This window comes from Pleurodeles waltl, chromosome 5 (genome assembly GCF_031143425.1).
Source record: "Pleurodeles waltl isolate 20211129_DDA chromosome 5, aPleWal1.hap1.20221129, whole genome shotgun sequence".
Classification (NCBI taxonomy): domain Eukaryota; kingdom Metazoa; phylum Chordata; class Amphibia; order Caudata; family Salamandridae; genus Pleurodeles; species Pleurodeles waltl.
This window is the reverse complement of record NC_090444.1, coordinates 153,508,374-153,789,035: the sequence shown is the minus strand read 5'-3', so window position 1 is coordinate 153,789,035 and position 280,662 is coordinate 153,508,374. Positions and strand designations below refer to the sequence as shown.

General features: G+C 45.0%; 1 protein-coding gene across 1 annotated transcript; it reads left to right on the top strand.

Moving 5' to 3' along the window:
• The first annotated feature begins 84,522 nt into the window (after nucleotides 1–84,522).
• FBXO28 (F-box protein 28) lies at nucleotides 84,523–206,473 on the top strand. Its single transcript, XM_069233829.1, has 5 exons — nucleotides 84,523–84,752; nucleotides 125,512–125,621; nucleotides 162,142–162,280; nucleotides 180,224–180,419; nucleotides 203,932–206,473. The coding sequence occupies exons 1-5, from the start codon at nucleotides 84,555–84,557 to the stop codon at nucleotides 204,318–204,320; spliced, it is 1,032 nt and encodes a 343-aa protein (XP_069089930.1). The 5' UTR covers nucleotides 84,523–84,554; the 3' UTR covers nucleotides 204,321–206,473.
• The last annotated feature ends 74,189 nt before the right edge of the window (nucleotides 206,474–280,662 follow it).

Genomic DNA, 280,662 nt, shown 5'->3' with positions numbered 1-280,662 from the left:
TCATGGAATTGTCTCCCCAATGCCAGAATGGCATTGGGGTGACAATTCCATGATCTTAGACATGTTACATGGCCATGTTCGGAGTTACCATTGTGGCGCTATACATAGGTAGTGACCTATGTATAGTGCACACGTGAAATGGTGTCCCCGCACTCACAAAGTCCGGGGAATTTGCCCTGAACGATGTGGGGGCACCTTGGCTAGTGCCAGGGTGCCCACACACTAAGTAACTTAGCACCCAACCTTCACCAGGGGAAGGTTAGACATATAGTTGACTTATAAGTTACTGAAGTGCAGTGGTAAATGGCTGTGAAATAACGTGGACGTTATTTCACTCAGGCTGCAGTGGCAGGCCTGTGTAAGAATTGTCAGAGTTCCCTATGGGTGGCAAAAGAAATGCTGCAGCCCATAGGGATCTCCTGGAACCCCAATACCATGGGTACCTTAGTACCATATACTAGGGAATTTTAAGGGTGTTCCAGTATGCCAATGTGAATTGGTGAAATTGGTCACTAGCCTGCTAGTGACAATTTGTAAAGAGAGAGCATAACCACTGAGGTTCTGGTTAGCAGAGCCTCAGTGAGACAGTTAGGCATCACACAGGGAATACATACATATAGGTCACAAACTTATGAGCACCGGGGTCCTGGCTACCAGGGTTCCAGTGACACATAACAAACATACTGAACACATAGGGTTTTTACTATGAGCACTGGGCCCTGGCTAGCAGGATCCCAGTGAGACAGTGAAAACACCCTGACATATACTCACAAACAGGCCAAAAGTGGGGGTAACAAGGCTAGAAAGAGGCTACTTTCTCACAGCAACTCTGTCCACACGGACAGGAACCCACAGTGGCCACTGACAGCTGTCAGTGACAAGAGCCAGGCAGTAGGACTGTCAGGGCTTTCTAACCTCTGTGGTTTCACAGAGTGGGGGGCAGTAACCCCATGTGACTGGCACCCTTTGTCCACTGTCCCTCCCAACAGTTCAGGGATGGTATCCTGAGACTGGTCCTCCAGCCCAGGGTCAGTACCCTTAGGGCAGACAGGAGTCAGGGGTCAGTCTCCACCCCTGCTTACCTTCTCGGGGCTCTGTACCCTCCTTTTGGGAGTGGTACCCAAAGAATCCAGAACTGTCAGGGCCCTTGTGGCAGCTGTCCTGCACAATTCCCCCACCAGTTCAGGAGTGCCATCCTGCAACTGGTCCCCAAACCCAGGGTCTGTACCCTTAAGCTGAGCATGTGCCTGGCAAGCCAGGACTTCCAGGGGAGTACAACCCCTCCCCCAAGGGAAACACATTACTCATGTGTTGCATGAGAATCTGCCTGGTGCAGGGCCCGATCCCTGTCCATCTGACAGAGCATTAAGCCCCTCCAAGCCACAAGTGGCATCACCACGGTCATTCCTGGGGTGCTCTGACATCAGAGTGGGCAACCCCTGACCCACTGGGGACTGTCTCCCCTTCTCACCCCCCCCCCATCTGGACATCTGCACCCTCCTCTCCAGAGTGTTGCTGCCAGACACCAGAACTGGTTGGACACTTGTGACGGCCCCCCTCCCACGTTCTCCTGACACTATGGGACTCCCATCAGTGGATGGTCGCCTGGTACAGACCAGGTCCCCCTGCCTGTGCCCCTTCTGAGAGCAATCCAAACACTGGGGTTGAATAGGGCACCCTGGGCCTCTACCCACTCCTACCCCTTCTCCTACTCTAGGAAAGGACATGGAACCGTTCCACGTACTACACTGGGGCATACCTGGGTCACTGCAACCCACCCCCTCACTCTGATATACAAAACCTGAGCCATCCTCTTTGGGATCACTCCCCTATCCCATCCCAGACACTCTGGCACTCTCCCAGAGGTATGCCTCCAGTGCAAACTCCCTATGGTCTAAAAACTCACACTCCACCAGATTTTGGCATAGCTCTGGAAAACTGTGACTGAACATATGCTCTCCAGCAATCAAATTGTACAGCCCTTCACATGTGTTAACCGTAATACCCTTCACCCAAACATCCAGTGCCTTGACAAAGTCCCCCACATAATCCAACATCTGGTGAGACAGTATCTGACTGCCCTTGAAACTCAACCTACCCTCCTCGGGGGTGACGCCATACTCCCTAACCCGGACTCCCTCCGTGGGGATCCCTGTCACTCCTTTCAAGAGCCAGTAGAGTGTCCCTTCCACCACCATGAATATGACTTCCCATGCCAGCTCCCCAATGCACCTCAGGGTCCCTGGGCACCTCTGGAGCTACCTCATATGCCTGAGCCCACTGGTGTATGTCTCCCCTCCTCAGAAACCAAGTCTCCAGGTATGTGGACCTTTTCTTTAGTACTGGTCAGCAGTGGTAAAGTGCTCAAAGTCCTAAAGCCAACAAAAACAGATCTGTAAAAATAGGAGGAAGAAGACAAAAGAGGCAGTGACATTGCATTATACACCTATGGGGAAGATTGCCATACAGTGCAATTTCACTTCTCTTTGGCCTACAGAGAATCCTGAGACATATGGAAATGGGTTGCCAAACCCAAATATCGGGTTCCAAGACAATATCTGTACAATTTTTGTATCATCCAGGACTCTCATATTTTGCTGCCTCTGTTCAGGATCAGAGCACAGTTATTTTGTCACACTGCTGTGCCAAGGTAATTACATTTATGTCCAGCAGCAGGAACAACGGCCTCCCCGCACAAAGGGAGCAATTAACAGTGCTTCACTCGGCTCCTGAGGAGGAAAGGGATGTTAATGAAGGATCTGCATTAATCAATCAGCTGTCACACTGTTCGAGGGATAGGCGAGCTCCAGGCCATTGAACAAAGGACGGAGCCCAGACCTCTGAAGCCAGAACAGGAGGGGGCACCCCTTTGAAAATTTGGTGGAAAAGGCCCTGGCAGTGCTGTCAGGAAGAGGTGGAGCTGAGGCCCCCCAAGGAGATGTAACTAGTGACTCCTGGGTGACACCTCTCAGCATTCTGTGCTGGAGGGTTGGGACAGGGGTGGAGAGATGATGTGTCCCCCTAGAATTGGCCAGAAGTGTCTTACTTCTAGAACCTTCCTCCCACACCTAAAAGGTCTTGCACAAACGGGAGAGCTTTCTTGTAGTTGTGTTTTTCTGCTGGACTCTGGCACTGGAAGCAGGAGGCATGGACAACTGGAATAAGGAGCCCTCTGATGCCCATCTTGACTAACGACTGACTACAGTTGACTCCAGTGGGGTTCTCCCCAGAACCAGGGAAGCTGGTCCCCTTATACCCCTAAGGGCTAGTTCGGGGAAGAACTGGACTTTTGCGACAAAGAGGGGAGAAGCACCAAAGGAGAAAGAGCAGGAAGGCTGGTGCAAGGAGGCAGTAGAGCTTATCCCTTGCAAAGTTCACTGTGTTGGAGGCCAGGAGGCCTGAGGAAAGTGTCCCAGGGGGCTAGAGATCACCAGGAGCAAAATGAGCCCAAACACCTGTAAAATGGCCCAACGGGGCCCGAGATATCAGCAAGAGAAGGGTTTGACCTTTCACCCCCAGTCTGATTGCAGAGCGTGTGGACCTCCCCTGCCCAGCCGCTAAAACCCCCTGGGGTGAGCCAGGGCCCGGGAATCACTGCCCAAAGTACTTCAAAGTTTTTTTTTTACAGCTGGAAAGGGGAGTCTGTGGGGGCCCTTCCACAGAAGCTCTCGAGGCCTGGGGACCCCAGGTCATTTTATGGATTGGGGGCCTGGGACCCCCAGCTGTGGGCCCTAATTCTGCTGCCAAGGGCAGGGAGAGTGCTGTTGCGTACTCCTCTCCCCCTAGGATGGAGACAGACCCGGCATCCCCAACTCTGGTGGTAGGAAGAGAGGACGGGGGAGGGCCACCGCATCCCCCCAGCAGTGGTGGGCCTGCTCATCCCCCGTGCCTTGGGGGAGCAGATGACCATCACAGCAACAGAGATCCCTGCCCAGAGAAGAACAGCTAGCTCTTGCGGCAGCACAGTGAAGTGCTGCCGGCATGTGGTGCCTTCGGGGCAGCCTGAGTGGGTTTCCTGGGCTTCCCCAATGATTGGAGCACTTCATGCGTGTCCTAGCGGGACCAGGCGCCCCCAAGGCACAGTAAAAACAAGCGTCCAGAGCTGCCCATCAAAAATGTACATACTCCGTGAAGGAGCGCCCTATAATGCCCTAAGGAGCCATTTTTGCAGTATAGAAAGTGGAATGTGGTGCCCTGAAGATGGCAGGCGAATCCCCAATTATTGCAGGAGAAAATGAAGAGAGGTTGCAATAGGGCAGCAATTCCCCTAAAAAACCCCACGAGGTATTGACCTTTAGTCTAAAGGGTCACAGGAAATGTAACCAACAAGGGATTCTTTTCCCTTAGCAAGCACTCCCCAGACCGGAGAGGGGGCTCTACGGCTGGGAGTGCAGTGCCCTCTAGAGGCTGAGTTTATGGTTGCATCATGGTGCATGTTGGAAAATGCTTTATTTACAGATGTCACAAAGATTTGAAATGCTTTATTGCAAAGGGTTCTTTATGACTATTTGACACTGCTTTTTTCAAAGTATTATGCACCGTGAGTCTAAGCAATGCTTTATTCAAAGATGCATCCATACTTTACTTAAATTGTAGCTAATGCTGACAGTAATTCATATTTCAAGAGGCTTTAGTGTTTCATTAATGATAATGTGAATACCTTATTGCAATGCCTCATTACTCATACTAAGTGCAGAAGTTGATGTTATGCTTTATTACTGATAATGCAGATATGTCATGCTTTATTGCTGATAATGTGGGCACATGATTACAGTGATTGACTATTCCTAATGACCACAGCTGGATTACTGAAGTCAGTGATGCAATGAAGTATTATCATGATGTGGTTATAGTCTTGAAATGGAACACATTGACCTAATGTAAACTGGCGCCCATATATATGGTTATGTGCTGCATTGAACGTGAAGGGGCTGTACTGTCAATTTTGAGGTCCTGACCCTTTAGTGGGCAAATGTAGTGTTGCCAAAGGCATTTCAACAACCTAATGCATATTTGTAAATTGCTGCATAATATTGTGTAGTGTGTGAATTAAATGTGCTTTTCCTTTTTCTAGGGAAAAAGCACTGACTGGGCAATCATTTATTGAGTGTTATTATTGCATGCCAGCGAATGGTGATTAGTTGCCCACACCACCTCCCTTGAGTAGTCCTTGGACTGCGCTGCTCCTCTATCTGGAACGAGACAAATATACAAAGGGGTTAACAGTGGAGAACAAACAAGGGCCCATTACGTGTACAAACCATGCAACTAAATGCCCATATCCTCACAATGAACTTAAGGTAGCCTCGATTTGTGTGATTTGTCCTGATCGTATTTCGATGGTGAGCTCATTCAACATGATGCCTCAGATGAGGCAATGCTTCCATTTTAGGTCAAAGCTTGATAAAGACATCTTGGTGACATTCAAAAAGCTGACTTAGGAATGCATTGTGCCTGTTGCTTACCATTTACTTTGTTGTTTATAACTCACATTTTCTAACTTTATTTTTGCTGGCTTTATTTGCTTTAGCTGTCCAGCTTGAGTTCGCCCTGCCGTTTCCTAAACCTTGTTTACTGTATTCTTCCACAAAATAAATTTTTGGGAACAGGCCTTTAAATCTTGTTATCTTGTCACATTTGCTGTGCACTCAAAGGCAGATGTCAAATGTCAGGCTCTCACTTCCAGGGAGCTTGGTGTTTAATTTTCTTTTTCTGACTTCAAAGTGAGGGAATGTATGTGACAATCTGGCTGAGTACCCATGTAAGAGAAGGTGTAGGATGTTTCTTTTTCTAATACACAACAAAACAAGCATTTACAATGCAACGGGTCTCGCGTTTGCTCATGTTAGAGCTGATCGCGTTGAAAACTCCTAACCCGGCTTTTCACCTATCGGGCAAAAGTGCATTTATGTACATAACCCGAAAAAGTGAAATTAACTATGTAAAGCGCTCGACTTCTGCCAAGCGAGATCGCGCTCGTAAATTAGAGAAAAAGAAGTCCACGAGCCCGATGGAAAACAGCGAGCCTCGCATGTTTTCTGTACTTGGTCGCTGCGCTCGAGGAGGGCTAGTGACCGGAAAAGGCATGACGTATGTGTGCCTTCGACTAATGAAAGCAAGCAGATTTTATTAGGCAAGCCCACGAACCAATAAAAAACACTGACGTGAAGTTGACAGGGCTCTGAGCCCTTTTCTAAATACAAAAGCGTCTCGCTGCGATACGCATGTGCGAGCGCATGCAACGCAGGCTCGACCCTAAAAATGAGTGCGCTGATGTTTCAGAATAGATCAGAATTAGTACAAATGAAACAAATTTTTTTAATTCTGAAGTGTAGTGGAAACAAATATTTAAATATGATCAAAGCACATCAATACACTAAGTGATGATATTTGCAAACATTACTGTTTGTGTTCAGTAAAACCGTATTTTGGTGCAAATGTAATGGTCATTTCAATTAAAAATGTGTTATCTCGAATGGCAGTGCTCTACCACACCATGCATACTGCACATTACACCACTTCACTCTATGCCCCTCCAGTCTAAGACATTCCACTCCATTCTCCAACATGCCATTCTAATCTATGTCCCTCTACTCTAAGACACTCTGTGACATGTCACACCACTCAACTCCACACCACTCCAGTCTACGCCACTCACTCACTCCACGACACAACACACCACTTCACTCTACGCCTCTCCACTCCACATCACTTACCCCACTTCAATCTGCCCCACTCCACTCCAATTTATCTCACTCCACTCCACACCAATGTACTCCACTTTGCTACAACCTACCCCAATCTGCTCCACCCCAATCTACCCCACACCACTACAATCTACCCCATTCTAACCCAGTCTACCCCACTCCACTCCAGTCTATCCCAAACCACTCCCCTATGATCCAATCTACCCCACTCCAATACAATCTACCCCACTCTGATCCACCCACTTCACTCAACTCTACCACAGTCTACCCGACTACAATCTACCCCACTCTGATCTATCAACTCAACTCAATTCTACCACAGTCTACCCCACTACAATATATCCAACTCCACTTCAATCCACTGTACTCCACTCAAATCTACCCCACTTTGCTCCAATCTACCCAGGTCTACCTCACTCACTCCGATGTATCCCACTCCAATCTACCCCAATCCTCCCCACTCCAATGTACCTAAATCCAAGCCTCTCCACTCCAATCTACCACCTCCACCACAATCTACCCCATTCTACTCTACTCCATTCCATTTCACTTCAGTCAAATTTATACCACCCCTTTCCAATTTACCACACTCCACTCCACACTCCACTACAATCTATCCAACTCCTCTCTGCTCTAATCTACCCTATTCCACCACAACCTACCCCACTCCAGTCTACCCCTATTTACCCCACTATAAGCTACCACAATCTACCCCACTCCACTCCAATTTACCACACTCCAACCCACTCAATCTATGTATGTGTGAGAAAATAGCTTCTTTCTAGCCTTGTTACCCCCACTTTTGGCCTGTTTGTGAGTATATGTCAGGGTGTTTTCACTGTCTCACTGGGATCCTGCTAGCCAGGGCCCAGTGCTCAGAGTGAAAACCCTATGTTGTCAGTATGTTTGTTATGTGTCACTGGGACCCTGCTAGCCAGGACCCCAGTGCTCATAAGTTTGTGGCCTATATGTATGTGTTCCCTGTGTGATGCCTAACTGTCTCACTGAGGCTCTGCTAACCAGAACCTCAGTGGTTATGCTCTCTCTGCTTTCCAAATTGTCACTAACAGGCTAGTGACCAATTTCACCAATTCACATTGGCATACTGATACACCCATATAATTCCCTAGTATATGGTACTGAGGTACCCAGGGTATTGGGGTTCCAGGAGATCCCTATGGGCTGCAGCATTTATTTTGCCACCCATAGGGAGATCTGACAATGCTTACATAGGCCTGCCAGTGCAGCCTGAGTGAAATAACGTCCACGTTATTTCACAGCCATTTACCACTGCACTTAAGTAACTTATAAGTCACCTATATGTCTAACCTTCACCTGGTGAAGGTTTGGTGCAAAGTTACTTAGTGTGTGGGCACCTTGGCACTAGCCAAGGTGCCTCCACATCGTTCAGGGCAAATTCCCCGGACTTTGTGAGTGCGGGGACACCATTACACGCGTGCACTATACATAGGTCACTACCTATGCATGGCGTCACAATGGTAACTCCGAACATGGCCATGTAACATGTCTAAGATCATTCTGGCATTGGGGAGACAATTCCATGATCCCCGGGTCTCTAGCACAGAACCCGGGCACTGCCAAACTGCCTTTTCAGGGTTTGCACTGCAGCTGCTGCTGCTGCCAACCCCTCAGACAGGTTTCTGCTCCCCTGGGGTCCAGGCAGCCCTGGCCCAGGAAGGCAGAACAAAGGATTTCCTCTGAGAGAGGGTGTGACACCCTCTCCCTTTGGAAATAGGTGTGAAGGCTGGGGAGGAGTAGCCTCCCCCAGCCTCTGGAGATGCTTTGAAGCCAGTCTACACCGTTTCAGGGATCCCCCAGCCCTGCTCTGGTGCGAAACTGGACAAAGGAAAGGGGAGTGACCACTCCCCTGACCTGCACCTCCCAGGGGAGGTGCCCAGAGCTCCTTCAGTGTGCCCCAGACCTCTGCCATCTTGGAAACAGAGGTGTTGCTGGCACACTGGACTGCTCTGAGTGGCCAGTGCCAGCAGGTGACGTCAGAGACTCCTTCAGATAGGCTCTCTCTTAGTAGCCAATCCTCCTTCCTAGACAGCCAAACCTACTTTTCTGGCTATTTAGGGTCTCTGCTTTGGGGAATTCTTCAGATACCGAATGCAAGAGCTCACCAGAGTTCCTCTGCATCTCCCTCTTCACCTTCTGCCAAAGGATCGACTGCTGACTGCTCAGGACGCCTGCAAAACCGCAACAAAGTAGCAAAGACGACTACTGCAACCTTGTATCGCTTCATCCTGCCGGCTTTCTCGACTGTTTCCTGGTGGTGCATGCTCTGGGGGTAGCCTGCCTCCTTTCTGCACCAGGAGCTCTGAAGAAATCTCCTGTGGGTCGACGGAATCTTCCCCCTGCAACCGCAGGCAACAAAAGACTGCATCACCGGTCCTCTGGGTCCCCTCTCAGCACGACGAGCGTGGTCCCTGGAACTCAGCAACTCTGTCCAAGTGACTCCCACAGTCCAGTGACTCTTCAGTCCAAGTTTGGTGGAGGTAAGTCCTTGCCTCCCCACGCTAGACTGCATTGCTGGGTACCGCATGATTTGCAGCTGCTCCGGCTCCTGTGCACTCTTCCAGGATTTCCTTCGTGCACAGCCAAGCCTGGGTCCCCGACACTCTAACCTGCAGTGCACAACCTTCTGAGTTGTCCTCCGGCGTCGTGGGACTCCCTTTTGTGACTTCGGGTGGACTCCGGTTCACTCCTCTTCTAAGTGCCTGTTCTGGTACTTCTGCGGGTGCTGCCTGCTTCTGTGAGGGCTCCCTGACTTGCTGGGCGCCCCCTCTGTCTCCTCACCCATGTGGCGACATCCTGGTCTCTCCTGGGCCACAGCAGCATCCAAAAACCCTAACCGCGACCCTTGCAGCTAGCAAGGCTTGTTTGTGGTCTTTCTGCGTGGGAACACCTCTGCAAGCTTCTTCACGATGTGGGATATCCATCCTCCAAAGGGGAAGTTCCTAGTCCTCTTCGTTCTTGCAAAACACCAAGCTTCTTCCATCCGGTGGCAGCTTCCTTGCACCCTCAGCTGGCATTTCCTGGGCTCCTGCCCACTCTCGACACTGTCGCGACTCTTGGACTTGGTCCCCTTGTCTTACAGGTACTCAGGTCCAGAAATCCACTGTTGTTGCATTGCTGGTGTTGGTTTTCCTTGCAGAATCCCCCTATCACGACTTCTATGCTCTCTGGGGGTGGTAGGTGCACTTTACACCTACCTTTCAGGGTCTTGGGACGGGCTATTTTTCTAACCCTCACTGTTTTCGTACAGTCCCAGCGACCCTCTACAAGCTCACATAGATTTGGGGTCCATTCGTGGTTCGCATTCCACTTTTGGAGTATATGGTTTGTGTTGCCCCTATACCTATGTGCTTCTATTGCAATCTATTGTAACTTTACACTGCTTGCATTACTTCCTTTTGCTATTACTGCATAATTTTGGTATTGTGTACATATATCTTGTGTATATTTGGCATCCTCATACTGAGGGTACTCACTGAGATACTTTTGGCATATTGTCATAAAAATAAAGTACCTTTATTTTTAGTATATCTGTGTATTGTGTTTTCTTATGATATTGTGCATATGACACCAGTGGTATAGTAGGAGCTTTGCATGTCTCCTAGTTCAGCCTAAGCTGCTCTGCTATAGCTACCTTCTATCAGCCTAAGCTGCTAGAAACACCTCTTCTACACTAATAAGGGATAACCGGACCTGGCACAAGGTGTAAGTACCTCTGGTACCCACTACAAGCCAGGCTAGCCTCCTACAGTATGTATGTATGTATGTATGTATGTATTTGGTATTTATAAAGCGCGTTCCGGCAAAAGCATCGAAGAGCTCAAAGGAGAGAAGTAAGTGTCAGATCACTGAAGAAAATAAACAGAAGACTGAAATTAGCGTGGAAAAAAAGTTTTAATTGACTTTCTAAAGCTCAAGAAATTTTGTTCTTGCCTTAAAGTTAAAGGAATTAAATTCCAGCATTTGGCAGCCGCTACCGCGAAAGCCTTATCACCCCATCTAACCTTGTTTGTGCGAGGGACCTGAATCCAAGAGGCTCCTGTGGATCTGAGTTGACATCTAGGGTTGTACTATTTTAGTCTACAGGTTAAAAATTTAGATCCTCTGCCATGAACAGCCTTATTGGTGGGGCATAAGGTTTTAAACCTAATGCGCTTTTCTATTGGAAGCCAATGCAGTTGTCTCAAACTATCACTGGCGGGTGCTGAGCAGGGGTGGTTTAAAACAAGCCGGGACACTGTATTTTGAATAAACTGAAGCTTCTTGAGTGAAGCATTATCCAGATTGAGCAATAAAGCATTGCAATAATCTAGTTTGGACATTACCAATGCCTATATGTCAGTAACTCTCCATTCCCTTGTTAAGTAGGGAAGGATCTTCTTCAACATTTTCAAGGTCCAAAAACAAGTTTTAACAGCCTGATTAACCTGCGGCTTAAAAGTGAGACAGTCATCGAAGATAATGCCCAGATTTCGAGAAGCCTCAATAGGAACAGGGGTAGTTCCACACTCTGGTGGCCACCAGCAAGAGTTCCATAATTCTTTACTGGGGCCAAAACACAGAATTTCTGTTTTGTTCCCATTGAGTTCAAGCTAGTTTAGGCCCATCCACTTGTTGATTTCTCGCATACAATTGCTAAAGCGCTCCGCCACTTCCTCCCAGTTTTTGGACACAGGAATAATCAATTGAGTGCCATTGGCGTAGGAGGTGGGCATGAAGCTGAATGAACGGATAAATCTGGCCAAAGGTGCCACATACAAATTGAATAACGTTGGGCTCAGAGATGAGCCCTGAGGGACTCCACATGGAAGGGAATAAGGCGGAGACGTAAAATCTCCGCAGCTCACTGTAATCGTTCTATCTCTTAAAAAAGAATCTAAAATCTTCAAAGCATTCTCTCTAATCCCTGCTTGATAAAGGCTGGATAACATAATCTGAGGTGAGATAGTATCAAAAGCAGCAGATAAGTCTAATAGCACAAATGTAGCTCCCTGTCCCTCATCCACCAACCTACAAATGATATCTGAGGTGGTGATAAGTCCTGATTCGGTACTATGAGCTTGCCTAAAACCGTGTTGAGTGAGATCCAGTCCTTTTGAGGTAGTTAGAAAATTGGCTAGTTCCATGTTAATATGTTTTTCAAAAATCTTTGCCTGAAAGGGCAGTAGGGAAATAGGCCGCAGGTTACTTAGGTCATATCTAGCTCCCTCAGGTTTCTTTTTCAAGGGGATCACAATAGCATCCTTCCAAGAGGGGGGATAAACTCCTGTGGATAGGACTTCACAAAAAAACGGGGTTTATTCCATAGCAACGAGATCAGAGACCTGATGCAAAACATAAGGAGGACAAGGGTCTTTAGGAGAGCCTGATTTAAGTCCCAACATAAATTTTTCAATTTTCTCAGGAGATAAAGGTTGGAAATTAGTTAGCAAAGGATAGTCGGTGTCTGCAGTGCTATTGGTGGTATCAAGTACACCATCCATCTCATCAGAGTGCTTAAATTTGTAAGGCTTTGTTTTTAAAAAAAATAGCCACCTTATTACAGAACTCTTGAGAGTTTTCCAATTCCGAAAAGGGTATAGGGGTAGTCAAAGTACGTATGACTTTAAAAAGTTCTCTGGGGGTATTAGATGCTTCCTTAATCTTTCCAGTGAGATACACAGATTTAGCTTCAAAGATCGCTTCTTTATAATTTTTGAGATCCTCTCTTAGTTTTCCTTTCTCAATCGAATTGGGGTCTAACTTCCATTGACATTCTTGTTGTTGGTGTTTTCTTTGAAATATCTTAGGATCTTTAGTGTACCAGGGAGGCTTATCTTTTTTATTTCAGGAAAGATAGTTGGTTTAGATGGGGCTAATTGATTAATGGCAGTGGTTATTCCCAGATTAAAACTATCTGTAGCTGACAGGGTCTGATTTTGAGCACCCGCCCAGCTAGCCTCCAAAGCTGGTCCAAGATCTTCCTTCTTAATGCGATTCTAGTGTCTGACCAGTTTCCCTTTAGACCCATGTGACTTAGGGAGGCATGTCTTAGTCAACCTAAAGATTAGAAAGTGGTGATCTGTCCAGCTAAGAGGAGAGTTAGTAATATCTGGTCCTCCACTCGAGTAAATATCCCATCTAACAGATGGCCTGCAACATGAGAGGCAGAGTTAACTTTTAATTCCCAGTCCAACGCTGCCATAAAGTGTAGAAACTCCTTAATGTGCAGGTTCTGAGTGTCATCAAAGTGGAGATTAAAGTCTCCTAAAATAATGGCTTTAGTAAACAGAGTTAGAGGTTCTATTAAAGTTGGCCAATGTTGCAAAAAATTAGTATAAGGGCCAGGTGGTCGATAGACTAGCAGCCCCTCTAATAATATAGAGTTATTTTGATATAATTTAAAATACATTGTTTCACATGTCTCGGAGAGAGTGGCAATCCCCTTCCATAGGCAAGTAAAGTGTGATTTACAAATAACAGCTAAACTTCCCTCTCGCCCCTTAGTTCTATCCAATCTATAGTGGGCATATCCCAAAGGAGTAGCCTCTATAAAATCTGGGTTAGAGTCCATTTTTTACCCAGGTTTCTGTAATAAAAAGACAGTCAAGTTTATGTTGTTTGATTAAATCTTCAATTTCTGTTTTGTGCTTAACTAAGGAGCGAGCATTTATTAAAGCGTAGGTGAGTGTGTCTTTAGTTAAAATGGAAAGCTTAACTTGCTTTTTACCTCCCAAGAGCAGGGGCTTGTCACAGACTCCTATCTCAACCGGTATCTGGGGTGCCCAGTCACACTGCCTACAATTCCATTCTTTCATGTTATCTAAATCCATCTTATGAGTACATAAACTACCAGTGAAAGAATCCTTAAACAGTGTATACCACCCATTTTTCGTCACCCTGTGCTTTTATCCTTGATTGGTTTCAGTATTCTATAAGGTACAAGTCTTTGTAGTACAGAAACAGTCCTCCCCGTTTTCGAAATCCTTTTTTTTCCCTCATCTCTTCCTCCTCTGTATTTCTCTGGGTTCCTCCGCCCCTCTTTCCTGGCGTCTTCCGGGTATTTCAGGCTCCTCCTCCGGTCGTCTCCAGGCGGTGTCTTCATTGGTGTTCCGCGACATCCGTTTCCGAGTCTCTTTGGTGCTTAGTGAAAAACAGACGGGCTCTAACAAGCCCTTATCCTTAAACACGCTCAGTTGACCCCCAATAAAAATAGCTTTTTAAAACACAAAATGCACACACCGCACGCAAGAGTAAAAAGTATCCTTAAAAATTAAGTTTTGCTGCTGTAAAACTGCTGTGAACCTGAGCCAATATATATAGTGGCAGGTAAGCGGCACTTACTTAGTCCTGAATCTACCCCACTCCACTCCACTTCAATCTATCCCACTCAGTCTACCACACTCCACTCAAATCTACAACACTCCACTCCAATCTACCCTGTCCCAATCTATCCCATTCCTCCCCTATCCACCCCACTCAATCTCACTCACTGCAATCTACTACACCCCACTCTAACCCACTCCAATCCACTCCACTCCACTCCACTCCAGTCTTGATTGCACTCCAATCTATCCAACTCCACTCCATCCCACTCCACTCTACCCTACTCAAATATACCTACCCCCAATCCACCAAATCTACCCCACTCCTCTCTACTCAAATCTTCCACCCTCCATTCCATTCTACCCAATCTACCCTACTCCTCTTCACTCCACTCTACCAAATGCCACTCAAATCTGCATCATTCCAGTCAAATCCAACCCACTCCCCCTCAATGCACCCCACTCATCCCCACTTCAATCTGCCCTACCCCACTCCACTCCAAACTACCCTACTCTAATCTACCCCACCCAGTTCACCTCACACCAGTTTACCTGATTCCAGTGTACCCCTTTGCCAAACTTTGCCAGCACTAATTGAAGATACGGCCAGTGGACCCGAATGAAGTCCTTCTCCACATGTACAGAGAGAAGAAGGGTTGGTATGCGAGAGCACTGCATTTTGTCAAGGAGATGGCAAATGCATTTAGTATTATCACTACAACCTTTTTTGGGTATAAACCTGGCTTGGTCAGGGTCCACAAGGTTTACATGTACGGGGGAAGGCAACTTACCAAGATGCTGGTAAATATCTTGGTATCCACATTGAGCAATAAAATAGGTTGGTAGGATGAGCAGCTTGTGAGGTCCTTGCCAGGTTTAGGGAGGACTGCGATGGATGCTAGTTTCTATGGGCCACATGTAGTTAGCTTTTTGCACGCCACAAACAGGGAATTTCGCTGTTTGCGACGTGCAAAAAGCACATCGCGATGCACAATCCCCATTTTGCGATCCGGTAACCTGGTTACCGAATCGGAAAATGGGTTTGCGACTCGCAATTAGGAAGGGGTGTTCCCTTCCTAATTGCGACTCGCAGTGCAATGTAGGATTGTTTTGTGACCGCAAACGCGGTTGCAAACCAATCGCATTTTGCATCCATTTCAAATGGGTGGTAACCCATTCGCAAAAGGGAAGGGGTCCCCACGGGACCCCATCCCCGTTGTGAATGTCACTGTAAACATTTTTTCAGAGCAGGCAGTGGTCCTATGGTCCTATGGACCACTGCCTGCTCTGAAAAAATGAAACAAAAACGTTTCATTTTTTGTTTTGTAATGCATCTTGTTTTCCTTTAAGGAAAACGGGCTGCATTACAAAAAAAAAACTGCTTTATTGAAAAGCAGTCACAGACATGGTGGTCTTCTGTCCGCAGCAGGCCACCATCCCTGTGAGGGCCGCCATTTCAAGGGGGTCATGATTATTCATGAGGTGGGCATTTGCGACCCCCTTGCGAATCGCAGATGGTATCAGGGACACCATCCTACATTTGGATTTGCAACTCGCAAATTGCAAGTCACTCTGACTCGCAATTTGCGGGTCGCAAATCTGAAAGTTGCTACATGTGGCCCATTGTGTCTGTAAGAGTGCCCGTAATGCTAAAGGAGTTGTAGAGGCGGGCCAAGATGGGAGCTAACAAGGTCACATACACTTTATTGAAGTCTGAGGTATTACACTGCTGCCCCGGTGCCTTGCCTGGTTGCAGGCTTTGTATGGCCATAAGCATGTCGTTGGGATGAATGTCCCTATCCAATTTGGGGGCTTCATCCCAAGAGACTTGAGCTAAAGGGACCTGTGCCAGGTATGATTCTGTGTCCCTCAAGTGTAGGGCCTTCGATGTGTACGGTATAACCCAGAGTAAACATGTAAAAACTCTTGGACAATTTGCTCACCATGAACTACTCCGTGACACCCCAATCTCAAGTATTCTTTGTTGGATAGCTTGAGCATAGAAGCAATGCGCTAGTAAGTGGCCTGCCTTATTTCCCCTGTATAATATTTCTTTTTAGTGCATAATAGGGCTTTTTCTGCCCTATTCATGTCAAAGCCTTAAGTTGTTTGCGGGCTGCCCTAAGTTATCGCTGTGTTTTAAGGGAGCCAGTTTGTTTGTGTGCCTCCTCTAATTTCTTTATCCCATCCTCCAACTGTGCCTTTTTGTCTCGTCTTTCCCTGTTAAGTCGGGCTGCTATGACTACAAACCGGCCCAGCACAGCCACCTTTAATGTGTCCCACAATAAAGCAAAGGGTTTGTCTGGTGCATCAATGGTGGTTAAGGAGGTGCTGATGGTGGGCATTATTTCTGTGAGTGTGACCTTGTTAGTAAGGAGCTTATGGTTAAGGCACCAAGTGCGGTGTAGGGTAAGGTAAGTGACATGTAATAACAGTGGGAGAGTGGTTGTAGAGAGTGGATACCCCAATATCCCCTGCTGTGGTTGCTACGGTAAGGTGTGGGGAGGAGAGGAAGAAGTCAATCATTGTGTATGTCTGGTGCACAACTGAAACAAATGTGTAGTCTCTTGCAGTCGGGGTGCGCTGTTGTCACACGTCTACCAACCCCACGTCTTCCAGCCACTGCCTGCTTGCAGATGTGAGAGCACCTGTCTGTCCCACCTTCTGGACCGACCTATCTAGGTGTGCATCTGAAATGATATTAAAATCTCACCGTATAAGGACGTCTGGTGTGGCGAGGCTTGACCCACCGCATCCTTGAAGAAGGCTTCTTCGTGGTCATTTGGAGCATAGAGATTTGCAAGTGTGGAATATAAGTCTTCCCCGTAGTTCTGCGTGTGTCTGTAGTACCCTCCCCGAAAAGTGTGTAGCTAGTAGGACCGCCACTCCTGCCTTCTTGCCTAGTTCGGAGGAGAAATACTGGTGGTCGATCCACTGGGAGCGCAGGCTTTTCCAGTGCACCTTAATAAAGTGCATTTCTTGTATAAGGCAGATGTCACATTTAGAATCTCTGAGAAAGGAGAGGAGCGCATGACGTTCCACTGGGGCATTAAGACCTCGAATATTAAGGTTTAGTGTTTTAACCTTATGTGACAGAGTAATGTAAAGCTAAAAATGCAAAGGAGGGCTGGGTCGCAAACGAGTGTCCCGCATAGGCCTGTCTACGCTGGGTGGCGCCTGAGATGTCTGGGTAGAATTGTGGGTTATCAAGTCGAAAAGAAAGGGGGATAACACTGAACAACATAACTGATGAGTTGCCCTCATGGGAACACCATGGCCCAACATCTGAGGGTCCTTGTCATCAGCAATGAATTGTATCAGCTCTCTAGCGGGATAAGGGAGGGGAGCTCTGCCACTAGAGGTGGAAGCTGTAGCAGAGGGGGACCTGGTCCAGTCCATAAAAGGGGGAATAACCAAGGCGGCATGGTAAGCAATTGTGTCCAGTAGTTGCGAGCAGGCTGCTCACTCCTTTATTAGTAGGAGTGGAGGCAGGTGAGTATGTCATGTGGCTGTCTGGGGAATTGTGCTAGGCATCCTTCCCTTTGAATGCAGTCTAGTACAATGTCTTGGTCAGCGAACTCCGGGCCCACCTGGCGGAATAGGTGGGTGACATAATCCTCCAATATCCCAGAATCAGCCTGCAAGAGGACCCTTTATTGGAGCGCTGAGACCTATATTTAAGGTCCTCCAACTGATAGTGAAATTCGGCATTCTTGTCTCTCAACTCGAATACTTCACGGCGCTGATCATCCAGTTCTTCTTCGCGTGAGTCGCTTGTCTGCTCCATGGAGCTGACCCTTGGGCCCAGTTCGCCAAGGTCTCTTCTAATATCTTTAATGTCTGCCACTATGCCCTGCTTAAGAGCCACAATATCTTGTCTGAGGGCGCGCAGAGGTTTTCCAGGAACACCCTTGAGACTTGAGTGACCCTAAGGGTCCATCCCGGTGGCCTTGGCTGGTGTGCGCGCTAACAAAGAGGTATCTCCGCTCTTTAAAGCAGCCCACATTCCTGGGGTTATCAATTCCATTGCGGATTCCCCGGCTCGTTCACAGTGGCAGCGGTTCTGTACATTGGCACCTGGCGAGGACGAACACAAAACAGCGGTCCCGGTAGACATTTGGGAGTGGGGGGCATGATGGTCTTAAGGCTTGTGGAGCAGTCCCCAGCAGAATCCACTCGGCAGAGTTATTGGATGGCATGATTGGAGTTTTTGTATTTTGAAAGGATGGCAGGGCAGTGGTGGTGCCAGGAGCGGACCACGAATGAGACGCGTGCGATAAGTTTTGTGTTGTTTTTGGTTAAAAAAGGTCTGTCACCAGCAACAATTGGAGCTGGAGTCTCATTTTAAGGGAAGTTGTTTTTTGGTTATAACCCAGTGAAGGATTACATTTTGGGACAAATGTTAAAAGGGTGGGGTAAGGAAAGGTGAATGAGTTCTGTGGTGAGGGAGACCATCACGTTTGAATTATTGTGCGAGGTGCTACATGCGTTGCCGTTATGTTGCACAGATAGCTATGAGTTGGCTTTGTTTCGTTGTGCATGATATGGATGTTCTTTGGGGCATTTCGGGTGTCTGAGCTGTTGGGGGTGGGGAAGGTCATGGGGTGAAGCGTGGGGAAGTGTGCTTGGAAGGTGACAGGTTGGGCATATGGTTGCAGAAGTCTGAGACGGATCAGCTTGGAAGGGGTGAATGGGTGTGGTTGCACAAAGGAGGGGATGCGGCAGCGTGTGCGGTTGGTGAATGGGGGAGGTTTCTTGACTCAGTAGGTGCATGGGTATGAGAGTTATTTTTGCCATGCGAATGGGGCAAAGCTTACGCCTTTTCAGATGTTGACAGTGTTACATATGGCGCTGCGCCGGCTGGGACGTCAAGCAGGTAATTTTGGTACTCGCTTGTTCCGGATTGGGGCAACAACTGCGGCTGCTCGCGAGGGGTGGGATTGGTCACAGATTAGGTGGATTGGACAGTGGCGTTTGCAATGATGTGAGCGGTACGTGAGAGCATGAGCGGCTTTGGCAGGTAGTGGAGGGGTTCAGGAAGAATGGAGGGGGCAATTTTTCCCCGTTTCTGATATTTTTTCTCTCTTAACAGGATGTGTAAAGGGCCCTGAGAGGTCGAAGGTGGTCACATGGCTGGTCTACCACTCCTTCATTCATTGTGCAGCAAATTATGCTGAGAAGCAGATTTATGGACGCTCTCTTGGACTGCCAAGCAGCCGTCTGAGGTTTGGTGGTGGGGGAAGAGTGGGATGAGATGGGGAACTTTGCTGCCTTTTTATTACATCCATGTTGCCTACTTGGGGTTGCCAGATGCACTATTGCTTCATTTGGGGGAGAATGATTTGGTACGACTCTCAGGGATCACCCTACTGCAACACATGCAACATGACTTAGAGCTGCTTTGGAGGAAGATGGCAGGAATCTGTTTGGTGTGGACAGAGTTTGTGCCCAGGCGAAATTGGAGGGGGGCAATGAAACATAGGGTGATTGAGAGGTCAAGGAATAAACTCAATAGAGCCATGAGGGTTTTTTGCTAGGCACACTGCATAAAGGTTTTGACACATGAGGGGATCAAGGAAGAGGAGGCAGTGCTCTTCTGTGATGAAGGGGTACATCTGTCAGTTTTAGGTAATGCATGCTACAGTGTGGATTTGCAATTCTTTCTGGTGGACCTGTGGGGAGAAGAAGTATGGTGCAGAGATTTGGTGTGAGGGCGTTGCAGAGGTCTCGCTGGTGGTGGCAGCAAAATGCCTCTCGGTGTGTGCTGGGTGGCAGTAGATGGGGGAGGGTGGAGAATCAGATGCGGGCCTGGCCACCCTTCCGGAGGGAAGAAGCAGGTGAAGAATGACCGAATGATGCCCAAATGAAGCAGAGTATGAAAGGAAAGTGAGGAGAATAGGTGAATGAAGGTGGAGAATGGGTGAACAAAGCAAATTGGGGGAATGAAATGGAAGTCTGAAAGGTGGGGCGTTTCAAAAGGGGCGGTGCGGAAAAGAAACCAAGAAGTTGAAATGTTTTTAAATTGTTCAAACGTTTTGTTATTAAGTGCAACCCTGTCCTAATAAATGGCCTTTTACACTATTCTGGAGAGTGAGATTGAACCATATCATGATGAAGGGCCCCGTGGAGAGCAGAGTCAAAGTCTAGTCTCTCCACAGGATCCTTTGTGACAGGAAGGACGTCACGGGGACAGCGATTGGTGGGGAGGGAAGCAGGGGATGATTATAGGGGAGGGTATGAGAAGGTAGGCTGGGGAGGGGTCGGCCTCTTCTACGTGATTGCGCTGTTGAGGTTGGAACATAAAATAAGCAATAAGGGGCACAGTTTCTGTTTGGGGGGTGTGCAGGGTTCCTGGTCTGTTGATCGCCAGTTTAGGGCAGGTTGCAGCGAGTGTGGCAGTAGATGGGGGAGGGTGGAGAGTCAGATGCGGGCCTGGCTACCCTTCCAGGGGGGAAAGAGAAGCAGGTGAAGAATGACAGTGTGGGAGATGCCCGAATAAAGCAGGGTATGAAAGGAAAGTGTGGAGAATAGGTGAATGAAGGTAGAGGATGGATAAAGACTGAAAGGTGGGGTGTTTCAAAAGGGGCGGTGTGGAAAAGAAACTGGGAATTTGGAATGTTTTTTAATTGATCAAATGTTTTGTTATTAAGTGCAACCCTGTCCTAATAAATGGCCTTTTACAATATTCTGGAAAGTGAGGTTGAATTATGTCATGATGCTCCACTCTGCCACTTCGTTAGAGGGTCAGTAATGACCATCGCAGGTCATTGCCCTGACTGGCAGCAGCTCCATGCCCTGCCCGGCCTCAAGCGTGCCCCTCTTGTGTTTCAGTCAGAAGGGAGACTCAGGGAGTGTTTCATCCGCCCTGATGTAAAATGCGGGCAGTGGAGCCCCGGGAAAAAAACGTCTATTCGGATGCTGACTTAGACAAGACCCCTATTGCTAGTTTCTATGAAAAAAATCCATACCGACTTTTAAATAAATCCATCTCTCACTTCCCTCACACAGCAGTTGATTCACAGCAACCCATTTCGGTCTGTAGACTTCAAACAGGCTTTGCAATTCCTTATGGAACTTGTTTGGATTTTCTCAAATGTTTCAGAACTATTTGTTCTTTTTCCCTTTATTTATATCTTTCTTATAAAACAAGAACCGTGCAAAGATGCAATCATATGTAGTATCATGCTTGTATCATGCAGCTTCAACATTATTGTTGTTAAGCAAACTTTCCCACTTGTCCTCTTCCTCCTCTGCCCAGCCCATAAGCCCTATAGATCAATCATATAAGCCCTCAGCTACGTGTTTGTCAGTTCTGACCATTTTCATGCAAATGTCTTCAGCTGCCGCCCATTCCAGAACATCCCTGTCCCAGGCAGTGTCATGTTGTTCTCTCTATTTGCAGCTTCACCATACTAAATATTTTATCTACAACCCCCTGCCAACAATACGTGGACTGGGCACAGCTTTAGGTCATACGGAGGGAATCTGCCCCTCTACCCCAACATCTTGGACATGTTAGGGACCTAGCCGGAAAGATTCTATGAAGCTGGGTAGGTGCCATATATGTGCAGTGTATAATGATAAATACACATGTTTGAACCCAGCATGACTGGAGATAGTCTAAACCTGCTTGTGAGCCTGTTCCCATTCTTTATCTGTGACTGGAGGCATCAGCTCATTATCCCACCCTCTCCATGCTGTGTAAGGTTGTGTGCATCTGTCATGTTTCAGTGTGTGGTACAGAAAGGATACACAATGGGTGGTTTCAGTCATCTGGAGGCATCCAAAACAGCTGTCGACTAGGTCATTTTGATGAACCCTGTCCAGATCTCCCTGCTTTCAAGTGCCATCCTGGCAGAGTGTAAAAAGTGACACCAGGTCCTACCCCAAAATTGGTCTGGGCCTCTTTGAACATTAAAAAGGTCTTCCAATGTGATGCATCCGCCAGCCCTCCAAAGGCAATTTAAATATCATTGATTTTTTATTTTTTTTCTGAATGGTTGTAGACCCCATATTTCCAAGGATCTGGAAAAAGGAGGACTCATTAGAAACCTCTTGATTATCATATCATGTAACATCGCTACACGCTGCATTATTATCGGGCAATGGGTGGGGTCTTTTGGCCTCTCATTAATGTGATGGGCAGCAGTTCATCCTTCCAGGTTCACTGCAGCAATCTTTTTTTTCAATTATCTTCAGGATCACACTACTGGGCAACTAGATAATACAATTCCAGATCAGGGAGCCATACGCCCCTCTTCAACTGGAACTGTTTCTTAATGTTCATTAAATCACATGGGGTCCTAGGAATATGGACAGTGACTCTGCCCCTGGAATGAGGCAGTCTCCTAAGGGAAGATGGATATCAGGAATGGGCAGGGAGGAGAGTCTTTATTGTCTATATCACTAGAGTAAAAGGCGGAGGAGTGTTTCCTCACAAGGCACTCTGCTGTCCTTTGTATACTCTCTCAAATAATGGTGGAGCTGCACTCATGGAGATCTCTACGACCAATTACAGCTGGGCATATTCTTGGTCTTGGTCCAGACCACTCCACTGTAGTGGAGTCTGCATCCTGCCTTGGTATTTGCTTGCTTCTGCTTGATTGCATAATGTCAGGCACTCGCATCTCAGGACTCTCTTCTGCGTTGCCTTCTTGTGCTCGATCAGCCGGTGGTTCCGCTGGTGCTCCTTTGTTTTCAGGTGCATCTGAGGCTGTAGCCGGGTCTCTTGGCTTTTATGAGAAAACATCCAATAAATCCTCCTCAATTCAGTCCTCTCTCTTCTTCGCTTTCTCTTTTGGTCCAGTGATCTGGGGGTATACCTAAGGATGAGGTGGAGCAGTTGGATCACAAACCCTCATTTTATGTCTAAGGTGAGTTATTTGGTATTCCAGCTTCACTTGGGTATGTTTCATACCACAGACTTGGGATTCATGTTTGCATATGTTTGCCTTTCCATGATATTATAAAAAGAGCGACCACTGTTCGGCCTCTAATTTGTTCATAGGATCCTTTAACCTCCTTTGCAAGATCCCTAATTTCTCTGTGTCAAAGTTAGCATGTTCAGGAAAGGACTTCTACCCATCCTTGTTAGTGAGTCCCTTCCACTTTTTCAGATGGTTGCACATGGCTTTACCATACTGGGGATACATAATTTGAGGAATCCCTTTTGGTGTGGAGTTCGCTATGTTTAGATTTATAAACCCCTCATTACCCTTCTTCTATTCATACACACACACGAAAAAAAGGAAAAGGGTTATGTTACGTTATGAGAATTAATAGCATACTATCACGCATAAGGGTACCCTAGCAGTTAGCAGATGGGAGGGATGGGACTTAATTGAAGAGGCAGGTCTTCAAGATCTTGTGGAATTCAGGAAAGGGTCTGTGGGCCTTCTACCTCCAGCTCATCCAATGGGGGCTAGAAGGAGTAAAGGAAACAGGAAGCAGTGTAAGGGTTCCCTTGGTTAAATTGCTCACTGATGTCATGGAAGGGGGCGAGAGGTATCGTACAATCACACCCGAAGATCCCCTTGTGTTCGGCTGACCTATAGCTAGTAAAGAAGACAAGACAGCTGGATCAGAGGAACTCTTTTTGCACACATTCATCTTTCAAGGGTCTGTGCTTTGGGTTCTGGCTTGGTGCTTTGGGTTCTGGCACTCCTGCCTATTTTCCCCATCTCCACACTATTATTAGAGCCCACTCAGTCTAAGCTGTGTATTTGGGCACATGCAGTATTTCTGTTTATGAATCCTACTGTTCCTCCATACTAGATCAGTCTAGATTCATGTTGTCTCCTACCAAACTGCACCTTTATTGCACTTTTAACACAGTACAAATAATGCAAGACTATATATGCAGGGCAAGTAAACTAAATACAATAAATATAACCAGACTTCACCTGAATTTGATTCAACGTGTTTACTCTGTCCAGCTCCAGCTGAATTACTAGGCCCAGTGCTGGGCTGTGCACTATCCCAATTCCCCCAGAGAAATCTCTTGCAGTGTCGTCGTGTGGAGTCTGGTCCACTGCTCACCCTTGACCTCCTCTAGATGACATTTCCCGGCACACAATGCACCAGATTCTATAAAAACAAAACAGACACTCGGGATAGTGTACAGAGGTCTAATGTCTTTTCTGCACAAAATAGCCAGCAGCAGCTATTCAAAATAAGCAAGGCAAATGTCAAATCAACGGACCTGAGCTTCAGTTGAAGCATGTAATGCTAAAATCCATACACTTTGGAGTTACATTTATACATTTTGTTTCTCAATTCAAGTGAATGGAAACATAAACACATGATAAAAGGAAATCTACATATAGGTGTTAGTAAGCAGGTGCCAGGCTCTTCTCATAGGAAGAATGTGAGAAGTCCCTGAGAAGAAGTTACATGTTTTATTAGCAAAAGGCCAACTCTATTATTTTCTGAAATCCTTGCTTTGATGCACCAACTTCAGAAGGAGGCTATGCTTACTTACCCAAAATATTCAATCTACAACAGAGGATAACACACTGGAAACTCATTTAAAATTTGTGTAAGTATGCAATTATAGTATGGCTTTAGTGGGCTACAAATAGGTACAAAAACATTATCACAACTGATTAATAAAATATGTCAGCACATTAATGGCACACACGTGAATTTGCATTATTGTAGCATATAAGGAATTACCTAGGCATATATATATATACTTGTATATATATATACATAAATCCACATTCTCACTACTTAGTCCTATTCTATCCCGAAGTCACCCATTGCATTCCTTGCCAGCCCTCTAGTGTTTAAACACTGTAGTCATTGCCCACAGCCCCACCCCAATGAGCTTGGATCATCTGTCCCGTAACGACCCCCAACCGTCCTTGTTGTCTCTCACCTGCCTTTTCTCTTACACACCAGCAGCAAAACAACATTTAAAAAACGCAGACCTGTTCTAATTACGGAAATACCCATTCTTCACATCCTACTAAAAACTTAAGAAAAGACGAATAGAGGCACAAACATTCCAACCCTCAGCTTTTCCTATTGCAGAATTGAACCCCTCCCTCCACCCTTTACTAAAGCTGCGCCCCCAACTACCCATAACAACCCAAAATAACAACCAACACCATCAGGATCATCAAAATCTCTTCCTACTGACCACCAGGAGTGACTGTCTAAAGAGGCTGTCCCAGCACTCTCCACCAACCCCCTAACTCTCTTTGTTCCTCTACCCCTTCCAGATCTCTGCCCCTTGTGTTGGATGGGCCACATCTCCCACACAAAACAGCGGTGCGAGTCCTCGGGCATGATCTCAGCTCCACCCGGGTCTCCATTGGGGACGGTGGCACATACAACACTCAACTCCTGATTTAAGTGCAAAAGGCAAAAGGCTTTAACAGAGCAGTTCTGTTTGAACAAACATTGCCCTTGGCACCGCCTTACAGCCTATCGTTTGATCTTGGTGTACCATTTCCACACTAAACCCCTCACAACGCACCCCATGACAAATCGAAACACACATAAACATAATCTTCTTAGTCCTATTCCACCCTGAATTGTAAAAAATCAGCCATTATAGCCCTTTTCACCTTCTTCCTGTTTAACCACTTTAGTTAGTAACCATCTCCCCACCCACTGAGCTGGAATCATCCTCCCTACAATGAACTAACCTTCCTTATGTATTCTTGCCCCTGCCAACCAGGAAACCCCACCCAGGTGTTCTCCTGACCTACTCCCATCTCAACTACACTCCATCAATCTAACCCAATAACCACACCCCTAGCACCATTGCAATTGTTAGCTTAGTCTCCATCTGGTAATACTCATTGCCTAGGAATGGAAGATGCAGCCAACCTGACCTAAACAGTGTACGGTCTTCCTATACAATTTTCATGTACTTCACTACTCCTATGCCATCCTTTCTGCGAAAACCCCTCATCTCCCTATTCACCTTTCATCATTGTTTTTCAGTCACACTGAACTTCCGAGCCTCTCTCCATACCCTCCCCGACACTAAAGCCCTCATTATGATCATGGCAGTAAATCCCACTTACCGCCATGCTGACTGCGCCAACATACCGCCGCCGCAGCAGATTACTGCCACCCATATTATGACCCACACATAGCAATCTGTCACTATAGTCACACACACAAGTCCGCCAGCCCAAAGGTCAGTGATAAACTGGCAGTAGCAAAACCCATACTGCTACGCCAACAGAACTACGCCCACAGCATTATGACCAACGAACACCACAGCGGACATTCAATGGCGGTAAGAATGGCGCTACATACCGCCGCGCTCAAAATACACACACACACATACAAAACAACACTACTGTAATGGGTTCTCAGTCTATATGGGAGGGATATTGGAATAATACTATAGGCCCCGGGCTTTAGGTTGGATAATTGCTTTATTGGTATGATTTTACAGTTCCTTTTTCTCTCTTGGTTGGATTTTCTTGATGGCTTGCTAATGAGTTCACCAGGGCTTTTTTTCCTTCTTTTAGGTGTTCGGGTGGAGGTCTCAAGCCAGTCTGTCCCTTGGTGGAATAGGGTCTGTTCTTCTCTCCCGTGGCGATGGACCGGGTTCCCCAAAACAGAAAGAACGGAACAACAGGTAAGTGTAGAGGTAGATTTACGGGGTTTTAAGAGGGTTAGTAGGGGTAGTGGGAGGATGGGGGTGTGCAGGGTTGTGTTGGGTATATTAAATTTCTAGTGAGTTTCACCTTCCCGTGTGTATTCTCTCTTTCTCTCTTCTTTAGTGTCTCTCTATAGCTGGGAGAGGGGTTTTATAACAGTTGTTCGTGGGATTAGTTGATTTTGGGGCTCAAAAGACTTCACCTTCTTTGCAGCACCTTTCCCCACTCCTCCCTTCAGTCCCCTTACACTTTCTCCCATCCGGTAACCACATCGGCATAAAAGAAAACCTTAGGTACGATCGTACCTAGGAATGCCACGCCCCTCCTGGGACGTGGCGGGCCCCTCCGTGTTTCCCCGGTTTCTCCTCGACGTTCTTCTGCAGCGGGAATAGTGGTTTTCCGTCCTCCGGCTCCCTCGGGTTCTCGTCGCGGGCTTCCTGGGATCCCTCGTCTTCTAGGAATAACGGCATCTCCTTGCTCTCGGTCCTCGATGGCAGGGTTCCTTCCTGCTTCTCTGACGCCTCATTCGGGTGTCCGTCATCAATTTCAAGTTTGTTTTCGGCGCATTCTGCGTCTGACGTCACTCGCTCCACGTTGTTTCTTTCCGGAGTGCCCCGGGGGTATGTTTTTGTCGGCTCCGGGTGACGGAGAGTAACCGAGGCGATAGACGCCCGGTTACATGTCCCCTCCCATGAATTGGGCTGTTCGAGTCCCAGAGAGGCCGGATAACGGGACAAATAGTCGGCTTGACCCATAAGCTCCCCAGGAAGGTGGCATACCTGGAAGGAAAAAGGTTGAAGTTCCATAAACCATTGCAATATACGGACGTTGGTATCTTTGTGTCTTGAGAGCCACGTAAGAGGAGCGTGGTCAGTATACAGTAAGAAGGACCGTCCTAGGAGGTAATACTGCAGGCTTTCGATTGCCCACTTGATGGCTAGGCATTCCCTTTCTATTATAGGATATCTCTGTTCCCTGGGAAAAAGCTTGCGACTTATGAAGACCATGGGGTGGCTTATGTTCTCATTATCCTTTTGGAAAAGAACCGCCCCCAACCCTACATCTGAGGCATCAGTCTGCAAGTGAAATGGAAGATTAAAATCTGGACAACTCAATACCGGCTGCGTAGTGAGACATTTTTGTAAAGTTTGGTAACTATGGGTCTGGGAAGGGTTGAGACTCATAATATTTTTGGGCTGTCCTTTCTTGTGGCCAAGGTTGAATAATGCGGTATAAATCTCCTATAGTAACCAACTAGGCCTAGAAAAGAACGTACCTCCTTTTTTGTGGTAGGAGCTTTTATGCGAGTAATGGCTTCTACTGTGTTCATCTGTGGTTTAATGATACCTCCTCCGATGTGATACCCTAAGTAAGAGATTTCATGAAAGGCTAAATGGCTTTTAGAAGGATTGGCTGTAAGCCCCGCCTGGTGTAAGACAGTAAAAAGTTTATGTAAATGGCGTAAGTGATCATCCCAGGTCTCGCTATATATAACGATATCATCCAGATAGGCAGCCGCGTATCTGGTGTGAGGTCGTAATGCAGAATCTATAAGACGTTGGAAGGTGGCCGGAGCCCCATGTAAACCAAAAGGGAGGACATTAAAATTATACAGGCCCGAGGAAGTAGAGAAGGCCGTTTTTTCTTTATCCTCTGCTGCTAATGGAATCTGCTAGTATCCCTTTGTCAAATCAAGGGTGGACATATACTTGGCTTTCCCTAGTCTTTCTATGAGTTCGTCTACCCTGGGAAGGGGATAGGTATCAAATTGGGTCACCGCATTGACCTGTCTGAAGTCAATACAGAAGCGTATGGATCCATCCGGTTTGGGGACTAACACCACCGGGGAACACCAGGGACTTTTTGAGGGCTCTATAATACCCATGTCTAACATTTTCTCTATTTCTTTTTCTACTAGGACGTTTCGGGCCTCGGGAATACGATAGGGTCGTAACCTGACTATTTTACCTGGTTGGGTTAAAATCTGGTGCTGTACTAAAGTGGTTTTACCCGGCTGCGTAGAAAGCACTTGATTATGACAGGTGAGCAGTTGGGTTAACTGATTTTTTTGCTTTGACTTGAGATGTGTATTTCTTTGCGGCTCTTCGGTTTTGGAATGTCTATCAGTAGGACACCATCATATCTCTAGCTCTTTAACCGTATTGACCAAACATCCAGTTGCCTGAGCATCTGTAGGCTCTTCCCATTTTTTTAACAGATTTATGTGGAATATCTGGGTTCGTTTGGGATTATCAGCCAGTTGGATGGTATAGGTAACTGGGGTCACTACTCCTTTCACCTCATACGGCCCCTGCCATTTGGCCAATAGTTTGTTATCGGAACTAGGTAGGAGTATTAACACCTTTTCACCTTTTTTTAAGGTCCTCATTTGAGTACTTCTATCATAATACTGTTTTTGTTTATTCTGGGCTTTTTCCATATTTTCCCTTACATCTTCCCATACTGATTGTAATCGGGATTTTAAATCGCTGGTATATTCTAAAAGGGATTTCTCTCCCCCTTCCTCCTCTTCCCATAATTCTGCGGCCATATCCAATAATGTTTGTGGTTGCCATCCGAACACTAGTTCAAAAGGACTGTGTCCTGTGGATGCTTGCTCATGGGTCCGAATGGCATATAGTACTAATGGCAACCTCCTATCCCAGTCTTTTCCTGACTCAGAAACTGATTTTCTTAAAAGGGTTTTCAGGGTGCGGTTGTATCTCTCCACCAAACCATCGGTTTGAGGATGATAAACCGCAGTCCTTATTTGTTTAATTCCTAGAAGTTGACAGATCTGAGCCATTAAATTGGACATGAACTGTGTTCCTTGATCTGTTAGAATCTCTCTGGGAAAGCCTATTTGGGAGAAGAATCCTATCATAGCATTAGCTACGCTTTTGGTGTTAATACTGGTGAGCGGGATGGCCTCGGGGTACCGAGTGGCGTAATCCACTAGTACTAATACATATCGATAACCCTTTGAGGAAGGTATAAGAGGTCCTATGATGTCCATCCCTATCCGGGAAAAGGGTATTTCGATAATGGGAAGGGGTTGTAAGGGGGCTCTTTTCTTCGGCCCAGGATCAATGAACTGACATTTAGGACATTGTTGACAAAATTTCCTGATCTGGGAAAATACACCAGGCCAATAGAACCTCCTTAACAGATATTCTTCAGTTTTTTCTCTCCCATAGTGACCACCCCCAGGTTGACTATGGGTCAGATGTAATACTTGCTGTCTGTAGGGCTCGGGAACAAGTAGTTGTTTCTTTTCCTGACTGTCAATGTTAGTGATTCTATAAAGCTGATTTTTGATTATGGAAAAAGAAGGGCCCTTATCTTCAGGGGTTCGAGGTCGGGCGGTTCTCCAAGCATTAAGTAGACTAGGATCTTCCCTTTGGCACGTACGGAATGGGGGAAGACTATTGAGGGTGTGGACTCGTGTAATTACCCGATTATAGTCCGTGCCCTTTTGTCCATAGAGTCTCTTTGTTTCCTGTTTCTCTTTTCTAGTAGGTTTATAACGGATAGCCTGGGGTTGAATTTGCGTGCTGGAAAAAGGGGCATTCTTCCACCAGGAACTAGTATCTTCCTGATTCCTTGTACTATCCAAAAGAACAGCAAAGTCCTTATAATCCGTTCCGATTATGGCTTCTTCAACCAGCCGTTCTACTACTCCCATTCTTATGGGTGTTTCTTTCCCTTCCCAAGAAAGGGTGGCCCAAGTCATGGGATATTCTCGGGTTTCTCCATGGATACAGCAAATTGAAACGGTAATCCCAGGAGTAAGGGTATGGCTGACTATCAGGTCAGCCCTGATTACTGACTGGCTACATCCGGAGTCAATAAGTACCATGGTTAGTCTCCCATTGAGCAATAGCTCTTTCTTATAATGGGTATCTTTTCCCCCGGTAAAGAAAACCCATCCTCTAGTAATACCTATCTCCATAGGTTCTGGTTTCTCGGTTTTAAGGGGACATACCCGGGCTATGTGGCCCCACTCCCCGCAACTATAACATTGGGGTTGTTGCAAAAATGGTCTCTCTATCTCTCTGGTTTTTACAGGATCTTCGACCGGTCTTCTTCCCAAGGGGGGATTTGTCCAATGTTTTGTCGCGATGGTGTAGGGGCTGTACGATGGAGGGGTGTTTTAAACTCGAGGGAGCGGTGAAAAGCACAGGCCAACGCAATGGTAGTATTCGTGTCGGGAGTAGGATGTTGTTTGATCCAGTTGCGGGTGGTGACGGGTAGAGCCTCTAGATATTGTTCCAGCAGAATGGCCTCAAAAATATCTTCCCTATTAGTCCCTATGGGCCCAAGCCATTTGAGGCCCAGATCTTTTACCCTAAAATACAAGGCTTTTGGATTCTCGGACGGTCCCCACTTGGCTTTCCTAAACCGAACCCTATAATGTTCTGTGTCAAACCCTACCCTCTCCAGGATGCACTTTTTAATATCTTGGTAGGGTGTGGTACCTCCCGGGTTCACAGCTTGATAAGCTGCTTGGAGGGGTCCAGTTAATAAAGGGGCAATATACTGACCCCACCTATCTTGAGGCCAGGTGGCTGAAGTGGCAACTCGCTCAAAGTTTGTAAAAAAGGCGTCCGGATCTTCGCCTTCCTGGTACCTTTGTAACACTGAGCTTGGTACATTTGGGTGTACTCGGGTGGCCGCGATAGTGTCTGTTAAGTATTTTAGAGCGTTTTCATGTACCAACTGATTGTTGGCCATGATAGTGGCCTGACTTTTAAGAGCACTTTGCAGGGCTTCTCTTTCAACCTTAGCTTCTTTCTGTTGTTCTTCCCACACGATCTGAAGGTGCCTCTGACCTTCAGCCAATTGCTGCATCATGTCCGCTATTGTGGGGGTACCTTCCATTGTCTCTATCCGTCCAGGGTGCCTATTCCAATATCCCACTTCTGACACCACTGTAATGGGTTCTCAGTCTATATGGGATAGATATTGGAATAATACTATAGGCCCCGGGCTTTAGGTTGGATAATTGCTTTATTGGTATGATTTTACAGTTCCTTTTTTTCTCTCTTTGTTGGATTTTCTTGATGGCTTGCTAATGAGTTCACCAGGGCTCTTTTTCCTTCTTTTAGGTGTTCGGGTGGAGGTCTCAAGCCAGTCTGTCCCTAGATGGAATAGGGTCTGTTCTTCTCTCCCGTGGTGATGGACTGGGTTCCCCAAAACAGAAAGAACGGAATAACAGGTAAGTGTAGAGGTAGATTTATGGGGTTTTAAGAGGGTTAGTAGGGGTAGTGGGAGGATGGGGGTGTGCAGGGTTGTGGTTGGGTATATTAAATTTCTAGTGAGTTTCACCTTCCCGTGAGTATTCTCTCTTTCTCTCTTCTTTAGTGTCTCTCTATAGCTGGGAGAGTGGTTTTATAACAGTTGTTCGTGGGATTAGTTGATTTTGGGGTTCAAAAGACTTCCCCTTCTTTGCAGCACCTTTCCCCACTCCTCCCTTCAGTCCCCTTACACTTTCCCCCACCCGGTAACCACATCGGCATAAAAGAAAACCTTTAGTATGATCGTACCTGAGAATGCCACGCCCCTCCTGAGACGTGGCGGGCCCCTCCGTGTTTCCCCGGTTTCTCCTCGACGTTCTTCTGCGGCGGGAATAGTGGTTTTCCGTCCTCCGGCTCCCTCGGGTTCTGGTCGCGGGCTTCCTGGGATCCCTCGTCTTCTAGGAATAACGGCATCTCCTTGCTCTCGGTCCTCGATGGCAGGGTTCCTTCCTGCTTCTCTGACGCCTCATTCGGGTGTCCGTCGTCAATTTCAAGTTTGTTTTTGGCGCATTCTGTGTCTGACGTCACTCGCTCCACGTTGTTTCTCTCCAGAGTGCCCCGGGGGTATGTTTTTGTCGGCTCCGGGTGATGGAGAGTAACCGAGGCGATAGACGCCCGGTTACAACCACATTGGACAATTTCAATAACACACACCTGACACACATACACACACCACACCCACACCACTATAAAACACCCACCCACAACCCTTTACCATTACAAACAGGTGCCGCACGAGAGATAGCAAGACCACAGACAAGACCACAGACACACACCACCATCACCTATACACCATCCACCCACCCCACATCACACACCCCAACACAGCACCCCACACACCCTCACCCACACCACTCACAATACACCCATGGCACCGCAACAACACCCCAGGTTCTCTGAGGAGGAGCTAAGGGTCATGGTGGAGGAAATCATCCGGGTGGAGCCACAGCTATTCGGATCTCAGGTGCAGCAGACGTCCATTGCAAGGAAGATGGAGCTATGGTGGAGAATCGTGGACAGGGTCAACGCCGTGGGACAGCACCCAAGAACAAGGGAGGACATCAGGAAGAGGTGGAACGACCTACGACGGAAGGTACGTTCCACAGCAGCAAGACTAACAACATGAGAGGAGCAAGTCTTGGCGATCATGCATCCTAAGGGCCTGGCTGGAGTAGGAGGAGGACTAGACTCTGGTAAGTCAAATCTCTATTACTATCACCCCCCCCCCACCTGCATGCCATCTAAAACCCTCTACCTTCACTTCCATCACTTCACAACCTCCCACATACCCCACCATCACAACACACTCATCCCAATACCAAGCCCTGCATGTAACACCAATGCATAGACACCACTCACAGACCTGCATGGACACCTATCACCGCAGCATGCACACTGGAGAGAATCACCTAGCCCACCAAATAGCTACTCACTCAAAGGCAAATCTGCCAGGGCAATAACAACCATACAGGGCAACACACCCATGCACACGATGACACACACAGAAACAATAACACTGCATTTACATCCCCACAGGTCCCCCACCCAACGTCACCGGAGAGGAGGTGCCAGCAACTTCCAGTCCACACCCAGAAGAGGCCCACAGTGATGACAGCAGCTCCGGACGCCTGCATCTGGATGACCAACCTGGCCCGTTAGGGATCTCCGGACAGTCGGTTACCCAGGCACAGTCCCATACCACCACAGATCTTCCTCCCTCAGGAAACACCACCAAAGCACCCACCCAGCGGGCCCATACCTCTGTCCCCAGGACACGTCAATCAGCAGTATGTCCACCACTGCAGGGACCCCAGGCCACCCCACAAACACAGGATGATCGGGGACCTGGGGCCAGTGGCAGTGGGCACACGGTTCAGGGGACAGAGGCACAGGACAACAGGGAAGCTGGGGGGACTGCTGTGCGACAGGGGGAGGACAGGCCCAGGAAACTGACTCTCCAGGAGGCACTTACCAACATCCTGGGAGCATTCCACCATTCCCAGGAGACGATAGGCCAGATACTGGACAAGTTGCAGGAGACCCAGCGGCTTCATGTAAAGTGTAATTACAGTGTCTTAACTGTGTGTCATTGGAAGTACTGTCTTATAATAGCACTTCTGTTGTCCTCATCCTCATCCTCTGCCTCCTCATCTTCACTGTCCACGCTCATCTCCATCCTCATCCTCCTGCAGAAAAGGCACCTGGCGACGTAAGGCAAGGTTGTGCAAATCCATCATTTTATCCTAGCTGTCGAGAAAACAATTAATGCATCCAGCACTATATTGTTCCAGGCATGTCACTCTGTACTATGTCTATTGCAGAAGAAGCAATGTTATTCAACGTGTATATCCGATTGGACAAGGTGTTAATTCCATTATCTACAACTGCTAATGCTTTCTGTAAGTTTTCCCGATCTTTTTGCCTTAACCGGGTAGCGGCTTCTTGTTGTTAAAGTTTCCAAATTTCATTCTATATGCTTTCTACGTCATCTTCTGGGGCCTAGCAGGAAATCCTACAGATCTGTTTCATTAGACAGGAGACTGAGGTGTTCTTTACCCGCATCAAGTGAGGAACCTTTTAACCACTGCTGGCATAATTTCCCTACACTATATGTTGTTACTACACCCTAGTGTTCCGATGACACGTAGCGAGGATCTGGCCTATTTGTCCGAAAACCCCATGGAGTTTACAAAATGTTTATGGTACTCATTGGTATCTATTGGCCACAATAACCACCCACCAGGACGTGAAAGTGATGTGTCAAATGTTCTATTCTGGACCCACTCATTGAGTTGAACTTCAGTTGCATTGATATACTTTTGTCATTTGTAAAATTTCGTAGGAACAGGGATACTGGGCACTTTCAAATCCTTAAATTTTCGCTAAGCCTAAACACCTTTTCTGTTGTACTGTTTCAATTAAAAATATCATTTGAAAAGGTATCAGGCATACTCTGAATAAAGCTTCCATTCCCTTAATTTGCCAATTTTTAGTTCCCGCACACTTTTTAAGTCAATCGACTGCAACCAATATTCATTTCCTTCTATAACCAACCAGGAAACAAAGGTATCAGAATAGATCAATTTTGTGTCAGTTAATAAAATATATAGACATTCCCTCTCTGGCATTTTGAAATAATACGACTCACCTTTTTTTACATTGTGCCCAGAAAAATATGCATACTTGTCAGTGTACGTTTTTGAACTCCCCACTGGTGGAGTCGGACAGTGCTCCCACTGTGTATAATTAAAAATAGTCTTTGGAGTGCTGGCTCTATGAATGAAATGGAGTCCATAATAATTATGACAGAACATGTCTCCATAATTTTCTTTTGATTGATAAACGTCCTCATTTTCAAACACAGTAGAATACTGCAAACCAGACATCATAGAATTAACTGTTTTCATATCCCAATCATCAGAAACAACTCCAGGTGTTATTACATCATTCATGGAAAGATTAAATACATATAGAATTTGAATGACCTCCGTCTGGCCATATATGTCAAATAATACTTTAGCCTAAACAATCCCATCAGGAATCAGCACAGCGGAAATGTTCACAAAAGACAAGTCTCTACGGACTTTGTGAGAAGAAAAATGTGGTTTTAGGACCTCATCCACTAGTTCAACTGCAGAGCGTTCAGGAAGGTAATGACCATTTATTAAAAAGAAAAAAACAATGACAAACCCAATCCAAAGGAGTAAAGCAAGTATAGTTAGTAAAAGCCACAGATAGTTCCATGGAAAAACAAATTAGTTCATTTTGAGCCAAATTATCATCTTACGTGCTCTTGACAGTTCAATTGCAGAAGAGGTAGACGAGCCTGTAAAGGTGTTGTTGACGTCGACAAAATATCCAGAAGCAGTTCGTGCAAAAACTGGAGCTGTGTTTGTAACACGAGAACTATCAGAAGTCTCCCATGGTGGTTCATAGTAGATTATACCATCTATTTGTGTAGAATTTGAATAAAACCAATCAACATTATTGACGTTATTTATTGTAGAAGAAATTGGTGGAACCAATGAAAGATCATTTTACATCCTCCCCAGGCTTGGAGAGGTATCAGCGTTGCTGCTCAAAATTTGTAGAGGAATATCCTGATCCTTAGTGAGAGGGATTCGGGTACCACTCAGGAGTTCTCTAGGTCTGCTGTGCAGGATCGGCCACATGGTGTAGTTTGACATTGTCAATGGAGACAAAGCGATTTTCTTTAGAACCAGGCAGCGGTGGTAGAATGACAGTTCTGGTACTGTGTATTCCCAGGACTAGAACCGGTGCACGATAGGAAGAGCCAAACTCTTTTTTCACAGCAATCTTTTTACGGACTAGATCCCCAACTTTAGGAATCTAGCCGGTCAATGTTTCTGGTACATCCTTAATTCCGAAGGAGGCAGCACTGGCAGATGCGTTGTCATCACAGAACAGTTGTAAGTCCTGCAAGATAGTGACAAGTTAATTTATGTCAAAAGGTGTTTCTGCCGCCTCCATGTCAGGACCATCAAGATCTGGAACATACAGGTGTGTTCCAAACAGGCACTCGTATGAAGTACCAACCCCCCAGGGACCTTCTGGGTAAATTGTTAGGTGCTCTCTGGACTCCATACAGGTGATTAAGCCAACTACGTCCCGTAACTAATACTCTGGCTGTTAAAGATTGCGTTAAATCTCGGTTTTGTCGCTCCATGACACAATTTCCTTCGGGATGAAATGGAGACGCGTAATGGAGTTTGACCCCTAACGAAGACATGGCATCCCTGAATGCCTTTGGGGCAAAAGCAGAGCCCTGGTCCGAGTGGAAAGCCGCAACTGCATATGTGCCTATTTAGAATTGCAAATTTTTAATAACAGTCCGAGCTTGAGCCGAGCAGTGTGGCCACACCCATAGGAATCTGCAGCAAAAGTCAACAGCGACTAAAATGTATTTGTATGCATTGTCAGGTGTCAGAGGACCACAATGGTCCAAGAACACACATTGTAAAGGTTTGTTTGAAAGTAAGAGGGATGTCTGTGGTGGACGTTTGACGGTGGGCCCTTTAATTTGTTGGCAGATGTCACAGAAAAGGACATACTGCTTGGTCTGTTTATCTAGACCTGGCCACCAGTAATGTGCTTGTAACAATGATATTGTAGCCGCCATACCAGCATGGGCAGAAGCAATTCCCTTGTGCGCTGCTTTGATCAACTCTGTCTTCGATCTTTATTCGGAATTTCACGATTACCCACCCCTGGTATTACTACTGGGGCTGTAAATAAGCTTGCCATTTGGTAGGAGTATTTAGCAGGGTATGCTTTTGGCAGGGGCGTGCCGTCAGCCAAAGCTTTCACGGCAACCAGTGTATCATCGTCCACTTTTGTTCTAGAACGAGTTACTGCAGCAACAGAAGCCATAGCTACTGCTGATTTGGCTGCTTCATCAGCCAAGGTGTTGCCAGCAACATCTATTCTGATGCGCTGGTGTCCAAGTGTGTGTACAACATGGACACAGGTAGCGTTTCCTTTAGATCGCTACTTTACCCCACAGGAGTCTGTGTTTAATGGTGTTACCTTTAGAAACTCTAAACCCATTCTGGCGCCAGTAATGCAGGTATTCATTGAAGGACTGGACACAACAATATGAACCACAGATTATTAGCGTTAGCTGTTCTGGATCTGGATCTGTGTGCTCCATTGCCATCACCAGAGCCTTAAGTTCTGCTAATTGTGCAGTGCAATCCCCTAAGGTTTGCGTAAAGGTATGTTCTGGATAGAATTCACCATCCTTCATGTATCCACTCACGACTGCGCAAGCAGCAGAGTATTGATGTTTTGGCCTATAGCAGGTTGTGCTGAACCATCAGTGTACATAACCCTTTGATATTGTTTAATAGGCAAAGTGTTTGCTGGAACAGGATATTCAAGTTCATATTGCAAGAATTATTGAGTTTGTAATTTTGAATCAAAAACATAGTCTACATCAGTAGCCGTCAGAGACGTCGCCCGTTGAATCCAATGTGGATGCAGTGCTTTAGCATTTGGAATGCTGGCTTTAGTGACAGCCTCAAGGGCTGGGATTGGAGATACAACAATAATGCATTTCCCCTGGGCCAACGGTCTCTCTTTAATGACAACCAGCTTAACAGAGAGAGTGTTCTCTGTCGGAGAAAAACATTGTTCTGCTGTAGAGTACAAATGTGATTTGTATGCAATCAGGACGGTCTCACCCTCACTGAATGTTACATAGATGTTACATAGATGAAACCAATGGCACCAGCAGTTACTCTGATGACCAATTGTTTTTTGTTGTCCCTTGTATGTAAGTGTTGCATGTCTTGTTGTAATGCTCTAAGAATGCGTGTGAGTTCAACTGTCCAATGTTTACTGGAAAAGTCAGGACGTTTCAAGTCATATAAGGGCTTAATGCATTGTGCATAATCTGGACTGCTTGTTCTGCCAAAATTTAAAAAGCCCAGTAAAGACTGGAGCTTCTTGATCGTATTTGGTGGTTGTAGTTGTGCGCACTTTTCTCAAAATTGTGGCACTAGGCTCTTTCCTTCATCTGATAATTCTTATCCCAGGAACAGGACACTAAGGAAGGCTATTTTTGTTTTTTGAATTTGAATTTGTAGCCTATTTTGGCAAACCCACAACAATGCGGCTACCCGTCTTGTATGTTGCAGTAGGTCATTGTCCGTAAGGTAAATATCATCTATGTAGGACAATGCCTCAGGGCCAATGTCATGCAAAATCAAAGTGACACGAGCTGCAAACAGTCCTGGACTGTTCTTGTACCGTTGTGGTAAACAACAGAATTTTTCCTAAGAGCCCAAAGTGCTGAAACTTGTTAAGTCCCTACTTTCAGGTGCTATATTTTGACAGAAGAACCTATTGGAAATATCCAATGTAGTTTTATAATTTTTGCGCACTATATTGCTCATAAGAGCTGTGCTGTACAACTTTTGTATGGCATATGTACGTGTATGATTATTTGAGTGTCTGTAGTCTAAGACCATTCTATATGAATGGTCTGGTTTGGCCACAGGGAACAATGGATTGTTCATTGGTGAGACACAGGGTTCAATTACGCCCTGGTACTCTAGCTGTGTGAGGATTTCCCTCACCGGTGCTTTAGCTTCATGTTTTATTGAATATTGACGTTGAGGTTGGGGTTGGGATTTAATTGGAATTACATGATAGGGGGAATCTTTATCCCTTCCTACATGGTTGTGATATAACGCAGGTGCCTCTGCCAATGCCCAATCAATGGCATAGGATTCTACGAGCTCTCCTGGAACAAGCAATGAGAAAGAATGTTTGATAACCTCTCCCCCTTAGGGGCAGCTACGGACAAATTCAGGCGGCCAATCCTTCTCGGCCAACAAAATGTCATAAATGTTAACAATGTGATCCCAAAAGATAGCGTTGATTGTGTGTTCAATGTCCCCTTCTAACTGTATCGTTACTTTATACACCCTATCAGGCGTGGAGACACACAGTCCGCAGTTTCAACTTGCAGGAAGTCGTCAGTTGCTTTTACCTCCAGATGCTCTTGAAGATCCCGGCAAACTATTGTGACCTCTGCTGCACTGTCTAGCAGTGCTAATGCCCACTTCTTGTTCTTCAGTAAAGCCCTCTTCCTGAGTGGCATGTCGTTTTGCAAGCACTGCCACTTTTTTCTTTTTTAACTGAGGTTTTTGTTGGGGAAGTTTCTCTTCCTTTTTAACTGAAACCTCTGATGAGCAGTGTGAGTCCTGTTTTGGTTTCACGTACTCTGTTTTTCACTCTGACCGCCCACATCGCTCACTGCGTTTTTAGGGTGAGTCCTCATAGAAAGGAGATTGACATGTATCTGTATATTGATATCTGTCAGGCATTTTTATACTATCCCTATTTCTAAGATTATAGCGATTTTGAGGGGTGTCCGAATTTGGAGATTCTCCCCTTTCATTTTTAGGTGTTTGTTGTTTTTTATCCCAGCATTTTTTAGAACCCTCAGGTGCCTGCTTGGTAGAATATTTATTAGATTTAACCTGGAAATTTGTTTAATTGGTCTGGCCCTCAGACTATCTCGACCAATACTTGAGTAGGTCTTGGCGATAATCTTTGACAGCTCACATTCTTGATCCTGTACAGGAACATCCCGGAGCCGCATAGACACTGCTAGTAAAATGTAAATGTAAAATGTAAATTAGCACTTGTATAGCGCACTACTCACCCGTTAGGGTCTCAAGGCGCTGTACTCATACCGCTATGGAACCCCTCTTGGCTTTTCCCTGTGAGGCACCCACTCCTGAGCACCCCCAGGGTGAAGCCAGGCATCCAAGCGCTGTTGGGGCCGTTGTGGAGATTAAGCAAGCTATTGCCCAGAGTTGCAGAGTGGGACCCATGAATTAGATTAGGCACCAAGGCGAGAATTATCTGGTCAAGGGGAATTGAGCCCAAGACCTGCCGAAGCGGGACTTGAACCCTGGTCTTGAGCCAGAGCTCTGCTTCAGGGTCTGCCGCTCTAACCATTGCGACTGCTTCTCCTTTACCCATCAATTGCATTCCCAAATCAAGGGCTGAGGCAGCCCCATATTCATCTTGTATTTGTTTCAACACTTCTGAAAGATTGCCAAGTGTCGGTGTGCCATGTGCGGTAGTATAGAGCATGGCAAATACCATGCCCAATGTGTTGCAGTTATCTACTGTGGGAACCATCCCAAATGGCAAGCACATAGTTAGTATTCTATGCTTATCCTGAGGCCCCATATGGGAAAAGACTGCTTCCAGCACATTTATTTTTTGAGCTAACCAAAACGGAATTTCCTCCCGCTTGGTGGGTACTTAACCCATGACCAAATGTACAGTCGCAGGATTAATGCCTGGCGCAGCTTCATGTTGTTGCGCAGGGGCAGCTTTTGCTGGGGTTGTGTTTAATGTCTGCATTACAAACTGGACAAACTGTCTGTATACCGTTGTGAGCTCTATATATAGGTGACAAACCTCATTGACTGCCAAGGTTGCTGCATCATGGTGCGGTGTATATGTGGCCAACAAAGGCTAGGTAGGATCATCGTTGCTTAGAGAACCTGACCTAATGTGTAGTATTGTATGTGGTAGAGTGCCATCAAGCCAATTATTATGGTCTTGATAAGATAGAGGTATTTATATTTCTAAATCTGCATATCCTCTGTATTCTGCAGGTATGTTATCAGGTGTGTATTGATGAAATGTATTAGTGTTCCCATCTACTGCTGGAAAGGTAACGCAAGAATAAAAAAGTTCTGTTCTGTAAGCTGATTGTGCTTCAACAATGAATGTCACTGCCCCTCCCCCAGCCTGTGAGGCCATGTGCCAATAAATGTGCTGTGAGGGGTGCTCGCATGTTTACTGCAATTACTACGCGTTGTGGGTTTGCCATGATAATGGTAAAGGTAGTTGTTCAGAGATAAGGACACCATGTGAGGATCCCTTTTAAGGTTCAAGCTTGACAACCAACAGCACTGGATAGGTACTACATACCTAGCTGCAGAGGAAATCCTCAATACCACGGACGTCTGCGTATATAGTATTGAGGTGCCTTTAGCACATAGTGAGACAGAGATACTTAGGAGGATCTGAAAATTAGTGCCTGACCAATCATTGGCGGCGCCATGTCGCGTAGTTTCTCATTATCCTAATGAGGCTATAGGATTTGGGCGGCAGAATCACCTGAATTGTGGGGAACTGAGTCTACTCCCACACCATGTGTCACCTGTCAGCCTAATCCGGGTTTTCCGGCTAACTAGCAGCGCCTCATCTCTGCCCTAGAGCAGGGACGATTATGGCAACCGGGTGTATGACATACATTACTTCTCAGGGGATTGAGGTTGGTCAGATCTCATCTTTTTCTCTCAGTTACCTTAGTCTCACACATGCAGAGACAACAGTTCAATAAGATTTTATTGAAATAACTGCATCTTAGATAATAAAGCATGTATTGCAATAACTAGGACGATAAAGCACAATAAAAGTAAAATTGTAATATGGAGAGTAAAACACCAAAATAATCCTATCATATTGTCACGAAGGGTAAGAGAGATATAGGTATATCTATCTCCTACCTAACCTATGTCAGAGCACAGCGTGTTAAGCTTTAATTTGCCCGTCAGGTTTTCCCCCCGGGAAGACATCATCCCTCATACCTGAGAAAGGTGGCTTGTAGTCTAATAAGACACCGTTCTCATGTGTGCTAAGGATTCAGCAGTCTAAGCAAACAGCTGTAACGAAGCAATCAGTGGTCAGCATGCAGTTGTGGTCATCTAGCTGGAATCTCCCTTCTAGCATGTATGGGTCAAGGAAGTGTTTTTATAATAAAACAGCTGATGGTCTAAGAAAGATCCCCACGTAAGAGTGTGTATGTTTCTGTGAACATTGGAGACAAAGTGCACCACGTTTGCCGGCAATCCTATCTTACTGCAGCCTAGAGAAAAGCACAGAGTGAAAGAAATGTCTTGCTAAGAGCATAGTGCTATCCTAGGCAAAGAACAACTAGATAGAGGAAAATAAAACAATCACCACAAATGCAGCTTGCTAAATAAATAACGTGAGTAAAACTAAGGCTAAAATAGCTGTACAACAGATTAGCCACTCCTCCTCCTCCTTATAAGGAAGATAAAGTAAGTCCCTATCAGGAAGCCAAAAGACTACTTAAATAAGCAATAGGAATGCATCCATTAGCAGAGAGCGACATTGATATAACGCAAACAGAAAACTCAGATACTCATTGCACACTAAAAAATAAACACACAGGGCAAGTCACAGCTAACTTCATTTTGAAACTAGATGAAAGCCAAAAAGTCACACCATCCCATAGCCAGGACACTATGCCCTACGTGAAAAGAGACGATCCTATGATTTCTTAAAATGACAAGATTATTACCACCAGATTTCTTCCAACACTCGCCAGACCAAAGTTCCAAAAGTAGTGGGGGAATGAGCCTACCACCACCACATTTAATATTCAGCCCATCACATAATAAGCAGAAAAATTAAAAACTATATAGAAAACACCTATTAGAAATAGAAGAGAAAGCAAACGCATGTCGAGAGAGAGGAACAGGAATGTAGATTGATGACAGAGGAAGATAGGAATACTTTAGAGGCTATGACAACATGCATTGATGCACTATCTCAAGAAATATATGATAAAGTCACTGCGGAATATAAAGGGTACCAACAGAGGTTACTGATGGTGATTCAAGGATTGAGTGATGCTTTAAAAACCACCACGAAAACAAAAAAGGTGACAGAAGTAGTAAGGTTGAAAAATATGGGAAGCATGGAAATCCATGTGTAATTAGGGGAACACTGCAAGGACAAATAACGGCTGAATAGAGTGACAGTGGCAGCGAGTCAGTAGGAGAATGTGATGATGATTTAGATACGCAATATTTAGATGCCACTAGGCAGGTTAATATGAATGTATGTCAAAAAATGACAAAAGATCTGACCCCAAATGAGATAGTAAGTATAGAAGAACAAGATTAATTTGCAGTCTAGCCTTTCTCAAATGATTTGGTGGATTACACAAAGACTAAACCTGGCAAGTTTCCTTCACCATCGCCTAGAGAAGTTTCCTTCTGCCTGCGAGACTTAGCAACAGCCCAAGTTTGTAATGAAGGTGGGGACGGACCTGTAGTTTGGGATTATGAATACATGAGAGACTCTTTATGCATATGGCAACAATATGCAGAGAGAGAAAATGGTAGGTACCCCAGAATGAGACAACAATGGGTAGAAAGAAGAAGACCACAATTCAGACAGTTTTAAAAGATACAAAAGGGGCCCAGGAGCACAAAACTTGACCTATGTGCCATGGCAACACATGGATAAGGAGAATGTAAAGAAACAATTACCACCACTTTCTGAGGGAGCTTCTAAATGGATAGCAGCCCTCGAAAGGCACACAGCACGAGAACAATTAGCTATAGGGGACGTGAAGAGCCTCTTTGCATGTATATTGGGAGATGAGACAGACAATTATTTCAAGAAGATCTGGGTACCAATGCAGGAAAAGTAACGTTGATTAATGGTGACAGGGACACAGAAACATTTAACAGTGTACATGAACTTGTCTGGGCAGAATTGAGAAGGAGATATCCAGACGTGCCAGATATAGGTGGCATGATGAGCCAAGTAAAGGGGGAGGATGAGTCAGTGGTAGAACATGTTGAACGCATAAGAAAACTGTGGACCACTGAGATAGGTCACCTAGATGCACAAGGCACCAGATTGTTCTTTCACATGATGAAAAATGGGTTGCCAGAGGATCTACAGCAGCCATTAGACACAGTAGTGGCAATAGATAGTAAACAATGGGCAGAAATACATGGCATAATACTGCACTGTACTAGAGAAAGGTTAGAAAATGAAAGAAAAACAAAGGAACATTTGGACTATGTCACAGCCAAATTGGCTACTCACAAATGAGAGAAAAACACAAAGAAGGAGAGCACAATAGGAGCAAATGGAGTGACTCAAGCACCTCTAGTTCAAGTTACAGCACAACTACCACAGATACGGTCACAACAGCAGTGGTATCAAGGTCCCATGGGTCAACCTCCCCAACAAATGATACAACAATTGCAGCAAATGCAGCAACAGGGGGTAGGTAGAGGCAAAGGTGGAGGACATAAAACAAATATGACATGTTATCATTGCAAAAGGAAAGGGCACTCAGTGGCGGATTGTCACTTTATAAAGCACAACTGGGACAAGGGGAAAGCTTTCCCCTGCAGGTAATTTTTCTCCTGCAATAGTACCAGCAACAGCCACAAGGTTTTGTATACAGTGAGCCACAAATGGCTCCACAACAGACAATACAAATGATACACCCAAAACAGAATTATCAGACAGGGATGGTAACATCCACCCCAGGGAAGCAGTCAGCACCATAGTACATTCAGCAGACACTGCAGCAAGCACAACCTGTACCGCAGCCAATGATGGGGTACACAATTTTTCAAGCAGGGACTAATCCATTCTTCACACCATGAGTCTGCGCCTGAGACGCTGATGTAAGCTGTGATAGCAAAAATGTTGCATTACAAATAAGAGCATATAGCATCCATTAGTATATTGGGAAGAAAAAATAAATTCTTGATTGATACGGGGCAACCAAATCGTACAATAAACATGAGGTTTACCACTGTCAAATAAAACAACGGCAGCACAAGGGTTCTCAGGTGAAATAATGACAGTACTATACACCTGGGAGATTCCAGTTCAGGTAGGAAATTCTGTAGTTTCCGAGTCATTGCTATATGCACACCAAGCTCCTACAAATTTATTGGGAGGAAATTTGTTACACAAACTGAACATGCCCATTACATTCAACAATGATGGAGCAATGCTTTGTTCCACATCAGGGATACCAACCACATATATGGTTTTACACACCGCCCCAGACAATACATAAGTACAAATGAGAGGCGTACACCTAAATGTATGCCTGCTAGAGAAAGGCATAATAAAATTCATAATGACAGAACCAGCCTTGTGGGGCTAGTGAGTAGGGACACCACTTAAATTGTGGATTAGACCATAATTTCCATACCCAGAGACAGAAGAAATATTAGTGCTATCCCTAAACAGTATCAGGTTAACAAAAACATTTGGAATTCTAGAAGCGGAAAACCATAAGGGAAATATGTGGGCAACAGTGATATTCACAATTCCAGGAGTCAATGTTTCAGATTTTTCAGATAAAGACCTACTAGAAGAAAAAGTAAAAGATCCTAGAATAGTGTTCCAAGAAGTAGCAGGGACTGGCATACGAGTAGAAGTGTGCTCACCATGGATATCCAGGAAAACAACAGGGAAAGCTAGTGAATTACTTGCACGGGTATCTCCACAGCTATGGTCACAAGATCCAAATGATGTAGGAATAATACTGAGCACTGAAACTTTTAAGATAACAAAAAAAGGAAAATGCACAATTGCCAAGAGTTAGGCAGCACCCGTTTACATGTGAAGCAAATGAAGGAATATCAATTACCATACAATCCTTAGTGAAGCAGGGAGTTCACCATGCAACACCCTGATTTATCCAGTGCACAAAGTACAGGAACATAATTGGAGGATGGTACAGGATTTTTGCCCCTTGAATTTTATTGTGGTACAAGAGTTTCCCATAGTACCAGACCTCTCAGTGATAGTAACCAACATCCCAAAAACAGGAAGGTGGTTTAAAGGGATTGATTTGAAGAATGCATTTGTGGTGTGCCTTTGCACCCAGAGAGTCATTATTTTGACAGCATTTACTTTCTCCAGACCTCAGAATTTGTATTCTCAATTGCCTCAAGTGTCTTGTGAGTCACTCAGTTTTTAACAGTGCTTAGAGGAATGATCTGATGAATGTGAAAGTACAGTATTAAAATATGTGGATGATTTGCAATGGCACTAAGGCACAGTGTGAAAAGGACACTGTGGAATTACTAATACTGTTAGCATACAAAGGTTACAAAGTTGAAAAGCAGAAATTGCAGATTTCTCAACAACAAGTGCAGTACCCAGGACAGGTATTGTCTGCTGAGTGTCATCACATTGATCAAGACAGAGTGGGAGCAGTTAGAAATCAACCACTAACCCAGACCGTGAAGGCATTACAGAATATTTTAGGGTTATGCAACTTTGTGAGACAGTGGATTTTTTATTACAAGTCTAAGACTGCACTCATGGACCAGATAGTCAAGGGTACAACTTCAGGGACCATGACACAGCACTAGACACCACCATTGCAACAAATATTCCAAGTATAAAAGGACTGTATAGCCACTGCCCCAGTGTTAGCAACACTGGATTATAACAAAGAGTTTTTTCTGTTCTCCCATACTAAAGGAGATACCATGACAGCACTACTCACACAAAAGTATCCTATGGACCATAAACCTATAGCCTTTTTCAGTGGACAACTAGATGAGCTAATGAAAGGACAGTTTTCATACGAACAAGGACTGGCGGCTGCAGCGTTCGGAGTAGAAAAAGCATCTATGGTAACAGCAGCGTTACAGTATATACCACTGCTGTCTCATTTTTCAGTACAAGCTGCAGAATTGAAAGCTCTGATACAGGCTTTACAGATAGTGCATCCAAATGATGTTACTGTTTATTCCGATTCAGCATATGTTACTTCCACTGTACACTCAGGTCTCAGGTCTCAGCAAATGGGAGAGACGGGGGTTCAAGAAAAGCAACGGTGCGCCAGTAGCACATGGTCTCCTCCTTCAGGAACTGATTTCAAAATTAAAGAAAGGGGGGGCGAAAGCAATAGTGAAATGTCAAGCTCATACTGGTGGGTCTCCGAAGGTATGACAAAGCTAAAGACAAGATATTTGATTGTAGTCATCTGTCCATTCTCTAGATGGATAGAGGCAGGACCTTTCCACAGTCAAGATGCAAAAAGGGCAGCCAAATTTGTAGTTAAAGAAGGTATCCTGAGATGGGGAATTCCAGAAGAGATTCACTCAGATAATGGGAAACATTTTGCCAACAAAATATATGAGCACATGACAAAATTATTAGGCATACAACACTTTTTAGTATCAGCCAATCACCCACAATCTGGTGTCTCCTGGCTTCCTTCCTGTCCTCCAGCTCCTCTGGAGTTAGGCCCGTAGAACCACCACGGCTGCCTGACCCAGGGGTTTCCCCCCCTGTCCTCCAGCAGCTCCTACACCGTCAGCACATCCTCCCTAGGGTTTGGCTCCATGGACTCCCCAATTGGCTCCTCAGAGTGCCCACTGGCAGCTCTGACTGCTACTCAGGCCCTCACTGCCTTTTGTAGCTCCTCCTTCTTGGTGAGGCCTCTGACCTGGACTTTGAGGTTTTTACAAACTGCCTTCAGTTCCTTCACGGTGTAGGCTTCCAACCTATCCTCCTGAAAAACCAAATCCTGGGATGGTACTGATGATGCTCTTGACTGAGACATGATGTTGTTGGAAGTTCGACTTGAACTTTAGATCAAAAGTAGGTCAAAGAGAAAAAATCAAAAACAAAAATCTGTATGTGGCATGTAGTGGTCTGCGATATGGTAGTAGTGTAACATAACAGAATTCTTGAGCTCCTTAATGGTGCTCTGAAGGATGAAATATGTAAATTATCAATCACCTTGAATGCAAATTGGCTTTATTGTTTACTGTTGGCTCATTTGCCTTAAGGAATGCTCCCTCTTCAGACCATCATTTGACACCACATAAAATAGTCACCGGCAGGTTACTGCCTATGGGCTATGTGCTGCATATAAAAAAATCATGATACACAAAAAGCAATTGATTTAGTATGGCAAGAGATGTCAGCATATATGAGTGCATTAGCATGTGCTGTGCAATTTTTCTCAAAACAGGTTCAGTTGCAACAAGCAAACTCTGCCACCCCACCATCCGGGATGCCAGGTCTTTGTGAAAAACTTTTTGCACCAATGGAAGGATCTGCATTTTCTCAGCCCCTACAAAGTGATTTAAGTAACACCAACAGCAGGAAAGGTCAAGGAACTGAAGCACTGAAGCACTGGATTCATTTATCGGATATACGACTGTCCCACTACCACAGCCTCCCTCCTTCTCAGGAGTGAAGGGGTGCTAAGAGACTGTACAGATGTTGGACTGCATTTATTCTTATTGTTTTTGTTTGTGACGCTGTCTCTCATACTCATAAAGGGTGAGAGCCCGCTGGGTAGTCATTTTCAGATGTTGTTGACCCCCTCCTTACAAGATAAGGGTCTGCAAATAGTAACAAAGAGTTGCTGATCCCCTCCTTACTAGATAAGGGTCTGCCAAGTAGTAACAAAGAGTTGCTGATCCCCTCCTTACGAGATAAGGATCTGCTAGGTAACAATGCAACTGTAACATCACACGCACCTAGGGATAATAGGCATATACCTGCCCGATCACCTAAGCAAAAAAGAGAACTTACCAACCACTCTCTACACCCATTATGGATGAGGAACACTTGGTATAAAAGTTTACACACTACTGCCAGGGAACACTCAGATAAGTCATGTTTTGTTTGCTCATATCCTGAAATAAAGAGAGTGAAGGAGAGAACAGACCCCACATGTCTGTTAACATTAATGTCCTGCTCCTTTGGGGCCCAAAAACAGTTTTCTAAATATTATTTCAGGGCAGTAAAGATGAATACCACAGCAGTATTAGGAAGAAGAGTGGGGCAACATTGTACCAATGGGAGTAAAATAGATGTGAACAGCACAGAATAAGAATGCAGAAATGCCCTACACTTACCTTTAAAGGAGCAGCTTACAAGAATAGGCAGTTGGTTTTTAACACTAGAGCTATTTGCCCCTCCAAAGTGTTAAAGGAAGTAGCTTCCAATGCTACTGATTATAAGGAAACAAAAACAGGATGTAGACTCATATAGGACTAAGGGCCAGATGTAGAAAGATACGAATTTGCGTAATCGGAAATTGCGAGTTGGTGCGACTCGCAATTTCCGATTCGCAAATTCGAATGCGGAATGGTGTCTCAGACACCTTCTGTGAATCGCAAGGGAGTCGCAAAGACCCACCTCATTAATATTAATGAGGTGGGTCGCAATTTGCGACCACCTTGCGATTCCCTGCACTCACAGGGATGGTGTCCTGCTGGAGACAGCAGACCTCCATGTCTGTGACTGCTTTTTCAATAAAGCAGTTTTTTGTGTGTATTGCAGCCCGTTTTCCTTAAAGGAAAACAAGTTGCAATACAAAATAAAAAATGAAACCATTTGGTTTTGTTTTTTCAGAGTAGGCAGTGGTCCAATGGATCACTGCCTGCTCTGAAAAACATTTTGTGCGACATTCACAAAGGGGAAGGGGTCCCATGGGGACCCCTTCCCTTTTGCGAATGAGTTAGCACCCACTTCAACTGCGAATTGCTTTGCGACTGCTTTCGTGGTCACAAAGCAATTCTGCATCGCGGTGCGAGTCGCAAATAGGAAGGGAACACCCCTTCCTATTTGCGAGTCGCATTCCCATTTTGCGAGTCGGTACCGACTTGCAAAATGGGAATGTGCATCGCGATAGCCGTTTTGCATGGCACAAACTGCGATTTTCGTAGTTTGCGCCATGCAAAACGGTTCGTACATCTGGCCCTAAGAAACAACAAGTATGACGTATTTTGACCCAATACATATTTTTACAGCCTTAAATTATACTATATGGATTTGAAGCATGGGACACAGACAGTAGGTAGAAACAAAAAGTGTCAAATGACATTAGTGCAGTCATTATGAACATGGCGGTAAACACCGCTGACGGCGTGGCGACGGTGAACAGAAGACCGCCATTGGCGGTGAACAGAAACGCGCTGTTACAAATGGGGTTTTTGGTTGGCAGTCAGGTTACCCCCTGTCCAAGCAAAAGCCCTCAATCTAGTCAGGGTAAGTCACACACAATCCAAGATTATCCTGTGCCCACCCTCTGGTAGCTTGGCACGAGCAGTCAGGCTTAACTTAGAAGGCAATGTGTAAAGTATTTGTGCAATAAATCATACAATACCACCATATAGCACCACAAAAATACACCACACAGTGTTTTAGAAAAATATATAATATTTATCTGGGTATTTGCAGGTCAAAACGATCAAAGATGCAATATGAATTTGTAAAGATATCACTGAAAAGTGATATAAAGTGTCTTAAGTCTTTAAAAAGCAAACAGAGTCTCTTTCAAGCACAAAGTACCTGGTTGAAAAATAGTGTGTGTGTCGATTTCTCCCCAGTACACACGGACTTGCGTTGTTATTTTTCACACGGGGAAGTCGTGCATTGTTTTCCGGCACGCGGACAGTGTTTTTCTATGGGTTGCGGGGATTACCAGATGTCCCGGGTCTGTGCGGGGATTCTCCTGCTTCTTTTCCGGCTGCGCGTCGTTCCGCGGGCTGTGCGTCGAAGTTTCACTCTCACCTCAGGCGTTGCGTCGATCTCTCCTTTGGAAGTCGGGCGGCGGTGTCCTTGCGAGGCCGTGCGTCGAAGTTCCGGTCGTCCCGAAGGCGTCGCGTCGATCAGCGTCGGTGTGCAGCGTTTTTCTCGCCGCGGAACAAGCTGTGCGTCGAAAATTTCTGCGCACGAAGCGTCCAAGTGAAAGAGAGAAGTCTTTTTGGTCCTGAGACTTCAGGGAACAGGAGGCAAGCTCTATCCAAGCCCTTGGAGAGCACTTTCACAGCCAGACAAGAGTTCAGCAAGGCAGCAGGCCAACAGCAAGGCAGCAGTCCTTTGTAGAAAGCAGACAGGTGAGTCATTTGAGCAGCCAGGCAGTTCTTCTTGGCAAGATGTAGTTTCTGGTTCAGATTTCTTCTCCAGCAAGTGTCTGATGAGGTAGGGCAGAGGCCCTGTTTTATACTAAGTTGTGCCTTTGAAGTGGGGGTGACTTCAAAGAGTGTCTAAGAAATGCACCAAGTCCCCTTTCAGTTCAATCCTGTCTGCCAGAGTCCCAGTAGGGGGTGTGGCAGTCCTTTGTGTGAGGGCAGGCCCTCCACTCTCCCAGCCCAGGAAGACCCATTCAAAATGCAGATGTATGCAAGTGAGGCTGAGTACCCTGTGTTTGGGGTGTGTCTGAGTGAATGCACAAGGAGCTGTCAACTAAACCTAGCCAGACGTGGATTGAAGGGCACAGAAAGATTTAAGTGCAAAGAAATGCTCACTTTCTAAAAGTGGCATTTCTAGAATAGTAATATTAAATCCGACTTCACCAGTCAGCAGGATTTTATATTACCATTCTGGCCATAATAAATATGACCTTCCTGCTCCTTTCAGATCAGTAGCTGCCACTTCAACAGTGTATGAGGGCAGCCCCAATGTTAGCCTATGAAGGGAGCAGGCCTCACAGTAGTGTAAAAACGAATTTAGGAGTTTTACACTACCAGGACATATAACTACACAGGTACATGTCCTGCCTTTTACCCACACAGCACCCTGCTCTAGGGGTTACCTAGGGCAGACATTAGTGGTGACTTATATGTAGAAAAAGGGGAGTTCTAGGCTTGGCAAGTACTTTTAAATGCCAAGTCGAAGTGGCAGTGAAACTGCACACACAGGCCTTGCAATGGCAGGCCTGAGACAAGGTTAAGGGGCTACTGAAGTGGGTGGCACAACCAGTGCTTCAGGCCCACTAGTAGCATTTAATCTACAGGCCCTAGGCACATATAGTGCACTCTACTAGGGACTTATAAGTAAATTAAATAGCCAATCATGGATAAACCAATCAATAGTACAATTTACACAGAGAGCATATGCACTTTCGCACTGGTTAGCAGTGGTAAAGTACCCAGAGGTCAAAAGCTAACAACAGGTCAGAAAAAATAGGAGGAAGTAGGCAAAAAGTTTGGGGATGACCCTGTCAAAAAGCCAGGTCCAACACGCGCCATATAATGAACCAAAAATCTGAATCCGACAAAAATCACCAGTCTCCGCCAGGACCTTGTCGGCGGAAATGCTGGACCTCCCACCCAGCCACCGCCGAGCACACCCACACCCCGCACTCCAAATGATGATGCACAAATCACCTTAGCGGTCAGTGGAAGCCGAACGACCATTGGTGGTGCAGACCGCCACGGGCGGCAAGTGGACCCAGCAGTAAGAAGTGCACACAATGGATAAGTTAGAAACCCACACACCCTACACACATCCACAACACCATAAAGCATTCACAGACACACCCCACAATCCTTTGCAATGAAAGTAGGCCAACGAAGACAGAGATCACCAGAAGCAGACACCGAACGACACTATCCACGATACTTACACCCAACCACACAAGAGCACCCTCACAGAGAACCACACCAGACACCATTCACGACACTCACCATGGCACCCCCCAAACACCCACGCTTCACAGAAAGGGAGCTAAGGACCATGGTAGACGAGATCCTTAAGGTCGAGCCACAACTATTCGGGGCTCAGGTGCAGCACACACCCATCGCCAGGAAGATGGAGCTATGGCAAACGATACAGTGGGACACCATCCACGCACCAGGGATGACATCCGCAAGAGATGGAACGACCTGCGGGGGAAGGTCAGGGCCATGGCATCCAGGCACCACGTTGGAGTCCAGAAGACTGGAGGAGGACCTCCACCAACACCACCCGACTACACTGACTGGGAGGAAAAGGTACTGGCCATCCTGCACCCTGAGGGACTCACTGGACTCACTGGAGGAATGGACTCGGGTAAGTCGTCTACATTTACCCCATATCTATCACACCTGGAATTCATGCACCACCCCACCCCTCCAACACCCACCAGTACCACTACCCCACCCAGTCCACAGGCACTGAATCCACTACCCCTGCATGCCCACAAACCCACTAACAGGCCCACATCCCTCCCCCATGCACAGCCACCCACCCCTGCAAGGAAACACAATGGCTTATAACACCCACAATGCACATCCACATCCTAAGCTAAAACCAATGCTAACCCCACTAAAGCATCCTGCATGGCCCCAAAGTGTATAAGCTGCACACACCCGCCCAGGTGCCTGCTCCCCATCTGACCATGCAAATGTAACAGACATGTCCATTTCCCCCAACAGGCACCACTACCCATGCCACCCTGACAGACAGGACAAGGAGTGTCAGTGCCCCCCAGGGAGACAGAGGCACCTCACAGGACACTGGCGATGGAACTCTGGACACTGATGAGCAGGCTGGCCCCTCACACAGTCCTGGACTGTCACCATCCAGCAGCCCCACCCAGGATACCACTGACACCCCTACCACCCAGCCAATAACATCAGCCCAGGGAAACCGTCCCCACACCTGTGAATCCAGGCCACAGACTGGTGGAACACAGGTACAGAGGCCACAGTCAGCCCCTACCAACAGGCAGGAAGACGATGGCCCCAGTACAAGTGGTACCGCCAGACCTGGGCAGCGGACACAGGCACAGGGGGCTAGACCCAGTGGGAGGGCATCACTGGCCCAGGATGTGATCTCTGAGGTCCTGGGAGCCTACTACCATACCCAGGACAGATTGGCCCAGATAGTATCCACCCTGGAGCAGAGTCAGAGGATGCAGCAAGCACACCACCAAGAGGCCATGGAGCAGTGGAAACTGCACAATGCCACAATGGCCAGCATAGCAGGTGGCTGCAGCAGCTTGTCCAAACACAGCCTGAGGCCCACACTGAACAGGAAGCCCCCATTACAGCACAGGAGACAGACCGGACAAAAAGAGCATCAGCAGGCAACTTCACATGTACTACCCTCTGAGGAAACATAGGGGACATCCATCTCATCCCCTACAGGCCAACAACAGGCGCCCAAACTGACCCTCAGGCCAAGATATGGGACAGGAACACCTGCCAAGAACAAGGCCCCCCTCTAAGAAGTGACTCTGCAAAAAATCTGTCCATCAACTATCCCACTCAATCAACTACCAAACAGTGCTAACAGTAATTAAAAACTCATGTAAGCATGGATGGACCTACCAATACTGATAACAATGCTACCACCATGTTGCCATTTTGGAAACCCACCATTGACCCACTGCCATCACTGTAATTTGCACGATTTTATCCCTGCACCAAATAAAACACATATCACACCTTTCGCAATGCCCCCGGTCATTATGTGTGAACAAAGTGAAGTATGGATGCATCTGGTTGATAACTTCTTTATTAGTACCTGCGTAGCATGAAATGCACTACTCGCATTACATGTTGTTGTGCCCAAATATGTTTAGAAAAAATACACTAAATTGTATTCTGTCCTATGCAGACCTGGACACAGTGGCAATTAGTATATTCCAACCCCCCCCAGATGACAAGGCACACTGACAGTATGATGCACAGACAACAATCTCATCCAATTGTCCCACATAGTTACTGGAAGTAGAGTTGTATCGGTTGGGTCCTGGAATTTACACCTTCCCCTTCCTCATCATCACCATCACTCTTGTCCCCTCTCTGAGGAAGCTGGTCTGGATATACAGCACCCTCTTCCTCCAAGAGGGGGATAGAATTTCTCACAGCCACATTGTGCAGCATGCAGCAGGTCACCACTATTCTACACACCTTTTCAGGCCCATAGGCCAGGGAACTGCCAGAGATATGTAGACAACGAAATATAGCCTTCAGGAGACCTATTGTGCGCTCTATCACCCTCCTAGTACACCCATTAGCCTCACTGTAATTCCTCTCTGCATCTGTATTCCTTACTGGTGTCAGGAGCCAACGCAAGTTGGGATAGCCAGAATCACATTGAAAAAGGTTAACAACACAACTTAAAATGACAAGCCGCAGAGGCAGACAGGCTGGCTGTCTGCAAGAAGGCAATAAGTGACAGAATCACCTACCTATGATCCACCCTCTGTCCTCTTGTAGTTGTTCCATCTTCTGTGGCACACTACTGTTCCTCAGCACAAATGAGTCATGGACTGAACCAGGGAACATGGCATTCACGTGTGTGATGTACTGGTCTGCAGTACACACCAATTGAATGTTCATGGAGTGAACGTTCTTCCGGTTTCTGTACACCTGTTCACTTACTCTTTGGGGGGATTATAGGTATGTGGGTGCCATTGAAGGCACCTACCACATGGGGTATGTTGGCAAAGGCATAGAAGTCCGACTTGATGGCAGGGAGGTCAGTACTTTGGGGAAACCTCACATAGGACTGTAGGTGTCATACAAATGCATTCAGGAATCTTGTCAGGATAATGCTAAACATTGGCTGTGAAAAACCAGCACCCATGCCCACTGTCACTTGAAATGAGACCGTGGCCAGGAAATGGAGTGCAGAAAGCACCTGCACTTCAGTAGGGATGGCATGCTGATTACGATTTGCCGGAGTCAGTGAAGGATCCAGTAATGCACAAAGTTCAAGAATAGTTGCACGGGTGAGTCTGTAATTGACTATGATGTTACGCTCCACCATGGTCCGCAAATCCACAAGTGGTCTGTACACCGATGGGGCCCTTCCTCGCCACAAGGGTCTGTACCTAGGAGAAGTTGGAAACACGTGTGAGGAACACACATACATGGGCACACATTGTCAGTCATTGAGCACTGCTGGCTTGATTGTCGTGACACAAATGCATAATGTGTATGAAATAACATCAACTTGATCACAATGATAGATCAGGGCTTGTCAGGTGAGGTAATGTTAATTGTCACATGCCTATGTGTGTTTGGGGAACAGTAGGGCCTGCATTGTGCAGATGGGAGATTTATAAATGTGTAATTTTTGCCAAAATGTCTGCCCCATGTAATCCAGAACTGTCGTTGTGGAAGTGACCTCATACTGCTAGCGGTTGACGTAACAGCGTAAGACAGTGTTTACCGCCGTGCGCAAATTTATTGGTTAACATGGATGTCAATGGGGAATCATAGCGTATCATGATAGCCGCCGGCGGTGACGGTGCACACCCCCGCGGTGCGTACGTGAACTCGTCACCCCAACTTTACTTGACTCCCTGGTCTCGTGCAAGCAGGTACCCCACTCAGTGTACTGCTGTGTCCTGCCTCTGGTCATGGAAGTGGCACGTGTTGCAGGGGAAAGGGCTCTGTCCTTCCCCCAAGAGGAATTGGAGAGGCTCGTGGACGGGGTCCTGCCCCTGCACGCCAAGCTCTACGGATGGCCAGAGGTACAGATGAGTAAGTGGATTGGGGGCCATGGATGTGTGTAATGGTTGCTGTTGGCAGCATATATGTGTGCACCTCTGATACTGGATGGGCCAGGGTTCCTGACATGCTGCGTGTGTACGTGCTGTTAGTCCGTTTGTACTGTCCATCCCACAGTGGACATATAGCCAGCTGTAGATGATTTACCAGAGCCTGACATCTGTGTTACATTTCTGTGTGTCCCTTTTAGGTAAGCGCCCACCAGAAGAGGGCACTTTGGCATGCCATCGCCAAGGAGGTGCGGACCCTGGGGGTCTACAACCGGCAGAGCAACCACTGCAGGAAGAGGTGGGAGGACCTGCGGTGCTGGGCGTGAAAAATCTGCGAGGCACAGCTGGGGAAGTCCTCCCATCGGGCACTGACCCCCCTTATGCTATGCATCCTGGCGGTGGCGTACCCAGACCTGGATGGGCGCTTGATGGCTGCACAGCAGTCACAAGGGAGTGAGTACACATACCATTTATTTGACCCTTGATGGATGTCTGTGTGTGCATTCGGGTTATGCTGTTTGGTTGCAGGGACTCTGACTGATGTCCATCTACATTATGGCCCCCGTGGGGAGTAGGGGTGTTTTGGTCCGGTCTCCTACACTTCGGGTCCTTAAGTTGTTTTGGGAATGGCTCTAGAGCAGGGTTCTGGGCACTAGTCAGAGGCATAGCCATGGGAATAGCGGTAGGTGCTGCCTGTTGGAGGGTCTTCTGGGTAGGGGTATGTATGAACCACTATGTTTACTCCATTCAGCTATTTTCTAATGTCTCCGTTTTTTGTCTCCCCATCCCTGTTCTCTTGTGTTGTCTGTGTACATCAGCATTATCTGGCGAAGGAGCTGAGGCACCGGCAAGTGGGAATGCAGCGTGTCAGAGTCACCAGATCCTCGGGGTCCGTGCACGTTCCCAACACTTCCACCACAAGACAGCTCCAATACTCTGATTAGATTTATCACAGAGTCTAAGAGAGTCCAAGTGGGGAAAAGGGGATTAGGACGGGAACAGCTGGGAAGGAGACCTGTAGGAAGCAAAAGGTTAAAACACAACATCAAAATTGCATCTCATGAAATCAGTACCATGCTACAACTCTAAGCTTCGTCTTTTCCGAAAAACATGAACAACCCTAGAATAATCCTAAAACTGACTAGGCTTTAGCTGACCGAATACCTGAGGAGGAGACAGGAAAAGTTAAATAGGACTTTCAGATTCAAGTACTTTCTTTAGCATAAGAATCAGGAAACACTGTGAGCAATTTATAAACAACCATATGAATCTCCTTTTAGGAATACATATCAGGAACACACAGCATTACATCTAGAACTCTGGTATTGTGTTCATCTCAGAAAAAACATTGGGAAGTAAATTGCGCACATTGCAGATTTTTATATGAGTATTAAACACCATAAAGGTTTGTGCACCATGAAATCACTCAACGTAGATTCAAGGAATAAATCACGCAACATGTCAACTTGAAATGCTACCAAGAAAATGTCTTAGAATGGTAGCGCACAGTAACTTACATTATTTATACACGAGGAAAGAATTGTGCCTCTTGCCGATTCAAATGCCACCATACAAAAGCCAAGAAATGGTAGCGCACAATGAATAACATGAAAAAACACTCAAGCAAAGAATCACGCGTGTTGCCGATTCGAGTGCCACCATGTAAATGCCAGAAAATGGTAGCGCACAATGAACAGCATGAATTACACACGAGAAGTGAATAGCGCGTTTCGCCGATTCGAATGCCACCATGTAAATGTCAAGAAAAGGTAGCGCACAATGAACAACAAAGTTAAATGCTCATGAAACGAGTTGCACGTCTTGCCAACTCGTAAAACATCATGTAAATGTCAAGAAATATCAGCGCGCAATGAACAATAATGTAATAAAGAAGTCAAATCTTTATGGAATAAATTGCGCGTCCTCCCTATTTGCAAACCACCATACAAATGTCAAAAAATTGCAGCGCACAAGTAATCTGTTATTCATTTAAGAATTAAAATCAAGAATATGAAGATTCTCAATTACGGTGTTGGGAAATGTCCAAACACCGTCTTACCGCCTGGAAACAGTGATCACCAATGAGAGATGAGTGCAGAAGACTGGAAAATCCAAATAGGCCGCCGGGACAGGAGCTCAGGAAGAAGCTGCTGCTCTGCACCGGGACCTCTGAATAGTGAGCACTGGAAGTTGGGCTGACTCTCTTTTATAGAGTCTTGGCCCAGCCTAGAACCACGGCCAGGCATGTTGCAGGGAAAGTCTCCAGAAGGCCCTGGAAAGGGACCACACCCTAACACACTCTGAATTTCTGCAGAAATACATTGTAAATGTACAGTATTTATAAGCACCTTAAAAATGAATCTTTTGGATGGAATTCTGTAATGCAAACGGTTAAACAATAACATATCATCACAATGCATAAATTACTTTATCTTGCGAGTGTTGGGTTTTTGCATTCTAGATGCCCGTAGAGCGCGCACTGTCTTGGTGTTGACACAGCGGCCCACTGATCCTCGGAGGCAAAGTCATCCGACACCAAGGGGACCAGTGGGTTGAAGGGCGAGGGGAGTACCACGGGGGAGGCAACTACCACTGGAGGTAGTGACTCCGATACCTCCTCCAATGGGGGCTCCCTGGCGGTGGCGGACCCTAGTGGGCCCACACCTACTGTGTCATCTTCCGCCACCCCCCATTCCATCACTGCCCTCCCATTTGCTTCCCACCAAGTTGCCCGTGCCCGCTCACCCAGAAAGGTGGGCGTCTCCTTCGCCCCCGGCACCTCTCCCCTGCCCCAGTCAGCCCTGCTGCCCTCACGGAGGAGGCTATTGACCTCCTGAGAACCATCTCTGTAGGGCAGACAACCATTGTTAATGCCATCCAGGGGCTAGCATCGGAGATGCAGCAGACAAATGCCTATCTGGATGGCATTCACGGTGCCGTGTCTGGCCTACAGAGATCTGTTCAGGCTCTGGCCTCCTCTTTGACGGCAGCCTGTGTCCCTGGTAATTCAGTCCCCCCTCCAATCTCCTCTACCCTTCCAGCACCCCACTCCCTTCACCTGTCCAAAGCACACATTCTGACACGCAGGCACACACCTCAACACACAAGAAGCACACTTCAAAACACAAGCACCACACCTCCCACCACAAGCATTCACGCAGCCAATATACACATGCACACACAGCAACATTCACTTCCCCCAGTGTGCCCACCTCTTTCGCCTCCCTGTCTGTCCCCTCTACATACACACCCCCAGGCACTGCACCTTCATTCACTGCTGCTGACACTATTCCTGCAGTCACCACAATAGCACACATCAATACATGCACCCCAGACACCACACCTGCACTCACCACAACTACTTTAGTTGACACATGCAGCACACTCACCAGACTTGCAGACACCCAAACAACATACATTCACACTGGCAACCTGTCTTGTCCCACTGTGTCCACCCCCCTCCAAAAACACACAATCGCACCAAAACACCCACACATCACACAATTACCACACCTCAGCACACTGTCCAGTCACCTGCACCCACAACTCGCACACCTACATCACTTACGACCACACCCTCTACCTCCAGTCCCATGCCTTCCTCCAGGCCCAACCCAATTGCACCAAAAAAACTTTTCCTCTCCCCTGACCTATTCCAACCCACTGGCCCACCCCGTTTCGTCCCTAAATGTGCACACCTCCTTGCCCTATCCACTCCTTCCATGTCACAGCCCGCCCCTGTCCGCCCTTCCCATTCCCATGCCCCTTCCCCAGAGAGGAAGAAGCCCTGTGCTGAGCCTATTCCATCTGGCTCCACCCAGTCCAAGCACACTCCCCCTCCTTCCAAGGCCAAACCCTAACACCCTCCACCTTCTGAACGCAAATCCAAGCCCCACCCCTGTCGTAAATCCCCACACCCACCACACCCTGTCCCTTTTCCCTGAGGTGCCTGGATGCCCCATTGTTGCCCCTATGAGGTGGAGTACCGTAGCCCTTGTGGGAGTCAGGTTGGGGCCATTGTGGCCCACAGGACTTTTTTTATGGACTTGCCATTGGCCTTATTTACAATTCGTTTGCTCTGAGAGCTGAATTAAAAGTTAATATGTGGCCTGTGTTTGGGCTGCACACTCTGGATCCCTGGTCTCTCGTTTCATTGTTTGTGGGTGTGGGGCACATGTATGCACTTTGGACAGGTTGGATTTGCCTTGTGTCGTGTAAGTCCCTCTTGCTGTGGAGTGTATGGCTTGTGCTGGTGTGAAGGGTTGTGGGTGTGTTGCGGGGTGGGTGGAGTGGGTGGATATGTAACTGTGCCCTTTCTTGCCTTGTTTCGTAGGTTGCGGTACTTACCATCATCGTCTTCGTCAGCGGTCTCGTCGTGGAGGTATATGGCAAGGAGAAGGGCTGGCATGATCTAGAGCTCTCTATCCATGTCTGCTTTGGGTTGTTGTGTTAGCCTCCGGTGAGTGTTTCCTTATATTTGGTCCGTTTCCACCTGGCTTTGCGTGGCGGTGGTTCCCGCCCCGGAACTGACGGCGGTCTAGTGGTTCATTATTTGATGGGCGAGTTGGGCCTTTCCGTCGGCCTGTGGGCGGGCTCTGCCGTCATTGTCGGCACTCCTCTGCTGGCGGTGGGTGGTTTTCAGGATGCCTGTGTTTCAGTTGGTTCATTATTTGGCGGTCCGGACCACACCTCTGTTGGCGGTTTTTACCACCACCGCCGGCGGTGCGGTCTTTACCACCGTGTTCATAATGAGGGCCTAGATCGTCATAGTCTACAAGAAGGGACAGCAGCATTAATGGATAGGTACTGGGCATGTGGTACACACGCACATTATCAACTGCCCAAAAGTTGGCAAGGTGTTTGTTCCCCTATTGTGCTAATGTCCCAAATGCTAGTGGTACCATTACTTGAAAATGTCATGGTGGGTGACAGTTATGTGCAAGCACAAGAGAGAAAGCATCCCCTGACACACAGGTGGAAGAGAGGCATCTGTCATGAATTTGCCCTGGACGTGAAAGGTGTGCCAGAAGAGTTTCTACTATTCTCCGAAAGTGAGGTGTGGGGTGCGAGTATGTCCCCCGGAGGCTGTTTCCCGTGTCTAAAGCAGCAGCTAATGCCAGATGGCTGCAGCAAATGAGATATGAACTTATGTTATTAGTGATTGGCACAGATGATGATTTTAATGCTATCAAAGAAGAATCAAGGGCAATGAGAATAATGGTGATGCAGCATTGTGTTGTACTGTGTAGGAAAGTCACTCTTTTTGGCATGGTTACTCCCACTTTTTGCCAGTTGTCAGTTTGCTTAAACTGTTTTCACTGGGATCCTGCTAACCAGGACCCCAGTGATTGTGCTCTCTACTCCAAATGTTGTTGTCTTGGTACACTTTACAACCCACAATTGGCATACTGGTGTACCCCGGAAGTCCCTAGTATTTGGTACTTATGTACCCAGGGCATTGGTACACCAGGGGTCCCCCATGGGCTGCAGCATGTATTATGCCATCCATGGGAGCCCATGCAAACTGTGTCTGCAGGCCTGCCATTTGCAGCCTGTGTGAAAAGGTGCATGCACCCTTTCACTACTGATTACTACACCAGGTCATTGTAAGTCACCCTATGGTAGGTTCTTTCAGCTCAAAGGGCAGGGTGCAGGTTCCTGTGTGTACGAGCAGCCCTGCATGAGCAGTTCCAGTTCCCTGGACTTCGTTACTGTGGGGAAGCCATTTTAGTTGTGTACTGGCCATAGGTCACTACCTGTGGTCCAGCTACATAATGGTAAATCCAAAGCTAGGCATTTTTGGTATCAAACATATCAGAATCATACCCATATTGGTGGCATGATTTCATGCACTCTAAGGGCTCCTTAGAGGACCACTGCAGTATTGCTCCTACCAGTCTTCCAGGGTTTGCGAGCAGCCCACGCTGCTGCAGTCCCTTAGACAGGTTTCTGGCCTCCTGCTGCTTGACCAGCTCAAGCAGGGGAAGGCAGAACAAAGGATTTCCCTGGGGGAGAGGGGATACAACACCCTCTCCCTTGGAAATAGGTGTTACTGGGTTGGAGAAGGGTAGGCTGCCCTTGGAACCAGACTGCTTTGAAGGGCACATTTGGTGCTCTCCTTGCATAATCTACTTTGCACCAATCCAGGGATCCCTGGTCCCAGCTCTGACATGAAACTGCACAAAGGAAAGTGACCACTCTCCTGTCCATCACCACCCCATGGCTAATGCCCGGAGTTCCTTAAGGTGGCCACTTGATTCTGCCATCTTGGAAACAAGAAGTGCAGAGGCCCCTGGGAGCATCTGGTTGATCATGACAGGTAGCTGACGTCAGTGACCCCCTTTGATAGGTGGTCACCCTGCACAGTGACCAAGCCCCCTGTTAGGGATATTGAGGGACTCAGTTGTGGGTGGTTCCCCAGATTCAGCGTGCATGGCTCCACCAGGACTCCTCTGCATCGACCTCTTCTGCTCTTGGCCACCGGAACCGCTGCTGGACTTCTCAGGAACCAAAAAAGCCTGCAATCTCGAGACAACCTCGCCTTGCAACATTGTTTCTCCGGCTCCTTCCAGCAATTGCAACATTTCCATCGCTGTGGCTCCTCTGGGGTTGGCAAGACTTCAGCTGCACCAAAGAAGCAAGAAGGAATCTCATTTGGAGTGAAGGAGTCACTCCATTGCATCTGCAGACACCTAAGGCAATGATGTCCAGCTGCTGAGATCTTCTGTCCTTTGGATGTGCGAAGATTCTCCAACACAGGTGGTGGTTCTGAGGGGTCCTCTTTGCCTTCTTTCCAACTTGGGAGATGGTGGGCCCTTGCCTCTTTCTCCAGGACTGAATCCCTGTGCACCGCAACTGGTGCATTAACCAACGATTTTTGACTCCTGCTCTGAGGGATCTTCAGGCTCCAAGTAGCCCCAACCTCCAGCACTTCATCCTGGCAAGGACAGTATCCTCACTGCTGCTCCAGCAACATGGGACTCCTCGCTAGGTATGTGGTCTGGGCCTCACTGCAACTTACTGTACCTGCTGCCAGTGGGGGTTATGATTGCTTCTGGTGGCCCTCCTGACTAATGAGGGTCAGGCCGGGCTGCTCTCTAGGGGTAGAGTCCTCTGGACCTTGCTGGTCCTCTTCAGCTCTTCAAATCCTCTTCTGCCTGGATTTGCACTTGTCAAGGCTTGTTGGTGGTGTTCCTGACCACTGACCCATCTGTGACGCGGCAACTGGCGTGGGACAGCTTCTGCATGACTTCAGGGACTCCTCTGCAGCTCCTGGGCTCCACAGCTGACCTTCATCTTCCACTGTCAACCCGGATCTTCTCCCACAGAAGGGTGGGCAGTGGCTCCTTTCCCACCTGGACACTCCTGTGTGGACTCAACTCTGTCCTCTTCTCTTGCAGGTCCTCTTCATCTGGAGTCCACCATTGAGTTCCACCAAACTGGTCCTGTTGCTGCAAACATCCTTTTCCAAGTCCCCTTGTTAGTCTATGCGAAGACCAGGTAACTTACCTCTGCTCTCCTGGTCGCTGGGGGTCATCTAGGTACTCCCCTCTGGTGTTTCCAAGTTCTTCCAGCTCCCTACTAACTACTTCACATCCTTGGGTGGGGGACCTAACTTCGCATTCCAATATTTTAGTATATGGTTTGACCCCCCTGTAGGGCCCTAGCTATTTTCTTCTATTTCTCACAAATGTTGTTGTTTTTCTATGCTAATCCTTAGTATGTACCATGTATATATAGTGTATACTTACCTCCAGTTGGGGGGTCTACCCATAGTAATCTATTTCAGTGTTACTGTAATAAAGTACCTTTGTTTTTGCAACACCGTGTGGTTCCTTAGGTTGCTGTGCGACTATTGTGGTATTGCAAGTGCTTTACACTCCTCCTAGATATGTCTTTGCTGCCCATCACAGCTACCACTAGAGAGCCCTGGCTTCCTAGACACTGTTCACTAACTAATAAGGGTCACCTTGACATGGTATAAGGTGCAAATACCATGGGTGGCCACCACAGACCAGGCCAGCATTCCTACATAATGGTCTTACTAATGGCCATAGAAGGAGGAGTGTGTGCCAAGATTGGCTCCTCCTGCTGTATGGTCATTCCAGGAAATGATGAAGACGATAACCTATCTAAAGAAGTGCTAGCTTTGCACACTCTGAGAGATTACATGGCAACAGAACAAACTAAACCTACTGATTGGTTTTCAGGGTGGTTCTCTTGGTTCCCATCCTGGTTGCCGGGGTTATTTAAAGCCCTGCTGCCCATCATAATAGTACTACTGCTAGGCTGCTGTTGCTTTCAAATAATATTACAATTCTGCCAGAGCGAGATGGCAAACATGGGCAGAGTAGGGATTAGTTTGGTTAGAACAAAAATTAGGCTAATGGACAATTGAGGACAGCCACAAGATCGCCAGCATCAAATCAGTGTTGATCAATCAACAAGAGGGGGGAATGTGGAAATAGAAATGTCTACAGTAATTCCATCTTGTGAACAGACACCATCTTCTACAAAAAATATACGAGACAGAAATAGACACATCAGTAAAATATGTGCTGAATCCGGAGTTTCAGTATATGTGCTAGTCACAGGGTGAGGGCTATGACCATTGGTAAAAAGAGCACAAACAGGTTGAAGAAAGAACCTACTGACCTTTGTACTCAGCTAAGTATGTATGGCCTCGAAGGAAGTTAGTGGTAAGCCCAGACATGAAAAACAGACACTCTCAGTACAAATAGGACAGTGTGACTTTGATGATCTGCAGATGTGCTTGTGGTGAGCAACGGAATGCGGCCCGGAGCAAATCATGCAAACTATTGTATTTCAAATGTATATAAGGTATGCACAGTCAGATATGCTTTGAGATTTGCCAAATGTGCATGCAATACTTCAGCGAGGTTCCCGGCTGTAAATAAAGGTGATCCTAAGAAGCAAAGACGGAAGACTTGATTGGTCCACATTTTGACAAAGCCAAAGTACTAAGTATTTGTGACCAAACAGACCTCACTTATATGCGAGCTGCAGAGTAGTTTAAGTGTTATATGTGGAGAGAAACCTTTTAAATACACAGTGATCACAGGGCATTGGTTTATCTCTTCAATGAGCGTTGCAGAAGCCATGTTAGACTATTATCCAAACTTCAAGAATATAATTTTGTGGTGAAATATATCCGTGTGGAAGAAATTATAGAGCAGACCATTGAATGAGCAGCAGTGGAAATCTGCATACGCAGAGGATGCTAATTTGCATGACGTTATCTATTATATCAAGAATTGTTGTCTCAGAGAGTGTTGTTTGACTTATGAGCTAAAGACTTTTGCACAAAGTTCTCATGAGCTTTCATTTGTAAGTGACATGATATTGAGACAAGACCTTTTTGTATCTCCAGAGTCCTTACAGAACAACCTGATTAAAATTGCTCATGGAGGTCACTTGGGTGTCACAAGCACATGCAAGAATTTAAAACAACATTATTGGTGGCCTTTATTGGTGGCCTTTATTGGAGACACAGTTCGTGAATGTTGTTGATAATTGTCATGTGTGTCTATTGTCAAGTAAACATTGGAAGACACCCAGAAACATTTCCTGGAACTCCTCAAGAGAAAATTGCACAGGATTTTTCTCATCTGTACAATCTGCTGCCATCTGACATGAAATATTTAATTGTACTAAGAGATTATTACTCTAAATGGATATATTTTCCTTGGTAGAGTCAGCAAGCACAGACAAGTTAATAACATTTTTTAATCACATTTTTTACATAGAAGGGTCACGCAAAGAAATCATCATGAACAGTGGCACATATTTTATCTCTGAACGCATGCATACATTTTTTAACTGTGTATGATGTAAACTATTTACATGTAGTTTCATCTAGCGTCCTCACAAATGGATTGGTTGTGGGCGTGAATAGATTAATCTAGGGAGGAATTTGGACAGATTTAAAATCTGTTTTAGGTATAGGAGAGTTTCTAAAACAAAAGTTTGGAGCTACAGTGTCTCCATGCATAGCACAGCTGGAATTTCAACATTAAAATTGATTAGAGGAAGAGAATACAAAACTAAACTTTATCCAGAATTGTTAAGACTGAACATTCTATCAACTGGCTGAGGTAAAAATGGAGGCAAGAAATTGAATGAAAGAAATCTTAAAAACAAGTTCCAACAAAAAAATATTATAAGGAGAACAATAATGCAAAAAACACTAATCTAAATGTTGGAGATTGGAAATTAATAAAAAAAAAACATTTAAAATAGTCAAAAGGAAATATAAGATTTCTAGATCTGTGAGAGTTGATAGAATTTCCAACGGTTTAGTTCTTCTTGTTGGTAAAGGTTTGAGGAGTAGGAGATGGGTAACCACCTGGCATCGAGGCAAATTCTGGACAGAATTTCAGGACAAAGGCTCAAAATTCAGGACAGAAATTCAAGAACAAACATCAATTTTACAGACACACCCAAGAGATGCCATACCTCACTATGTTATCAGCGCATTTATTTACTCTTTTTTTAACAAAGCACTACTTATTCACTGTGATCTTTTTGTGATTGCCTCCTGTTATGCTACATTCAGGTGTCACATTACGTCCTTGTTTAGTAGTAAATGAATGCCCTTCACCACTGTATCAAGGCCATCACCCCTACCCAAATCTACCAAATCTTTCTTGAAGAGAAAGTAACAGCAACATTTTGATTATGTTTCTAAACATTTTAAAACCCCTGGCATACAGTTTGGGAAACATTAAGGTAATTAACCATATGCTAGTTTAAACAAATTGAACAAAAACATCTGGCTAACCCCAACTGCCCATGGACTTTCAACCTAAATAAAATGTAATGAGGCAGGGCAGATGGTGTGGGCGACAGTCTCACACCTAATGTCAGGATGTGAGGTACCCACAACTTGTCTGTAGTCTCACAGCACAGCACTACAGTGTATGTCTGGGACTATAAATTTACCTCAGAACTGGAAGCCCAGGCTACCAATCAAAGATAATAAAAGAGGAGGATGAAATCAAGATCAAATGGGATCCACGGCAACTGATTCAAAAGGGTGGTTGCTAAGAACTGGATGAATAAGGAAGAGAAGAACAAGGTGAGACAATTCCTGAAACTACACAAGATGGGTCCACCAAGACTATCAGAAGGTATTGCGTACCTGAGGAGTTGTCTCTGCAGACAGGAGAGAAACAGAAGAGGCACTGTCAAGTGGTTGAACAAGTATACCCTCCCACCTTGCCAAACTCTTCTGGTGCAATGGTCAGCTATTCGTGCTTGTGAAGGGTGAGCAGGGGCCAGATCCCTTGCAGGGTTGAGCAAGGCAATTGCCCACTTTGTCCATGTCTTGAAATTGTTTTGCAATTGAGCAAAAGCCAAACTAGTGATCTGGGCTATCTCTAAGTGTCAAGTACACATAGAATCTTCAAAATATTTGGAATGTACAAACAAAATGTTAAAATGTAATTAGTGTTTCTTTAAGATATGACACTGTTTTTCCCTTTAAAATGTATTTAGTTCCCAGATTGAAATGGGAACCAGTTGCCTTTTGAAACATAGTGATTACTATCTACCATTCCTCCACTGATTTGCAGGATGGAAATCTCTGCAGAGCGTTATGGTCGCTCCAAGATCAGTTTCTTTTTGGTCTTCTCTTCTGCTTTCTGTAGTGGGCCACATGGCACTAGTGAAGATGGTGTGCTACCCCGATGATAGTATTATTTTGCAAACCTTCACCTGCTCATCCTTCATTTCTTCTTTGGACATCTGATTTGGTCGCTAGGGCGCCGTTGGGTAGCTCTTTCCACTCTAAAGCTACCCGTGACTGTTGATGGATTAGGCCTTCTGGACATAAAACGCTATTATTCAGCTGCACAGGTCTAATGGGTGGCTCGCTAGCTTTCTGTCCACCCCCCTGCATGAGATGGGGTTTATCCGCAGAGACTTTTATGGAGGGCTTACTGCACTTCTCATTGTTTCCTATTAACCATTCTATGGATCACCACCCAAGGTTATCATGCACAGCTTTCTTTTGCCTTGCTAGAACCTGTAAACTCACTGACACGAAAAAACCCTGTGCTCCTGCACTACCTTTGCTAAGCCTTCCCACTCGCACAGGACGGCTGTGCTCAGAGCAACACCACCATTGGCATGCTGCAGGTGTCTTAAAATTGGGGGATTTGTTTCTGGACGGCGAGCTACTAAATTTCCAAACCCTTGTGGCAAACTACCATCTTCACCCCAGTCAACTTCTTACTTACAACCAATCATTAAATGCCCTATTTCATGTCTGCCACCTAGCACTAACCCTACATGAGGTGTGCCAGAAGCTCTACATCATAGGGAATGGTGGCAAACTGATAAGATGGTCGTACAGACTTTTCCTGCAACCTGGACACCACTCCAGGTCTTCTCGTCATACTACCTGGGTGATTAATGTTGGCAGACTTCTACAAGATACGGACTGGACTAGAATACTGGACTTTCCCCACAAAGTATCCCACGGCTGTCTCTCTAAGTACATTCATAGAGCTTCCTTGGGAATGCATTCCACCCGTTGCTTGCCGTTAGCTTTGTGGATTGTAACTCACATTTCATTGCTTTCAATTTGCCAGCTTTATTTGTTTTAGGCTAACCAACTTGAGTTTGTCCCTTCCCTTGCCCAAACCTTATTTACAGTATCCTTCTGAGTGTCCCCTTTCTGTAAACAGGCCTGTAAATCTTGTTCTTATCTCATCACATTGTCTGTGCATTCAAAGAACAAGGTCAAATGTCAGACTCTGTCGATGGTGGGAACTTAGTGTTTACTTTTCTTTCTCTGAATTCAAAGTGAGAGGATTTATGCGACAACCTTGCTGGGTACTGGGGGTAGCAAAGAGTTTTTTCTATCACATGACAACATTTAAATAAACTTCAGAATATATCAGAATTAGGGGTACAAATGAAGCACATTTTCATTAATTCTGAACTGTGCTGGAAACACACTTATGATTAAAACAAATCATTGCATTAGGTAGTGCAATTTCCACACATCATCGTCTGTGCACTTTATAGTTTTATTTGAAAAACTATATGTCTGTGCAAATGTAATGGTCATTTCAATCAAAAACGTGTTGTCTGTAATGGCAGTGTGTTACCAAACCATGCATACTCCACTCACTCTACTCTGCACCACTCCAGGCCACTGCACCCTACTCTGCACCACTCCACCTTACACCACTCCATGCCACTGCACTGTGGGATATTGCATTCTTCTCCACTCTGAACCACTCCACTCTATGCCACTGCACTCTATGCTACTTCACAGTACGCCTCTCTACTCTACTCTGTACCACTCTACTCTATGCCAATGCACTTTACGTCTCTCTACACCACTGCGCACTGTGCCTCTGCATACTATACTACTCTAGTCTGGGCAACACCAATCTACTCCCCACAACTCTACTCTATGCCATTCTGCAACACTGCATTGTATGCCACTGCACTCTATGCTAATACACTCTATGCTAGTGCACTTTACTCTGTAACACTCAACTCTATGCCCCGGAACTCTACATCAATACATTGCACGTCACTCTAATCTACTCTGCACCACTGCTTTTTATGCCACGGCACTCTACACCACTTTACTCTATGCCATCACACTCTATGCCACTCTACGCAACTTTGCTCTACCCTGCACCTCTCCCCTCTACTCCACTTCACTCTACTGTGAAACAATCTACTTTACGCCACTGAACTCTACCCTGCAACTCCCCACTCTATGCCAATGCACTCTACTATGAAACAATGTTTTCTATGCCACTGCACTCTATGCCACTCTGCCCCACTGCACTCTAAACCACTGCACTCTACTTCAATGCACTCTATGCCAATGCACTCTAAATAACTACACTATATGCCACTGCACTCTACTCTGTACCACTGTACTCTGTGCCACTCTACTCCACTATACATCACTGCACTCTGACACTCTACTCTGCAACACTGCACTGGCCAGCACTATACTCTACACCACTCTACTCTGTACTAGTGCATTGTGCACCAATACACTCTATTCCACTGCACTTTATACCACTGTACTCTGCATAACTCCACTCTATGTCACTGCACTTTACAGGACTATACTCTACTCTGCACTGCACCACTCTACACTACTCCACTCTACACCACTGCACTCTGTGCCACTCGAGTCAACTCTGCACTCTATGCCAGTGCACCACTCTACACTACTGTACTCTCTGGCACTCTATTGTATGCCACTGTACTCCACTGCACTCTATGACACTCTACTCTGTCCCATGCCACTCTATGCCACTGCACTCTACGCAATGCGCTCTAAACAACTGCACTGTATGCCACTGCCCTCTACTCTGCACCTCTGTACTCTACACCACTGCTCTCTGCGCCACTCTACTGCACTCTACACCACTGCACTGACACTCTACTCTGCAACATTGCACTCTCCGCCACTGTACTCTACACAACTCTACTCTGTAGTACTGCATTCTATGCTAATACACTTTACGCCACTGCACTCTATGCCACTCTACTCTGCATCACTCCACTGTATGCCACTGCACTCTACAGCACTATACTGTACTCTGCACTGCTCCACTCTGCACCACTCTACACCACTACATTCTATGCCACTCGAGTCTATGCTGCACTCTGTTCCACTGTACCACTCTACACTACTGCACTCTCTGCCACTCTATTGTATACCACTCTAATCCACTGCACTCTATGCCACACTATTCTGCCCCACGCCACTCCATGCTACTGCATTCTAAAACACTGCACTCTACGCCAATGCACTCTAAACAACTGCACTGTACCCCACTGCATTCTGCTCTGCACCAATGTACTCTACGCCACTGCTCCTATGCCACTCTACTCCACTCTACACCACTATACCACTAACTTTGTGCCAAGATGAACAGCAGCCACTTTGGTGTATAACATAGCTAAAACACATTGGTAAAGCCAATAACGCTTGCGTAACCAAGACCTATTGGCTTTGCCAATGTTTGTTAGTACTATGAGGTACTGAGGTCCCTGAAAGAACTGTGAATGTGTAAGTCCTTATTTAAAACATACATTACACACATTATACTATAGGCTGCTACAAAATGTGCAAATGCATTTCAGGTAAAATAAAAAAAAGTCCTTCTTAAATACAGGTTTGAATAATATACAGTTTCTACCTAGTGCTAAAAAAATGATAACAGTCCATTAAAACCACACACTCCACAGCTCACCTTGGAACACCCTTATAGTACCTCTCTAAAAGAAAATATCTTTGTCACCATAAAGCTTCAAGTGACTCCTTGGATTAAAGTCAATGCAGGTTTCCACGCCCCTTTGCATTTGCAGATGTACCAGTTGCACACATTTGCATTTCTTTACGGAAGGAGACACCCTGGCAAGAAGGCCTGTTTCTTATCTGTCTGCCCCTCCCTTCTTTCAGCACACAGGAGACTACCTGCCTTTCAATTCAGCTAGGGAAACTGATCTGTCCTAATTACATTTTGTACTTTAGCTGAAAGGCTAAAATGAAGGACAAATGCTGTCCATTAGGCCTTTCTTCACAGACAACGGACAGTAGGGCTAAATTACGGGCAGTCCGTGAAAATTACGGATGGGTGGACACCCTAAGTAGGAGTAGTCTTGTCCAATTAACAGAAGAACAAACTAAAATAATGTGGGATGTCAAAAAGCTGTCTGCCTCTTCTAAGAAATATTGGTCACTCCCACTTGATGTTGGACCCCTTAGTAGTACTTGCAATCACCAAACATAAAATTCAGACTTGTATGGTGTATCTCCTGAACAAGGCATACAATCTCAGGTGGTAGAGAATGAGGAGGTTAGCACACCCATGTCAAGTTATTTTTAGGGCCAAGGTTGTTCACAGGTTACTTCAAATTTACAATATTCTTACTCTGTAAATTCACAGGATTTGTCAAATGATTCCTGTTGTGGTGAGCCTTCAAGACTGACCCATACTGTTACTTGTTCCCTCGGGTGTGCTGGTAATCAAATTCACAAAATACCAAACAGTGCAATGATTATTACATGTATTGAAACACTTAGGTGTTTCTTAATTGTATTTGTATCTACCTTTACAACATTACAAATTTTACAAATTAATTTAACTAGTTGTAAAAAATGGTGGAGATTATGTTGTAATAAAGACTCTTAAAGGATCTCCTATTTCACCCTATTCTGCTCTGTGGGCTACAGCACAACAAGAATCACCAGTGAGTATACCTCAGCCATGGCCTCAACTGCCCCCAGGCCAATATTCTCCCACCTAACTCTCCTGACTCCATTTAAATTAATGAAAAATGTCTCAGGATATTTTTCCTCTAAATAATAGGCGCTGGTGTCGTAGTTGGACTCTCGCTCCTAAGCAAGACTGCTGGTTTAGGGATGAGAGCACTTCTGTTTCTAGGCGACTAAGGGCCAGATGTAGCAAGGTCCGAATTTGCGATTCGGAAATTGCGAGTCGGTGCGACTCGCAATTTCCGAATCGCAAATTCGGATGCAGAACGGTGTCTCAGACACCGTCTGCGACTCGCTATGGGGTCGCAAAGACCCACCTCAGAAATATTAATGAGGTGGGTCGCATTTTGCGACCCCATAGCGAGTCCCTGCACTCACAGGGATGGTGGCCTGCTGAAGTCAGCAGACCTCCATGTCTGTGACTGCTTTTTCAATAAAGCAGTTTTCTTTTGTCATTTTGCAGCCCGTTTTCCTTAAAGGAAAACGAGTTGCAAAAATGAAAAAAATAACGAAACCATTTGGTTTCATTTTTTCAGTGTAGGTAGTGGTCCATTGGACTACTTCCTGCTCTGAAAAAACCTTTTTGCCCACATTCACAAAGGGGAAGGCGTCCCATTGGGACCCCTTCCCTTTTGCGAATGAGTTACCACCAGTGTGACACTGGTGGTAACTGCAAATTGCTTTGCGACCACATTCGGGGTCACAAAGCAATTCTGCATTGCGATGCGAGTCGCAAATAGGAAGGGAACACCCCTTCCTATTTGCGAGTTGCATTCACAATTTGCGAGTCGGTACCGACTCTCAAATTGTGAATGTGCATCTCAGAAGGCTGTTTGCATGGCGCAAACTGCGATTTTCGCAGTTTGCACCATGCAAACGGCTTCCTACATCTGGCCCTAAGTCACTCCTACAACAAGTCGCAACTGTCGGCCCAACCCTCCCGGCTCACAAGTAGTACCTCACCAAAACTCAGAAAGCAAAGGTGATTTCTGGTAGCCTTACACATAGACTCTAGATTAGACCTCTCAGGGAAGTCGTGGTGGAACGAAAGTTCCCTTTTCTCTCATTAGCAATAAGTCCCATAACCACATAGGCAATGAAGGAGATTGTGACGGGGTCCTTTATCCCGAGTCGAGGGGATATTGGAAGAAGGGGACAGACGCGGCACTTAAGAGTGTAGTACGTTTATTTATTTCTTCGTTGAGATTGTAGTACTGGCTTTTCCGCCAAAGTGTTATATTCCAAGTCCAAACTAATATATAAATCCCTTTTCTTTTCAGGGTTCCTTGATGTTCCCGGGACAGCCTGGTCCGGTCCGGAGGGAGTGGTCTTGTTCACCCGGCTCTCATGGCCCCAGGATTTCCCAAAACAAAGAAGGAGAAAGGAACAGGTAAGTGGGGAAATTTATCTATATAGGGTTAATTGGGGTTAGTAAGGAGTGAGAGGGGGGGGGTTTGTGTGGAGGTGAAGGAATGTGGGGGGGGTACGTTTCTCTTGTGTCTTCCTTTTGTTGTGCCCTGTTTGTGACCCCCTTACAGTTCTATCCACTGGTCTGGGTACGGTCCTTGTGGGGTTACCCTTCAGTTAACTGTGGTGCTACTTAAATGGGATCCCCTTCCCTACACGACCTCAGCCCTCTCCACTTAGCCCCTTTAAACCCAGCCAACCACCCAGAACCCCAGTCCCAGTCCCGGTACGCTCGTACCTGACTTGGCCACGCCCCTCCAGGGACGTGGCCGGCTTGTAGGCGATCTCCCGACTTCGTCTCAACAGGGGCGGGAGGCGCCCAAGGGTTTCCGCTCTCTGTCCGCTGTTCCTTCTCTACGGCGGGGTTTTCCTTCTCTTTTGGTGGTCCACGGCGTTCGTCTCTCCGGCTCTCCCTGACGTCGGCGTCTCTCTCTGGGTTGCGCGACTCTCCTCCTCCGTCGGTCGTCCCTCCTCCTTCTATCTGACGGATGACGTGGGACGTCATCACGTCAGGAATCCCTCGGGTGCCCCCGGGGTATCCTCCGGCGGCCGTTTGCTCCGACCCGGAACCGGCGTCTGGAGGCGCCCGGTTACACATCCCCTCACATGAATGGGGCTGATCGAGCCCCACCAGATCCGGAAACCGGGACAAATAGTCAGCCTGACCCATAAGGTCACCAGGGAGGTGGCAAACCTGGAAGGAGAAGGGTTGGAGTTCCATGAACCATCTCAATATACGATTGTTGGTATTCTTATATCTTGAGAGCCACGTAAGGGGTGCATGGTCCGTATACAGTAGGAAAGGTCTGCCCAAAAGATAGTATTGGAGACTTTCGATAGCCCACTTAATGGCAAGACATTCCCGCTCTATAATGGGGTATCTTTGCTCCCTGGGAAACAGCTTACGGCTAATAAAGACGACGGGATGGCTCACTCCGTCTTCATCCTTTTGAAAAAGAACGGCCCCTACCCCCACGTCGGAGGCATCCGTTTGGAGATGAAAGGGTTTGTCAAACTCAGGACATTTCAATATCGGTTGGGTGGTGAGACACCTTTGCAAGGTATGATAACTATGAAGTTGAGTCGGGTCTAGTCGTGTGATGTTGTTGGGTTGTCCTTTTCTTAAGAGATTGGTTAGGGGGGCAGCCAAACTGGAATAGTGGGGAATGAACCTTCGATAGTACCCCACTAGACCTAAAAAGGAACGAACTCCCTTCTTCGTGGTGGGAGCATTGGTGTGTAGGATGGCTTCGATTTTATTCTTTTGTGGTCGAAGTATACCGTTGCCAATGTGATAACCCAGGTAGGACATCTCATTAAAAGCCAGTCGGCTCTTGGCGGGGTTGGCTGTCAGTCCAGCCTTCCTTAAAGCCGAGAAGATGTGGTCTATGTGGACCAGATGGTCTTCCCAGGTCTCACTGAAAATAACGATGTCATCCAGATAGGCCGCCGCGTATCGGGTATGAGGTCGTAATGTGGTGTCAATGAGACGTTGGAAGGTGGCGGGGGCGCCATGTAACCCAAAAGGGAGAACCTTAAAGTGATACAATCCTGAGGGGGTAGCGAAAGCCGTCTTTTCCTTGTCTTCGGGACCCAACGGGATCTGCCAATATCCCTTGGTCAAGTCAAGGGTAGACATGTATTTCGCTTTCCCCAACCTTTCTAAGAGCTCGTCTATCCTAGGAAGAGGATAGGTGTCAAATTGTGATATGGAATTGACCCGTCTAAAGTCAATACAGAAACGTATAGAGCCATCAGGTTTGGGTACCAAGACCACGGGCGAACACCAGGGGCTTTGGGAAGGTTCTATGATGTCTAGATCTAACATCTTCTCGATTTCGTTTTCTACGAGGGTTTTCCTAGCTTCAGGGATACGATAAGGTTTTAGTCGTACGGTCTTCCCAGGTGGTGTGAGGATTTGATGATGTACCAATCGTGTTCTACCGGGTACCGAGGAGAACACCCGACCGTGTTTATCAAAGAGATTCTTCAATTGTCTATTTTGTTGAATCGAGATCTCTGTATTAATGATAGGAACCTCTCTCTCGCCAGGGGGATCAGTGGAGCACCACCCTATCTCTAATTCCTTAACGGTATTAACTAGGCAGCCGTGCCTTGGGTCGTTCGGAGGTTCTTCCCATCTTTTTAATAAGTTAACATGGAAGATCTGTGACCTAGGGGGAGTGTCGTTAAGCTGAATTTTATAAGTTACGGGGGTTACTAGTCCTGTTACGGTGTAGGGTCCTTGCCACTTGGCCAACAATTTGTTGTCTGAACTGGGGAGAAGAACTAGCACTTTATCTCCTAGGGAAAAGGACCTTAATTGGGTATTTCGATCATAATACCTTTTCTGTTTGTCTTGGGCCCTCTCCATGTGTTCCCTTACGCTTTCCCATACTGTATGTAGGTGGGTTTTTAACTCACGGGCGTACTTTAGAATGGTTTTTTCCCCGTCTTCTTCTTCCCACATCTCAGCGGCCATATCTAGTAGGGTCCGTGGTTGTCGCCCAAACAACAGCTCAAACGGGCTATGGCCCGTAGAGGCTTGTTCGTGTGTCCTGATTGCGTATAATACTAAAGGGAGTTTCCTATCCCAGTCCTTACCAGTCTCCGAGATAGTTTTCTTTAGTAGTGTTTTGAGGGTACGGTTATATCTCTCCACCAAACCATCGGTTTGTGGATGATAAACCGACGTCCGTAACTGTTTAATCCCCAATAGTTGACATATTTGTGTCATCAGGTTGGACATAAATTGGGTACCTTGGTCCGTTAGGATTTCTCGAGGAAACCCAATTCGGGAAAAGAACCCTATCATGGCGTGAGCAACACTTTTGGTGTTAATACTAGAGAGGGGAATAGCCTCAGGGTATCTCGTGGCGTAATCTACTAATACCAATATATAACGATAGCCTCTCGACGAGGGCAGAAGAGGGCCAACGAGGTCCAACCCTATTCTGGAGAAGGGGACATCAATGATGGGGAGGGGTTGTAAAGGGGCCTTTCTCCGTGAGCCGGGGTCAATCAATTGGCATTTTGGACATTGTTGACAGAATTTCCTAATCTGGGAAAATACCCCTGGCCAGTAAAACTTCCTCAACAAATACTCCTCTGTTTTCTCCCTCCCATAGTGTCCACCCCCGGGCTGGCTGTGTGCTAAGTGTAGAACTTGTTGTCTATAAGGTTCTGGAACTATCAACTGTTTCTTTTCGTCTTGGTCTTTGTAAGTGACTCGGTATAATAGGTCCTTAACTATGGTGAACGAGGGACCCTTATCCTGGGGGTTCCGTGGGCGTGCACTTTTCCATGCATGAATTAAACTGGGGTCTTCTCTTTGCGAAGTCCGGGAGCTGGGAAGAGCAGTGAGGGCGAGGACCTTTGTAATTACCCTGGTCCTGCTGGAGGGGTCTTGGTTATAGGTTTTCTTAATTATTATTTTCTCCTTCCGGGTGAGTTTAGGTCGTACCCTCGGAGGTGATAGAGGCATATTGGAGAAAGGAGCGTCCTTCCACCAGTTGTTGGTTTCTTCGAGCTGTCTAAGGCTGTCTAGGAGTTGCGGGAACTCCGAAAAGTCAGTTCCTATAATTGCTTCTTCAACCAGTTGCTCTACTAAACCCACTCTTATGGGTATTTCTTTTCCTCTCCAGGTGAGGGTTGTCCAGATTAGGGGATATTCTCTGGTTTCCCCATGGATGCAACAGATTGATACCGTGAATTCCGAATAGTAATGTGCGTTGAACAACCCGGCCCTGACCACAGATTGGCTGCACCCTGAATCGATGAGGGCCACTGTGCTTTTCCCATTGATACTCAGTCTCTTTTTATAAGGGTTGTCTCTTCTCCCTGTATAAAAGACTCTTCCCCTTGTGACCCCTATTTCCATGGGTTCTGGTTTTTCTGTCTTCAGGGGGCAACCTCGAGCTATGTGGCCCCATTCCCCGCAACTAAAACACTGAGGTTGTTGTATATAGGGCCTATCTAGTCCCCGGGATTTCGCTATGTCCTCATTGATTCTTCGTCCCGCTGTCGCGGATGTTCCCGAACCCAGACGCAGGGGACTAGGTGTTGATCGGGGGGGGGTTACTTTGAATTCAAGGGAGCGATGAAAGGCACAGGCCAACTCGATGGTAGTATTGGTATCCGGGTTTGGATGTTGTTTGATCCAATTGCGGGTAGACGGAGGCAGAGCATCCAAGTATTGCTCTAAGAGCACGATCTCAATAATGTCTTCCCGATTTGTCCCTATGGGACCCAACCATTTGAGACCCAGATCTTTGATCCTAAAATATAGGGCCCGGGGATTTTCATTGTTTCCCCACTTCGCTTTTCTAAACCGGATGCGATAATGTTCAGAATCAAAACCCACCCGTTCTAAGATGCTCTTTTTAATATCCTTATAGGGGGTTATTCCACCGGGGTTTACCGCTTGATAGGCGGCTTGAAGAGTCCCCGTCAATAAGGGGGCGATATATTGGCTCCATCGCTCCTGAGGCCAAGTAGCGGAAGTAGCAACTCGTTCAAAATTGGTGAAAAAGGCATCGGGGTCTTCACCTTCTTGATATCGTTGTAAGACTGAACTGGGCACATTCGGGTGTACGCGAGTAGCAGCGATGGTATCTGTGAGATTCTTAATGGCGGTTTCATGAACCAACTGGTTGTTGGCCATTATGGTGGCCTGACTCTTAAGGGCATTTTGTAGTGCCTCTCTTTCCAATTTGGCCTCTTTTTGTTGCTCTTCCCACACTAATTGTAGGTGTCTTTGTCCGGAGGCCAACTGTTGCATCATATCGGATATGGTACACTTCTCCTCCATGGTTGGGAAGTCTCTGTCACCTATTCCAATATCCCACTTCTGACACCACTGTGACGGGGTCCTTTATCCCGAGTCGAGGGGATATTGGAAGAAGGGGACAGACGCGGCACTTAAGGGTGTAGTACGTTTATTTATTTCTTCGTTGAGATTGTAGTACTGGCTTTTCCGCCAAAGTGTTATATTCCAAGTCCAAACTAATATATAAATCCCTTTTCTTTTCAGGGTTCCTTGATGTTCCCGGGACAGCCTGGTCCGGTCCGGAGGGAGTGGTCTTGTTCACCCGGCTCTCATGGCCCCAGGATTTCCCAAAACAAAGAAGGAGAAAGGAACAGGTAAGTGGGGAAATTTATCTATATAGGGTTAATTGGGGTTAGTAAGGAGTGAGAGGGGGGGGGTTTTGTGTGGAGGTGAAGGAATGTGGGGGGGGTACGTTTCTCTTGTGTCTTCCTTTTGTTGTGCCCTGTTTGTGACCCCCTTACAGTTCTATCCACTGGTCTGGGTACGGTCCTTGTGGGGTTACCCTTCAGTTAACTGTGGTGCTACTTAAATGGGATCCCCTTCCCTACATGACCTCAGCCCTCTCCACTTAGCCCCTTTAAACCCAGCCAACCACCCAGAACCCCAGTCCCAGTCCCGGTACGCTCGTACCTGACGTGGCCGGCTTGTAGGCGATCTCCCGACTTCGTCTCAACAGGGGCGGGAGGCGCCCAAGGGTTTCCGCTCTCTGTCCGCTGTTCCTTCTCTACGGCGGGGTTTTCCTTCTCTTTTGGTGGTCCACGGCGTTCGTCTCTCCGGCTCTCCCTGACGTCGGCGTCTCTCTCTGGGTTGCGCGACTCTCCTCCTCCGTCGGTCGTCCCTCCTCCTTCTATCTGACGGATGACGTGGGACGTCATCACGTCAGGAATCCCTCGGGTGCCCCCGGGGTATCCTCCGGCGGCCGTTTGCTCCGACCCGGAACCGGCGTCTGGAGGCGCCCGGTTACAGAGATGCAGGAGAATGTTCAAAATACTTATTCAAAAGACTCCAATCTAAAATACAATGCATTTGCTGAAATGATTAGGCTAATGAACAGTAATAAAAGCAGAATTGTGAAGATGATAGTTGTGAATATGAAAACCCCCACCATCTTACAATAACATTAGATATAAAATTCCTAACCAAGAAACTCTAATCTCTACCCTAATGAGAGCTAGGTATGACCAACCTAATCTTCCAGTACCATGTCCATGAGAAGCACCCCCCCCCCAGCCCTCATTACCTTGGAATGAGGTCTCTAAGTCAGAATACGTGGTGACACAAAAGCTGAGTTCTGCAGCAAGGGTGACGTGCAGCATATTGGCATCTGGAAGGAACCCCTCTAATGACCTTCTCCGTGTGACGTGTTTTTATACAGATTATGTAGGATCCCTTACACAGGTATGTTCCTAAACGACTGATAATGTGGCAGACTTGTGTTGGCAATTGCATAAACCATCCCTAACAAGTGCACATGATGTTCCTATCACAGATAAGTGAGAAAGGGACATGATGACAATACCTACATCTATCACTGATAGTGACGCCTTCTCAGAATGGCACTGATAATGAAAATCTAAATATTTCTTATAATATGTAAGCAATCATAAAAGCTGAAAGAAAGAAATAAAATACATGGAATAAAACAGTAGGTAAAAGGTCACTAGGCGTGCAAGTCAAAGGCAAAGCTGACTTCTGTTCTCCACTGAGGAACTAAAATGGATTCACCACACTGGAAGTAGTGCTACAGGGTTGCTGTAGTATCCCAAAATAACTATAGAGAAGTTCAGAAGTTGAATGAGCAATAAAAGTGACTTTAAATGTTGTTTTTATTTTGTCACATTTGCTGTATGTTCAAAGACAGAGGTGAAATGTCAGTCTATGTCTTCTCCCAAATTACTCTTCAGTCTTTGTCTGTGAATCCAAAGTTAGAGGATACAGTAAAGTGAACTATCTGACAATCTTGCTGAGGTACAGGATGCAGTAGAGGGAGAGTGAAAGGAAAGGCTATAGAATTTCATTTTTTTCTAAACCTACTAAAATGTTAAATTAACTGAACAAATATTTGAAAATGTATCAGTCATTCGGAAAGCACAAATGAAGCACACTTCTTTGCAATTGTGAAGTATGATGGACACAATGTTTTGAATAAAATTAAAACAAATAACGGCCCTTTAATTGATAATGAGCATAATAAATATTTGTGGAAGCCCATTTTCCACCCATTATCGTTGGTGTGCTGTATAGTTTTATTAATAAAAGTGCACCTCTGTGGTGTAGCGTAGCTTTTGTTGCAACCCTTGAACTCACAAGCATGACCTATATGTAACCATGATACTTCATATAATGTGTGATTTAATAATTTACTCATATAAAGTGGTGTGCTCTAATTCAATAATGAAGAGCATTCACTGTAGTATTAGGAAATGTATTCAGAGTGCTTTCACCTTCTTAAATGAAATATAATCATTGAATGTAATTTTATAACAATCCCTATGTTATTTGAATGTATTTTGTATTAGAAACTATAACAGGTTTTGTGCTGTTTGCACTAATGTTTATGGTTAATGTTGAGAAATGTAGTTCTCCAGCATATTCAAGTACGTGTATTAACAATTGTATTTTGTTTATATTACCTATAACATGAAGTCTAAAATGAGAAAGTATAATCAACATTGTATGAATGTAGAAGCTAATATGTGCACAGTATAAAGAGAAACTAAATGTGCATTCGTGAAAGCTGCTTTAACATTGACATAACTAGGCCTGAATTTCTTTTAACCTGAGAAACTATTTTTCATTTTTTCCTAATGTGTCATTTCATTGTAGACACATTCACAAGAAATGTTAGTTTGGAAATGGATGTGCTATTGTTTTACTTATAAAGAGTGTGGGAACAAAACCTTGAAAAGTACACGAAGACACCAAGAGAGAAGATGACTGTCCCTCATTCATACATGTTGCAAATGATGTCAAGAGGGCCAAGCACAACTATGTTCTTAGGACCGCTGTAGGATCGAGAGCTGATGTTGCAAGTTCCACTGTGGGACAGGAGAATACAATGGAGCACATGATGGTGCGATGGATGGTGTTACCTGATGGATTTTTGCAGTATTAACTAGGACTTATACTGAATGATTGCAGAGCAGATGTCCTTGGACTTTGAAAGGTACAGACCTCTAACTTTTTCCTTTGTCCCCATGCTTTGCTGAGTGTGACTTAGGCTTATACTTAACTGTATTTAAAAAGACTCTTGACCGATCTTCTGAAATGCTGACACCTTCCCTTTCACTTTTCCCTTCTGATTTTTGTCTTTATGCTTTTTAGATTCTTCCTTTTCACCAAATCTTTTTGACTTGAAATTCATCAACTTTAGATTGACTTACCTATATGCTTTTAATTGCACTCACGTTTAAGAGGTTGTTCTCAGACAACCAGATTTTGCTGTTAGTCTTTTGGATTGTTATCACTGAACTTCTGGTTTGCCTTATGTTAACTTGTCTAAATTTCTTCAGGAGATTTGGATAGCAGCTGGTTATTCTGTAGCTCTGTAATATATTCTGAAGATTTGTTTATATTAAACTGAGTGTTTATTTATAATAAAACCATTTAACTTTATTTCTGATTTGGGTTTTCATTGTGTGGCCAAATTGGTTCACATGTAAATCTGATGATTGATTTGTTACTTAACTTCCTGGCTAATCCTTTCACTAGGAAAAAGAAACCGTCAAATATGGACGTCTTTTAGGGGTCGCAGCTGCAACGCCTGCCTTGCCTCCTGTGACCCCTGACCTCAGATGGCAGTAGCTAACTTGGAAAAGAATCATTTATTGTGATATGAACCATCTCCATGTGCCCCATTGCACCTGAGCTTGTGGGGGAAAAAGAAAGAAATACAGGGGAGAGAAGGAGAGAGAGAGGAGGGAAAGGGACAAGGCTTTGATGCCAAAAAAAGGGCTAACTAGTGAAAGGAAGAGGACACTATAGAGAAAAGGGTGAGAGATCAAGAGACAAAGAGTGATGCAAGAGACGTAGATAATACTGTGGCATAGACCGGTGAGAAAGGACAGGTAAGGGAGTAGAATAGGTGGGAGTAAGGAAAAAGAGAAAGAACAGGTGAGGAATTTAGGAGAGAGAGGGAAAATGTATTATATTATAAGGAGATCAGTGAGAAAGACACAGCAAAGAGAGACAGGAGGGTGAACAAGAGTGAGCAACAGGTGAGAACGACATGACATATAATATAAACGTTAGCCAGATCACAGCTGGGAGGGGGTGACAAAAGGCATATGACATCACTTCTTGTGATATCATTTGGGTCAAAACATGTGATGCCACTTCCACTACCCCTGGCTTTTTGGTGAATAGACATCCATGCTGTTGACCTCAAGTTAAGAGCATAAAAGAAAATGCTCCATCATCTGTGTAAAGTTGGTGGTCATTACAATGTAAAAAGAGCTGTCTGTAAATGACAATGTGCTACCAAACCTTGTTTTAGTAATACATTTGTGGGTGTGGGCTCCAAAATGCACGTTTGGCTTACACCTTACCACTGGATGGGTGTGGCCAGAGCGGTCCTTGCTTGGATAGCGCCCTGGGTAGAAAGAAATGTTCAGTTTTTGGTAAACAAAATGAAGCAGCAGTGGGTCCTTGTCACAGGTCAGTGCCTAGCTGGTTAGATCACTGATTTGCCTCTGAACACAAACATCTCCTTCCTCCCCCACTTCACCTGTATCACCCCTCCCTTAGCTCCATCAGGCTGGTGTATGTTGGGGTGGAGAGGTAGTATTGGCGTGTGGCAGCAGGGGGTCAAAGGCAGATGTGAGGGCTTATATGATGTTAACTTTGGCATGTTAAAAAAGATTAGCAACACTTTAAACACAATCACTGGAGCTACAGTAGAGGGACTGCTATTTGCAGGATCTAATGCAGAGAGCTCAGTGAGCCCCTCTAAAGGTTGGTGCCCTGTGCCTGTGCCCACCTCTCCTGTGCCAAAAGCTGGCCCTTGGCATGCTCATTTGTTACACTTGTTCTTTGTGTGACACTTGGATTTTTCACAACCCCTGTGACTTAGTCAGTTACTGATGTAACTGATTGCAATATCACTCTGAAAATTCGTCCAGCACCACTGCCCTAAATATTTCTTTTAGCTGTTGCCAGCCAGCAGATTTCAAGAAGTTAGGATTGTTTGGTCTCTGTTTATCTTCAATCGTACTTTATTGTCTTTGGTTTGTTATGAAAATACTGATATGTGGAAGAAAATACTATCATCCCCTTGGACCCAGTGGCTTGAGCTTCGCTGCTATGGCGACGGCCCAAAGCGATCCTTGTAAGGCAGCGGAAGTGACGTCAGAATACGGCTTCCTCTTTTTTCTGCAGGAGAAAAAAAAAATCAAGATGGCGACTACGGAGGGGCGGATGGAAGAAGTAGGCTCCACAACTGCCTCCGGCTTCCAGCAGAGGATCTGCCCGTCTCCGCAGGACGCCACCATGGAGCAGGTGCACCAGAGCAATACGCTAGTGGGGCTGCCCATCGTGGCCATTGAGAACATCCTTAGCTTCATGAACTACGACGAGATCAGCCAGCTGCGTCTGGTGAGTCCCCGGCACGCAGAGGAGGGGCCAGTGGGAGGGCAGAGGGGAGACGGACCAGTTGGGAGGGAAGGGGCATCCGTGCTGACTGGTGTTGACCAGGGCACAGAGTGAGAAAGGAAGTGGCGATCAGAGTGGGCAGCGGCCCTTGGGAAATAGGAAAGAGAAGGGCTGGAGCGAGGAAGATCGGGGGAGAGCAGATTGAGGTTTCACATCGCAGTCGTTTACATGTAAACTCAAGGAAGATCAAACAGAGGTGAACATAAGACAGGGCAGGGCAGTGAAAGGCTGGAATCAGACGTGGCAGAATTGAGATCTAGACAAATATAAGACGCAAGGAATGATGCTCACATAATACAGGGCTGCATGCACAGGGAGAGGTAAACATAGAAGACAACCTCATAGGGGGAGACAAAAAGACGATCTGATGACATAGTAAATCGCTAGTTAGACTCGAGACAAGTTAAAATGAGAGAGTCAGGTTAGTAGGATAGAGTAGCAGGGATGAGACAGAGTTGCATGCTGCAGGGGAAGATACGGGGAGGTCAGATTTAAACACAGCTAGGGGAGATGGTTTAGCCTCACTATATTCTCTGGATTGAGGTTTACGTGGTTGATTGCGTTTTCCAAAGTTATAAGAGTGGGAGGTATCTGTTCATTATTGTGGTCTACGAGACAACGGGTGAAGAGCGGGATAGGACCTTTCGGGTCGTGAAGTTCCCTCCTAGAGTGTAAGAGGGTTAGACCTACATTACAGGGACAATGAAAGGGCGGTTGGCGATGTCCCCAGACGGGACAGCAAAAATAGTTATCTTGGAATTAGACAGGGGCAAGAAACGCACAGTTTATCACTCCTTCCCATATACCCTAGCCCCAAACACAATCGCGAATCGTTCCCTGCCCTTATATTAGAAATATTGCCCCATTATTTCCAGGCTAGGCTTGTACCGTTGGCTCATAAAATGACTGGTGTTTGAATCACCAGAAAGTTAATCTGCTCTCCCTCCATTTGCAAGATTCTCTAAGCGATCTGAGGTTTTCATTCGGAGTGCCTTGAATTTTACAAAAACAAATATATAAACTTTTGTTTAAGGGGCAGAGGGAAAATATTTGTAAGAAAAGGCTGACTCGAAAGATCAAATAATAAAAGGCTGATATGACTCCTGGTAGGGAGATCAGTTAAGAGTGGCACAGGCTGATGTTTTCATGGAGATGGTCAGAGAAAAAGAAGGTGTCTGAGTAGGCATTTAAGATGTTTGGTACAAGCTCTACAGCATCTTGTGGTTGGGAGCTTAACTAAGAATCCAATTTGATGTCTTTGAAAGTTTTCTCCTGAAATTGCCATGATAATAAGGGGACTCTAATTTAGCTTTGTACAGGGTCAAGATCTTTGACGGTGGTCAAAAAGAGATAACATTTGAACTCATTTAATATCTCTGCTGTATTTCTCATATGTTGAATATGTAAAGTGCCGCCTCCTGCTCTTTGTCTAAAAGTGTGTTGTGGGAGGAACGAAGTGGGCAAGCACATTTCAGTCCCGTAGATCCTGGAAAAGTCCACCTTGGTTCAAGCAGAGCTAGGATGCCACACACAAATTCTTTTCAATACTTCTTTGGTGTTTAGAAATTCACTGTAAACCCCTGTTTTGATAGGAGGCTCACGATCCTCTCTCTAGCAGGAAGCTTGTCAGGCTTATCTAAAGTTCATAATGTGTACTGGCTGTTTGTAGAAGCGGGCTTTGAGTGGGGCCACGGGGCCTAGCACAAGACCTTTTGCCTGTAAGTGCAAGAGGTGTCTCTTCAGACCTCTTCAACTTTGCAAACTTCTTTTCAGATCCTAGGTTGAGGGTCCTTCCAGTGGATAGAATCTTGTACATTCTGAGATCTGAAACTGAATATTTTTTTGACGGGTAGACAGATGGCGAGTAAGATCATGTAGGCTGTCAGAGGGCCTCGTAACAAGGGGGAACGTCCCTGAAATATCTTGTGGACTCTACCTCAGGCCTCAAGAGATCTACTCCCCCACTTGCTATGGTTAGTGAGAATTTATCAAATCGATTTATTTTTAGGGCCTACTGGTCCAGTATGACGAAAGAGCACTTGACAAAGAACATGTGTTCTTAAAGGGAATGAGCGATAATGATGCCTTTTAATCTTGTTTTTACCATGTCATATTTGATATGTGTTGAAAGACAGGTTAAATGTCAGCTTATGTCTTCTTACAAATTATTGCTTATTTTCTCCTGGAGACTTGTGTTTAAAAAAATCCTCTAACTTTGCAGTCAAAGAAAGAAAAGTAAAAAGAGCTGCCTTACAATTGTGCGAGGGTACAGGCAGTGTAAAATGAAAGGCTATCGGATGTCATTTTCTTCTAAAACAACATTTAAATAGCTTGTAAATGGACTGTACAAATATTTCAAAATATATTTCAGTACTTAGGACAGCACCTTTCAAAGATTTTGAAGTGTTGATGGAAACAAAGATTTTAATAGGATAAAAAAAATCAAAACACTTTGCTTGATTATGTGCAAATGAGAATTAGTTGCTAAAACCAGAGTTCCACACATTATTGTTTATAGGTTATTTAGTTGTATCTGTAAAACTGCATATCAGTGGAAAGGTTTGTGGCCATTTCAATGGAATTGTGCTGCCTGTAAAGGACCGTGCACCACCACATTATGCTTTAGAAATATATTTTTTTAAAGTGAGTTTTCAAACATGACCTGAGAAACATTCCTGCCCCCTCCTTGATGACAATGATATTAGTGAACTAAAAGGCAAATCAGGGCTTGTGTACCCTTGTGTGGGCTACATTTATTTATATATTATACATGGAGCAAAAGTTTCATTTATTAAATCAAGAGTTTATGCACAGCAGACATGCTGAACTCACATATTGGAAGGTACTTTCAAATGTGATAATTGCCGATAAAGGCAACTCAGTGCAATAAAATATTTGCCTAGGATCACACAGTTTGAGATCAGTTTATGGGTCAAGCGCATTGCATTAAGGTCGAATAGATTATTGGAGTAATTCGACCTGCAGGCCTAACAACCTAATTTTATGATTTTTCAAGGCTTATTCCCAGAGCCTTTAATTACAACCTTTTTAATTGGGGTCCAGTAAATAGTCTGTAGAGCGGATGTAAAGTGCTGTTGGTGTTTCAGTCCCCAATGAGCTGAATTGTATGATGCCTTTAGCTGTTCAACATTTTAAAGAATTTATCACAGTTGTACTATGGCGTACTCTTGCAGTATACTTCCTTTAATGAAGCATTTCAGTAACCAGTTAGGCAGGTGCAGTCTTTGAGGAGTTTGCTCATTCTTGTGATGGGCTATGCACCATTTAACCTACAGAAATACAGATATGCTCAGTTGTATGTTTAATAATTCAATCCTGGCACAGCAACACTGTTCATTTAAGTAATTGTTTAAAGTATGTTGCCTTTAAAGTGTGTGCAGAAGTGAAATCTTTTTTTCCCTCTTGCTTCCTTTTTAATACCTGTTAGGGCGCAGGCCATATTTTCGGTGAAAAGCTAATTAGCGTGCCAAGTTCACAAATAAAAAAAACTTTTTTTTAAGTTCTCAAATTGACAGCGGTATAAATATAAGGCAAGAATACTCATGTTGCTTTTCTAGTTGATCAAACTACTTGATCGTGGGCAGTGCACTTTATTTTCTTGTGCCTCACTTTGGTTACGAGCTACCTGTCTGCTGGCATCTCAGGAAAGACTGTATTGTTCAACATAGTTCATCCGATGGTTGAGACCACAACTTGGGTTCCTCCCCAAGCTGCATGGCTGTACCCAAAGATAACTTCTACCCAACTGTATTGATCTTCTCCACAGACCCCACCCTCTCCTAATTTACTCATTTGGCATTCTGTGTATTTAATTTCACATAAACTCTTCCACTGCATTGCTTTTTGGTATATCTCATCTGTAGCAGAGAATGTACCTTAGCTCAGTTTTATTCGAGTGACCTAAAGACACGTTTACGGATTATTACCCTCGCCCTCAAGTTTGTTGGTGCCCAGCAGCTACTTAATTGTGTATTAGTTTGGGTTTTTCTCCCCATCTGTCCCCTGACTGAATCCGAGTGGTATGATTGTGCAGCTTATTCAGTGACAAGACGTGCCCAGCCACAGCTAGCAGAGCTACCCTAAGCCTTCACTGGATATCTAAACTCTTCTGTCGGAGCATCTGACCTTGGCCTCTTTCTTCCTCCTTTGTTGGCACTTTTAGCTCCAGATAGTCTGGTGGGCAGGGGAAAAAACCTGCCATGTTTCTTTCAACCCTCCTAACTGGCATCCCTCCTCCACTCTCATAGTAATATAAATGCTTTCATTCCACTGAATTATCAACTACACCCTTCCTCTTTGTCCTCCTTAGTGCCGGCATCACTGATGGTTAGGGCTGTCTCCTCTAATGGGTGAACTGCGCCACCCATATAACCCAGCTGAATATTTTATGATACATATGAGCAGCTACTGTTGACCCTGAATAGACTCCTTTGTCCCTATGCTTTGGGTTGTTCTTCAATTGCTGCCCATTTTCCCACTCTTGGTGTAGATAGTATAACATTCTGTGGGTGATTGACCTTACCTGCAGGGGTTTCAGCGTCTTTTCCTGGATGCACTTCATACAGTATTGTCTGGTTGATTTGGCCTTCCTTTGTTCCCAGGTGTACCTGGTATATTAGTCTCTCTTTAATTAACCATTCTGTCAGTGGTTGAGCTTCTTCTGCTCTTTGGTTACCTCCTATATGCTAATATGCATTTGATTCCCTATTTTTCTAGCAGTTAGGCTTTTTTTTTCGTTCCTGGACCCCGTAACTTCTCTTTGACCATTTAACAGTTCTCAGGGATTGGGCATCTGTAACATGTGAATAGAACTGCATAAAATATCAATTTTGGAATCCTTTAATCCACATCGGTGTGTAACTTTAACTCTAGGATGTAGCCTGGACTAAAGACTGTATGTATCACTAGCATGGCTGTGTCTGTTCTTACTCTCTCCGCAACACTTCATACTGCGCAGATGAACACCTCATAAGTTTTTATAGCACGTTTCCAGACGTTACCCAACATCTCCCATACAGAATAAACTACAGCCAGCACTTTTTTTAACCATGCACTCCAAAGGGCGCCCAGAAACCTGATGTCTTCAGGGGCATAACGTGCCACATAATTAAATACAGTAGTAGCAAGTTAAATGAAGTATAAAGTTCTACAAAACCTTTCTCTGGTCGATTTCGTTGCTGATCAAATCATTTTAGTTGTATACAGTTTACCTGAGTAAACTGATTTAGGATTTATGTATGCATTAGGCTTATGGCACTTGTATCGACTCAAGGCCGATGTTGTGAAGTAAATCAGTGGTGTTTCCATATATAGACTAGGCCGCATCAGTGGGAATGTCTGTTGGCCATCTGATCTGTTCTTGGTGTGATATCCCAGAATAACCTGGGGCCTGATTTAGAGTTTGGCAGATGAGGTTACTCTGTCACAAATGTGACGGATATCCCGTCTGCCGTATTACAGTCCCATTATATTCTATTGGAATCGTAATGCAGCAGACAGGATATCCGTCACATTTGTGGCAGAGTAACCCATCCACCAAGCTCTAAGTCAGAATTTAATTAGTCCTTGAACAGTCACAGCTTCAAGGCCTAATTTAAAGTTTGGCAGATGAGGTTACGCTGTCACAAACATGACGGATATCCCGTCTGCTTTATTACAATCCCATGATATTCTATGGGAATCGTAATGCAGCAGACAGGATATCCATCATGTTCGTGACGAAATAACCCATCCATGAAGCTCTAAATCAGAATTGAATTAGTCCCTGAACAGTCAGAGTTTCAGTTTCAGCAAATTTCCCTGGCCTCCCAGTGTTTTTTCTAAGTGTATTGCTCACCATCACAGTCATCATAGGCTATCTTTCTATCTTGCTTCCCTCGAGGTCTAAAGTAAATTGTTACTTGTTTAAGAATGTCCTCATGGCCTTAAGCATTCATTTTTTCGGGCATTACCATGCCTAAGCCGAAGTACATAATTGTTAACTTGCTAAATCCCAGTAAAACCATGAAACAATTTAGAGTTGGTAAAATAAGCACAGTAACGAGCCTGTATTCCTATAGGAACATCGGTGTAAAGTGTAAGTAAGACTGATTCCTAAGGATTCATTTGAATAGTGTGTTTTGGTATCCCAATGCCTTTTCTGGGTACTAAAAGTTGTTCTAAGACGTAAACAATACATTTATCAGATCAATACATTATCGAGTTCAAACACAAAATGACTGAACGCTTGTTATTGGAATGTATATGCAAATATTTGCACAGTACACATATTAACAGGTTTTGTGTTCTCTCACATTTTAAGGCAGGCTGTGATTTAATTTCTCATATCATCAGACACATTTATCAATGGCTATTGTAGACATTATTGACGGTGTTTGTAATATTTTATTTTTAAGGTTATGTAGAAGAACATATTGCAATATGTTGGGAGTGTGTGTGTTTTTTTTTTTTCCAGAGTGTTTCAAAACTCTGTAAACTTGGGTGCAAAGAAAAACATGAGTTAGATACGTAACGAGAAAAAACATTTTACCTTATTTGGAGAGTTAATATTACTTTATCAATCATGCTCCTGTGTTCTTATAACTGTGACACAAAAATGTTCATACAGTGTTTGGCACACTTTTACGATTATGTTGTCCGCAAACGTTGTCATTATCACATTTCAAGCGTCCTTACAGCTATAAGCATTTCCAAAGTTTCAATTGGTCAAAATCACAATTGAAATCGCTTTTTGTATCTATTTAGGAGTTTTATAATGTGCTATGCATAACCAGTAGATCACACAGTGGCCTGTTTGTACCCTTCATCTGCTCTTTCATTGTGGATGAACACAAACGTTGCAGTGTGTGGTGTCAAAGCATTTAGAATGTATTCTCTCTTCAGTTATTGAGGTCAATTTACTATGCTACTTCAGTGTTTCAAGATATGTTGTTCATCAGCAGTGTAGGATTACCCAGAGTGAATGCGGTACATATTCAAATTTCATGCACAAACAATAAATCATATGAAAGAGGCCCCGACCAAATTAGCCTCTTCAGTTGCAAGTGTATAATGAATCCTACTTATCCTGTGTTCAATGCATGCTCAGAGGCATTGTATAACATTGCTGAGAGGAGTTGGGGAAGAATGCTGCTTTCCAGCCCCTGCAGTTCTGGTATTTGCCCATCAGCAGACAGTGTCCCAATCTGATCTACCCCATCTCCCAGGCCAGTCAGGAGCGTATTGTTCAAGTTTCAGTTTTGCAGATTCTCGTTTGTTATGGATGCAGGGTGATCAAGCACATGCATAATGGGTGAAAACAATTGTGAAACTTTCCTGTTGGTCTGGTATCTTATGCTTGAATAAAGCAATAAGATAGTAAATTCTGGTATCTTATGCTTGAATAAAGCAATAAGATAGTAAATTCTGCTCATAGATCCTTTATTTCCATTGTTATTTAACACAGTTATTTAATACCATCTTAAGCTAGATGGTATTGTAGAAGTAGCATTAAATATGTTTCTGAAGTTCTTCTCTTGCTGCATGGCAGTTCATCTGTGATCCCAACTATATTAGAATCTCTGACGCTTCAGATTTTACGTCTTAAGTAATTCTCCCTATAAACATGTGAACCATAGTTCTCTGATGGGGCTTTAGAAGGCAAAAATGCCCTCAAAACATAATTTAGACCAGTGATTCCCAACCTTTTGACTTCTGTGGACCCCCAAGGAGTCATTACTGATACCTAGGACCTAATATTATTAAAATCTTTAAGCACCCGCGGACCCCCTGAGAAGGCTTCACGGACCCCCAGGGGTCCCCGGCCCACAGGTTGGGAACCACTGATTTAGACCTTATGCATAACTTAATGCATAATGCGGTTATCACCATAATAACAGTTTTTTCCACGCTCAGTATCCCTAATTCAATTCTTAGTTCAAGAGTCAGCTTTTTAGTCAGGTCTCCGGAACTTGATATGACTCTCTTTGGCCAAAAACAACCTAATAGGTTGCTGCAGTACTAGCAGCCATTACAATTGTTACCTCATAGTCAGCTATCTTTATTACCATATCACTTGTACAATGCTACAAACCAAGGAGTTTGAGTGCGGACATTATATTCTAATCAAAATATTTAACACAGCATTCCGGAACAATCAATGACGCGCTGTCACTCTCCCTGCTTCTGGCATTTTTTAACTGGAAAGCTACACTAGAGTGGAGTATAAATAACTGGCTGGACCCTCCCTGGTAAATTGCAAAATAAATCTGCAAAGCATACGAATATGTGTTGTTTTTTCTTTTAGTAACTTTCTGATGTATGTATGCCAATTATTGTGCCTGGACCAACGATGAAGAGCTGTGCATGAAGTCCTCTGACGTTCAAAAACATCTTTCCTTTCCTATGACCATCGTTCTAAAGGCGCTAAATGCATTTTTAGAAAATAGTGTTCTGTGTAGGTTTACTCTGACCATCTCCCAACAACCCAAGGACAGTTCCTGTCCGAAAACAGCAGTTAAACAAGAAAGTAGTATATATATTTTCTCAGTCCATTGGATGGAACTTAAAAATGGCTTGCCTTCCTCCAAGTTTTACCAATGTTGCCTAAGAGTCTTAATTCTTTGACAGATGATGTGCAAATCAGTATTCTAATGAAATGCAGTAAATGTTGTGCAATCACTTTACATCATTGCTGGTATCTGAAAGGTACAGACACACACCTTATTTCAGGCCAGACTGCCCCAATACATTGCATGATTTGCATGATTTGCATTGGTTGTGCCGTGCTCTGAATGAGAGCTTGCATTTCAGTAGGTGGGTGAGAGAGATTACCTAGAGAGAGAACTGGTTCAGACTATTGACGTGTGTTTTATACATTGTAAAATAACAAGCAAATGTAAAAACTTGTCCGTTTTCAATTCCTATGAGCCAGTGCATTGACTCTTACAAATAGCAGCTTCTGTATTATGTCGAATACTACCTACGCTTTAAAATAGTGTTGCTGATACAGGTAGATTTGGCAGTAGGTCCCAAGAAAAATGACAGGCATTCTCATCGAGGCATCTGGCCTTATAATTTGGTAGAGTCCTATGCTGAAGCAAGGGGAATGACTGTTCTTTAAAAAGACTATTTAATACTTTATGTGATAAGATCTGAAATCCTGCTTGGATTCTAATGTGTTTTTTATTTGTCACAACTGAACTTGAAGGGCATAGAAAGCTGAGAGAATGGTATATGGAGCTCTAATTGCAAGCATTTCAAATAGACTTAATGGTCGGAGGAAGTATTAGGATAAAAAGTTTAAACAATACCCTTCTCTTTATCATCTTGATGTAATGATGGTACACTAATACAGCTAGGCTTTGTTTGATCGTCCCGCACTATAGAACATTCAGGCATAGTTGAGAGATGTTGTGTATACGAAACGCGCACATATGATAAATGTGAACCATGAACAAATATCCTTTCGTTTTGTTAAAAGCCGGATAACTGGCATTCTCATCCAGGATTGGGATTTGGCCCTCACTGCAGTAATGTAAGCATGACCCATTCAGAGTTTAGGACACTTAGATTCCTTGTTCAAAACTGCAGACTGGAAGTACAGGTGATGGATCTTGAATAACCACATTGAGGGAGCTGGTACCAGCTGCAATGAGAAGTTCATCCTTACTTATTTTTAAATTATCATCAAATACTCTGGGATTAGCAGAATTGGGAGGTGCCTGTCTGCAGGCAGGCTCTATGTGGCATGTTGGATGGCAGGTTCTGTCTTGCTGTGGAAAGGATTCCTGAAGGGACAGGCATTTTCCATATATTTTGTATTTCAGAAACACATAATTAAATGGATTTCCTCTTCCTTCATCGGCGTTTTGTAACTCTTTATCAGCCTTTTCTCTAGGCTGTAATGAAGTTGTAGGAGTTGGTGAAGTTCGAGGTTTTGGTATAGTGTGAGCTGTCTGTGAGGAGAATGGACTTAACCAAGGAAATATTTTGACACCAGAGATTCAGTATCTGACAAACTAAAGGGCAGTGAAAGGGGAGTGGCAAGAAATTATTTGATTCACTGCCTCTGCTGCTGCTTAGCAAAATGTAGAGAAAACCTTTGGCCCGTAAAGGGGAGCTCTAAGGTGTAAAGTGAAGATAGTCAAGAGTTGACATAGAAGTGCGGATAGATGTTGAAGCCACAGGCTGCTGCAGTTATGTGGTAATGAAAACTGGTGTCTCCTGACCCTGTAGCTGTGAAAGGAAAGAATGGCTCCGTCATATGATGATCTTGCAAATGCCTCTACCAAAGGAGAGAAAGATACTACATACATGAGACAAATACCTTAATATCAGGATATTTGCAGACACCGGACATTTCCTACAATGGCAGACAGAGCAATCCACTATAAATTTCTTCACAGAGTATATTGCATGCCAGTGAGTCTTAAGAAAGGGGGCCTGCACACTCATGCTGCACCTTCGCAATGTGGCTCAGCTGAAGCAAACTTTATTCATCTGGCATGGTTCTGTCCAGTGGCTGCATCGTACTGGGAAACTATTTACTGACCTCCACTATGATTGAGAGAGGCATAAAACTGAACACTCTCATGGGCCTATTTTGCCATGTAATGGACATCTCTAAAACATGCTGCACATTAACACCAATGATGCTGTTGTTGGCCAAGCTCAGGGTGACAATGAGATGGTCCTGGTGACACCACGAGTCAGTGACTGGCTTAAAGAACTGAATTATAATAATAATAGCGATGTGTACACAAAGATGCAGCCCGTCTCATCTAGACCTAGGGATGTAGTTGAGGTCCGCTGTGCTCTTATTCGGCTAGCAAGGGAAAAAGGGGGTCCCCTTGATGGCCTTGGTCACCCAGCACAATGTAGGAACACTCAGAGGTACAATAAAGTAGAAAGTCATGATACAATACTGGTGTCCACTGCTGACAAGATAAATGAAAGGATGCGCGAAACACAAACAAGCATTTGCAATGCAATAGGTCTTTTGGGAGAGTTAGGGCTATTGGCGTTGTAATTGATAATGTCTTTTACCTATGTGTTTTGGTTTAGAGTGTAGTAGATGTATGTGGTGTGGAGTGGAATTATGTGGGTTGTATTGAAATTGTGAGTAACTGCAGACTCTGTCAGATCCATTCCCAGGGGAACATGCCTCAAAACTCTGTTACCTGAAGTCATAGCCCTGTAGCATTTGTAGTACTACTAAGTGAAGCCAAAGGTAACGCCTTAGCTTAGCGAGTAAGATTCATTTTCTGGTGTATGTGAATATGACCCTTTGGGCATGTTGTGTTTCTTAGGTTTTCGGGTGTTTGTCATAGCTAAGAACAGTGTTGTTTATGAGACTGGGTACGGAGAGTTGTGGTAATCATTTACCAACCCTTTTCTTGGCTTGCTTAAATCTATCAAGCCTCTTGCACCACAGGTTTACCTTTCAGTAATGCTGAATCAAGATTTAGTCATAACCTCAACAACATCTTGAGGGGGTTCAGTTTAAGCCAGCTCAACTCCTGATTTCTTTTTTACTGTTAATTGTATTTTGGCTAGATTTCAGGTGCCTTCTGCATCACTATTAACCGTGACCAAATTGAAGGGGGTTTCTTTAGGGTTTTGAACCATTGGCTGAGACTTTATTCTTCTTGTGGTGCTAGTGTGCCTGTGATCCTGAGTGAATAGCCTATGAATAGAGGTTTTTATGGCACACCAGCTTTGACTTTCCTCAAATAGGTACTATACCCCATAGTTGATACCACAACTACCAATGCCTGCATTTCTTGATCCATGTGAACATAACTGTATACTTCTTCCTATCCCCATATCTTCCTTCTGTATAAGTGTATCAAGGGTTGAGACTTGGCATTCAGACGAGTGCACATTACAAGCATGTATTCATGATACTCAAAGTGAAATTTCAAATCTGTCTTGGAGCAGCAAGGCTTCCACCCGAGTATGAAGGAGGAAAAGCAGGACTCGTGTACCCAGTCTGTTGAAAAATGTGTAGTAAGCGTAGAGTTAAAGTTTACCTTAAACTTTCAAGAGAAGGGTGCTCTGTTAAAGTAGTGTCAGAATACAAGTTCTCAGGAGCAGTATCTCTGTAAGCCTACCTTTTGGCAGCGTAGACCCTATATTTTTATCACCTGAGTTTGTGTGTCCAAATGAGAAGGGTGCAGGGGTGGATACTTCAGGGAAGTAGAGATAGAACAAGATGATCGGCGAGCTAGTTACCCTTTGATTCATAAATTAGTCACAGCTAGTTGCAAAGTTTAAATGTTACTCAGTACCTATAATTAGTGCCACTGCCATTATATCAGGCCTTGAAAAATCATAAAAATTTTACTAGACCTGCATTTCGAGTAACTTAAATAATCTACTCGTCCTAACTGTAATGTTCTTGACCCGTAAACGGGTCTCAAATTATGTGATCCTAGGCAAATAGTTTAGAGAGTCGCCTTTTTTTCATTTTCATTCTCACATATGACTGCACTTTCAAATATGTGAGCTCAGCATTTCTGCAGTACAAAAACCTCTTTTGCTTGATTAAATAGACTAAAGTTTGCTGCATGTATCACAACAATCTAGCCCACATATAGGGGACAAATGACCCATGACTTATTTTAGTTTACTAACGGCCTTGCCATCAGGGCAGGAGTGTTTATCAGTTTGTTTAAACACTCACTTTTAATAGCTATATTAGTAAACTATGATGTGGTTGCATATTGTCATCTACACACAGTACATTTCCAAGAAATGTCCAAAAACCTTTCCACTAACTTGCAACTTTACTGGTAAAACTATATTGTGTATTAATAATCTGTGAAAATTGGATTTCAGAAAACATATCCTTTGCACATCAACAAGTAAATTATTCTGATTTGTTTTCATTCTATTAAAATATTTTTTTAATCACAAAGAAAAATAAAAAAATGGGCTTTCACAACTACTGAAATATATTGTTAAATATTTGCGCAGTTGACTTAGCCCATTAAATGTTCTGTGTTAGGAAAAACCTGACGCCCTATTTCCTTTTTACAGCAGGTCACACAGTTCATCTTACAAAGTCCTAGAACTCTGAAGTCAGAAGGAAAATGTAATTCTAAGACAAGCTGACTTTTGACCTCTGTATGTGAACACAGAGAAAATGTGACATAAGAACAAGATTTAAAGGCATCTTTTATTGACCCTCCACTTATCAACTGAGCAAAGTCTGTTCTTTGTCAACTCTCAAAAGAGGCAAACAAGTCCTAAAAATAGCTCAGCCTGAGCAAATAAGACTTGCCATAGCCAGTGGTCAATTAGATTTTTCGAGCCCTGTATATGGTAGGGTAGAACCAAATTATGTGGCAGTGTTTGATAACTTACGCAACACAAAAATATAAATTATGTGGTATAATGCAGCACAATTTGGGATCTCATTATTTTGAGACTTTTACACATATTAACACTATCTGGGCAAATGTTTTACCTCATTAATACAAGTCTGACACTCAGACATGGTAATGAGCAACAATAAAATTACCAGTCAACCTTTACCAGGGGCCTTCCACTGCTCATCAGCACATATTGCCACATGTTTTGGTAACTTTGGTCTGTCTGAGCTAAACATTTTTTTGTTAAAATCTGCAGATTATGGGGCGGATAGTGGACTATGTGGCAAATGAGACAAATCTATAATAATGCCGAAAACGCAGCGGCTGCAAAATCGCATATTTCCAGTGGCCATGCTTGTAACTGTTTTACAAGGCACCAACTTGTTTTCTTTACAGTACACTTTATTACAGTGGTTCTCAACCTTTTGACCTCTGTGGCCCCCCACTTTATCATTATTGGAATACGGGGACCCCACACAGAGTCATTATGCTAAGCAGAGGAACTAATCAGTTAGTATAATTTAATTTTCTAAGCAGTCAGGGACCCCCTGAGGAGGCTTTAAGGACCCCCTGGGGTCTCCAGACCACAGGCTGGGAACCACTGCTCTATCGGATACGAATAGCGTGTGAATACAATTTATAGGGTATTAAACAAACATCAATTTTTACCAAAAATATCTTTGCAATGTGCTTAACTTGTCTGCTAGAATCATTACTTGGCATAATTATTTGCTTGTTCTTCTGTTAAGTAATTATTCAGTAGTTTAAATCTGTTGTTCATCGGAAAGTAAGTTACTTAAATAGAATTCCTAGGCAACGTTAGTAGTCCGACACAGATTCAAGCTTTTGTCTTAATTTGATCTAACACAGACAATGTAAACATCACTTTTCACTGAAAATCTTCTTCCAAATTTAGGTCCGTTTCCTTTGACTTAATAAAACATCCCCAGAGGTTGCACCACTCTGCTGACCAATCTCTACACAGAAAACAATCTGGAATCTCTCTCCTTAGGGCATAGCTCACCTTTTGTCCAAGTCCTAATTGCCTCTTTTAAAGATATGTGGAACAACCTTACTGGTTTGACCAAAATATTAGTATGGAAGTTATTCCCAGTCGCTGGTTTTCTCAGAGCCACCTTGACCCAACAAAAGCCTGAAACTCTTTGAAGTGCACTGCAATATGGTGTAGGTGCGGTCTTTATTCTGGTGGTTCAAAATGCAAGCACCAGCACACGTTACAACAACCTATGCTTCCTGATTTCTACAGTAAAAACAGTTCTCGTCTTTACCTGGTCTTCAGGACCACCACCCAAAGAGTGCTTGTTTTAGTTGCCAAACTTTAGTGCTGGCTTTTGTAATTGAGTTTGAACGTACTAGCACCAGTGTCTTAATAACCATCAATTAAAAGATGGATGTTCCTTCTGTTTGGACCCTTGTGGCTAACATTTGACCCATTGGATGTTGTGCCCTTGTCCGTTGAACAGCAGGGTAAAGGCAGCCATGTACTCCGCTTCGACATTTACCCATGGTCTTGAACTTTCCTATCGAATTCGTGATTACTTAAACCCCCAGTATAGTTTACAGATTCTTGGTGTTAGTTCGTATTGTTTATTCCTTTGATACTCAAAGAAAGAGTGACGTTTGGATGCAAACAATGACATCAGGGTTTCAGACTTTGAAAGCTTCCATGCCTCTTTACATATGGATCTAACCACTTGCTAAACTATTTCTGTCTTGAAAAATATGGAGTCCTTTGTGGTGTGTGGGTGTGTTTGTGGCACACACCAATTCCTTTTCTGGTTGTAGGCTTCATTTGGCACAGAAGAGCTTCTGTATGTGCAGTTTCCTCTCGTTACTTAAAGATGCTGGTATGTTTTCAGGAAGTATTCCCTTCCAAAGTGTGAGAATGGCTGGTGACTCCATAAAGTTTGTTTTATGATTATATTCTGCATAAGTAATTCAGTTTTTTTTCCCCATGTGATTATATTTCTTGTGCATCTTTTGAGGGAGGTTCCTACTAGTGTCAAAATGTATTATTGGAGCAAACCTGTAGTGCTCCGAGTTTGCTTTCCATGTGTGCCTCTTAAAGAACATGTAACATAAAGTTCTAGTTCTTGTTTTTGTAAACCTGTATTACAAACTAGTAGTTATTGTAAAGGTACAAATGAAACGGGTGTCTGGGCACTCTACTGCTTTCTGGTCTCCTGTCGCAGACCTTAATCAGTACTCCACCGCTAGAGCACCTTCATTCACTGCCAGCAGTTGAGTGAGGATAAAGAAGGGTTGTGGAAACTTTCCACAAATTGTAGCTTGAAGAATGATAATTATCTGGAACCAGGCGCAGTTGACCGATCTAGTTTCCATCTTCGGCAGATATATGCATAGGGTTGAACTAATTAAAAAAATTCCCTCAGGCAGTCTTAAATTATATTTGCTTGGCTACTTGGAGCCAATAAAAAGATTTTCTAGCTTCTAAGAGGTCCACTCTTAACAAAGCCACGGATACGTTGACTAGAGCATTTTGTGGCAGGATCAAAGAAGCTCAGACTGAGGTCACATGGCTATACTTTCTTGATAATTTGTACAGGAGATATATTTACCATTTTCCGCAGGCAATATAGAACCCCAAGGTAAGGAGGTTTAAGTGGCTATGAGTCACCCTGGTTTTGATGACTGGAACAGATCAGACATGCAGTAATCCGATCTGCAGCTGTCGGCAGCTCCTTTCATCTGTTTCGGTATGAGATGTGGATTTGAGAATTTTTTCAAGCGGCGATTGCCGGAAAACTAAGGTATTTCGCAAACATACATATTGAAATGATTTACTAAGATAGGACAGCTTCCATCTGAGATTCCTGGAGGAGAAATTACCATTTGGATATTTTTTTAGGTTGAGATGGAACTTCACAGATAAAAGAAAAACCTGCCAACAAATTTACTTCCAAACTCCCAGAGAAAAAATTACAGAGAAAGGATTGTTACTGAAGCCAAGAAACTGGCTTACAATAAGATGTGAAAAACCTTTACATACTTTTGTCAGAAGCCCAGCAGATAAACTGACCTCTACGACCACGAATAGCCTGTACTCCAGTAATGTAAAATTTAAAAATGTGTATATAAACTGGACAATACTAACTTCAGAAAATCCTATTTTGGACAAGCCTATATTCCCATTCAGAAAAATAATGAGTATGCCATATTCACATGTGGATACAAATCCAAGAATTGAAACTGCAGAAAGAACGCTATGAAACCTATTTGCCACCTCACCAAAAAGATCACTGAAAGGGATGTACGTCTAATTACACTACGGGCATTAAGTGGCAACTTAGTAATTCTAGCAACATCATATGTCATCCTATACCCCAGTAAGCTAAAATACATCGGCCAGGCTTCCAGGAAGATAAAAACATGCCTCAGTGAGCATTGCAGTACACTTAGATGCATGAACATTAATGCAAAGCTTACTAAACTCTTCTAAAAAAAAAAAAAAAAAAAAAAAACATACTGAGAATTATCTCCATTGGTAAATTCTAGAGAAATTACCTCCACATCAGATAGATATGAACGCAGCTCTACTTAGGTGCGAACAACGCTGGATCTACTGTTTGGGGAAAAATCTGAGTGGACTGAAGGATCGATTTCCCTGTTCTCAATTGAACTGAGCTGCTTATTGCTATTTGACAGCATTAGGAATAGGAGGAGTGCTACTGTCACTGAGGTTTCATTTTATGAAGCTTTTCATTACATAATAGCTGGACCTCAGGTGTTGCTTAGGCGACATCTAGTTTAAGTGAGGGCAGAGCAAAGATTCTCTCCCTCTGATTGAACTTCTCTTTAATATGTTTCCATTATACAAGGTCCATCATTTCATGTCTGCTTTCCTCCTAGTTGCTGCAGAGATTATACTTTATAATCTGATGATGAGCAGAACATATTAATCTTGCCCTTTAGGGAATCTTGCAATTATATTTTTTTCTCTTTTAAGATCACAATGTAAGCATTCTCCTTGGCCAACGATGGGCCAACTAGACACCATATGAGGACACAACCTCTTCATGGAGTAAGTTGTGTGAGGGATGAGTATACATGAGAATATCACGCAGGCCTGGTATTCGGGTTAACATAATGGTAATCAAGATTGATATGATTATAAGGCTCAGACCTGCCTAACGTAACTTTGAAACAAGTGATGTGTAAGTAAGTGTTCACAGAAGTGTGAATGAGGATACTTGGCAGCATTGTAAGCATGATACCTACCCAACTGTCTCCTGTGATGAAGGATGTATATTTCTCTAACCTGCGGCTAAAACATACTTGTTTTATCACCAATTTCTTATATAGCACAAACTTGACCCAAAAATATTGGAGTGCCCAATATGAGCACCAGTTACTCTACAAAAGGACACATTCATTTTTTTTAGGTATTGTGAGATTAATTGATTTGCCCAGAATCGCAGCTGAGACTCAAACATGGTTCCCCAGTTTGAGTCTGCACCTCTGATGCCACATCCTATCCCAGTTCCCTGGGGACATATACAACAGGGATGAATGTCTGTACCCTGCTGTATAAAATTCATATAATTGATACTTTCTAGTGGCAGCTGCCACAAATCTCAAGGGGGTTAGGGGGATAATGATAAAAACGTACCTGTCCTGCCGCCGGCTGCCTCGTGCCTCTTTCCTGATGGTGCCCCAGCAGTCCCTGGGACACAAGCACAGGCTCCCCCACACAAACTTGGTGTTGCTCTCATGCTATATGTAGCATGAGAGCAACACCAGGATTGGTCATAGGGGCTTGGTCTGCTGCTCAGTCCATTTGAATCTATGCTGTTTCTTCAACCCGACTGTGCAACGCAGCTGGGTTGGAGAAACCTAAGTGCGCATGTCAGTTTGGCCGGTCTAAGACGGTCGGCCAAACTGACATGCGCACTTAAGTGCACTCCACTCCACTCCTCCTCACCCATCCCATGGCCCAGCCCCACTCCTCCCTGCACGAACTGGCTCTTAGCCAGTGGGGCGACGCTCCTTCGCCATTGCAGAGGAGCCGCCGCTGTACCCTTCCCACTGCCCCAATGATTTAGCATATGTGGTAGGGCATGAATGATAACGGTAAGATATGCAAACATATCTGTAAACATCTGATACAGTACAGATTCGTTATAGTTTCTATCCCAAATAAGTGTTTGATTATAGAGGGTTTCCTCCGTGTTACAATTGAGGACTTGATATTCCCTAATATTTTCCGTGCTGATTTGCAGTATTCAGTCTTCCCAATTTGGAAGTTTCTCTGTTTGTACAGCCTCACAAGAGGTGTATCTCTACGTTCAGTGTCCTAAAATATCTTGAACATTAGCTCAAGACCTTGGATTAACCTACATTGTTCCTTCAGATGTAATATTTGTGAATGAGCATATGTACTTAGATAGGATCTACATTAGCCTTCATGAAAGTCTTCGACCTGCTTGGCCATTATAAAAGGCTGAAACTTGACGACACTTCCACAGATGTAGGAGTCATAAGCACTCATTAAAATGTAAAGGAATTGATATGTAATCTTAGCCAGAGTACCTTTAATAAAAAGACGTTCTGTGTGTTTACCTTAAGGTAATTTTATCATCCTGGATTGTTTGTCCTATCAAGTAGCTTCTAATAAAGAACTCCCTCAAGAAGAGGTTGGGTCCGTCCTAGTAGCATTATGTTACCAAGATGGAGTAAGATTGTTAATGATGAAGCATGCCACAAATACTTGGGTGAGGTTTCCTTATTCAGAAACGTGTTTCTTTTGTAAGTCAGGAACATGGTTACCACTGGTAACTGTCGCATTCATTACTGTTTAAGAGATGTTTATCTTCTTCTGGATGTTGGTACATCATTACGAGTTTGCCTCTGGGAGCTTGGCATACTGAGAAAACTCTTGGATATGGTCACTTAAGTTTACATCCTTGTGTGCCAAAAGTTTGTTTACGAGTCGCAACCCTAATTTGGATTTTGAGCAGAACACACTCTGTTCCAGTTATTAATTGCTACTTTTGTCTGGTGACTCAGCAAGGGTTGCTACTTTTTGTCTGGTGACTCAGCAATGGGTTATGGTGTACAATCGCGCCTGGTAGAGGCAGCAATTGTATATTTGCAAGATTTGGCCAAAGCCTGTACAGAGTTGGCACATTAGCAGGATACTGTGGCACTTCTGGTCAACATTTTGCAAAGCTGTGTATTGTGGCAAGGTGGCAGCCTGTCCATAAGTAGTGCTATTTAGATTCAGATGTCTGAAAGGACTGACAAATGGATCAGCTTTCTCTATCAATCAGAGCATCCCTTGTGAACTGCTTTCTTGTCTACTTTGAAAATCTTTAAGTAAGAGAACGATTAGATGCTGAGGAAAATGTCTCTTCCTTAGAGCACTCTTTCTCTGGTATAGGTGTGTTCCTCAACAATGAATAGAGCTCTCCTGTTTTTACTAATAATATTTCGAAAAAATGTTAAAAGACAAAATGAGAATGGTAAATCATTTTTTTGGATAAACTAAGTGTTTCACTCCTTCTGAGTACAACCATAGACCCTCTTAATCCTTGGATTCTGATATTTACCTCGTTTCTGCAGGCTTGCCCCTGCGATGGCCTGGTCACCATGCACTGATTTGTCTTTCACAACTGTTGGTTCCTAGACTGTTGTGACACCAGCAGTCCAAGTACTCCAACATTTCCCATCATCTTACCCGTTGGAGCTATTGCTTGGGCCTCGCGCGTGCTTTTCATCCTTTGCACATCTTCATCCTTTGCACTGGGATTGTGGCACCAACAAGTTCCTGTTCACTACGTCAACAAGTGTGTTTGTAGGGTCTCCTGAATCCCTCCAGTACCATTCAGCTTTATTTTGGAAAGATTGCTGCCACCGCAGGCTTTCCCACCAAACTTGGCAACTGTTTTCTTGCACTGTTCAGCTGAGAAACTGAACCGACCATAAGGTGTTGGTCTACTACAATGCACATTGTGATTACTCACTCACTGCAGTATGCGTTGCTATATATTGTGTTTACCACTAGGTGGCAGCAGAGACTGGTAAATTGTTATTGGAATCCTAAGTTGCTGTTTTGGAAAAGTTTATCTTTCAGGAATTTAGCAGCAGTGGCTGTTTCCAGGGAAACTTTTACTGTTTGCTTGCATACTAGTGACTCAGATAGGAGTCCTTGCAAGGGAGTTGTTTTTTAAGTAGATACTTTGGGTCTGACTCAAGATTTTATGGTGTTTTCCTAAACTCACGTTTGGTAGGCAGTTGTATAGTTTCGATCTGAATTGGAGCACGTGTTTTTAATAAGTAGTTCTACAAAGTAGTGTGTTTCAAAAGAAAATCTATAGAGGACGATACTGGAGAGTTTATGTGTTGTGGGTGATCTTGTACTTTCAGTGATTGGTCAGACAATATCTAATGTCGCCCATCAATTAAATTCTCAGAGCTAGAAGTGTGATTCCTTCCGCTGAAATGTCTGCAAGCTTGTGAAATGGCCCGAGCTTTCAAGTTTCCCAGGACCATGTGTGAGTAGCTCCACCAGCCCAAGTTGGTGACTGTGCATTCTGGAACACTTTGTCCTGCTTATCTCACTGTAAAATCCAGTCTGCAGGTCCAGAATGCAAAGAAAAGGCCTTGATATGGGAGCTACTTACACATTTACCTAGAAGACTTGAGATCTCAGTGGTCACGGTATATTTCAGATTTCTCCAAGGACTTTCACTGTTTGCGTAAAATTTCAGGAACAACGTTATAAAAACTCTTGGCTTTCAGAGGTTTTGTAGGGAAGCTGGGTTAACCTTTGCGCCTCGTCTCCGAGCCTTTACACATTCAGTTTGGTCTGCTGGTAATTTGACAATGTTTTTAAAATGATTTGTATTCCTTTTTGTGGGAGGCTGTACAGTCTTCAGTCTTCTGTAATTGCGTTTTTCAAACTCTCTGTTCTCAGCAGTCGGTGAATCTTCTTTTCTGTTCACTTCATTTTGGGGAGTATGTGCTGAAGATGGCCAATGCGCTTCTTTGGCGTTGCCTAGCTCGGGTAAGAGTGGGAACTTCCTTAGGAGCAGTTTTCCTCACTTGTACTTCGTGTATTATTTGTTTGCCACTTCCTCTTTCGGGTTTGGGGGATTCTTGTGGTGCTTGAATCAGTCACAGGTTTGATTGGAGGTGGGTACTCTAGTGCTTTAGATTGTCAGGCGATAGGGAGGTGTGTTTGCCTGTATTGTGTGCATCTATCTGGGTGCCTCTTCAAGAGAAGTTGTGAGCTGTATTCAGCGGCCCGGATTCTAGGACTTGTCAGGATGCCAGTTATTCTATACAATATTAAAGGAGACTTTCAGAAGAGTAGGTTCAAATTCCTACAGCGGATGTGCCCGACTGTTGACCTATTTATCCCTCTGGAGAGCGAGGCTGCTTGCTGGTTAGTTATTGCAACATATCAGATACTTTGAGCCAGTTGTCACAGATTCTGTAATGCATGCCATCACCACTTGAATACTTCTCTTGAACATTGTATAATCACTTTATTTTATCTGCTTTATTGACAAGATTCTGCCACTGTGGGCCCCGTTTTGGATCTCCATGGCGCAGCAGTACTGCACAACCTGTGCCGGTGACTGAACGAAAACCAGAGTCCGAGACAGCTGCTAAATACGTCATTTGTACACCAAGTGGCATATGCAGAAAAAAACGGACTTCTAGTGATAACTGTCGTTACCTCTACTCTTATACTGTTTGCAGAAGCTCAGCGTGGTTATTCCAATATGACGTCCCTTGGGGGCCGAACAAGTAGAAATTTTTGGCTACACGACGATCGATGGCTGCGTTTGTGTGGCAAGACAGTGAGCGCGCGGCTGGTGGGACAGGAGGAGGGAGGGGCCTGTTTCACTAGCTCCCCTTCCACGTGGCCACCTCCCCTACCGTACCCCATTGTTAATTCCCGCGTGTGCCTTCTGTCTGGAGGTTCTGTGTCGAGGTAGGGAGGGTCTGTGCTCTGTCCGCTCGGGTTAAGGACGTCAGCTCCGTATTTCCAGCTGGCCGGTGCTCCTTTTTCTTTCAAGTACGTTATTTGCAGGTTTAGTTTGTTTCTTTCTGGCGCATTAGCAGCACGTCCAGGGTTGCAGGTTCCCGTCCACTAGATTCGTTTCATTGGGAGCACGTTTGCAGTGCTGGAGGTCAGCAGCAGGCCAGGACAGGGGCCATTTTCAGTAGCACAGAAAATCTAATTAAGTTATGTTTCCTTTGCATGTCTGCATTGCTTCATTTTCTGTTTCTTTAGAAAAGTTAATTCTGTGCCATAGTCTGCTTCGTAATTTGGCCATATAATCTACGCTGTCAATGAAATGCACTAGTGATCAGTAATCTAGTATAGCTGACATATTGATTAAAATAAAATGTGGCCCTTTTTTGTATATGTTGGCATTGTCACAAAATAATCTGCGGAAAATATACAGCAGTCTTCATTTTTAATCTCTTGATCCCCATTAAAATGTTGGTAGGTGTGAGTAGCGTCGCCCAGAACCAGAGGTGGAGGGACCACTGCACCCCTTCATGAATGCCCATTACTACCCATCCAGGGGAAAGGGGAGCCCGTTTTTCCTTGCTTCTGTTGGGCCCATGGCACCATTGCTGTGCCACTACCCGGCAGAGCCTTCGCACTACTGAAGAAGATGCCAGGGGTACTGCATTCTGAGGTACTGGGTTTTTCAGAACCGGTACTGATCCGGTAACCCAGCGGTGCCAGGGTACACCCAAAGACCTCGGGTACTTTCCTGATTCAGACCACAGAAACTCAGAGTCTTCTAGGTGAAGTCAAAGATCAAATTTATTGGCTGCAACCAAGTAACAAGCGTCCTAGAAGTACAACAGCACGGTTTGTATGTTCTCAGGAGACTGTGTTTCAATGCAAAGTCAGGTTTCCTTATATACAGTTTTTTAAGCTTCAGGCAAACATTCTTGACATTTTGGTTGGTCATTCACATGTTTTCACTACAAAGGAAAAAACAGTGTCATGATGAAACCTCATATTTCATGTCATCCAACCCATAATAAATTACCCGGCAAGGCCTAGTATTTTACATCAGATAAGTGTGGACCCCCAATAAAAACGGGCACCTCCCCCTCGTAAAGTAAGAAGAAGAAAAGAGCAGGTGCAGGTGTGAGCAAGATTAGGCAGGGTGTGTGAGCGATGATAAGGGTTTTATGGCATGGTGTGCCTTGATGCTATCTGATTCGGCCACTGGGAGAGGGACTGACCAAACAGGTTTGGCCTGAGGCAATGGTTCCAGCTTGCCCAGGTCAGAGAGAAGTCAATCAAGGTGTACGTGTCCTTGGAATCAAATCTGACTGTATTATAAGCCTATGTGAGGGCAACTTTTAAAAATGGCTGCCGTGTATAAAATGGGAGCCACGAGTGCAGGACGAAAATGGCGATTCCGAGGTGAAAACGCTGCTGGAATTGAGCGAAAATGCTCATGCTGAGTGTACTAGTCATTATCGGTCTTTTGATACTAAATTCGTACTGCTGTGGGAAAGTAAATTACATGGGTCCAGAATTTTTAGAACCACAAACCCTCCTTTTGCCCTTACATAGGCAATAAACCTATTCTCATGCTAATCTGAGTCCAGGTCTATGTTTATAAGGCCATGAAGATGTTGCTGGAGCAAAATTCTAGTACTTGGTAACTCTCTCTGGACAGGTCTCCTCGAACATGAAGTAGCACAAAAGGCCACATATGGCAGGACAAAATAAGGAATACCTCTATCTGCAGTAGGTGGCATAAGATCACACACCCAACAATTAGTGATGTTCACTACTAACTAGTGTTGATGCAGAAGCTGTACAAAAGAATTGCTTACGAATTCTAATCTTCTAACCTGCTCATGTTCAGGAAAAGGGTGAAAAGAGTGCAAAGAAACAATAGTAGGAAAAGACATAGGTTGGGAAGTGGGTGCAGAAGTCAATTGAGTAGAGAAAAACAATCCCACCCATAAATGACAACGTCATGTTTAAAAGACACTAGAAATCACGTTATTAAGAACATATAGACAATGGGAGAAAGTAGTGACCACTATTACAAATGAAATAATAATTTTTCACAACCCTAACCAAAAAGCAAATCCTAAAATTATCTAGTAACATTTTTAGGGCTCCTCTGCATTTCAGTAATTTTTGTTTGTTCAGGTGGAACAGTGGTGACTCTCATCAATGCTCTAAGGTGAAAAGGGGGTACTCTTTCCACAGAAAATGGACTTTATTCTGCTTTTACTAAACAGAATAGTACTTTAAAACAATGCCAGCAAAACAATCAGTCTCCTAACACCTAGTCTATACAATCACACAGAAACCTCTTGTGAAACCAACTATGCCCAGAGTCCGTTCAAAAAGCCTCTCTGGCAGGCTTCTATTGTCCATCAAATTTTCTTTTGTTGTTTTCTTTCGCATGGGCCTCTCAATTCAGGCCTCTTCGTGAGAAAAGTACTGCTTAGTTGGAGTGCCCTCCTGGCAAACACCCACAGCTCACTCGAAAGTCTCAATGTCTTAAAGCAATGCACCAGTGTCTCTCCTCTGTGGCAGACACTACAAACAATGTGCTCTTCATTGATCAAGGGCACAAATCATCTCGTGCAGACCCAAGCACCATTAATTGGGAAATAGCTCAAGCTCAGCAGCACTTTCAGACTCCAACACTCATTATTTAGTGTCCGAGGACGCTCAAGCTGCTCTTTCATGGGCACCACAATATAGTGCCTTTTTCCAAACTTGAAATCTCCGGTGCACTGCCCTTCTTCCGTTGGAGCAAAGAAAAGGGGGTGTGTGGCCAAAACTCAGGCCAAGGGGCTCAAGGGATTGCACACGGTCAGAGGTTACCAGCACATGACAGGTAGAGAAATGAAACCTCAAAACAGCTCTGCTATCAACAACAGGAATCCTTCTCTTTAGCTCTTTTACACTGAAACTTTGGTTTTGTGATGTCCAATGCCGTCTGATGGAGCAAGTACGATACCATGCGCTGGCGATCGCTGTCCAGCTTTGCTACTTTCTGGGTGCTGAGACTGTAGGGCCAAGACGTCTGTCTTTCATCTGTAGCTGTCACTGATGGGAATTAGGCTTAAATCAATGTCCTACAGGTTATTATGACTTGATACCCGCAGAATCTAGTGACGTAGGAAATGTGCCACAGTTGTTAGTTTCCTTCAATTTAGTAAAAAAACAGTTCATGGTTTTTAACAAGGGGACTGCAAGCAGGTGGTCTGCAATCTTCAAAGGAGTAGCCATACACCATGGGCATAAAATACAAAGACAAAGGCAGAAGGGCAAAACAGGGTCTCTAGCATCTTTAATTGGGTTCTCTCCATTATTCTCTGCCATCTATAGCTACATGAGAATTCTATCTGAATGGATTTCCTCACACAGTGGCATTGTCTAATGGGGTAAACACATATTTTCCTCAATGATTAAGTCTAGGTGTTCCTCCTTACCTTAGAACATCTCAATAGAGAAATCACATGATACCGATTATCAGGGACATGTAGAAACCTTCCTTTAAAAACTGTGCATCAGGTGCACTATGCAATACACAGGCTAATAGTCAAATGTGCAAACAAAAAGACAAGAACTAGAGGGTCCTGATATCTGCATGATTAGGACACATCTGATCCCACCAAAAATTAAAGTAGCAGGAACAGAAGGGAACCGAAAACCAAATTAAAATAGACATTGAAAATTCGTCATGTTCAAAAAGGTAAACATAAGATATCTCCTATTGAAATGGAAAACTTGTCTTACTATAATATTGAGTCAGTTAACCAGTCTATCGCTACCCTGACAGTCAGGCTGGAAAACATTGAAGCAGGCCTAAGGCAAATTCTTGAAAACCAGTCTGGTCATACCAAAGGGAATTATACATAACATGGGGGTCCCTGGTACATCACTGCAGTCTGGAAATGTGAACCTGAACAATACATCAATAATAATAAAAGGGCTGACTGGTGAAAGGAATTCGAAAAAGAGAAATGGGACTAGGACATAGCTAAAATCTCAATAACTAAGCATGATGCGACATTGGTCAGGGGAAGTAACAAAAGAAAAAATCTATAGGAAGAACAAAAACATTTATTTGGGTGATAGTCAGGCATGTGACACAACACCGAGAGTACGGGTGATACACAAAGGCCAAAGTTACACAAATTTTAACTCTACCGTTGGCGACTACACCATATACGGTACTCCTAGCTAATGTTTCAGTTCCTTCTTCAGGAAAAAATGAAAACCTGGTTTTTTTTTAAGGAACGAAAGCCATATGCTACTTAGGAAACAGAACATTATTAACTAATGTAATATAGAAATTAGGCCACCTTGAGTCACAGATCTATAATTTCATCCTTAGGTCCAATCAAGGCTACATAAATGTAGGGCTGCCTGTTCCTTTAAGGGAAGGGGCAGTAACGTGACTAACTGCAGGTGACACACTTTGATCCTGTATATCTCTTTTTATTTTCCTTCAATACCATTATAGCCAAATAGACATGCACTGGTGAAGTGTTGTCTCTTATGTTCACAGCATGAAATATCATTATCTGTGGAATTTAGTAACCAGAACAAGTTCAACCAACTGTTGCGTAGCGATGGGCATCGTCATGACCATCCCCTCACAACACAGGGGAGCTTGTAATAGTATCAAAAGCAGCAACAAACATGCAAAAAACAAATAAAAAATAATAAAAACGCACAAAACGTCAAGCCATCTGATATACTTGCTGTGTATCAAGCACAAAAAGCATAGACAAAACAATAGCATGTGTGAATAAGCGGTGACACACACCATGTCATGAACTTTATGCACTGTAAACCTGCAGCCCAAAACCCAATATTTGGGCCTGTTTAATTTGTCAGGTTTAAAATCCTTACCCTCCTTTTGACAGTAGATCACCAGGCAATGGAAATCTGCTGTCAAATATAACTTTACTGTTTCTCTTCTAACATACAGGACCAGCAAGAACAATTCATGGTAGGACCAAATACATGAAAATAAATTTCCATTACTTAACTGTTACCCTCTTGTCAGTTACTTCGCAACATCAAGCCACCTTAGTTTTACCTTTCTAAAAGTAAAAATTGTTACACTGACACTCCATATTAATTTGGCACCTACAATTTCCACTGTGAAAAATAAGTCTTAATTGGCAAATCGTTCTCATTAAGGCATGTAGCCTTCAAAATTTTAGAAAAGGGCTGCATCTTATTTTCTGTCTAAGACTTAATGCAACACTTCGTTTTCTGTCAAATAAAAGCAACTAGCAGGCATCATTTTATTTTTTTAGAGCGGAGACACAAATGTATCAGTTCTGCAGAGCATTTAACATGATGTTGGGACTTTCGAAGAAACCCCTTTTTTTTATATTTTCCCTTTGGGATTAAGTTCTTTAATTGTATTGATGTTCTTCTGGAGAAACCAGGAATCCCACTTTTAGAGGCCCATAGGGTCATTCTGCATTTCACAGAGACAAGGCCCTAATTTAAAAGGTCACAAGTGTCAACATGACAGCCTCCTCCATTGTTTATGGGAAAACTAAAGATAGCATCTCAGCAGCGTGACTTGAGCCAGCCTCTGTAGCTCTCCTAGCTTCTGCCACTCTGAATCTGTTAAAGACAGTAGGCCTTCCTATTTTCCTTCTAACCTGCAATAATTCACTCTATTTAAAAAAAAAAAAATCCTTTTTAGGCGCTAAAAAAAATTATCTCTATTTCCAGATTATTAAACTACATTTACTGTGAATAATTCACAAACCTTAATAACACACATACCAGTTGTTAGAATAAATGCTTGTTGCAATCCCATGCAATGGTACATATTTCATCAACCTCGAATGAATGAACGTCTCAGTAGGCCCAGCTGAAGTTAGAACCTTCAACCTTGATATTAAAACAAGCCTTTGTACTGGCACATTGACTCATTGAATCATAAGAAGGCACAACCTGCAAATATATATCAAACCTAAATGTATGCATTTACTGAAGCCTGAGACACTTTAAAAAGTACTCTGAATGAAAGAAAATGCAGTTTAAACAGTGCTTTTGCCCAAAATCGACTTTGATATTTTAGGCATTAAAAAATCAATATCCTACAATTTTCTTGCATAATATGCATTACCAGAGTGTCTATTACACAATCCATGAGTCAGCCATTGAAAATATTAACTTATACTTTATAGAAATGAGCTTGTTTGCTCCTGCGCCAAGGGAAAACTGCACATACAAATGTCATTTTAGCGGTGCAACATAACTTAAATTAAATTTTAATGTTAGGAGGTCATAGTATAGGTATTAAGCTTTATAAATATTAAAAAACGATTTTGAAAGGCACTTATTTTCTAAATAATTTTTCCATAATTAATAATTTTCTTTAAAAAAAAAAAAAAACAATTATTCTTTTTTTTGGTGATAATTCCACATATAAAAGCAAGCTGCATCCCTTGCCTATTATTTGGGATACATTAACTCACAAGCCTAACTTGAAATGCGTCACATTTTTGCGCCACTTTCATTTAAAAGGAAGGTTATGCAAAATTCCACCCATGTTTAACTGGGAAAGTGCTGGCTGAATTGAACATTCCTATCAAATATACTGCAGCTGAAAAGTTTGCCTGGGAACATCTAATACAATGCATCTAAGAAAAATGCTGTAAATGTATTTTTTATTTTTTTTGCAAAAATAGATAATTTCGTTTTTTTGGGGCCCTATTTATATCTATTGAATGTGTTTTCTAATTTATTAAGCATTTAACGGCAGTGTTGTATATGTGCACTTTCTCATTCTATAAATTAAAGAGCAACATATAGCTATGTTAGCACATCACATGGTTCATTTCTGGATTTTTTCTAAGTTTCTACTTAATATTAATTAACCAACATTTTACTTAACAAACTGTAAACATCAAGAAGACCCACAAACACACATTGAGCTCATTTCAGATATAAACAGAAAACACTCAGTACACACAATACAGCGCGCTTTAGCCATTTTTCATAAATAGCGCTGTCGCAATTTACTTACAGAACCGTTTGCAGATCCTAGTTGTAAGTCATATTTACAAGAAAAAAAGAAAACTTTTCTCAATTATTTCCAAGAATAGCGGACCCATACTTTATTAAACGTGATGGGGCCTACTCCGTGCTTCACATATAGTTCATAGGTTGGAGTTCCAATCGGAGGAACTGGACATGAGTCCTCCAACCGGGAGTCCTTTTACAACCAAGACAAAACAAATTTCCAAGTCTGCTAAGACCAGGCATCTTCGCTCACTAGTCTAGCTTCAAACTTCAAAGGATTATCGTTTACGATAGTCTCGTGAATACACGAGTCCTTCGGCTTTGGTACTTGCAAGTTCCAAATCAAAGTGATCCCGAAGGGATACCAAACCAAATGTCCAACTAAGGACCAAACCAAGTGTCCAACTAAGGACTGGGAGACGCTCCACTTATACTTAACTGAAAATATCGATGACGTCACCAGAAGACTCGTCTTATCGTTTCGCTCTACCAAACATCAAGGGTCCAAATCAGGGTGATAGCCAGGGCAGCAGTCCTTCGTAGCCGTCGGGAAGCGGGGAACCTCGCAGCAAAGACTTTCGGACCACGTCGACATGCAGGGGTCGATGAAGTGGCGGCCTTCCCCCAGAATTTTCACACGAAGCTCCCCACGGACCTCAGGCTTGGACCGGTACCGCTGGTATCGCCCCACGTTGGGCGCCAACTGAGGTACTGGGTTTTTCAGAACCGGTACTGATCCGGTAACCCAGCGGTGCCAGGGTACACCCAAAGACCTCGGGTACTTTCCTGATTCAGACCACAGAAACTCAGAGTCTTCTAGGTGAAGTCAAAGATCGAATTTATTGGCTGCAACCAAGTAACAAGCGTCCTAGAAGTACAACAGCACGGTTTGTATGTTCTCAGGAGACTGTGTTTCAATGCAAAGTCAGGTTTGCTTATATACAGTTTTTTAAGCTTCAGGCAAACATTCTTGACATTTTGGTTGGTCATTCACATGTTTTCACTACAAAGGAAAAAACAGTGTCATGATGAAACCTCATATTTCATGTCATCCAACCCATAATAAATTACCCGGCAAGGCCTAGTATTTTACATCAGATAAGTGTGGACCCCCAATAAAAACGGGCACCTCCCCCTCGTAAAGTAAGAAGAAGAAAAGAGCAGGTGCAGGTGTGAGCAAGATTAGGCAGGGTGTGTGAGCGATAATAAGGGTTTTATGGCATGGTGTGCCTTGATGCTATCTGATTCGGCCACTGGGAGAGGGACTGACCAAACAGGTTTGGCCTGAGGCAATGGTTCCAGCTTGCCCAGGTCAGAGAAAAGTCAATCAAGGTGTACGTGTCCTTGGAATCAAATCTGACTGTATTATAAGCCTATGTGAGGGCAACTTTTAAAAATGGCTGCCGTGTATAAAATGGGAGCCACAAGTGCAGGACGAAAATGGCGATTTCGAGGTGAAAACGCTGCTGGAATTGAGCGAAAATGCTCATGCTTAGTGTACTAGTCATTATCGGTCTTTTGATACTAAAATCGTACTGCTGTGGCAAAGTAAATTACATGGGTCCAGAATTTTTAGAACCACAATTCTTCATATACTCACTTTAAAATAATAAAACAACCATCTGCTTTGCAGGAACCTACAAATGTAAAGTGTTAGGTATGTTGGGGTGGGCGGTGAAATGTAGCTGTGGACTTTTGTTGAGGCGTCTTATTGAATGTGCCTGTAAGTAAAATTATCTTTTGTCAAACTATTAGGAAAACAAATCATATTTTTGCTGTTTGGAACCCTTGCACCTGTGGGCTCAGAGAGTGTGTTAAGTGCCTCTGGTTCAGCTATATGTTTACCTATAGGCTGGCCGATCTTATACAAAGTAGGAGTTGCACTGTTTAGAGTTTAGGCAGCATAGTTTTCGGGCAGTTCAAACACAAAGACTTCTTCCCCCCCCAGGAGTAGAATAGTGGATTTATTTTACAGTAATGCATTAATTTTGTACAAGGTTTTAACAAAAAAGTAAACTAAAAGGTAATTTGGCAAAGCTAGTAGGTCTGGCTTTTCATTAGTTAGGTGCTTCGTAATGATTGACGAGTTATGTGTGTGTTTGTAGGGGGTCATAAGGATGGGCGAATGTCGAGTTACATGATTGGCTGAATGTGGGTATTTGTGCGTGGATGAATGTGTGCATGACTGGGTGCATGGACAAATGAAGGAAGAAGGCAGCAGCAGGAGTGGAGAGTAGCCTCCAGCCTGACTATGGCCGCTCACTCAAGCATTATATTACCCATTTTACACACTCACCCATTCATTCATTCATACTCATATATTTATTTATTTAGCCCTTAGCCCATGCAGGCACTCAAGCCTGTATGCAGTCATATGTGCACTCCCTCATACATCAGTTTATCCACACGTAGACTACTTCTCGCATGCATCCCCTTACCAATCTGCTCAGCCAAACTCTGAAAGCAGATGATGAACCGCTACACTTGTTGGATCTGAGTGAGGAATTCTTGAGCTGCTGCCAGCTGTGCAGTACTTTTGCTATGCACTAGTGAATCGTGGCAAACTATGCAAAGCTAAACAGTAGCTTTTCTTAATAATACTTTTCTTTTTAGACTGTCGGTGTGTGGGCATGACGCTTGTAATGGACACACAGGCTACGTCTAAATTTTAAGAAAGAAGTTCACAATAAATTTGTGAATATCTCAAAAACAGCTTCTTTATCCAACCTTGGACGTCTGGGACTGAGATAACTTTCCAAATATATGATGGGGAATTACACTCACAAGATGTAATAAGGAAATGCCAGTGTTATTCTATGGGAGAGATAGGCCTTGCAGTGGTGAAAAACGAATTTGGGAGATTTTCACTATTAGGGCATGTACAACTTAAAGGTACATATCCTGCCTTTTAAAATACATTGCACCCTTCCCCATGGTTCACATAGGGCCTACATTAGAGGTGACTGTGTAAAAATAAAAGGAACGTTTTAGGCCTGGCAAGAGGTTTATCTTGCCAGGTCAACATGGCAGTCTAAAACTGCACACACAGGCTCTGCATTGGTAGGACTGAGGCATGGGGCTACTTAAGTGGGTGGCACAATCAGTGCTACAGGCCCACTAGTAGCATTTATTTTACGGGCCCTAGGCACATGTAGTGCACTTTACTAGGGATTTATAAGTAAATTAAATATGCTAGTTAAGTATGAGCCAATGTTACCATGTTTAGAGGAGAGAGCATCTGCACCTTAGCACTCGTTAGCAGTGGTAAAGTGTTCTGATTCCTAAAGCCAGCAATAACAAGGGCAGAAAAGAGGAGGAGAAGGCAAAAGGTTTGGGGTGACCCTTCAGAGAGGGCCATGTCTCAATATTCTCTCCCATCTTGCATTCATACTTATACCCTTCTTCAGATACATGTGGTATGCCATGGATGTGGACTGCCCTCCCCCAGTCATCTTTTTCCAAAGATTTTGGCAAGATCATGGTAGTAGTTATGCTACAAGAAGCATGTTTTCCTGTTTTACAGTAGATTAAATGTGAGCAAATGGTGTTTTTTTAGTGTCTGTAGGGCATTCAGTGTTCTAAAAGCTTGTGCCAGCCAAACAAGACATGCCTCCGTAGACTCCTCCAGCTGGGTACATTAAAAAAAAAAATGTCCAGGATCGGAAGTCTTTCCTGAATGGCAGGTGACCTTAGCACCAAAAATTGCAGACACAGCAATAAGTCAAATTTCTGAGAATAAAAGAGCTTTCAGGAGACAATAGGACATGCCTGTGACTTTAGCATTTTGCTCGTTTAAAAAAAAAAAAAATAGTATGCTGGTTGAAGGTTATTCAGGATAAGCCATGTCGTCCTAGATTCTACTAGGTCTCTAGATTTTAAAGGTATCTGATTATTAGGTTTCCCTTGGCGATGTGTAACTTTTTGTGAAAAGCATACTTCCTTAAGAAAAAGGGCAAATCACTTTTATTAGGCTAGTATGCCTGTCCATCACTCAAAGGGGTACTGTTCAGTTTGAGTCTACCAGACAGCGAAGCTATCCAGCTGTCTGGTTGCAAAAGATATCCAGCTGCCTGGTTGCAAAAGATATATTATTGTCTTACCAAAAGTATAGAGGTGCTTGCAAGATCACCTGTTGCTTGCCATCGATTTGCTTTTCTGTCACTCCAATTTGCCGCCTTCTTATTCAGTAACTTGCTTGTCCATCCTTTGTCTGTCCCTCACCGGAGCATTGCTAGTTGTGTGTCCTACCAATTCTCACTTTCAGGAAACAACTTTTTTCTTTTGTTTTAAGTGCCTGTGTTTTCCAGCTGTGTTCCTAGTGTGATTCTCTTCCCCTCCATGCTCTGTTGCTCTGTCTCACCTGTGTGTGTGTCTCCCCTGCCCCCCATGATGCATTCACCTTTGTGTGCTTCTCGCCCATCCATTTGTTGCTTTCTCGCCTGTGGTTCTTCCCCTCCCCACATTGCTTTATTGCTCTAGCTCCACGTTGCTCTTTTGGCCACCAGTTTTCTTGACTCCACTCCCCCACACTCCACCTTGCTCCCTCTATGGGCCATTTACTTTCTCCACCCCCCCCCCCCCAAATTACCCTGTGTATTGTATACCCCACCCATACCCCAATGTTGCATCAGGCCCCAGTCCCCAGAGCCTGTTGCTCCCCCACCAGTTTAAAAAAGAAGGCATTTGTGTTTTAAAAAAATGTTGTTTACGGATTCAACTTAGATGAGTAAATAAAAATAAAAAATGCCTGTCATTTTGTAGATGTACTTTGTGTGTCCACATAATGGTACGAGTGCTTGCATCATAGGCTTTTTATTTTAGTCTTCTTTAGTTATGTGGCACATCATTGCTAAAAACAATTGGCAAAGCCAAAAGGTCCCAAAGGCAAAACCTACTGGCTATGCTGCTACTTGTTTTATCAGTGTGGGGGTAATTATAGAACATTCACTAACTGTCTACCACTCGATTTTCACAAAAAGATGTAAGTGGGTATCAGTATTCCAAATTTCTGGTTATTTTTGTAGCATGCTTGTCATCGTGGGGTAGCATAATTTCTGACATCACTTCAGGCCTAGTTGATCAAAAGGTTGTGGTGGCTTTGAAGAGACCCTTTGCACTTTTAATTTGGCAATTTGATCAAATTCATGATTTCTGATTTTTGGCAGTCCAATTAGAGCAAGGTTCAAACTGTTCATCTGCCTTAGCAATAACTGAATAACAAGCTTGCTTTTTCTCAGACACTACCTCATATATGGATATGGTCCTGGGAAGCAGAATCTTCTCAAAAACAACACTTGTCCACTTATGATTTTAAGGAACTAAACTTTTTGTTCTTCGGTTAGAAGAACTTTTGAAGAAGCCTATGGAGGATAGAAAATTAAGGAAATGTGTTAATTCTCTTGCACACGGTGGGGGTTCAGATTTATAATGGCTTATCAGGCTATTGCATACAGTTCAAGGAAGCTCCAATAGAACGTGTTTTTTCTTTGCTCCACATCCATGTGTCTGTCACATCCAAGTACTCTTTCATTGTATTCAGGATATTTTGGGAAAGGAGGTAATAATTCCAGTACTGAAGAATCAGAAGTGGCAAGGATGTTATTCAAATCTGTTCTTAGTACAAAAAGGAGGCTTGCAATCAGTCTTGTATCCAAAAGCCGATGTCTTTGTGTTTCACAAGATATTCTAAATGGTAACTTTGACATCCATAACAACACTGATCAAGCTGAAAGACTTACTAACATCGATCAATCTCTTAAATGGATTCTTCATATAATGCACCTTCTTGAATCTTGGACGTTTCTCAGATTGTGTGTAAAGAAAGTACAATACCAATGTCAAGTCCTTCCATTTGGCATAACATTAGCACCTTTAATCCATCCTGAGTAATCGTCACGCTAAATGTATCCAGGTTTGTCCGTATCTTGACTGGTTAATTAGTTCCCCTATTTTTTGAAGGGTTGCAAGGATTTGATGGAAGTCTGCAACACACTGAATAGTAGTGGATCCCTACTGAACAGTCACAGCTTCAACCATGCATCAACGTCAGTTCATTGGAACACATTTTCATACAGTTGTAGCCAAGCATTCCTGTCCTTCTAGGAAGGGCGATCTCAGGAGATTTCTGCACAGGCTTCAGGAGAAATCTGAAGTCTCTACAAGAGGCATGGTCACTTGTCACCTTGTGTAACAGTTGTTCCTTTGGCCAAGTTGTATCATCATCACTTGGTGCGTTATCTAGATGATTGTTGAACCCTGTATTGGAGGACTACAAAATGTTGATTTTAGTCTCACCCCAGATCAGACGATGCCCCTAGTGGTGGCTGAGACTGGAAAAAATAGATCGGGTCTTGTCCGTTGGGTCGTATTGATCCTTTATCCACTACAGATACCAGGTAAAGGTTAGTTAGCAACCTTGAGAGAGTGAACAGTGCAGGGATGATGGTCCAGGAATGTGAATCACAGTTCTTTCAATTGGATCCAATGAGCTCCCATGCATTTATTTCTGCAGTTCCATAATCAGTTTCTATCAGGATAGACAGTAAAATGCCAATAGCAGTACGTGTCGGAATAGACAGCAAAACAACTATACCATATATAAACCTCGGGGAGGAGTTATGAATCTTGAAGTATTGAACCTGGCACAGGGAATTGAGAGTTGGACAGGGAACAATCTCCTAGATCTGTCAGCGATTTATCTTATGGAGAGAGAGAATATGCTTGCAGACCATCTGAGCAGGCTATTTCTTTCCTCTGTGCCCAGTTGTCAGTGACTTAATCTATTTTAATAGATTATTGCCTGGTTTGTTGATCCATTTCTGGATATTCTTGTCACAGAACAGAATTCCCTACTTAACAACTTCAGTTCTTGAATTCCATCCTGAAAAGCTTGGGTAAAGGTGGATGTTTTTTCTCTGAGATGGCCTGCAGGTCTTCTTTGTGATTTTCCTCTGTTCCCTTTAAAGCACAAGTTGTTAATACAAATTCAGAGTGACACTGCAGAGGGCCTCTTGGTAGTACAGTGTTGGATATAGTAGGTCTAGTATCCACTTCTCCTTCACCTGTCAGTTCAACCCTGCTAGGGGGCTTCCAGTAGCCCCCCTTCCCTTCATTTTCCATTTCTACTACTTCCAATAGTTCCATCTCACTTTCAGTTTCCAGTTTCGCCAGAGGCATCTCCGCAGAGATTTTGGTTGGGGATTTGGAAGTTGATGCTCCATGCATGTGGCAGTTTAGCATTCAACATTCTGACTTAGCAGCAAAATGTTTAAGGAATGTTTTTTTTTCCTCTGGGCAGATTCTTTGTAATGCTGTTTCTTCTTGGGAACCAAAACTGTTTTTGCAGGCTTACAAATACATCCTTTTGAGTCCCTGGAGTCGTTGCCTCTAAAGTTTTTATCAGCTGCAGCCTCATTTTCAGTGTTCCGGTATCCATATAGTAGGGCTTATGTGCCTTGTTATCTACCCTGTCAGTTTTACGATTTTATGAGGACAAAGTGGTGCATAGGCCTGACCCTTCCCTTTGTGCCTAAAATTTCCATCTGGTGTGCATTTAGATCAAGATTTGGCAGTGCTGCCCTGTAAGGAAATGCCTCCTTGGCATGGTTGCCCCCTGACTTTTTGCCTTTGCTGATGCTATGTTTACAATTGAAAGTGTGCTGAGGCCTGCTAACCAGGCCCCAGCACCAGTGTTCTTTCCCTAACCTGTACTTTTGTATCCACAATTGGCAGACCCTGGCATCCAGATAAGTCCCTTGTAACTGGTACTTCTAGTACCAAGGGCCCTGATGCCAAGGAAGGTCTCTAAGGGCTGCAGCATGTCTTATGCCACCCTGGAGACCTCTCACTCAGCACAGACACACTGCTTGCCAGCTTGTGTGTGCTAGTGAGGACAAAACGAGTAAGTCGACATGGCACTCCCCTCAGGGTGCCATGCCAGCCTCTCACTGCCTATGCAGTATAGGTAAGACACCCCTCTAGCAGGCCTTACAGCCCTAAGGCAGGGTGCACTATACCATAGGTGAGGGTACCAGTGCATGAGCATGGTACCCCTACAGTGTCTAAACAAAATCTTAGACATTGTAAGTGCAGGGTAGCCATAAGAGTATATGGTCTGGGAGTTTGTCAAACACGAACTCCACAGCCCCATAATGGCTACCCTGAAAACTGGGAAGTTTGGTATCAAACTTCTCAGCACAATAAATGCACACTGATGCCAGTGTACATTTTATTGTAAAATACACCACAGAGGGCACCTTAGAGGTGCCCCCTGAAACTTAACCGACTATCTGTGTAGGCTGACTAGTTTTAGCAGCCTGCCACAAACCGAGACATGTTGCTGGCCCCATGGGGAGAGTGCCTTTGTCACTCTGAGGCCAGTAACAAAGCCTGCACTTGGTGGAGATGCTAACACCTCTCCCAGGCAGGAATTGTCACACCTGGCGGTGAGCCTCAAAGGCTCACCTCCTTTGTGCCAACCCAGCAGGACACTCCAGCTAGTGGAGTTGCCCGCCCCCTCCGGCCAGGCCCCACTTTTGGCGGCAAGGCCGGAGAAAATAATGAGAATAACAAGGAGGAGTCACTGGCCAGTCAGGACAGCCCCTAAGGTGTCCTGAGCTGAGGTGACTCTAACTTTTAGAAATCCTCCATCTTGCAGATGGAGGATTCCCCCAATAGGGTTAGGATTGTGACCCCCTCCCCTTGGGAGGAGGCACAAAGAGGGTGTACCCACCCTCAGGGCTAGTGGCCATTGGCTACTAACCCCCCAGACCTAAACACGCCCTTAAATTTAGTATTTAAGGGCTGCCCTGAACCCTAGAAGATTAGATTCCTGCAACTACAAGAAGAAGGACTGCCTAGCTGAAGACCCCTGCAGCGGAAGACCAGAAGACGACAACTGCCTTGGCTCCAGAAACTCACCGGCCTGTCTCCTGCCTTCCAAAGATCCTGCTCCAGCGACGCCTTCCAAAGGGACCAGCGACCTCGACATCCTCTGAGGACTGCCCCTGCTTCGAAAAGACAAGAAACTCCCGAGGACAGCGGACCTGCTCCAAGAAAAGCTGCAACTTTGTTTCCAGCAGCTTTAAAGAACCCTGCAAGCTCCCCGCAAGAAGCGTGAGACTTGCAACACTGCACCCGGCGACCCCGACTCGGCTGGTGGAGAACCGACACCTCAGGAGGGACCCCAGGACTACTCTGATACTGTGAGTACCAAAACCTGTCCCCCCTGAGCCCCCACCGCGCCGCCTCCAGAGGGAATCCCGAGGCTTCCCCTGACCGCGACTCTTTGAACCTAAAGTCCCGACGCCTGGGAGAGACCCTGCACCCGCAGCCCCCAGGACCTGAAGGACCGGACTTTCACTGGAGAAGTGACCCCCAGGAGTCCCTCTCCCTTGCCCAAGTGGAGGTTTCCCCGAGGAATCCCCCCCTTGCCTGCCTGCAGCGCTGAAGAGATCCCGAGATCTCTCATAGACTAACATTGCGAACCCGACGCCTGTTCCTACACTGCACCCGGCCGCCCCCGCGCTGCTGAGGGTGAAATTTCTGTGTGGACTTGTGTCCCCCCCGGTGCCCTACAAAACCCCCCTGGTCTGCCCTCCGAAAACGCGGGTACTTACCTGCAAGCAGACCGGAACCGGGGCACCCCCTTCTCTCCGTTCTAGCCTATGTGTTTTGGGCACCACTTTGAACTCTGCACCTGACCGGCCCTGAGCTGCTGGTGTGGTGACTTTGGGGTTGCTCTGAACCCCCAACGGTGGGCTACCTTGGACCAAGAACTAAACCCTGTAAGTGTCTTACTTACCTGGTTAACCTAACAAATACTTACCTCCCCTAGGAACTGTGAAAATTGCACTAAGTGTCAACTTTTAAAACAGCTATTTGCGAATAACTTGAAAAGTATACATGCAATTTTGATGATTTGAAGTTCCTAAAGTACTTACCTGCAATACCTTTCGAATGAGATATTACATGTAGAATTTGAACCTGTGGTTCCTAAAATAAACTAAGAAAAGATATTTTTCTATATAAAAACCTATTGGCTGGATTTGTCTCTGAGTGTGTGTACCTCATTTATTGTCTATGTGTATGTACAACAAATGCTTAACACTACTCCTTGGATAAGCCTACTGCTCGACCACACTACCACAAAATAGAGCATTAGTATTATCTCTTTTTACCACTATTTTACCTCTAAGGGGAACCCTTGGACTCTGTGCATGCTATTCCTTACTTTGAAATAGCACATACAGAGCCAACTTCCTACATGCCCTTTTATTGCAACACTAAAATTGGAGGAGGAGTTTTTAGAAGCACGTGATGTAGATTGTGAACACACTATTTAGCATGACGAAATGGTAGTGATGTTCAAATGCTTCCTTCAGTGAAGACAAGTGGGGGCTTCCGGAACAAAATTTATGAGAGTTTCCATAAAAGACATTTTGTTTTGCAGGTACCTGCTCCCCTCTCCTCCTCCACCCCCCCTCTCCCCCCCACACACACATTCATGTCTCCTTTCCTCCTTAAAACATTGCTTCAAACGGAATCGAAGGTAGCAGTGCAGGGTAATGATTATGGGTGCTTATTGATATCAATAGAACGTGTGTCCACTATTCATCCAAGATTTACTTCTGGTTGATGGAGTTACAAGAGCCAAAATTAACTCTTTTAGTATTTGGTCATGCTGGACAAATGCTGATGCAGACAAATAAACATTCCTTTTAACTAACTGCTTCAAAGCTGAAGTTTTAAAAATTCTGTTCAGAGTAAGGCTGGCATTTCAGAGATAAATAGAGGACATATTAGGGGTCCTTACGTTGTAAAATACTGCTTGAAACATTGCAGAACCAGAGGGAAGTGCCTGAGGTACAACTAATGCACAATGTCATTGCATAGACAAAATGAATTGTGTGCGGCTCAAGGTCACTCAAAAGAACAGAGAACTGGCCTATGTACTGGCCAATTTCTGGATTGGCCAGTACATCCCCTGCATGATCCTGTGTTTAACCTACTGTCTCTAGGCTGAGACCAGTTACTGAATATGAACTCTATAAAAGCAGCTGAACCTAAATAGCTGCTCTGTTTATATTCATGTTAGTTCTGTAAAATGGGTTTGGTGCAGTGCCATTGTGTGCCTCAGACTGCCAGCACTTTACTTCTCCAGCAGGGTATTGGAATAGGTACTGTCTTTAATTATTTTTGCAGGAGTATGATACCTTGTTACTAAGAAAAACAAATTTAACACTCTTCATATTCTTTTCTTCTACAGGTTTGTAAAAGAATGGATGTGGTCTGCCAACGAATTTTGAATCAGGGATTTCTGAAAGTGGAAAGATACCATAACTTGTGTCAGAAGCAAGTGAAAGCTCAGCTTCCAAGGTACGGTGGGTCAAAATTGACTAAGTGATGTACTTTGTTTTCAATTTAGTTATGTAGATCAATTGCGTGCTGGCACAATCCAAGCGCGATACAAGCTGTTGAACAGATCTGGTCTGCTTTCCTTGTACAGTCAATTTTCTTTTTGTTTGCCATACATCCTCCACAGTAAAACTATTAACCACAGCAAGTGTGGCAAGTCGTGTATTCCTACGCTCATTTTTGGAATATAGAGACTGTTTCAAAAGAGACCAAAAACAAAAAAGGAAAAGATTTGAACAGAATGGCCCCACTCACTGTTTTGTAGCAGGCTTTATCATCAGGCAATCCAACCCACCATGTTAAGGTGATACTAACATGGTGGTCTCAACCTCATTGGGGAGGGAGAGTAGACTAAGGCCTTCGTTATGAACATGGCGGAAAAGACCGCACACGCCGGCGGTAACTACCATCAACAGGCTGGTGGTCTGGACCGCCAAATAAAGAAGCACATGAAAAGCAGGCAGCCTGAAAAACATTCACCGCCAGCAGAGGAGTGTCGACAAAGACAGAAGAGGCTGCCCACAGGCTGACGGAAAGGCCCTACCCACCCAACAAATAATTAAGCAATAGACCTCCGTCAGTTCCCGGGCTGGAACCACCACCACTCAGAGCCAGGCGGAAACTAACCAAATAAAAGGAAACACTCACTGGAGGCACACACAACACGCCGAAGCAGACATGGAGAGAGAATAGGAAATCATGCCAGTGCTGCTCCTTGCCATATACCTCCGCAACCGTGACCACTGACGAAGACGACGGTAAGTACCGCAACCTACTAAACAAGGGAAACGGCACAGTTACATACATACCCACTCCTCCCATGCCGCCATGCACCCACAACCCCTCACAACATCACAAGCCATACACACCTGAGCAAAAGGTACTTACCTGACACAAGGCCAAGACAACCTGCCCAAATTACACACATGTGCACAACACCCCCCACAATGAAACGATGAACCACGTATCCCGAGTGTGCCAACACTGGCACACAAACTTTATTACAGCTCCTGTAACAGATTGTCCATGTGAGGCCATTGGCCAGTCCAAATCAAATAGGCTGATGGGCCCAATTGGGCCGAACTTGACTCCCACATGTGCACATGGTACTCCACCATAAAGGGACATCAGTGGGGCAGCCAGGCACCTCGGGGAACAGGGGCAGGGAATGGCCGGGGTGGGGACTTAAGTCTGGGAGGGGGAGGGGGAGAGGGGGCGGAGGTTGGGCTTCAGTTTGGGAGGTGGAGGGGGTTTGGGTTTAGCATTGGAAGGTGGGGCAGCAGGCTTTGACCGGTGGGGTGACAGATGGACCAGGGGCCAGCACGGGGCTTCTTGCTCACTGGGGGAAGGGGCACAGGAATGGGAAGGGCAGACAGGGGCGGACTTGGACGTAGAAGGAGTGGACGGGGCAAGGAGGTGACAAGTTTAGGGACGAGACGGGGTGGGCCAGTGGGTTTAGAAAGATCTACACAGGACAGGAAAAGTTTTTTAGAGGCAGTCGGGGTGGACCTGGAGGAAGGTGTGGGAGTGGAGGTGGAGGTAGAGGGAGTGGTTGTAAGAGGTGTAGGTGTACATGACTTGGATGCAGGTGCCTGTACAGTATGCTGAGGTGTGGTGGATGTGTGTTGGGTTGGTGTCTGGGGACGTGTGAGTGTAATGGGAGGAGGGAGGGTCGACACAGTGGAACAAGACAGGCTGCCAGTGTAAACGGATGTTGTCTGGGAGTCTGCAAGTTTGGTGAGTGTGCTGCAAGTGTTACTCAAAGTCGTTGTGGTGAGTGCAGGTATGGTGTCTGGGGTGCATGACTGGATGTCTGATGTGGTGACTGCAAGAATGGGGGTAGCAACAGTGAATGAGGGTGCAGTGCTTGTGAGTGTGGATGTAGAGGTGACAGACAGGGAGGCGAAGGAGGTGGACACACTGCCTGAAGTGGATGTTGTTGTGTGTGCCTTTGTATGTCAGGTTTGTGTATGACTGTGGTGGGAAGTGTGGTGCTTGTGTTTCTCTGTATTTTTTGAGTGTGTTGAGGTGTGTGCATGGCTGTCTGAACGTGTGCTTAGGATGGTTGAAGGGAGTGGGGTGCTGGAAGGGGTAGAGGTAGTTGGAGGGGGGAAGGAAAGACCAGGGACACTGGCTGCCGTCAAAGAGGAAGCTAGAGCCTGAAAAGAGGTCTATAGGCCAGACATGGTGAATGCCTTCCAGGTATGCATTGCACTGCTGCATCTGGGATGCTAGTCCCTGGATGGCATTTACGATGGTTGTCTGCCCTACAGAGATGGTCGTCTGCCCTACAGAGATGGTCCTCTGCTCTACAGAGATGGTCCTCAGGAGGTCAATAGCCTCCTCAATGAGGGCAGCAGGGCTGACTGGGGTCGGGGATGTGGTGCCTGGGATGAAGGAGACACCCACCCTTCTGGGTGAGCGGGCACGGGGAACTGGGTGGGGCACAACTGGGAGGGCGGTGATGGTATGGGGGGGTGGCGTAAGATGTCAAAGAATGGGTGGGCCCACTAGGGTCCGCCACCACCAGGGAGCTCCGGTGTTACTCCCCTCGCCCTCCAACGCACTGGTCCCCTTGGCGTTGCTAGACCCTACCACCTTGGAATCGTGGGCCGCTGCATCCCCACTCGCCAGTGCCACTGCTCCCTTGCCAGATGATGCTAATGTACACAGACAACACAGGAGTACAGGGGTGGGGAGACAAAAACAGGAGAGAAAAATATTAACACCTGAATGGAAGTACATATTTGGTTCACTCATACTCCCACCCAGCTAATACACCAACATGCAACACCTACACCTGTAGTAATGCCTATGCCCCCGAGTAGTGGCCACAACCCTAGTATACAACCATCTCCCACATTACAGAAAGACCTGAGGAACCTTTGCCCATGGTGACCGTATTGCTATAAGACACCAGTCAGAGTCCCTGCCACTAGACAGCATATATACTACAGCACCCTTAGACATCCATCAAGGAGGCCTAAATTGGTCTTGGTACTCACCCCCTTGTGTCTGCTGTGCAGCCTTCACGTGCCCATCCAAGTCTGGATATGCCACAGGCAGAATACGGCGCATTAGGGGGGTCAGGGCCCGACGGGCCCCCCTTCCTCATTGGGAGGACTTCCCCAGCTGGGCCTCACAGGTCTTCCTGGCCCAGCGCCGCAGGTCCTCCCACCGCTTCCTGCAGTGGGTGCTCCGCCGGTTGTAGAACCCCGGGGTCCGCACCTCCCTGGCGATGGCTTGCCAGAGTCCCCTCTTCTGATGGGTGCTGACCTGTAGGGGACACACAAAAAAGAAAAACAGAGGTCAGACAATGCCCATTTGATACCGTTGGCTAAACGTCCCCTATTGTACGGACACTGTACGACATCTTTCCACCACCCACTCACACTGATTGTCAACGCCTGTACAGTGACAAATTGTGCACACATTCATACAGGCATCCACCAACATCACACACATCCTTGCACCCCATCCGCCTACTCTCCTGCACCTCTGGTCGACCATATAACTTGGCATACCGGAGTAGGACCCTGTCCACCAGCTCCTCCATGGTGGAGGCCGGGCCTTTTCTCCTGTGACTCGTGCCATTTGAGTAACCTGAGTCAGGACACAGCAACACACTCAGTGGAGTACATGAATGCACAGAATCTGGGAGTCAAGTGAACCTGGGCTTAAAAAGTTTGCACACTCCACGGCAGTGTGCACCATCACCGGCGATCATGATAGGCCCATATTCCCCATTGACATCCATGTCAACCAATGAATAGGTGCACAGCGGTGAACACCGCCTTATGCCATTGCAACAACTGCTAGCGGTATTAGGTCACTTCCACTGCTACAAATCAAGATGACCAGGGGCTACCATTTTGCAAGGACTACGCAGATATTTTTAGGTCATGGGCCCCATGCAGGCCCTATGGACCCCAGCTCTCATTCTCTTACACAAATGACAATGTACTAACCGCACAGTCCAAATGTATCAGTTAAGAGATGTCACTCCAGTTGTACATCCTACACTGCTTATTTATTTATTTTTCAAATCTGTTTATTAATTTAACAACATGTACATTTTGCTGGATATATCTCCGCTTTTTCGACATTTTATCTTTACATTTAAGTTTCATTGCAATTTACATATTATGTCGGTATAGCGTTCAATATACATTCTGCTGCCAAATAAGGCAACATAATTTAGAAGGAAGCGAAACAAAGAAAACAAAAATAAATATCCTACACTGCTTATGTGTAACCTACATGTTGGACACAAGTGTTTAATACACAACAGGATGTGCAAATTAATTTGTGTCCCTCGCATGTGTTCTCTACTCCTCCTAGGTACAGACCTATGTGGCGAGGGAGGGCCCCATTTGTGAACAGACCTCTTGTTGATTCAGAGACCATGGTGGAACGTCACATCATTATCAATTACAGACTCACTCGTGCTGCTATCCATGAACTTTGTGGATTACTGGATCCTGTACTGAGACCAGCAAATCGGAATCAGCACGCCATCCCTACTGAAGTGCAGGTGCTCTCTGTACTCCATTTCCTGGCCACGGGCTCTTTTCAGGTGACAGTGGGCTTGGGTGCAGGGTTTCCACAGCCAATGTTTTGCCTTATCCTGTCCAGATTTCTGGATGCATTTGTACAACACCTGCAGACACATGTGAAGTTTCCCCAAAATGCTGACCGACCCGCCACCAGGTCAGAATTTTATGCCTTTGCCAACATTCCCCATGTGATAGATGCCATTGATGGCACTCACATAGCTCACATCCTCCCACGAGTAAGTGAACAGGTGTACAGAAACAGGAGTAACTTCCACTCCATGAACATACAGTTGGTGTGTACTGCCTACCAGTACATTTCACATGTAAATGCCATGTTCCCTGGATCAGTCCATGATTAATTTGTGCTGAGGAACAGCAGTGTGCCACACATGATGGAACAACTACAAGGGGACAGAGGATGGATCATAGGCGAGTGTGTTTGACACTTTTTCTGTACATAGCTGACAGTCAGGGTGTCTGCAACTGAGGGTAGTTACAGTCCTGTTTCGCTCACTTTTCAAGGTGATTCTGGATATCCTAACATACATGCAATCCTAGAACAGATGCAGAGAGGAATTACAATGAGGCCCATGGATGTACTAGGAGGGTGATAAAGTGCACTATAGGTCTCCTGAAGGCTACATTCTGTTGCCTCCGTCTCTCTGGGGATCCCTGTTCTATGGCCCTGAGAAGGTGTGTAGAATAGTGGTGGCCTGCTGCAAGCTGCACAACGTGGCTGTGAGGAAATCTATCCCCCTACTGGAGGAGGAGGGTGCTTTATATCCAGCCCTGCTTCCTCTGAGAAGGGATGAGAGTGATGGTGATGATGGAGAGGGGGAAGATATTCACCCCAGGAACCAACTGATCCAACTATACTTCCAGTAACTATGAGGTACTGTTCACTGATGTTGTCTGCACTGCATAATTTCAGTCTGGCTTATTCACTATGGGGGTGTGGGGTCTGTAGCCATTGACCCTTTTACATGAATTTGAGGTGCCTTGTGACAAGATGCCCAACATGGTGTACATTTCTGTTCACTCCACACAGTGTAGTGCGTGGAGTGCCATTTCTGCAATAAAGGTATGATTTTTATATTTACTGGCAAATGCATTCACTACTACAATTGAATCAACATAATGACAAGGGACATTAAAATTGGTGTACATGTGTTATATTAGTTGTCAAGGATGCATTGGTGCTCTTTACACTGATAGGGAGTGGGCTGATGGTGGATGTCCATACTGGCTACATGGTCTCAACGATTGGTGGCAGTGAGTATTGGTCCATCTGTACCTTGCAAGTTGTTGGTTTGCTATTGGCCTGGGAGGATTCTGGCACAGTGGCACACTTGGGAAACAGTTTGTGTCAGTCACTTCTTTGAGGGTGCCTTGGTCTTGGCAGGTGTTCCAGTGCCATATCTGGGTCTGAGGGACCGTTTGAATGTCTGGTGCTGGGCTGTACGGGTAGGGGTGCTGGTCTCCTGTGTGTCCTCAGGCAGTGACACCAGTCCTCTTGCTGCTGCTGATGTTGATGGCTGGTCAGTGTCCTGGGCAGTGGTAGGGGCTTCCTGGTTTGTGGAGGTCTCAGGCTGGGTTGGGTTGTGGTGTTGCAGCACCCCTACAATAGTAGCCTTGGTGGCATTGAGCTGTTTCCACTGCTCCATGGCCTCCTGGTGGTGTGCTACCTGCAGCCTTTGACTCTGCTCCAGGGTGGTCAGGATCTGGCCCATCCTGTCTTGGGTATGGTGGTATACTCCAAGGACCTCTGAGATCACCTCTTGGGTTGCAGCATCCATCCGTTGGCCTCCCCCCTAGGCCACTCATGCCCTCCCACTGGGCCTAGCCCCTTTTGCCTATGTCCCGTGCACAGGTCTGGCGGTACCACTTGTACTGAGGCCATCGTCCTCCTACCTTTTGGTAGGTGTAGACTGTGGCCTCTGTACCTGTGTTCCACCAGTCTGTGGCCTGGATACACTGGTGTGGGGTCGATTGGTATGTGCTGATGTTGTTGCCTGGGTGGTAAGGGTGTCAATGGTGTCCTGGGTGGGGCTGCTGGAGGGTGACAGTCCAGGACCTTGTGACGGACCAGGGTACTCCTCAGAGTCCACAGTTCCCTCTCCAGTGTCCTGAGTGGTGCCTCTGTCTCCATGTGGGGTGCTGGCAGTTCTTAACCTTTCCGTCAGGGTGGCATGGGTGGTGTTGCCTGTGGGGGTGAATAGACATGCATGTTACATTGACTAATTTGGATGAGGGTGCACAGCTCTGGCCTATTTTGTGCAGTTTATTCCCCTGTTGGGCCATGCAGGGACCTTTTTGTGGGGGTGCCATTGCATTTTTTAATAGGATTTGGTGGTGCATTGTGGGTGGTGTAGTGCCATTGTGATACTTTGCAGGTGTGGCTGGCTGTGGACAGGGGGGGTGATGTGGGCCTGTTTGGTTTGTGGGCATGCAGGGTGACTGGATGTGGTGATTGAGGCCAGGGTGGGGGTGTGATCCTGGTGGTAGTTGGAGTGGTGAGCTGGTGCATGCATTCCAGTTGTGGTGGATATAGGTTAATTGTAGATGACTTACCCGAGTCCTTTCCTCCAGTGAGGCCCCCAGGGTGCAGGATGGCCAGTAGCTTTTCCTCCCAGTCAGTGTATTCGGGGGTGTAGGTGGGGGTCCTACACTAGTCTTCTGGACAGCAATGTGGTGCCTGGATACCATGGACCTCACCTTCCCGCGCAGGTCGTTCCATCTCTTGCGGATGTCGTCCCTCATGCGTGGATGGTTTACTACTGTGTTGACCTTGTTCACTATGGTCTGTCATAACTCCATCTTCCTGGCAATGGGGTGTGCTGTACCTGCGCCCGAAGATTTGTGGCTCGATCTTCAGTATCTCATCCACCATTGTTCTTAGCTCCCTTTCTGTGAAGCTTGGGTGCTTAGGGGGTGCCATGGTGTGTGTTGTGGCGTTCAGTATCTGCCTGTAGTGTTGTCAGTCTGGCTTATTGGCGTTGCAGAGGATTGTGGGGTGTGTATGTGAGTGTTTTATAGTGTTGTGTATGTGTGTCAGGTGTGTGGATTCCAAACTTGCCAATGTGTGCATTTCTTGCTGTTGGGTCCCATTGCTGGCCATGGTGGTTTGTACCGCCAATGGTCGTTCAGCATCCACTAACCGCCGCAGTGATTTGTGCATCATTATTTGGGGGTGGGAGATTTGTGTGCTTGGCGGTGGCAGGGTGGAGTGTGCAGCCTTTCTGCTGACAAGGCCCTGGCGGTGGCTGGTGGAAACAGAAATTGTAGCGGTTTCTGTTTATGGTGGGTTTCTGTTCACCGTTGCCACGGTGGTCGACGTTGTTTACCGCCATGTTCATAATGACCACCTAAATGTTTTCTGGTCAGACGTGTGGTCCAGATACCTATCTATAACAACTTCAGTGTAAACCTAGGCATTTCCTTATTCCTGGGCTGGATTGAAAAATGTACATGAGGATGCTACCAGGAGCCTATGTCTCAAAAATCATCTCAACTTATCATTTGCCATCATGTTTCGGCCTCTGTAAGATCCCTCACAGGAGGGTCTAGGGCGTGTGTCAGGGCAGTCAAAGGTACCCACAGTCTATCCTTTTTGCATTAATCTTGTGCATGGAGATAAGAATAAGTCTTACCTGCCTGTCCACTGTCTTCACCTATGGGTAAAACATCATGGACATCATTATGGTCAGATTTATTTATTTGTATCTAAATTCTTTGTTGTTTTTTTTTCATCATAAAATACATTTGTCTTATTCATATTAATGCACCTATTGTGCTACACACGTGAGGTCACAGCACGTTAAACACACGTTGAACGCATAATGATGAGCATGCACAATTAGTGCATCTACTTACCCTACAATTGTCTGGTTTTTATTTAGCAGTCAAAGCAGGGAGAAACCTCTCCTGTAGTCACATACTTATGTGAAAGAAGAGATGTAGGTCATAAATCGTCAAGGCAAACATATATGTGATTGGGACAAATATTTCTCTCTGTCAGTCTCAAACAAATCCATGATCTCTAAAGCTCTATCTTGTATGTCTTAATCTTAAACCCTATCAGACACCACTATTCCTATACTGGAAAATTGGTGCCTGCATTGGGTATTTCACTATGTATGCATAGTAGTGCGCAAATAGGTGTTGGTGCTATTCCGTGTACACTCGGGCACCATGCGGGTTGACGCTCATATTATATGACTTTAATCAGCCACAGTTTAATTTCACCAACTTTTCATTATCTCTTTGTCATTCGTATAATCATAAGATTCATAGCCCTCAGCTTAATTACGATCACATTATAACCTTGGATCATAGCATGATAATGCAGTGCTGTCCCACCTACTTTAGATACAAAACATGAACTGAAATGCACTGTGTAAGAAAAGTCAACGTAGACCATTACCATATATTTTCTTTTTTGATAACTGGCTTCGAGAAGACAAACTGTGAGTCGAAATCTGAAGTCTACTAAATGCATTTAAGATTGCTAGGTCGATTTTTATCACTTGGACAAACACAAGCTACGGGCAAAAAGCAAGTTGTAAAATTCCTATTCAAACAAAATGTTGTGAGAAGTAAGAGATGTAGTATCACTATTGCTAAACTCATTTAAAGTATACAAAGGTGACGTGTATAAACAATTCAGTAAGGACTTGGATGATCAAAAGCTAGAACTATTATCATTAATGAGATTACTGATCCAATATAATGTTGCTCCAATAAGTTCGCTAGTTTAACCCATTTGAGAAACCATTGCAGTGAAACAAAAACCTTGCATTTGACTAAAACATGGCCTGTCGAAAAGAGCTATAGTTTGTGTATACACATGGAGATGGAAGCTCAAAGCCCTCTGGGACGTTCTTTCTAATTAGGCATTTCACTGCATCCGATACTGTTTTCAGATTGAAGCTTTACTTTAAATCCATAATCCTATGTACTGTAGCAGGTTTTCCAAAGCTCACTGTGATGATATCCTTCAGCCAGGATAATTCCCTATTCTGGATCATTTAACCATTTATTTGCCCAAAGAAATGGCGGTAAATCATGTTTAAGTTGCACAATGGTAATGGTACTTGCATTTTTTGGGGAAGGGTTGTGAGGATGTTTTTTTCAAATGGGCGACAAACCTTGCTTCTAAGCTTATCAATCAGGTAACCTCCCCTGTTTCCTCCCTGTGAGAAAGTCATCCTTTTAGCCTGGTCACCCAATTTTTTCCTGACTGATACTGGTGTTAACTGATTCTGAATGTGCCCTGGGCTCTGCCAACCAGGGCCAGTGCTCTGATGAAAAAGGTATATGGTACAGTGTATAATTACAATTGGCACTGACAAGCCCCTGTAAGACAATAGTATATAATAGGGCATTGGAATGTGCACTACTGTGTTGCCAGCTGTCATTTTTCAAAGCAGCCCTGCTGTGCAGACTGTCTTTAAAAATTAAAATGCATGCAAATTCGACATTGGAATTAAAGGTACTTCCAAAGCATATAATCTACCTTATTTTTACATATGTCATCTCTAAGGTCTCCTGTAGGTGTCCCAAGGGTGGGGTGCCATGGAATTATAGCAGGGACATTATGAAATATGTTTTATATGCCCTGGCGAGGGAAAAACTGCCCATTTCGTTTTCCCCATTGTAGGTACGTAGCTCCATAGGCTAACATTGGAATATTTCACATAAATATAAATATTGCTATGAAGGAGCTAAATGTGTCATTCAATGACTCAAATGATTGGTAATGGTAAATCCAACAACTTGCCACTGTTGAATTCATCATAACTATGGCAGAAAAGAAGTTATAAGACTTGCTTTTCTGTCAGCCAAAATTAAGCCTTCTAAGCAGCCTCTCCTGATTGGTCATCCTTAACAGGCTTAGCCAGGCTGCTTTGATGAGGTGATAAGTGGCCTGCATAGAACAGAAGTCATCTGGTGGGGCAGCTGCAGAGCACATGCCAGGCATGATGCTGGGTAAATCAAACCGGGCTTCAAAGAGCACAGGATAGTAAGGAATGCCAGCCAGGCTTAACCCCTCACCATACACCCACCAGATAGATGGCAGGCTTAAGAATGGAATTTGCAGATGGTCTGGAGGTGGAGTGTCAATGGAAACGAGCATCATCAGTAGGTAGGTTTAGCCAGGTCTTTCTCTGCTGAAGAGAAATCCACCATATTGGATTTTTAAAGTATAGTGCTTGGTGGGACAAGACTATGCCACAATTTGGAGGAAGCTGTCATGCTTTTGCGTGGCACCCTGCATTTCTTTGGGCGGGTGTCTCCCTGCTTGTCCCCCCCAGACCATTGAATAAATATGTAAGAGTCGCATTGCAACTCAGGTCGGCTGCCTCAGACTGCAAGGAGAAGGACTGCCCTGCTGGATTCCTGGTTTGTACCCCAAAGGATTGCACCCTGAAGCACTAAGGAGTGGACTTCCTGAAGGGAACAGGTTAACAGAGCTTCCCTGCTCCAATTTTTACAAGAAGTCCCCAGCCTGAGGTGCGTCCAGTGGACTTTAAAGGATTTGGCCGGGTGCGTTGTTGAAATTGTGGTCCCAAACTTCAAAGGACCATCTTAGTGCTGCCAGGCCCTTGGATCTGTGTTTTGGATACTTTAAGACCCAAAGGAGAACTTCAAAAAGGAGATCTAGAAGTTTTGAGAACTTTTGTGAAAAAGCTCCTTAAGGTGACCAACCATCGATGAGAGTCAAGCCGCCGCCGGACTGCGGCCCCGCCTGAATTTCAAGTTCGTCCCACTGAAGCTCCGGAGCTTTTCCCTGTTAATGAGACTTCCAGGATTTGACTGAGGCCTCGCTGAAAATCAAGCCAATGACGTTGCATAGGATCCCTGCCTGACGAGGAGCATTGCCCGATGACAAGAGAAAAAGCTCCAGTAAAACAACTAAGTCCGAAGGTTACATTTTGACCGAGGCTTCCCGCTCAGTGTATCCGAGCAGGGCTCCATCGCGGTCGGCCTCAAATTGTGATTTGATCCCGGTCTAACGCAACCAGATGTCCCCGGTTGGCACTAATGGCTTTTAAGTACTAGAAAGCTAATTTTTTTATTTAATCTTTAAAAATTAATTTGTTAGATTACCTGTATTGGATTTTTGTCATTTTGGTGTCATATTAAAGATACAAATATTTCCTGTTTTTATATCCATGCAAGCCACACCTCCCTGGACTCCTCCAGGTGTGTAGTTTTCAAATATGTCTAAGTTTGGTAGGTTTGCCTAGATGACCTCTGCATCCGGGACCAAAAACGCAGGTGCCATCTCCCCTACCCCCTCTCTGAAAAAACAGGTAGCTTTTGTAATAGATCATTTTGATGTGTCCGTCCTTCTGTGGTGTTCCAAACACAAAAATTGTGAAAAGAAGCACACTTAGGTTATGTTAAAAAGACCCCTCACCCACCAACTGAGTTGGTGGCATTGTTCATCATTGGGGTCCCACCCAAGACACCTAGCATGTCACAGCTGTGCGTGGACGCCTGATTACAGCGGGCCAGGTTTTTTTATTCTTACCACACATACTGGTTGGATTTGGCACTAGGGTCAGTGATGGTTTAATAGATCAGATTTTATTAACAAGAGATTTCACAAAAATGAAATGCACTGTTAATATCTGAAAGGCCAAAAAACGGACTTAATGACTCATAGCTCGTGTGTTGTAAAGCCACGACAAGGCACTAGCTGCTTTACAGTCAGTTCACACACCTTTCATAGATGACATGCACAAGACCATTCACCGCGGGCCCAGCACATTAAAACACTTGCACCAACAGACAGCGCTATTCAAGGGCCCATCATTTTCATGCGCCCACATGCCTGACACAGCAATCACACCAGCTGATGGGAGTCTGTGGACTGGCGTTTGGCTAGCAGCGTGTTGCAGTGGCCAACAGCAAGTCACAGTTTACACCACCAGCCAAGCGCCACTCCACGCACACCGCCATCACTTTAAAAAAAAAAAAATATTTTAAACAACAAAGAAACCACTAACTAATTATAAATAAGTTAAAAACTACAAACACAAAAGCTCTAACTTAGTACATGACCGTAATGCCAACCGTATAATTCAACATGAAAATATAAAACAGGCAGTTTACCCTCATGGTATTTCCCAAAAATTATTTTTGGTGTGGTAACACCTGAAACAGCCGGCCACACACAGCCCAGGCTTTGAAGGACCATTGAGGCAGTACATCTGAGTCTCCTTCAGGATACCTCTTCGGGCACAGACTCTACATTTCTTAGCAGGAAGGTCTTTTTTGGGAGGGGGAGGAATCTGATCAGGAAAGATCTTTCAACCTAGCCACATCCTCCACCACTGCCACTCTAGGAACTCTTGCATGTTCTACCACAACAAGCCTCTCTATCACTGACTCCTGAAATTTAACAAATTTCATCCTTGACTCAGGGGAACAATCCTTGAACACAATAAGAGCATTTAAAGTTGCTAGATTAAACAAATGGATTGCCAACTTTTTATACCAAACGTAAGACTTAAGAACAGCAGTGTAAGGTTCCAACCTCAGATCTACTCTATCAACATCACCCATGTGCCTACTGTAGTCTAAAATGCACACAGGTTTGTGCATTTCAGCAACTTGACCCCAAACAGCCACAGGTGAAGTACTCTCTTCGTGGATGGTAGTTAGCTTGTAGACATCCCTCCTGTCTGCAAATTTCAGAGCTAGCAGCTCATCATTCCGCAAGGCACTGCACTGTCCCTTCTCAAGTTTTTTTTTTTTCTTTTTTTTTTCTTTACAGACGGGCTCCCTTGGATATCCTTTCCAGTCAAAGCGGATTGTGCCATAAGCAACAGTGTCCACTCTGAACAATTCCTTGAACAACTGCACTCCAGTGTAGAAGTTATCTATATACAAATGGTGACTTTTGTTAAACAGTCATCTACCAAGTTCCCACACAATTTTCTCACTAACTCCAAAAGTGGGCGGACAACTGGGGGGAGGTGGGTGCAATACTAGAATCCCTACTGGTGTAGAGCCAGAAATTATAAACATATCCTGTACTACTTTCAGACAGCCTATACAATTAACTCCATACCGTGCCCTCTTACTAGGAATGTACTGCCTAAAAACCAAACAACCCTTGAACAGAACCAAAGACTCTTCCACACTTATTTCTTTGCCTGGAACATAGATCCCTGAAAAACGATGTAAAAAGTGTTCAAGGATAGGCCTAATCTTAAAAAAGACGGTCATAATCAGGGTGATCTTGTGGCAAGGCTAAAGCATTGTCAACAAAATGAACCATCCGAAGAAGAAGCTAATACCGATTATGAGTCATGGTTTCAAGAAATATAGCCGTTGCCATCAAGGGGCTAGTAGACCAAAAATAAGCCAGTGATGGCTTCCTTGTCAACCCCGTCAAAAAAGTCAAACCCAAGAACTTTTTAATCTCTACCAGATTTTTGGGAATCCACTGGGTAGCTCTAGACTGTGGCCTAAGTCTGGCAGCATTGTCCCTCAAATACTGCTCCGCATACAAATTAGTCTGCTCAACAATCTCTTCCAAAAATACATTGTCCATAAACAACTGAAAGAAATTGACAGGCAAACAGTTTTCCGTATTCACTCTACACCCTGGGACACCAGGAAAGGCAGGCAACTGCGGCTTCTCCATTTTTAGGGCAACCCATAGTTCAGGTCTTCCAATGGGAAACCTTTCAGCCCCAGGCTGCTGCACTCTTCGCACATCGGTGTCCTCCTCTCAAATAGGCCCCTCATCTGCACTGAGAGTGGCTTCCTCATCAGAAGGTTCCTCTTGGACAGAAAATTCACTGCTAGAATCTCTCTCTTCCTCCTTTGCCTTAGATGCAGAGTCATTCTCATAATCATGATCATAAGAAGATTCAAAAAGTATACCAACAACCTACTGAGCAGTCACTCTGCGGCTAGCCATGATCCTTTCTAACAGCAAATGTATTGCCAACAACAACCAGCACTGTCTAAAATAAGTAATAGATCAAAGTGTGGCTTTATCACAAAGAGTTTTGTACTCAAAAACTATACCGCTCACTTGCCTGAAAAAGCTAGACTCACCAGCAGCTACTCTGCACAGACACAGCAATCACCAGTGATATCCCACTAAAAAAAAAGAAAAGAATATTAGACATAAGACAAAACAAATATCATTGTGCACAAATCAAATGACAATTTGACACACAATCCTGCATTTAGTACACCACTTACAAAAAATGTAATTCATGCATGACAACAATACTCCTTTGAGGTCAGTTGTTTTTTCTAACCTTAAACATGCAACTTCGCAAACTGCAGGTCAACCACTGCCAAAACCGAAAGGAGTCACAGCAAAGGAAGCAAAAGCTTTGAACTAGAACAAAAAGGGGAAATAAACTGTTATAATCGCAAATGCAAATGCTTTGCCAGTTGACAAACAGACCGCCACCAAACATTTAGAAATTTCCCCTGGTGTCTAGTGGTCTGTGCCCCCCTCGGGGCTGCTGGGCCTAAAAAAACTAGTCCAATCTGCCCCCAATGGGGGCAGAAATGGCCATCAGTACTGTGCCCCCTTTGGGGGACGGCCCTTTCCCAAGGGGCCACCCCCAAACACAAAACACTCGCACACACAAGATCCCTGGCGCTAAGTGGTTTCTACCCCTCTTGGGGGCAGATGGGCAAAAAAAAAATAGGACGATCTGCCCCTCAAGAACTGCCCAACAGTGCTGTGGCCCCCCTTTGGGGGGATGACCCTTGCCCAAGGCCCCCCCCCACACACACAAAAAATGCCCACAAAAACAATCCCTGGCTTCCAGTCGGCCTAAAAATAATAGGCCGATCTGCCCCCAAGTGGTCCAGAAATGTCGGTAAACAATATTCCCCCCTAAGGGGAGCGACCCTTGCTCAAGGGGCCGCTCCGCCCCCACATGTATTAGACACATAGACATATCCTTGGTGTCTAGTAGACATTACTGCTGCCTGATCGCAAAATGCTGAAAGAGACATCGAGGGAAAGGAAAGGCCTTTCCTTTCCCCTGATGCCCCTTTCACTAACAATTCCCCCCGGCCGCAGGAGAAACCTGTTTTCCGTTGCCGCGCTGGAAACAAATGGCTTCCAGCGCAATGGCGGCCTCTAATGATATCAGCGCACGATTGCGCTGCAAGGTTATTAGATGAGGGGGAGGAAGGAGAAGCGATTCCCCATCCCTGCCCATGGAAGATGGGTGGGAGGCCCTCGGGTGGGGGGAGAGTGTTACCGCGTCCCCTGAGGGCCGGGTGCAGGAGGTAACAGTTACGTCCAAGGCACCCAAGGGGTTAAATCTTGAGATGCAGATATTTGCTTGAGGATCTTAAAAGATGCAGACACAGGAGTGGGTCTTGCTGATTCTTTGGTCAAACCTCAGTAACTCTAGGAATCAGAACTTTTTATGCTAGAATCTGATCAAATCAGAGATAGGTATTGTAAAAGTTGATAATACATGTATTGAAGGCATCGGAGTAAAATATACCATCTAGTGTACACAAGTTTGCACATACATGTACTATTGCACCCTTTGAGCATATCTAGACAGCACAGAGAGGTACGTTTTGAGTTATTCATTTGGAGATTAGTGTAGTATTGAGGTCAACATACCATATGAAAGGGAGCCTAGAAACTCAGTACAACCATGGAGTACTAGCCTGTGGAAATCGGGACATTCTGGATCAGGAACTTACGCATTAATGCAGCAGTAAAATCTTCTATGTATCCATGAACTACAACAGGCCTTCTTTCTTAAGTCTGAAATGTAAGTAAAATATATATAATAGAAACTACCACATATGATTGGATCAAATAAGGGCTCTGAAATTAGTGGGTCCATCTGAATTAGTTGTTTTTTTTCACATGAAGACCTTAGTTTATTGTGTGAAACTCCGCTGGTAAACCTTCAGGAATCTGTGCAGAAATAACAATTTCCACATGTTATTACGCAGAAAGTTGTAGTCACTGTAATTTCCCCACATCTGGAACGACTGGAGCCTCCAATGACAGTTGAGTGTCGTGAAATAAAGGGAAATTTAATGGGCCACTCATAATGAGAACCTAAGAGTCAAAGTTGTGGAATCTGCCCCTCTGCAAACATAGCAATATTCACCTGATGCCTCTTTAGGTAGACTAGAACTTATATAGTTTTTATGTAGTTGATTATCTTTTGAACATTCCATATTGTGACTCTGGTTACCTCACTGTTGACATGTGACTATACGATGCCCAGATTCTGACTAAAATGCACATCTAGTTCTACCTCCCCTAAACACATCCTTGTAGAAATGTAATCTTCCACCTTACACCCTTCACCAACACTAAAATCTCCAACTCGCTGTGAAACCCCCCCCAAGCAGTTTTCCCTTGGGCTTTGTTGGAAGGGGCAGAAAAGTCCATGGCTTCCCAGAACTGGTCATCAGGGGGAGTAAAGTGGGCCAGCTTCACTGGCCTTTGGGAAGACACACTGATCCTAGGGTCAACAGGACAGAGTCCTGGGTCCTAAGGGGTGGTCAGGTTCCTCCTTCCAGCTCTCCATGGACGTTCCAGGATGTGCAAGAGTTCATAAAGGGGTGAGAAAGGTTCAAGAAGACAGGCACCCCTAACCAATCCTGGGGTGCCACATCACCTCTCCACCCCTGTCCCAACCCTCCTGCACAGCATGTTTGGGCATTCCAAAAGCCATCATCAAGGAGTCACTGATCACACCGCTCCACCCCTCGCTGACAACACTGCCGGGACCTGCACATTAGAATTTCAAAGATGGCCCCCCAGTGGTTTGGCTCCAGTTGTCTGGGTGGGGCACTCCTTTGTTCAGGGGGCTTGGGCAGACCCATCCCTGGTGTGTAGTGTGACAGCTGGGTGACTGATACAGATCATTCTGCCCCACCCCCTTTTCCTCCTCAGGAGCAAGGAGAAGTAATGCTATTTGCTCCCTCTGTGTGGGGTGACCTTTGTTCCTGCTGCTGGAGAGAATGTAATTACTGGACAAAGCAGGGTGACGAGAGGCCTGGGCTCGGATACTGAGCCAGGAAAACAAAAACTCTGAACGACCCACAAGATGTACCATTATCATTTTGGAAGTGGCAAATTAGATTTTCCTGCACAGGTTATACTTTAGTTCAAGACATCAATAGTCTCTCTAGGCCAAGGAGAATGGAAACTGCACTCTAAGGCAGTTCCCGCCCAAGGTGTGTAATGGAGTGTCACTATAGTTCAGACAGTAAAGCATACTGACCTCCCCTAACACTATCTCCATGAGGCCTATGCCAGGTGAATATTTATACCTGCAGCGTCCCCACTGCACCAATCCACCTGTGAGCTGTTACCAGGCTGCACAAAACAATTATCTCCCACGTGCAACCCACACACGTGTACACGTATTCACATGTACCCATCAAAGTGCCTCTTACCCATGGTGAATCGCCGCAGCATCATCTTAAAAGGCAGGCACTGGCGGTACACATATGCAGTTCGTTTACTGGGTGATTACCGTGGGTAAGACACCGGTAGCGAGGCTCACCCACAGTGAGAAGTCCACAAACCAGGGGATCAAACAAATAAAAAATCCAGGCGTGCTACTGGGGCAGAACCCAGTGCAACACAGCCTGAGAGGACACAATGCTTGATTATCCAAGATTACTCCACTCAGGTGAGGCAACCCAAATCTTTTTTTTGAATTAAGAAAATTCATAGAGAACTCATGGTCAAACGTGCACGGTCCTTTCCAGGGATGTTGCACACTGAAGAGTGTGATGAAACACATTTGTTCGGCTCACCAGACACTTTTGCTGAAAGTGTGGAGTGGAAAGTTGACCCTAAGTAGAAGGTGATACACCTCCATTGGAAGGGATCTTCCTACAGTCAGAGGGACAGTTAACTGGCACAACATTATGATGGATCATGAGCCTAAATGTTATTGTTTTTGCACCAGTAAGATCTCTATGGAAAATGACAGCTCAAAAGGTAATGGATATTCAAGCATTTGGTACAGCTGAGCTGATAAAGATCATTTATGGATGCGTTTGTTTCACAGCGAGTTGGAGATTTTAGTGTTGGTGAAGGGTGCAAGGTGGAAGATTACATTTCTACAAGGATGTGTTTAGGGGAGGTAGAACTAGATGTGCATTTTAGTCAGAATCTGGGCATCGTATAGTCACATGTCAACAGTGAGGTAACCAGAGTCACAATATGGAATGTTCAAAAGATAATCAACTACATAAAAACTATAGAAGTTCTAGTCTACCTAAAGAGGCATCAGGTGAATATTGCTATGTTTGCAGAGGGGCAGATTCCATAACTTTGACTCTTAGGTTCTCATTATGAGTGGCCCATTAAATTTCCCTTTATTTCACGACACTCAACTGTCATTGGAGGCTCCAGTAATTCCAGATGTGGGGAAATTACAGTGACTACAACTTTCTGCGTAATAACATGTGGAAATTGTTATTTCTGCACAGATTCCTGAAGGTTTACCAGCGGAGTTTCACACAATAAACTAAGGTCTTCATGTGCAAGGAGCCAGGGAGACCACTGTTTGGAGGACTACACCACTTAAGAGGTGAAGAGGGTTGTTGCAACTGTCCCTGATGGATAGAGCTCGCCACCAGGAGCAAAATGAGCCCAAGCCAGGATCATCAAGATTGGGCCAACTGGGTCCGAGTTATGGCATTTTTAAGTTTGGTGACCTTTGACCCAATTCCTCCCTCGAAAGACATGGGGCTCCAATGCCGTTTCATCAATTTCCCCCAGGGTGGACCAGGGCCCGGAGGACAGCGCAGGAAAACGGCGGGCTAACTGTTTGAGGAGAGTGCGTGTGTGGGCCCCTGCCCTGTGCTTGTATCCCGCCCGGGGGCACCAGGCTGACTTACGCTGGAGGGGGCCGGAACCCCGTCCCCGGCACCAGAGTATTCTTGACCATACGAAAAGCGATGTCGCGCTTCCCTGGGATTTCCAGGATGGGAGAGCGCCATTGCGCTCCCCAGCAGAAAGCTGAAGGGGCCCAGGACCCCATCCCTGGGCCTGTGGCATCTACTGAGGACGCGGGAGTGCCGCTGCACCCCTCCCCCACACCTGTGACCTGCACTTCCTGTGCCCGTGTCTGGGGGACCTGGAGGCGGCCACCATCACACGTGTCTGCCTGCTGGGTGGGTAGACACAACAGTGGATTGCTGGCTGCTGCAGTAGTATGTGGACGTGCTGCCAGTGCAGGGAGCCGGCGAGGGCAGCTGTGGGTGGGCTCCACGAGCTGCCGTCCAATGATGGCAACCCTATGAGGGGCCCGTGTGGGACTGGGCACCAACCTCCCCACCTCACCACCACATCAAGAACCCAGCAGGAGCTGCCTTTGTTTGAATAGAAGACCAGGAAAAGTTTAGGGCGTCTCGCCCCAGCACAGCAGGAGAGCCGCTACTATAATATTCACTGCACTCTGGGAAACTCGTGCCATAATCCATTGCTGGGCCTTTCATTTACCTTATATTTTGGCCCATAACTCAGCCTAAGCTGGTCCTAGAAGGATGGGACCACTACAAAAAGTGTTAGCACAATGTGCTCCTTCTGCCCAGACCATCTTCTGGGTCCCACCCTAGTTTGGGATGGGGGATCATCACCTCTTTCACTTTTCAAAAGCCTTTCTAAGCTACCTCGTGGTTGGAGCTTTTGCTGTACAGCTGAGGGTAGTTTGGTCTCTGGGGGGCCTAATATATGTTACTTTTTTAGAAGACCTGGAAGGCCTGAAAATATGTGTGTTGCATCCTCTAGGGGGTTGAGAATATGGTTACATTATAATGTCTTGAATGCAACTACATTATATTGATGTTCTATGTGGTTATAACCTATAGGGGCTCTAGTGATCATTACAGTTTGGCAAGTGTGTGAAAGACTACACAAACACCTTTCTGATAAATGTTTTTATTGGGTTTACAGAATTATTGCATATGTTTTCAGATCCATGACAATGATTCATGTATTATCCCTATTACACCATGACTGTTTGAACCCTTTTGAAATGTCTGGGTGACCCTTCTAGGGGGTTCCTAGTAGTTGCACAGTGTCAGCTATGGTATGTTCCATCTGCCAATGTTTATTTGTAAATTATTGCATAGTATTTTAGTAGTGTGTGCATAATAAATGTACTTCTCCTTTTCTAAAGAAAAAGAACGGACTGGAAGATCATTTATTGAGTGTAATTATTGCATGCCCGGTGATTGGTGATTCCTAGCTCACACCACCTCCCTTGAGTAAGACTTAGACTACTGAAGATGAGAAAAAGAAAGAGATAGTAGATGCTTTCTACGCCTGGATCGTGATGTGGCTGCTGGTTTGCTAATAGTACTGTGCTTTCAGCACACATGCATAGCTTCTTTTTTAACTTGTATGGAAGCACAAAGTACGCTGCTAAGTGTGGACCCTGCCTCTGCCCCAGGTCAAGCTCTGAAATCTGCTTTGCCAGAGTGTGCATTTACTCTGCCTTTTATGTACACACAGCTCCATCCAGGCCTGCTGTTGGAACAGCAAATATTTGTTTTACACTAGCTGTAACCTGCGAGGGGCACGCCGTGGCTTTGATAGTTGTTCTTGCACCTCAGCTCTTAGCTGACATATGCAGCCTTAAATTCAAGTTTTGCAGAGATCGAGTCAGTTGGGGAGGCTCTAGCTATGAAAAAGATGTGAGAAACATTTACATATAATGTAATGAAATAATTAAACACCCAAATTAGTAGTAAAACGTGTCTAAGGCATTTTATTTTAGTTTAGGATTTGCGTTAGTATTTTTGTAACTAACTGCAAACTAATTTCATTCAAATTAATTGAGAGCTAAAATTAGTATTAAAGTAATAATTATAACTATTAGTTGGATTGTATTTAAATAAAAATAATGACCTATTCAGTTGGAGCTGGTGTAAATGATAAAATTAGCTACATTCATAATTAATACACTTAAAGTATGCATTTAATAACATTTAAGGTTAGCTGATTTATAATACGCTTTATAGTTATTTTAATTCCACTTGCCCTTTGGAAGAGATAATTTAATGTCCTATAAATGTAAATATTTTGGAATTAATGATAGTGTTAGCAGTGATGGTTACAGTAACGTATAACAGTGTTTTATTAACTAGATTAAAAGATTGGGTAAGGCCTGGTGTTAATATTAAATTATTATAAGAAACACTTGTTAAATTAAGGTTTAGGTTTATTGTTCTAACAACCAACTTATTTTAAATCATTGTTAACCTGTAATTGAATTGAGCATGAGTTGATGTTGTCAGTGTAGTGCATTGATTTAAAGATGGGGTGCAGGTGGCATATGGCAAAGTTTTTAGGGCAGGGATCAAAGTGAAGGGAGGAAATGTGAATTCTGTGTGAGGGTCAAGTGGTTAAAGTAAAGTTAGAGTAGTTGAAATTATTAGCAGACGTTAAAAGCGCAAACGATATTTTCCTTATAGTGAGCATTTCTCAGCTTGGCCAGTAGGTGGTAGCAGATGGCTGCAGAACAGCCTACTGTGTCGGCCGCTGTATCTGTCCTCTGGCGCAGAGCATTCTGCTACAAGAGCGCATTGCCCCGCAGTGCAGGATTGGAGGGGTTAGTAGTAAAACTCCCGCAGGGCCCTCACGAAGCACGAGAGACAGATACACAGCTCCCTAGAATCACGCCTTCAGTAGAGTCTGTGGGTCAGGCAGGAGTACCAGGGCCGCAGTAGAAGCGGCTCCGCGAGGAGCCCTCCCACAGCGCAGGCGCTTGCGGCCGCGGCCCCTCTGAGGCAGCAGGGGTGCGGGGCACCGACGCCCGTCAGCCGGGTGAGAGTGGATACGGGAGCTGTACCCCGGACGGAGAGACGGCGGCCCGATGTCTGCCATGCCAGCGCGCACAACACCCAAAAGCAGAGACCCAAAGTGGCATCGGGGCGAAGGAAACTCAGGAAGGATGGAATGTGAAGGACCCGGGCGACGGCAGCATTTCAAGGACATTGTGACAGGGATTGCGTCCCCGTGTCCTCAGTCATCCCACGACAAGTCTCCACCAGAGCTTGAAATGCAAAACATACATTGGGGGTCAAAATGCGGCATAGGAAAGGGGCGGAACTTGAAAAACAGCGTGACAGTCAACTTTGACATTTAGTTAAAAACAATGACAATATGCTGCAACAAGTACACACATGAGTAAATCGTTCTGTTGTAGCTTGCCTAAGTGGTCACTAACAGGTTGCGTTTTAAAATATCGTTTACGGTTCTGCAGAGATCTCCGCCTAATCTGCTATTTTCAGAGGATTATAAAATGCTGTATTTTGCCCAGTCACAGTTTTGATTTATAAGCGTAGAAAGTTAAATGTGCCTGCAACAATGCAAACGTCTGACGTGCAGATTATTTTGTTACTCTGTTTATAAATTGCAATCCATCTAATATAGCACAGAGCTCTCTCAATTTACCGGCATCAAGGAGCTGCATACAAACTATTCAAGTTATGGGTGTAGGCGTGAATTGTTTTTTTCCAATCTGTTGTTATTCTAAGATTGTAAAAAAAGGGTTCCTATGGGAAGTAATGCTTCCATTTTCTTACGATAATGGCATTACTCCTAGTCCTACTCCCTCGCCTTCCTTTTAACCAATGAGGCCTCCCGCCTCCCCCCTAGACCCTCCCTTCCCCTTTCAAAAACCCCCTCCACCCTTATCCCCTCCTGTACAAAAACCAAGCCCAAGCTGCAACTCGGACAGTCCGTACCGGGAGGGTGGGAGGGAACGGAAAAGGAAGGCGAGGGAGTAGGACTAGGAGTAATGCCATTATCGTAAGAAAATGGAAGCATTACCTCCTGTCCCTCCCTCGCCTTCCTTTTAACCAATGAGACATAGCAAGAAAACACACAGGAGACGGACATCGAGTTGCAAGACCTTTATTTAATATCCTGCACCAAGATCATCCCCAAACATTATCTCATAGAGGATAAGACCCGGTGACCTAACACCGACTCCAAACTACCCAAGTCCGACAGCCTATAATAACGCACAAACGTCGAAGGAGAAGCCCAAGTGGTGGCCCTGCAAATTTCCACCACAGAAGTCCCCTGAAGCTCTGCCACCGTAGCCGCCATGCCTCTGGTAGATCTCCCCTGAATCCCTAGAGGAGGAACCACCTCTTTCAAGGAATAGGCCAACAGAATTAAAGATCGTACCCACCGACTCAAGGAAGCCGTGGAAGGTTTCTCACCTTTGCGAGCCGGACCAAAATTAACAGTGAATCCCCTTTACGAAAAGGAGCCACCACCCGCAGATACTCCAACAAAACCCTGCGTACATCCAACGAATGCAAACGGACCTCCTCCCTTGAGGAGGGATTCGGACAAAATGAAGGAAGGATGACCTCCTGCCGGGAATGGAACGAAGAATTGACTTTTGGAATAAAGGAAGGCACCGGAACCAGAACCACCCTATCGTGAAAAATCTTACAAAAAGGAAAGGAACAAGCCAATGCCCCCAATTCCCCCAACCGACGAGCCGAAGTAATGGCCACCAAAAAGAACGTCTTCAAAGATAGATGGCGCAAATCACAGTCCCCCAATGGCTCAAAAGGGGCCTCCGTCAACACATCCAAAACCAAGGACAGATCCCATGAAGGAAAAGAACGTACCGGGCGAGGAAATAAATTAATAAGTCCTTGAAAAAACCTAGGCATCAAGCGCCCTTCATCCTGAAGATTACGCCATGGTCCCCTGAATGCCTGAATAGCCGCCCACTGTACCCGAAGAGATGCCACTGACAACCCTAAATGAGCACCGTCCTGCAGGAACTGCATCACCTCAAAGATAGAAGCGCAGGTAGGATCCAACTCACGACTTAAGCACCATGACGAAAACACCTTCCACTGTCTACCATAAGAAAGCAAAGTGGAACGTCGCCTTGAAGCCAGCAAGGTAGAACTCAAAGCCACCGGCACCCCCAGACCTGTCAATCCCCGTCGTTCAACTTCCAGGCCGTCAAGTGTAACCTCCTCAATGACCCCAATGGGAGGCAGGGAAACTCCAGGGGAGACGGACAAAGAGGCAGAGGCCACATCCTCCCGTTCGCCATCAGCCTCAACAACGGGAACCAATTCGCCCTCGGCCAAAGTGGCGCAATTAGGATAACCCTGGACCCCAGATCCCTCACCCGTAACAGAAACGCCCTGAGTAGTTGAAAGGGAGGGAACGCATACAAAAGGTCCTGCGGCCAAGGACATGACATCCCGTCCACCTCCCATGCTTGGGGACACCGGAACCGGGTGCAGAAGCGATCCACTTTCGCATTCCCTACTGACGCAAACACATCCAGCACTGGAATACCCCAAAGCCGAACCAGATGCTGAAACAGAGACTTCCGGAGAGAGAAAAGTTGAGAGGAAGGAATCACTCTGCTCAGCAGATCCGCCCGCACATTTACCACCCCCCGAATGTACGCAGCCCTGAGAGAAGGAACCCACTCCTGAGCCCACACAAAAATCTCCCTGACTAGATTGAACAGAGCCCTCGACCTGGTCCCCCCTTGCCGATTTACATAAGCCTTGGCCACTAAGTTGTCTGTGCGAACCAGAACCGCCGACCCCCTCAGGGAATCCTGGAAATGGACCAGAGCCAGGAATACTGCCCGCAATTCGCGCCAATTCGACGACCAACTCGCCTCCCGAGGGGAACAAAACCCCTGAATCTGAGCCGACCCCATCCATGCCACCCCCAACCGGAGAGGCTGGCATCTGTTGTCACCACCGCGGGTCTCAGAGGCGATAAAGAAACCCCTACTCTCAGGTGGTCTGCATCCAACCACCATTGCAACTCTCTGCGAATCAATCCGGACCCTGGAACCCTGTCCTTCAGAGAACCGAACCATGTCATCAAGCACAGGAGATGGAAACGTGCCCAAGGAACCAGAAATATCACCGACGCCAAATGACCCTGCAGACGCAACCATAGAAGAGCTCGGGGAGCAGACAGCAATAATACTTTCTTTACCAAAGCCTGGAGTCCACCCAACCTTTTTTCTGACACAGTCACCAACCCTAGAAGAGTCTGAAACCGAGCCCCCAGAAAAACCAGATCCTGGGACGGCACTAAGTCTGACTTCTCCCAATTGATTAAAAACCAGTGGTTTTGCAGAACCCCCAGAACTTGGGCCACCTGCCTCTGCAAAAGGTCTCGTGATTGGGCATGAATCAAAATGTCGTCTAGATAAGGATGCAGAAACACCCCTTCTGAATGAAGCAAAGCCACTAGAGGAGCCAGCACCTTTGTGAAAATTCGAGGAGAAGATTTTAGACCGAAAGGCAGAACGCAAAACTGATAATGGTCCTGACCCACAGCAAACCTCAGGAACTTTTGCGAGGATCTTGCCACAGGCACGTGTAGGTAAGCATCCTGCAGATCCAGTGACACCAGAAAGTCCCCTTGCCTGACCAATGGAAAAATAGTCTGAATGGACAGCATGCGGAAATGCACTGTCCTGATCCAGGTATTCACCTCCTTTAGATTGAGCACCGGTCGAAATCCCCCTGAAACTTTCTGCACAAGAAACAAGACCGAATAAGTGCCCTGACCCCTTTCGTCTAGCGGAACGTGGGAAATGGCCCCCTTGACCAGTAAGTCCCGCACTCCGTCCAATAATGCTCTTCTCCGTGACCCCTCTGAAGGCAGAGGTGTGGGACGTACCCCTGAATCTGGAGGAACCACCACAAAATCTATGACATAACCATTGGCCACAATGTCTAATACCCAATGATCGTGTACACTGTCCTCCCAAGCTGAAAGAAAGTGACTCAGTCTTCCCCCAACCGGCCCTCTGCCAGGCCCCCAGTGATTGTCAGGACCCCTTCTTGAAACCACCCCGGGTCGCAGGAGCAGACTTCTTAGGCGAAAAACGCGGCTGAAAACGCCGTTTCCTGAATGAAAAGGATTTAGCATCCCTAGTAGGAGAAGATCTGGAATGCTTCTTCCAACCTTTACCCGAAGAAGAACCCCCTTTATAAGGCAAGGCATGCTTCGGCTCCTTAAATGCCTTGGAAATCATGGATGGCAATTGTTCTCCAAACACGTTACGACCTTCAAACGGCAGTCTCAACAAGGCCGCCTTTTCCCCTGGATCAGCCTTCCAGGAACGCAACCAGAGGGACCTACGAGCCCCAATCAAAGCCCCTGATGCCAGAGCCGAAGTACGGACCACATCCGAAGACACATCAGCCAACAATCTGGCCTGCTGCTCCATACCAGCCAGGAGCTCTGAACATTCCGCCCCTTCCTGTACAGCCACCGCCAGTTTATCAAAGTCTTGAACCAAAGACTGTGACGCATAAGCAGAATAAATCCCTGCCCTCAGCGCCAGATTCTCTGCAGCAAAAGCCCTCTTAAGACCCGAATCCACTTTACGATCTGTGGCATCCGTAGGCACACAATCCTCCGGATTGACTGCCGTTTTGCCAATCAGAGTAGCCAACATAGAATCCAGGCGTACTGAAGGAGGCAAAACCTCCTCACCCTTAAGTAAGTAAAGTTTCTGAAGGAATCGTGGAACCTGAGCCTTATCCACATCCTTCCACTCACGAAACACCATATCCTTCACAGGTCCCTGAAAAGGCATGGCAAACTTTGAAGGCGTCTGATATTGAGGAAATAAATGAGAATCCGAGTTTGTAGGTTGAAACACTGGGAAACCCAAATTGTCCCGAACATGTGCCATCACTTCCCACATTTCTTCTCTGGAAACATATTTCCCCCAGATGACGTCGATGGGGCCTCATCCTCACTCTCTGATGAGGATTTCCTTGCCGCTACCGATGAGTGCGCACGCTTAGACTGACCAGTCCTGGCCACGCCTGCTTGCAGTGCCCTGGTAACCGCTACCTCAATCATATCCTGCACTTCCTCTCTGGACATGAGGGGAGTACCCCTGTCAGGTACCTGTGGGTTCTCAGGAAGAGCAATGCTATCCTCACCTCCCTCCTCCGAGGAGGAAGAAGAGACAATCCTACGTCTCTTTGCTGGAGCTTTAGGCATGGTAAACCACCAAATAACACTGACTTTCATTCCAAAAAACTACCCTATATATAGGCACCTGGTCCTCCCCCAACAGGGCTCCACCAATCCCTAAAAAGGTCAACTTCCTCGTAAAATTCATAAAAACCACGGGCAGAACGCCCGTCCTACCTGAAGAGCATCTCAAAATTGAAGTTCCTCGCGGCTCCGCGGTGTGGAAACCCGGAAACCAACGCCCCAGCCACAGAGGGCCGGCTGACCCTGTCAGCCGGCCCCCAGTACACGCCTCTCGAGCAGCCATGCCGCTCGTTCAAGACGCGACCCAGCCGTAGCACTCCTCGCGGAACTCTGCGTCCCGAGGAGTGCCTCCATCGACGACCTCCAGGCCCCGCCGTGCAGGTAAGAAAGGGAAAGAAAACCATCTAGCGTGGGCTAGACAAAAGAACAGGAGGGGATAAGGGTGGGGGGGTATAGGGGGGAGGCGGGAGGCCTCACTGGTTAAAAGGAAGGCGAGGGAGGGACGGGAGGTAATGTGTTGGGATAGCTCCATAATTGGAGTGATATTCTTTCAGATGGCGATCATTACCTGGCGTTTTGCTACGCGCTGTCTGTGAGCTGGCCAGATGCACTTTGTCTAGTTGAAGGGGAGCATCGAGATCAGCTACCCGAGCTGCATTTAGCGCGGAGTGGCAGCTCCTGAAGATCTGCATACAGGGAGCTATAAAAACTCACAAGGGCTGCATTAATGTTGCCCTGTATATTAAGGATTACATCATTGTCTGCTCACAGCGCATTTAAAAGGGGTGTGGGAGCGTTCATTGTGTAACAGCCACGCCAACATTCTACCTGCGCCGTCGCCTTCTTTGTGCAACTTGTCAAGATAATGACTGTATTCAAGCCTCCCCAGTCGCTGTTCCAAGTCCATGTGTTCCCTATGCAGGTGCAATAAAGATGCCGAGCAGGGGACCACAGTTGGTCCAATTCTAAGCCACATATATCACGTTCTTTAGTTAGTATTTCTTTGTGCAGCATCTGTAAAACTTCTCATGTGGTAGCAGTACATTGCCCACATACAACGGTCTTGTGAGCATCCCACTCAATTGCTCTGTCAGAAGCGGAGCCGGCATTGAGCTCAAAGTAGTCTGTCAGGTGCTCAGCCAAACGCTCACGAAACGGAGGATCAAGGTGGGAGTCTGTTTGTAATCACCAAGTTGGAATTCTGAGGTGGGCGTGGCCTCATCGCAGAAAGAGCAAAAGCGGGCAGTGGTCAGAGTTCGTGCGTGCAAGATATTCCATATGGGGGGTCGCGGAGACAAGAGGGGTGCTGCAAAGAAAAATTTATACAGGTATGTATGCCATGCTCAGGAGAGTAAAAGAAGTACTCGAGGTCCAACAAATGTTGAAGGCGCCAAGCATCGCACACCCCATAATGGGTCAGCCAGTCTCCCATATGGGCAGTTGTCCTACAGCAGGCCACTCCCGGCAAGGAGGGGAAGATGAGCTGTCTATATCTACGTCTAGGACGCAATCGAAGTTGCTGCCCCATAGAGTAGGAGTGTGGGGGTCGCACAGCAAGGGCCGCATGAGTCCATCCATAAAGGTCAGATGGCCCACATTAGGGGCATAGTTAGCCACGAGCGCCACAAGCATACCTTCTTATTTCCCCTTGACAACAACATACCTGCCGTCCGGGTTGCTCGTGGGGGCATCAGAAACAAAGGGAACACCCGGGGAAATCCAGATCAGAACCCCTTGACATAAGCTGACACAGTGGTTCTATAGACCTGTCCCTTCCATTTCGCTTGCAGTTTAAGGAGTCTTGGTCAGGTGTGTCTCCTGAAGTTATGCCACATGTATGTGCTGTCGCTGAAGATAAGTTTGAAAGCGATAGCGCTTAGCCAGGGTAGCCATACTCTTTACATTCTAGGTCATAAAGCTATATTGGTGGGGGGGAGGGGTCATATGTGTGTTAGGTGGAGCCATGCAAACATTGAAAAAGGAGGCAAGCTATGATAAGCTGATCTATGTAACACTGGGACATTTCCAGTGAGAATACCATCACTTCCACTACCCCCGATCCGCCACTCAAGGGTTGCAAAACGAGCAGACAGCAGGGACCCTTCACCAGAGGCAACAAAACGAACAGAAACAGAACAGTCCCCCACCACCACCCCAGCAAGGAAAATAGCCCATCATCTGCCATAAAGGAAAAAAAAAATTCAAATAAAGCAGTCTTTGAAACAACGTCCATAAGTCTATTACGGTAAATTGGGGTTGGATGACAAGGAAGCAAATCACCCAGTAAATGGTGCTATGTATGAAAGTCCAGTTGATCCACACCGGCTCGTCCTACCTCCTCCTTCAGTTATCAGCAGAGCCCACCCATGTGAGATACAGCCAGCTTACCCATATGGAGAAACAACAGGAAAACCTCATAAGTCATCAGCCGTGCGGGGTGTCACCAGTGGGCCATGGATGTCGTCACCAGAGGAGACCACTGGGTCATCAGAATCTGAGGCATTGTCAGTGCCGTTTCCTGATCTCAAGGCCTCAAAGGAGTCATGAAGATGGTGCAGAACCCCCACATTCGTCTGTGCACGTTCACGGGCTGTCTGTTCTAAGGTCAGAGTGCAGCAAGGCTTGGGAGGTCTGCGTCTCCACTGCCAGCCCCCAGGATCCTGGGTCGGGTCAGCGTTGTCCACCAGGACTTTAGCATGGAGTCTGGTCCAAGCATCCTCAGAAGTCCGAAAGAAGTGGGTGAGATCACCACATGTGACACAAGAAAGAACAAGGCATAGGCAAGCCCCTAAGTGGGCAGCTGGGCTTTCACCACCGTATATGAAGCGCGGCGGTGCTGTACTTCCATGGTGTAGTCTGGATTTGCAGTGAGTTCTCGTAGCGCCAGGAACTCTTGGCACAAAAGAGCTGGAGAAGCAGATCCTTGTTCCTGTAATTGAGGAGTTGGGCAAGGGCATGCCCCTGACTGTGGGGGCCTGCCCAGCATACGGTGGGTTTATTCAGTGGAGAAGAGTTTTCAGAATTCGCCTAGCTAGCACCGTCTCATACAATCACTGCTCAAGGAAGAGTTCCACATTGGGCACCTCAGGGCATTCTGGAAAGTCCACAAATTGCAAATTGTTGCTTCAGAGCGTCCCTTGCGCCCTCTGCTCTCCGTTGCAGGGATACAATATCAGCCTTTATCTCCTGTACCTGGGACTGCAGGTCTCGTTACTGTGGGTCGTACACTTTTCAAGTCAGATTCAGTGTCACCTACTCGCTCAGCAAAGTTGCGGTGGTCCATGGGAAGGAGCCCGATGTGTAGAGAAACAGAACCAATCTAGAGTTAAGGGCAGTCTTGGTATCTAGTATGGCCTGCAGGATATGTTCAAAGTGAGTGGAGTGCCAGTCCTAAGTGACCTCCATATGACGTAATGCGCCCTCAAATTATGTCCCTTCAGCATCAGGGACTGGAGACTGCCCTCCTGTCAGGGTGGGAGTCTTGTTCGTCTTGGACTTCACCATGATAGGACAGAAGGTTATGTGACACCAGGTGCCCTACAGGGGTACTGTGCACCAAGCAGACAGACCCACTCCTCAGGTCTAAACTACTAACTCTTAGGGGTGGGGGACCAGCTGAGCATTCACAGAAAACTCAAAAGTCACCTCCCATTTCACATAGGTGCCTCCAGGGTGGGGAACTGTGATCTCACTGTGCATACAACCACGTGTCCCAAGGTCAGTCATGCCAGGATCTACAAAAGTTAGCTTCACGTTCCAAGAGACGGGCCCGGTCGGTGGCAGTTTTAGGTGATCCACAGTTAAGAAATGGGGAGGCTCCCTCCTCTAATAAACAACATCAAAGAGCCTCCAGGAGAGCCCAGCCCAGCTGCCCCATTGGGGCTACCGACCTTTGCGTCTGAGTGGAAATATCAGTCTGGTCTAGGCCATACTTGCAGCGCGTCTGCCGCCGACCCTTAGAGCCCAGGCTCACCTTCTTGATGAACCTCAGGGGTAGCAAAAGCACAGTGCTGGGGCCCTCTCTATAGCAAGAGGGGCACTCCGTGGGTGATGGGGACACTGCAGCTCATGTGGGGGCCTGCCTTGGCCGGCCATCAGGACTCAGATCTGCAGTCTGTGCAGGTCTCCAAAATAGGGGGAGAGGGCCCTCCAGGTGTGGCCTGGGGATAGTAGCTAGCCACTCCTGCAGCACTATTGAGGCCGCTGTACAGCGCTGACCCTCACGGTGCTTCGAGGTAGTCAGCTTGATGGGCATTTTATAGCTCACTACCAATTGCAGCAATGGCGGACACAGCCAGGTGAGAGGAGAGTAGGCTAGTCAGGCGCCCCATCAATGCTGTCCTCGCGACCCGGGATGCCTGCGGACAAAACCGGACTCGGACGGAGCTTAGATTTAGATTGCCGCCTTGTCCTGCATCTTGGCCACACCCCATCACTGTGTTACATTCTATATCCTGACTTTGTGTTTCTCCCAACCACTCTTAACAATGTCTACAAAAATGGACAACGTGCAATTCTTACAATTTATAATCCTCATTGTAATTTCTTGTCAATTGATTCACACACCTTCATGATACATTGTGTCCTTTGTCCCCAGTCAATCTCCCCGAGGAGGCAGAAACCTCACTAGACATCAGGAAAGAATTTAAAAAAAAAAAAAAAAACACAGGGGTGAGGGTGGCCCACCATGCCAGAGCTATAGCCTTTCCCCCAAAAAGCCATTGCAAGGAGCTTCTAATACAGTGGTGATCCAGAGGGCGGCTAGGATCCTGAACCTTCAGCTGCCTATGATTGAGGTAAACACCAATGTCTTGATAAAGGTGTTTCCTCCTGGGGCATCCCTTCCAGAACCCCTGCTCACCTTTAATGAAGCCCTCACTGATGTCCTCTCCTGGGCCTGGGCCAAGCTCTCTACACAGGTACTCCTGGGCACAGGACTATCTTCCGCTACCGTCGCCCGGATACCCATCTGGCTCATCAGGCTATTGCTTTTCTAACAAAAATGAATGCATTAATTACATATGTGGGAAAGAGTTTTGGTCAGCAGGCTTCATCCATTGCTTTGTTTTGAAAAGAACCAAAGTTACAACAAAAATGGGATAAACAGTCCAAGAACTCCTCCAGTGATGAACAGCTTAAAAACTGTATCTGGTAGAGACTCCTAGCCGCATATTCCTTATCTTATAATATTCCCAGGTTTCAGACAAGATCCGGAAATTTTTGAGCAGTCCACCTCCACACGGGTATGTGGCGCCTTTCAGCTCTGCATGGCATTGTTGGCATCGTCCACACTGGAAGTGATGTACGCGGCGCCTATATAGACAGCACCCCTGTGTACTAACTTCAGTTCCTTCTTTTCCCATGCCATCAGCATGAACCTGGACAAGCTCACCTCAGTCTACTTTACTGACTTTTTCGTGGCCATTTTATCGAATTTAAGCCAGTGTGCCTTTTCCTAATACTTTTTTGAGTATGCCTCCAAAAATACCAACTGGTTTCAAACCTTGTGGCACCTGTCGCAGTCAAATGTGGGTCACAGACCCCAACTTGATGTGTCTGTGGTGTCTCAAACATGGCCACCACTCTACGGCCTTTGCAGATTGCAGGACAATGAATCACAAGATAATTCGGGAGGGGGGCATGTGCCTTCTGGCAGCTCGCCATATGACTGCATCGCCCCAGTTCATGTTCACCAGGGAGGTTCTGGACTGCTCTCGAAGTCGCTTGAGCCGTCATTGTTGCAATCCCAGACTTTCTTCAGGTAAGTTCCACAAGAAGTCATCAAAGTGCTCTTTGACTTCTCCGCATTGGTCCCATTCATCGAATGATGCACGGGAAGGACCCCACAAATTCAGGCCCGAGCCTGATCATTCTGTGGAGTCCATGCCAGTCACTGGACAGCTCCAAGCTTCCCTGGGTTTCCAAGAGCGTCCCCTGCCCAACACTGAGAATTCTATGAGGCCATAGGCCTCATTTTTGGGTGGTCTAATTCCTCTAGAGTGCCTTTGGGCCCCATGGGTTCAGGAGAAATTCCAACTGGGGCTCTGCTGTGGGGCCCCAGCTGCGCAAGTTGGGCTCTGGTGGCTGGATCCGGATCTGCACAAGCTGCGACTTCGTGACCTCCTCTGGGGACTGTTCCAGTGGCACCGTTTCCAGCACCACCAATGACCATCAGCAACGCCAAACCCATTGTGATTCCCGACTCCGATACAGAGCAGGACCGGTGCCACCTGACATCGGACCCGGCACAGATCAAGTCCACAAGGTCTGAATTGGAGTTTGAGCCTTTTTTCACAGAAGGGCATTTTGAGGAATACAAATGGAGGCGATCTGAGGATCCCTATGACTATCCTAGCAGAATCCATATCTGACGACACCTTGGATGAGGACCTGGCTGATGCTGGTGGTCTGGACACCTCACCAGACGCTGGACTTCTCTTTCCTCCCACAGTGGCTGTGGAGGAAGGAGGTTCCTTTACGATGGTGAGCCGGAGGGCAGCTGGGATCCTGGACCTTCAGCTGCCAATGGTTGAGGTAGACACCAGAGTCTTGATAAAGGTGCTTCTTCTTGGAGCACTCCCTCTCGTAACCCATACTCGCCTTTAATGAAGCCCTCACTGATGTCCTCTATGGGGCCCGGGCCAAGCTCTGCACAGGACTATCTTCCACTACCCTCGCCCGTGCCCAGAGAACCCAGCCTTCCTCTCCCAGCATCCCATCCCTGAGAACCTTGTGGTCCATGCCTCACCTTCCAAGATACATTCCCTACCAGGCCACCGGATAGGGATTCCAAGAGGGATTGGTACCTTTGGAAGGAGGATTTTCTTTTCCACCAGTCTAGCACTGCGGTCTGTGAACACTACATGCTTATTGGGTTATTATTTCCATACTAAGCGGGATACGGTTGCGCAAGTGCTGCCCATGCTCCTGGAGGAGGCCCAAGCCATACTCGTCTAAGCTATTGCTGACAGGAGAGATGCAGCAAAGTTCACCATCAGATGCGGATTGGATACGGCCGACTTGCTGAGCAGAGCCATTTCTTCCACTGCAGCGCTTCGACATAAGACCTGGCCGAGGACAACAGGCTTTTTGGGGGATGCACAGGAATCCCTTTTAGACTTGCCTATATGACAAGGCAGATTCGTCACTTCAGCGTTTTAAAGGCAGCAGGGTTACTGCTAGGTTATTGGGCTCACCATGGAACTGCGACAGTCTCCTTCCACTGTAGGGGCAATCAGCTGTGTCCTTTTCCTCTTTACCACCACGACCGGCAGGCACCATAGTCCTCTTGTGGCTGCAGACATGGTTCCCACAAACCTCGTGGGAACAAAGTTCGACCTTATCAGAGGGCAGCTGCAACCTCAAAGTTTCTAAAGCCAGACCTAAAAATATTTTATGTAATTAATTTTAGTGCAGTCAAAAGCTTTTGGCAAAAGCCAGGCCCAATAAAATAGGATTAGGTGAGGATATTTAAAAGCGTTTCACGCACCACAAAGGGCAATAGAAGAAGAGCACAGGCTCGACCACTAGTCTTAACTTACACAGGGGCCGATCTTAGTATTGCCTCATTATTAAATCAGTTACTTTCTTATTCTCCCAAATACCTCCACATCTGGGTAAGGTGAGGCAGGCCACTTTTTCAAGAAATAGCGTTCGCAGTAGAGTAATGAACTTCGGGACAGACGTATCACAAAACCGATTTGCGTTTCTTAAATAGTGAATTTTAAGAATCGCTTTTTAAAAAATGCAAAATGGTATGTATGATTTTTGCGATTCGGTAGTAGCGAGTTCTTAAAATTCGCAAATGCTATTACCGAATCGCAAATAGAGAATCTGACCCCATTCGTACCTATGGGCCTGTTGCGAATGTTTTTGCATTTCCCAAATTGCAAATTCTAGTTAGGAATTTGCATTAGGAAATGCAAATCCCAGGGTGCTGGGGGCCTAAGGCCCCCTCTTCTGCACCCCAAAAATATTTTTACGGATATGTGACGCACACACATGCCTTAGGGGCATGTGTGTGCACTACATGTCAATTTAAAAAATGCATTTATAATGCATTTTTAAAATTTGCACATGGTTACCACTAAACTTTAATTTGTGGTAATTGCATTTCCTAAATGCCTAATTCGCATTTAGGAAATGCTTGATACATGTGCTTTGGAAATCGCAAATAGGAATTCTCTATTTGCGATTTCCAGTTTAGAGAATCGTAATTTGCGATTCTCGAAAAGGGGTCGCAATTTTAAGAAATCGCTAGTTTAGCGATTCCTTAAAATTGCACTGCAAATGCCTTTCATACATTGTGAAAGGCATTTTTGCATTCTCAGACGGCCGAATCTTGCAATTCGCACCGTTTGCGAATGCAAAAAAGCTTGATACATCTGGTCCTTCGTCCTTGATATGACTCTTTTCGAAGCAGGGGAAAAACGTTCTCAGCGTTAAATCGCATTATACCTTGGTGGTAAGAAAGGCGAATAATCAGCCACGTGTTTCTGTGTATGAAGGGTAGAGTTTCCTAGAACGTTGTGGTGCCAGGCCTATGAGATGTGACTGTTTAACCATCCCCGGAGGTGCAAGTCAGCAAAAGTATTACATCACATTAAAGCAAAGGCGAAAGGCGTTCCGGGCCAGAATGGACGGACGGCTTCTTTCTGCTTTAAAGAGACAGCAACTTATTGAAGTTCTATGTGTCTGAGTGACTGGATAGCAGTCTCAGTAGATAGGAACCAAGGATTGGTAAGGGGTGTGGACTTGGCGTCCCATCTGAGAACTAAACCCCCGTATGAGCACACCCTTCCTCTTTGTGGTGAATGTTACTATTTTGCAGATGTTTCACAAACGCATGGCGACACGTGGCAACCATTTTCTTTCTGGTTTTTTTTTCCAGGCGAGAGTCGGAAAGGAGGAACCACTCCTTAGCCCGCCACGCCGACATCCTCGCCGCAGTAGAGACCAGGCTGTCCCTGCTGAACATGACCTTCATGAAGTATGTGGATTCCAGTCTGTGCTGCTTCATCCCTGGGAAGGTAAAACACGGGCCCTCTCGTCTGCCCCTGAGAGAGGGAATATGGAATAATGTTTGTCGATGCAGCCTTGTGTCATTATCTCGTGCTGGTGCCTCGCTGTTCACTATTGCAACGAGCCCTGTGTGATAACTCGCAACACATTATGTTTATGGCAGGTACAGTCCAGCTAGATTTCCAGACAAGAGTCTGTTATGCATTCTGTGGTCCTCAGTTTCTCAATTTGCTATTTAAGTTTTGCAAGAAAACCCTGGAATTCAGTGTTTTAAGAAGACAGAGAACCCCATATCGGCATGGGGTTTGTAAGCAGCCCCTGCACACCTAATAATATCACTTGCATCTCAGTTCCCTTATGCCTGCTGATGTAAACCCCTGACAATGTGGTTCTTTTCCAGTATTCCCAGTCCCTCTTTTACTGGCATTCTTTCTCTTGTCATTCTCTCTTTTTTTTTTTTTTTGAGTCCTCATATATAACCAACTACAGACTAGAGGCCACAGGACCTTGGCCTGGTGGTCCACCAGAGCTCAGGTAGCCAGCACCCCCCAGCCATTCTCACTGCCACCCCCGTCCTATTTGTTATCTTGCTAGTGACATTGTCACCAGGCTCAATGAGGCGAGCCACCTTTATTCACAGAGCTTCAGTACCTGCTGGACCAGGCCTGCTAGGCCTCATTTCAACAGTGACGTCGGAGCTTCGGCTAAAACCCGAGAGCACAGACCCGGAAGTGCTTCTGTTCTTGGCTCCCCAGGGTCGTATGAAACTGGTTACACTGGCGGCACTGGCGAGTCTGCACGGCACAGAAAACCAAGAATATACGGCCTTGGCCGCGATCTCATATCTTGCTGCTTTTTCAATGCTTGCGGGCTTTTTTGAATAATCATATACACCCACTGAAAAAACAAATGTTAAAGTGGAGTTACACACAGGCCTGTTAATAATAATAATACGTTTTAAAACTAAAAAAAACATTGACATTCGCCAATTCTACATAAATGATAATAATGTACTTTGCACCGCTGTAGATCTGATGTCATCAGTGATGTGGTATGTGATGTCATAAGCAGTGCATCACAGCGATACATCATACAAGACCCAAAGTAATAGTAACATTTTTAAATGTAATATGCCTTACAGTACTTTTTATATCTCTAAGCAATGTAGGTACCCAATATCAATCGTATCCAAATCACAGTACTTCATTTTCCACCCTATGGAAGGCTGAGTCGACGTTGCAAGCTACCAAACCTGTGACCTGCCTCTTTTAAGAAGTGATCGTTCAACTGACTGATGTTTAACTCACTGAGCCAACCTGCTGGCAAAGTACAAAATCCTAAGGTGTTGTATAAGGAGCATTTCATAACATATGATCTAATAATATAGGTACCAAGACGCCTACAGATTATGCCCTTAGTGTTGAACACGGTCAACAAATGTCAATTTCTACAAAGATACTTTTGTGCAATTAGTATTTCAGTTGAGGTCTTGCTCAGTGATTCATTCACAGAATCATACAAACCATGGATCGTTTACCGAAATACTCATTCACCTCTCGCTCGCGTCCCATTTCTCTCTTTTCACACATGATGGTCGGCATGGAAGATATGGTTAAGGTGCTTGCGTAATTTGTGAATTTCACATCTTTTTGGGTTTTCAGTTACCACTATTGACATCCCTCACGTCTTCCCCATCAACCTTAACTGTACAGATTTTTTGTGTGTATATTTGTGAATGGGGCAGGTATATAATTGGAGTTGTAAATTGCCAATTCCAATAGAAAATTCCAGAGGAAACTTTCTGAATAAATGTGCACTATATTTGGTAGATACAAAGTGCTTGGCTCCATTTGGTCTGTTTTGCTGGGTCTGTATTATCGATTATGAAGAAATTGAACAACGTGCAATTGTTATAAGGTATATATGTTTTATTAGTCCTTGAAGATCAGGAAGATTAAAAAAAGGAAAAAAAGCCTTTGATACTCTGAAAATCCTGGAATTTGCGTCCCATCCAGGTGCTTCTATCTGCACCAGTGGTGGAGTAAACCGTATGCCAGGTCTGTACTTCCGGCCAGGAGGTTGTCCGTAGGAGGTACCCCCGTCTTCCGGAGCCACAAGCAGAGATATGCAGGAGAGGGCAATTGACAGAATACTGTAGCAGAAGAGTAGCAACGACATTTTCTGTCAGCATAAAGGAGTGGGAGAATAGCAAAGCAGTGACTATAGAACATGCATCTCACCCGGAGTTGCCAGAGGCCTCTGTATTTGTTTCAACTGTACTTTGCAGCCCACGCCATGTTTTCTTACTATCAAATCACTCCAAGATTATGGCATCAAGTATATGGCCAAGCTGTTAACTCCACCCCAGCTTCCATCATCACTTACCATTTGTCAAGGGCCATCACATAGATATTTATTATATTGTTTTAGTAGTGTTTATAAATCGTAGATCTGGCCACTAGGGCAGCAGAGCATTTTAAATACAGCTAGGAAAGTATACATATAACTTAAATAGATGAGCTGGATGGAGAAGAGAAAATGGGAATAGTTAGGCAGGTACATTTTGAAGAGATGCATTTTTTGATCTTTGTCGAAGAGTAATGGTTCTGTTTTGAGTAAATATGACCAGGCATAGGGTTTCAGTCCTTTTTGGGGGTCGGGGGGGGGGGGACTAGACAGGACAAAAACGTTTTATTATGTTTTTTGTATTTTACATATTAGGATTAGGTGGCTTTTGTTCCTGGTGTTTCTGCGTCCTCCAGTGAGTTGAAGTTCATGTATAATGTTTGGCCAGTGTATAATGCTGTGTGGGTTAAACAAACTATCTAGATGTCAATTACTACTTCCAGTGGGATGTAGTTGAGGTGTCTTAGAATGAGTGTGATGTGGTATGATTCTCTGGCCTCTGTAAGTAGTACCGATTCTTGAGGCACCAGGATTTAGGAGGGCTTGCCTAGATTAAATTTCCTCCATTCAAATGGCACAGGACCAGTGTCTGTGCTGTTAATCTGAAGTGTCAATGAGCAGTATAAGGTTTTAGTTTTTTGAGCAGGTGAAGTTGAAAAGAGGAAGAACTTTTCAATTTGGCAGTGTGGTCTTTTAGGTTGGGGTGCTGGTGTATGAGAAAGCCCAGTGATTTGGTATGAAGCATCAAATTGGGTAAAAACTCTAGAGGGTATACAGATTCTAGTTTCTAGAATCCGATTTGAGACAATAGATAAAACATTTTTTTTGCTGAGTTCAGTGGCCAACTTCTAATCATCTAATCCATATTAAATTACTTTAAATACATATTTCACAAAATTATACATGTTAGAAATGCTGTCCCCATCCCACCTACTGAATTGTCATTCTATTTAATTAAGTCAAGTTAGAGAGGCTAGTTGTTCTAATTCTAGGAAACGTGGAAGAAAGAAATCATGGTCTTTCAGCTACCCAAAACTCTGCCCCTGATTTCTGTGTTCTGAAATGGTATTTTCAAATGGAGCTGCTATTATAGCAGATAGAAACTAAGCACTTGTCAGGATTACAGGGCAAAGTGGCAGAATTCTCAGACTTGCAAATATGTCCAAGGTGTTGTCAGTTGGAGTTTAAGCTCTGCTCACCTGAAAATGATATTCCCCTTTTTAATACCTTTTTATTATAAAAATGGGTGCAGATATAGACACTGATACAGCACCCCTACCTTTACTTGTTTCTACTTAACACTTGTTACCAAAGCCATTCAGTTTCTCAGTCCTGGTTAGCTTGTGTTCCAGTTCAGTAAGTACCTGCCTTGACAGTTCAGGCTGGACTGTTCCTATTGGAGCAGGGTCAAGACTAATTTGCATACAGCTAGGTCCAAGCTGACGTTGAATAGTGTGGAGAATAGCGTTGGATTGGGATGCGGCCCTGAGTGATTACTTGTGTCTGAAATTAATTCAAGCATTTCATCCAGCACTGTTTTGTATACTTCCTCTTGGTGAAGGCAGTAGCTTTGACTGCCCCTCCCAATCCAAGACGACCGCAGTCAATTAGACAGGCCTATGTCATGGCGCACACGCATGATCCGTATTTGCCTATTACAACAAAAATCAACATTAGGGATCCACACTTTAGTGCAGTTAGCCACTCAGTGCAGGGTTACATGTTCATAACCATGCAGAGTACTTTTGTGTCCCAACAGGGGCCATCAATTCTGATTACATAGTCGCACAGAGAATCAAAGTGGTCAAACAAAGGGAGGGACTGCCCAGAAAAACTGATGATACAGAAATGACCTTATGTCACAACACGAGTAGAAGTAATAATACAATTCGTGGATACTCTTTACAATCTCCTTCACTCATTACAGATGTGGGGTTCTAGGAAGAAGATGATGATGCTAAGAAGAGAAGTCATTAACACTTAAACTTAAATTCATCTAGAATGTGTTGGGTAGTGTACATTGACGCTCAAAGAACTTGAGGGGTCATTTAGAGTTTGGAAGAAACTGACAGTCCTCCAGTTTGGGGTTATCAAATGCTGTGTACAATCTTCAACCTTATCTCCACCATAGGGATATTATCCAGAACATTATCCAGAACATTGTACTTTACTGTTGTCTTAGCACTTCTTAAATACTTAACACTCACTTCCTGAGCAGAAGCCTATAGCTTAGTGCCATTTCTACCAGAGATTAGCCCAGATTTTGTACCTAACACGGCACTAGATTACCACTTTGGATGGAACTTTCCTACAAAAAATTGTCTCTTCAGGTATCGGCCATTTAGCTCACATGCTCAGCAGATGGCATTTTGACTTTCACCTGTTATCTGTGCCTTTGACTAAGGAGACAGTGCACAACCTGAGTGTCAATTATGCCTTTTACTTTAACATAATAGGTCTTTGTAATTATTTGATGCAGTGAGAGCTGAAGCTAAAACCACAATTATTCACTGCACATTTCTTAAATTTCCCACTTCTACACCTTGCATGGGGCAGATCTTCCATCTAGTGAGCATATGCCAAACGAACCAAAGGCTGCTTCATTGCCGTTCTTGAGATATTAATTTGTGAAAGATGGGACTGGGGGTGAAAGCATTGGTCACTGCCTGCACATTTTGCATATACTACACCTTCAATGTTTGTCCTGGAAGTTCTTTGAGAATTCAGAAGACGTATTCCTGTACATTCTTGCTTTTCCTACTCCTTGTAAGTAGCTAGACAGCGCAGAATCTACCTACTCATTGAAAATGGAGGAGGGCCAGGATGTAGTAGCAAGATAAAAGGCGGCCTGTTTAATGCATGTGCTGCTGTAGAATCACTAGCTTTGCATACTCTTCCATAGAGTGTTGGGCATAAACTTTTGCAAGTTGTTTTTCTCCAACAAAGTCTTTGCCTCGAAATATCTTATGACTCCTCCCTTAGCCCACAATGGACCAGAGCTAAGATTCAACCTCAAATTGTTTTTACCTTCAGGTTCGGACATTTCAGCTCAGCTCAGAAACAGTCAACCACTTCTCTATTCCTTTCTACTCCATTTGTCGAGCTGCCTAAACCATCATCTGTATTTTCTCTGCTTTGGATTCTAACCTCCTTAGTGGCTCCAGGACTATGGTCGTATGAGAGTAACTGTTACGCGGAGAGGTTTTGAGAGTGCACCTTTTTTAGTATTACCCCACTTGTAACACCAAATTCCTGTGGTCAAAGCACCATTGAGTGTGGAATCTGTGTCTCCCTCGAGACCATGAAAAATCCAGCTGCATAGACAGCAAGGCAATCTAAAATAAGGCAGTTGCCCAATCCCAGAGAGAACCTCGCTAATAATAATATAAGATGTAGCGTAAACTCCCCTCTAACATCACTGCCACTCTGTGTTCTGAGAACTCTGAAGGAGCCTTCTTGGGCCCATCTGATATACTGGTGGCTCTAGAACAGCAGAGTCCGGTGGTCCACTCTTTCGAGGGCCCGGACGTCAAGGATCAACGTGCTGCTCCCCAGGAAACACAGGGGCCTGAGACAGAGGCCACACCCAGGCCACACTCTGATCCATACCCAAGGGTCAACCCTCTGAGGATCGACCTCAGCGAAAGTCTCAAACAAAGGCCAAGGGACAGCTCCAGAGGGAGTCGAGCCCCAAGGCTCTGCACCAGCTGACTCCACTCTAAGGCGAAGACTAGTCCCCTCTGAATTGAAATCTGTTCCAAAGCCTAGTCTGATGAAGACTTTAATGCAGAATTTGGCATTGAGTGATCCTGCACTTGTCATTATGAATCAGTGAAGCCATCATGGAGCTGTGGAGTTCATAATGACAAACTCCCAGCCCATGTACTTAATATTGCCACACTGCACTTACAACATCTAAGAATGGACTTGGACATTGTAGGGGTATATTGCTCATGTAGCTATGCCCTCACCTGTGGTACAGTGCACCTCGCCTTAGGGCTTTAAGGCCAGCTAGAGGGGTGACTTACCTATGCCACAGGCAGTGGTCTGTGGGCATGGCACCCTGTGAGGTATGCCATGTCGACTTTACCCTTTCCCCCCACCAACACATACAATCTGTAATGGCAGTGTGCATGTATTTGGTGAGGGGTGCCTTGCGATGGCACAATACATGCTGCAGCCCTTTGGGACCCTCCCTGGCCACAGAGCCCTTGGCACCACTAGTACCTTTTACAAGAGACTTAGCTGTGTGCCAGGGGTGTGCTGATTGTGGAAACAATGGTACAATTTTGGGAAAGAACACTGGTGCTAGGACCTGGTTAGCAGGGTCCCAGCATACACTCAGTCAAGTTAGCATCAATATCAGGCAAAAAGTGGGGGCGTAACCATGCCAAATGGGTCACTTTCCTACACATTGATGCTGCAGAGAAAAAAATCAGATTATTTCTTCCACAGGACCTCAGAAAAGTAGGTTCTGTTCTTGGTGCCCTTCAGCGTTGTGTACTTCGAGTTCCATATCACACCTCCAAACATACCTTGATAGCATGCAGTGAATCAGAAACACCAGCAACTGTTGCAAGAGGAAGTGCAAGCTCTTTAACCGAAAGGTACCATTGACCTGGTGCCCCCACAAAAAACAGGGCCAAGGACTCACTGTGCTTCCTCATTCCCAAAAAAGTCAGAACACTGCAGCCTGTTCTCAGCTTCCGGACACTGAATGAATACATCCTGTCCATGCCCTTCAAGATGACTATGTTGCAGGATATCATCCCTCTGCTTGGCTCAGGAGACGCATGATGACTCTTGACCTCAAGAACACCTGCTTCCATATCCTGTACATCAGGTACATCACCGCAACCTGTGCTTCGTGTTAATTGAACAACACTTCCAATTCAAAGTTCTTTCCTTCTGGGTCACCATAGCCTACAAATATGTGTACCAAATGTCAGCCGTGGTGGCAGCGCACATATATGCTCTAGTGTCTTAAGTGTTTTCCCAAACTTGGATGATCAGCAGATAAACAACAGTAGCCAATAGCCCAGCACACACTAAGGAAACAGTGTCACTGTTACACAGGTTGGGGTTCGCAGTCAATGTGAAAAATTGTGTTTCAACCCAAAGCAAATCCAATAGCTTTTGGGAGCTATATTAAACCTCCATCACAGTCCAGGCCTACCCAACACAAAGACTGTGGTGGCATTCCAGACACCATGTCCCCAAACTGCAAGGACAATAATAAAACTGTTGGGGATGATGGCTTGATCTATAGCATGCAGTGCTGCATGCAAGATTGCTTATGCGCCTGATTCTGGAGTGTCTAGCATGGCCGTGGTCAGTTGCAAGATCTAGTGTTGATGGAGCCCAGGACTCAGTGCAATCTCAAATGGTGAAACCACAAGACCTTGTCAGTGGCAGACTATTTTGGGCCCTCAACCACAAGTAACCTTTACTGCAGGTGTGCTCCCCACTCCGTGAGTAAGGCGTCTCAACCAGAGGATCATTTGGGGTACCTGCACACCAGAACAAAGGGTATGTCACTTTAATTATCTAGGGCTGACAGCAATTCAGTTGGCGCTCAGAGCATTTTGCACACTTATTCAATGGAAAACATTCCTGGCAACAATGGATAACAGAACAGCCATGTACTGCATTCAGAAACAGGGGTTAACTCACTCCTATCAGAGCACCTATCTACGGTGGACAGTGACTTTACAGACCTACTAAGGTAGGTACCCCCATCCACAGTCCATGGACAATGCACTATGCATGAATGTGTTAGGGATATTTGTTTATACTTTTTCTCTAATATATCTGATTCCATATGTGGTGAGGAAGATGAGTCAAACACCCATGATTCATTCTGGGTGCGCCCAACATGAGAGAGATGAGTGTATTTGATCCTTCTGGAAACTTTGGTTCATTCGCACTAAGTTACCCATCAGACCAGACCTTTTGACTCAGCACCAGGTAGCTCAAATATCCACACCTGAAGGAAATTAACCTAGCGATTTGTCACCTGATATCTTTGAGTTTGGCTGCTTAAAGCTATTTCTGGAGTGTATGCAGATCCTGTGTGGAGCACGTAAGTCAGCCCAGCGAGGTTGCTATGCCATCAAATAGAAGAGATTTGTTTATTATTGTATAAGCAAGCAGGTACAATCTCTTATGGCATTAGTGCAGTGTAGAACAGTATTTGTTACCTAATGCACCTTCAGAAAGCTGGATTAGGATATATGTCCATCAGATTACATCCAGCTGTTGTAGCAGCTAATTTGCACAGTTTCTTGTTCAAAACATCTGTCATGTGGCTGACTGTGCTCTAGAGTTTTAAAGAGAGCAGGGCTACTACATGCTCTCTGGGCATGTATTCCCACTTCACCAGCCGCACCAGTTCAACCTCTCCTTTCGCTGTTTTGGTAGAGGTGCCCCATATGTACCACCAGCCAGCCCAGCTGCCACAAGAAACCCAGCAGTTTTGTGGTCGAGCTGTGGTGCCAATCGCCTCCCCGAAGCCAAGGTCATCGGGCTGCTCGGTCTATCCCTCCCTCTGCAGCCTCACCTGCCAAACCTCTTTAGTGTGCCCTTACAGTAAGACAGCCGCCCAGTGGGAGGCAGAAACTACTGATGATTATTCCTAAGTTGTGAGGCAGATAACTTTGGGCAGGTGAATCCTGTCTTCCCTGTGCTTCTCCGCCCCCTCCCCACAGAGTGACTAACAGAGGACCATCTCTCTATTTTGCGGCACTTCCTCTCTTCCATGCACACCTTCCACCGTCCCCATAGTGACTGACAGAGGACCATCTCTCCATTTTGCGACAGGGATTGCAAGCCCTTGTTGGGTGAATGCCAGTACCAGAAGTAGGACCTGGTTGTTATTCCTGCTACCCTCTGGTGTGTATTTTAGACCTGCACCCTCTTTGCTTCTTGCAATTAAGACTGTTCCTCGTCACCTTGCCTCAACACTGAGTGAGTGAACTTCAGGCTGTTTGTGTGAATCCACCATACACTACCTTCTTCCCAGACGAACTGAATCCAACATACACTACCTTCTTCCCAGATGAATTAGATCTGTGGACGTGGGCCTCATTTCTACCAAAAGTTTTGATGTCTTTCCACTTCTGTCCAACTACTGCACTGCAGGCGTTCTATGCTCCCCCTCAACCCTCTTAAGAGGAGAGGCTCCATCGCTTTGATCCTAAAAGAGTGCTCAGCTTTTACATTGATTCCACCAAAGAACACCACTTGTACAATCAGTTCTTTGTAGGGTTCTCTGGAGCAAAAAAAGGTAAGGCAGTGCAGAAGAGAACCAACTCCTGTTGGATTGGGCTCTGCATTAAGATCTGCTATGCACCAGCCAAAAGGCATCCTCCGAAATGACTGCATGCACATTCTACCAGGTGAACACTGCATTAACACACAACTGCCAGACAACTAATTCAGCATCCCCCCATATGTCATAAAGCACTATTGCCTGGACAGTCCGGTTCGCCAAGAGGGGCATTTTGCCCTGTCAGTCCTGCAGGACTTTCTGGTTTCAGTGCATACATAGACCTTCCTACTGATTTGGTATCTATTTAAAAGGTGAGGAATCTGTTGCTAAAATTCTTTTTAAAAAGAAAGTCATTTACCTTTGATAATGCTCTTTACGGTAGCGACTCTGGTTAACCGCAGATTCCTCAACGATCCTCCCATCCTCACTGTTCTATGATCACACTCCATTAAGAAGATCCCAAGTCGAGGAATCTGCATACTGGTCACAGCCGATTTGCTCTGGGGCCATAGACAGCCTTGTAGGAGGCTGGCTTGGTGTTTGCTGGACACCTATAGTGTTGGCACCTAATACCAGGTCCAGGCAACCCTTATTAGTAAGGGTTACAGTGTCTAGGAAGCCAGGGCTCTCTAGTGGTAGCTGTGGTCAGCAGCCAAGACTTATCTAGGAGGAGTGTGAAGCACTTGCACTACCACAGCAGTCACACAGTAACTTATCACACCTGAAAGGAACCACACAGTGTTGTAAAAATAAAGGTACTTTATTATATGAACAATAAACTAGAATACTATAGGCAATCCCCACCTTCTGGAGGTAAGTCCTCACAAAATATACACCGGTAAGTACTAGGAACTAGCATAAAAACATTAGAAATAGCAAGGGCCCTAGGGGGGGGGGGGGGGGGGTCCAAACCATATACTAAAATAGTGGAATGTGAAAATGGGTCCCCCACCAGAGGATATGGAGTAGTTAGCCAAGGGCTGGGAAAGTATGGAACCCCTTGAGGTAAGTATCTAGAAGACCCCCGGTGACCAGGAGCGCAGAGGTAAGCTACCTGGTCATCCCATAGGCTAACATGGGGACTTGGAATTGGAATAATGCAAGAACAGGACCAGACCAGTGGAACTCAACAGTGGATTCTAGATGAAGAGGACCTGTAAAAGAAGGGGACAGAGTCCACGCAGGAGTGTCCAAGTGTGAGGCAGGAGGCAATGCCCACCCTTCTGTGGGTGAATATCTGGGTCGACGGTGATTGATGAAGGCCAGCTGCGGAGGCCCTGAAGTCGTTTAGGAGCTGTCCCTCGCCGGTTGCCGGATTGCAGACGGGTCAGTGGTCAGGAGGACCACCAGCAAGCACAAGCAAATGCAACTGGAGCTGTTGGGGATTTGCAGAGCTGAAGAGGACCAGCTAGCCCCTGGGGACTCGACCCTTGGAGGGGAGTCCAGGAAGACAGGAGAGCTAGCAGAAGCAGTCGGACCCCCCAGGAGCAACCTTCTGGCAGCAGGCAAAATAAGTCGTAGAGAGGCCCAGGCAGTACACCAGAAGAAGAGTTGCACGTCGAGGGAGCAGTAGAGGAGACTGTCCTTGCAGAGGTAGAGTGCTGGGGGCTGGGGCTACTTGGAGACTGAAGATCCCTTAGACCAGTGATCAACAAGCCTTGGTTGCTGCAACAGTCGTGGGGCACAGGGATTCCGTCCTGGAGGAAGTGGCAAGGGCTCACAGTCTCCCAAGTTGAACAGAAGGCAGAGAGGCCCCAGTGGACACCTCAGAACCACCACCTGTGTTGGAGAGTCTTTGCAGGTCCAGAGGACAGCAGATCTCAGCAGCTGGGGTCAGTTGCCTTGGGTGACTGCAGATACAGGGGCGTGACTCCTTCACTCCAAGGAAGTTTTCTTCTTGCTTCTTTGGTGCAGCTGAAGTCTTGCCGACCCCAGAGGATGCACAGCCAAAGAAAATGTTGCAAGTTGCTGGCAGGAGCCTTGGAAACAATGTTACATGAAGAGATTGTCTTGGTGTTGCATGCTTGTTCAGTTCCTGGGTGCCCACTCGCATGGGAGTCCTTAAATAGCCCAGAAAGGGGCTTGGTCACTTTGCAGGGTGACCACCTATCAGAGGGTGGTCACTGACTTAATTTGCCTAACCTGACCAGTCAGTTGCTCCGAGGGGCCTCTGCACATCTTGGTTTCAAGATGGCAGAATCCAGTGGCCACCTGGAGGAGCTCTGGGTACCGCCCCTGGGGTGGTGGACAGGGGAGTGGTCATTCCCCTTTCCTTTGTGCAATTTTGCACCAGAACAGGGTCTGGGGGTCCCTGGACTGGTGCAAACTGGATTATGCAAGGAGGGCTCCAAGTGTGCCCTTCAACGCAAGCCGGTGGCGTTGGGATGCTACCCCTCTCCAGCCTTGTATCACCCTTTTCCGAGGTAGAGGAGGTTACACCCCTCTCCCCAGGAAATCCTTTGTCCTGCCTTTCCCTGCTTCAGCTTGTCAAGCAGCAGGAGGGCAGAATCCTGTCCGAGGGGCTGCAACAGCACGGGCTGCGCGTAGACTCTGGAAGACTGGTCGGAGCAATACTAGAGGGTCCTCTAAGGAGGGCATGGAATCATGCCACCAATACTGGCATCAGTAGTGGGGTATGATTCCGACATGTTTGATACCAAACATGCCTGGGTTCAGAGTTACCATTATGTAGCTGGACCATAGGTTGTGACCTCTGGCCAGTACATAGCTAACATGGCTTTCCTGCATTTATGAAGTCCAGGGAATTTGAACTAGAGTTCTTAGGTCACCTCTGCTCCTGCTGGGTTTCCAACACACACATGGACCTGCACCCTGCCCTTAGTGTTGGAAGGGCCTACCATAGGGTTGAGGGGTAGCTACAGTGACCTGGTGTAGTGACCAGCAGTGATAGGGTACATGCACCTTTTCATGCAGGCTGCAAATGGCAGGCCTGCAGACCCAGTTTGCATGAGCACCCATGGGTAGCATAACACATGCTTCGGCCCATGAGGGACCTCTGGTGTACCAATGCCCTGGGTCCCCTAGTTCCATATACTAGGGACTTAACACGGATACACCAGCATGCCAATTGTAGGGTGTTAAGGATACCAAGGTAACCAAATTTAGAGGAGAGAGCACAATCACTGAGGTCCTGGTTAACGGGATCTCAGTGAAAACTGTCTTAAGCACACTGAAAACAGGCAGAAAGTGGGGGGTAACCATGCAAAAAAAGCAGACTTTCCTACAGAAAGTCCCCCCTCCTCCCCAAACGAAGGACAGTAAGACTAACCTTGCCCAGTTGAGTCTTCATTGTCTAAGTGGAAATATCTGGAGAGTCCATCTGCATTGGAATGGTTACTCCCAGGTCTATGTTCCAGTGTATAGCCCATTCCCTGTAAGGAGATGGAGCACCTCAACAATTTAGGATTTTCACCTTTCATTTGCTTAAGTCATAGGAGGGGCTTGTGGTCTGTTTAAACAAGGAAGTGAGTGCCCAACAGGTAGGCATAGAGGAGGCCAGGCAATAGGGCATCCCATCTCCTCCTTGGTATTCAGAGAGTCCCATTATCATGCCTTTTGAGGTTTTGTTGAATCTTTCAACTAAACCATTTGTTTCTGGATGGTAACGGGTGGTGAATTTATGACACACCACACTCTTTCCACATAGCTTTCAGGTATGCAGACATGAAGTTTGTACCTCTGTCTGACATCACCTCCTTAGGAAAACCCACCCTGGAGAAAAACCCCAGATGGGCCTTGGCCACTACAGGGGCTGTAGTGGTCCAAAGAAGGATTGCTTCTGGGTATCTGATGGCATGGTCCTCCTCCACCACCACCACCAGTATAAATCTGTTCCCAGATGCAGTTGGAGGGTCTAAGGGTCCGACTATGTCTAATCCCACCCTCTTATAGGGTACCCCAACCACTGGTAGTGGAATTAGGGGGCCTTTGGAGTGCCACCTGTCTTGCCACTTGCTTGACAGGTAAAACAGGAGCAACAAAACTCCTTTGTGTCTTAAGACGTATGTAAGGAAATGCCTCCTTAGCATGGTTACCCCCCTGACTTTTTGCCTTTGCTGATGCTATGTTTTGAATTGAAAGTGTGCTGAGGCCTGCTAACCAGGCCCCAGCACCAGTGTTCTTTCCCTAACCTGTACTTTTGTATCCACAATTGGCACACCCTGGCATCCAGATAAGTCCCTTGTAAGTGGTACCCCTGGTACCAAGGGCCCTGATACCAAGGAAGGTCTCTAAGGGCTGCAGCATGTCTTATGCCACTCCGGAGACCCCTCACTCAGCACAGACACACTGCTTGCCAGCTTGTGTGTGCTGGTGAGAACAAAACGAGTAAGTCGACATGGCACTCCCCTCAGGGTGCCATGCCAGCCTCCCACTGCCTATGCAGGTATAGATAAGTCACCCCTCTAGTAGGCCTTACAGCCCTAAGGCAGGGTGCACTATACCATAGGTGAGGGCACCAGTGCATGAGCACTATGCCCCTACAGTGTCTAAGCAATACCTTAGACATTGTAAGTGCAGGGTAGCCATAAGAGTATATGGTCTGGGAGTCTGTTTTACACGAGCTCCACAGCACCATAATGGCTACACTGAAAACTGGGAAGTTTGGTATCAAACTTCTCAGCACAATAAATGCACACTGATGCCAGTGTACATTTTATTGTAAACTACACCCCAGAGGGCACCTTAGGGGTGCCCCCTGAAACCTTAACCGACTATCTGTGTAGGCTGACTGGTTCCAGCAGCCTGCCACAACCGAGACATGTTGCTGGCCCCATGGGGAGAGTGCCTTTGTCACTCTGAGGCCAGTAACAAAGCCTGCACTGGGTGGAGATGCTAGCACCTCCCCCAGGCAGGAGCTGTCACACCTGGCGGTGAGCCTCAAAGGCTCACCCCTTTGTGCCAGCACCGCAGGACACTCCAGCTAGTGGAGTTGCCCGCCCCCTCCGGTCACGGCCCCCACTTTTGGCGGCAAGGCCGGAGAAAATAATGAGAAAAACAAGGAGGAGTCACTGACCAGTCAGGACAGCCCCTAAGGTGTCCTGAGCTGAAGTGACTCTAACTTTTAGAAATCCTCCATCTTGCAGATGGAGGATTCCCCCAATAGGATTAGGGATGTGACCCTCTCCCCTTGGGAGGAGGCACAAAGAGGGTGTACCCACCCTCAGGGCTAGTAGCCATTGGCTACTAACCCCCCAGACCTAAACACGCCCTTAAATTTTGTATTTAAGGGCTTCTCTGAACCTAAAACTTTAGATTCCTGCAACTAACAAGAAGAAGAGGACTGCTGAGCTGAAAAACCCCTGCAGAGGAAGAACAGAAGACACCAACTGCTTTGGCCCCAGACTTACCGGCCTGTCTCCTGCCTTCCAAAGAAACCTGCTCCAGCGACGCTTTCCAAGGGACCAGCGACCTCTGAATCCTCTGAGGACTGCCCCGCTTCAAGAAAGACAAGAAACTCCTGAGGACAGCGGCACTGCTCCAAAAGAACTGCAACTTTGTTTCAAGGAGCAGATTTAAAGACCCCTGCAACTCCCCGCAAGAAGCGTGAGACTTGCAACACTGCACCCGGCGACCCCGACTCGACTGGTGGAGAACCAACACTTCAGGGAGGACCCTCCGGCGACTCCAAGACTGTGAGTAACCAAAGTTGTCCCCCCTGAGCCCCCACAGCGACGCCTGCAGAGGGAATCCCGAGGCTCCCCCTGACCGCGACTGCCTGAACTCCATTTCCCGACGGCTGGAAAAGACCCTGCACCCGCAGCCCCCAGCACCTAAAGGAACGGAACTCCTGTGCAGGAGTAACTCCCAGGAGGCCCTCTCCCTTGCCCAGGTGGTGGCTACCCCGAGGAGCCCCCCCCCTTGCCTGCCTGCAACGCTGAAGAGATCCCTTGATCTCTCATTGAAAACCATTGTAAACCCGACGCGTGTTTGCACACTGCACCCGGCCGCCCCCGTGCTGCTGAGGGTGTACTTTTTGTGCTGACTTGTGTCCCCCCCCCGGTGCCCTAAAAAAAAACCCTTGGTCTGCCCTCCGAAGACGCGGGTACTTACCTGCTGGCAGACTGGAACCGGGGCACCCCCTTCTCTCCATTGAAGCCTATGTGTTTTGGGCACCTCTTTGACCTCTGCACCTGACCGGCCCTGAGCTGCTGGTATGGTGACTTTGGGGTTGCTCTGAACCCCCAACGGTGGGCTACCTTGGACCAAGAACTGAAACCTGTAAGTGACTTACTTACCTGTGAAAGCTAACAATACTTTACCTGCCCCAGGAACTGTGAAAATTGCACTAAGTGTCCACTTTTAAAACAGCTTATTGTGTTTTATGTAAAAAGTATACATGCTAATGTAATGATTCAAAGTCCCTAAAGTACTTACCTGCAATACCTTTCAAATGAGATATTACATGTAGAATTTGAACCTGTGGTTCTTAAAATAAACTAAGAAAATATATTTTTCTATAACAAAACCTATTGGCTGGATTTGTCTCTGAGTGTGTGTTCCTCATTTATTGCCTGTGTGTATGTACAACAAATGCTTAACACTACTCCTTTGATAAGCCTACTGCTCGACCACACTACCACAAAATAGAGCATTAGTATTATCTGTTTTTGCCACTATCTTAGCTCTAAGGGGAACCCTTGGACTCTGTGCATACTATTCCTTACTTTGAAATAGTGCATACAGAGCCAACTTCCTACAACGTACAAGGCCAGTGAAAGAGAGAGACAAGTCTGTCCCAAATCTTGCTTTTTTCCCCAAATGGCCTGCAAGGGGAATATCACGTGCTAAGGTCAATAAGAACTCCCTAAAGTTTTTTAGGGATGACCAACCTCCTGGTTGCACCAGGTTTGGGATCCTTTGCCTCAGAATAAAGGAGGCCATTGCCCCAGTAGACCCTATGGGTCCCACTGATATCCCCTGCTTGCTGCCTTGGAATTTCTAGAGTGGGTGGATGATCTTTGTTAGGTATGTGGGTGCAAATGAAGGTTGGGCAGTGCAGAAGAGAACCATTTCTAAATGGGTTGTTCTCTGCATTAAAATGTGCTACGCTTTGGCTAAAAAGCAACCTGGGAGGATTTGCACACTCTACTAGGGCGACAGCTACAGCCACTATGTTAGCACTTAGAGTTCCAGTCCTAGACATCTGTCATGCAGCAACGTGGGCTTCTCTGCACACGTTCAGTTAACACCACTGGCGGGGCAGTCAAGTCCAAAGGGATGGGTACTTTGCCTCTTCGGTCCTGCAGGACTTTCTGATGTGATCTTGGTTCGCAGACCCAACTCTGGGGATGATATTGCTTCGATATCTATTCTAAGGTATGGAATCTGCAATTAGAAGTCTCGATCAGATGACCAAGTTACTTGCCTTTGGTAACCCCCTTACCTGGTAGAGACATATTCTAGTACCAGATTCCTTACCAACCCACTTATCCTTCCTACTCTGCAAACTGATTTCCAGGGACAGGGACTTCCATTTCATGGCCCTAGTTTTGACGCATCAGCGGTCTGTGTTTTTTATGGCTCTGCGTTTCTGGCGTGGAAAGTTGTGAAAAGAAACTGACGTCCGCGCCAGGGTGGCGCCTGTATAGGTCATGCAACGTCTTATCCGGCGTGCACAATGCTGAAGATGGACGTGGAGCTGACCAGCACCACGTAATGGCGCACAGGGTTAGTGCTCGAGAAAAATCCCCAGATCCAGACTGATGCCTAGGGAAATTCTAAGGTAAGGAATCTGCAACTAGAATATGTCTCTACCAGATAGGGCATTACCAAAGGTAAGTAACTTGTTCTTTAAGCTGTTGAACTATTTCTCCCACCACCCCATTACTGATCAATTGTGTCAAAGCCAGGGATAGAGAGGATCTCCGTTATTGCTTTATGCTGGACTTAGTATTAATGTTTGTATACCCATCACTGTTAGCCTTGTGTGATAACAAAGGCTGAATTAGCAAGGCTTCACTCAGAGAAATGAAGGCACTATGTTAAAAAACAACACATTTTCCAGGGGGGGGGGGGGGGGTACCTTGTCTGCAAGGCTCTGGCCATGACAGAGTTCTAAAACTCAAAGGTCTAACTAGAATCGAATAAGGGAACTCTCAAAGGAGATAATTAATTTCTTAGATCACTATATAGTATGTTGAAACAGTGAAATAAATGTGTGCTATTTGTGTTTCTGTTATACGGCAGAAATACAATCTTAATGTTACTTTTTGTACCTATACTGTTTTATAGTGATAAGTTTTAAATATTCTAGGTGATTGATGAAATCTATCGAGTGTTGCGATATGTAAATTCTACTAGAGCACCCCAAAGAGCCCATGAGGTCCTTCAGGAGTTGAGGGACATCTCATCCATGGCCATGGAGTACTTTGATGAGAAGATTGTCCCAATTCTGAAGAGGAAGCTACCTGGCTCTGAAGTTTCAGGACGTCTCATAGGATCTCCACCAGGTATTGCCTTATTTCCTTTCTGATAAATCTTGTGGGTGTGTGATGGGTGGTTTTGATAGACAGGTATGCATTGGGTTTGAACTGTAACAATGTTAATATTGTCTTATAAGTATATTACGTGGGTCATAACAATAACCATCTATTGCTGTGTATTTTACCCCACCTTTTCCTGATTGTGTGCAGCTGCTATACATAATGTCAAAAAGAACACTTCTAATGTAAATAGCAAATAGTGCAAATCTAATCCATTTTATGTTTTTAAAAATATATTTCTTTGAGCATTCTGTTATAGATACTTTTACTTAGATATGTATCCCTGTGCTAGGGTTGCCTGTGTTTGCGTTGGGGACCTTATAAACAGCTTGGGAGCTGCACAGTGAGCCCCATTCCTTGATTTCTGTCTGTGGGGTCCAATCCAGCACTCTGATGCTGCACTCCTCATTTAGTCACTTACCTGTCACGTTGAGCACCTGGACCTCATTGAATCTTGCGCCTTTGTCTGGGGGGGGGGGGGAGAGGGGGGGCAGTGGATCCCTTAGGGGCCACCCTGAGAGAGTCTTTGCGAACTATGTGTACCTGCCAGGCTGCAGGGCCCACCCAGGTACAAGGGAGATCAGCAAAGTGATGGCTGGCCCTGCTAAGGTGAGGGATACACAGTTAAGCACCCATACGGAGATTGCACTCAAACTTCCTATAGAAGTCCTACAGAAGATCACAGTTAAGACTGCCACACATTGGGACAGAAAACATGGTGTACATGTGAACAGGACATTAGGTTGCTGCTCAACTGAACAACATAAACAATGGAAGCAAATGCCCGCATTTAAAGAGCACAGCAATGAATTATAAGTGAAGTGGGAAGAATGCTCCAGATGAAACAATATCCGCAAGGCACTGAAGGGGAAAGGGCCTTCACCCAATATTGGGGCACCCTGTAATCCACAGAATAAGGATAATGCATATAATTATCAATAACTGTTATGCCAGGAATTTCTCTAGACTAAACAGTGGGAAATACTTAGTAAATACTGTAATGGGTATCACATTCGAATGTAATCAGTCAATGATTTAAAAATCCAAATACACAATTTCAAAGCTTGATAGTAGTCAATTATATTTTCTTTATATTCGAGAAAATAGTGAGACTGATTCAAGGACGAAGGTGCTCCAAAGTGACGGCGCATGAAAACTGCAAAAGTGAAGTGCCAACACAAATCCAAAAAAATACATTACAATATTCACAATAGAGAGAGGCAGCCACTAGGTCTGTGTTAATATTTAGTCCGGGGTCTACATCAGGACTTAATAATGGTAGACACCTACAAATCAAATTTTGTACAAGAATCAGGCTCCATCAAAACAATAAAATGGAATGACTTGTTATATCAACTAATGATGAAAATCCCAACAAGACCTTTATTATTCACTGTGCATTCTATAATCTATTCATACACATCAGCCTTTATGATCTGTAAAAGACAGAAAAGACATACCATTAAGATGAATACAAGTAAAATAGTAACGCATGCATGCATGCATGCTTGTCAAAAAAACGGAGAAGAAAAGCACACTGAGTTTGGCAGGCAGAGAAAAAAGGAATGCATAAAAGATGAATTAATCAATCCAAAAGCTTGGACAGGACTCTAATGTTCGACACGCAGGTAAGTAGACACATGTACACCGAAGTGTGCGTCGCAAGAAGGAAGAAAAACTGGATAAAATCCAAATGTTAGGGGTAAAGGGGGAGCCACTCCCAGTGCAGCATCCTGTTATTCATCCTAGTGCAGACAAGCTTGTAAGTAGTGATAAAACTTAAATGAAACATGTGAAGGCCTACACAATCATCTTGAAATAAATCTGTCTTATGGACAACAGGCAGTAAGCGCGAGCTAGACAAAGGAAGGGAAAAAAACATAAGGAGGAAATAACCACCACTACATAAGCTAAACATAAATCAAACCAGGTCATGTTGAAAAATGACCATCAGCAATTTCAGTGGAGAGACGAGTACAACAAAAAGATATAGCCTTATTAGAGTTGCAGTGCTCAAAAAGACAGCACCCCCTCGGGCGAAACAACCCAGTAGGGCACTAATAACTAAAACACAGAAATGTCCCAGTCCGGCCACTGATCAACTATGTGTTTGCTGTAGAGCAAACCTCAGTAAAGCCAAATGGCAAACTTAAGAACTTTGAGACGCCGTAAGTTAATCTTATGTCAGCGTCATGCACGGATCGAGTAACGCGGACCAGAGGCAAAGAACATTCAGCAATATCTCCAGAACCTGTTGCAGAGCATCTATTACTCCATCATAGTTTCCACAATGTCTAGGCTGCAGCTATGACCTCTAGGGGCCACAGTATGGAGGTCCCCTAAGATCCTAAGGATTTCTTAGGCGAAAATAGACGTCCTGATATAGGCCACACTGAAGAGATACCTACTCAACAAAATCTAGTTACTATAAGACATGGCAGCGACCACCCTTCACAGGCTGGACTTTTGCCCCATCACAGACACACTTACAAAGCCCATCATCTCCTATCACTGGGGACACCCCTCCCATTTGGATTTGAAAGAAGCATACAGTTTAATCCCTGGGTGAAGCTAAAATGATGGTGGGTTTGGTGGGTTTTAGCAGTAGCAAAGAAAAATAAGTGGAGGTTGCATCAGTGCTGCCAGACTGTACTGTGGTGGTGGGGTGTAAAGATTCGTAGAGATAAGCATAATGCCTAGACACTAATGTTTGGACAAGGACCTAGAGCCCAAATAATTTCTTAGCCCTAGGGATAGGCTGAAAATCCATAGGGGCTCAGTCCTGCAGCCGCAGAAACTGCTATGTACAGCAGCCTGTGCTAGAAAGCCGGCCATCATTAACATTGTGCATCCACATCCACCAACTCATCTGTAGTTACTACTAAACTGGGACTGTGAAGAGTAGGATATGACTTGAGAAAATGTTGTATTCAAAATTAGGACATCGAAGCACACAGTTCTGACATTAATGTCTGGGCAAATGGGACTTCTTGGGTACCAGGGACAGCAAGTCCATCCCTATCTAGGCGCTAGACCATACACAGTGTTAAAGACCTCAAGACACTTAATCAACGAGGACCAGTGAAAGTCTGCAGGTTGTCCGACCACCACCCCCATAATGGTACACACCCCCGATCCTTAGGAACATGAGCAACGACAAAGCAGACATCAGGTTAGGCAGGGCAACTGAAGTTGATGTGGTTCCCCCAACAGTTCCTGGTGTGACATAAATCCAAAAAGGAGGTGCTAATTCTGTGCCTGCATGGAACTTCTCAAGCAGGGTGGTGAGCAAGAAGCAGATCCCAGTTGTCACTGTGTCCTGCAGTTTGTAGAGCTTGTCACTTAAAATATATTGTAGCATGACTAATCAAATAACTCAAACAGGAATGGATAGCCACTTATCACTGAACTGCTTTGGTAAGCGGAGGGAGTTTGATCACAAGGAGAGACTGTAATATCGGTACAGAGTCTAAAAGGGATAGAACACAGTCTAGGGTGGGAGGGACGGTGTCACTCGCATACAGAGAGAGCGATTAGCTACAGTGGATAGTTGTACTTGACATGTAGACAGAGCCGTAAAAAGAGGAGAAAGACTAGTTTTTATTGGTGGTGCACATTATTTGCCTTCCTATACCTCTTTATCGTTACCAGTTCTCTTCGGGAGAGCATTGAAGGTGATGATGATGGAAGTTACTTGTACCACCCACAGCTACTACAAGAAGTGTCCCGGCGCTAAGTTCAAGGTCACAATGTGGTGACAGATCATATCCTTTATTCCTGCATGAAATGCTAGGTTTTCAACTTTTTTTTGAACAGTGAGATAGTGTCCAGTGCGCGAGCTCCAAAGGGAGCTTATTCCTTGCTACTGATCGTAGATAGGCCAGCGACTGACCCCCGACTCTAGAGTGACGAATTCTAGGAATCTTAGCGAGCAGGCTGTTAGCAGACTGCAAGTTTCTTAAAGGGGCTTAGAAGCTGAACCTTGTTCTGAGGTAGACCGCACCAGTCTGATAGGGTGTCCCATGAACCAATACTAGTCCCTTAAACATGATTATTTTCTTTATAGGGAGGAAGTGGAGGGCACATGGGTTTGGGTACATATGCATTCCAGCTGGCAGGTTCAAAAGAAAGCAGGCTGCTGCTTTCTGGATCACCTGTAGTCTGTCCAGCAGATATTTGGGAAATCCAAGATAGAGGGCCTTTCCGTAATCCATTCTTGAGGTTATCAGTGCCTCCTTGGTTATGAATCACAGCCCCATATGCCTGAAGCTTACATGGGGGAGGAGGACGGACACTCTAGTTATAGGGCCTGAAGGGTGACTGCTAACCTGTTAAAGGATGTGGTAACAGTGGTGGGAATAGGGGAAAGGATCTAAAAATAACCCTCATTGAAAATGATAGAGGGTGCAGACAAACATCTCCTGTGGGGCTCCATGAAAGCAATTATCAGAGATTGGTTCCTGGAGGAAGCGGACAGGTTACACAGAATGTGGGCGACTGTTTCTTTCAAATTTTAAACTGATTTGTCAGACACCATAAAGCCACTTTGTCCCAAAAGACATGGGGTTAAGACCCGAACGGGAGTCTTGGGCTTAAGCAAGGAATAATACACATCTTACTGCTGAAACAACAGTATTAGAATGAGAAGATAAAGCCTTGAGACCTTTTCTGTCCCAGCTATGGGTGAAAACTGCCTGCTCTATGCTCAAGAGGCTCAGGAAAGGGAAGTGATTGTAGTGCATTGTGATTGCAACATAGTTACTAGCTTCAGTGTCTTTTACTGAGGACTAAAAGCCCATCAGTAAAACAGAAACCCTGGGCCTATACAGACCATTCCTGCTTACCGCAATCTGGAAAGAAAAGCATGACACAACAGAAGCCTCAGTGCAGACGAGTGAAGTTCATTCCTGAAGAAAGGCGAAAAATCTCAACTTAAGAAGATATATTAAAGAACTGCTCCGGTGTCCCCGCACATGTGCAAGCCTGTTCAGTGTGTATGACTTATCATGGAAATTCCCCTAACAGAACAGGAGTTACAGGTAAGAAACCTGATCCTCTCACAGAAGCAGTTCAAGACCTTGTTACCTGCTTCACTTGCATAAGTCAGGCCTTGCTTGTACTTTCATCAAACCTCACTTAGCTGCTGTACTGTTTATCTCAAAAACAGGGAACACACTTCACTTTTCAGGGTACGTGTTATCAAAGCCTTCATGGAAGGGCTTAAAACGATGGGTCCACCATGGATGCCACCCACTCCTGTGTGGAACCTTAACATAGTGGGCCCTCCTTTTGAACCGATTCACTCTTTTCCATTACAGTTTCTTTCCTGGAAGGTAGCTTTCCTGGTAACCATTACTTCTCTGAGGCATGTTAATGAGGTACAGGCTCTTAGCCTGGAAGAGGGTAGGGCTCAGGACAAACCCCAAATTCCTTCTTACGGTGTTATGTAGCTTTCACCTCAATCAAACTATAAAACTCTCAGTGTTCTTTCCACATCCACAATCAGTAGCAAAATGAGCTCTTTACACTTTAGATGTCAAAAGAGCACTTATTTATTAGATTGACAGGCCAAAGCCCTTTTATAAGACACAACCACTCTTTCTTTCTCCAAACCACACAATGGGTGTGCTCTCTTTAAGGCAATTAGAAGAACTGCCCACACACTCACACACACATTTACGAAACATTACTGTGTGAATGTTTTAGCTTGCCACCAAGCTGACGTTGATCAGGCTGTCCTTCACAAACTTTTCCAATCATCTGCAACATCCTCAGGCTGACCACCGCTTCTGAGAGGACTGTTTACAGTCTATGCACAGCATGTGCATCTACAGCTACACATACTATGAACTGAAAATGCTACTTACCTTGTAAGCCTCTGTTTGTGGCATGTAGTGCTGTAGAATCACATGCGCCCGCCCTCTTCCCCAGACACCTTTAGATGTTGTGAACATTTTTTACTTTCAGCTTTTTTCCTTACTTCACATTGTCTTCTTTTCTGTATCTCTATGGTCCATCTACAGCCTCACCCTTCATGCGGAAAATCAATCTAACATTGGAGCCGGTGCCCAGGTGCATTACCAGCAATAGATGGAGTCAATATACCTCTTGTCTCAAATAGACTTCTTCGTAGAAAAACATCTTGCACAAGTCTGCGCCCAACACTAGGTGACAGGAGTATGCACAGCATATGAAAATCTACAGCATTACACTCCACGAATAGAACCGTACATGGTAACATTTTCCTTTCTTTAAACAAATCTAGCTTATTTTCCACAGTTCTGCAGCAAAACTAGAAGCAGTTAATTTCAGTTACATTTTTTCTTTTAAACCCACCAGTCTCTGCTCCTCTGTTTTTTCTGACCTGGAAAACCTTTTGGACCATTTAATGATAACCCCACAAATATATGTCGTATAAGCATCACGCAGTATGTTTATTTGTGAACTACCCAAGTTTGTTTCAGCGCAAGCTTTAGGTCCTGAATTAAAGAGGGATTCAAGAGACGTCTTCTGCCCATGGCCCATCTATGAATTGTGTTTTCATTCCCAACTGTTAAGTCCAGACTCACCAAGGCATGTTCCGAGAGGAAAGATGGAATATATTTGACTAGAATAGCATGCTTCAGTGAATTACCGTCAGTCAGACAGTAATCTGTTCACGGGTCATGGCTGTACCTCTAACTGTAGCACAAATAGACCTTCCTTTGTCCCAATCTCACTCTCTGAATATCTACTAAACCCAGGTCCTCCATTATATTTTTTACGCATGCCACCGTCTTAGGCGAGTTAGAATGCAAACAGCTGGTCGAGCGATCCAAGGCCAGACCCACAAGCATATTAGAAATCTTAGCTGAACCTTTGCCCCAGTTCCTGTAACCCTCCCATTTTCCTACCGAGCAGCCACTGCTTTTCTTCTGTTACTCAACAGAAATCTGACCTGATCTCACAAGTAAAATGTTTGGATGTGATAAGATTTACTCTTCAGGGATTGCCTTTTTCACTAAAAAGGAGCAAAATTTGGCAAGGATCTTCATGATTGGAGTGTAGCCCATCTTGGGTTAAACTGATAACAGATTACCTTATTTCTGACTCCTCCACTCCTTCTGGCACATTCATGATCTTTATTTTGTTCCTTCTGGCCTGAGGGCTTCTCTTGCATGGATTTTTTCCCACTCATTTAATAATGCCAGCTCTGTGGTATTTCTTTCCACAGCTGTGCTGGTACTAGCAATTTGCTCGTCTAAGATGGTAGTTCTCTTGGTCAGTTCATCTAACTTACCCCTCAACATCTGGCAATGTACCCGAATATCGTTCTAGTTAGACTCAGAAACATCAAATCTACTTTTGATGTCCTCTGACAATATATTCTTGATCCTCTCCTTGTCAGGCCCTCCCGTCTCCATGCTGTTTCGGCTACTTTGAGCTACCAGAAGCGAACTCTTCTGCTGCCTCCAGTTGCCCTGAGATAGACTGACATGCACCCCCACACCCACTTCCCGGCTAGATGATTGTTACAAAAAACACAATTTCAAAACTATTAAAGAGTGGGAATCCACTTCCTCTGTTTGTCACAGGCTCATGGCTGTTCTCGCCCAGTGCCAGACGTCATGTTCATCAGCTCCTAAACACATTGTCATCCCACCCCCGCCAGCTCCACTATCGGGCCGGTCTTTGTCCTTCATTACACTTTCCTCCCCAGACATCAAAACCTCCGCCGTTACATCCATGGGTTGTATTCCATCTGACATAGCACTGGTGACAGACAAGGGTGGTGGACCTATAGTTCTAAAGAAGGTCTGTAAAGATGGTGTCAGCTTACATGTAAAAGGTCCAGCAGTTGTTCCAGCAGGCCTTGATATGGATGGGTCATGGATCTTTCCTAGAATTATTTACTATCTCCTTACTTAGAGACACTCTAGGCAGACCATGCGCCTCCTTGCCAGCCTACAGCCCCTCTTTCTTATTTAACATGCCAGAGGACTCAGCCACCAGCGCTGTGGACCTCCGCTGGTATCTGTGAACCCCTTTTAGGAGCTCTTTGGGTGGCAACCTCCCTGTCTCCACAGTATCACATATTAAGACCCCGTCCTCTGTCTGATTTGGGGGGAAAAAAAGAGGAGTCACTTGTTTTGTTATTTCGTTTTGTATAGACCGATGCACAGATGTCAGTTTGAGGAGAAACAATGTGTCGAGTAAACCCCATGTTAAAGAAGACTGTGTGAAACATTCTTGTAAGACTTGCTTCCGGCGGGAGCAGAAATGTGTGTAGCACTTTGCAAATCATCATTGGACTTCTATCTTTGTTTTGGGTTATGTTGTAAGTGTGGGAATGAAGGGTTACAAGGTAGATACAAATTCTCCTGTGTTTCTCACTACATTTATGCACCCCACACATATCGGTGAGTAAACTACTGTTCACTCATCGTTTCACTAGCAAAGCAAGGCAAACAAATTAGGAAAAGCACAAGTCAGGCGTTTACACTTCGTGTTTGTAGCCAGCGCTTTCAACCGGATAGACAGTCTTAGAGAATGCAGTGCCATAGATCAGTGGTTCCCAACCTGTGATCTGGGGACCCCTGGGGGTCCACGAAGCCTCCTCAGGGGGTCCGCAGTTGCTTAGAAAATTAAATAATATCAACAGATTAGGTCCCCAGCTTTCAATAATGACACATTGAGGGGTCCCCAGATTCCAATAATGATTCAGAGGGGGTCTCCGGATTCCAGTAATGATAAAGTGGGGGTCCACAGAAGTAGAAAGGTTGGGAACCACTGCCATAGATATCAGCTACCGACTACCTAATTGAAATTAAAGAAATAGCAACCGAGACAAGCAGAGACTTTCCACCTGCTTGTGTTTCTTCCAGTGTTTGGGGAGTGCTCAAGATTTATTTTCAAATCAGTTGTTATGCAACGAGAAGCTGCACACATTGAGAAGAAAAAATAAACTTGTGTCTCCGATTGCAGCAGTTGTAAAGGGTTATTTTGTAAGCAGGTTATGTAATATGTAACTGAAGCCAGGACGAATTTGCTTGGGAAACAACACCCTGCCTTGTGACAAGTAGTGCCAAAAACCTGTAGCTTGAGGAAGGAAATTCTTCCAGATTGCTAAGTCTAACAGCTTGGTTCCTCGAGTTCAGTTAGTCACTTACAGTGGCATGAAGACCGACCAGGGAATATTATTCATTGAAGTGGAAAATGTGTGTTATATCGTGTATGCATAAAGGAATCTGGTTATTCCATAGCGAGGTAATAGGGACTCTTAATTCCTCTATTTTATTTAATAGACTGGCGTGGCTTATGGCATGGATAGGGACATTGTACCCAGAGAACTTGGGAAGGAGGCTGGCCTTTAGAATAGTACCAGAGTGTCCAGTAAGGTACCTGGATGAGGAAGGGGGCAAGAAAGGTGGATCAGGCCCCCCTCAACATAGGGATGAGACAACAGGAAAAACTGAAATGAGTTTTCTAAATACTACAGACTAAAATACAATTGTATGTATTAATGTATGTGAATTGATTTGTGCATTTTGTCAATAGTCTGACATGGATACTTAATAGACGTAATGCAGTTGAGGATCTTCCACAATAATACTGATACATTTAATTACAAAATCAATGCCTGTATTGCTACAGTCCACATTTCATTGCCAGGTGAAGTAAAGACAGCCTTTGTGTTGAAGAATTCAGTTAATCGCCATGTTGGCACAGCTGCCAGGGGCATGAACAGTGATGGGGAACTTGGGTGCTGGGCCTGGCTCTGTGGGTTTTGGAAACTCCAGGAGGATAATTATTTTATGTTTACAAGCCTGGATCATGGGTTCAGCCAGTCGTCCCTCCTTTCTACTCCAGCCTCACCCATACTCTTAGTGTTAGTGGCAGAGGTTTAGAAATTGCTGGACTTTGGGACAAATGCTCTGTTCCCATTAGAAGAGTAGAATGTGTTTTTGTGTTCTTGCTCCTTCTTAGGGGGGACCAGAAAAATTGAGGCAAACGCACCATCCTGAACCTCCACCTCTTGATCCTTTTGCTTCCTAACAAGCTGTTAAAGCCAAGAACTATTCATAAATTTTGAAGACCTTCCAAATGGGCATAATGGCTTCACTTGCTCTATTTCCAGGACAACTTTTCGGTGCCTCCCTATGGGCACAATACTGGAAATATTTAAGATTTGTCATAGTAAGAGTCCCCAAATAGTACAAAGTTCATCCCCTACCTACATATTGACCAAGGTTATAGTTGTGACTGCTTTTTGCCTTTGCCTATTGCTTTCTAAATAACATACTGCTTTGGTCACCTAAGATTCCCCTTCACTACCCCTTCCATAGCCGGTCAGTAGGCCTCTGAGTTAAAGTATCCAAGTTTTTTGTATTCTCTGCTTGTTGTATCTCTGTACTCTGAGCATCCTTTGGTCTTAGCTAGGTGTTGTTTTCCCTCTGCTTAGAGGGTTTTATCCCTTCTATAGTTTCAGTCTCTTTTGCGCACTAGGAGTCTCACCATAAAATTATTGTTTCAGGGAGGCTTGATGTTCAACGGCATCTTCTGCTAAGGTGGTCCTCTGTGCACTTCTTTAAATTCTCTTGACAAAACTGGATTTTGCTTGTAAATGGAGATAGGATTCTGATTCACAATACATTTGGAATGCAAAAAGTGGAGAAATATCACCTTTTCTGATATCTCTTGATGGGCTGCTCTGCTTACAAATGTAATAATCCGTCAACATGGTGCCTGCGTAGAGTATGGCTGGGATGGGTGTGTTCCATTTGAAGGGCCACAGCCAGAGCTTTTTTTTCTACATTATCATCTTTGTAAAGAAGGTTTACTTCTTGGCTCTAACTCTCTTCCTGCTATATTGTGGGCAAGTGTGGTAGTTGGTGTAGGATGATTGTTCTATCTCAACAAAAACATGACTTCTATGGTTTATAAAGAAAACAAGAAAATAGTTTATTTCCCCTCAATTGTTTCTGGCCACCGAGTTTTCGATCTGAGTATGCCGAGGGATACAGCAGTGAGCTGTTCAAGTAGTAGGGTCCAACACTCAGGCATATTTCCTCAGCAGGATGAACAGAGGCCAACATGAGTGACAGCACACCTGTCAAGTCTTTCTTTTCCACCTTTGATATTATTTTGGAATCATATCTGTCATATACGACATATAACATAGGCTAGGAGTTCCAGTTTCATCACCCATCTCATAATACATCCTGTGTGTTTATATAGAGATATATAAGAGAGGCTGTGGGTCTAGGGTAGGTATTATTAAAGTGCCTGCCAAAAGCCAGTAGCCCTTCCATGACGGAGGCATGGGCCAGAAAGAGTGCGACAATCAATTCCTCATGGTTGTTGAGCCCATAGAAATGAAGGTAAGCCACATGCCACCCGTCATACCTAGAACACCGACCACACTGCCTACCCTGTCCGCAAGCAAAGAAACGCTCCTTTAATTTTGTCTAAGCATTGGAGTGTTGTCCCAAACTTGGTAAAGGTTCTTTGGCTGGTGTCTGCTGTTGCTTTTGGTATCTGTTTAAGCGGTTTCTCTTTTTGGCTTTTGCCTACACAGTACGTGATCTGTGCTTCGAGCCATATTGTTTACAATTCGATGGCTTACAACCCGCTGTAAGGAAATGCCTCCTTGGCATGGTTGCCCCCTGACTTTTTGCCTTTGCTGATGCTATGTTTACAATTGAAAGTGTGCTGAGGCCTGCTAACCAGGCCCCAGCACCAGTGTTCTTTCCCTAACCTGTACTTTTGTATCCACAATTGGCAGACCCTGGCATCCAGATAAGTCCCTTGTAACTGGTACTTCTAGTACCAAGGGCCCTGATGCCAAGGAAGGTCTCTAAGGGCTGCAGCATGCCTTATGCCACCCTGGAGACCTCTCACTCAGCACAGACACACTGCTTGCCAGCTTGTGTGTGCTAGTGAGGACAAAACGAGTAAGTCGACATGGCACTCCCCTCAGGGTGCCATGCCAGCCTCTCACTGCCTATGCAGTATAGGTAAGACACCCCTCTAGCAGGCCTTACAGCCCTAAGGCAGGGTGCACTATACCATAGGTGAGGGTACCAATGCATGAGCATGGTACCCCTACAGTGTCTAAACAAAACCTTAGACATTGTAAGTGCAGGGTAGCCATAAGAGTATATGGTCTGGGAGTTTGTCAAACACGAACTCCACAGCACCATAATGGCTACACTGAAAACTGGGAAGTTTGGTATCAAACTTCTCAGCACAATAAATGCACACTGATGCCAGTGTACATTTTATTGTAAAATACACCACAGAGGGCACCTTAGAGGTGCCCCCTGAAACTTAACCGACTGTCTGTGTAGGCTGACTAGTTCCAGCAGCCTGCCACACCAGAGACATGTTGCTGGCCCCATGAGGAGAGTGCCTTTGTCACTCTGAGGCCAGTAACAAAGCCTGCACTGGGTGGAGATGCTAACACCTCCCCCAGGCAGGAGCTGTAACACCTGGCGGTGAGCCTCAAAGGCTCACCCCTTTGTCACAGCCCAGCAGGGCACTCCAGCTTAGTGGAGTTGCCCGCCCCCTCCGGCCACGGCCCCCACTTTTGGCGGCAAGGCTGGAGGGAACAAAGAAAGCAACAAGGAGGAGTCACTGGCCAGTCAGGACAGCCCCTAAGGTGTCCTGAGCTGAGGTGACTCTGACTTTTAGAAATCCTCCATCTTGCAGATGGAGGATTCCCCCAATAGGGTTAGGATTGTGACCCCCTCCCCTTGGGAGGAGGCACAAAGAGGGTGTACCCACCCTCAGGGCTAGTAGCCATTGGCTACTAACCCCCCAGACCTAAACACGCCCTTAAATTTAGTATTTAAGGGCTACCCTGAACCCTAGAAAATTAGATTCCTGCAACTACAAGAAGAAGGACTGCCTAGCTGAAAACCCCTGCAGAGGAAGACCAGAAGACGACAACTGCCTTGGCTCCAGAAACTCACCGGCCTGTCTCCTGCCTTCCAAAGATCCTGCTCCAGCGACGCCTTCCAAAGGGACCAGCGACCTCGACATCCTCTGAGGACTGCCCCTGCTTCGAAAAGACAAGAAACTCCCGAGGACAGCGGACCTGCTCCAAGAAAAGCTGCAACTTTGTTTCCAGCAGCTTTAAAGAACCCTGCAAGCTCCCCGCAAGAAGCGTGAGACTTGCAACACTGCACCCGGCGACCCCGACTCGGCTGGTGACGATCCAACACCTCAGGAGGGACCCCAGGACTACTCTAAGACTGTGAGTACAAAAACCTGTCCCCCCTGAGCCCCCACAGCGCCGCCTGCAGAGGGAATCCCGAGGCTTCCCCTGACCGCGACTCTTTGAATCCCAAGTCCCGACACCTGGGAGAGACCCTGCACCCGCAGCCCCCAGGACCTGAAGGACCGGACTTTCACTGGAGGAGTGACCCCCAGGAGTCCCTCTCCCTTGACCAAGTGGAGGTTTCCCCGAGGAACCCCCCCCTTGCCTGCCTGCAGCGCTGAAGAGATCCCTAGATCTCCCATTGACTTCCATTACAAACCCGACGCTTGTTTCTACACTGCACCCGGCCGCCCCCGCGCTGCTGAGGGTGAAATTTCTGTGTGGACTCGTGTCCCCCCCGGTGCCCTACAAAACCCCCCTGGTCTGCCCTCCGAAGACGCGGGTACTTACCTGCAAGCAGACCGGAACCGGGGCACCCCCTTCTCTCCATTCTAGCCTATGTGTTTTGGGCACCACTTTGAACTCTGCACCTGACCGGCCCTGAGCTGCTGGTGTGGTGACTTTGGGGTTGCTCTGAACCCCCAACGGTGGGCTACCTTGGACCAAGAACTAAGCCCTGTAAGTGTCTTACTTACCTGGTTAACCTAACAAATACTTACCTCCCCTAGGAACTGTGAAAATTGCACTAAGTGTCCACTTTTAAAACAGCTATTTGTGAATAACTTGAAAAGTATACATGCAATTTTGATGATTTGAAGTTCCTAAAGTACTTACCTGCAATACCTTTCGAATGAGATATTACATGTAGAATTTGAACCTGTGGTTCTTAAAATAAACTAAGAAAAGATATTTTTCTATATAAACACCTATTGGCTGGATTTGTCTCTGAGTGTGTGTACCTCGTTTATTGTCTATGTGTATGTACAACAAATGCTTAACACTACTCCTTGGATAAGCCTACTGCTCGACCACACTACCACAAAATAGAGCATTAGTATTATCTATTTTTACCACTATTTTACCTCTAAGGGGAACCCTTGGACTCTGTGCATGCTATTCCTTACTTTGAAATAGCACATACAGAGCCAACTTCCTACATTGGTGGATCAGCGGTGGGGTACAAGACTTTGCATTTGCTGGACTACTCAGCCAATACCTGATCACACGACAAATTCCAAAATTGTCATTAGAAATTGATTTTTGCAATTTGAAAAGTTTTCTAAATTCTTAAAAGACCTGCTAGGGCCTTGTGTTAGATCCTGTTTAGCATTTCTTTTAGAGTTTAAAAGTTTGTAAAAGTTTGAATTAGATTCTAGAACCAGTTGTAGATTCTTAAAAAGTATTCCAACTTTTAGAAGCAAAATGTCTAGCACAGATGTGACTGTGGTGGAACTCGACACCACACCTTACCTCCATCTTAAGATGAGGGAGCTAAGGTCACTCTGTAAAATAAAGAAAATAACAATGGGCCCCAAACCTACCAAAATACAGCTCCAGGAGCTTTTGGCAGAGTTTGAAAAGGCCAACCCCTCTGAGGGTGGCAACTCAGAGGAAGAGGATAGTGACTTGGAGGACAATTCCCCCCTACCAGTCCTATCTAAGGAGAACAGGGTCCCTCAAACCCTGACTCCAAAAATAATAGTCAGAGATGCTGGTTCCCTCACAGGAGAGACCAACACCTCTGAAATCACTGAGGATAGCCCCAGTGAAGAGGACATCCAGTTAGCCAGGATGGCCAAAAGATTGGCTTTGGAAAGACAGATCCTAGCCATAGAGAGGGAAAGACAAGAGATGGGCCTAGGACCCATCAATGGTGGCAGCAACATAAATAGGGTCAGAGATTCTCCTGACATGTTGAAAATCCCTAAAGGGATTGTAACTAAATATGAAGATGGTGATGACATCACCAAATGGTTCACAGCTTTTGAGAGGGCTTGTGTAACCAGAAAAGTGAACAGATCTCACTGGGGTGCTCTCCTTTGGGAAATGTTCACAGGAAAGTGTAGGGATAGACTCCTCACACTCTCTGGACAAGATGCAGAATCTTATGACCTCATGAAGGGTACCCTGATTGAGGGCTTTGGATTCTCCACTGAGGAGTATAGGATTAGATTCAGGGGGGCTCAAAAATCCTCGAGCCAGACCTGGGTTGACTTTGTAGACTACTCAGTGAAAACACTAGATGGTTGGATTCAAGGCAGTGGTGTAAGTAATTATGATGGGCTGTACAATTTATTTGTGAAAGAACACCTGTTAAGTAATTGTTTCAATGATAAACTGCATCAGCATCTGGTAGACCTAGGACCAATTTCTCCCCAAGAATTGGGAAAGAAGGCGGACCATTGGGTCAAGACAAGGGTGTCCAAGACTTCAACAGGGGGTGACCAAAAGAAAGGGGTCACAAAGACTCTCCAGGGGAAGGGTGATGAGACAACCAAAACTAAAAATAGTAAAGAGTCTTCTACAGGCCCCCAAAAACCTGCACAGGAGGGTGGGCCCAGAGCCTCTTCACAAAACAATGGGTACAAGGGTAAAAACTTTGATCCCAAAAAGGCCTGGTGTCATAGCTGTAAACAGCATGGACACCAAACTGGAGACAAGGCCTGTCCCAAGAAAGGTTCCACTCCAAACTCCCATCCAGGTAACACTGGTATGGCTAGTCTCCAAGTGGGATCAACAGTGTGCCCAGAGCAAATCAGGGTCCACACAGAAGCTACTCTAGTTTCTGAGGGTGGGGTGGATTTAGCCACACTAGCTGTCTGGCCGCCTAACATGCAAAAATACAGACAGCAACTCTTAATTAATGGGACTAGAATAGAGGGCCTGAGGGATACAGGTGCCAGTGTCACCATGGTGACAGAGAAACTGGTTTCCCCTGGCCAATACCTGACTGGAAAAACTTACACAGTCACCAACGCTGACAATCAGAGAAAAGTACATCCCATGGCAATGGTTACTTTAGAATGGGGAGGGGTCAATGGCCTGAAACAGGTGGTGGTCTCCTCAAATATCCCAGTGGACTGTCTGCTTGGAAATGACCTGGAGTCCTCAGCATGGGCTGAGGTAGAACTAAAAACCCATGCAGCAATGCTGGGTATCCCTGAACTGGTGTGTGTGAAAACAAGAGCACAGTGCAAGGCACAGGGTGAACAAGTAGAGCTGGAGTCTGGAAGAATGGCCCAGCCTACCAAGAGGAAAGGAAAGTCAGTTGGGAAACCAACTGCAACACAGCAAAAGAAAGGGAACCTCTCTTCTCAGGAAGAAGTTCTGCCCTCTGAGGGAACTGAGCCTTTGGAGCTTGAACCTTATCAGGTTGAGCTCTTGGGCCCAGGGGGACCCTCAAGGGAGGAGCTGTGTAAGGGACAAGAAACCTGTCCCTCTCTTGAAGGCCTTAGGCAGCAAGCTGCTGAAGAGTCCAAAGGCAAGAAAAATGGAACGCATAGGGTCTATTGGGAAGATGGACTCCTGTACACTGAGGCCAGAGACCCCAAACCTGGTGCCACTAGGAGAGTGGTAGTGCCTCAGCTGTTCAGGAAGTTCATCCTAACATTGGCCCATGACATTCCCCTTGCTGGACATTTGGGACAAACCAAGACGTGGGAGAGGTTAGTCAACCACTTCTACTGGCCCAATATGTCCAACATGGTTAAGGAGTTTTGCCTCTCCTGCCCCACCTGTCAAGCCAGTGGTAAGACAGGTGGGCATCCAAAGGCCCCCCTCATTCCACTTCCAGTGGTGGGGGTGCCCTTTGAAAGAGTGGGTGTGGACATAGTTGGTCCACTAGAACCTCCCACAGCCTCAGGAAATATGTATATCCTGGTAGTAGTGGATCATGCTACCAGGTATCCTGAAGCTATTCCCCTTAGGTCGACTACTGCCCCTGCAGTAGCCAAGGCCCTCATTGGTATCTTTACCAGAGTGGGTTTCCCTAAGGAGGTGGTGTCTGACAGAGGCACCAACTTCATGTCAGCATACCTAAAGCACATGTGGAATGAGTGTGGAGTGACTTATAAATTCACTACACCATACCATCCACAAACTAATGGCTTGGTTGAGAGATTCAACAAGACATTAAAAGGCATGATCATGGGGCTCCCAGAAAAACTCAAAAGGAGATGGGATGTCCTCTTGCCATGTCTGCTTTTCGCTTACAGAGAGGTGCCACAGAAGGGAGTAGGATTCTCACCCTTTGAACTTCTGTTTGGACATCCTGTAAGGGGACCACTTGCCCTTGTTAAAGAAGGCTGGGAGAGACCTCTCCATGAGCCTAAACAGGACATAGTGGACTATGTACTTGGCCTTCGCTCTAGAATGGCAGAGTACATGGAAAAGGCAACCAAAAACCTTGAGGCCAGCCAACAACTCCAGAAGTTTTGGTATGACCAAAAGGCTGCACTGGTTGAGTTCCAACCAGGGCAGAAAGTCTGGGTTCTGGAGCCTGTGGCTCCCAGGGCACTCCAGGACAAATGGAGTGGCCCTTACCCAGTGCTAGAGAGGAAGAGTCAGGTCACCTACCTGGTGGACCTGGGCACAAGCAGGAGCCCCAAGAGGGTGATCCATGTGAACCGCCTTAAGCTCTTCCACGACAGGGCTGATGTGAATCTGTTAATGGTAACAGATGAGGATCAGGAGGCAGAGAGTGAACCTCTCCCTGATCTTCTGTCATCAGACCCAAAAGATGGCACAGTAGATGGAGTGATCTACTCAGACACCCTCTCTGGCCAACAGCAAGCTGATTGTAGGAGAGTCCTACAACAGTTTCCTGAACTCTTCTCCTTAACCCCTGGTCAGACACACCTGTGTACCCATGATGTGGACACAGGAGACAGCATGCCTGTCAAAAACAAAATCTTTAGACAGTCTGACCATGTTAAGGAAAGCATCAAGGTGGAAGTCCACAAGATGCTGGAATTGGGAGTTATTGAGCGCTCTGACAGTCCCTGGGCTAGCCCAGTGGTCTTAGTCCCCAAACCTCACACCAAAGATGGAAAGAAAGAGATGAGGTTTTGTGTGGACTACAGAGGGCTCAACTCTGTCACCAAGACAGATGCCCATCCAATTCCAAGAGCTGATGAGCTCATTGATAAATTAGGTGCTGCCAAATTCCTAAGTACCTTTGACTTGACAGCAGGGTACTGGCAAATAAAAATGGCACCTGGAGCAAAAGAAAAGACAGCATTCTCCACACCTGATGGGCATTATCAGTTTACTGTTATGCCCTTTGGTTTAAAGAATGCCCCTGCCACCTTCCAAAGGTTGGTGAATCAAGTCCTTGCTGGCTTGGAGTCCTTTAGCACAGCTTATCTTGATGATATTGCTGTCTTCAGCTCCACCTGGCAGGATCACCTGGTCCACCTGAAGAAGGTTTTGAAGGCTCTGCAATCTGCAGGCCTCTCTATCAAGGCATCCAAATGCCAGATAGGGCAGGGAACTGTGGTTTACTTGGGACACCTTGTAGGTGGAGGCCAAGTTCAGCCACTCCAACCCAAGATCCAGACCATTCTGGACTGGGTAGCTCCAAAAACCCAGACTCAAGTCAGGGCATTCCTTGGCTTGACTGGGTATTACAGGAGGTTTGTGAAGGGATATGGATCCATTGTGACAGCCCTCACTGAACTCACCTCCAAGAAAATGCCCAAGAAAGTGAACTGGACTGTGGAATGCCAACAGGCCTTTGACACCCTGAAACAGGCAATGTGCTCAGCACCAGTTCTAAAAGCTCCAGATTATTCTAAGCAGTTCATTGTGCAGACTGATGCCTCTGAACATGGGATAGGGGCAGTTTTGTCCCAAACAAATGATGATGGCCTTGACCAGCCTGTTGCTTTCATTAGCAGGAGGTTACTCCCCAGGGAGCAGCGTTGGAGTGCCATTGAGAGGGAGGCCTTTGCTGTGGTTTGGTCCCTGAAGAAGCTGAGACCATACCTCTTTGGGACTCACTTCCTAGTTCAAACTGACCACAGACCTCTCAAATGGCTGATGCAAATGAAAGGTGAAAATCCTAAACTGTTGAGGTGGTCCATCTCCCTACAGGGAATGGACTTTATAGTGGAACACAGACCTGGGACTGCCCATGCCAATGTAGATGGCCTTTCCAGGTTCTTCCACTTAGAAAATGAAGACTCTCTTGGGAAAGGTTAGTCTCATCCTCTTTCGTTTGGGGGGGGGTTGTGTAAGGAAATGCCTCCTTGGCATGGTTGCCCCCTGACTTTTTGCCTTTGCTGATGCTATGTTTACAATTGAAAGTGTGCTGAGGCCTGCTAACCAGGCCCCAGCACCAGTGTTCTTTCCCTAACCTGTACTTTTGTATCCACAATTGGCAGACCCTGGCATCCAGATAAGTCCCTTGTAACTGGTACTTCTAGTACCAAGGGCCCTGATGCCAAGGAAGGTCTCTAAGGGCTGCAGCATGCCTTATGCCACCCTGGAGACCTCTCACTCAGCACAGACACACTGCTTGCCAGCTTGTGTGTGCTAGTGAGGACAAAACGAGTAAGTCGACATGGCACTCCCCTCAGGGTGCCATGCCAGCCTCTCACTGCCTATGCAGTATAGGTAAGACACCCCTCTAGCAGGCCTTACAGCCCTAAGGCAGGGTGCACTATACCATAGGTGAGGGTACCAATGCATGAGCATGGTACCCCTACAGTGTCTAAACAAAACCTTAGACATTGTAAGTGCAGGGTAGCCATAAGAGTATATGGTCTGGGAGTTTGTCAAACACGAACTCCACAGCACCATAATGGCTACACTGAAAACTGGGAAGTTTGGTATCAAACTTCTCAGCACAATAAATGCACACTGATGCCAGTGTACATTTTATTGTAAAATACACCACAGAGGGCACCTTAGAGGTGCCCCCTGAAACTTAACCGACTGTCTGTGTAGGCTGACTAGTTCCAGCAGCCTGCCACACCAGAGACATGTTGCTGGCCCCATGGGGAGAGTGCCTTTGTCACTCTGAGGCCAGTAACAAAGCCTGCACTGGGTGGAGATGCTAACACCTCCCCCAGGCAGGAGCTGTAACACCTGGCGGTGAGCCTCAAAGGCTCACCCCTTTGTCACAGCCCAGCAGGGCACTCCAGCTTAGTGGAGTTGCCCGCCCCCTCCGGCCACGGCCCCCACTTTTGGCGGCAAGGCTGGAGGGAACAAAGAAAGCAACAAGGAGGAGTCACTGGCCAGTCAGGACAGCCCCTAAGGTGTCCTGAGCTGAGGTGACTCTGACTTTTAGAAATCCTCCATCTTGCAGATGGAGGATTCCCCCAATAGGGTTAGGATTGTGACCCCCTCCCCTTGGGAGGAGGCACAAAGAGGGTGTACCCACCCTCAGGGCTAGTAGCCATTGGCTACTAACCCCCCAGACCTAAACACGCCCTTAAATTTAGTATTTAAGGGCTACCCTGAACCCTAGAAAATTAGATTCCTGCAACTACAAGAAGAAGGACTGCCTAGCTGAAAACCCCTGCAGAGGAAGACCAGAAGACGACAACTGCCTTGGCTCCAGAAACTCACCGGCCTGTCTCCTGCCTTCCAAAGATCCTGCTCCAGCGACGCCTTCCAAAGGGACCAGCGACCTCGACATCCTCTGAGGACTGCCCCTGCTTCGAAAAGACAAGAAACTCCCGAGGACAGCGGACCTGCTCCAAGAAAAGCTGCAACTTTGTTTCCAGCAGCTTTAAAGAACCCTGCAAGCTCCCCGCAAGAAGCGTGAGACTTGCAACACTGCACCCGGCGACCCCGACTCGGCTGGTGACGATCCAACACCTCAGGAGGGACCCCAGGACTACTCTAAGACTGTGAGTACAAAAACCTGTCCCCCCTGAGCCCCCACAGCGCCGCCTGCAGAGGGAATCCCGAGGCTTCCCCTGACCGCGACTCTTTGAATCCCAAGTCCCGACACCTGGGAGAGACCCTGCACCCGCAGCCCCCAGGACCTGAAGGACCGGACTTTCACTGGAGGAGTGACCCCCAGGAGTCCCTCTCCCTTGACCAAGTGGAGGTTTCCCCGAGGAACCCCCCCCTTGCCTGCCTGCAGCGCTGAAGAGATCCCTAGATCTCCCATTGACTTCCATTACAAACCCGACGCTTGTTTCTACACTGCACCCGGCCGCCCCCGCGCTGCTGAGGGTGAAATTTCTGTGTGGACTCGTGTCCCCCCCCGGTGCCCTACAAAACCCCCCTGGTCTGCCCTCCGAAGACGCGGGTACTTACCTGCAAGCAGACCGGAACCGGGGCACCCCCTTCTCTCCATTCTAGCCTATGTGTTTTGGGCACCACTTTGAACTCTGCACCTGACCGGCCCTGAGCTGCTGGTGTGGTGACTTTGGGGTTGCTCTGAACCCCCAACGGTGGGCTACCTTGGACCAAGAACTAAGCCCTGTAAGTGTCTTACTTACCTGGTTAACCTAACAAATACTTACCTCCCCTAGGAACTGTGAAAATTGCACTAAGTGTCCACTTTTAAAACAGCTATTTGTGAATAACTTGAAAAGTATACATGCAATTTTGATGATTTGAAGTTCCTAAAGTACTTACCTGCAATACCTTTCGAATGAGATATTACATGTAGAATTTGAACCTGTGGTTCTTAAAATAAACTAAGAAAAGATATTTTTCTATATAAACACCTATTGGCTGGATTTGTCTCTGAGTGTGTGTACCTCGTTTATTGTCTATGTGTATGTACAACAAATGCTTAACACTACTCCTTGGATAAGCCTACTGCTCGACCACACTACCACAAAATAGAGCATTAGTATTATCTATTTTTACCACTATTTTACCTCTAAGGGGAACCCTTGGACTCTGTGCATGCTATTCCTTACTTTGAAATAGCACATACAGAGCCAACTTCCTACACCCGCCCACAGCATACACATACCATTTGTTGTTTTCATTGTCACTCTCATTTGGAATATTTCAATTGCTTCGCTTCGTAGGCTTCCCTTCCTTTCATGTGTTACCACTGCGCTAGTGGATTGACCAAGTACGCATTCTTTCTCGTCTTTCTTCTTCCCCTTCTTTTTGCATTGCGCTTTATTTTATTTTATTAGCGTTTCGGTATCTTGGATGTGCAGTGCGCTTTCCTACTTTTTCTTTTTTATGTTGCTTTCACCCTTCTGTCTCTATTGATGCTTTAGTTACTCACACCCACAACTTTACTACTCTGTGCCACTCCATACTACTCCTTTCTAAGCCACGTCACTACTCTACTCCAGGTAACTCTATGCCACTGTTCTCCACTCGTCTCTGCTCCACACTACTCTATGCCACCCCACACAGTGCCACTCTGACACTCCACTCTGTGCCAAACTACTCAATTCTACACCGCTCCACTCTATGCCACTTTATGCCACGCCACACTCCACGCTACTTCATACCAGTCTATTCTGCGCCACTCCAGCCTACGCCACTCCACGCTACTTCATACCAATGTATTCTGCGCCACTCCAGCCTACGCCACTCCACTCTGTGCCAATCTACTCAACTCTACGACACTCCACTCTGTGCCACTTTACTCCACGCCACTCTACTCTGACACTACGTCTCTCACGTCCGTGCCACTCTACTCTGCTGTGCCCCTCTACTAGGAGGAGAACAGGCGGGGTGTCGCTGCGCGCGGGAGCCGCTGCTGTGAACCAGATGTCCCGGAGGTTTCGCGCGCGCTTCGGTGCTGTTTACCACTGACACCAGCACAAAAACCGAAGCAGCGCGGGGTGGTGATTACTGTGCAGCCCCCCTCCTCATATAATCAAACAACCTTTGCTCTGATTCCGAGATTCAGGAAGTGTCTCTGATGTTGTTATATGTTTGGAAAAAATCTGGGTTACTTTTGTTTTTAAGCGCAGGTCGTGGTAACCCCGAAATGTTTAGAAACAAAAGTCAGTATTGGCGGTGGCTGTCGGGGCAAGCGTGCCTCAATGTCTTGTCAGGGCATGCAGGCCCCAGCCTTGGGGCACCACGGACCTTTAAAATCCAGCTTCCGGGGCGTGTTTACCTTCCCAGGCTGCGGACATGCACACTCAGGGGCCTACTTTAGCTTTCCGGTTAGTTTGTATACCCGTCCGTCTTTGGCAGCAAAGCCAATAGGTTATGCCACTCGATAACACATGGCCAAAAGACGATAACATTGACAAAGCCAATAGGTTATGCCGCTCCGTAACGTGGCCAAAAGACGATAACATTGACAAAGCCAATAGCACACCGATTGTCGAGACCTAAAAGCTTTGCCAATGCTCATGTTTTTATACAATTTACATGTTCCTTTCTTTTTCCCAGTTCCAGGCCCTTCGGCAGCTCTTACAACGATGCAGCTGTTCTCCAAACAAAACCCTTCCAGGCAGGAGGTCACCAAGCTCCAGCAGCAAGTGAAAGCCAACGGCACCGGAGTGACCGTCCTGCGGCGGGAGATGTCCGAGCTGCGCACCAAGGTGCAGGAACAGCAGAAGCAAGTGCAGGACCAGGACCAGAAGCTGTTGGAGCAGACCCAAATCATCGGCGAGCAGAACGCCAGGCTGGCCGAGCTAGAGCGCAAACTGCGGGACATAATGGAAGGCACGGTGGGGAACCCCTCCGGACAGACGGAAGACTCCCCACAGAAACGCAAGATGGCGGTGGAAGCCATGGACTCGGCTAGGAAATCCAAGCGCATTCGGAACAGAAAATAGGAGCTTTGCGATGGAATTCCACCTGGGAAAGAAAGGATGGAGGCCGCGCAGTTGGCACTGAGACTGGCCGGATGTGGGGTGTCTCGGGTGAGACAGCTTTAGGCCGCCCCGCAAAGTCTGGAACGGAAACTTTTCCTCTCATGGCTGAGACTCTATTTCCCACCTCCCCTTGCTTCTGTCTGGGTGGGCCTGATGCACAACATGTTATAATTTGCAATAGATTTCTACTAACCAGAGCTGTCCTATCATGTTTTTGAAGAGTTTATATATATTTTTCTTGTGCCCATACGTTCACAATACGCTTTGTGCTCAGGGGCATGCGCACAGGGCGCCATGGGTTTGAGGACGGAATAGCCATGACTGGCTAAGAGTAATAATCCTGAAAATGTTCTGCCCGCTTGAAAGAAAACCGACATTTTAAGAGCGGCCTAGTTCAAATGAAAAGTTGACTTTTTTGTTCCAAGTGACCTTGTCTAGAATGTCTTATAATTTAACAATCTTGGTATCAATGTTATCACTCAGCAGTGCGACCTGTGCATTTTGGAGGCACCTGGCAGACAGCATTTTTACCTGTACGTAACCGCAGTTCAGTTGCCCACGAGCCATGTTTTACATTTGCATGGTGGATGGTATAGTGAACTGCTTGCCAAATTGTTGAGCCGGGCTGCTCCACTGGTGACCTTCAGCTGATGGAGTCTGCGTAGTTTTCGTCTTCGCATCTGCTCTCAGCAAAGGCCCTTTCCCCACAGGCTGTAGGACCGGCAGGTGGTTGTCTCTCTGTTTCACACACGGTTACGACAACCCAAAAAAACCACTTTTGCTGGCAGCCTAATGTCTACTGATAGCAGCGCGAGATACTTTTTAGACATCTACATTTCCCTAGTGTGTTCGTGTTCTTGAGTCCGGGATGTGTAGCTTGTCCGTGACCTCTGCTTTGAAATGGTTTTGTATTAATCACCTCCACACAGAACCTCTATGTCTTACACAACAAACATACACGACATGTGTGTCTTGTAGACAGGCACCTTTTTAGCCCGCTTTGATGAATGAAAAGAAGTGATTTCAGGCCACTTTGTTATCCATGCCTATTTTAACAGCTGTATGTTCTCAAACGTATTACAAACTCTTATGTTTCTTAACTTCATAACTATGATTAAAAAAACAAAACGTTACTTAATTTTTGCACTTATCTGACTTTCTAACTGGAAAAGCATGCCTTGCACTGTTTAGACTTCTGATTGGTCACTTTCACCACCTCACAGTTTACAGTGACCTCTCCCCATTCTACATTGTATATTTGTGACACGTTATACAAATATTAGTAAATGTTCTATTGATGTACTAAGCTATGGCAATGTTTCTGCGAATTGCTTTCACGAAACAATTCCCATTGGAACAGGTAAAATGAATAACAGTGCTAAGTAAAGTCTTAGAATTAAACGCACATTCTAGGGGGAGTGAGCATACTGGGCCAATTATTCTGAATTGGACCCGTGTAAGTAATGCAAATTAATTTGAATTTGTACTCCCCATCCTCTCTTTAATTACTTGCTCATATCGCTTGCATCTTAACAGAGATACACATCCTGTTTGCTTAGTTTCCTTTTGAAATGTTCTGCATCTTTAGTATAACCGTTCATGTTTATTACCCACGTATACTCGCACCGTGATCTTAAACCGTGTCATTCCTTTACAAGCCTGTCCAGGTTATGTTAGGTTCAAGTACAGGAACTGGTGTAGACCGAGGCTGCGTTTTTAGTAAAGGCATGCCTTTTCTTAACATTTGAATGTTCTATTTTCTGTTTGGCGGATGGACGTCTACATTGCCATCGTATTGCAGATGCTTTACGTTTTCTTTTATTTCCTAGAATAAAGTCTAACGCAGACTGCTGGAACAAGTCTTCCAGAAGGCAAAATAGTTGCAAATTCGTAGCCAAAATGACTCTGTCTGGCTAATATGGCTTGCTTGGTTATGCTGTAGTTATTCAATTGTTTTGTTGTTTTATCCGCCTTGTATTTGTTCTGGGAGAACGTCCTCCTCATCGGGTTTCACAGCCTCGGATATAGTGTTTTTATTCAGTTAATACCAGTATGTCCTCCGGGTATGTTCTAAAACTCCCCCGAATAAATATGTATATAAGTGTGTTTCCCTTCATTTGTTTTTTGTGCGATCTTCATCTTATGAATATAACACATTTTCTCGAATTGTAAAACAAAAAAATGGTGTATTGCATATCACGACCCTGTGAGAAACTGTACATTGGCAAGACTAACCTGGAGGTCCGAAAATTAACAAGTCATCATAAATCCAGAATTTGCTGCAAGTACAAGAGCGCTCCCTTTGTGAAATGTTTCGTGGACAACGGCCACAATGAAAACGAAATACAGAGGCCTGTACTCAATGTGCCCACAATGGATTGAAGAGGTGGTCAGCGCTGAAACCATGAACGTCATCTCATCAAAATGCATGGGATAGCGGAAGTGACGTCACACGCCATTTGACCTTTACCTTCCTTCCTTCCCTCACACACACACACACACACACACACAGGCTTACACATTCACACTCTCACATAACACACTTTCTCCCACAAGAATGCACAAAACATTCATTTAAGAGCACTTTTTACTTACCTCAGCTGCCAGGGAGAGTTATATTCCAACTAACTCTACTCCATTCTTAATTACACGAATAGAGAAGATTATAATGTAATATTCTTCACTATGAGTGTAATAAAACATTGTCAGAAAACCAGGAAACTGGAGCCCCAAACAACGTCCTTAAGGACGAGTTGCCTCCTGTCTTCCTGGCACTAATTTTGCCACCTCCGAGGCTAGGGGTCGCAAGGGGCAAGCCAGGGGGTCCCAACTGCGACCCCTGACAACCCCTAAATGACGTCCATCGCTGAAACCCTTCTGTTAAGGAAAGAGTCCAGCCTACTACTAAACTTTAAACATTTGCTACAAGCTTGAATGAGTATGGAATCTCGGAATATATAACGATGAGCACTGACCCCACATCCCTATTGGACGCGCCAATTTGGGGAATTCTGAGCCCTACTCGTATCTGCTCATTGGGCGAAACGTTGCCCAACTTAATCACTGTGATACAAGGCAAGTTATACTCGGGTCTTCTTTACTTACCAAATAACACATTTCAGGTTGGGATTATAAGGTTGGAACCTCAGAGTGGGTCGTAATACATGGTGATTGCTACCAAATCCCATGTATCTTCCAATGCATAACAACACGGACCATGTTCAATCCATCAGACCACAGCCGCGGCATCATCATGCGACGGATCCTGCAGCTACATCTGGACAACATGGAAATCGATTTGAAGCCCAGGCAGCTCAGAATTGGGAAGCGGAGACCAGATCAACATCCCACTCCGTGGATAAGAGACATCACCCCTTTCATAAAGTGGTTTTGCTGTTGGCAGTAGAAAGCTGTGATAAACATCTCCCTCTACATTCCCCCACAGTCACTGTAGACGCCCCATATACCAAGGGGTACCCAAGGCATGTCATCTCTGGACACTTCTATACACATAGGTGACTCACAACAAGAGCACTAGAATTTACACCTGCCATATTCTCTTTGTCCCCCCCAGATACAGAACCCACCCGTTCATTGTTCTGAGGAGACCCTAGCGGGTGAAACACAAGAGCGCCTCCAACCAAGGACGCAAAATGATTCCTAATTTGCCCAGAAAGGCCATAGAAAAGGAGTTTAAAAAAAGACCGACAATCCTGGTGCCATCAATGAATCAAAGCTTCCCCTGCTACTTTGAAAAAAGTATAGAGAAACTAATGTCCAGTTTAGAATCTATACATCTTCTCCCTTATACATGACTACGTGGTATGAATCATTTTCTCCTTCACCCCAGTGACCAAATGACTGTTTTTATTGCTGCCCTAATCTTTTGTGACAATAACCATGTTGCAGTTCTGTAACACTGTTTAAATCACTTATAATGGAATCAGGGTTAACTTGTTAAAAAAAAAAAAAAAAAAGTGGCAGGGCCTAACTTATTTCACAGGTAGCCATTGAGGCTCACACCATCCACTGCCCCTGCAAGTCTGCCAAATGTCAGTTCCAGCGCCTCCTACCAACGAGGCTGGTACACATAGATTATCTGACACTCTTCCAAGCCACCTCGAGTTGTAAGAGTAGACTAGATACACTAGTTCATTGTGGTTTCCTTTTTTAAGTATAAGGAACTGTGAAGCACTTTGCTGGTCCTAAAGAAAAAGTCAGTCAACACCACCATATGGTAAACTGTCATGCAAACACTGGCACAAATTAGGCTCTAGATCGGACACACCCTTTCTAACATGTTTTTATGTACAAGGACAAGCGAATAGACAACAAAATAAATTTGTGATGATAATTTGGCTTGTCTCCTCTAGGTCTGTCCACACAGCTATATTGAAAAATACAACACTCACAATATATCTTTTGTTGCATATCTGGTCCAACCTCCTATGATCAAAGAACCCACCCCCGGTATTTCTCTTCCAGCAGCAACAATAGTTTTCTTTCTAAGAATGGCATGAACAAAAGGCTTGCTGTGCTAAGTTCACCCTCTTCCTAACTTTCAGAACAGAGTTGCTTAAAAAGCAGTTTTTGCAGTTTTCTAAGTAATATTCAATTTTTCCTATTTGTGTGGTTTCTTCCTGCTTGCTGTTTGTTTTAGAAATCCTATTTGTATGGTTTCTTCCTGCTTGCTGTTTGTTTTGGAAACTGATCTGAAACCCATGGGTGAACTCGAAAGCTATATATACATTTCTGAACAGTAGACTAAGTTCAGAATTCAGCAAGGGGTAATTTGTGTAGAACCCTCATGGGTTTCCCAAAAAGTAATAATTTAGGTACAATTAGGAAAAAATCGAAGTAGCTGATAATATTGTCACCTGTAATTTTTAATTGTATTTCCAGATGGCTTATTTACAAAAGTAACATGCTGTTATATCTGTTAGAATTTTCCAGTTGCAGGGATATATATATAGTGTTAGCTGGTTGTTTAAAAACACGCAATACCTAGCGCCCTCAACTGAGCTGCAGCTTATAATTATTTTTAATTGTGTACTGACCAGGCATCAACCTATTAGAAAAAAGCTAATGAATGAAAAATCGTTGTGAAGGAAATCTGACTTTAGGAATAGTGGCTATTTATATGACTTGGAATTTGTGGTTATCAATAATATCATGTGATTGAGAGGCTGGGTTGCAGAACATGTTCTTTTTTCTGCACTGACTTACATTTGGAAGCCAAAATGAATTGAAATTCAGTAGGTAAAAACAAATGTCCTACTTATTTGTGTTTCAAGACTTCTCTCGATTGTGCGGGTGGGCTAGTCACTAAGAGTTTGCATTATTTATTTTTGCGTAGTTACAAAAAATTTGGAGGAAACTTCACAAAATGCAAACACTGCTTTTAGAGCTACTTTTCTTTAGTGTCAAATGTGTCTTGTCCATTTTGGAAGCAAAGGCATTTTTGTAACAATAAAAAAGTGCAAAAAACACAAGTACCATGAACAACAGCCACTTGCGTTTGGTTCGTTTGCATTGTTTATATGCTGCTATAATAGTATTTTTACCTGAATCGGCTTGAAATTACAGCCATGCCTTAATTTAGTGTAATAACTGCAAAAGGACACACATTACACAAGACGACACCAGTGTATTTCACCCAGGCCTACAAATCACCTGTGACAGAAACAGTCCCAAAATACATGGCAATATCAAGATTTTTCCTTGACAATTCAGTTATTTGGGCAATGAGGGTAGTTGCAGTATTTGGGCCCAGGATCACCAGCACTCAACGGAACCTACCAGTACCAGACATTTCTTAAAACTACACATCCAGGAGAAAACAAGATGGTGTGATTTGTGTGTCTCCCATTAGTTTTTTTTTTTTTTACCCAGAATGCCCTGCAACATCAAACTTTGGCTAAAATCACAATTACTCCAGTATTGGAACTTTCATAGATTCACATGCGTGAATCCTTCCCCGTCGTCGAGATGGGAGCCCCCTGTACATCAAAACAGCTATACATACAGGCTACTGCAAAGAAAAAAGGCCTAAGCCTTCACTTTAGTAGCCTATCCTCATCATTATGAGCAAAAGGACCAAAACAAGGCCCAGCCAATCAGGCTTCCCCTCCCTCTGGAACCCTCCTGAGAGGAGCTCCCTTCCCTCAGATTTTCTACCGCACGTCGTGCTAGGGAGTCTCCATTGAGCTCTGCTCAGACAACACTTCAGAGAAGTTCATTTTCGCTGTTTTTCTTCAGAAAAAGGATTTTCCACAGCAAGTAAGGTGTCTTCTTCTTACCTTGCTAAAGAGAACTCTGTTTTAGAAAGGATTCACCATGTCAGATAAAGAGAAGAAAAGCCTTTTCAGAGCCTGTAAGACCTGTGGGAAAAAGAGGGTTCACTCTGAGGACCCACACAGAGACTGTATTTACTGCCTCTACCCTGACCATGCGGCCAAAGACTGCAAGGTCTGCAGGACCTTCTCTAACAAAACCCTCAAAGACAGGGAGGGTAGACTACTAATTTTGCTCCAGAAACTGAAGTCCAGATCTAACCCAGTGTCTGGCTCTGACACTGAGGAAACTACAACTTCCTCTGGAAAGCTACAGAAAAGAGGCAGTGCTCCTCAACCTCACTCAGAAGATCTTCCTAGAAAGGCTCACAAGAAATCCAAAAGGGTGTCCTCTAAACCTGGAAGTCCTTCCAGTTCTCCTCAGAGGAGTTCTGTTTCTTCAAAAAGGCACTCAAAAGAAAGATCTGTCTCTTCAGAGCGCAGCAAAAGAGCCTTTTCTGAGCCTCCAACACCACCTCCTGTGGTGAAACATGTTTTTAAGAGGCCATCTGGAAAATCTACGACGACGACCACCACCACCGTCGACAGCGGTGTCTCAAGGTGTCTGCACAGCATCGTCGTTGACTGCTACTACTTCTACAATCTCGATGGCATTGTCCTCTTCATCGACGATCGTGTCAACGATGTCCTCATCAACGGCGTTCATGGTTGCCTTGCCCATCGCCTCTCCTTCATCCATGTTGCCGATTGTGAGACCATCGACGTTGACTCTACCGTTGTCGTTTTCCTCGTCGACGAGAATTTCTCCATCGATGTCTCCGTCGCTGCTGTCTGTGACGCTGATACCGTCGACTATGCCGACGAGTGTACCGTCTACATCGACGATGTCATCCGTGTCGCCGATGCCGTTGGGGAGGGTTAAGGCACACAAGAAGTCTTCTTTCCTTTCACCGTTGGTAACATCTCCAGGTAGAGTTTCATCCTTGGTGCCTACGCATCCGCTGGAGCAAGAGGACTCAGATGATGAGGGACCTTTCGGGGTTGCTCATAGCCCATCAGAACTGCACGTCAAGTGCCAGGATCTAGAGGAGGACACCCGGCATGATCTGCAATCTTACTACCCCCAACGCCACCAGTATCCTTATCAGGAGCAGATAGTTTCCTTGCCAGGATCACTCATAGCTGATCTACAATTTATGTTGGACGACTAAAGAAGGCGGTTTCCACCAGCTGGCTTGGAAGTTCAGCAACCTGTTGCATCCTCTATACCTTCTACCCCTGTCCATCCAGGAATCCAAACATCCCAGGAACTGCCACAAACTCCGATTTCCATTCCTGTGCAGGATTTGTCCTCTGAGGATGATGATGACAGAGAGGAAGGAGAATTGCCGGACACAATAACTGAATGGGATGACTATCAAATTCCCATTCTGTCCCCTCCCTCTCCGGTTCCTGTAGATTCCCCTCCGGGTGACATCGGCGGTTTCCACAACCTACTGGAAAGAGCTGCTAAAAGATTTGAGTTGCCCATGCCCACAAAACAGGTGGACTGTGTTTTGTATGATTTTAAGGAGCCTTTTCAAAAGAGCGTTAAATTTATGCAGATTGTGGACTATATCTGGGATGAGGGCATTAAAGTTATGAAGAACCCAGCCACGGTCACCCCAGTTCTACCTCTCCTTGATAAGAAATATAAGGCGCCTGAAGATTCTCCCGCCTGCCTCACGGGTCATCCCAGACCTGTCACAGTAATTGCTCAGGCGGCTCAACGCAAATCAAGGAACCCTTCAGCACCAATCTCTGCCCCACCCGACAAAGAGGGTAAGAGATTAGACAATATAGGAAAACGTTTTTCATTAATGGCTTCGCTTATTATACGAGCTTCTAACTCTCTGGCTATCTTAGGCAGATATGGGCTGACATTGTGCCCTATTTGGATCAACCGCCTGAAGACTAAATGGAAGCAAAGAAAGTCTTGCAGGAAGGGGAGAGATCTTCTGCAGAAATTATAGACTGCGCTATGGACATCGCTACTACGGCTTTCCGTCAGATGGCAGGTTCTGCTGTTCTCAGAAGGCAAGATTGACTCTGAGCAACTTCATTTAGACCCGAGGTCCAAAATAAGATCCTTGACCTTCCCTTTGATGGTGAAGCCCTTTTTGGGAAGCACATTGGTGATGCGCTTCAGTCAATCAAGACTGACACAGACACAGCCAGGTCCCAGGGTACCTTGCAGTTTAAAAGGCAGTCTTTCCGGGGAGCTCGAGGCCATGGCTACTCTTCGTACAGACCAGGGTTTCAGCAGTATAAATATCCTTTAGTCTCTGCGGCATTTCATTCCTTTCGTCCTCAATTCCAACACAGAATGCCTCAACAGGCGACTTATTCAAGAGTTTCCCAGAGAGGAAAGGATGGAAGACAACCAAAAGAGGCAGGCCGTAGACAATGACTTGCTATCGTCTCCAGCTACAAACCTTCACTTGTGTTCAAAACTAGGGGGGAGGATTTCCCTCTACTTCCACAATTAGCAGAAGATAACATCAGACCAATGGGTCCTAAATCTCATACAGTTTGGCCATACCCTGGAGTTCTTGCACTACCCCCCTCCTACGAAGCCTCCCCTTCCTCGAAAGGTGAAGCACTTGCATCTGCTCAGGCTGGAGGTCGAGTCCATGCTTCTCAAGGGAGCTATAGAAAAGGTTCCACGTCGGGAGGGAGGAAATGGTTATTACTCCCGATTCTTCTTAGTCCAAAAGAAACAAAAAAGTTGGCGCCCAATTTTAGACCTCAGCAATCTCAACGTTTATCTCAAGAAACAATCATTCCGTATGATCACCTTATCAGACATCCTGTCCCTTCTAAATTCGGGGGATTTCATGGCCACTCTCGATTTGCAGGACGCATATTTTCATATCCCTATTTATCCCTCCCACAGAAGATATCTTATATTCACAGTAGCCGGAGACCATTACCAGTTCAAAGTCTTGCCCTTCGGCCTGAAGTCGGCTCCCAGGATCTTCACCAAGTGCTTGGCTCCAGCAGCAGCTTTTCTCATGAGGCAAAACCATCAAGTCTTCTCGTATCTGGGCGATTGGCTGGTCAAAGCCAGATCCAGATCTCAGGCGTAGAAGTCCACGAGAGCTTGATTCGAGCTGTTCATGAGCCTGGGCCTAACTGTCAATCGCGAAAAATCAGCTTTCCAGCCCTTAAGGTGAAGAACTTTTCTAGGGGCAGAACTGGACACTTCCGCCAACAAGGCCGCCCCTACAGAGGACAGACTGAGAAAGCTCATCTCCCTCGCGAAGCATTTACAAAAAAGAAAGTACATTTTAGTTCGCCTATTCAATTCCCTGTTAGGGATGATGTCCTCCTGAATTCCTCTGGTGCCTTTCTGTCGTCTAAGAATGAGACCGCTCCAGGAGCAGTTAGATGTTCAATGGGCACAAGCCATGGGGTCTTTCGACGATATCATCAGGATAACGAAGCCCATGATACTCTCTCTAGCTTGGTGGACTCAGAAGTCTCACTTAGCGAAGGGACTTTCTTTTCTCCCCCAACAAGCACCTTGGGTGATAACTACAGACGTTTCTCTCGAAGGATGGGGTGCTTTCCTTCAACTCCTACAAGTAAGAGGCAAATGGAAGCCGCATCAGAAAGTCTTTCACATCAATTACCTCGAATTGAAGGCTGTTCGACTGGCGCTGCGCACTTTTCTCCCAAAAATAAGAAGTTCCTCGGTTCTCATCCGGACGGACAACACGACGACAATGCATTACATAAACAAGCAGGGAGGAACCAGGTCTCTACTCTTATCGAGAGAATCTCAGGGCATTTGGGAATGGTCTATCAGCCACAAAATAAACTTTCAAGCGGAACATGTCCCAGGTATACAGAACATCATTGCGGATTCCCTGAGCAGATCACGGTCGTCCAGCCACGAGTGGGAATTGGACCAGGAAGTCTTGAATTGGGTTTTCGCCCGATGGGGGAAACCGAACCTGGATCTCTTCGCCACCCCGCAGAATGCGAAATGCCATTTCTTCGCAAGTCGGGATCCACATCAAGGCCTTTGGGGGGAATGCGTTTTCCATGGCATGGTCAGGAATTTATGCCTACGATTCCAAGGGTTCTGGCGAAGATCAAGAGCGAACGCTGCAAGCTCCTTCTGATTGCTCCAGCATGGCCTCGTCAGTTTTGGTATACAGAACTCTACCAGTTATACCCTCCCTACTTAAGATGAACGAGGGCCAAGTTCTCCACCTGGATCCGGCTTCACTTCACTTGACAGCCTAGCTCCTGAACACCATTAGTTTGTGCATCCAGATTTGCCATCGGATTGCAGGGCTATTCTTGCCAGAGATGTAGCTGAGAGTACCAACAAATGTTATCGTCTGAAGTGGGAGAGATTCTGCTCTTGGTGTGCTCGGGTCCAGGTGCACCCCTTTTCGTCATCACCGCAGTAGATTTTACCTTATCTTCTGCTCCTGGCCAGATCTGGTTTGGCGATTTCTTCGATTAAAGTTCACCTGGCAGCAATTTCCCGTTATAGGCGTACAGAGAACGAGCCTCCCCGGTGGTCGGTGAGAGTCATAAAACTGTTTCTTAAGTGTCTGTTCAGGTCCTTCCCTCCGGTACGGCCTCCACCTCCTTCATGCCACCTTAATTTGGTCTTGTCTCGATTAATGAAACCACTGTTTGAGCCAATCCACAAGGCAGATATAAAGTTCCTATCCTGGAAAGTCTCTCTTCTGCTCGCTCTCACCTCCACTAGAAGAGTAAGTGAAATACAGGTATTCACGATCCAGGATCCTTTCTTACAATTCAAAAAGGATAGAGTAATTTTGCAAACAAATCCAAAATGTATACCTAAGGTGCCGTCCGATTTTCATATAAATCAACCAGTGATACTGAAAACATACTTTCCTAATCCATCGACGCCAGCAGAGCAGGCTCTACACTCTTTGGATGTTCAGAGGTGCCTGAAATTTTACCTGGAGAGAACTAAGCAGTTTAGACAATCTAACCAGCTTTTTGTTGCTTTCAGTGCTCCACGTAAGGGGCGAGCTTTATCTAAACAAGGAATTACGAGGAGGATAGCCTCTGCCATTAACTATTGTCATACAGCGGCAGGAAAATCTTTCCAGAATCCACTGCGGGCACATTCTACAAGAAAAATGGCTGCATCCATGGCATTTTTTGCTGGAGTGCCCATTCAGGACATCTGCAGAGCAGCCACATGGAAGTCTGTGCAAACTTTCGCAAGACATTACTGTTTGGAGGAAACTCAGCAAGGAGATATGGCGGTAGGACAAGCAGTGTTGCGACATCTTTTCCAGTAGCGGTGAGCTATTGTAAGTTCTTTATTCCTATTCCCGCCAGCCCAGTCTAATTTGTGCACATTGCATACGTTTGTTTTTTCTTCCTTTACGGCTCTCATATTCTGCCTGTTTTAACGTACCGTAAGATTTTGCTGATATATGGATGTTCCAAGGTATATAGGTATGTGTATGTGTGTATGTATATGTATGGGTTTCTATATAGATGCATTCATGTGTGCATGTATCAATAACTATACGTATGGTTTATTGTTATACAATCCTTCATTACTGCTTGCTATTCTGATTCTATGAAAGTTCCAATACTGGAGTAAGAAAATAAGTTACTTACCTGTAACAGTAGTTCTTCAGTATTGGAATCTTTCATAGATTCACATGCGACCATCCCTCCTCCCCTGGGAAGCTCACCTTCTCCTGTCTTCTTCAGATACTTTTATACTCGTGCTTGAGAAAATCTGAGGGAAGAGGGCTCCTCTCAGGAGAGTTCTAGAGGGAGGGGAAGCCTGATTGGCTGGGCCTTGTTTTGGTCCTTTTGCTCATAATGATGAGGATAGGCTACTAAAGTGAAGGCGTAGGCCTTTTTTCTTTGCAGTAGCCTGTATGTATAGCTGTTTTGATGTACAGGGGGCTCCCATCTCGATGACGGGGAAGGATTCAAGCATGTGAATCTATGAAAGATTCCAATACTGGAGACCTACAGTTACAGGTAAGTAACTTATTTTCTTGTCCTCACTTTTCTGTGAGGGAAAAGTTCCAGAATCAACTAGGAGAGACAAAAGTACTTCCACCTAGCGTACCTGCACTTCTGATAAAACCAGAATTTAGCAGCCAGTCGAAACTTGAACTGGTTTTACACAACGTGGTGTCAACTAGGTTTCAAGTGGTTACATGTATAGTCTGTTTCCATGTGTGTTAGGTCCACCAACACATGGTAGGCAGAGATTAAATCAGGGGAAGTGTGGGAACATGGCTGGTAAAACTTTGTTTGGAAGTGCCTGAGTTTTTGTCACAAAAATATGGGGGAAAGTCTTTTTTTGACCCATACTTTGACTTTCACAGGACATTCAGAGGTATTACCCTGGATTGGCAAGTTTCAGAAATGCCCAGGTTTGGTGGGATTCCCTAATTGCAGGCTGACCTAGAACCTGAATTGCACAGCCACTCACCATGGCAAGTGATAGAAAATTGGAATTTCTTTGGGTATAGTTTTGTTTGACATATGGGCTCGCAGAGCAGGGGAATGGCCCGATCCAAGATGGTCTAGTTCCATTCCTTTTCTCACTTTTTCCCCCAGGTAGTCTGGTGGGCTTTCAGCCCCATGAGTGGGCAGACTGTGGTTCTTACCCACCTACTGGTCCATCTTGTGCGGTCAAAATGCCCATTAGACCATCAAGGGATCAGGGAAAAGAAGTAAGAAACAAAATGGTGAGCAGTGCTTGCCCATTCTGGGACTGCACTGTAGCCCCACCTATGGGTGCAGACAGTTTTTCTGTCACCCGAAGGAGGCAAAAAGAGGAAGTAGTGGGCTAATCCCCTCTCTTCTGACCGATGTGTCAAAATCATACTAAAAAAAATCCAAATTTCCTCTTCCTTGGTATGGGGGTGGCTGCAGTGTTTGGGATCTATTCCCAGGGCAGCAGAAAAACATGGAGCTTTAGGGATGAGGGGTGCACACTGATGCTTGGCTGTGCCAGCCCATACCATGTTTTTTTAAAATGATACCATCATCACTGGTGTTTGGTTTGCTTTCTGGCCTCGGTAAATCCTCTAATCTGCTGCCCAGCAGGAGAGAGCCTATAGGGTTGGAGGTAAGGCCCAATACCAGGAAGAACTAGGCTTCAACCAGAAACCTAGTCTCTAGTGGGCTTTCTGCTCCCATGGGGGGGGGCATATTGGTGCTAAACTCCCCTAGGTACACCTGAGGGGGCAGAAATACCGTAGTTTTCCACAGGAGTCATTTGGCCATGCCTGAGGGGCCATTCCTTCCTCTTGAAGTCACCCATCATGGAAAGTGGGTGGATCCCTGCTCATGAACTGTTCTACTGAGGTGATTCCTAAACACTGATTTACTAGGGGAATGTGCCATTGGAAACAGGATATTCTCTCCTTTCCAACAGTACCTCTTTCATGGTGATCGCAGCTCAGAGCAGCTTCAATCCAAAACCCCTATCAGAATGAAAGCAGCCAGACCCTAGAGGTTCTGCCTGCTTTCCTTTTTACACTGCACATCACACAACCATATCTAGGATTGCTAGTGAAACTCCTTCCTCATAGCTCACATTTTCACCCCACCCCTCCCTCCCCAAAATCCTTTTGGTGCACACACCAAAGGGATTTTCTGCCTTTAGTGCAAATATGATATGTTCTTGTCTTGTATGCTATAGAGGTAGTGCAGTGAAAGGGACTTTCTCATCCCCTGTACTAAATGGGTTAGGAAAGTGTTTAAAATGCTGTAAATAAACAGCATTATTAATATGAAGATTCTGAGAGTGATACCAGAAAAAGATTTGTGATGGGCTTCTTCCAATGTGGCATGAAGAGCACTCCTTTTGCAGCAAAGGGGAACATACCCTCCACATATGGATGGTTTCTGAATGAGCGGGAGCCATTGCAAGTAAGCAAGAGCTTGAGTGATGTGGTACTGCTTCTTAGTGATGTGAAAATCCTGGCAGCAATAGTTGCGGCTTGCAAGAGGGAAAAGGGGCTTGTCAGCGCATCGTTGGAAGGGGGTGGGGGGAGCAAAAAAAAAAATATACCTTTTTCCTGCTCCGCTCTGGTCTTGCATTGCAGACACAGATTCGCAGCCTGCCCTGCATCCAATCCTACCGCTGCTTTCATGCTGCCAGCATCAGTAATGAGTCTTTGACCACTGTGGTAGCTGGACTCGGCAGCAGATTTTCCATCACTAGTCTGAAGCAGCCTTGAGATCCAGTGAAATAAACTTTCTCACGATGTTCCATATCCGGGGTGTTCCTCAGTGGTGAAACAGAGCGCCAGCAGCAAAAATTCTTTTTAGCAACTCATTGTACAAAGGAGATTAAAGGATTGCTAGGCCACAGATATTATTTGTAGCAAACGGTGGGCTGACCGGTAAGATATTTCTAAACCATGTGTACCTGCCAATATGGAGCCCTTTGAAGAATTTAGTGAGTGTTGAGAAAAAAAGTAACTAGGAACAGTAAGGAGCACATGCACTTCTTTGATATTAATTAACAAAAATGTAATATGCCTGTTAGAAATGCCGTCTCTAGTTGGCAGTGGTTTGCACCCTGTCCAAGTAGGGACCCTCATTCGAGTCAGGTTAAGGGAGTCACACAGCTAAAATAACCCCTGTTTACACCCATGGTAGCTTGGCTAAAGCAGTTAGGCTTATCTCAGAGGAAATGTGTAGTAAAGTATTTGTTCACATATAAATGCACACAGTAAGAAAGTGAAAACACCACAAAAGGACTCCACACCAGCTTAGAAAAATAGCCAATATTGATCTGAGTCCAAAAATCCAACATGCACAAGTCAAAATATCTCCTTTTTAAAGTTTGAGCAAGTATTAATCCACAGGAATCAATGGATGTATCTTTTTAGTACAAAGTACCTGGGATGAGTCAAAAACAAAGACATTGTGGGCCACAGGGGATGTGGGGCACCGGAAGAGCAAAGAGATGTGTTGGTTCCTTACTGCATAGGGGAGGTAATGCGTTGATTCTTCCCTCTCAGGAAAAGCGATGTCGATTTCTGGACACGCAGTCTCTGTTCCTTACTGCGATGCGTGGTCAGTGAAAAATTGGCACCACAGAGACAATGCATGGAAAATTCAGGCGCGCTGTGTTGGAGGGACTGTGGTGAAACAGGTCCTGCGTTGATTCTGTAGCCGCGATACAGGAGCTGCATTTATTTTTCAGCCACGAGACAGGCGCTGCGTCAATTCTTCCGACGCTGTGCATTGATGCTTAGATTTTCTCCTTTATATCACCAGCTCACACTTCTAAGGGCCCAGAGACTGGAGATGGCACCACTTGGCAAGTTAGGACTCTCAGCAGAAGATCCAGTACGTATACCCATTTCTGCCTTTGAAGTAGACACACTTCAAAGAGAAGTCTTTGTTGTGCACAAGACCCTGCCTTTCCGTGCCCTAGCCCCAGACACATTCCGGGGGTTGGAGACTGCTTTGTGTGAGGGCAGGCACATCCCTATTCAGGTAGCAGAAAAAAAGATTGGTGGGCCCACCCTAAATCCGATGCAAGAATCCAAACTTCACGTGCAAAACATTTTTTTCGATCAATACGTTAAATCAGTCAGAGAATTTGTGAAGCGCTGTACTCACCGGTGAGGGTCTCAAGGCGCTGAGCCATGTCAAAGAGTCCAGTGGTCGTTTATTACATAAAATTCAAAAACAACAGCCGACACGTATATGCACCCTAGGCTCCCAATGCTTCGGATTCAACCCGTGACTAAATGAATGATAGAAAACTTGTCCGACATACTTTTGTCTGATTATCTACATAATCTGTGGGAATCAGAAATTGATACATATTACTGAATGTATTAATAGCCTTTAGAAAGCCCCAGGTACATATACCGTTTAGGGGGGCTAAACACGTGTCGGCTGTTGTTTTTGAAGCTTCTGTAATAAATGACCACTGGACTCATTGACATGGTTTAACATATTGATTGGAAAAAAGGTTTTGCATTTGAAGATTGGACTCTTACATTGGATTTAGCGTGGGCCCATGAATCCTTTTTCTTTTTCTCTTTTTTTTTTTTTTTTTTTTTTTTTTTTTTTTTTTTTGCTACAAGGAACTTGCTTGATAAAAAGTGGTCCACAACTTATTTGGTGGCCCACAGCTGTATGAAAAATTGCATTTTTGAATAGAAGAGAGTGCTGGACCATTGGAACAACATATCTGTCTTTTAACAGCCCTATTCAGGTGCAAGTGTTTGCTCCGCCAACCATTCTAACTCAGGAAGACTCAATCAGCCTGGTGATGGGTTGTCAGGATATGCAAGACACACGTCACCTTCCTTTGTGCAACAGTCCAGAGTGAATGCACAAACAGCCCAAATGTCATCCTGACCTAGACGTGTATTCAGCAGACAGGCAGAGGCACAGAATGGTTGAGCAGAAAAATACCCACTTTCTCAACGTGGCAATTCACAAACTTCCCCAAAAGACATATTTTTAAATTGTGAGTTCAGAGACCGCAGACTCCATATCTCTATCTGCTCCTAATGGGAATTTACACTTAAACGATATTTCAAGGCAATCCCCATGTTACCATATGGAAGAGATAGGCCTTGCAATGGTGAAAAACGAATTTAGCAGTATTTCACTATCAGGACATGTAAAACACACCAGTACATGTCATACCTTTTAAGTACACTGCACCCTGCCCATGGGGCTGCCTTGGGCCTATTTTAGGGTGACTCACATGTAGTAAAATGGAAGGTTTGGGCCTGGCAAGTGAGTTCACTTACCAGATTGAAATGGCAGTTTCATACTCCACACACAGACACTGCTGTGACAGGTCTGGCTACTCATGTGGGTGGCACATCAGTGGTGCAGGCCCACTAGTACCATTTGATTTAGAGGCCCGGCACACATTGAGCAATTTACTAGGGACTTGCTAGTAAATCAAATATGCCAACCATGGATAAACCAATCACCAATACAATTTAGACCTGGAACACTTTCACTTTAGCACTGGTCAGCATTGGTAACGTGCCCAGAGTGCTAAAGCCAGCAAAAATGAAATTGGCACAGGATCAAAAACTGGAGGTCAGAAGGAGAAATACAAGGGAAACCACAACAAGAGCTGACAGGTCTTACAATTTCAAACGACATATGCCATTACTAACTACAGTTTATTCTGCTTCAGTTTGATGCATACAACCTGGGTTTGGTGGTTCCACTCAGCAAGGCTTCTCCCAACAGACACCAGGAGACATTCAGCAGCGCCTGCAGGTTGTCTGCTTTCATTACGAGGAGCAAGTGTTGGCGAGGAGGGGCCTTATCATATTCCAGCTGGGCCCATAACAAAGCCCAAAGTTAAGGGGCCATCAGGCCTCCTTTTGTTGGCGTATCCTGGCTGGGAGCTACTAGAGCCTCACTCTTAAGTGCAATGGAGGGGAAACAGGCACACAGCTTATAACTTCACAGTTAGTTAAGAGAGGCAAGCTTTGGACTTTAAGTCCCTGTATATAAGACATATGCATACGCTGTAAGAATGTCAGATGTGTTGGTCTGCCCCAATATTTACACAACTAACAATTGAAATACCACTATTTTGTTTTATTTCTTTTATAGTGCTACTCATCGAAATGCAGAGTGTCAGAGCACTTTACATACCATGTACACATTATACTTTGAAAATAACTTGTGTATATAAATTACTGCACATGATGTGTTACATAAGTCAGTGAGGGTTACAAGGTGTAGGAGCCACATGGCCTTCATGGCTCACTGTGTTGTATTAGAAGGATTACAATGTATGAACCGCAAGTAACAAAAAGGTCTCTGTGTTCAAAGCAGTAACTCACATACCCATTTACATAAAGTACAAATCTCTCATCCGGTGTTACATAATATGCTTTGGGGGAGACATATTAACCCTCTATGCTATTTTGGATCATAACCGGAACTAGACATTTTGTTGCCAGTTTCTTTGTGGCAGGGTTTAAAAAAAAAAATGTATATGTTGAGGCCCAGATTTTGCGTTGGCGTTGCGTCACTGTTGTGGCACATCCCCAACGCAAAATCTAATTTGTTAAATACTGTAAGGAGCTCAAATCTATTCATGATAGACTGCTAAACAAATGTGTGAGATCTTAAGATATCATGCACTTCTTGTGATGTCACTTCCTGCGAGGTCACGGGCTGTGATGCCACTTCACGGGCCGCAATGTCACGCAGTTTGATATCACACGCTAAGATGTCATGCATGCTGCCTAAATTAGTTGCCCCCCCCACCCCCCTTCTGTTTTTTTAGGACGTGTACACTGGCGCTAGTCCACAAAACAACGGTGCTATCGTCGACGCGTGCTGACGGTCCCGTCCAAGGCACAGAGCTCCACTGACTTTAGACGTGTGTTTCCGCCATGCGCAGAGGCAGAGTCACACACTCCCGGCTGCGGCACCGCACTGTGCTTCATGCATTCCTTCAACGACAAACAGATTGCTGTGCGCACATAACTTGCGTTACACAACTTCGGCCGCAGCTGAGAGCGGACTAGCGGCGGGAGGGGGACAACATCCGGAGCTTTCACACATTAGCCGCCAGGCAGGTTGTGCCACAACTGATGTGGACTTACGTCCCCATGAAATGCCTGGCCCCTCGAGTTTAACCCTCTCCACGGAGACAAACGGCGAGGTGCAGCTCTTGAGATGTAGTCTGACATCTTTCGCCGGATAGCCCCTTCAAGGACATCAGTGCCAGATGCCATACAAGTGATGTATATTGAATACATGCTATCAACCCGAGAACAGGGGTTTGTTACTGTAAGTAAACTTACAAAACTTCAACTCATAGAAAGGAATTCACAACACTAGCCCCCTGGTCCGATCACCGATGTTTCACGTTGTCTGCCGATGGACCGTGAAGAGAAGGTTAATCAGTAAACATTCAGCCCTCACAAAGAAAAGGTATGTCCTAGTTTAACATGATAATGTATTTGTGAAGACATACCTCCGAATATAGTTGCAGTTTAAGAAGGAAGCTACTTAAATATGTTCCTGTCTCCAAAGACACGTCTGTGAAATTCTTGTCTTGCGTTCCGGACCTTTCTGTAAAGCTCCGCCCCAGCCATCGAACTTTCTTGATCTGAGTCTGGTAACGCCTTAATCATTGTTATTTTTTATTTGCATTTGTATATAGTGCAAACTTAGCCCAAGGTCATTAGAGAGCTTTACTTGAGCACTAGATTACATTACACAAAGTCAGGTTCATTTTTAGGTTAAGTCTAGCAGACAGCGCAGCCGTCTGGTTGAAAAAGACCTATTGTCAGTTTACCAACAACTTACAGTGGGATAAAAGCCCGCCCATTGCTTGGCTTTACTCTCACTCACATTTGCTTGCTTCTTATTGGATCGCTTGCCTTTTCCATCTTTTGTTTGTGCCTGCCATGGTGTGTAGCTTCTTTACACGTATCCTTCCACAGCTCCCTTTTAGGGAAATATTTTTTGAGGGGGTTCTTAAGCACTGCTTGTCAGTACATGTGTGCTCCAGCTATCTCCCTGGTGTTTTTCTCCCCGACTCTCCATTTGTTCTTTCTCATCCGTGTGCTTCCCACCCCGTGTTCCATGTTGCTCTCTCTCGCTTGTGTGCTTCTCCTCTCTTGCTTCCGAAGTCCTGCAGTCCTATTTTTTATAAATTTTTGTTTAAATTGTGCAAAAAAGTACTTTTGTGATACTTTTTTAAATTTTCCGATCTATTTCTGATCAGTAAATGCAAGAAGAGAGGCACGTGTCATTTCAGAAGCACGCATGTGTGGGCATACAGCTGCATGCACATGCATACAAAATGATGCAGTCGTGTCATTCCGGCTGTTTATTCATGCCGTATGGCAGTGGTTCCCAACCTTTTGACTTCTGTGGACCCCCATTATCAGTACTGGAACCCCCACTGAATCATCATTGGAATCCGGGGACCCCCCACTGAGTCATTACTGAAAGCTGGGGACCTAATCTATTAATATTACTGAATTTTCTAAGCAATCACGGACCCCCCAGTAGTCCCCAGATCACAGGCTGGGAACCTCTGTCGTATGGTGTACAGCAGGAACAAAACCCATTAGAAAAGCCAATAGATCTCAAAGGTGAGACCTGTTGGCTTTGCCAATGCTTGTTTAAGTGTGATTAAGTGATTTGTCCAGAATCACATGATGTTGAGCTGAAGTTAGGATGTCAAACCCGGTTCACCAGTTTTAAATTTGGCAGCCCTGGCTGTTAGGCCACATCTAAACCATTTCTAGACCTTTCCAATAATTTGTTACATAAACTTCAGCTGATACAAACTTGTGTGACTCTACTCATCCTGAGGTCTAATAGATTTAGCCATAGTTCTTTGCACCTAGCAGCATTTCATTGGCTCCCTGTGGCGAAGCAAACTGCCTTCAGAGATTTGTTCTTTGGTATAGAGCATTGTACAGACAAGGTCCTATATCTACTGGAAGTATGCCTAACCACTATAATCCCAAGAAATATTTGATATCTCCTGCCGGCAATCTGCTGATAGTACACAGAGTTCACCGCTCCCAAAATGTGAGAGCCACGTTTTTTCAGTACTCGCTTCTAAGGCATGGAATGCCCCTCTATTTCTTAGGTCCCTGGATAATCATTTGGACTTTAGAAAACAGCGGAACGCCCTTCATTTCTTTTCGTTCTGCTATTTTTCTGTTAATATTTGTCTGTTTATCTTGGTTAAATAGTTTCAGGCTTTGATTTCAAGCACAAACAGAGTAGGTCATTTGTTAAAGCTTTATGTCATACAAAGGAGGGCATGCGAGTTACACGTCTGAACACATTCCAGTGATAAAGGACCTTCAGAACTCTATGGGATTGAAGAAATGCTCCTGGTTGGACCTTCCAGCCCTCAATCTCCAAAGAGCTGTTTGAGATAGCATGTTTGCTGTGCGCTCATCCTCTGTTGTCAAAGAAAGAGGATGGGGGTCTGTGCTAGAGTAATAATTAAAACATATTCATCCTTCCCACTCTAGGAGATAATATTTCTCCAATATACATCTTCGAGTGAGATTCACAAGCGATGGACCTAATGAAAGACCAGATAATCATGCTATTGCACCCATCCTCCCCCAAGTCCACTGGATCAGGCAAAGTTTGTAAAACAGGTCTGTCTCTTCTGAACTACAGCACAAAATATTGGGGCTCATCACCTTTATCCCTGAATATCATCATTAACATCACAGAACGTATTTCCTGTCATTGTTGACACCCTCCAAATTGGTATTATCACCAAACGGCTTCTTTGGAGTGAGAGGTGATCTTCCCCAGTAATAGGATTTTGGAGAGGGGTGCAGATTCCCTTAAAATTGTGTCTAACAAGTAGGGCCAGAAAGGCACCACTTAGGAGGGTGGGACAGGATCCAGAAGTGGTGTGTCCGGTGGGTTAGATAAGATAAGGGAGGAGTGTGTTCAGTAGGCAAGCGTAATACACACAGATCAAGTCCTGGGGCTGTATCTGGTTAGAATTGGTTGTGACTACCTGCCACGTTTAATTTGAGAAAGTAGAACTCTCCCTTTACTTGACAAAGGGCAAGTGAGTTTGACCTGCACCCCAGGTCAATCTGTTTTTTTATTCAGTGAAGCAATTTTCAATGTAATAGATGGAAAGTAATATTAAAAGTAGTATATAAGTTATTTGTGTAGTATTGGCAGATACTGCATGTCCCACCAAACCATTTCGGAGACAAGGTATTATGTACATGACAGATGTTAGGTTGATTTCAGCTTGGCAAAGTTGAGTGATCCTAGTAAAATAACTTTGGGTTCCCTTTACGAAGTGTCAATCACAATTAAACATTAAAAAGTTTGTACATTTGTATGCCAAACTGTGATTCACAAAACCAGTTTTTACCACATGGGTTACATTAATGCAGCCCTCCACCCCGAGAATTTTTCACATTTGTTAGTCACAGTTAGAAAAATAGTTATGGGACTTCACTTCTCGGAGGGAAATTTATGTGTTTTCACATACATTTGTATTGCATTTCTCTGCACTTCCAAACTATGGTGTAAGTAGAAGAGTAAGTATTAGTAAGTGTATCAGTAGTCCCCCTTTGTGGTCGCGTGGAAGTGTACGACCTCTTGTATACTTTCAAGTATACTTATATGGGCTTGCAGCTATTTCATCTATTAGTTTCAGTTTCATTGCCTAGTGGTCAGTCATGCCTCTTTGTCCCTCCTTCTTCTGTGTGGGAGCAGGGAACAAGTACTGTATAATTACGCTTTGTCCTGTTTATTTGGTCTGTAGGGGACTTTTTTTTTAACTTTGTTACCTGCCCCTGTCAGGGAGGCTTCCATTTTCATTTGCATAGCATTCCGCAGCTGAGCTTAGCTCTAAATGAGGCTATAAATCAGGCTTTTATCTTTGTTAAATTTGGTCTTTGTGGGTTCTCTTCACCCTCTCTAAACTGCCTGGCTCCCTCCCTTCCTTGGCTTGTATTTTCTTCACCAAGTGTGCCCGCCTGTGTGCTGAGAGCAAGGGCAGAGGATCGCTTGTAATTGCTTATAGCCTAGGCATCCAGCTCTATCGGTGCTCCACAATCCTTAGAGACATTACCCACTTCTGCTCCATACTGAGATCCCACTCGCAGCTTGATCAGTGCACCCCTAGTTCACACACTCCAGATCTCAGCAATGCCAGTGCCAGGAACCCCACACACTGTCTGCTAGAGCACCTCAGTTCTTGCAGTCAGTACACTCTGCTGCTCCAGTACTGGGACCTCGGACGCAGCTCCATCAGTGCACCGCAGTTCACACACTCAAAGCCCTCAGTCATGCCAGTGCCAGGAACTTCACACACGCTGTCTACCGGAGCACCTCAGTTCTTGCAGTCAGTACAGTCTGCTACTCCGGCAATGGGACCTTGGGCACAGCTCCATTGGTGCTCTTCAGTTCACACATTCCAAGCCCTCGGCTGTGCCAGTGCCAGGAACCCCACACACGCTGTCTGCCAAGGCACCTCAGTTCTTGCAATCAGTTCACTCTCCTGCTCCAGTCTTGGGACTTCTGTCACAGCTCCATCAGTGCACCTCGTTTCTACCCCCGCAAGGTCTGTTTCTTTCTTATACTGGGACCCCGCTCACATACAGTTCCATTAGAGCAGCTCAATTCTAATATTCAGTCCCACTGCCAAGCCAATACTGGACCCAAAAGAGCAAAACACAGCTCAGCCAGTGCACATAAAGTCTATTATCCAACGCCACTGTTGATGGGAACCACCACAGCCCCACCAGAATTCATCATTTCTAACATTCAGTGCACATTTCTTTTCAGTACTAAGGCTCACACACACGCCCTTCAGGACTCCTGCTTCTGTGGTTCAGAGGGAATGCCACTCCCATACTGGGCCCCACTCTCAGCTTCTCCTGGGCACCTCCAGGCTAACACTCAGCAACACTGGCACGCCAATACTAGGTTCCACACATAGCTCCATTAACATACCTCATTTCTGACTGCAGCCCACATACAACTATGTCAGTGCACCTCAACCCTAACCTTCCAATACCAGGAATTACACAGCGCTCTGTTTCTCATTCCTCACCCGCTGCCTTTCTCTTATGCCAGCACTTGTCTGTGACACAGCTCTGTCTATACCCAAAATCCTGATCTGAAGCACCCCAATATTGCTGTATTGGGGTTCACATACAACTCTGCTAAGGCACCTCCTGCTGTTCTGCAGTGACCTCTGCTGTTCCGCACTCTGACTTCTGTTTAAGGACGTGGAGGAGCCAATTCAATTTATTCTTAGCTGCCATCTTTATTTTGGAGGGTCTGCTTCACCTGTCTCACTCTCTTCTTTCCTTTACCCTGTTTACTCTCAATGTTTTCTTTCTCCCCCACTTTTCTCTTTCCTGCTCTTAAAATACACATATTAACAGTTTCACTCTTTCTTTCAACTGTTTATTTCTAGTCCTCTCCCTTTTTTTAATTTCCCTCTTCCTCTTGCTACCTCCTCTTTCAAAGTCTTCAAGTTATTTCTTTCCTTGTTTCATTCCTCTCTTTTTTCTTAATTAGTTCATTCTTTCACAATTTTTTTCTCTTCCCTTCATTCTTTCTTTATTTATTTGTTTGCTCCATGTTTTGACTCGGAATGCGTTTTTTCACTTTAAGATATTTCTTCCTTCCTTCCTCTGGTATTTTTCTTATCTTTATCTGTCAATTCACGTTTTACTATAAATCCCTCTTTTTCCCATCTGTATGTGGAAGCCACAAGTTACTTGTCAGGACCCAAAGTGTCAAAGTGGTTTTCCCCTTCTGTGTCTGTGGGAAATGTCAGTATATACATGCCCCGGTTCTTTCGCTGCTTGTTTCTCTCACAATCTCTTTTTTTCTCTAATGTTCATTTTTCTCTTTCATTTCACAATTCTTTCATTATTTTTCCTCTTTATGTTTCGTTCCTTAGCTTTCTTCCCTTTTTTCTTTTGTCTCACATGTTTGCTCTATTTCTTCTCTTAGTTGTGTTTCCATTTTTTTCTTTTTCTTTCACTTCTTTCTTTTATTTCTTTGTGACCCCTTCTCTTTCTTCCTTTTGTCTGTTGTATTATTTTCACTTCTCCTTTTCTGCACCATCTGCTTTCTCTCCTGAGGCCTAGTTATCAATGGAGCAACAGGTGTAGTGGCACTGGGGCCCAGAGACCTATGGATCTCACTCAACTCTAATTACTGCTGTATTTTCCTACTGAAATTGAAGTCAACCATTTTTCTTTCTTACTCCAGGCCCATGACACCTTTACTACGCCTCTTGTCCTCTTCATCTTTACTCCTGACTTCGTCTTTCCTTTCACCCTCCAATCCGTCCCACATTATATTTTTGTTATGGTGTTTTGAGCATTACACTCTAATGCCAAAAGTTTATTTCTGATAAAGGTTTAATGATAATTGTGTATGTTTTAAGATAGAGGAAAAAGGTAAATGGAAGTGCTTTAGTTAAATGCTGAACCACTGGAATTATATGGTAGGAAAAGATGAAATTATGAGGCATGGTTGACCAATTTATGTGGCAATAAAAGTCCAGTTATGAATTTACAATGCCAATAGGTCTAATTCAAGAAAATGCAAGACCTATTGCATTGCAAATGCTTGTTCAGAGAATGTGTGGGGAAAGAAAAGACATTTCATGGAAAATTATTTCCTTTAAAAACATGGAGAAAATTTATATTTTTTTTAATTTCTCTAACCAAACAGTGTACAGAAGGGTTCTCACCAATGAGTAAACTCTAAACATTTCGGTTTAGGAAAAGCAGGCGAACACCAGAAATTAAACCGTTGAATGCCATCATTCGCATGTACTGACGTCAGGAGATCTATGAGACCATATCATGTCACGCGGGCACAATACCAGTGGTGGTATGCACATGGGCCATGGATATGGTGCTCATAAACCAAACTACCCGGGTTGCGGAAGTGACATCATGAACACATACTTTACTCTCAGTGACACAACTCGGTTGACTTGTCCCTTTCGCCCCCTTTTTGAGCTCTCAACACCTCTTATTGTTTTGCAGGAGACTACGAGGAGAGCTATAAGTGGTAACTGCAAAAAGTAGCAAAGTCGTAGTGATCCCTGTTCCCTCAGTTGCCTTCATGGCCCATGAAACCCAGCGTGGCAACAGCAGTGCCAGGGGGACCAAAGGGAACGTCAGGCTGGCTTATATTACCACTGAATACCCATAACTGACTGCTAAATATTTTATACATTTAGCAGAAAGAATCCTCTGCTGAAGCCAGCCTAGTTCGCTGTTCATGCACCAGGAAAGAATTAAAATCCATGATTGCCTGGTCAGATAAAAGGTACCCTGTTCGTAAAAAGGTATCATCGAGTTACAGCCCATCGCAAGCATAGCCGGGAGGCCAAGTAACGGAGCTTTATGTTCTCAGGGCTCAATTCGCACAGGTAAAAGTGCTTTGTTGGAAAAGTATGCATAGATGTATGGATACTACTGTGCATAGGTTTCGAAACACACGCTGTGCACAAAATCAAATGTCGACACACTCACTTGCTGCAGTGCAATTCAGGGAACATACGAACATGGTACTACCACATATAAATTTGCGTTTGCAGTTCATACGTACCATTACCTACATCATGTAAACAGAGTTTCACGCATGGGCTGTGTACCATTCCCAAAAGGGGATAATAGAAAATCAGGCCAGAATAACTAAATGTCAATAACAATTTGAAGCACACAAATACCAGCAACACGCTGGTCCGTCCCTATTTCCCTTGTGCTGTATTACAAGTATCAACCAGGGGAAGATCCTTTACTGGGGAAGGAGCAGAAACTTGTCAGTTCTGTGCGTGTTCACTATGGGGAAATATGTGGTCTACCTCCACACACACTGGGCGAAGGAGAGAAGCAGGCCAATGTGGCAGGATGTCGCTGACACAGTGAATTCCTTGGGGCAGTAGGTATGCAATGTAGGGCAAATCAAGAAACAGTGGCAATCAGCGAGGAGGTGTGTAAAGGATAGGTTTGTCTTGGTTGGAGGACCAGACCAGGTCTCAGCGCAGCATAGTCTGTCCATCAAAAGCTGCGTAGTCTGCCAGTTGCAGCCATGACCATTATCATGTAAGGTGAGTTTCAGATGACTAGTGGTAACAAAAGCACATCTCCATGCAAATGTCACAATGCCCACAAAACACATCGTACTCCAAACTATAAAACTCAACAAACACACACAACTCAGCTGTTATACACATCTCTGCAAAGAAGTATCAAATGCATGTGCGGACAAACATCTTGTTTATTCTTCCCAGACCCCGTGTGTACTGTGACAGGGGACAGCACCAACCCTTGCTTTAGCAAAGGCAGAACCAGGGAAGGCCTGTCAGAGCAACAACTGACTAGCCCACACAGTGAAGATAAATGCCAAAATAATGTTTGAGGAAAATTTAATGCAAATGAGGCGAACCGTTTTGTTCTTCAATTTCTTTGAGCATTCTGAACATTTCCAATATGCTTACCGCAAAACATCATCCTATCTCTTGAAAGACCCCTTGTATGCACTGTGTGACCAGCAGCAGCCCTCACCCTTGCTGTGGTATGAGCACAATCAGAAGTGGCCGTCAGAGCAATGTCGTTCTTTGTCAATGACTGGGTGCATTGAAGGTCTCTAGCTTACCTTGTGATTGCCTGAAGAAAGGGCAACTCCTTCCAGTTCCCATGATGCCACCGTGTACTTAACATTCATGTAAAAGATGTAAAGTGTCTCCTTAAGGGAGTCCCAGTTAGGATGAAAAAGCCATTAGGCAGGAAAAACTCCTTGGTAATTCTTTATTATAGGAGATAGCAAATGTAGAGGTCGAAAAACAAGGCAGCCAAACCCCCCAAGATCAGGGTTGAGGAAGAGCCAAGCATAAGGTTTCCCAGAAAGGTCGATGAACGAGACAAAAAACAGGAGAATGCAAAGTATTGGGATGAATCTTTCTCTCACAAAAGCTTCCTGAAATGCACTAACCAGGAAATGACATCACAGGAAAAAGATTAACATCATCTTGGATTGGAAATTTTAGAAAGCAAGCACTGGAGAGGCGACCATCTTGGATAGGCATATAGATAGAAGACCAGTCATGCCTACTCTTGGAGAATTGTGTTTCCAAAAAAATGGCAAGCAAAAGAACACAATGCTTGACATCCTTAATGCTTCTGCATCCTACCAACCACCCCGCACTGTGCATTGCCCACAGAACACCTCAATGAGTGGCTGAGACCACAGAGATGCTCGAGCCGGGTGAGCACTGCGGAGGAAAACTCTTTACCACACACCAAGCATAAGAATCACAGATGTGCTCCAGGCCAAGGGAATAAACCCCACTTTCCATGAGTGTTGTTCTGAGATGTGAAAATAATATGCGCCTCTACTGATGCCATGTGATTATCTAGGTGCCAATGAAAAACATCATGGTATAATTGCCGATAGCGTTAACTAAATGGATAATCTTCCCAATGCATTAAGAGACAATGCTGTCCTCAAAGGATATGGGATTCACCAATTTCATTATTTTGATATTTGTTCATGTCATTTCCATACAACAGTACTCAAGTAATTACCAGAACCGTCTAGTAACCAGAGCACTGACCCCTCCCAACATTAAGTGATTAGACTGCGATATAGAGCCCATCACCAGATAACAAGCACTCAATATGATCAAGTGAAGGACTAAGGAATTCAGATCATTGATATTCATTGCAATTCATGCAATAACAAGCACTCACTATGATCAAGTGAAGGACTAATGAATTCAGATCATTGATATTCATTGCAATTCATGCAATAAAACACAGAAGTAAGAAAAAATCCATTACCTTCTTCACAGTATTTCATTTGTGGTGGTTTCTCAAACCACGGATATATAAGATCCATCATAAGTTTACTCGCTGCGTACTCAGCTCTTCACTTTGTGTTTACACCCATTATATCATATTAAATAACTGCTGCTTCACGGTAGATGCCTTTAGGAAGTTCCAACCCATTGTTATGTTCCACTGTACAATAAGCTTTGTCGTTTCCGTTCCTTTCTTTTCTTTTTAAAGGGGAGATCTTCCAACAAATAAACAAACCCTAGTTATAGCCTCAATGGCCCACCCTGATAATCCACACAATATCTTCTTCGCTTGCATCCAAAGTTATTGATATCCACACATCTCCATCACGTATGTACCCACTTTGTCCTGGCAAATGGTATACAAATCACCATTGGTACTATCAATCGTGTGCATCAACTGTGGAGTTCAGTAGGTGCAGTGTATACAGTGATAATATATCAACTTTATTATAGCCGTTATAGCACAAAATAGTCATAGTTCGTTTTTTTTCCATTCAGCTATCTCTATGTCTTCTCTAATGTCAGCTCCCATTTCATCCTCTAATTCTGCTAAATGCGTGGGTTCCAAACATCATGTATCTTGGCTTGTATGTCTCTTAGGAGCACCCCCATATCATTCCTTTGCTCAGATCATACAAGTCGTTATTGACTTCCAATAGATGATAACTTTGTTTTCATTATTGTGAGAGTGTGCGGTTTGAGTATCCATCCTTATGGTATAGTTCATATATTCATTTGACCAGCTGCTGCTTAGAGTAAAGCATAATAGCTTTAGGCTTTAACAAGTATGTGCATGATAATGCTCACATTATTTAAATGTCTGTTCCCATAATACATACACTCGTGTTTTCATGCTCACTACAATAGTATTGATTTCTCAAACTACAATTTTGCATTGATTCTACTGTAATACTGGTTCGAAATAAAGCCTTTAAAAATAACCGTGGATTAATGGATTTTTTGTGTCCGCACTTGTGGCAAAAGGTTGCCAGAACCCTCAATAAATAAAAAATGCCTGATCGTCTGTTGGTTGTTAAATGCTCAATATGTAATATCTATAGGTAAGCTGAAGTAGACATGAGGGTCATAACCTCTCTGTTCCTTCCACTCAAGCTGGTAAGTTATCTCAAAGTGCACCCGCATCTGTCAGAATGTAACAAGGCGCCCAGCTCATGGGCTGGAAATCTGAGTCACCTCAGGAGCATCACACAAGTCACTGGCAATTACTACTAATAAAGGGACATCAGTTGTAGTATTGGTAGATGCCCTGTGAGCTCAAATAGGAGTTCCTTATTCTGTTGCAAGGTTAGTTAAGCACTTAACTTTTAAAGGGGTTTTGCTATTCTTTGATTGAGCTTTGAATCGCATTGTGAATCTGTTGAAAAGGCAGATGGGACTGTACAAATAAAGGCGATTAACTAATAACTGAAGTCCCAATGGTTTCCTGCTACCGAAAGTGCAATCGTCCTGGGAGTCGCAGCAAGTCCAGCTCATCCTTTTGAAATATTCTGTTCATGGGTGAGATTCCACCAGCTGAGGCTGTGGACACTAGATTACATACAGGGAGTGCAAAATTATTAGGCAAGTTGTATTTTTGAGGATTAATTTTATTATTGAACAACAACCATGTTCTCAATGAACCCAAAAAACTCATTAATATCAAAGCTGAATATTTTTGGAAGTAGTTTTTAGTTTGTTTTTAGTTTTAGCTATGTTAGGGGGATATCTGTGTGTGCAGGTGACTATTACTGTGCATAATTATTAGGCAACTTAACAAAAAAAAATATATACCCATTTCAATTATTTATTATTACCAGTGAAACCAATATAACATCTCAACATTCACAAATATACATTTCTGACATTCAAAAACAAAACAAAAACAAATCAGTGACCAATATAGCCACCTTTCTTTGCAAGGACACTCAAAAGCCTGCCATCCATGGATTCTGTCAGTGTTTTGATCTGTTCACCATCAACATTGCGTGCAGCAGCAACCACAGCCTCCCAGACACTGTTCAGAGAGGTGTACTGTTTTCCCTCCTTGTAAATCTCACATTTGATGATGGACCACAGGTTCTCAATGGGGTTCAGATCAGGTGAACAAGGAGGCCATGTCATTAGATTTCCTTCTTTTATACCCTTTCTTGCCAGCCACGCTGTGGAGTACTTGGACGCGTGTGATGGAGCATTGTCCTGCATGAAAATCATGTTTTTCTTGAAGGATGCAGACTTCTTCCTGTACCACTGCTTGAAGAAGGTGTCTTCCAGGAACTGGCAGTAGGACTGGGAGTTGAGCTTGACTCCATCCTCAACCCGAAAAGGCCCCCCAAGCTCATCTTTGATGATACCAGCCCAAACCAGTACTCCACCTCCACCTTGCTGGCATCTGAGTCGGACTGGAGCTCTCTGCCCTTTACCAATCCAGCCACGGGCCCATCCATCTGGCCCATCAAGACTCACTCTCATTTCATTAGTCCATAAAACCTTAGAAAAATCAGTCTTGAGATATTTCTTGGCCCAGTCTTGACGTTTCAGCTTGTGTGTCTTGTTCAGTGGTGGTCGTCTTTCAGCCTTTCTTACCTTGGCCATGTCTCTGAGTATTGCACACCTTGTGCTTTTGGGCACTCCAGTGATGTTGCAGCTCTGAAATATGGCCAAACTGGTGGCAAGTGGCATCGTGGCAGCTGCACGCTTGACTTTTCTCAGTTCATGGGCAGTTATTTTGCGCCTTGGTTTTTCCACACGCTTCTTGCGACCCTGTTGACTATTTTGAATGAAACGCTTGATTGTTCGATGATCACGCTTCAGAAGCTTTGCAATTTTAAGAGTGCTGCATCCCTCTGCAAGATATTTCACTATTTTTGACTTTTCTGAGCCTGTCAAGTCCTTCTTTTGACCCATTTTGCCAAAGGAAAGGAAGTTGCCTAATAATTATGCACACCTGATATAGGGTGTTGATGTCATTAGACCACACCCCTTCTCATTACAGAGATGCACATCACCTAATATGCTTAATTGGTAGTAGGCTTTCGAGCCTATACAACTTGGAGTAAGACAACATGCATAAAGAGGATGATGTGGTCAAAATACTCATTTGCCTAATAATTCTGCACTCCCTGTATAGACTATTGTGCCCTCTAGTACAACACATACCGTATGAAAGTCTGTAGATCCCTACACATTACCAAAACATGCATTATGGTTAAACGGGGAAGTACCACATGGAGTGGAGCAGGTTACAATGGGTGCATTATGACTTCCAGGGCATACATGGCTACTGTTACCAGAATGGATACCACATCTAAATATACAAAATATGAATGCAAATCAAATGACAATTATTGCAAGAATTAGTCCGTGCTTTTAAATGACTGAACAGTATGTATTACATAGGGCAGGGACTAATGTTAGAACCTCAGTAGTCACACGTGGACCTTCAACAAAAGCATTAAGTCTACAGATTAGAGATGCAGTCATGGGCAATGTGCCGCCAAAATGAGACGAAATCCCATTCTGGGCTGCTTGTAAAATGAATCACTTAGAGACAGTGTATCTTGAGATAATGCTTCAACATAAACATAGAATATTGACTCTATGCTTTCTCCTAGGAATGGTACCATGCACCAAACAATGTGATGCATGGAAAAGCATATTTTCTTGCATATTTACCATTGCACACGGTAACCTCTCTACTGAGGTATTACCAGATGTTCTCAAGCAAATATAAAATTAATATGGTACTGCTCCAGCATTGGATCTGGGTATGACAGTGATGGGTAACTTTGAGGCAGTCTCTTCCATGGTTTTTAGTAACATTCAGGGGCATGCGGATCTCAGGAACAAATATGAACACAAGTTAGCTTAGAAGCTAGCTCCAGCACTGCATAGAAATCAAACAGGGTGGGATAAATATTCTGTGCCAGATGTGATTTGTCTTCACAGCAAGTCACAGGTACAGCCCCAATTCCCAGCGGAGCCATAGTCCAAGTGCAATACAAAAATGATCCTGACACAGCTGAGCATCAGGTAGCTTGCTGTCTTGTCACTCAAACATGAACCCTCCTTTTTTAGGTGATTATTATACTTCCCTCATAGTCCTGGACTCTGGAAATTTGAATTCTCACACACATACACATGCAAAATGCTCACAGTACTGGATTAGTGACGGTAAAAACACTAGACAATGCTTGAGATTTCTAATGGGTTCTTTAGTCAGAATATTGCACCTCAATCACCGTCTCCCGCTCGCTGGGACTGGAATGTCCCTTACAAGATATACAGTCACGTTCCCCTGTTCTGAGTCCCTGACTCTCTGTATCTGATACCCTATTTTTTAATGTGGATCGGGCGCCACATTCATCTAATAAACGCACAGAGGTCTAGGCTTGTCCGTTGACATGAATAGGGTCATGGGTCTGTCCTGTGATACGGAGAGGTGCACAGAATGTGACCTCATTGACAGAGAGTGGACTACTGTTTATCTGTGTTTTTAGTCTCAAAACCTAATGGACCAGTCATGTAAAGATTGTCTTCTATGCACTTATCCACATCCTAGCACTAACATTCCAAATGTATATGGTGCATGTTTGTTTCTGTAGCCTGGGTGAGACATGCATGGTGTGTGAGTGAGGCAATAGCATTCTGTGGGATCCATTCTGGATATTTGGCTGGGCTTTTTGTACTAGATGGAGGTGAGGTTGTTTTCCCAGACTTTGGAATTGTAATGCTGACATTCCTGAAGCTTCTGGTGGGAAAGCGAGACACTGAAGTGAGAGAAGACAAGACTCCTTTAGAAATGCGATTGGGCCTTTTGCTAAGCAAGGAGCTGCTGATTATTCTTCCTGAACTGCCATTTGGTGAGTGGTAGAGGTGAGGGATGAGACTACAGACTCTACAGTACAAAAGGGGAGAATGAAGGTGAGGCCCAGCCTTTCATCTTCCTCTGATTTCACTTTCAGTTGACTGATGACAGTCAGGTGCAGAAACCGCATACCTCTTTGTGTCTATTTTGTGGGTGCTTCAGGCTGGACATAACCTGTGTGTGGGAAGTATTACTGTACACATGGGCTGTGTCAGGTGAGCAGCCTGGAAAGGGCCCTTGAAAGGAGAACCACCCCAAACCAGTTACGAAGGTGCAGATAGTGGACAGCCATCTCCTATCTGGTTTTGCTGTGTGAAGGTGGTACTCCACTACTCCACTTTTTGTTCTGGTTCCAAGTCCTTTACGGCCAAGGGAGTGCTCTGTAGAATACTCAAAGGGCTATTGCGAAAGTAAAGTTCACATTTGCCTTACAACCACCTTCCAAGAGGTGAGGGGACACCACCTGATTGTGACCCCTTGTGGAAGCACTGAATAACTGCTCTTATTTTTTTCATAAGTGCTCTGAAGAGCCCAGAGGCCCGACTGCCTGCTGAAAGAGGAAAGGCTCTTGTACCTGTGCAAGGGCAGTGACTGTCCCAGAGGAGTGAGGTTCAGCCGTTCCATCATTCTGGTGGGACTTGCAGAAGAAAACACAATACCCCTATACCTGACGGATTACAACCCCTCTAAAAGCTGTTCCGGAGGAGGAACTATGAAAACGTGTCCTGAGATCACCGAAGCCTGGCCAGGGCACTGATGTGGGTCTAAACTAACATGTGTGGTGATATTGCCCAGAAGATGGGCCTATGTGTAGCTGTATTGCCTAGAAGAAGATTGGCCTGAACATCGCTTTATTGCTGAGAAGATCAGCCTGTTCATGGCTGAGCTTGGCCAGTGCATACAACATGCAGGTGATTGGCTTGTGTGTGCTCACACTGATTCCAGAGAGCCTGCAGAGCCCACCTGTTCTACTCTGAGATCGAGCTATCCATGAGGATCACCATCCCTGCTGCCGTCAGCAACCAACAAGGATGTGTTAGAATGAGAACCGCTGAAGCTGCCAAGCAGGCACCCACAGCCCTGGTTGGAGATGCCAGGGAGCGTGCCTCCTCTCAGAATGGAAATGAGGAAGGATAGGTGGACTGAGAGGAAGCTGGGTGGCTGCCCAAAAGGATTGCGCCACTGTGGGTGGTAAGAACTGAGCAACTGATCTGTATACAAGCTACAACTACTGAACTGTGAGAAGCTGAGCACAAATTCTTTGAGGGGTGGGGTTCCGCACCTCAACATAATCACGCTATGGCCCCAATCCCAAGATGGAACCACCTAGACCGTGAGAGGGGACAGAGAGTGATAATGGATAGATGCACAACTCTACCCTACAGCAGTCAGGGCATCAAATTATGTTTTGCCTATGTTTGTGTGTAATACTGAATTCTAGTATGCATTGCAGTACGTTCCTGTCTTGAAAGATGAGCACTGGGTTGCACATTCAGTTATTGCACTTCTGTATGATTTTTGAGTCCTGAGCTTGAGAAGCCCTAACCTACCTCCTTGAGAAGTTTGTGATTGCTTGCTACCACTACAATCAAGTCAATTTACTAATTGTGTACTTGGTTGTACTGGTCCAATTTGCAGAGCCATTGTAGAACAGACCCTGGTACATCAGGTGCAGGTGACCTGAACCCCTACAGTTCAAGCCCAATAGACCTTGCTTGACTCCTGATGCCTGAACAGAGTCTGTCAGTGGTAAGAATGGGGTCTCTAGTTGACAGAGGCTTGCACCCTGTCCAAGTAGGGACCCTCACTCTAGTCAGGGGGAGGGAGTCTCACAGCTGAGATAACCCCTGTTCATCTACTTTATAGCTTGGCTGAAGCAGTCAGGCTTATGTCAGAGGCAATGTGTAAAGTATTTGTGTGTGTATGTACACACACACACACACACACACACACACACTCACACCCACAGCCCCTCATACCTCCATTACTCCACACCAGCTTAGAAAAAAAGCCAATATTTTTCTGAGTAAAGCAAGACCAAAACGATAAAAATCCAACATACACAAGTACAGATACAAATTTTCAAAGATTAAATGTAGTATAGCACTTAGAAACAAAATAGCTCTAACTGGGGCTATCAAAATAGTTTGACGGAGTCGCTTCAAATAGTCCGGCACCACCCACGAAAGAGCGCAGTCGGTCATGGAGGAGTTGTGTAGGCCCCGGTTATAGTACCTTCGAAAACAATGAGGAAACAAAGACGTTGCATGGAGTTGGGGAGGGCAGGCGTCGCTGGAGCAGGTGCAGCATTGGTTCCTTACTGCCACCGGGGAGGTGAGGCATCAGTTCCTTACTGCTAGGCGGGGGTTGAGGCATCGGTTCCTTACAGTTGCAGAGGAGGTGATGCGGCATTGGTGGTGAGACGTTGCTTCTCCTTACAACAAGGTGGGGTCGATTAATCCAGCAGGTCAAGACGTGAGCCGCCAACTTCGCAGTATTGCGTCCCACCACAGGCCCACAGGTGCTGTGGCCAAGTCAGAGTCGAGTGCCACAGATGTCAGTGACACAGCACTCTGGACTCATGCTGTGGCAGGACTTCGGAGGCACTGCAGTGGCATCTGGCCTGCGTTGTAGGTCACGGTTGTTGCACTTAGCGGGGACCACAGCTTTGGTGCAGGCAGCAGCACGAATCAGAAAGCAGCGCCGGTTCCAATGTCATCCTGGAAGTCGATGCAGTAGTTTCTTCCTTGTTGCACCAGAACTCACTTAGGAATTGGATTTGGCACCACTTGGCAAGTCAGGACTCTCAGCAAGGCACTGGCAGGTGATGTCTTTCATGTCCCTAAGACTTCTTAACAGGAGGGAAGCTCAGTCCAAGGCCTTGGAAAACCTTTGGAAGCAGGATGTAGGAAGCCAAGTCCAGTCCTTTCACTCCCAGGACAAAAGCAGCAGGCCAGCCAGCACAACAAAGCAACGGGCAGAGTACAAGTCCCACCTACAGCATCCAATTCTTCTTCCTGGCAGAATGTTCTTGGTCCAGAAGTGGTCTGAAGTTGTGGGGTGAGCAGTCCCATACTTATACTCATTTCAGCCTTTGAAATAGGCAAACTTCAACAGAAAGTCTGTGAAGTGCACAATACCCCGCCTTTCCCTGTCCTGGCCCCAGACACTCCAGGGGATAGGGGCTGCTTTGTGCGACGGACAGGCACAGCCTTATTCAGGTGCAAGTTTCAGCTACTTCCACCCCTCTAGCTCAGGAAGATCCGTCAGACTGGTGAAGGGCCATAAGGATATGCAGGGCACATCTCAGCTCTCTTTGTGAGACTGTCTAGAGTGAATGCACTAACAGCCCAACCGTCACCCTGACCCATACATGTATTAAGCAGACAGGCAGAGGCACAGAATGGTTAAGCAAGAAAATATCTACTTTCTAAAAGTCTTTAGAAAAGCTCAACTGAATCCAGTACCAACACACATGTGAAAAATGTGTTTTTAATGTTTTGGAAGCTGCATCAGCATATATTGGTGAATCATTTTTATAATCATACTTTAGGAAAATAAACAAGGAGTGATAGTTGAAAAAAGTGATCCTCAAGTGAGAAAAGAGACATTTATACCATAAAGCAGTGGTTCCCAACCTTTTGACTTTTGTGGACCCCCACTTTATCATAACTTGAACCCGGGGACCCCCACAGAATCATTATTGGAATCTGGGAACCCCCCTACTGAGTCATTAGTGGAGCTAGGGACCTAATCTGTTAATATTATTTCATTTTCAAAGCAGTCGCGGACCCCGTGAGGGAGCTTCGCGGACCCCCAGGGGTCCCCGGCCCACAGGTTGGGAACCACTGCCATAAAGCAATAAACAAATTGCTTATAGTTCTGTGCTGCTTGGTGTATCTCACAAAGACAGCCTCTTATGAAATTATTAAGTATGCTTGTCAATACATTGATTGATAATTCAAAACATAATCAAAGAGGTCTTGTCTGATTAACGTTTCAATGGCGTTTCGACCCTCATGGTGGACTCTAGGGTCTCATCAGGACAAAAAATGACCTGGGGAATGGTGAAAGGTTGGAATTATTAAAGCCTCAGCTGGATGCCAAATACTGGTATCACTGTCTGACCCAGAATGGTGCTTTTGTCACCTTAATATAAGAGCTGGCTAGACTGGTAGTCTTGTATCCAGACTTCAGAATTAAGAAAATACAGCGTTCCCCACTGTGGGAAGATGCTGCCAGTCTCTATTCCCTGTGGCTACCTCTTGCCTTATTCAAATATATATAATTAGGACAGTGTTGTTCAGAGTCAGCTTCAAAATGAGAGTAAGGGGACCAATTAGGGCAGCTCCAGTGCCCAGACAGGAGCAGCCTCTACAGAAGGGGTGCTTTGCCATGTATGAATCCACGAGACAGCACGTTTGGAATTATTATAAGTACCTTCAGGAAATGGTTACTCAAATTAAAGTGAAAGGATGGTTCAGAATTCTTTTTTAATAAGTCAATGAAAGAAACTCTGAAATACTTTAAAGCAAGAGGATAACCCTTGCAGGTACTTAAAACAACAGTTCATAAGATTAAAATGCTACAGATAAAGGATTTTGTATACAAACCAAAGGAGAATGGAAATAGATCAAGCTACAGATAAAGGATTTTGTATACAAACCAAAGGAGAATGGAAATAGATCAAGGGAAGGAAAGGCAACAAGGATATTAAAGACCTTCTAGCATAGAAAGTAAAACTTTTATTGTTAAACACTAGAAGGTCCTTAAACATGAAAAGACCTTATGACCTGCTCAAAGAGCTTTTCCGGTGACGTTTAGAAGAAGTCACAACTTAAAAGGCTTATTGGTGAGAAGTCATTTCCCAAAACAAAATGTTTAACCACAGTTGGGAACAGAACTGATGGGAGTCCAAGTATGCAGTTTTGTGAATACAGTTCAAATTGCTTAGACGACATGACCACAAAAAATAAGGGGCTGAGGAGGATCAGTAAATATATGAGCTGTGCTTCAAACCTCACCATCTATTGCATAGAGTGTTTAAAAAATAGATTATTAGTTGAGTGGGTAAATACATATCTTAAGTAATAATCACAGTCCTTGTCAGTGTGAACCACTAAGTCACTGAGTCCAACCCCACGGTAGATTCAACACAAAGCAGACAAACTTCACTTAGAGGCAATGTGTACAGTATTTATGCAGTACTAAAACAGAAATGCAAAGCACTAAAAATCCCAAACCAAATTACAAAATAGAGTACAAAATGAATAAACAAAATGACACCAAACTGACAAAAACCTAATAAGGGGAACCAGAGATATGATTTGTTAAAGTTTTAAGTAAAAATAGCACCAAGAAGCACAAAGCGCCAATTATAGCCAATGGTCGTGGTAGATCGGGGTCAATATGCACTTTGATGCGGACTGTGATGGAGCTTGGGTAGGACACATCCACTAGGTTCATCCTTTTCAAAGAATTAAATTTATTTCTGATTTTAGTGCTTTAATTCCCAATCCATGACAGGAGTACACTTCTAAAGTGCCTGAGAACCTCAGGGGTGGCACTCACAGAGTGTCAGACAGAGTTTAGTCCAGGTTCACTTGTCACTGATCAGCCAGGCAGTTGCAAGAAGGGCCTCCTGTATCTTGTTGTATCCCTGTATTTGAACAGGTCAGCCCTATAACTCTTGTAGTCCAATTCTGTGTCTTGGGCACAAGAGAGAACAGGTCCAGTTCTCCAGAGCTCTTCTCTGGTTGCAGATAGCAGGTTCCGTCCTCTTTGGATCTTTCTCAGGTACAGAATGTTCTGGTATGGATGCCCGGAGACACCACATTTATGCCTGGCACATGCTAGTGGGTGGGAATGACTCCTGTATATGCCATGACCAATTGGGTAAAGGTTCCCGGGGCTAACCGTACCCACTTTGGGTATTTTCAAGATGTTGAAGGTCTTAGGCCACATTAAAGTTGGGCTCTGTGGGCTGGGTGTGTGTGGGGGGAGTGTACTATGCTAATACTAGTATCTTCTTACATCTAACACTAAAATCCAGTTTGAAGCTGTCCCTGTATCCCCCAATAAACCAGAAGGCAAAAATAAGGGTTTTCAGCAATCAGATAATAAATAGAGAAGAATTGTTTTGGCATCCTGTTTCTCTCCTTTGAAGTGTGTCCCAAACATTATATGAAAACCCCAGCACACCTGTCAAGCTGGTTTTAAAACTCCAGTAGGATTTGACACTGTAATGTCATAAAGAAGTCCACTATGATAGGAGCCTGCCTGACTAGTGGGCAAAAGGCGCACTAGGCCATGGTGTTAGCTACACCTGTTTGTGATAGGATAGGCCTCTTTGAAGTTACTCAAGTTTCTGGGCCCAGCCCAAATGCTTTTCTGTGAAGGACTAAACAGTACTTCCCCACACCCAAGGTATTAGTCTCAACCCTAGGAACAAGTTCATAACTTATCAAGGAGGGTATTCAAATCCTAAATTACTGTCTGGCAGACGTTGAGGAAGAAAATGCAGGTTAGCATCCAGGAACGTCAGACAGGGAAAATGTAACTTTCTAAATTACCGTTGAATTGGGTTTTTCATTACTATTAAAAATAGTTGTCTAATTAATTGTCTAGCTAGTGCCATTTCTGAGATACAGTATTAGTATTTCATATTGCATCACAGTGTTTTCCTATGGAACAGCCAGCTTTGCTATGGTGAAATAGCTTTTGGGGCCTTTCCACTGTACAGACACATGCAACATTACACTTTTACATGTACTACTTTTACATACTTTGCACCCTGCCATTTTGGTAGTAAGGTCTGATTAGTGGAGACTATTTAATATTTAAAGGGAAGGCTTGGGCCTATCTTAATGGGTTAATATGACTGTCAGAATGTTCCGTTTTAAAACAGTACAACCCGGCTACAGAGGGTAGATCTGCAGTAATGTTTACTTTGTCACTGTAGAGGATGGCACAATGGGTGCTGCAATTCAGCTGTGACATTTAATTTATAGGTCTTGGGTACACTTTTATACCATATACTAAGGACCTATAGGTAAGTTAAATATGCCAATCAGAGGTATGCCAGTTTCATCATGTTGGAAGGGGGAGCACAGGCAGTTTACCACTGATTGGCTGGGCTAAGGTGCAGAGCCAGCAAAATCAGTGAAGGCAAAAATCTGGGGGTCTGCCACGCAAGCAATTGTAATTTTCAACATGGGTTCTCCCCCCCCCCTAGCAGAAGGTGGTGAGAACTACCCTACTCCCATGGGAGTTTTCATCGCTAAGGTTGAAAAACCTGGAAAGACCATCAGTGCTGCTGTAGTCAGACCCAGGGCCATTTTACACCAAGATAGTCCATACCCTTTATGGTGATGAACCAGCTCAGCAATTTAGGATTCTGACCCCACATTTGCATGAGGGGTCTGTGGTCTGTCTGAACCCTGAAATTAATTCTAAACAGGTATGGTCTAAGCTTTGTCATTGTTGCAAGGCCTGAAGCTCTTCCTTCAGCTGGTGCTGAAGACAGCAATGCCATCCAGGTAGGTTGCACTGAGGTTTCCAGATCAGCTAGGTCCCTGTTGACAAACCTCTGGAAAGTGGCAGGAGCATTTCTAAGACAAAGGGCATCACTCTGAATTTGAAGTGCCCTTTTGAGCTGCAGAATGGTGATATCTCCTTGTCCCCCTCAGTTAGAGCAATCCGCCAGTACCCTGACCTAAGGTCAAAGGTATTGAGGCTCTTGGCAGCCCCTAAACAATAAATAATCTCATCAGCTCTGTGAATGGGACAAGCATCAGTCTCGGTGACTGAGTTGGGCCCCTCTATCCAACAAAGAACCTCAGTTCTGGGGTGGTGCCAAAGGGGGAGTAGCCTTTGGTACCAAAACTACTTGGCTGGACCTCGGACAACGGGGGGCTCAAGCACCTTCAACTCCAGCGTCTTAGAAACCTCATCTTTGATGCTGACCCTCTCCTTATCACTCAACCTGTTAATTTTGTTTTTGAAAGGCATACTGCCACCTGTGTCAGTATCATGACACAGGTGGTAAGCTGGTAAGCCTAGAGATAAGGTAGAAGAGAGAGGAAAACTGCTGAGTAAATGTGAACAATGCTTCTGCTGCTCGGCTGTCAGTGTAGGTAAATCATCAATATAACACATACATAGTAGGGATAGATATGCATCAATTACTTCCACAGTGACACTTTAATTGTTCACAGGAAACCACCGTAGTTCATTACACTGTATTTATTATAGTCTTTTCCTCTTTTATTTCCATTGCCCACTCTCCCATTGTTCATATAACTATTTTTATGTACACCTGGTCCCTCATCTCTATTCGGCACAGCATCAAATCACTTAACAAAACAAAACAAAACACATCTATGTACATCACTTATCACTAAAGACACAATAAACAAAGGTTTTAGGGTATTATGCTTGCCAATTGTTCCAAACGAGCTGCCATTTATAGTTCCAAAAAAAGCAGTTGACAATCACACCATTGCAACTCATTTACATGGTCTCATCATTTCTTCTATTCGGTTCACAAATTTCCAACTCTCCTCAAAACTTTCTGTCTACGCTTTTTGGCCTTTATTACTTCAAAGCCTCTTCAGGACATAGGAAAACATGGATACCTTATGAACTTTTAATGTTCTATTTGACCTTGCTCATGTACTGGGAAGACGAGGTATACGCTTCTCTACGAAAGCCATTTCCAGCTTTCACACTTAGGCAGTTGCAATGCTTAAAACGGGTGCAACCGTCACCTTCATTTCCCTGCTACATTTCATGCTGCTCCGCTCGCCGTCTAGGTGTGTCAGTGTAGGTAAAAGCACAACTCCCACCACTGACTCATCCTGCGCCTTCGAAGAATGTATGTCTCATAGGGTTTCACTCACCTCCTCTTCAGCACCATCTGTCACCATGAGCATTCTTAATCCACACCTCTCAAAGTGTGGCTTGAGCTGATTCACATGAACCTTAAAGGGTTCCTGGATGTCTGGTAGTCTAACAGGTGGATGACCTCATTCTTTCTCTCCTTGATTTCATATGGCCATGGCCACTGATCCTGTAAGGTTTGGGGCTGGATGGGCTCCATGAGCCACACTTTTTGGCCTGGTTGGTATTGTACTGCAGTGGCCTTCTAGCCATACCATTGCTTCATCACCTCTTGGCTTGCCTCAAGATTCTCAGTAGCTTCCTTCCTGAAGCGTTGCATCTGAGCTTGAAGGGCTAACATGTAGCTCACTACATTTTGTGGCGGGTAATTGGGCCCTCTACCGGGGGACCAACAGGACCTTAAAGGTGCTAAAGTCCACTCCCTTCTGGGGCACTTCCCTGTTTTCAAAGGGAAGGCATGCCAAAATGCTGTCTCACTTATATCTTAGAGGCCTTGGCAGGTCCCTGATCATGCCCTTTATTGTCTTGTTGAATTTTATAGCAAACCCATTTGTTTGGGAATGGTATGATAAAGAGAATGTGTATGTTACTCCACACTCATTCACATGGCCTTCATGTAGGCCAGACATGAAGTTGTTGTCCCTGTCCGACACAACCTCCTTGGGGAAACCCATAGAGGTAAAGATACCCCTTATAAGCCTTGGCCACCACAGGTGCAATCACTGTCCTGAGAGGTATGGCAATAGGGTACCTTGTGGTATGGTCCACCGAAAATATGTAAGAAATCATGACATATGGAAGCAACACATTCCCAGCAAAAAACAAATATTGGAGCATAAAAGAGGTTTAAAGAATACTGATGGGAAGTACCTAATGGTGAGATATTTTAATGAGGTGCATGCAAAACACTGGACAAAGATGACATTTTGTAGTATGGATAGAGTCTAAAGGCACCCCAGAAAAAGGAACAGAGTAAGAAAATTACATAAATTGGACTCCAAGTATATTATAAATCAAGAAACTTGTGAGTGGGGGGACTAAATTCATGCAAGGAACTGGCAGTTCACTCGCCAGTCTCAAGTGAGCGCAGCAAGTAAGTAGACGGTGTAAGTCTCATATCTTTGAGGTTTTGATATATCTCTATATATTACTGTTTTTATTTTACCACCTCTTGATGACAGGATGCTTGGACTAATAGATAAGAAAGTGATACATTTTCTGGATTCTCTCTAGTATACGACCTGAAATTTGGATTCTCTAGATCCTCTGGCATCACAGACTTAGGCAACATACCATCATGAGACAGAGAATCCAGTGGACTATAACCAACACAACCCACTGAGCATTACATGAAAAGGTGCATTTCAGCTAACACAGTCCATTGAGACTCATAGGAGTATTTATTATTAGTGGACCCCAAATCTCCTTTCACCATGAATAGACACACTCAAGAATTAAGACTAGTAATAATTTTGCAATTGTATTAAAATGAAAAACCTATTCTAGTGCCCAGATTATGTACAGGGGATACTATGAAACCAATATGCTAGTGGCAATGATGTTTGCTAATGGACAGAAAAGTAAACAATATTTCAACATTGTAACAGTAATTCAGAGTTTCTCTGCATCCATTCCCTAACCCCTCCCTTCCTCTCTCCACCTAGGCTGATCTTAGTTTTGAAAAGGAGCCTTGTGAGTTTCTTAAATGGCCTTGCTCTCACCCACATACCTTAATGGAACAACAAAAGTTTTGTTCCATAACACGATAGCTGTGGCTTGTGCCTCTGCTCTCAAAGGCTGCACTGGGGAACCAAAAGCAGCCCTGGCAAAATGCTTAATCCAACCTTGTTTCCTTTGTTTTCTTGTGCTGTCACTCTCTTTCCATCCACCCAGTCTCTTTCTCTCCTTCTCTCTTCCCTCTCTGATTGCTTTCCCTCTACTTTTCCCATTCCTCCCTTTCTCTCTCTTTTTTGAAGCCACCTGCGCCTGCTGCAATTGCCCTTAGAGAGGTGGGGAAGTGTCAAAGGCACCAGGAATGACCCTGAGCTTTCAAAACTGGCCTTGAAAGGCCCCCTCCACTCCAGGGCCTGTCTGGCCTTTGCCCCCACCATGTTTTCAACAAAGGACTCACACCCATCAGATAAGCTCTCATTCTCAACAGCTCCATCAACACAGGAATATTCCTGAATGCCTGCAAGCACTCAGTGGTCAACACTCTCCTGAAGAACTTTTAAGCATAGCTTATGAATTACTGACCAGTCTCTCAACTACCATACCCAGCTAAGGACCTACAAAAAGCCATCAACAGACAGTTCGCAGATCACCTCACCAATCATTAACTCCTCGACACTACATAATCAAAATTCAGACCCAATCACAGCACAGACGTAGCCCTCTTCACTGCAACAGGTGATATCTAGGTGATCCAAGACAGAGCAGAAACCACAGCCCTCATCCTACTGGACCTCACCACACAGTCTCCCACCCCAAGTAACAATATGGTATTTGCGATGAGAATATAAATTGAAATATGTAATGGTTGGTTACAAACTGCTAATTAGTATTTTGTTTAGAAATCTATTTATATATATTCATGTTTGCATTTGCCACTTTAAAATGGCCGACATGTTTCGAGCTCGAAATGAGGAGAGGTTCACTGTTAGTCCTATTTTGATTTTGTTGGTATCTGGCACTTTGTATTGGGTGTATTTAAATTTGGTGAAAGAAACGGGTCTGTTACCCGTGAAGAAGGAAATTTATATTTCCGAAACGCGTTGGGACTTCGCCAAATAAACATGTGTATTTCTACTCTCTGGAGTGATCGAGATTTGTCTCTCGACGCTCGGGGCGCCAATGTTCCAAGCCCCGAACGTTGCGGATGTTCTGTTTTGATATATATATGTATATACAATACAATATATGAAAGAAAAGATGTCCTGATCAGCATGTTACGGCGCACTTGATTCTCCGGTGGTGCTGGTTTGAGGCAGGACAAACATATTTCAGAAAACAAGATTCTCTTTCTGTTTGAGCAAGAGAAAAACGCACTCTGTCGTTGTGCCAAAAAATACTTTATCTTTTAATACATTAGTGAGATCATAAACAAACAAACAGGAATCCCCTGACGCGTTTCGGTCTCACCGGACCTTGTTCACAGGTGTTTCCTGTGTACTAATTTTAGCGCTTTAAATAAAATACTCCAAAGTAACAGAAAAAATACTCAAAGTTACACCACTCATCAAAAGTTACTCCATAACATCACTAAATATATACACTTTAATAAAAAAAAATTAAACGCTTTTCTATATACATGTTTACCAAATTGTAACAGTGTTTTAACTACAATCCAGGGTATTTTTCCACTAGATTCCACATTGCAATGCATTCTGGTATATGTAGTTTATAACATTTCATTAAATCAAATTATTTTTGAATATATATCATAAAATCTTGTTTCAGCGACTAATGGAGACTTCAAAACAATTTCTGAGGTGTATTAACAAAATATAGGGGCCCTCATTCATTTTTAATTTATGTTCACATTGGATTCATATTCATTTATTGCATATTACCTACAATGGCACAATCCCCAAAGTTTCTTATTAAAAAAGGCCCTCACTAAATCCTGCACCTCTGATGTAAGAATATTAATGTTTAGATATTATTCCTTCAGTCATCTTATATTTATAGCGCCAAAATTGTGTGTCTATCTAACAAATGACAACGAGAAAGAAAGCATCTTATCAATTAATGGAAATAAAATAAAATAAAATAAAATAAGTGAATGGCAACATCTTATGAGCTATGACAACCCTTATAGGTGTACAAATAACTCTTCATCCTGATTTAAACCTAGCGGGGTGAGAGATCGGATATCAAGTATATGTCTAGATTCCAGTTGGCGCAATTTATTTTCTCTGTCACCACCACGTTCTGATTTTAGTACCTGATCAATTACATAGAATGTCATGAGTTCCCACTTACTATCATGTTTCTGTTCCATATGTCTCGCTGTTGCATAGCTCCTATCTATATTGATAGTTGCTCGAATGTGTTCTAAAATTCGCTTTTTAATCTCACATATGGTACTGCCAACATATTTCAACCCAAAAGGACATTCAATCACATATACTGTGAATCGACTTTTACAATTCAAGTGCTTACGTATCACTCTCTCCATGCCAGTATTTGTTGAGTACTCTTTCTTATTCACCCCAATTTTACATGCCTTACAGCTGCTACATTTCCAAAAGCCAGTTTTCTGTAGCCAATTTGTTTTTGAAGTTTGGAAGTGACTATGCGTTAATTTATCTCTTAAGTTTGCTGTTCTTCTGAAAGTCATTAACGGGTATTGTCCCATGATTTCCCCCACTATTGGGTCCATTTGTAAAATTGCCCAGTGGTTTTCCAAAATTTTACGAACTTGTGTGGTACTCTGTGAGTATGTTGTTATGAACCTCAGCTGTTGTTGTTTGGCATGTTTACTGGCTTGATTTCCTTCATGAATTAGTTGTTCTCTTGATGATTGTTTCACCCGTTTCTGTGCCAGAGCTAAACATTTTTTCGAATATTGTCTTGCCAGGAATCTCTCCTCTGCTAATTTCAAGTGCTTCTCACACTCTTCCGGCTCTGAGCAGATTTTCTTTATTCGTAGAAATTCACCATAAGGAATGTTCCACTTTGGTCGTGGTGGGTGAAAACTGTTAGCATGTAATATGGAGTTCGTAGCTGTTATTTTCCTGTGCAGTGAAATCTGAATTGTCCCCTCTTTAACATAAATTTCTGTATCTAGAAATGTCACACGTGTCGCACTGATGTCGTAGGTGAAATTGAGTTTGGCTGCATTAGAGTTCAAGATCTTAAAGTATTCATCAAATTCTGACTCAGTACCATCCCAGATAAGAAAAAGGTCATCAATAAACCTCAGCCAGGTCACTACTTTTTGTTGGTAAGTCTCATTTTCTTCTGCCCAAGCTATTCGTTGTTCAAACCATCCCATTGTCAAATTCGCAAAATTGGGAGAAAAAGGAAAGCCCATTGCCGTGCCCTTAATTTGCAAATAAAGTTGTTGATTAAACAGGAAATAATTATTCATTAGGCAAATGTTAATCATTTCCAAAAGCATCTCATTGTGTTGATAAAAACGTATATTCCTTCGGTTGAGAAAGAACTTGCATGCCTGGATCCCTATTTGATGTTCAATATTTGTGTAAAGTGAAACAACATCCATTGTTACTAATTTGTAGGTGTCCTGCCAAGGTATCCCTATCAATTGTAACAGTAAGTCTCCTGTATCACGTAAATAGGAGTTCAAATTTCTTGCCAAAAGTGCTAAAAAGAAATCTATATATTCTGACATAGGTTCTAATAAAAATGCTTTGGCCGATATTATAGGTCTACCTGGCGGATGTTGCAAATTTTTATGAATTTTAGGGAGGAAGTATATTGTTGGAGTTACAGGATGTTCCACTGACAAAACTTTTGCCTCTACTTGGTCAATGAGGCCTTGGTCTTCCCACCTTAAGATTCACAAATTTATCTCCTCCTTCAATTTTATTATTGGGTTCCCAATAGCATGTGCATAGCAGGTTTTATCCGACAATTGCCGCATGGCTTCTTTCACATAATCCTGTTTGTTTTGTATTACAATGTTTCCACCTTTGTCCGCGGGTTTGATTTCAACCCTTGTTTCCATCTGAAGTCTGTGCAGCGCCTGTTTCTCTGGTATGGTTAAATTCTCCTCTTTCTTATTCCAATTCTTTTTATAAAGATCATGAATGACCATCTCCGCAAATAAATCTATTTTATTCCCTGCTGGTAATGCTGGGTAGAACTTGGAAGGTGGTCTTTTATCTGTCAGGCCCGCTCCAAGAGGTTTGACTATTTCAGTAACTTCCAATGGTTTGTTTCCCAGATCTAAATTCACCAGAGTCATCAACGTTTCTTTATCTCCCACAGTAAGGTCATACTCCTGTGTTGGTGGATAATTTTTCTCTTTCATTTTAGTTTCCGCAAATGTTTTGGCAAGTTTGATTTTGCGTATATACTTATAAGAATCTATTCGTGTTTGTACTAAGTCCAAATCTGTAGAGGGACAGAATTGTAGCCCCTTTTTTAGGACAGATTCCTCCGATTGGGACATTTCCCTGGTGGAAAGGTTAATAATATTTAACTCTTGAAAATTGCTGCTGTTTGAGCCCTGGTTTTTCTTTGTCTTCCCTCTTTGTCCCCTTCGTGTGGGTTTATTCCTTTTGCGCCTCGTCCTCTTCCTCTCCCTCTTGTTTTGACTTGTTGATCTTTGGATTGTTGTTGGAGGGCGAGGCGCATCTCGTTTAACAGAGTTAATTTCACTCCCTGTGTATTAGTTGAGGTTGATTCTCCTTCACTGGATTCATTATCAGTTGACCGTGATTCGTTACTTGATTTATCCGATTTTTCAATTTGGGATACATCTATTTGTTCCTTCAACTTTGCATATTGAAATCTCCTTGCAAAGGTAAAAATTCTCCCCTCTTCATAGTCACTTTTGTCCCTTTGAAATTTAGTTTGTTTGCGTGTTTTCACAGTCTCCTCATGTTGTCGAATTTTTGAAGCCATTTCACTCCTGATTTTACTTTCGTCTTCAGTTAATTTTATGCCCTCAATTTCTTGTTCTAAAGCCTTCAATTCAATCTGAATTTTATTCAATGCTATTTCCACATGTTTGATTAGTATCAAAACTAATCCCTTTGATGAATGAGTGAGGGCCTTTTTTAATAAGAAACTTTGGGGATTGTGCCATTGTAGGTAATATGCAATAAATGAATATGAATCCAATGTGAACCTAAATTAAAAATTAATGAGGGCCCCTATATTTTGTTAATACACCTCAGAAATTGTTTTGAAGTCTCCATTAGTCGGTTAAACAAGATTTTATGATATATATTCAATAATAATTTGATTTAATGAAATGTTATAAACTACATATACCAGAATGCATTGCAATGTGGAATCTAGTGAAAAATACCCTGGATTGTAGTTAAAACACTGTTACAATTTGGTAAACATGTATATAGAAAAGCGTTTAATTATTTTTTGTTAAAGTGTATATATTTAGTGATGTTATGGAGTAACTTTTGATGAGTGGTGTAACTTTGAGTATTTTTTCTGTTACTTTGGAGTATTTTATTGAAAGCGCTAAAATTAGTACACAGGAAACACCTGTGAACAAGGTCCGGTGAGACCGAAACGCGTCAGGGGATTCCTGTTTGTTTGTTTATGATCTCACTAATGTATTAAAAGATAAAGTATTTTTTGGCACAACGACAGAGTGCGGTTTTCTCTTGCTCAAACAGAAAGAGAATCTTGTTTTCTACAATACAATATATATATACATGTATGTATATATAGATATATATATATAAATAATTATATATATTTATATACGTCTGAAAGACAAAGCCCCGTATTTATACTTTTTTTGCGCCGCATTTGCGGCATTTCTTGATGCAAAAACGGCGCAAACTTGCAAAATACAATTGTATTTTGTAGGTTTGCGCCATTTTTGCGTCAAAAAGCAGCGCAAATGCGGCGCTAAAAAAGTATAAATACGGGCCAAAGATTTCAGGGACGTTATAGTGAGGAAATAGAATTAAATAACCTTAGAAATTAACTGAAAAAAACAAAGATTATTAGGGCGATATAGTTAGGCTCGGATTTTACACACAAAAAAAATTGAAATTCAGGAGTTATAATTACCTGGGCTAACTATCACTTACGCCCCGTAATGCACTACTTATGACCTCATGCATCACTGATAACATGGTCAGTAACATCACCAATTACATTACTGATGACATCTCAAATGAAAACACTGATGGCATCACTGATGACATCATCCAGCATAGTAAACTTCAATATATTTCATAAAATACCATTAAAATCTTTTAAAGATAAGAAGACACAGGTGAGAGACTTACAGTGCATAGCTCACTGTAACCTTATCAACTACTACACTCATTTATCACCCAAGTGACAGTTCCGAGGGCACAGTCCTCACTCTTCTAAACCACTACTCTAAACACTAATGACTAAAGTGAAACATCTAACCGTATAGGCTAGTCTATTGCCAACCACAACACCACCATTTGTACACCTGGAAAGACATTTTAGTGCAAATGTCAGATGTACAGACCCCAAGAACCCCTACAACATACAACCAGTAGAGAGGTCTTAGCAGACAGGCCACTGTGTCAGAAACCATTAATAAAACTATTCTTCATCCTGGAGAAAAGTGTGAGCAGAGAGGTCAGTCTGTTGTAAATGTCTACTACACTGAGCCATCGCCCAAGAGAACTGTCTTAGTGAACGGATGAATTTATTGCAACCTACTACTACAGTCATTCATCACAAAGGAGAGAGGACAGTATCTCATAAAACAGAACTATACCCAGCCATCACTGTTGAGTGAAGTCTCAATGAACAGCATGGACTGTTGCAAAGCACTACCGTTCACATACACTAGCAGGGGGCATGTGTCAGTGTAGAGGCTAGTTCACTGATAAATAGTACACCCACTTTAAAAACATGATTATAGGTCAGATGAGATGTTACAAATAATTTCACTCATTAATAGTAGAGAAAGAATAATAATTTAACTTATGCATTAACTTACTATATATCTTTAAGTCTCAGAAGGTTTCATAAAACACACTCACTGGATGATTTCATCAATGATGTCATCAGTAATGTCATTTGAGATGTCATCAGTGATGTCACTGACCATGTCATGAGTGATGTAATATGCAAGTTATGGTTAGCTCCAGTATCTATAACTACTGAATATCTATGGTTTTGTGTGGGCAAAATCTGAGCCTAACTATAACATCCCTGTAATGTTTGGGTTTTTTTCAATTAATTTCTAAGATTTTTAAAATTTCTATTTCCTAACTATAACAACTCTGTAATCTTTGTTTTTTTATTGAATTTCTACGTTTTTTTAATGCTATCTCCTAATTATAAAGTCACTGTAACCATTGTTAGTTTAGTGAATTTCACAGGTTTTTAAATAATAATAGTACTACATTTTTTACCTATAAGTTCAATTTAGTAATATACATGTTTACAAGTTTATAAATACATTTTATTCACATATTTATTCTTTTTATACATTTTCAAAGTAACAATTAACAAATCCCCTCTGCTCTCTGTTGTTCATGTGCATGGGCCTGTCCCCTCCCTATTGCTTCCCATGGTCCTTTGTGCTGGACTGCTTTCCCACTTTCCCAGTGTGGTGTATTGTGCAGCTGCAACCCTAACGCTTGTCCTGTAAGGTCAGTTTGGTGCCCGTGTCCATCTCCCTCCTGCCTTCTGGCATGTGAGTCCATGTCCCTTCCCCATTCCTCCTGCCCTCTGTGATCCAATGTACCAAACTTGCCAACATTTAGAAATTATAAGAGGGAGATTTTGAAAAGAAACCCTAGGGAATAGATTTTCCCGATTGACTTACACTGAAAAAGACAAGATTTTAGGCGCAGGCAGCTAAAATAAAGCACTTCTGGGCCTAAAAACATTGTGAGTCTCCTGCTGGAATTGGGTCTGTTGGTATGTATAGTTGTACTGCCACTGCCTCTTTCTTCTGCTCTCATTGGTCTGTTATATTGCCACAGCCTCTCTTGCCTGTCATGCATGGTCAGTGTGTAGCTTTGTTCTACTGTAATTGCCCCTCCTGCCTCCCCAGGGTGGTCAACTTGTTGCCTCTGCACCCTCCTCCTACCTTCAATTCTATGTCAGGACTGGAGGTGAGGATTATGCATTCTTTTCACTTTAATAAACAGCTTACTCAAAGTCAAAGAAAACATATTTACTACATTTCCCACGAGCACACAATCCCAGGTATCCATAACAACCAATAACCAATCATAGTGTAGTCCCCAATGTATATATCTCCATGACGTTATTTCCTCTTCCTTCTTCTTTATTGCTCTGTCGGTTAAGTTCCCTACGTTCCTTACCTTAGGGGGTTACGGTTTCTAGTGGGATTCGAAAAGGATGTGACTTGTGATATTGCATGCTATTTTGTGCACTGTTCTGATTGCCATCGTTATTCTGCCACTGTTTTCCTTTGTAAATTACACCCACGGAAGGCTTCGGCCAGAGCATGCTTCATTCTTCAATACAAAGGGGGTCCACTAGAGGGTGCTCTTTCGCACTGCTAGCAGTCCTCGGGCGTATCACAGTCTGAAGGAGCATCTTTTGTGCGCTCCTCAGCCCAGGGATACATGCTAGGGCTTATTCTAGAGAGTCTACGCTGTAGACATCTCTAGTGCCTCAAGCCCTACCAACCCTCGCCTGACGCCTCGGACGCAGCCGGTTATTATTATTACATTGCGTGTGCGGTCAGCAGCGTAGGGGCCTCAGTGCCCTCCGTATAAGTATATACAGCAGTTTCAGCTGTTTTCAAGTACATTCTTCCAGTAATTACAGACAGCTTGTCAATCTAGAGCACCGGCGAGGGGGATGTCCATTTATAGGTATATGTGTATAGATATGTGTGTGTGTGTGTATATATATACTTCTATTTGAAGGTTGCATTTCCAAAAATTCCCTGCATTTACTTTTTACCCAAAATTTATAAAAACAAGAAACATCCCCCCTGCCGACCAATTGTTAGCATGAACTCCTCCCTCCTAGAAAATACTTCCCGTTACCTGGATCTCTTTCTGTGTCCCTATGTAACTGAACTGCCCTCATACTTACAAGACACAAATGATTTTCTAGCCAAGATTCATAATATTCCATGGCAATCTAATTTTGTATTGGTTACCATGGATGTGACCGCTCTTTACACCTCCATCATGCATCAATATGGTATCCAGGCCTGTAGACATTTTTTAGGTACTCGCAAAATTGAATTTTTTCAGCATACCAATATGCTTGTAACCATGCTAAAATTCTGTCTCACTCACAATGCCTTTTTATTTGATAATCAGTATTATTTGCAAAAACAAGGGACAGCAATGGGAGCTTCATTTGCTCCCACATATGCAAACCTATATATGGGCTGGTGGGAGAAGGAGATAGCTTGGTCTGATTCTAATAGCAAGTATATGGAACAAGTGATATTATGGGTCAGATACATTGATGATCTTTTTCTCATTTGGGATGGTGATGAACATTCTCTGGCTCAATATGTCAATACACTGAATACTAATGAGCTTAACATCCGCTTAGATTTAAAATACAGTGCACAGACTATAGAATTTCTTGATGTTCAGATTACTGTCCATAATGACAGTTTACAGACAACTATATTTTGTAAACCTACGGCCTGTAATTCTGTTCTGCATGGAAACAGCGGTCACCCTAAAGCTTTGAAGTGGAGCATTCCATATAGCCAATTTTTACGGGCTTGTAGAATTTGTTCTGATGATGAATGCTTCAACACTGAAATTGCCATTATGACACAGAGATTTCTAGATAGAGGTTATCCCTTAAAGATCTAAAAGATGCCCATTTGAGGGTGTTGAACATGTCTAGAGAAAAACTTATTTTCAAATCTGGAGGCAATACTGATGATGGTCAAGATGATAGATCTCCGCCTAGACTTTTTCTCGAATTTAATTCCCAACATTCCCAATTGAATAACATCATACAAAAAAACTGGCATGTTCTGAGACATGATTCTTCTATTAAAGACAACATAGGTTTACATCCTCAAATTACATATCGTAAAACTCAGTCATTTTGTGATCATCTCACTAGAAGTCTATTCAGTTCCAAAGCTAATCTATCTTGGCTATCTAAGAAAAGTCTCGGTTTTTGGAAATGTGGTCACTGTAAATCTTGCTCATATGCACAAAATACCCATTCATATACCACTTTTGAGGGGAAAATTTGTGAAATAACTGATTGCATTACCTGTGAAACTGAATATGTTGTATATGTTATTTAATGTGGCTGCCATAAAAAATATGTAGGCAGTACCATTCATAAACTAAAAGTCAGGTTTCTACAACATCTTAGAGCAATTAAAAATCATGATCCATCTTATCCCTTAGCTAAACACTTTTGGGATGTACATGAAGGTAATTGCAGTTCCTTAATATTTTACGGTATAAAAACCATTCCTGCTAATCCCCGGGGGGGGGGGGGGGGGGGGGAACAGAACTGCCCATTTAAGACAAACTGAATCTAGAATGATTCTATTATTAGGTACTGAAAACCCTTGGGGTCACAATTTGGATGCAGAACTTCATATACATCTGTGAAAATTCAAACTTCTGCAGTCTCTAACCAGAAGCAATGAAATTCCTTATACATTAAGTAATAATTGACATCGCAATGAGAGTTTTTATGGGATTCTGTAATTATTAACATTAGTTCCGGACTAGGATATTGTTTTCCAGTCAATATATATACATTCATATATAGAATTTTTCTTTTTTCTTTTTTACATCTAATTCATTAGTTTTGCACTTAAATAGCACTTTTGGGGGAATACTAAGTGGTCTCTATATGTATATCCATGTCCTTGGATTAAATAGGTTTTTTCCTTTCTACTTTTACATTTACAGAGATCCTGTGTTTGTGTCATAAATATAACTTTTTCAATTGATGTAATACCTATATTTAGAAGATTTTAACCCTTTTAGTGGATTATTTAAATATCAATTTACATATGAATTTAGCATTATTATCATGATGAATTGAGATATTCAAATGTTGGTATCAATTATGATAAGATTTTCGGTTATTTACATATATTAACTTAGTATTTATCTCTTTTAAACATCTCTTTTATCATCATTCTTTATATATACAGGTTGGAATCATTTAATCTATTTATAGCATGAATATACTAATTGTATTTATACATCGAAGATGTTTACATCATAGTGCATACAGTTATTTATATATAATGCATTTGGAACAGTAAAGTTACAATTTGATATTATCTACATAAGAAAATATTTACATGTGGGTTGTTCTTTTCTCTATAATTTTTCATCAACAATTGAAAGAACATTTATTTATAAGTGAGAATGTTACAATATGATGCCACAGGGGACTATATAAGACATATGGAATGTAATGTTTAAAACTTTAAATCTAACCCAAGCACATTGACAAAAAATTGATAGTTTGAATTTAAGACATGTTACAAAATGGCCGCTCCTTTTGCACATTCCTTTAGCTATGTTGTTAAAAGCAAAGAAGGACTATAGGATTTAAATAGTCAGATGTAAAAATGTCCGCCAATGTCCAGTTGAAGGCTGCTGCCGAAACGCGTCGACATTTGGCTGGGACAGCGTGTGTTTGTTGTTCATTGTGGGCACATTACGGATTTTGCATTGAATGAAATTTTTGGAAGTGCCATTTATTTATTTTTGCCTTTTATATGAACTCTTTCAATAAAATGGAGCCGACGATTTTGCATATGAGTGATTTTTAATTATTATATTCACTCTCTACATTCCACAAGCTTGTTTGGATATTGTGCAGCCTTTTGGTGTTTTATCGAGTTGCACCATCTTTTTGAAAATTATATATATATATATATATTGATTCCGGTGAGCTTCCTTCCACCCCCAACAGTCTCACCACAGCATCCGTTTAAAATGCCATCAAATTTGTAAAACATATAGTAACACAGCACACGATGAATCCATTTAGTTTATTTTGAAAACAGTGCTTCCCCAAACAAAATGTCAACGCATTTCGGCGGAACGCCTTCCACTGGACATATAAATATACATTTACACTGGTGCCCACACCCTGCATAATTCATGGAGCCTTTCAGGGACCACAGGTTTTGCCTCTGAGTTGGAATGGCCACCCCAACACAGACTCCCTGCAGAGGTGGACACGCTTCTCCCAGTGGCTATTTCCCGAGTGCTTGCACCACTGCAGGAAAGTGTGGACAAATTGATGTCTCAAGTCTCTGGGGGAGCAGGTCCTCAAATCAACCCAGATCAGGGACCCTGTAACCAGCTCCTAAGGAGCACACCTATGGCCTAGAAACATGATGCGGGGCACCTTGAGGGCTTTGACTGTGTTCAGGAAGCTTTCTCTAAGAGTGCACGCACATAAAAAAAACGCACCTTTCCAGGGGGAGGAGGTACCCAGAGAAAAATGTGACTTAGTCGTCCCAAACCTTGACTCAAACAAAAGGTCACTGTAGCAGGGCGTCCACGGAGGATGCAACCCTCAGATGCCCCGGGGATACGTTCCTGGACGTCCGCGGCCACATGGGCACTTCCGGTGCCTCTTGGCCCGACCCAGAAGTTTTTTCCTCAGCGCCGGGGAACGCAAGAGTTTAACTGGTGCGGGGTCTTTTAAAGCCCCAGATGAAGAGGAAAAGGCGGGAAACCAAACAACGAGGAAGGAGCCCGCTGCAACGCTGGAGGAGGCAGAGCCAACACCGCATCCACGCTTTGGCCGCAACAGACAGGAGGCAGCAGGACACTGAAGCCTGCCACGCTCTCGGAAGGGCATGGCCTAACCAGGTACAGGGAAAAAGGGTTTGAGAAAAGGTACGCATTTTTTTTTATTTCTGTTTGTTTTCCCTTTTGTATTTAAATGAATACAGAAAGGGGCCGATATAAATGTAAAGTGTGCCTCTGTATATCCAGACAAAGCTTGTTTTTTGTTTTTCTTCTTCTTTATTCATTCCTGTTTTAATTTTTTTAGAGTGTACATATAGTGTGTAAATAGAGGTCAAAACACAAGAAGACAAAGAGAAAAGGTAAAGCAGGTTATGCTCTCACTCTGCATATTGTACATATATATATATATATATATATATATATATATTTTTTTATATATTGTGACATGTGGAGGAAAGTAGGAAAAGAAGTTCAGCTAAAGAAAGGAAAGTAAACTAAAACAAAAGAGAAGGGGAATACCAAGAGAAAGAACAACAAAACAAGAAAGAAGCAAGGGAGGAAATAAAGAAAGCTACAAGATAGAGAGAAAGAATATAACAGAGAGAAAAGAGATAATAACAGCCCAAGAAAAGAAAACAAAAGCAAAGAGGTAGAAAAAAAGAGTCAGAAATAGTGAGGGAAAGAAGGAAAGTAAAACAAAGGCGAACATACATACCAACCCTCTGTGTTCTTCTTCCTTTACATGCTCCTCCTGAGTCGCCATCTGGACAAAAGAAGAATGAAGAGAGAAAACATGAAGATAAAAGAAGAAGGAACAGATGAAGAGCCAAGACAGACCACGGATAAAAAGATTTACTGTCAAACTCTTGTTTACCTTAATAAACTACTATATATAATACATTCGTGTCCCTCTATTACTGGCACTCTCCTACAGTCACCCAAAAAAGGAGAGGTGAGACTGGCGATGGGGGCTCCTCTCATGAGGACCAGGATTCCGGACGGCCTTGGTGTCCCGGATCTGCCACCTCAGATTCCTTGGAGGGAGAGGCAGGCACATCTAATATGTTCGCTCCAGAGGGGATATCCACCCCAGTTCGTCACAAAGGCTCCCGGAACCCAAAGTGGCAGAATATGTGGCCTGCAAAATAAAGCAGCCCTTAAACAGGGAGGTACACGCCCATTTGAGAGCAGAATGTCCAGGGCCCTCTCTCGATAGGAGGGTAGCTCTAACACCAGATATTGACCCAATTGTTTTTTTCCAAATATATACAAGAACTTAAGAAGGTAATTGATAGATCTTGGAGGGAGTGCCTAGATAAGTTGCTTATTGTCTTGGGGCCACTGACCAAGATCATTGAGCTGGCAGAAAGGGCTAAACAGACGGGTGAACCACTCTCAACTGACATTGTCACTGGATGGGATCAGAGGGCGGTGTGCCTCCTTGGTAAAGCCAACTGTGCCCTGTCTGCTGACAGAAGATGGTCTTTGTTGATTAAAATCAACCCCAAGCTGGGGGAGCGTGCCTCATCTGAGGCAGGAGTGGTGGTGCAAGAGCACTTATTTCCCTTTACACCGTCTCCCCTCCCTTATAGGACCTCAGCCCTTTCCCCTTAGTTCCCTGTAATCCCAATAACCACCCGGCGCCCCACTCCCATTTGCGGCACGATCGTACCTCTGGTGGCCACGCCCCTCCAGGGACGCGGCCGGCTTCCTGGCGGTCTCCCGACTTCACTGGGTCAGGGGCGGGGTATTCCTCGTCAGTTTCCGCATTTTCCTGAAAACCGGCGTCGGGAGACGTCCGGTTACACAGGTCTTCCCCAGTAAGGTTTTCTCCGTGGCCGGAAGAGGCAGGGGCCGCTACTGTAGCCATCTGGATCTCTAAGGCTCCTACAGAGGACAACTCAAGAGGAACAATGGATGGCATAACTGCTGTCAATGGGTTTTCTTCCCCAATCGAGGTGAAGGCAGAGGAGAGCCAGACGAATGACGAGAGGAGGGGCAAATGCCCCTGGAGGTTTTAATGGTAGGGAATACCCTTTCTTTCCCTCAACCCTTCAGGGGAAGACCAAGACATTTTGTGCACAAATAGGTGGAGATTTCAGCAGATCAGTGGGTACTGGAAACGGTACGAGGATACCACATAGAGTACTACGGGACTCCAGTGCAGGTAATAAGAGCTTCTCCTTTGTACTTCTCAGAATAGGAGACAAAGTTCACTGATGCAGAGGTCCAAGAACTGTTACGAAAAGAGGCAATTGGGAGGTTGGTAATTCACCCTTGTGGTTTTCTCAGCAACCTTTTTATTGTAGAAAAGAAGGACAAAGGTTATTCTTCCAGTGATAAACCTCAAACAGTTCAACGAGTGGCTGATATACCATCACTTCAAAATGGAGCGGATACAGCTGCTGAGGGATCTCCTCTTACAGGATGACTGCATGGTCTGGCTGGACCTCAAGGATGCGTACCTCACAGTTCCCATTTTCCCACCACACCGGCACTTCCTCCACTTTGCTTGGAGGGAGCAAATATACGAATTCCAGATGCTTTCTCCTGCACCAAATTTCTCCGACAGGTAGTGGAAGTCATGCGATCGGAAGGGGTCAGATTGACAATCTACATTGCCAATGTCTTTATCGTGGATCAGTCTCCATCTCAGCTACTTACTCATTTGACCAGGACTATCACGCTACTCCAAAACATGAGATTTGTGATCAACACCCTGAAATTGTAGCTGACACCTGCACAGGATATTACTTTCTCGGGGTTTCTCATCAACTCCAGGGTGGCGACCCTAAGTCCGCCGACACAGAAGATACACAAAATCAGGAAGGAACTCTTCAAGGTACTGAGGAGAGACAGGAGTTTGGTGCACCAACTAGACAGAATTGTTGGATTATTGTCATCATTGATCCAGGATATCTTTCACGCTCCTCTGCATTACAGGGCTCTGCAGCACCTGAAAGCAGCTCACCTTCAGAGGGGACTCACATACTCAGAGTTGACCCCCCTGACAATGGAAGCCAGACCGGAACTCCAGTGGAGGATCGACTACATGGAGGCCTTGAACAGCAGAGCGATTTTTGGCTCAGACCCGATCTGATTATAGAATTGGATGCCAGTTGTCAAGGCTGGGGAGCAAGATGCGGGCAAATCTCCATGGGGGCAAATGGACGGAGGAGGAACTCAATATACACATCAACTGCTTGGAGCTCCTTGTGGGCACATTTGCCATTTGCTCCCTCACTCGAGAAAGAGTTTCATGTTATGCCCTTCTATGGATGGACAGTGCACTACATCAACCGCCTGGAAGATACGAGATCCAGGGCCTTGGCAGAGTTGGCAAAGGATTTCTGGCATTAATGTCTTCAAAGCCAGATTTCAGTGACAGCGGAGTACCTGCCAAGGGTACAGAATTCAGTGGCGGACTGGAACTCCCGCCATTTCTAGGATTACAGCAACTGGTAGCTACTCCCCTCAGTGTTCAGAGCCCTGATGGACAGATGGGGCCCGTGCAGCCTGGACCGATTTGCATCCATACTGAACACCCAGCTTCCCCTCTATGTCAGCAGGCAACTGGATCCAGGGGCCATGGCGGTAGACGCGTTTCTCCAAGATTGAACAGTAGGTCAGCCGTATGCCTTCCCTCCTTTTCTTCTAATTCCCAGTGTGGCATCCCAGGTCCGGCATCAGATGGCGTCGATAACGCCAATATGGAAATCTCAGGCGTGGTTCACTTCCCTGTTGGAGATGTCCTGGGTGGCCCCAATAGAACATCCGTACTACCCAGACATCCTTCTGGATCCCCACAGCCATCAACATCCTCTGGTTCTCCAGGGACATCTCAAGCTCATGGCTTGGAGAATTTCAGGTGTCGTTGACAGAACGGATGAATTTCAAGCAAAGCTGATGGCTTTATCCAACAAGCTTGATTCCCCAGTACCATCAAGAGATAGCAGTTGGCTTGGACACAATGGATGCGTTGGTGTGTGGATAGGCATATTGATACCATGGGTGAAGAAGTTACAGACATCATCAACTTCCTAGCGGAGATAGCACAATCTGGTTTGGCCTACTGCACAGACAATTCATTCAGGTCAGCCATTTCAGTGGGACATCATCCCATTAATAATTTACCAGTGGGTGAACATCCTTGGTTGTGCAAACTAATGAAGGGTATTAGTTTATCCAAAACCCCCACAACCCAGATATTATGGCTTATGGGATGGCAATTTAGTCCTACAACTATATCTAGGGTGGCAGGACAATCAGTATCTTACTTGCAAAGAAATATATGCAAAGTTAGCCGTGTTCCTGTGCCTGATATCTTGCAAAAGGATTTCTGACATCAGGACTCTAGACATTTCTGCAACAGTGTTCACTCAGGAAGGGGTGATGTCTATGGTTTCCAGGAGGACTAAAAGTAATACCAGGTCAGTATCCTACCCAACATTTCAAGACTCCCATTAGCTTTGAGTTGTACGCTGCATTAAGACATACGAGGATATGACAGTGGACATCAGACCGCCAGGTGAAAGGCAATTTCTGATATCTATTAAGAAACCCTTTAAAGCAGTTTTTTCCCCTCCCATTGCCAGGTGGGTAACGTGGATCATGTCAGAGGCAGGCATTGACGTTTGTCAGTTCGTGGCTCATTCTGCCAGGGGAGCCATGGCTTCAAAAGCAATCCAGGTAGGCGGTAGGCTTGAAGATATCATGAATGCAACCAATTGGTCATCCGAGTCTAGGTTGAAAAGGTTTTATTTTAAACCTATTTATGAGGCCGCATCTCTTGTGGTAAGTAAGCTTTGAAACTGCATTATACTCACATCTGATCCTGACATAGAATGAACAATTTTGTAGCTAACGAGAAGGAAAGTTTCAATTCTATTAAGGACATGGAGGTGAGGATTATCCCTCCCAGTACATATATCAGGACATATATAACTCTCCCCACCCAATTTCACATAGACAGGTGTTATATGACGTTTCATTCTTTGGAATTGTTTTGACATGGTATTGATCTGTTGACTTTTTCAAGAGGAGAGTTAGTAGAATCTAAACTGCATGTTTGAGCCAATCTGATGGAACCTGCAGTTGACATGTAATTGCACAAGTGTTCTTTGTTATGATTCAATATGCGTTTTGATTAATTTTAACAGATGACGATCTAAATCTGATGCTTTCTTTTCTCTGGTTGTATATTAAGTTCTTGTTGTGGATTCCAATGGGTATCAATTTGGTATAATAAAAGATAAAATTCTTCCGTAGGTATGAATTCAAAGAAAGATTAAAGGCGCATGAAACTTACCTTCCTACAGTGAAGAAGAGGGAAGAGAAACAACGTCATGGCCACACATACGTTAGGGTCTATACTATGATTGGTTATTGCTTGTTATGGATACCTGGGACTGTGTGCTCATGGAAAATGTAGGAAATGTTTTTTCTTTGACTTTGAACCTGCTGTTTATTAAAGTGAAGAAGAGAATGCATAATCCTCGCCTGTGTCTTTAAAAGAATTGAAACTTTCCTTCTCGGTAGCTAGAACATTTTTAATTACCTGAGTCCGTGCCCCTGGCCTCTGCCCCCCCATAGTATTCTAGTGAACAACTAGATTGCTAACATTCTATATTAACTATATTTCTTACAAAAGTGTGGCACCCCTGATGTCACCTGGATATATTCTAAACTGTAATACCTAAAGCATTTCCTTTAGAAATTATAAAAATTTGAGGGTCTTATTCCCTAAGAAATTATGATAAGTACTCTAAAAAACTAAAATGAGGACATCTTGTCTGAGTTCTCAAATAGCGACAAATCCCTTTTTTAATTATTTGTTATCTTTATGTACCAAAATGAATGTGTCCTTGTGTAATGAAACTGATGCTCTTGTAAAGCACTCCAATACCTTAGGGTCACGTCTGCGCTACATAAAACTGCAGATAAGCTACAAAATTAAGGGCCTCATTATGACCCTTATGGTCTTAAAACAGCCAGAGCCATGTTGGCAGTCGGATCGCCACCAATGTGGCGGTCTGACACAACATTATGACCATGGTGGTAGCGCCACGGTCAGACCACCAGCACCGCCACTTCTCCACAGGAGGGGCTGGCAGTGCAAATCTGCCCTGGGGATTACGAGTACCCTCAATCAATCAATCAATCAATAGATTTATAAAGCGCGCTATGTACCCGTTAGGGTTTCGAGGCGCTGGGGTGGTGGGGGGGGGGGGGTGTGGGGTGCTGCTGCTATCGTTCGAAGAGCCATGTCTTGAGGAGTCTCCTGAAGGTGAGGAGGTCCTGGGTCTGGCGTAGTGAGGTGGGGAGAGAGTTCAAGGTCTTGGCGGCGAGGTAGGAGAAGGATCTGCTGCCAGAGGTCTTGCGCTGGATTCGGGGGACGATGGCGAGGGCAAGGTTGGAAGAGCGTAGTTGACGTGAGGGAACGTAGAAGTTGAGTCTGGAGTTCAGGTAGGAGGGTCCGGTGTTGTGTAGTGCCTTGTGTGCGTGGGTGAGGAGTTTAAAGGTGATCCTCTTGTCCACGGGGAGCCAGTGGAGGTCCTTCAGGTGGGGGGAGATGTGACACCGGCGGGGTATGTCGAGGATCAGGCGGGCGGATGCATTCTGGATGCGCTGGAGTCGTTTGATGTCTTTTGTTGGGATGCCTGTGTAGAGTGCGTTGCCGTAGTCGAGTCTGCTACTGACGAGGGCTTGGGTCACCGTCTTTCTGGTTCCTGTTGGAATCCACTTGAAGATCCTGCGGAGCATGCGGAGGGTGTTAAAACAGGAAGAGGAGACAGCGTTGACCTGTTTGGACATGGTGAGAGCGGAGTCGAGGATGAAGCCAAGGTTTTGTGTGTGCCTGGCTGGGGTGGGTGGGGGGCCGAGGGTGGTGGGCCACCAAGAGTCGTTCCAGGCCGAGGGGGTGCGCCCGAGGATGAGGACTTCCGTCTTGTCGGAGTTAAGTTTCAGGCGGCTGTTGCTCATCCACTCGGCGATGGATTTCAGCCCCTCGTGGAGGTTGGTTTTGGCGGTGAGAGGATCTTTGGTCAGGGAGAGGACGATCTGGGTGTCGTCGGCGTAGGAGATGATGCTGAGGTTGTGTTGGCGGGCCAGTTGTGCGAGGGGGGCCATGTAGACGTTGAACAACGTTGGGCTAAGTGAGGAGCCTTGGGGGACGCCGCAGATGAGGTTGGTGGCTTTGGGACGGAAGGGTGAGAGTCGGACTCTCTGGATTCTGCCGGAGAGAAAGGATGAGATCCAGTTGAGGGCTTTGTCTTGGATGCCGGCTTCGTGGAGACGGGTTAGTAGGGTGCGGTGGCAGACTGTATCGAAAGCGGCTGATAGGTCTAAGAGGATCAGGGCTGAGGTTTCGCCGTTGTCCATTTGTTGTCTGATGTCATCTGTGGCGGCGAGGAGTGCGGTCTCAGTGCTGTGGTTTCGTCTGAAACCAGATTGAGAGGGGTCTAGGATGGAGTTGTCTTCTAGGAAGTGGGCGAGCTGTGTGTTGACGATCTTCTCGATGACTTTCGCTGGGAAAGGGAGGAGGGAGATCGGTCGGAAGTTTTTGAGATCGTTGAGGTCAGCCTTAGGTTTCTTGAGGACGGGTTGGATTTCTGCGTGCTTCCAGCTGTCCGGGAAGGTGGCGGTGTTGAAGGAGAGGTTGATGATCTTGCGGAGTTTGGGGGCGATGGTGGCGTCGGCTTTGTTGAATACGTGATGTGGGCAGGGGTCAGCGGGAGATCCTGAGTGAATGGAGTTCATGGTCTTTCGGGTTTCGGCGTCGTCTACTTGAGTCCAGGAGGTGATGCGGTAGGCGTGGGAGGAGTTGTTGCCATGTAAAGGCTGGCGGAGACGTGGTGCAGGGTACCCCAAGGGGCATGGCCGGGGCCCCCCTGGCAAGCCCGTTGCGATTTTCACTGTCTGTTTGCAGACAGTGAAAATCACTACGGGTGGCGGTGCACCGTACGTACTACAGCATTGCTGCGGCTCTGTTATGAGCCGGCATCAATGTTGTAGGCTGTTTCCCGCTGGGCCAGCGGGCGGAAACTCTGTTTTCACCTGCTGATCCAGCGGGAAACTCTTGATGGGGCCCTCAGGAAGGGGGCCACACAGGCAGTAACCTGACCACAGGAGTTTGGCTGACGGCCTTTTCCATCCGCCAAACTCATAATAACCCCATAAGTGTTTAGCACACTTTTGTCATTGGGCTTTACTTGGGCTACATTTGGGTGATATGTGTGCTACATTTGGGCTATTATTTCCCTGGTGGCCATATTGGGAGACTTGTTTGATATGAAGCTCCCTAATTTCCTTACTTACTGTAGTATCCTCAGTAGAAAATGCTTACAGTTTTCCACTTTGATAACATCAAGATGGCGTTCAGATGTGCTACATTTTTTGGCATAAATTCAGAATGTTCACACTTTAGTTGCTCATTAGAACACTGTTAGGTGCTGATCACCGGGGAGTTAACTGGCAGTCTGCGGCAGGTATTGAAAGTGCATGTTTCAATCTGCATGTCAGAATGTTTTAATTAAATAGAAGAGGATGGTATTTGAGGACTCACTTAAAACATGTTCTAATTTTTCGTTCTACAGCACTAATCATAAGTTCTATGACAAAATGAAGCCTCTCATTTTGTTCCTTTCTAAATTGAATGTCTTAACTTTTACCAGTTTGATTCAATCAAGATGGCTTCAGGTGTGCCAGAATTTTGTCATAAGTAAAATTATGAGCGCTCTAGTTGTTCTTTAGAACACTCTGGGAGGCTGCAGTAGAACACAAAGGAATCAACTGACAGGCTGCTTCTGATGGAAGTACATGTTTTACTGAGAATGTCAGACATCATTCTCATTTGGCTGAGAAAGATAGTGTGAATTTACGGAAAATATGCTCTCATTTTAGCTTCTGGAGCAGCTTCCATAACCTCTATGGGAAAATCATGAGAAAACAGTTTTCTCTCAAACATGAGTCATGAAATCCCAGCGGGGTAAAGTCACCTTAGAACACACCACAATTCCTAAAATGAGTATGGTACCATCAACAAATGATTTATATTGCAACTGTAGTTTGTTATCACCTTTTATATGTTCCCCTTTTGGTGACCCTCAACACCTGCCATTCACTTCAATGCATCTCAGTGGGATACTATCATGTATATTGGTCAAAAGATAGCTGCCAGCACTTCCTGACTGAAGTGCGGACAGCAATCAGATCCCACCATGAGATCTGTGCTTAGGCTTTGGCCAGATATATTGGATTTCCTTAAATATCTCGAAAAATACTGAACAGATTTACACCAAATAAGAAAAAGCGAGATCTGCGGACCAAAAGCGACCATTCTGCCAAATTTGGTGTAATTCCGTCCACGGTTCGGCTGCAGGCATGTCTAAAGATTCTATGGGAACTAACACAGGAAATGAATGTGTTTTGACCCCCCCCCCCCCTTTTTCTCTGCCCCACTGAACAGATCACCCTGAAACTTTCCACGCACAAGACCCTTGGGCACACTTTTTTCAAAACTTTTGTGAAGATTCATCAAATGGCGGCAAGTTAACAGACCCCTCCGCAGTCCCTGGGGATTTAGAGAAATATGGCGCGGGCCACTCCTGCTGTCGAAAGCAGAGTTTTCATCTCTCTGATGAAAACATTGCTCCCCCAAGCAGATTGTCGTTGAATTGCCTCTCTAGACTAGCAAGATGTGTGGTTTGAATGTTTTAGTTATGTTATGATGCAAAGCAGAACAGAGTCTCTTCTGACGTACTGGGAAAGCTCCTGGACTGTCATTCAGTACTCAGTAGGTTAATGGTTCAAAGCCTAGTATCTCAAGGTAGTGGGTCTGTTTATTTACTAGTCTTTAGACTGTTAAACCTTCATAGTAACAGAGCATTCTCTCTTTCCTCTCGAAGTGTGTGTGCTGAATGTCATAGTTATGTCTGGACAAAGCACAATAAGGAGTCACCTATGGCCTAATGGTTAAGTTCTCAGACACTCACACTGACAGCTGAGGATTCTACTCCAGGTGTGTCTGTGATCATTTCCCTCCTTTTATTTATTTTAAACCTAAAAGGTTTAAGGTACATACTGAGAGGCGATCTCACCCTTTTTAATTGACAAATACATTATTCTTTTAAATTTGTCCAGAAATATCTCATTGTAAGTATATCATCCATCCAAACCTAAAAAACTCTCTATCTCTCTCCCTCTCACTCTCTTTCTCTCTCTCTTTCAATCTCTCTCTCCCACTCACACCCACTCAGACCTTTACGCACCCACTGACAGACCTACTCAGACACTCATGTACCCACTGACATTTCCACTCAGGCCCCTGTGCAATGACTCACAGCCCCACTCAGACCCTCACACACCCACTCACAGACGCACTCTGACATGACACTCATGCACCCACTCACAGACCCACTCAGACAGTCATACACCCACTAATCCACTGTTGCACACACTCTCAAACCCAGACAAAGACTCTCACAGCCACCCTCAACCCCAGATACACCCTCTCACATCCAGAGAGACAGCCTGCAGCTAACTCCCACTGCGCATGGTCAAAGGGCTGTGCTCAGTGTAGGGTTGGGTGGTTAGGGGGGTTGGTCACAGGGACTGGCTGCAGGCCTTACAGCAACAATCAATCCAATTCAATATTCGATTGAGTGTTGCTGTAAGGTGTGAATGTATGAGGGCTTAGAGCCATTCATCAAAGGGAAATGTGAATGTTTTTTGTTTCTCACCAGGGTGCCTGCTGCCTAAAGGAAATCTAAATGTTTGCACTTTAATTACTGAATTTAAAGGCTGTTTGAAAGCCATTATGGGTTTTAATCAGGACTACTGAAATTATGTAGCAGGGAGAACCAAATTAAGTGCCTGTGTTTACTGTGTTTATGCTGCAAGAAAAGGCTAATTATGTGGCATCATGCTGCACATTCTGTGGTAGTTTTACCTCATCATTTTGTAATTTGTACACGTTAACAATATCTGGACAAAGGTTTCACCTTATTACTACCATTCTGACACCCAAGTACAGCAAAAAGCAACAAGGTCGTCCACTTTACAGAAACATGTTGCCACGTTTTAGTAATTTTTTATACATTTGAGCTAGAAACATTTTTTTTTGTTAAAATCTGCAAATTATGCAGCAGATAATGGATTATATGGCAACTGTGGCAAATCCATAATAAGGCAGAAAATGCTGCAACCGCAGCCCAAAACCATATAATTCCAGTGGCTCTGGCTTTAATTAATGAAGTCACTTGAAGCTTTACTATGACAAAGATTTATTTTTTCCAAGAGGCAATGTAAGAGTATTATCAGCAGCGTTCGCCAATGTGTTGTTTTAATGGACACTTGTTGGTACTAAGTACTTGTTGGTAAGCATCATTAAGTATTACCTAATTAATTATTCTGAAAACATGTTTTCTCTTAATAATAAATCATTTTGCTACAGCCCGCCTTATTCTGTGATAAATACAATTTTAAAATAATGACACATATTCACTTTGCTTTCTGACTCAGACCATTGTTACCCCAGCCAGTGTTCAATTATGTGATTCTCTGGTCACACAACACAGATATCTGCAGTGTTTGCATCAACCAACTGAGGGTTCATAACATAAAATAGGTGAAAAACTACAAAACAGCTACAGAATATTTTGTTTTTTTTGTGCTCCTCTGTGGCCCTGCCACCACATTCTCTGATCTCCGCCCTAGTGGCTCTCATGATCACAGTTCCAAAGCTTTAAAAGCTGTAAAGCTACATGTAAATGAAGAAGGTCTGGAAACACATCAAATAAACAAAGCTGCACGTCCAGGGTATCTTACTTTATAAGCAATTGCTGGGAATTTAGCCACGGACCCCCATTTGAAGACCTCTGACTTAGATCGACATCCTGTATGAGTTTGACGTGGTCCATGGTTTTGAGCAGTTGCGACCGCAAAGGTCTTTTATGACATACTGAGGTCCCACAGTGAAAAATGGGATTCACATTTTCAATCTCCTTGAAGTACTGCGGTTACCCAAAGAAATTGCTGTTGTAAAATGTGCTGCACACAAGAGCGGCAACAACATGGTCATATCAGGAAATTGATATGCAGACCAGGTCGGTAAATACTGTGCTTTTAAGTCCTGCTCATTCAATTTAGATGAACCATGTAAAACTGACAGTGACATTGCGCCAAACATTTTATTGACCACCATTCACACCCTAACCTAACCTAACTCAGAGACATTCAGCATGAGGCATCTGATAGTGAGAAAGAAAGGTGGGCCAGAGCAGGATGCAGCAGGTATGAGAGTGATAAAAGGATTTCAAGAGATGGGATGCCATTGTTGCCAGATTCATTACTGGCCGCTATTGTGCAACACTTCCATGGGTCTACCCATATGCGGGAAGAGATGGTGTGATAAGTACATTTCAGAAATACTGGTTCAACACCCATTTTCGATAGATGGCCGAGAATTTGTGTAAGTGATTGTAAAGAAATGGCTCCCTGTTGCAGTTACCCCCCCACTTTTTGCCTGATACTGATGCTGACTTGACTGAGAAGTGTGCTGGGACCCTGCTAACCAGGCCCCAGCACCAGTGTTCTTTCACCTAAAATGTACCATTGTCTCCACAATTGGCACAACCCTGGCACCCAGGTAAGTCGCTTGTAACTGGTACCCCTGGTACCAAGGGCCCTGATGCCAGGGAAGGTCTCTAGGGGCTGCAGCATGTCTTATGCCACCCTAGGGACCCCTCACTCAGCACAGACGCACTGCTTGCCAGCTTGTGTGTGCTGGTGGGGAGAAAATGACTAAGTCGACATGGCACTCCCCTCAGGGTGCCATGCCAACCTCCCACTGCCTGTGGCATAGGTAAGTCACCCCTCTAGTAGGCCTTACAGCCCTAAGGCAGGGTGCACTATACCACAGGTGAGGGCATAGGTGCATGAGCACTATGCCCCTACAGTGTCTAAGCAAAACCTTAGTCATTGTAAGTGCAGGGTAGCCATAAGAGTATATGGGCTGGGAGTCTGTCAAAAACAAACTCCACAGCTCCATAATGGCTACACTGAATACTGGGAAGTTTGGTACCAAACTTCTCAGAATAATAAACCCACACTAATGCCAGTGTTGGATTTATTAAACAATGCACACAGAGGGCATCTTAGAGATGCCCCCTGTATTTTACCCAATTGTTCAGTGCAGGACTGACTGGTCTGTGCCAGCCTGCTGCTGAGAGACGAGTTTCTGACCCCATGCGGTGAGAGCCTTTGTGCTCTCTGAGGACAGAAACAAAGCCTGCTCTGGGTGGAGGTGCTTCACACCTCCCCCCTGCAGGAACTGTAACACTTAGCAGTGAGCTTCAAAGGCTCAGGCTTCGTGCTACAATGCCCCAGGGCACTCCAGCTAGTGGAGATGCCCGCCCCCTGGACACAGCCCCCACTTTTGGCGGCAAGTCCAGGAGAGATAATGAGAAAAACAAGGAGGAGTCACTGGCCAGTCAGGACAGCCCCTAAGGTGTCCTGAGCTGAGGTGACTCTGACTTTTAGAAATCCTCCATCTTGCAGATGGAGGATTCCCCCAATAGGATTAGGAATGTGCCCCCCTCCCCTCAGGGAGGAGGCACAAAGAGGGTGTAGCCACCCTCAGGGCTAGTAGCCCTTGGCTACTAGCCCCCCAGACCTAAACACACCCCTAAATTCAGTAATTAGGGGCACCCCAGAACCTAGGAAACTAGATTCCTGCAACTTAAAGAAGAAGAGGACTGCTGAGCTGAAAACCCCGGCAGTGAAGAAGAAGACACCAACTGCTTTGGCCCCAGTCCTACCGGCCTGTCTACCTCCTTCGGAAGAAAACTGCTCCAGCGACGCTTTCCCCAGGACCAGCGACCTCTGAATCCTCAGAGGACTGCCCTGCGTCCAAAAGACCAAGAAACTCCTGAGAACAGCGGCCCTGTTCAACAAAGACTGCAACTTTGTTTCCAGAGGAGCAGATTTAAAGACCCCTGCAATCCCCGCAAGAAGCGTGAGACTTGCAACACTGCACCCTGCGACCCGACTCGACTGGTGAAGAAACAACGCTACAGGGAGGACCCCCAGGCGACTCCAAGGCTGTGAGTAACCAAAGATGTCCCCCCTGAGCCCCCACAGCGACGCCTGCAGAGGGAATCCCGAGGCTCCCCCTGACCGCGACTGCCTGACTCTGAAATCCCGACGCCTGGAAAAGACCCTGCACCGCAGCCCCCAGGACCTGAAGGATCGGAACTCCAGTGCAGGAGTGACCCCAAGGAGGCCCTCTCCCTTGCCCAGGTGGTGGCTACCCCGAGGAGCCCCCCCCTTGCCTGCCTGCATCGCTAAAGAGACCCCTTGGTCTCTCATTGAAACCTATTGAAAACCCGACGCGTGTTTGCACGCTGCACCCGGCCGCCCCCGCGCTGCTGAGGGTGTACCTTTTGTGCTGACTTGTGTCCCCCCCGGTGCCCTACAAAACCCCCCTGGTCTGCCCTCCGAAGACGCGGGTACTTACCTGCTGGCAGACTGGAACCGGGGCACCCCCTTCTCCATTGAAGCCTATGTGGTTTGGGCACCTCATTGACCTCTGCACCTGACCGGCCGTGAGCTGCTGGTGTGGTGACTTTGGGGTTGCTCTGAACCCCCAACGGTGGGCTACCTTGGACCCCAATCTGAACCCCGTAGGTGGTTTACTTACCTGCAAGAACTAACAATAACTTACCTCCCCCAGGAACTGTTGAAAATTGCACTGTGTCCACTTTTGAAATAGCTATATGTGTTTTATGTAAAAAGTATATATGCTATTGTGATTATTCAAAGTTCCTAAAGTACTTACCTGCAAGAACTAACAATAACTTACCTCCCCCAGGAACTGTTGAAAATTGCACTAAGTGTCCACTTTTAAAATAGCTATATGTGTTTTATGTAAAAAGTATATATGCTATTGTGATTATTCAAAGTTCCTAAAGTACTTACCTGCAATACCTTCCAAATGAGATATTACATGTAGAATTTGAACCTGTGGTTCTTAAAATAAACTAAGAAAATATATTTTTCTATACAAAAACCTATTGGCCTGGAATTGTCTCTGAGTGTGTGTTCCTCATTTATTGCCTGTGTATATGTACAACAAATGCTTAACACTACTCCTTTGATAAGCCTACTGCTCGACCACACTACCACAAAATAGAGCATTAGTATTATCTCTTTTTGCCACTATCTTACCTCTAAGGGGAACCCTTGGACTCTGTGCATGCTATTCCTTACTTTGAAATAGCACATACAGAGCCAACTTCCATGCCAGCTGTTAAATACTGGCTAAAAGACAGTTGTATCAATGAGTCACATAGTGGGGTCAGATGGTCCGGTTAATCACATTCAGGTTGATTTTAACAAAATGCCTGTTTGCTAGGGCTTGAGTTACATGGAGGATATATTTGGCACCGTGATTTCTACTGTTGAGATAGCTTTCAATGATGTGAAGATTAGAAAATTGTCTAAACTGGTGGGCACATTGGCCACTAACACAGCAGGTGCTTTAGTCAGCATTTTTAACGAGCTGATGGCTGTAAGGGCTATGGTTATGCAAAACATGCTAGCTTTATATATATTATTAGCAAAAGATGGCAGAGTCTTTGGCATACTAAAGGTTTAGCAATGCTGCATTGATGTGTCTGATAATAGTAATCAGATTCCGAATGGGATTCAGAATGGTGGTATTTATTAGTCTTATTGGCAAAAGGAAACAACAATTGTAAGGATGTTGATAATGGATTCAATGGAAATAGCCTTCCTTTTGGTTTTTCAGGGTCTACCGTCCAGATGGCACCACCCTGGATACTCCAAGAAAGAGAAATAGCAGTATGAGAACAGAAGAAATGTCTTCATCCATTTTATCCATCACACACCTGTTGTGCGTGTTTTATATATATATATATATATATATACACATATATATCCACCATGATTCCTCCGTTGCAGCCTAATCTCATTTAGGGTGGCCCCGGCGCTGCGAGGACGGAGCACCCTCGCTTTAACATCCACCAAAAATCCCCTCTCAGAGAAGAGCGCCGTACGCCAAAGGTTCACAGCTGAAAGAAGCACTTTATTTGCCACTCACATTGCAGAAAACCAAAGTTCTTTCTTTCCTGACGCGTTTCGGCTGTTCACAGCAGCCTTATTCATAGGTGCATGGTTCTCAAAATCAAATTAATCACGTGGTAAAACCAACCACTCATTTATGTTGTGGCCTTAAAGTTATAGAGTCACTTTAATTATAACTTAGATCACGCATTGAAGTTGAGTGCATATAATTCTCTTTCCTTGTGCAGTGTTTGTTCCTCATTAAAATACACTGTTCATGTCATTATTTATTCTCAACGTTGCTATTGCCACTTATTCATTCTCTGAGAGGGGATTTTTGGTGGATGTTAAAGCGAGGGTGGTTTTACCACGTGATTAATTTGATTTTGAGAACCATGCACCTATGAATATATATATATATGTGTGTGTGTGTGTGTGTGTGTGTAGAGTAGGCACAGTGTATGGAATAGGGTCACCCCAGTCATAAGAAGAGAAAAGAAGAAGAAACCAACATGCAAATAATGAGCTTCGGTTCCTTTCTGTTACTCTCCGGTCCCGCCTTCTCACTTTTCCCCTGTTAGTGGGTGACAAGGTTTCTGGCTTGCATCTGGTTAACTTCACTGGGTGTCAGGGATTGCTCTTTTAACAGGGTCAGAGATCCCATGCTCTTTAAAACACAAAAGCTGGCCTGTTAACGCTAAGTCAAGCCTTTGTTAATTAGAGTGATATGGTACACAACAAAATAAAAGAAGAAAAAAAACTCTTGTGGCACCACCCCGCACCTTGACCTCCCCAAATCCCAAACATACACGTTCCCTTCCCTTCAAGACTCACCTGCAATGTCGCAACTCACTTGAGTTGCGGCGGCTCTACAGTGGCGTTCGGGATTGTGTACCACTCTTTGCTCCATGTGGCGGGCACTTCATCCAGGCTGGCAACTTCCTTCTGCACATCGGCTTTAGACGGGCTCCCTCCAACTTTTGTCTCGCTTCCTGATCCTCTCCTTTTCCGATCTCCTCCTCGCTTCCTTCCTGTGCAACTGTTGCGTTCTTTTCTTCTCCTTCACACTTGCAGGATTGGTCCTGGTCATCGGAAGCTCCGCTCTGCTGTTTGATAATATGGTAGTCAGTTGTTAGTCTTGTTTGTCTCTGTGTTCTTCCTGTTTTATCCTTTCACTCTTTCTACTGCAGGAGTTCTTGAGGTATCGGGAACCGGCGGTGCAGACTAGGGGATTCATGCAAGGTAAGTAGAGGGGTTCCGGCCCGTTTTCTCACAAGGTGCTTGAAAACTCAGTTGCCTGGGAAACAGCTGGTTCCTGTTTTGGTAAAATTGGAAAGGAAAGGAATTTTCAAAGTTTTTTTTAATGGTTTGGTAACCTAAGCAGGGCATATCAAGCTGGATACTGACCCTTAAAATAATCATTCTAATTTGTATACTGAGGGTCAGATGTCTTATTTTGATGAGAAAAATGAATTGAGGGAGTATTGAGAGGCTGTCAACAAGCAGAAGAAAAGAGGAAAAAGACAATCTTGGAATGGCCGAAGTTCTATCTAAAGTCTTTGATGAGATAAAAGAATTTAAAGAAACCAGATGCAAGAAGCTGAGACAGAGAGAAATATAATGAAAGGGGATATAATTATTGAAGTGGCGATGTAATGATTTAAAAAATCATTATGGGAGGTTGGTATAGCTAATGTAATGAAAGTATATATCTGTATTAACACAGAGCATTTAACATAATTAATTCAATATACTTTACTGAGAAACTGTGTTCACATTCACATAAATAATGTAGGCCTCAATTTAAAAATGGTTGCTGCTGCCTGTCATCACCTTATTCCTGTCTGCAGTTATCTTTTTGTCCTTTACACTCTGTCCATCCAGAGTAGAAGAGGGATTTTATAGGCAATGTTTTGAACACCATTTCATTCTCTCATGTCGAACATGATGCTTCGTTCTCAAGCTCCATTCTCATGCTGTCTTAGTAAAGAAAATGTTTTCTCAAGGTCTCACCAATTGGAACCACATTATGATTCTCATGAGAACTTAACCTTGAGTTGTAGCAGAATTTGTATTGAGTATTCAGGTGCAAGTGTCAGCTCCTTCCACCACTCTAGCTAAGGAAGACCCATCAGTATATGCAGGGCACACCTCAGCTCCCTTTGTGTGACTGACTAAAGTGAATGCAGAAACAGCCCAACTATCATCCTGACCCAGTTGTGTATTCAGCGGACAGGCAGAGGCACAGAATGGTTAAGCAAGAAAATGCCCACTTTCTAAAAGTGGCATTTTCAAACTCACAATTCAAAAACTAACTTCACCAAAAGATGTATTTTTAAATTTTAAATTCAGAGACCCCACACCCCATATCTCTATCTGCTTCCAATGGGAAAATACATTTAAAAGATATTTCAAGGCATTCCCTATGTTACCCTATGAAAGAGATAGGCCTTGCAATAGTGAAAAACAAAATTAGCAGTAATTCACTATTGTTAAGAGTGCACATTTCAATCAAATGTAAATCTATCAGGGGCGGCTCCTTCGAAATGGTGGCGCATCGCCTCCACTGGCTAAGCCAGGAGCTGAAAGATAAAAAGTTATTTCGCTATTGTTTTACCTTTTAGCTGCTGGCTCAGCCAGCAGCATGTAAAGGGAGGGGAAGGCTGGGCCAGGAGGTGGAAGGAGGAGAGAGTGTACCTAAGTGTGCATGTGCGTTTGGCCGCCAGTCTCAGGTTTCTCCAACTTGGCTGTGTTGAACAGCCGGGCTAGAGAAACTGCACAGACCCCAGGGTTGTGTCTGAGTGGCAGTCCAATCCGCTCAGACCAATAGTGATTATGCTTCCATGCTAGGTTCAGCATGAAAGTAGCACCAGGATTGCTGGGGCGCCTGTGCTGGTGTCCCAGTGAATGCTGGGACACCAAATCGAGTGAAGAGGAGCAGTGCGGCAGGCGGCGACAGCAAAAGGTATGTTTTTTATTTTATTTTATTTTCTTTATCCCCGTCCCTTTGAAATTACTCAACTCATAACTCCTAGGGATGGCTGCATTTGCCATGTCAGAACTGGTTAGGGGACCCGGACCCACTCCAGAGCCATCTTCAAAGGGTTATGTTCAGAGAATGTTTTCCCCAGCTAAGTCATATCAGTGAAGAGCCTTGTCAGGTGCGTCGGGCATAGTATATGACCCAATTGCATTGCCCACACATCATGCTCACAGTGTACTCACCTGTTTGTCTGGAGGACCGTAGAGTAATGTGTACTGGGGTAGGGCACCATCCACCAGTTGCTCCAACTCCTCCGCAGTGAAAGCAGGGGCCCTTTCCCCAGATAGATGAGCCATTGTTGCTTCCAGACACAGGTCACAGCAGCACTTGCAGTGTAGGTCCTCTCCTGTTGAAGGT

Bases quoted from the DNA above. Each gene is read 5' to 3' on its own strand.
- FBXO28 (XM_069233829.1), top strand. From the start codon at position 84,555: ATGGCGACTACGGAGGGGCGGATGGAAGAAGTAGGCTCCACAACTGCC. The intron at 125,622-162,141 runs GTACGGTGGGTC...TTTTTTTTCCAG, and splicing joins GTGAAAGCTCAGCTTCCAAG to GCGAGAGTCGGAAAGGAGGA. The intron at 162,281-180,223 runs GTAAAACACGGG...TAAATATTCTAG, and splicing joins GCTGCTTCATCCCTGGGAAG to GTGATTGATGAAATCTATCG.